Source organism: Dermochelys coriacea, chromosome 3, assembly GCF_009764565.3.
Source record: "Dermochelys coriacea isolate rDerCor1 chromosome 3, rDerCor1.pri.v4, whole genome shotgun sequence".
Lineage (NCBI taxonomy): Eukaryota > Metazoa > Chordata > Testudines > Dermochelyidae > Dermochelys > Dermochelys coriacea.
The window spans coordinates 80,753,929-80,997,721 of NC_050070.1; the positions used below are offsets into that span (position 1 = coordinate 80,753,929).

Here is a 243,793-nt window from a genome sequence, read left to right on the forward strand (position 1 = left end):
ACACGAGCAAGATCTAAATCAAGATTATTCTTGTTCATTTTGTCAGCTAGAATGTGAATAGTGGTTGAACTCAGATAAAAATCTTATCTGTAGTATGAATAGCTTTTCAACAAACAAAATCATAGGAGAATTGTTACAGAAACTTATTTTTTCTGCCAAATGCAGAAATACACTCAGATCCAAAACATCAGATGCTGGCATCTATGTCTGGGTGGTGTCTATTGGATATCATGTGACTTGCAGGAATGGTGGGATCCTAAACTATAACCAGTTTTCCCAAAACTGAATCATTCTTTGTCTTGAACAAAATGTTCTGTTGGAATCTGTGTACTCTCTATAAAGGTATCGTGGAGAAGATGATCAAGAGTGTGGATTGCACTCTCAGCAAATTTGCGGATGATACCAAACTGGGAGGAGTGGTAGATACGCTGGAGGGGAGGGATAGGATACAGAAGGACCTAGACAAATTGGAGGATTGGGCCAAAAGAAATCTAATGAGGTTCAATAAGGATAAATGCAGGGTCCTGCACTTAGGATGGAAGAATCCAATGCACCGCTACAGACTAGGGACCGAATGGCTCGGCAGCAGTTCTGCGGAAAAGGACCTAGGGGTGACAGTGGACGAGAAGCTGGATATGAGTCAGCAGTGTGCCCTTGTTGCCAAGAAGGCCAATGGCATTTTGGGTTGTATAAGTAGGGGCATAGCGAGCAGATCGAGGGACGTGATCGTTCCCCTCTATTCGACACTGGTGAGGCCTCATCTGGAGTACTGTGTCCAGTTTTGGGCCCCACACTACAGGAAGGATGTGGATAAATTGGAAAGAGTACAACGAAGGGCAACGAAAATGATTAGGGGTCTAGAGCACATGACTTATGAGGAGAGGCTGAGGGAGCTGGGATTGTTTAGTCTGCAGAAGAGAAGAATGAGGGGGGATTTGATAGCTGCTTTCAACTACCTGAAAGGGGGTTTCAAAGAGGATGGCTCTAGACTGTTCTCAATGGTAGCAGATGACAGAACGAGGAGTAATGGTCTCAAGTTGCAATGGGGGAGGTTTAGATTGGATATTAGGAAAAACTTTTTCACTAAGAGGGTGGTGAAACACTGGAATGCGTTACCTAGGGAGGTGGTAGAATCTCCTTCCTTAGAGGTTTTTAAGGTCAGGCTTGACAAAGCCCTAGCTGGGATGATTTAACTGGGACTTGGTCCTGCTTTGAGCAGGGGGTTGGACTAGATGACCTTCTGGGGTCCCTTCCAACCCTGATATTCTATGATTCTATGATTCTAAGAGGCTGTGCATTTTTTTTAACACTACTTCTTACAGAAAGAAATAAGGACCATTATTTCATGAGCATTTAAGTCTGTCCTCCCTTATACATCTTCATTTTGTATGATGCTAAGCTTCATGTTACACAAAAGATCAGGCTGATGTTTCCTATGACATTTTACTTTTTTAGATTTAGTCACTGACCTTACATTATCGGGAAAGGACAGCATGAAATGCCCTAGAAATTGTGGACATTACAAGATGATGCTATGACTTATTTCCTTTCTCTGGGGGATATATTACCCAGAGGAAGCAGAGGCCAGCGTGGTCCCCACTTACTGCAGTTATTGCCAGTGTCTTTATGGAGGAGTAGTTTGAACAACATGCTGTGCTGGAATCCAATTTAAGGCCAAGATTCTAACTCAGATATGTTAATGAGATTCTGGCAACTTTTCTTTGCCCCCCACTTCTTCTTCTAAGATCTCAGTGCTAGATGTCGGAAACTCTAATTCCCTGATTTATACCAGAAGTGGAGGAAAAGAGGTAAGCACTGGCTGTTTTAAATGAACCTCAGTTTTATTCCTTTTGATTTTTCATTGGCTTCTTCACAATCCTTTAAAATGATCCTGGGCTCATTTCAGAAGTGTAAACAGAACAGTCATCTGAGCCAGCAGAGACTGATTGGTCTATTCCTAATTCTAAAGCACCTTTTTAAATACATTATTAATTTCTATTATTAATAAAACTAGATAGTTAGACTAATTGTGAACATTTAGCTCTCTTTACATTAGTAATTTGTATTACAATAGCACCTAAGAGGACCCAGCCCCATTGTGCTAAGCAATGTACACAGAGAGAGAGAGGGAGAGAAAAGATTATCCCCCCAGCCTGCAAATAGCTTACAATCTAAGCATAAAATGACACAACAGGGGGCTATCAACACAGTGGAGGAAAAAGGATAACAGGGAGATTATGTCTTCTTCCTCTTCCTTTACCTTCCTACCATATATCTTTTCTTCCTGTCTCTCAAGATCTTCCTGCTGTTCACATATACATTAGAATAAAGAACTGTGTGTCAGTGACCTTGCAGACTAGAACCTTTCCCAACATTTTTAATTAATACTTCAATTTCAGTGAGCTCTAAAGACTTCTGGGTTGACAGACTGGGTGGATGGAGAACTTAGTAGGTAGCGCATAGGAAGCAGAGAACACATTTCACCTGCACCTCCTTGCTAGTGTTCCGCAGGATGACGGGATAGTTATGCCTCATTCAGGCCTCAATCTGTTACAAGCTGAGATTGCTAACAAATTAACATAGGACTTGAATGGACCTCCTAAGATGTTGCATCCAGTTCCCCGGGGTGGTGGAACAAGAGGGGACAGAGTGAGGCTAGCACAGCCACAATGGAATTATTATTGGGGTTCTGACCCCACGTAAACTCATACATGCCCAGGGGCTGCCCATGCAATAGCAGGACCAAGAGAGGCTGGAGCTGTTGCTGCAGAGTCCAGGATTGGTTTGGGAAGCGGGACCCAGTGGGGCTGGAACAGTCCCAGAAGCAGCTAGGAACCCCCAGGAATCTCCTTCCCAGGCTGGAGTCGGCTGCCTCCCACAGCTGAGATTCAGTACCTCCCCTCATTCCCTCTTCCATATCTCCACACTGTGACATTCTATACCTTGGGGGAACATACAGTAACCCCCTTATTCCTCATTTTCATATCATCATGATTTTACATATAAAGTACAACTTGTAAGGTATCAGGGGAAAGGTTATGATCTGCTGAAAGTCATTTCTCTATCCATATACGTGTATCATTAATGCATATGAAGTTATGAGAATTATGTACTATGATGATCACTAAAACGTGTTGTAAATTGGGGAATCAGCCAGATATTAGCTCCCCAGAGGCAAGAGCAAGGAAAGTAACCAATGCCTGGGCAGGGTGTCAAACAACCCATCAACAGCCATTGTCCAACAAGGGAGTTACAATGCAATGACTCACCTGCATGAGGCCACGCCATGGGAATTGCTCAACCTTGCTTGGAGAGACTCAGCAATGCTCCCAGACATGCCTGAACTTGTGCTCCCCAAGCACATTGACTGAGAGTATAAAACAGACATACTGGACCCCCTCTCCTGCCCCCACCTTCGCTGCAAGCAACTAAGACACTGAGAAGACAAGACTCCAACACAGTAGATTCGCTCAGGTTTAAGGAACAAACCTGTATATTAAGGACTTCAATATCCAGTGGGGTGAGTGCTTAATTTAGATGTTGGCCAGTCTAATAGGGTTGAGAATTTAGAATATGTGCTTATATTTTATTTTATTTTGGTAATCACTCTGACTTGTTGTGCTTGGATTTATAATCAATTAGAATAAACAAACAAATGTATTAACTATAAAGACAGATTTTATCGGAAGGAGTGTTTGTTTTGAAGTGTGTCAGAGACTCCCCTTGGGATAACAAGCCTGGTACATATCAGTTTCTTTGTTAAATTGAGGAACTCATATAAGCTTGTAGTGTCCAGAGGGCATAACTGGACACTGCAAGACAAAGGTTCCTAGGGTTGTGTCTGGGACTGGAGATATCGGCTAGTGTTATTCAGTTGCACAATCCAAGAAGCAGCTTACATGCCAGAGGCTGTGTGTGAACAGCCCAGGAGTGGGGGGTTCTCACAGCAGAGCAGGGTAAAGCTGGTTCCCAGAGTCAAGGATTGATGTGACGCAAGTCACCTTTCCAGATAATACCAGGGGAATGTCACACACACCCATCCCCCTTGCAGGGAGCTTCTGTTGCTCCGCCTTCCACCCCACAGTTCCCTGCTATCGCAGGTAGCCCTGTATTCATAAGCTTATCAACTTCCATCTTAAAACTAGTTTTCAGAGTAGCAGCCATGTTAGTCTGTATTTGCAAAAAAGAAAAGGAGTACTTGTGGCACCTTAGAGACTAACAAATTTATTTGAGCATAAGCTTTCGTGAGCTACATGCATCCGATGAAGTGAGCTGTAGCTCACGAAAGCTTATGCTCAAATAAATGTGTTAGTCTCTAAGGTGCCACAAGTACTCCTTTTCATCTTAAAACTAGTTAGGCTGTTTTCTCCCACTACTCCTGTAGGGATTCTGTTCCAGAAACACAAACATGTAGGGCTGGAAGGGACTGTGAGAGGTCATTAGATCCAACCGCCTGCAACCTCCAATGACAGGGATTCCTTGGAAACTTATTCCAGAACTTAACTACCCTCACAGTTAGAAAGATTTCTCCTAATATCTAACCTACATCTCCCTTGCTGCAGATTAAGCCCATTACTTCTTATTCTACCTCCAGTGGACGTGGAGAACAATTGATCATAATCCTCTTTGTAACAGCGCCTAATAAAGCTCAGACTTATCAGGTTTGTCGTCACTATTTTTTCCCCTCAAGCCTAAACAAGCCCAGTTGTTTTTTAAACCATTCCACATAGGTCAGGTTTCCTAAACCTTTTATCATGTTTATTGTTCTGTAGCTCACGAAAGCTTATGCTCAAATAAATGTGTTAGTCTCTAAGGTGCCACAAGTACTCCTTTTCTTTTTTGTTCTCCTCTGGACATTCTCCAGTTTGTCCACATCTTTCCTAAAGTGTGGTGCCTAGAACTGGCCATAGTATTCCAGATGAGACCTAACCAGTGCTGAATAGACTGGGACAATTACCTCCTGTGTCTATCATGCAACACTTCTGCTAGTGCACCCCAGAATGATAATAGCCTTTTTTTGCAATTGCATCACAGAACCTCACTCCACTGATGGTTAGAAACTGTCTTCTAGTTTCCAGTCCAAATTTATTCACAGCCTGTTTTACCTATTTGTTCTTGTCTCAGCATTGTTCTTTAGCTTAAATAACTCTTTCCCCTCCCTGCTGTATACCACCTGAGGTATTTATAAGAGAACAATCATAGGCCTTCATTTGGCTAGGCTAACAAATTTATGACAATGGGATGAAAGTTTAGTGATGCAGACTCTTGTCCAACAGGAATTAGATTGAGACCCTCAGGTAATTTAACATAGGCCACTGAATAGCTATTAGAAAGTAAAAACTTTCAAGTAGCTAATAGACAGGGCAGAGTATCATAAAATGTGAATTATACAATTACTGTTATGATTTTAATGTGGGCATTTAATGCAATTCAATAGGACTTTAAATACAATCTGAAGTGTGACAGGTTACTTTTTGCTCTTTTATTATAAAATCCTAATTGAGATGAAGAAGGGTGGTCTTGTGGCAAAGTCACTGCACTCTAACACAAACAAGATCAAGATCCAAATTCCCAGCTCTGCAACAGACTTCTTGTGTGATCTTGGGCATGTCATTTAAACCTGACTCATGAAAATACTTTAAACACATGTCTAACTTGCAAGTAGTCCCACTGAATCATGTGCTTAGCTACTCTTACTGAATGAGGGCCTCGCTCTCTCTACCTCAGTTTTCTGGCTGTAGCCTTAGGATCAGGAGCCATTGCTACACACCACAATAGGGCTATGATCTGTTCAGACCTGTAGCTGCTACAAAAATATAAATAAAGGTAATTATTCTAGAAGTTAGTGCATTTTTTTAGCATGCTTTTTGTTAGACAGTATAAAAACAAAATATGAACAATACAGCATCAGACAGCTAAAATGGAAGTGATGATTAAGAGTAAAATGTAGAGGAATTACTACAAACAAAAATACATGATGGAGTTCAGTAATGACTTTCTTCCTTTCATAATAGTATACAAGTTATTCAATAATGCCTGTTCAATTAGCTGTAGCTCACAAAAGCTTATGCTCAAATAAATTTGTTCATCTCTAAGGTGCCACAAGCACTCCTTTTCTTTTTAGTAATACCCTAGATGTTTAAAATCCCAACCCCCTCCCCAAAAAAAAAGAGAGAAAAAAGAGGAGAGAACAACATTATAAATGTATTGGTACATATACAACAGAAGGATAATCTGTGACTGAATATCCGACTGTGAGAAAAAACTCTGAAGTGAGTTCTTTATTCTGCAGCAGGCCTAATGCATTCTAGTTTGCTTTTCAAATAGTATCATGCACTAAAAAAAAAAAAAAAAAATCCATGGCTCCTCTGCTTAAGCAGAGCATGACTGCCACTGTTCAATTGCTGCAATATTACCGCCAATCTTCATGCTGTGTTCCAAAAGTACTTTTTCTCATGAGACATGAGAAGAACAAAAAAGCATTCCCTTTATCTTTCTCAACTTTTCCATTCCATCACTTCTGCAGGGTTTGCCTTGTCAGGAGTTTGCAGAGAAGCAGAGAGGTAACATGTCCACTGCTCTAAAGAGTACTGCACCAAATATATATAAAAAAACCCTTGGAAAAAGAAAAAAGCATGATGTGATAAGGAAGAGAATAAATAAAGAGTATTGTGCATGCAATCTTCTTAAGCAAGTGGGTAAATAAGATCAGAGAATTAGCAAGCTTGGCAACAGTGTTTGCTGTGCTGGTGGAAGTATCCTATAATGAATTACAATGATTAGAGTTACCAAACTGGTTCAGTTTCTGCAGAAAATGCTCCCAACCTTCCGTCATTAATCAGGTTGCTTTCCTATTTTATCATGAGGATTATGGTGACTAATGCCATTAATACCCAGCTTTGGTGACTCAACCCATTAATACACACTTTAAACACAAAGCTTAGTGAAAAATAGAATATATTGACCAGGGCAGTATAAACTAAGCACTCCATCAGGTATTGGATCTCTCATAAGTTTGTAGGGAAAGAAAAAGGATAGATTGCTTGCTATATGTTTTCTGGAATATGAACTATGTACATTTTTTTTATTCACTATCCCCTTGGTGGAAGTTTCTTAATTACCATCACAGGCTTAATGGGATACTATCCATACTATATCAGGATACTCTCATTTATCACAACCTAACCACGACTGGGCCTAAATAAGCTACAGCCAAGAAAATCCCAAGGTATTATAGTCTTGGTGTTTCAGGAGGTTCCCTGTTTCCTGATGAATCAAATGAACCAATACCCCCATGGATAGTTATGGAGGACAAGAAGAGTTAAAGACAAGTTCCTGAATATTTCCGATCCCCTGTCTCAGTATTCTGGTCAAATTGCATTATGACGACTACTTCTATCCCAGTTTACTCTGTTATAACTGGATACTGTAAAGGGATTCTAAGATGTATAGATTTCTGATTCTGCACAGTACTTTTAAAATTTTTCTATGTTGATTCACACGATATCTTTTAGAAGCTTCATAGTCCAAAAGGACTTTTTAAACCAATATACTGTGTATTTAAGATATCAGAGTTTCCCAGGAAGAAATACTGTGACAAGGAAGACCCTGGGAAAGTCAGTCCGAGAGGATCCCCAAGGTAGATCCAAAACGCAAGGTTTCCTACCTTGTCTGCAGGGTAGGAAACCAGACTAGCAATGGTGAAGTGGCTGTAGCTCGCCCAAACTAGTGCCTAGCTGGCAAATAGAAACAGAAGGAAGAGGAACAAAATGGAAAGTGGTATGGAAATACTAGACTCAACCCAAGGTGAAATTGGGTGGGCAAATTTTCATTATGGAAGGAGGAAAACTTTTTTTTCCATTTGCACCCTAGAAGGGGCAGAATGGTGTGTATGATTTCTGCTAATACCTTAGGAAAGACAGGGTCGGTTAAACAATGTTAAACCTTGGAAAGGGCAAAAAGAACTTTGTTTCTTTGTTCAATTAAGTGAACTTCCCTTGCTACCAGTGAAAGTCTACTCTGGGACAAATCAATCACATATGAATGATATGCACATGCTCTAAATAAATATATATTTACAGAAATGGCTCTCTAATATAGCTATAAAACAAAGCTAGAGGATTAAACTGTGAGTTAAGGAAACAGAAAAAGAAAGAAACCCAACAACTCCCTCTGGCTACATTACTGACTACCTTGTTTCCTCAGCCATGCTGATTAACACTTTTGTCAGAATCAAGCAAATATGATTTTCACTTCCCCCACATTGAGATTTAGATAGAGATTTATATTCTTTTTCCACAAATGCATTCACTCTACATGAGGATGGTTTGTTTTTGCCACATCTGTCTTTAAATTTGAGATCCTAACAACAAAGGAGATAAAACTGAACACGTTGCAACTGCCTTTGCAATTTCTTTTAATTACTTCAATAATGGTTTAATGTTCAAACATTAGATATAAGTGCTCTTATTTAAGTAGTCATTTACTTAATTGAATTATGAATTGGATTTGGAAACATGGTAGAATTGATTCTTTTTACTAAATTACAATGCAGTCAATGACTAATTAATATTTAAATAAGCTAGTTTTATGTGGCTAAAGCTGACTTCCCAGTAATTCTGGGAAATGTCAACACACTGAAAGATGTTTTCTTGTGTCCTTCAGGTCATTTGATTCTTCCCATACTCTGGCTGGCCCAAGGAAGCCTCCTTCCAGTGCCATTTGGGAGTGAAAATCATGATTTCCCACATACCTAAGACCCGTACACAAGTTATCTGCGTTTTCTGCTTCTTTAGTGGTCAGAGTTCAGTTTCTCTCTGAAGTCACCTACTGGTGATTCTTCCCACCATCACTGGACAGCAACTCAGACAGGCTGTTATAGATAAGCAGATTCTATTGGTTTATTAAAGACATGGGTGAAAAATAATTTAATAAAAAGGATAGATAGAAAATTCACACACCTAGTCTAATACTGTGGAAAAATGCTCTAATACTTCATGAGCTGTGTATGTTATCATAATTGAAATATTGTTTAAGAGCAAAAATGTTTTGTCCCAGCCTAAAAGCTGTGACCCTTTCTGTTTGCCAACTCCTGGTCTGATAGACTGTTCTCTCCCCTCATGGCTCTGGGACGTTCCCTGTGTTTTGTATCCTTCGTCTCTATATTAAGTTTAATTTTGCGTATGGTATCAAGTCTTCTCTCTGAAACCAAGCCATAAGTAACATTCTGTAAGTGTTACATAAATTAAGTGTGGCTACATTAAAAAATTACTCAATGTTTAATGCTTACAAAAGTAATCTTTGAAATCCTAGGAGTCTTTCAAAGAGGTCAGTTGTATTTTCTGTCACTCTGCTATACTGTTTTGGCTCTCTCTCCATGATGAAACAGCAAAGCTTGACCATTCAGATAGTTCTTGGGCATTGTATTGCATCAATAGTTTTTCAAGTAAGCAAAAGTAGTAGAAAGTAGTAAAACCCCTTAGCAATAGCTGCATATTGTGATAGTGCTTCAGTAATAATATTGGGTATAGTTTCCTTCTCTTATGTCTTATTGCCAATATACAATAGGGGCCTGAGGCTTATCAAGAAAATATGGCAAGTAGTGGCTGAATGTCTGAGTTTCCTATAGCTGTATTTGCAGAAATACATTGGCAGAAATTCAGTAAGGCTGGAGGTTATTTTACTGGAAGCTCAAAATGTTATTTTGCTGCCTGAGCAAAGCAGCCATAAATGCAAGAGATTGTGAATGTCTATTATACTGTTCTATAGAGTCCAATGGTACATACTTCTGGTCGTGGTCTTGCTTGACAATACAGAGCACTGAGAACACCAGATAATATTTTCCATTTCTTTTACTTTTGTAAAGTATTTGCAAAGTATATCCTCATGCTTCCAATCTTGGAATGACATTTGCCACATGCAAGCCTGTTTCTAGGGTGCTGAGAGAGAGAGAGAGTAAATTCTGCATCCTTTAAATCACAGAAGAGAACATTTGCATCTCTTGTGTGTTTGAACTTTCAAGGTCCTGCAGAAAAGAGAATCTAGTGCTGAGTGTCTATTTGCCTGTTCAAAAAGCCTGAGAACAAACTAGAATGACTGGCTACAGAAGAAAACCTTGATATAAGTCATTGCTGAAACAGAGCAAAAAAGTCAATGGTATGGTATAATATTGTAATAGAAACTATCCAGGAAGGAGAGATTAGGTCATGGAAGTGGAGGGGCAGCACTATGCTGAAGATTCTACAGAATCTAATAAGATAAGTAGAACTAGTAGAGAAAAGAGTTCCAAGTCATAGATTCATAGATACTAAGGTCAGAAGGGACCATTCTGATCATCTAGTCCGACCTCCTGCACAGTGCAGGCCACAGAATCTCACCCACCCACTCCTATGAAAAACCTCATCCATGTCTGAGCTATTGAAGTCCTTAAATCATGGTTCAAAGACTTCAAGGAGCAGAGAAGCCTCCCTCAAGTCAACCATGCCCCATGCTACAGAGGAAGGCGAAAAACCTCCAGGGCCTCTCCAATCTGCCCTGGAGGAAGAATACACAAACTATAAGGTATTGTTACTGGCCTCTTGATCATTGAGAGGCTACTGAGCACACAATGCTGTGAGATATCAGAAAGGCACCACCACCAACAAAAGAATGGATTATCTGACTACTCTGCACAGCAAACATTGTAGACTGTCATTACCTCGTTCACTTAAGGCTACTTTACTCAGGCATCTAAATGACAGATTTGGAACTCAGTAAAATAGCCTCTAGATGTAATCCATTGATGTCTATTTGTTTCAGCAAATACTGCTGCAGTGAACGTTATCAGTTACCCACCACTTGACTTTCAATAAAATAATGAGTTATTGCTTCAACTTCTCACACAAACTGGTCAAGTGTCACAATGAGTGCTACCACAGGAGTTCTAAATACTGTTCTAGAGAAGTAATTTCTTCGCAACTGTCATAAATATAAAGGGAAGGGTAAACACCTTTAAATCCCTCCTGGCCAGAGGAAAAACCCTTTCACCTGTAAAGGGTTAAGAAGCTAGGATAACCTCGCTGGCACCTGACCAAAATGACCAATGAGGAGACAAGATACTTTCAAAGCTGGGGGGGGGGGGAAAACAAAGGGTTCTCTCTGTCTGTGTTGTTTTTTGCCGGGACCAGAGCAAAATGCAGGTCAGAACTCCTGTAAAGAGTTAATAAGCAATCTAGTTAGATATGCGTTAGATTCTGTTTTGCTTAAATGGCCGATAAAATAAGTTGTGCTGAATGGAATGTATATTCCTGTTTTTGTGTCTTTTTGTAACCCAAGGTTTTGCCTAGAGGGATTCTCTATGTTGTGAATCTGATTACCCTGTAACGTATTTACCATCCTGATTTTACAGAGGTGATTCTTTTACTTTTTCTTTAATTAAAATTCTTCTTTTAAGAATCTGATTGCTTTTTCATTGTTCTTAAGATCCAAGGGTTTGGGTCTGTGTTCACTATGCAAATTGGTGAGGATTTTTATCAAACCTTCCCCAGGAAAGGAGGTGTAGGGCTTGGGGGGATTTGGGGGGGAAAGACATTTCCAAGTGGGCTCTTTCCCTGCTATATTTGTTAGACTCTTGGTGGTAGCAGCAATAAGGTCCAGGGACAAAAGGTAAAATAGTTTGTACCTTGGGGAAATTTTAACCTAAGCTGGTAAAAATAAGCTTAGGGGGTTTTTCATGCAGGTCGCCTCATCTGTACCCTAGAGTTCAGAGTGGGGAAGGAATCTTGACATGGTGGCAGAGCAGTGGGATTAACTTGAAATCATTTTGAGATCAATTTGAGATTTTTTGAACCAGAAGCACAGATTTTAAAAAGGACATTTTTTTTTCCTTTGGGCTGCTGGAAAGCAGGTTTTAAGCTGAAAGCAGTTAGAGGGGTTTTTTTTTGTCTCTGCTTGGGAGCCAGAGCAGAGACAAAAGGGAATTGTCTTTTGTGAGCTAGAGTTTTCTCTACCTAAAGGCAGGGTAGTTAACCTCCTGCAGGGAAATTCACAAGTCTTCACAGACCTGAAGAGGTGGGTTGTTTTTTATTTTTTACTTAAGAGCAACTAGAGGAGTTTTCTGTCTATTTGCCTGGAAACAAAGGTGTTAGGGTTTTTTAAAGGATTTTTCTGTAGGCTGACAATCACTATCAGAGAACACAGGTATCCGGTTACAGCACAACTTGTATATATATATATATTTTTTGACAAGCCAAGTTTTTTTGTTTGTTTGTTTCATTTCTAACTCTCAGGTGTAAAGTTAGTTAAAAACAGAGAGGCAAACATGACAGAGCCCAAGGCAGAAACAGCCAAAGAGGCTGCCCACAGGAGAGAACTGGAGGCAGCGAGAGAGACAGAAAAAAAACAAGAGGCTTCCCACAGGAGAGCTATAGAGGCAGAAAAACACCAAGAGGCTGCTCACAGGAGAGCTATGGAGGCAAAGGAAAAAGAAATGGAGGCAAGGGAAAAAGAAATGGAGGAGAGGGAAAAAGAGAGGAATCATGAACAGGAGATGGAGAAGGTAAGGGTTGAGCGGAATCTACTGGATAACCCTAACCATCCTTCCCCAACAATCCACAAATGGGAGCAACTATGTCCACCGTATGATGAATCCAGTGATATTGCTGAATATTTTCTCATCTTTGAGAGACTGTGCACTCTCCATAAAATTCCTGAAGCTCACAAGATGACCACATTGGTCACAAAATTAACTGGAAGAGCTCTGGACATATTCAATAAGATGCCTATTGATGAGGCTTCTGACTGTAATAAGTTCAAGGATTTGGTTTTAAAGCAATTTCAAATTACATCTGAAATGTACAGAGTAAAAGTTCAAACTCTTAAGAGAGGGCCTGGACTAAGTAATGTAGCTTATCTAAACCAGGTGAAGGATCTGTTAGATAAATGGGTCCAAGGAAGGGGTGTCACTAGCTTTGACGGAATGTATGATTTGATAGCTCAAGAGCAATTCCTGAATATGTTGAAGGAAGAAATACAACAGTGCTTATGGGATGAGAAAATAGACTCAGCAGAAAGTCTTGCTTCTTATGCTGATCGATACGAGCAGTCCCAGACCTCCAGAAAGGCGGGGCAAGCCGGAACAAAATGGATAGAGGGAGGAGAGAGAACAACCCTGATCATAGTTGGAGTGGATACCAGAAGGGATACCCTCAGACCACACCCTATGACCAGGATCAGCCCAAGGCCCCAACTATACACCAAGGAATGCTCCAGACACCTTATCGTCCTGCCACACCATTCTCCAGCAACCCACCTTCCCCAGTGACCCGTCAGCTGGACGATGTTTAAAATGTAACAAGCCGGGGCAAGTGAAGGCCAACTGCCCCAAGAACCCCAACAGATTACAGTTCATTGCACTGGAATCATATCAGAGGTCCTCAGGCCCAGATACCTCCCAGATACCCTCAGAGCGGAGGGAAACTGTGAGTGTGGGTGGAAGAAGGTCACCGCGTGGAGGGACACCAGAGCACAAGTGTCGGCTATCCATGCTGCCTTAGTGGACCCCAATTTAATCGACCCAGTGATCCAAGAGACAATTTAACCCTTCAAATCCAACTCTTTCAATTTGCCTACAGCCAAGTTGCCTGTCCAATACAAGGGCTGGTCAGGAACGTGGACTTTTGCAGTATATAATGATTATCCCATCCCCATGCTGTTGGGGGAAGACTTGGCCAATCATGTGAAGTGAGCCAAGAGGGTGGGAATGGTCACCCGCAGCCAGGCTAAACAAGCTGTCACGCCTAGCTCTAATCTGGAAACTTCTACCAGGACCCGGTCAGAGGTGATGGACCCAGACCCCATGCCAACGTCTGCAACAGCAGTAATGGATCCAGTCCCACAGACCCAGAGAGAGCCAGAACCAGAACCGGCGGAACAACCAGCACCAGACCCATTGCCAGCACTGAATCCCGTACTTGTAACCCCAACACCAGAGGGCCCCACTGAACCTGAACCGGCAGCAGCCAATAACCTTACACAAGAGGCTCAGCCGGAGCCTGAAACCCAACATAGTGCACCAGTGGAGAGCAGTTCACAGTCAACGGAAACAGCCTCATCCCCTATATCGGTTCCAGAGGGACCAAGCCTAGGTCCACAATCCACTGAGGAACTGATGTCTCCAGCATCCAGGGAACAGTTCCAGACCAAACAGGAAGCAGATGAACGCCTCCAGCGGTGGCGCGACTGCCTCTCAGCTCTTCTAATCGATCCAGGTTTGTTGTAGAAAGAGGAGTTTTATACAAGGAAACTTTTTCTGGTGGACACCAGGAAGACTGGCATCCTCAGAGACAGTTGGTAGTTCCAAATAAGTACCGGGTCAAGCTCTTGAGCTTAGCCCACGATCATCCTAGTGGCCATGCTGGGGTGAACAGGATGAAAGACCGATTGGGGAGGTCACTCCACTAGGAGGGAATGGGCAAGGATGTTTCTACCGATGTCTGGTCTTGTGAAGTATGCCAAAGAGTGGAAAAACCCCAAGACCAGGTCAAAGCCCCTCTCCAGCCATTCCCCATCATTGAAGTTCCATTTCGTCCAGCAGCTATGGATATTCTGGGTCCTTTTCTGAAAAAGACATCCAGAGGAAAGTAGTACATACTGACTTTCATGGATTTTGCCACCCGAAGGTCGGAAGCAGTACTCTAAGCAACACCAGGATTAAAAGTGTATGCCAGGCACTAGGAGACATTTTTGCCAGGATAGGTTGGCCCTCTGACATCCTCACAGATGCAGGAACTAATTTCCTGGCAGGAACTATGGAAAGCCTTTGGGACGCTCATGGGGTGAATCCCTTGGTTGCTACCCTTTACCATCATCAAACAAATGGCCTGGTAGATAAATTTAATGGGACTTTGGGGACCATGATACGTAAATTCATAAATGAGCACTCCAATGATTGGGACCTAGTGTTGCAGAAGTTGCTCTTTGCCTACAGAGCTGTACCACATCCCAGTTAAAGGTTTTCACCATTTGAACTTGTATATGGCCGCGAGGTTAAGGGGCCATTATAGTTGGTGAACCAGCAATGGGAGGCGTTTACACCTTCCCCAGGAACTAACATTCTGGACTTTTTAGCCAACCTACAAAACACCCTCTGAACCTCTTTAGCCCTTGCTAAAGAAAACCTACAGGATGCTCAAAAAGAGCAAAAAGCCTGGTACGATAAACATGCCAGAGAGTGTTCCTTCAAAGTAGGGGACCAGGTCATGGTCTTAAAGGTGCTCCAGGCCCATAAAATGGAAGCATTGTGGGAAGGGCCATTCACGGTCCAGGAGCGCCTGGGAACAGTTAATTATCTCATAGCATTCCCCACCTTCAACCGAAAGCCTAAGGTGTACTATATTAATTCTCTAAAGCCCTTTTATTCCAGAGAATTAAAGGTTTGTCAGTTGACAGCCCAGGGAGGAGATAACGCTGAGTGGCCTGAAGGTATCTACTATGAAGGGAAAAGTGCTGGTGGCATGGAAGAAGTGAACCTCTCCATGACCCTTGGGCGTATGCAGTGACAGCAATTCCAGGAGCTGTGCATTAGCTATGCGCTGATGTTCTCAGCCACCCCAGGACTGACTGAACGGGCATACCACTTCATTGACACAGGGTAATGCTCACCCAATTAAAGTCCAACCTTACCGGGTGTCTCCTCAAGCTAAAACTGCTATAGAATGGAAGATCCAGGATATGCTACAGATGGGTGTAATCCGCCCCTCTGGCAGTGCATGGCTATCTCCAGTGGTTCTAGTTCCCAAACCAGATGGGGAGATACATTTTTGCATGGACTACCATACGCTAAATGTTGTAACTCACCCCGACAACTATTCAATGCCACGCACAGATGAACTAATGGATAAACTGGGACGGGCCCAGTTCATCTCTACCTTGTACTTAACCAAGGGGTAATGGCAGGTACTGCTAGATGAATCTACCAAGGAGATGTCAGCCTTCACCACTCATGTTGGGCTGTATTTATTTAATGTACTCCCTTTTGGGCTGCGGAATGCACCTGCCACCTTCCAAAGACTTGTAGATGGTCTCCTAGTGGGATTAGGAGAATATGCAGTTGCCTCCTTGACGATGTGGCCATATTTTCGGATTCCTGGGCAGAACACCTGGAACATCTACAAAAAGTTTTCGAGCACATAAGAGAGGCAGGACTAACTGTTAAGGCTAAGAAGTGTCATATAGGCCTAAACAGAGCCCTGGTCTACACTAGGAGTTGAGGTCAAATTTAGCAGTGTTAAATCGATTTAACCCTGCACTCGTCCACATGATGAAACCCTTTTTTTCGACTTAAAGGGCTCTTAAAATTGATTTCCTTACTACACCCCCAACAAGGGGATTAGCACTGAAATCGGCCTTGCCTGGTCGAATTTGGGGTATTGTGGACACAATTAGATGGTATTGGCCTCTGGGAGCTATCCCAGAGTGCTCCATTGTGACCGGACTGGACAGCACTCTAAACTCAGATGCACTGGCCAGGTAGACAGGAAAAGGCCCGCGAACTTTTGAATTTCAATTTCCTGTATGGCCAGCGTGGCAAGCTGCAGGTGAGTGCAGAGCTCATCAGCAGACGTGACCATGATGGAGTCCCAGAATTGCAAAAGAGCTCCAGCATGGACTGAACGGGAGGTACGGGATCTGATCGCTGTATGGGGAGAGGAATCCGTGCTATCAGAACTCCGTTCCAATTTTCGAAATGCCAAAACATTTGTGAAAATCTCCCAGGGCATGAAGGACAGAGGCCATAACAGGGACCCGAAGCAGTGCCATGTGAAACTTAAGGAGCTGAGGCAAGCCTACCAGAAAACCAGAGAGGCAAACAGCCGCTCCGGGTCAGAGCCCCAAACATGCAGCTTCTATGATGAGCTGCATGCCATTTTAGGGGGTTCAACCACCACTACCCCAGCTGTGTTGTTTGACTCCTTCAATAGAGATGGAGGCAACACGGAAGCAGGTTTTGGGGATGAGGAAGATGATGATGATGAAGTTGTAGATCACAGCAAGCAAGCAGAGAAACCGGTTTTCCCAACAGCCAGGAACAGTTTCTCACCATGGACCTGGAGTCAGTACCCCCCGAACTCACTCAAGGCTGCCTCCCGGACCCGCCAGGTGGAGAAGACACCTCTGGTGAGTATACCTTTTAAAATAGTATACATGGTTTAAAAGCAAGCATGTTTAATTATTAATTCACCCTGGCATTCGCGGCTCTCCTGGCTGTACCCCCAAAGCCTGTGCAAAAGGTTTCTGGGGAGGGCAGTCTTATTCCATCCACCATGGTAGCACACTTTACCACTCCAGGCCAGTAGTACGTACTTGGGAATCATTGTAGAACAAACCATTGCAGTGTATGTTTGCTGGCATTCAAACAACATCTGTTCTTTATCTCTCTGTGTTATCCTCAGGAGAGTGATATCATTCATGGTCATCTGGTTGAAATAGGGTGCTTTTCTTAAGGGGACATTCAGAGGTGCCCATTCCTGCTGGGCTGTTTGCCTGTGGCTGAACAGAAATGTTCCCCGCTGTTAACCATGGGGAGGGGGAGAGGGGAGCGGCTAGCCATGTGGTGGGGGGAGGCAAAATGCGACCTTGGAACGAAAGCACATGTGCTGTGTATTTAATGTTAACAGCAAGGTTCACCGTGAAAGAGTGTACCCATTGTTCTATAAAATGTGTCTTTTTAAATACCACTGTCCTTTTTTTTTCTCTCCACCAGCTGCATTTCCACCAGCTGTGTTTCAAGGATCACAGGATCTTCTCCTTCTCAGAGGCTAGTGAAGATTAGAAGGTGAAAAAACGCACTAGCAATGAAATGCTCTCTGAGCTCATGCTGTCCTCCCACACTGACAGAGCACGGATGAAGCACAAAATCACCGGGAGGAGAGGTGGCGGGCTAAAGAGAGTAAGTGGCGAGCTGAAGAGAGGGCTGAGGCTGAAAGGTGGTGGCAGCATGATGAGAGGAGGCAGGATTCAATGCTGAGGCTGCTGGAGGATCAAACTAATATGCTCCAGCATATGGTTGAGCTGCAGGAAAGGCAGCTGGAGCACAGACTGCCGCTACAGCCCCTGTGTAACCAACTGCCCTCCTCCCCAAGTTCCATAGCCTCCTCACCCAGAAGCCCAAGAACGTGGTGGGGGGGCCTCCAGCCACCCAGACACTCCACCCCAGAGGATTGTCCAAGCAACAGAAGGCTGGCATTCAATAAGTTTTAAACTTTTAAAGTGCTGTGTGGCCTTGTCCTTCCCTTCTCCACCACCCCTCCCGGTGCTTCTGTCCTCCACCAGCCCTCCTGGGCTACCTTGGCAGTTATCCCCCTATTTGTGTGATGAATTAATAAAGAATGCATGAATGTAAAGCAACAATGACTTTATTGCCTCTGCAAGCGGTGATCGAAGGGAGGAGGGGAGGGTGGTTAGCTTACAGGGAAGTAGAGTGAACCAAGGGGTGGGGGGTTTCATCAAGGAGAAACAAACAGAACTTTCACACCGTAGCCTGGCCAGTCATGAAACTGGTTTTCAAAGCTTCTCTTATGTGCACTGCGCCCTCCTGTGCTCTTCTAACTGCCCTGGTGTCTTGCTGTATGTAACCAGCAGCCAGGCAATTTGCCTCAACCTCCCACCCCACCATAAACGTTTCCCTCTTACTCTCACAGAGATTGTGGAGCCCACAGAAAGCCGTAATAACAGTGGGAATATTGGTTTCGCTGAGGTCTGAGTCAGTAAACTGCGCCAGTGCGCTTTTAAACATCCAAATGCACATTCTACCACCATTCTGCACTTGCTCAGCCTGTAGTTGAACAACTCCTGACTACTGTCCAGGCTGCCTGTGTATGGCTTCATGAGCCATGGCATCAAGGGGTAGGCTGGGTCCCCAAGGATAACTATAGGCATTTCAACATCCCCAACGGTTATTTTCTGGTCTGGGAAGAAAGTCCCTTCCTGCAGCTTTTGAAACAGACCAGAGTTCCTGAAGATGCGAGCATCATCTACCTTTCCCGGCCATCCCACATTGATGTTGATGAAACATCCCTTGTGATCCACCAGTGCTTGCAGCACCATTGAAAAGTACCTCTTGCAATTTATATACTTGCCGGCTTGGTGCTCCAGTGCCAAGATAGGGATATGGTTTCCGTCTATGGCCCCTACCACAGTTAGGGAATCCCACTGCAGCAAAGCCATCCACTATGATCTGCACATTTCCCAGAGTCACTACCCTTGATATCAGCAGATCTTTGATTGCGTTGACTACTTGCATCACACAGTAGATTTGCCTACTCCAAATTGATTCCCAACTGACTGGTAGCTGTCTGGCATTGCAAGCTTCCACATGGCTATTGCCACTCACTTGTGAACTGTGAGGGCTGCTCTAATCTTGGTATTCTTGCGCTTCAGGGCAGGGGAAAGCAAGTCATAAAGTTCCATGAAAGTGCCCTTACGCATGCAAAAGTTTTGCAGCCACTGGGAATCGTCCCAGACCTGCAACACTATGCGGTCCCACCACTCTGTGCTTGTTTCCCGGGCCCAGAATCGGCATTCCACCACATGAACCTGCCCCATTAGCATCATGATGCCCACCTTGCCAGGGCCCATGCTTTGAGAGAATTCTGTGTCCATGTCCTCATCACTCTCATCACCGCGCTGACATCGCCTACTCGCCCGGTTTCGCTTTGCCAGGTTCTGGTGCTGCATATACTGCTGAATAATGCGTGTGGTGTTTAATGTGCTCCTAATTGTCAAAGTGATCTGAGCGAGCTCCATGCTTCCCGTGGTATGGTGTCTGCACAGAAAAAAGGTACGAAACGATTGTCTGCCGTTGCTCTGACGGAGGGAGGGGCGACTTATGACAAAATGGGTGGCTTTACATCAAGGAGAAACAAAAACAACTGTCAAGAGAATGGCCCCTGCAAGGATTGAACTCAAAATCCTGGGTTTAGCAGGCCAATGCTCAACCCACTAAGCTATCCCTCCCTCTGGTATTTCAGGCAGGACTGAATCTCCATTAAAATTTTCAAGGTGCCCCGATAGACCTCACCAAAACGATTGTCGGCCATTGATTTCACAGAGGGAGAAAGGGAGGGAGGAAGGGAGGAGCAAATGAATACAAAACAAATCTGGTTTATTTCTTGTTTTGATCCACTCCATCTATCTTTTACATCTTTGGCGGGCAACAGACGGTGCAGTCAGACTGCAAGCCATCCACATCTCCTGGCTGCTCGGCAGAAGATGGTGCAAAAGGACTGCTAGCCATCCTCATCTCCTGCCTGCTCACCATAAGATGGTACAATAGGACTGCCTGCAGGACTAAAGAGAATGACCTGGTCGAGTCACTCCTAATTTAGTCCCTGCACCCATGTCTGTCCAGGCACTCCTGACCGACCTTACTGAGGTGGCCAGGAGCACCTCAGACACGATGATGATGGTTTTCAGGCCTATTGCACCGTCTGCTGCCACAAGGCAATGGGTTGCTGCTGCTGTGTAGCAATGCAGTACCGATCTGCCAGCGCCCAGGAGACATACGATGACAGTGAGCTGAGTGGGCTCCATGCTTGCTGTGGTATGGCATCTGCACAGGTAACTCAGGAAAAAAGGCGCGAAACGATTGTCTGCCCTTGCTTTCATGGAAGGAAGGAGGGAGGGCGTGACGACATGTACCCAGAACCACCAGCGAAAATGTTTTTTGCCCCATCAGGCATTGGGATCTCAACCCAGAATTCCAATGGGCAGTGGAGACTGTGGGAACTGTGGGAACAGTGCAACACTCCAGAAGTCGACACTAGCCTCAGTACTGTGGAAGCAGCGCACCGGAGTTAATGCACTTAATGCACTGAGAGCATTTTGTGTGGGGAGACACACAATCGACAATATAAAAATGATTTCTAAAAAACTGATTTCTATAAATTCAACCGAATTTCGTAGTGTAGACAAGGCCTAAGGCTTCTACATCCATAGTGGCTAGGATGGTCTTTTCAGGAAGATCACCTTGATTATCACTACAAAAGGGTTTTTTTTCCCCTGTCATAAATATAAAAGGAAGGGTAAACACCTTTAAATCCCTCCTGGCCAGAGGAAAAACCCTTTCACCTGTAAAGGGTTAAGAAGCTAAAATAATCTCACTGGCACCTGACCAAAATGACCAATGAGGAGACATGATACTTTCAAAGCTGGGGGTGTGGGGGAACAAAGAGTCTCTCTGTCTGTGTGATGCTTTTGCCGGGACCAGAGCAGGAATGCAGGTCAGAACTCCTGTAAAAAGTCACAAAAAGAAAAGAAGTACTTGTGGCACCTTTGCGACTAACAAATTTATTTGAGCATAAGCTATCGTGAGCTACAGCTCACTTCATCGGATGCATTGAGCTTATGCTCAAATAAATTTGTTAGTCTTTAAGGTGCCACAAGTACTCCTTTTCTTTTTGCAAATACAGACTAACACGGCTGCTACTCTGAAACCTGTAAAAAGTAAGTAAGCAATCTAGCTAGATGTGCGTTAGATTCTGTTTTGTTTAAATGGCTGATAAAATAAGTTGTGCTGAATGGGATGTATATTCCTGTTTTTGTATCTTTTTGTAACTTAAGGTTTTACCTAGAGGATTTTCTGTGTTTTGAATCTGATTACCCTGTAAGGTATTTACATCCTGATTTTACAGAGGTGATTCTTTTACTTTTTCTTTAATTAAAATTGTGGAATGTGATGTCAAAAAACTGGAAAACGTCCAGCGGAGGGCAACAAAAATGATTAGGGGACTGGAACACAGGACTTATGAGGAGGGGCTGAGGGAACTGGGATTGTTTAGTCTGCGGAAGAGAAAAATGAGGGGGGATTTGATAGCTGCTTTCAACTATCTGAAAGGGGGTTCCAAAGAGAATGGATCTAAACTGTTCTCAGTGGTAGCAGATGACAACCTTCCCTTCCAACCATGATATTCTATGATTCTTTTAAGAACCTGATTGCTTTTCATTGTTCTTAAGATCCAAGGGTTTGGGTCTGTGTTCACCTATGCAAATTGGTGAGGATTTTTATCAAACCTTCCCCAGGAAAGGGGGTGTAGTGCTTGGGGGGATATTTTTTGGGGGGAGACGTTTCCAAGAGGGCACTGGAAGGAACCTCGAGAGGTCATCTAGTTCAACCCCCTGCTCAAAGCAGGACCAATCCCCAAATAAATCATCCCAGCCAGGGCTTTGTCAAGCCTGACCTTAAAAACCTCTAAGGAAGGAGATTCCACAACCTCCCTAGGTAACCCATTCCAGTGCTTCGCCGCCCTCATAGTGAAAAAGTTTTTCCTTATATCTACCCTAAACCTCCCCTACTGCAACTTGAGACCATTACTCCTTGTTCTGTCATCTGCTACCACAGAGAACAGTCTAGATCCATCCTCTTTGGAACCCCCTTTCAGGTAGTTGAAAGCAGCTATCATTTTTGTTGCCCTCCGCTGGACTCTTTCCAATTTTTCCACATCCTTCTTATAGTGCGGGGCCCAAAACTGGACACAATACTCCAGATGAGGCCTCACCAATGCCGAATAGAGGGGAATGATCACATCTCTTGATCTGCAGGCAATGCTCCTACTTATGCTGTTAGCCTTCATGGCAACAAGGGCACATTGTTGACTCAAATCCAGCTTCTTGTCCACTGTAACCCCTAAGTCCTTTTCTGCAGAACCGCTGCCTAGCCACTCGGTCCCTACTCTGTAGCAGTGCATGGGATTCTTCGGTCCTAAGTGCAGGACTCTGCACTTGTCCTTGTTGAACCTCATCAGACTTCTTTTGGCCCAATCCTCTAATTTGTCTAGGTCCCTTTGTATCCTATCCCTACCCTCCAGCGTATCTCCCAGTTTAGTGTCATCTGCAAACTAGCTGAGGGTGCAATCCACATCATCCTCCAGATCATTAATGAAGATATTGAACAAAACCAGCCCCAGGACCAACCCTTGGGGCACTCCGCCTGATACCGACTGCCAACTAGACATGGAGCCATTGATCACTACCCGTTGAGCCTGACAATCTAGCCAGCTGTCTATCCACCTTACAGTCCATTCATCCAGCCCATACGACTCTAACTTGCTAGCAAGAATACTGTGGGAGACCGTATCAAAAAGCTTTGCTAAAGTCAAGGAATAACATGTCCACTGCTTTCCCCTCATCCACAGAGCCAGTTATCTCATCATAGAAGGCAATTAGGTATGACTTGCCCTTGGTGAATCCATGCTGACTGTTCCTGATCACTTTCCTCTCCTCGAAGTGCTTCAAAATTGATTCCTTGAGGACCTGCTCCATGATTTTTCCATGGACTGAGGTGAGGCTGACTGGCCTATAGTTCCCCGGATCCTCTTCCTTCCCTTTTTTAAAGATGGGCACTACATTAGCCTTTTTCCAGTCATCCAGGATCACCCCAATCACCATGAGTTTTTAAAGATAATGGCCAATGGCTTTGCAATCACACCCGCCAACTCCTTTAGCACCCTTGGATGCAGTGCATCCAGCCCCTGGGACTTGTGCTCATCCAGCTTTTCTAAATAGTCCTGAACCACTTCTTTTCCACAGAGAGCTGGTCACCTGTTCCCCATACTGTGCTGCCCAGTGTAGTAGTCTGGGAGCTGACCTTGTTCATGAAGACAGAGGCAAAAAAATCATTGAGTACATTAGCTTTTTCCACATCCTCTGTCACTAGGTTGTCTCCCCCATTCAGTAAGGGACCCACAATTTCCCTGACCTTCTTGTTGCTAACATACCTGTTGAAACCCTTCTTGTTACCCTTAACGTCCCTTGCTAGCTGCAATTCTAATTGTGATTTGGCCTTCCTGATTTCACTCCTGCATGCCTGAGCAATATTTTTATACTCCTCCCTGGTCATTTGTCCAAGCTTCCACTTCTTGTAAGCTTTTTTGTATTTAAGATCAGCAAGGATTTCACTGTTAAGCCAAGCTGGTCACCTGCCATATTTACTATTCTTTCTACACATTGGGATGGTTTGTTCTTGCAACCTCAATAAGGATTCTTTAAAATACAGCCAGCTCTCCTGGACTCCTTTCCCCCTCATTTTATTCTCCCAGAGGATCCTGCCCATCAGTCCCCTGAGGGAATCAAAGTCTGCTTTTCTGAAATCCAGGGTCAGTATTCTGCTGCTCTCCTTTCTTTCTTTTGTCAGGATCCTGAACTCAACCATCTCATGGTTGCTGCCTCCCAGCGATGGTTCCCATCCACTTTTGCTTCCCCTACTAATTCTTCCCGGTTTGTGAGCAGCAGGTCAAGAAGAGCTCTGCCCCTAGTTGGTTCCTCCAGCACTTGCACTAGGAAATTGTCCCCTACACTTTCCAAAAACTTCCTGGATTGTCTGTGTACTGCTGTATTGCTCTCCCAGCAGATATGAGGGAGATTGAAGTCCCCTATCAGAAACAGGGCCTGTGATCTAGTAACTTCTGTTAGTTGTCAAAAGAAAGCCTTTTCCACCTCATCCCCCTGGTCTGGTGGTCTATAGCAGACTCCCACCACGCTATCACCCTTGTTGCTCACACTTCTAAACTTACTCCAGAGACTCCCAGGTTTTTCTGCAGTTTCATACTGGAGCTCTGAGCAGTCATACTGCTCTCTTACATACAATGCAACTCCCCCACCTCTTCCCTGCCTATCTTTCCTGAACAACCAGGTGTAATAGGAGTGGAGTTTGTTTTGTTTTTCCTTTACTTTTGTCCTCCTCTTCCTCCTTCTCCTGTTTTCATTCCCCACCCCAATTGGGGTGGAAAAGATTGGAGGGGCTGAAATGGGATATGGGGATTGAAGAATATACCATATATGGGAAGGATGGAGTTTTAATTTATGGGTTGTATATTTTTATGTACGTGAATAGTTAAATACTGTCTAAATTTAACATATACAACTGAATATTTTTTAATCCCACAGCAATATAATTTTCAGTTTCAGTTTTAAATTAGAATCCAACAGTCTGGTTTTGTTCTTGATAATATTGAGGCTATACATTATTCAATCATCTTTAGAGAAAACAATATGGACCACAACACCAGTAGCACTATGTCTAACGACAAATATTGGAACTTAATTACTGGCATTAATAGAGAAAACAAAGAGGCCAAAAGCTTGCTATTAATTTTTTTAATTTCTTGTAATCTTGCTCAGTTATGCGCCACCAAAAATCACTGAGGAAGGTCAAAATTCTAGGGTTAAAATATTCAAAAATAAAGATTTGGTTCACGTTACAATCCTACAATAGTTCCCATTTGCCATTTCAATGGAAAGAGTAAGATTTTTCCTTTTTGTTTTGCCACAGGAAGACATTAGTGACATTTAGAGGGGGGGAAAAAAATCACAATTGAACAAGGCAGTTATGTTACCATACAGTTTACAACATTAAGATTTATTTTGGCCTGAGGCAAAGTTAAGATTAAAGAGTTGGTGCCGCTAAGACTACAAAGGCTCATAAAACACTAAGCCATTCCCATGACCTTAATATAGAATTTAAGATTCAAGACATCAATATTGTGTTATAATAGTCCTATGCTCATTTAAAATTCAGTTATAGTTTGTCACAGGCCCATTTCCAGTTTTCATCTAAACTACCCTGAACTTTAGCTGCACACAATATTTATTATTTCTTTATTAGTTAGTTACCTACAAAATTCACAAGGTTAAAGGTGATAACCATGAAGTCCCTGAGAAATTCAGGGAACAATCACAGCAGTATTCAGTCTGTCATCCTCCTCTCCCTTTTTAGCATATAAAATAAATGTCTCACATTAGCCAACAGAATTACTACAATGCCAGCCCTACCATGCAGGAGCAAATTTGCAGAAGCAATGAGGCCCAGTTTCTCTGTTTGTTGATAGATTTTGCATTTGTGAGATTTCAGATCTGGGATTATTTTTATTTTTTTTTGTTTGAATTATAGTAGGAACTTATGGTGAATTATAGTGGGAAATCTAACATGTGTGCCATTTACTACCACCCACTGTCTGGTGGTTCAGAGATAAAAGTCCTCAGAACCTAAAAAGTCCCACAACAAAAACAACAAAAACCCAAACACCATCACCACAGAAAGTGGGTGTGTAGTAGCTGCCTTGCACTGAGAATCATGCAGCTCATAAAGGGGGCAAAGAAAACGCATTCTGCCTCAGATTCTGCCCTTCCATGTCCCCCATGCAAGGATTAGAGATGGGACTTCCAGATAACCCATAGGCTATTCACTCAGCACCAAGTAGTGGGGAGTTATCTATGTATGGGGGGGAGCTATAGGGGACACAGGGATTTTGAACCCTCCTTCTCTTGATAATCCTGCGGATAGTGGGGCAAGGTAAATCTGGCCAGGGTGCCCATGGTCCCCAGCTGACAGCATCATTTCAGAGCTATAAGCTGGGGACCAGCCAGCCCAACTTGTCTCCAACTTTGGGCAGTCGGGGAGAAAAATCAGCTTTCCTCCAGCTACATACACACTCCACAGTGCCTCTATTGCCATAGGTATCTGTTCAGGTTTTGTATTGATTTATTATATGCCAATTGTAGCGGCATCCAAATGCATACCTTATATATTGTGTTTTTGACTATATGACTGAGGATGGGAGAGAGGCCTAGCCATGGACTTCACACCTGGGGGAGAGTGCAGGTGGTGGTCTGTGTGGTCACAGAGTCTCTCCACAGCTGCTGACTCCAAAGGTTTCACTACCTTTTCTGAGACCATAGCTGTGCTAAAGGCTCCAAGCTGCAGAGAGGACAAGAATCAGATTTTGGCCTGAAGTTTCTATAGAGCACCATAAGCCTACCTGATGCCTTAGAAATCTAAGGGCCAAATTCTATCCTTACTAAAACTCTTGCAAGCCTATTCAAGTCAATGGGTTCCATGGCATGAGAGAAGAATTTGGCCTAGTGTTCTATGTTTGAATTAGGAACAAACATTGCCCCATGTAAGGCACAAAGGAATGTAGTGCTATTTCAATCTAGTCCCCAAACCCAGCTTTCCCTTCTCCTGCTCTGCCATTTTTCTTTTTTCCCCTAGCTGCTGCAACACACTTTCACACAGGAATGAATAATGGGAACAATCAGTGGGTCATCCAAGGATCAAAAACTTTAAGCTGTTGTTTTCAAGTTTTTATTTATGTTTATTAAAGTTTTCCAGCTCATTTTGTTATTTTTCTGTTTACCAAAGCCTGCCAAACACCTTCTTTGGTGGATAATAAAATAATTAAAAGAAAAACAGACATAAAATCCAATATTTCTTAGAAGGGAAGCATTAAAAGAAAAATGAAGGAAGATTTCCCATCCACAAACATTATGCAACACTTACTCTCTGATTATGTCTATTTCCTTCTCCAGTTTTCTCTGTCTTTAGAAAACTACATAATAAATATATCTAATAGGGAATAAAATCTTATTCTGTGTGTGCCTCTGAGTACCTGTCCATGTCAACCACTGCAACTGCTCAAGTTTAAAAGTCTTGGCTTTAAAATGGCCATAAACAACAAAGATGCAAAGTGTCAAAACTGATATCAGTAAATATTCTTCAGACTGTCACATTCACTAGTACAGCTGGCCAGACAATTTGTAGCAAACAAGTTAGTGCATGAATTTCAGCATCTTTTCTATTCATAGTTCATTAACAGACTTTGAAGAACTATAAATGATCACATTCATACAAATCAGACACTTTTATGTAAATAAATTTCAGCTTATGTAAAACCAAGTTCATTGTTTGTATCCTCTAATCATTAGATGTTATTAATAGCACGTAATTTGTCACCTAAGCCACAGGGTGGTGTTGTTTCTGTTCCCTGCTTGGATGACTGTAACTGTAATAAAAAAAAATTAGGACAATATCAAAGTACTGAGCCTTTCATTTTATTACAAAGAGGAAGGAAACTGTTTGTGAGGTTAGGAGGAGAGAGACTGGCAGGATTAGGGAATTTTGTGACATTTTGGGTGAAATCCTAATCCCACCGAAGTCAATGCCAAAATTCCCATTGGCCTCACCAAGGTCAGGATTTCACCCTTTAAATAAGGCTAGACATAACTGTTAGAAAAGTGAGGCTACAGTAAATTTTATAATTGACTTAATTTTAATACAGTTTTTGAAATGTTAAGATTTTTAAATGGCTCTTAACACATAAAACAAAATGTTCAGAGCCCTATCATGAGAAGGGGAAAGGATACTGTATTCATACAGTGCCATTATGGTATTTTCTGTTTTATCTATCCCTTTCCTAATAGTTCCTAACATTGCTAGCCTTTTTGGCTGTTGCTGCACATTGAGCTGAAGTTTTTAAGAGAAATATCGATGACTCTAAGCCAATTTAGTACCCTTCATTATGTATGTGTAGTTGGGATTATTTTTTTTCCCCAATGTGCATTACTTTGCACTTATCCATATTGTATTTTATCTGCCATTTTATTGCCCTGTCACCCAGTTTTGTGATATCCCCCTGTAACTTTTTGCAGTCAGCTTTTGGCTCAACTATATTGAATAATTTTATATCTGCAAATTTTGCCACTTCACTCTTCAACCCTTTTCCAGAACAGCACAGGTCCCAGTACAGATCCTTGGAAGACCTCACTGTTTGTGAAAACTGACCATTTGTTCCTAATCTTTGTTTCCTATCTTTTAACCAGTTACTGATTCATGAGAGGACCTTCCCTCATATTGCATGACTACTTAAGAACCTTCGGTGAGGAACCTTGACAAAGGCTTTCTGAAAATCCAGGTACACTATATTGACAGGATCAACCTTATCCACATCCTTGTTGACCCCCTCCAAGAATTTTTATAGATTGATGAGGCATGACTTCCCTTTACAAACATCATGTTGACTCATTCCCAACAAATCATGTTTATCTATGGATCTGATAATTTTCTAAAGTTTCTACCAATTTGCTCAGTACTGAAGTTAGGTTTACTAGCCTGTATATGGCAGGATTGACTCTGGAGCCCTTTTAAAAAATTGGTATTACATAGGCTACCCTTCCAAACATTCAGTACAGAGGCTTCTTTCAGCTATAGGTTACATACTACAGTTAATAGTTTTGCAATTTCATAGCTGAGTTCCTTCAGAACTCTTAGGTGAATACCATCTCATCCTGGTGGCTTATTACTGTTTAATTTATCAATTTGTTCTAAAACCTCTCTTCTATTGACACATCAATGTGAGACAGAACTTCAGATCTGTGAACAAAAAAAGAATAGCTCTGATGTATGTATCTCCCCCACAACCTCTGCAGTGAGGAACAATTCAGATAATTCATTTAGCTTCTCTGCAATGGCCTGTAACATGGAAAGGAACACAAAAAAACTAACCCAGCTAATTAGTAAGTCTTCCAGAATTTTAGCTATTCAACCAAGTCCCGAAAAAGAATGTGAGCTGAGGAGGAGAGGAGAATGGGAAAATATTTTGGTTACCATTTTTTCTGAAAGGAGTGAGGATGGGGGTGGGGCACACTAAATCTTGTCCTTCATCCAGTCTTAGTCCTTCTTCCCTCCTCCCACAAGAAATTGCAAGTAACCAACAGTCTTTGAAAAGTCTCAAAGGATACTATGCCAGTTCTCACCTGATGACACTTTAGATTAAGAAGATAATTGTACAAACAAATACCTTTGACTTCTTACCATACCGGTTCATGATATTGAAAGTTTTAGGGAGCACATTGACGACACTCAGCCATTTTACAAGATGCCAAAATGACATTACTTCTCCACAGTTACAGTGTATACGATATATGATACAGTGTAATTAAAGATAATAATTATGCTGAAAGAATCAATGCATTGTTCAAGTGTCTTAACTAAGAACTCCGTGTCAGCAATTACACGCTAAAAGTCATTCTTGAACACCCACTGCCACCCCAAGACAAAACACAGTAACCAAGAATAAGTAAAGATCAGAATTCCTGATATTGGGTAAATTTTTCAAAACAACATGAACTAGTTTAAGTCTACATTACAAAGTTTTGCCAAAGCAAGTTAAGTTGGCATACGGCTGCCACAGTTAGCATATTGTTTGTGCATGTGCATACTTAACTCCTTGTGTCAGCACCACGTGTACTCACCAGGAGTGCAGGGCTGGATTAACGCGGGCCTTTAGGGACTACAGCCCAGGGCCCCGGGCTAAGGGGGGCCCCAGCACAGCAGGGCTCAGGCAGGCTACCTGCATGCATGGCCCCACGCTACTCCTGGAAGCGGTCAGCTGCTGGAATGTCTCTGTGGCCCCTGGTGGGGGAGAAGGGGAGGCAGCTCCGTGCACTGCACCCGCCCCCAGCACTGTCCCTGCAGCTCCCATTAGCCAGGAACCAGCCAATGGGAGCTGTGAGGGCCACGCTTGCAGGGGTGGGCATCACACGGAGACACGCTGTCCTCCTCCCCTCAAGGGCACGCAGAGACGTGGAAGCAGCCGGCTGCTTCTGGAAGCAGCACGGGGCTATGACAGGCAGGCAACCTACCTGATCCCTGCTGTGCCACAGCCCAGGAACCGCCTGGGGTAAGCGCCTCCTGGCTGGACCCTGCACCTGGCACCCCTGCCTGCATTCCAACCCCCTCCCCCATGTCAGAATCACCTCCCTGCACCAAACTCCCTCCCAGAGCCCACATCCCTCACCCCTTCTGTACCCCAACACTTTGCCCCATCCTGGAGCCCCCTCCTGCACCCAAACTCCCCTCCCAGAAAGAAACTAATACAACAGCTGTTCTAAGGTTAGAAGTAGGCTATTTTGAATTAACTTACCTATATTCTACATGTTTTAGACTGAAATGTAACCACAAAACAGCTACCAGTCAGTGGGAAGTCATTCTGGAGTGGAATAATCCACTGCAGGAGCCACTGTCATGCAAATGTGCAGGGCCATTAACTGTCTCCTGCTATACGCAGGACACAATGCAGCAATGGAGTTCCCGAACTGTGGTGGAGCAATAGATGGCATGCCCCATTTAGGCCCCAGAGTACCTTGCCACAGAGCCCATCAGACAGAAAGGACTACTTTTGCATGGTAATGCAAGCAGTGGTGGATCACCTGAGATGCTTCATAGACATCAATATAGGCTGGTCAGGGAAGGTGCATGACACTTGCATCTTTAAGAACACAGGACTGTTCAGAAAGCTACAAGCAGGGACCTTCTTTCCCAGCCAGCAGATTAACATGGACAATCTTGAAATGCAAATAGTGATCCTGGAGGATCCAGCCTATCCATTACTTCCCCAGCTCATGAAGCCGTACACCGGCCAACTCAACAGCGTGAAGGAAAGATTCAGCTACCAGCTCAGCAGGTGCAGAATGAAAATTGAATGTGCTTTTGGTAGACTGAGAGGGTTCTGGGGTTGTTCATCACCAGATTGGATCTCTGTGCAAAAAAAATCATAGTGGTTATTAGCTGCTGTTGTGTCCTTCATAATATTTGTGAAGCAAAGGAGGAAATTGGCCACAGGGGTGAAGGAGGAAGTGGAGAGGCTGTTTGCTGAGTTTGAATAGCCAGACTCAACGGCTAGCAGATGAGCTCAATGACATAGGGAGGCTTTGAAAAAACACTAACGGTGAGTCAGCCAAAGTAGTGTGCTGTGGTGTACTGTGCTCAACTTGGAGTGACAGTTTGGGAGCCAGTTAGTAATTGTATGATGTGTGCTGCACAACTGTGCCTAAATCACTGATAGCGTACCTATTAATGTTGGGGCACTTGCTGTACATTTATGATGGGATAACATGATTTTGGCAATTAATTGATCTTTAAATATTCATGGTAAATAGGCCCAATGGCCTGTGATGGGATGTTATATGAGGTGGGATCTGAGTTACTACAGAAAATTCTTTCCTGGGTATCTGTCTGGTGAATCTTGCCCATATGCTCAGGGTTTAGCTGATCGCCATATTTGGGGTTAGGAAGGAATTTTCCTCCAGGGCAGATTGGAAGAGGCCCTGGAGGTTTTTCGCCTTCCTCTGTAGTATGGGGCACGAGTCACTTGCTGGAGGATTCTCTGCTCCTTGAAGTCTTTAAACCACGATTTGAAGACTTCAATAGCTCAGACATAGGTGAGAGGTTTTTCACAGGAGTGGGTGGGTGAGATTCTGTGGCCTGTGTTGTTCAGGAGGTCGGACTAGATGATCATAATGGTCCCTTCTGACCTTAATATCTATGAATCTATGATGACTACACTGTTTTTGCATTGATTCTATGGTTTGTAAGAGTGTACAAGAGCACTACTTTCACAGCCAGCAGGCATTATGTTGTAAACTAAAGATGAAGAACCTTTTTTTTTAAAAAAAAAAGAGTTGTATTCATTTATGAAAACAAGTCCAAAAAATAATCTGTAGAACTTGAAAGTAAATACATGTTAACTTTAAAAATGTTAGAAACCTTAATAAATAAACAAGAGGAAGGAACACTGATGTCCATTGTAGCTACACGTACATCAACCCAGGATCTTACAGGTCAGTGTAGGTGAAGCTGTGGTTGTCCATACTTTCTCCCAGTGTGGAGTGGTAGGGGTAGATGTTCAGGCCCTGAGTCATGAGGAATGCCGAGAGGTGTAGGTGTAGGGAGGTGCTATGCTGCAGTTCTCTACAAACTGCAGTAGGAGTCAAGCCTGGAATTGTTGAACCTGGAGGTTCACAAGAGTCTGCAGCATCTAAGTTTGCTTACAGAGAAGCTCCATTATGTCCTGGTGCATCACCCTCTCCCTTTGCCTTTTTTCTGTCTGCTCTTTCCTTCTCCATATTAGTCTGCAATATTCATCCTCCAGGCCCTCTGTTCAAACTCTGGTGCAGCACTGGTTCTGCGAGATCCTGCAAGCATTTCCTCCCAGGTCTTCTCTTTTCTCTTCTTTATCTAGGTTAGTCATTCTGCTGGTACGGAAGGGCTACTGCTCAAGGCAGCAACAGCTGCAGCTACTGATAAAATGCACAGGAGGTACCATGCCAATATAGTAGGAATGGAAAGTGAAACTTCAGATTCAGAACTGCCCCCCTTGCTCCCCTGAAGTGTTGAACAAGACAAGCTTATTGAACTTTTTGCTTTGGAGTGCTTGTGCTCGGTATCACTCTCGGCTCAAACCATGAGGAGCTTGACTAGGGTGACCAGATAGCAAGTGTAAAAAAATCAGGAAGGGGGTGGTGGGTAATAGGTGCCTATATAAGAAAAAGCCCCCATAATCAGGACTGTCCCTATAAAATCAGGACATCTGGTCACCCTAAGCTTGACCCACCACAAGCGAGGGAAAAAGGACTATGGAATTGCTTTGTTACCTAAAACTATGACAATAGGGCACTGGCAGTGAATACTGGCATCATTTTCCACAGGTTGTAATGGCTTTAGCAGATCTCTCTCTCCTGAGGGTAACAAAGGCAGAGAGAGCATAGTTGTTGATAGCATCCTGAAGTCACACAGGCCCATATGCCACTGTTCATGGCAATGGGACCTGCCAAAGTTATCGCTGACTAGTGTGGAAAAGTGTCCTACCGCAGAGGAAGAAATAAGGCTACCATCCCTATAAAATCTTTTTGGGAGAGGATTGCACTGTACCTCCAGGGAAGTTTCTTAAGATCTCTCCAGAGGATTCAAGAGACATCCCTGTGTACATAAATAAACTGCTCCACAGCCCCTCACCCCCGCCTAAGTATAGAGGGGAAGGAAAAGCAGATAGCAACTCTACCTCTCATGGTTTTACCATTACTTCTTGTAGTTTGAGTAAATTAAAAGTCAACAGATGTGTCGGGCTTAGTTGGAGGTGCCATTACTGTAATGGGACATTGATTTACACACTTACCCTAGATTCCTTCTCCTGCATTGGGCTCGCCAGTGCTCTACTGGTAGGAATGGCTGGACTGCAGAGGAGTCAAAAACAGGGCCTGGCTCACAGCACAGCTGGACCCTTCAGTTGCCTGTCCGCTGTACTTCTCCTTCCTCTTCCTCATCCACCTCCTCCTCTTTGCTCTTCATGGCAGGGGCCTGTGACTCTGGCTCCTCAGAGGTATCCACAGTGGTGTGCGAGTGGCGGTGGGGTCTCCACCAAGTGCAGCACGCAGCTCTTTGTAAAAGCAGCAGATCTGCAGTTCTGCACCAAATCAATCACTGGTCTCCCTGGCCTTATCATACACCTGCCGCAGCTCTGTGGTTTCCTGCGGCACTGTTGCTGCTCCCGGTCACACCCCTTTTCCTGCACCCCCCGAGCAATCTGCTTGTAGATGTCAATGTTTTTACTCCTGGTCTGGAGCTGTGTCACAGCCTCTTTTGACCACAGACCCAGGATATCCAATATCTCCTGCCTGGAGTATCGGAAGCATGTAGCTGGCATGGTCAGCTGGGCAATTGCCCACATCAGAGAGCAGACAGGTGTGTGTTCACCAATTTGGACAATCAGGAAGAAGCATTTCAAAAATTCACAGGGGCTTTAAAAGGTCTTCCATTTCTATGTGGTCTCTGAGAAGTGGAGTTAACAATTGTGACCAGAGCAGTTAGTGTCGGGCATTGTGGGACAGCTGCTGGAGGACTGTTAGGGTCAACATAGGTAACACAGTGTCTACATTCATACTGCATTGACCTCCACACGTCGACCATAGCTCAACCCCACTGTAACAAGCACTTACATCAGTGGAAGACAAATTAAATTATAGACATGAGCACAACAGGTCAACGCCAGGCTGCTTACATTGACCTAACTTTATAGTGTAGATCAGGCCTTAAGCACTTACGTCTCATTAAAAATCACTTAAAAAGTGGGACTTAAACTCGTAATTCACTTAGCTGCTTTTGAAAATTGTAATCACTGAGGAGAGAGAGAGAGCGAGAGAGAGAGACTGAAGTACTGAGAAACCAAATTTCTGCATAGCCCACCTTTTAAGAGCTTGTGAAGAGGTATATTATATCTGTAAATGGATCACAGTACATGCCCTATATGATAGCAACTTTCAATATATCCATTTTTCAGTGTACATATATAGTAGTAGAAAATAACTTCTCTGTTAGTACAGCTAACATTAAGAGCTTAATGACACTGCTAAAATGACCTGCTGCTATTTCAATCATTACATCCAGTTGCAAGTTTCAGAAGCAACAGCACAAACAAGAATTGCAGCTTTAGAAGTGCAAGTTATTTCCACTTATGGAACTCCACAAACTTTAGTAAGCATCCATGTAATGAGTAGCTGTAAATTTAGAGCACAAAGCCAGAAGGCATCTTTTACAACTTTCAACTATAGATACTTTGGGATCCTTTTGTTTCTGTATGTTGAAGTCTTTTGAATTAGCAACAAAAGAAATCAGCTTTGACAGCACTTAGCCCCTCTGATTTATTCTCTCACTCAGTCAAACTACAAAAACAGAGGTTCATTCTTCTCACTCTCGGTCAAGAAACAAAAATAAAACAAACATTATCCACAGTATCTTTTCTAGATCATGAACTGTAACTGACCTGAACACCAAAACAACTTTGTTCCTATTGATTTCTTATCTAAAGATTCTGATTGAGAGGAGCAGAAAATGAAGTTGTAATACTTCTCCTCACTCCCAAGGTGTGTCATTCCAAATACATCAGTTTAGAATCTAGACAGAGAGACAGATAACTATTGGTACCAACTATTGGTACTCAAAGTCACAAAAAGAAAGATTACTGTGCATGTATCCAAGGGCTGAATTCAGCCCTAGGAAATAAATTCATCATCATCTTTTTTAATACATGGCTGTAATTTGGAAGGTTATCTCCAAGAGTCAATTACTTGTCACCAGGGTATTAAGGTGCTATACTAAGCCCTTCTTGGACAGTATAACACTTGACATCTTCAGAGTCCTGCACACATATTAGTTAAGTCATTTTCAGTAACTCAGCCTCACCTGCTCCCTTCCTGCCCTTCAAATACTCCAACACCTCTCTAGCTCCCCCAAAACTCCTCAAGAGAACTGAAATAGCATTCCACCAGGCAAGCTGATCACTGTCTACTATCTACTCTTGCCTGTCAGCTCCATGCCCAGAGCTGCTCTGTGCTCCTACTATATCTCCCTCACCCACGGAGTTGTTGGAAGTCGAGCAGCAGAAGGGCAGGTCACATCAATATTGGCACCTGGCTCTCCAGCCAACTTGGACACACTCTTAGTCAAGACTTGTTCTACTCTAAATTCAAGACCTGGTTCTGCTTCATAACAATCAGGAAACGTCCCTGGCTAGGGGGATTTAGTTGGGGATTGGTCCTGCTTTGAGCAGAGGGTTGGACTAGATGACCTTCTGAGGTCCCTTCCAACTCTGATATTCTATGATTCTATGAAACACAACCTTCCCTTCACAGCTGCCATCCAAAACCTTAGGATTATCTAGTTAACATTGCTAAATGCCAAGATGCCATTTTCTAAATGTTAAAGGCAAAATTTTCAATCCCAGATGCCTAAAATTAAGCACCCAGATCCATATTTAGACACCTAAATGGCCAGCTTTTCAGAAATGACAAGAGCCTTCAGTTCCCATTGAAGTCATGCCAGGGAGGTGGTATTACCACAATATGCAGGCAGGATGAGATCTCTCAGCATATGATCTGGCCCATGAACTTTCCATTTGTTGTTTGGAAAGCACACAGACTTCAGACCTGCTGTGACTCCAGACCTCACCTAGTCTCCTGATCTCCAACCCCAGCCTGACTCAGAAGCAGGTGGGAATCAGGGTCAATCTATGATCTCAGGTCTCCATACTGACGTTGACCTCAACTCTTGCTTATTGAACACCGACTACCACCCCTGAGAGGTGGACCCCAGCTGTGACCATTAGACCAGACTGTCTATGCCCTGGTCCTTTGTAGCCAGGCACTAAGGCAGGCCTTGCAGTGCCCCTTTCTATGTAGATGCTAACACAGGAGAGTTGGCTCCGCATGGGGGGCGGAGAGTGCATACAACCCATTGAAAAGGTGGTGCACTAAACATGCTTCCCCTCTGCTCTTGCATCTCATCCCCCACCCAGCACAGTGAGTCATACCTATTGTATAGATGATACCTATCCATTAACATTCCAAAACTGGGCAAGTTGGACGTACTTGTCATATAGCTAAGGAGAGAGAAAAAGAGAATCAAAAAGGCTTTTGTGACAATATCTAGTAATAGCATTTTGCCACACTTATTTCTAATCAACTCCGAGACAGCACACTCAGTTCATTAGGCACTATTTGAAGATTATTATTCTGATTAACCTAGGGGATGAAAGTAGTTGTCTCTCAATTACATCCGACTTGCAAGATCAAATTTTATTGCACTATTTATGGCTTGTGAAATTTATTCTTGCACAGAGAACCTTAACTCCACTTGAGTAACTGACCTCAAACCTTCCATAAAAGAGTTTTCCCTATGTGACCATTTCCTCAGCTTGCCCTGCTAAATTACAGTGTACTGTTTTCTTAAACATACACAGTTCTTATCACAGGAGAAAAAAAATCAATCATAAGGAGACTGCAATTTCAGTGGTCTCAGGTAAGAACCTTCTTATAAACAAATGCAATTCTTAGTCCGTCAAATTACTAACACCAGGGAAATGCTCCCTTATTCTATACACAAAGATGTATGATGCACTCCCTGGAGAGCTCCAGCATAGAGAAAAGCTGGATATGCTGGTCCTCTCCCCAAACCCTCTTGCCCCCACACACATCAGGACTCAGGGGAGAGCACAGAATGAGGCACTAGCCCCCTCCAGCCACTCAGGCCAGATTGAGCAGAAGCACCAGAGGACATCTTAAGAACATTTGAACAGCCATATTGGGTCAGATCAAAGGTCCATCCAGCCCAGTATCCTGTCTTCCGACAGTGGCAATGCCGGGTGCCCCAGAGGGAATAAACAGAACAGATAATCATCAAGTTATTCATCCCCTGTCCCCCATTCCCAGCTCTGGCAAACAGAGGCTAGGGACACCATCCCTGTCCATCCTGGCTAATAGCCATTGATGGACCTATCCTCCAAGAACTTATCTAGTTCTTTTTTGAATCTTGTTATAGTCTTGGTTTTCCTCCTCTCAGGAGTGAACTTTATAAAACCGGTCCCTTGAACTTAGAAGCAGAGCAGAAATGACTGGATACTTGAGCCCTCTCCCTCATCTCCTGCCTTCAGGAGGCAGTGAGCAGCACAGAAGAGCTGATGTTAGAATTTCTTATCTTTGAGACAATTTAAGACTTTCGTGCTATTCACATTTGTTCCTGTAGCACCATTCAGACAATTCACATAGATTTCAGACTATGAGCACACTCCCACAAACTTTGAATAAGAAAGAGAGAGATCAGCATTACTGATATTAAATCAGTGATGCAAGATAATTACAGCTCTTTATCCGTCTTATTATACAATGCTCTTATTACAATTGAAGAATTGCCTATAGTCAGTCACTCACACAAAGAGATTGTAGGCCCAATCATAAAAGAATCAGTATAAATTAATTTAAAAATTGTATATGTACTTTGTAATCAGACCTGGCAAAGGAAGGATTAGGTCTGGCAACATGCAGCAGCATCATGTCATACAGCTTCCACTAACTGCAAAGGTTTACAGGGGCAGTGTCTGTATTGAAGTTACAATCTGAACAGTGATTGTCATTTTAGTCCCCTGACAAAGCTTTGTTAGGTTTGGATTCGGGACCAATACCAGGATGGTAATTAAAGGCTGCCACATCACTCATGACAGGAAAGGTAAATTAACCACCATTTTGTGTGATGTCAATCTATGGTGTCAGTTAGCAGGAGGGGAAAAACAAAACCTTTCAATTGATCCTTGTGTCCATGCTGGACAAAAAAGGCTGGTAGATTCTCTGTCTTGAACCCTGCACTTGGCTCACACCTTGGGCTGTCACCACGGGGTGGTGGGGGGCTCCAGTTAGAGCCTGGCTGCCCCCAGCTCTCAGCTTGGGGCTGTCACTCCCAGAGGAGATGGGGTGCTCCAGCTGTGAGCCCCACGTGGCTGTCAGTGCCCCACACTCAGCTGTCAGTGTCCCCACAATGCCCCACTTCGGTCTGTGCAAACGCTCTTGAGGAGGACACGCTCCACCAGCAGAAGGAGGGTCGTGTGGACACCAACAGTTGATTGAATTACTGTGGTGACCGTAGGTCGACCTAAATTAAGTCGACCTAATTTTGTAATGTAGACATGCCCTTACTCTAGCAGCAGTCCTATTGATTTCACTAGCACTTCTAATAGGATAAATTACTACTGAACATGGGTGAGAGTGGCAGAATCTGGCCTATCATCCTAGCCCTTCAAAAGACTCAAAACAAGAATATTGAAAAACTAGTATTATAGACTCAAGGAAATAATGGGTTATCCAGTCTACTCTTGGCCAGAGAGGATTATTCTCTACAACATATTTGAGTGCAAAAGGGCAACAAAGTTGAAATGATGCAAGAATTATTTCTCTGGGTGAGATTATCTGGCCAATATGAAGAGCACAGAGAATCTCCTCTGCAAGTACCCCACTCCCTCCAGTTTCTCCATATGGAAGGGTGGGTCAGCCACTTCCATTCTACCCACCTCATCCCCACTGAGGACTCCACAGAGACCCCCTCCATATGGTAAGAGATCTGCAGCCAGTGAGAAGACAAGCAAGGGGAAGGCCAGGGCTGAGGATATGTGTATTATACCTCCATCCCCAAAGCCCTAAGGAAAAAGCCAGCAGAGATATCAGAAGTATTTCTGGAGCAAGTGGCAGCTGGAAGAAGATACTGGGAGCATGGTGTGATGCCGTGTATAAGTGAGGTGACCATTTATATCACTGCTGTTACCACTATTACACAATTTCCATAAGTCTTGTACAAAGTATGTCATGTAAGGTATCAATGGAAAAGTTATGATTTTCTAAGTATGATTAACCTGCTTATATGCATGTATCATCTTTGTATCTGAAGTTATGAATATTGGCTATTACTTGTATCTTAAACATGTGTTGTATTCCTGGATGACATTCCCAGTAGATTTACATCAGGGCTAGGCAGCCATGGATTCATGGCTCATTAAGGACACTCAGCTTTCACAACGGGCCATTGAAGAATCTCATCCCACCCACTAGGCCTTTCCTGTGGATTCCTTAGACAGCAAGGAGCCAATGGCCACTTCATGTGATTCAGCAAATCATGTAAGGGCATGTGATATTCTTGTGTGACCCTAGACTCGATCTTAGGACAGTAACTTTCCACACAAGGGGCTGTGGGCTTTGTCTGGGACAATAGATTTCCATGCACATGGCAGAGGATATAAAAAAAAAACACCTGAGACATCTCCATGTTGCCTCTTTCCTGCTCTAGTTCTCTGGACTGTAGATTTACAGCTAAAAGGAGTATCTTGAACTATGGACTGAGGACCTTCCAATCTCTTGCAAGTTACAGAGAGACTTTTGCAAGCCAGCAGTCTGTTCCATCACTGCTACAAACCTGCTGTGAGGACTTTGCAATCATTTGGATGTATATGATCTATTAACCATTTATAACTCTTCTTTTCTTTTATTAATACATCTTTTGTTAGCTTACTAAGGATTGGCTGACAGTGAGATATTTGGGTAAGATCTGAAATACATATTGACCTGAAGTAAGTGTCGGATTCTTTAGGATTAATAAGAATCTCACATATGGTGATATTGGTTTTCAATAACCTCTCACTATATTAAAGGTGGTTGTCTGGATGGGAGCCAAGTAGGGTTGCCAGGTCTCCAATTTTCTACCAGAATACCCAGTCAAAAAGGGAACCTGGCAGCTCCAGTCAGCACAGATGACTGGACCATTAAAAGTCTGGTTGGCGACACTGCCTGTGCAGCAGGGCTGGCAGACTCCCTGCCCAAGCAGCCTGGCTCTGTGGAGCTCCTGGAAGTGGCCAGGATGTCTCTCCGCCTCCTAGGCGGAAGGACAACCATGGGAGCTCCACACGCTGCCCCCATGCCGAGCACCAGCTCCACAGCTCCCATTGGCTGGGAACCGTGGCCAGTGGGAGCTGCATAGGCTGTGCATGTGGGCGGGGGCAGCATGCGGAGCCCTGTGGCCGTCCCTCCACCTAAGAGCCAGAGGGACATGCTGGCTGCTTCCAGGAGCCATCTGAGGTAAGCACCGCCTGGAGCCCACACCCCAACCCCTTCTCATGCCCCAACCCTGAGACCCCTCCATCACCCACACTCCCTCACGGAGCCCATGCCCATCCTGCACCTCAGCTTCCTGCCCCGTCCTACAATCTGAACCCCTCATTTCTGGCTCCACCCTGGAGCCTGCAACCCCAGCCCAGAGCCCATACTCCCTCCCATACCTCAACCCCCTGCCTAGCCCAGAGCCCCCTCCCACACTCTGAACCCCTTGTCCCCAGCCCAGAGCCCCCTCCTGAACCCCAAACTGCTCACTCCCAGCCTCACCCCAGAGCCCACATCTCCAGCCAGAGCCCTGCCCCAGCCCAGTGAAAATGAGTGACCGAGGGTGGGGGATGGAGTGAGCAGGGGCAGGCCTCAGAGAAGGGGTGGGGTAGGGGCGAGGCAAGGGTATTGACCTCTCTGTGATTAGAAAGTTGGCAACCCTAGAGACAAGGTCTGGAATGCCTAAAAGGGACTGTGTTTGGCTTCTGCTTCACCAGTGTGGTACTTTAGAAGCTCTTTTGGCGCTGGCTTGGTGAATCTAATTATAGAATAAACCACCATCTTTGGGGATTGTCTGCCTTATTTCTTGCAGTCTGCCCTGAGTGTGGCATTGTTAGTGTAATCCATCCAGGCACCCAGTCACACATGGCTGCACTGGAGCTGCACAATCAAGGAATCCTGAAGAGCCATATGGGGCAGAGGCCAAAGGGGCATTTCTAGTACTCCAGTGTGTATCTATCTAGTTATGACCAAGAAAGTAAAGAGATGGTTTGGGGTATTGGTACGATTACTGGTTGTTACAGAGAACTAACTGCAAGGAATTAATTCATAAAAAGTGTAAGTTCCTTCGGCATGCTCCTTACACATTTGCACTGATGGTCTAACTAAGTAACTAAGGCTAAGACTGTGTTGTGGGTATTTTTAGTAAAAGTCACCGACAGGTCATGGACAACAAACAAAAACTTACAGACACCCAAGCCCTGTCCCTGACTTTTACTAAAAATACCCTCGAGGGGAGGGGGAACAGACCGAGCGCTGCTAGGGCTTATAGCTGCTCCAGCCCTGCTGCTGCTCCTGTGGCAGGGGCTGAGCACTGCTGCTCTGGCAGCCCCGGGGCTGGCTGACCTAACCCCAGCCGCTGCTCTGGCAGCCCCGGGGCTGAAAGTTGCTCTAGCCCTGCCCCAGAAGTAGTCACGGAATCTGTGACCTCCTTGACAGAATCAGTCTTAATAGTAACTAATGATAATTAATAGTAACTAATGATTAAATAAGTCTGTTAGAGTTGAGTTGAACAATAATTAATGTGGGCTGATCTAGTTAAAAAAGTAGGGGAATTAATCATATGGTCCAAATTCTGCTCCCAGGGACACTCATAAAATTGTAGAGAAGCAGCTTTGATTTCAAGGGGGTTGCCATATTCCAGATTTACACCATGGCAATGAAAACAGAATTTGTATCCAACACAAGAAATGGTTTATTTGAAATTCTGAACATAGGAACCATATTGGAAATTCTACTGTATTTTCAATATTCCTATAGCTGGCAAGAGACTTGCCAAATTGTTAAACGTAAAATATATCATCATAGTATGACTCTTAATGAAGTCTAATTCTTAACAAAGAGAGACCTGCAGAAACTCTTCCAGTTCTCCCCCACCCCTGGCCACATTTGGAACTTGAATGATCTGTAACAGATTTTGTTTTCAGAGGGAATTCTGTTTAACCATTTCAAAAATAGAATTAGCAGAACTGAGCTCACAATTTAGGTTACCTTGCCAGTATTCATTTAAAGTAATATGAACCACCAAGAGGCATCCTTCACCAATCACCTTCCAAGAGTGGATTTACACTTATGTAATGATAGAACAGCTGAACAACTTATTTAAGCCTTTCATAAGCACCAAAAATTACTCTGAGGCCTGAAATCTTGTGAAATAAGTTCCAGTCCACTTACTAAACCCCCTGAAATAGGATGTTCATAATAGAAGTGGTGACACAACCCAATTGCTTTAGTTAAAAGCATGCCATGATAATCTGTCACTTATAATTATTGCCTGAAGATATTGTCCCCACATATTTGCTTTACATGCAAGCGAAGGGAAATAGGCACAAGCAAGAGTGGCCTTCCTTGTCCAACATCATTTGTTGAAAAATGCACTTTTGAAGTTAATCACATTACTTTCACCTCCATAACCAGTGTAGAACCTGCATGTTTAATTATGCTACTGGTTTTATACCTAATCAATCTTTTTCATTAAAATCCAGTGAAGCAGACAACTGAGATAATTAGAAGCTAAAAATTTTAATTAAGATGATTCTGCTGTAATTAAGAGTCATTGTTTACCTCATCAGAAAGCTATTAGGATTCAGGAGAGGGTTGCCCTGTTCATTTTTTGTAAGCCTTTTTTGAGCTCTGCGCAAAATAAATCATATAGGTTTTATATATTTTAAAAAGCATTATAGTTGTATCCATCCTGCATGCAAGTCAGAGTCACCATCTGTCAGTGGCCTGATATCATGGTTATGTCCTGAGTAATTACAGAATACTTTTGCATATTAATTATTGAAGCTCTCTTACTGCTTTAAGGTCCAACCATACGTGTAGCTCACATGCAAATGATCTCTTACAACCTTTGCTTATTGCTTTGATTTAAAATAGGGAATTACAAAAATATCAACACTCCTCTGCAGCGTTCAGTAATGTCTACCCATTGTACAGTATTGCTTCTTGCAAATACCTCACAGAGGTGAGACAAAGGATCTATCTGGATTCCAAAAGAATACTCATTCTATTTGATTAAAGGATAGAAAATACATTCAGCTCTACCTATAATTATTGCAATTTATTGACATTGTTTTTAATGTGTAGCCTTACTACATTCACACTTACTGTATGGTACTGTAACCAACTGAAGAAGTGCTCACACCAATGCTATTACAAACCATAGAAGTAACCATAGAAGAGACCTATTCAGTCATGACCCTCTAGGATTCTAATTCACAAAAGTGAATACAACTGAATATGGGAGATGCTCAGATTTTCCCCTACTAAATGCCGACATTCAAAATTAAACTTTTACTTCAAAGGCCTTGTCCACGGATGGAGAGGAAACTGAGTTTGAAAACTGTACAAATGCAAACTAAAATGGTTCCTAACAAGAACTGACCAGCCATTGTGGAGGGCAGCAATTCTTAAACAGACTATGTTCTCAGATGCAATAGTTCAATGTTTTAGCAAGGAAAAAAATATGGATCTTCTCATTCACACCTTCAGTCTGCCCCTCACTCCAACCCTCCAATAAACTTTCCAGGGAATCCAAATGGAACAACAGGATGGATGCCTTGAAACAGATGACCAGCCCTCCCCCACAGGGGCCGGGAAATCTATGCAGAAGGAACACCCCCATTTTAATAGGTGAAAATAAAATAAAATAAAAGGTTGCCAGAGAGTTAATCTGAAGATGTTTCAGGGGTCACCTGAAGTTATTCATATCTAGGCCTGGGATCCATGAGTACAAAGGAAAAGTAGGGGAGACTGTTCACAAATAAAAGCCTGCATTGTAGACGCTAATGGAAAACACATGCTAGAGTTGTTACTCATTGCAGCTATATGAAAGCTAGTGACATGAAACAGCCACAGTGCCTCTCCATGGTTATGTCCTGAGTAATTACAGAATACTTTTGCATATTAATTATTGAAGCTCTCTTACTGCTTTAAGGTCCAACCATACGTGTAGCTCACATGCAAATGATCTCTTAAAAACACATGCTAGAGTTGTTACTCATTGCAGCTATATGAAAGCTAGTGACATGAAACAGCCACAGTGCCTCTCCACTGACCCTCTTTGCAATTTTAGGCCTGCCTTTTTAATTGGCAGAACTAGTAGCCATTCTTGTGATGCAGGAAAAGAATGTCTTGGGAAAAACAGGAGAGAAAAAAAACAGCTGTTCCAAACTTTTTCCAGACTAAGCTCTTGGCTGTGTTCATCAGGGCCCACCACTGCTCAATCAGTCATGACTGGTCTCACCTGTAATAAAGCCGAACTCTGATTGCAATATTTGGAGCAGCTCTTCTTCCACCACAGGTTATATGAGCATAAACAATTGAATGGTAAGTGAGTATCAGTGATACAACAGGTTTCAGAGTAGCAGCCATGTTAGTCTGTATTCGCAGAAAGAAAAGGAGTACTTGTGGCACCTTACAGACTAACAAATTTATTTGAGCATAAGTTTTCATGAGCTACAGACAGAGCCCCAACAAGGAAGGTTTCAGAGTAGCAGCCGTGTTAGTCTATATTCACAAAAAGAAAAGGAGTACCCGTGGCACCTTAGAGACTAACAAATTTATTAGAGCATAAGCTTTCGTGAGGGAAGTCACAGGAGCCTGATGTACCAGTAGCAGAACTAGCATATCTAGGCCTGGGATCCATGAGTACAAAGGAAAAGTAGGGGAGACTGTTCACAAATAAAGCCTGCATTGTAGACGCTAATGGAAAACACATGCTAGAGTTGTTACTCATTGCAGCTATATGAAAGCTAGTGACATGAAACAGCCACAGTGCCTCTCCACTGACCCTCTTTGCAATTTTAGGCCTGCCTTTTTAATTGGCAGAACTAAATCAATTTATCTCTTAATTATGTGTCACATGTGAGATGTGGCTTTTCATTTGCTTAACATTCTAATGATTGGAGCTGCTGTGACTGGTAACTCAGAGAATTAAGCATAAGGAAATAGACTCTTACCTGCTCATCCATTTTAACAGCTCCTTTGACAAAAGGAGCATTTATCTGCTTATTGAGAGACGCAATCCTAAAGCCTTTGAAATGCATTGGTAGTGAAGACCGGTTGTGAATGATCAGAAGGAAACATAAGCTTTCTCTAGATCAGGAAAATGAGCCCAAGTGGGTTATCTTACTCTGATCACCTTTCCTAGTCTAATGACAGGTTTCAGAATAGCCGCTGTGTTAGTCTGTATTCGCAAAAAGAAAAGGAGGACTTGTGGCACCTTAGAGACTAACAAATGTATTTGAGCATAAGCTTTCGTGAGCCACAGCTCACTTCATCGGATGCATTCAGTGGAAAATACAGTGGGGAGATTTATATATACAGAGAACATGAAACAATGGTGTTACCATACACACTGTAACAAGAGTGATCAGGTAAGGTGAGCTATTACCAGCAGGAGAGCGGGCGGGGGGGGAACCTTTTGTAGTGATAACCAAGTTGGGCCATTTCCAGCAGTTGACAAGAATGTCTGAGGAACTGGGGGCAGGGGGGAAAATAAACATGTGGAAATAGTTTTACTTTGTGTAATGACCCATCCACTCCCAGTCTTTATTCAAGCCTAAGTTAATTGTATCCAGTTTGCAAATTAATTCCAATTCAGCAGTCTCTTGTTGGAGTCTGTTTCTGAAGTTTTTTTGTTGAAGAATTGCCACTTTTAGGTCTGTAATCGAGTGACCAAAGAGATTGAAGTGTTCTCTGACTGGTTTTTGAATGTTATAATTCTTGACGTCTGATTTGTGTCCATTTATTCTTTTACGTAGAGACTATCCAGTTTGGCTAATGTACATATCAGAGGGGCATTGCTGGGTCATTACACAAAGTAAAACTATTTACCCATGTTTATCCCCCCACACCATCACCACCACTGTTCCTCAGACATTCTTGTCAACTGCTGGAAATGGCCCAAAGGAGGGGCAGATGGAGATAATCTCAATCACTGGGGTTCCCTGGACAGTTATAGCTCAAGAGCCTCATTTTCCACACATGGAATCTAAAGTTATTGGGGGACCTGCGTATCAATCTTACCATTATAGCCCCCCACTGCCACTCCTTTCACTTTACCAACTTCAAGCATTTGAGCTGAAATTTTCCACGCTTGTTGTCTTCTTCCAGCTGACTTTAAAGTTTCAGGAACAGGGGTTTAGGCCTTTATAAAAACAATAGTGTGATCTCTGTTATCCCATTTGTATGACTTTTTAAAAAAAAATTAAGAGCTCTAGCATCTCCGTAGTTTAGAGTTCCCTGTAATTTGGGAGAGGGATAAGTCCTGGGTGTCAGGAACAACAGTGATGCCAACACCCACTTGCCTAGAACCCCTGCGAGTGCTATGCAAGCTGTTTGGGGCAGGTGAAGAGCTCAGAGGGTAACTGCCTATAACATAGCAGGGCCTGGTGGCCAATAAGAACTGATTGCTGCCGGTGGCAGCTAAGAGCATGCTCTAGTTTGTGTGCCGTCAAGTGCGTGCAGCATTATAAAGAAACTCATTTCCCACATTCATGCAAGGAGAACAGATGCTAAACACCACATTCATGACAGCATTGAGAGTGGCATCACAATTTCTGGTCAATTTTGAGGTCTGGCCTACCAAGAAAATACAGGCAGCTCAGTAATTTTGTGAGAGTTGCCTGTAGTTTCCCCCTTCAGACACAAGCAACTGCCTGCAGTACTGGGGCACGGTTTTTGGAGCAGGTGCAGCACAGCAGAGCTGGCCCTCGCTCACAGCATGGTAACAGTGTAGTGGATTCATGCACACCCTCACCCACACACGAACACACAGAGTAGTGCAGAAAGAAGAAGTTAAGCCTATGGGAAGCTTCCTCCTCCTCCTCTGCTAGCTGGACACATGGGGCAACTACTGGAGCCTGGAAGGGGATTGACGGAGCAGGAGGCTGCAGGAGCCTCTTGGAGGAGCAGGGGGTTGCCAGTGGGGAGCGTGGAAGGCTCTGGGTATTGGTGGGAGAGGAGGCACCTGCATTTGTATGCACATTTTGTATGGATTTAGGTTGCATTTTCCACACACATTTGGAGAGGGGGGATGAGATTGAAAAACAAAAACAGAAGATATCCCCAAAACGTGTTTGTAAAAGCTTGTGATGTTTTGATTTCCAACTGATTTTTATTTTAAAAAAACAATTCTATTGTGGTTGACAATCCTGGAAATGTTTTATCATCTCCATAAAAATACATCCCGATTTGACCAATTCATAAGCCACAGAAGTAACCATTTGCACTGTGCAGTAGAACTTAGACACTTGCTCTTATAATCTCTGAATATTGCACCTGCCCTGAGTATGATTCCTGGCTCCACTGATTCTCCTACAGCAGAAGCAGCTATACAAGTCACACCAAAAATACCCTGTGGCCTAGGGTCCTGTAGGCTCTGAGTTTAAGTCTAATTTGTATATTGACTGATGTTAAAATCTAAATTTCACAATCCTTTTTGAGAAACCCCTTTTCTATCAGAGACACAAAACTCAACCTGCTGCATTTCACAGCAGCCATAATAGAGCTTGCATACAGTGACTTCTGGAAGAACTGGAATAAAACTTTGGGTTTTAATATGTTAATTAAACCCAGTTCTCAGCCACACAGTCTCTTAAAAAGAGCCTGCAAAAGCTATCTGCTTAGATAGGCTGTATGTAAAGTGGGGCCACTCATGCATATGTAATATACTGTTTCAGAGTGATATGTGGTACTTTTTGTACCTGATTAGGATAACAGCCTATTGCTGCTGCTGCCTGTTTATGTCCTTCCGTTAAAGGGGTAGGAGCCTGGTGTTCAAACCTTGATGATGATTAATGTGCAATGGTAACACCTCACATAATAGAATTTAATTCTTTTTAAACAGAAAGTTACGTATAAAAATAGCTACAAATGCTAATGTTGCAAAGTCAAGAACTGACTAGCGAATGCCAGAATTAAGTTTACTCAGGCAACCTGAATTCTGCACCCTTGTACATACGCATTCTGAGAGTCTAATTACATGACCACACACTATTATTTCTGGCATGACCCTACCTCACTCTTTGAAAAACAGGCTTCAAAGTCACAAAAAGACATAACCAGACCTCCAAAGAAGTTTCTGGCTCCTAGGCCTATGCTCAGTTACCACTTGTATGTGGTAGCAGCTAGAGGACCCAACTCACTAGGCACTGTACAAACACATAGCTGGGACATAGCTCCTTTCCTGGGGAGGCTTGAGAATAATATCCAAGCCAACTAGTTACAAAGTGATCACAGACCCAAACCCCTGGGTCTTAGGACCATAGAGAAATCAGTCAGGTTCTTAAAAGAAGGATTTTATTTTTTAAAAAAATTACCTCTGTAAAATCAGGATGGAAAATAACTTTACAGAGTAACAAAAGATTCAAAAACACAGAGGATTTCCCTCTGGGCCAAACTTTAAAGTTACAAAAAGAAAACCAGGAATACACCTTCCTCTCAGCACAGAGAAAATCACAAGGCAAAACAAAAATAAGTTAACACATTTCCTTGCTAGTACTTACTCATTCTAATGGAGTTGGATTGTTTGCTTCCTTGATCTGTGTCCGGCAAGCACACAGAACAGACAGACCAAAACCTTTCCCCCCCCCACCACCTGATTTGAAAATATCTTGTCCCCTTATTGGTCCTTTTGGTCAGGTGCCAGCCAGGTTACCCGAGCTTCTTAACCCTTTACAGGTAAAAGGATTTTGTACCTCTGGCCAGGAGGGATTGTATACAGGAAGGTTGTTACCCTTCCCTTTATATGTATGACACAGACCAGTAGGACTGGAAGCCACAGGGAGGTCAAGTGAGTCTCCCAAGGCTACCCAGCAGGTGGAAGCTAGAATATGGGTCTCCTGAGTTCCAGCCCAGGGCCCTATCCACTAACCCATGCTACATCTCATCAAAAATTAGAGATTTGTTATAATACAGTATTCTAAAGTAATGGCCACATAAAAACATTACAGCTCACCATGATGCTTCTGAAGTGATTTGGACCATTAGTGCAAAACACTATTGTATTTACTGAGGTCTTTCCAATAAGGCCAGGATTCTTCCAAACCCAGCAGTAAAGTGAGCCAGAACTGCTGGGGAGTTAAGAGAGCCTGGGTCCATATACATTTTATGTATCAATGGGTTTCAAATCCTTTAAAAGGACATAGCATCCTTTTTGAGCATCTAAATCACCCAATAGGAGGAATGACGGAGAAAAAAAAAAAAAAAACCCTGACAGGGATCAGTAGTGATACATTAGTACTGATACTCCAGCAGCAGTCTGAATAGGAGACACATTAAGAACACATTGCTAGAGATGATTTAGGAATGCTACATTATGGGATCCAGCTATCCATAAAGCACCATTTTCTGAAATATTAATATTTAATTATGGAGGTGGCAGCAAGCTGCAGGGTTTTTTATGTACACCCTGAGCTATAGATAAAATATTGGAGATAATATGAAAGCATGTACCTCCATAAACTAATAGTAGTAATGTGGCATAGTAGGGCGGGGGGGGGGGGGGAAGACAGACCTCAAACTATGCATAGGGGTGCTGGTAATTGGAAGAGTCAATGGCTATATGATTCAAGAAAATAGCTTCCCTTGAGAAGGAAACTGATTGTCCTGCATTTATACAGCAGCTAACCAACATTAAGCAGGTTTTTCTTTGCATACTATTGGTGCCAGCCCAATGAGGCAGAAAATTGCATCATGTCATTTAATTTCCCAATCTTTGTTGTCATTGTATTAATCTTTTGGCTTTGCTTCACTTTATAATTTAAAGGCTCAGCAAGAAGCAAACCAAATGGAAATTCAGCTTACTTTCGTGTCTAGCTAATTGTGTTTGCTGCAGTTTTGGAAAGTTTAATTCTTCATAATCCCAACCATGAATAATAATCATGTTTTTGTATGCAGACATATTAGTGTTTATTAAAGACTGCCTTAAAAATTCTTGGGACTGTGCCCAAAAGTCAGTCACCAAAACATGATTAACAAATAGGTTACAGAAAGAAAGCAGATAGTTTTAAAACAGAATTATATGCCCTGCTGTTAAAGGGGAAAAAGAGTTTTGGAACTCTGAAAACTGATAACCAGGCTAATTATTTTAAAGTTTTAAAATTCTAAAACTAAAATGCATATACAGAGGGCTAAGAGTTATGGAGGAAATCGTTCTTTTGGGAACAGCACAGCACATTCTAAAGCTATCACTGAAAATCACACTTATGCTCTAGATATTGTTATTAACCAACTGAGATTGGCAGCGCATTGTGCTAGTCACTATTCAAACAGACAGTAAGGTATGGCTACACTGCAGCTGGGAGATGTCATTTCCAGCTCGGATAGATGTATAGGTGTTAACTTTGATTAAGCTAACATGATAAAAATAGCAGAGTAGCTCTTGTGGCACAGATAGCGGCACAGGGTAGCAAGTACAGTCCCATCCAAGAATCATAGGACTGGCAGGGACCTCAACAGGTCATCTAGTCCAGTCCCCTGCACTCAAGGCAGAACTAAGTATCTAGACCATCCCTGATGTGTTTGTCCAACCTGCTCTTAAAAATCTCCAATGATGGAGATTCCACAACCTCCTTAGGCAATTTATTCCTATGCTTAACCACACTGACAGGAAGTTTTTTCCTAATGTCTGCCCTAAACCTCCCTTGTTGCAATTTTAGACCATTGCTTCTTGTCCTATCCTCAAAGGTTAAGGAGAACAATTTTTCTCCTTCCTCTTTGCAACAATTTCCTCCTTGTAAGAATTTTATGTTCTTGAAAACTGTTATCATGTCCCCTCTCAGTCTTCTCTTCTCCGGACTAAACAAACCCAGTTTTTTCAATCTTCCCTCATAGGTCATGTTTTCTAGAATTTTAATCATTTTTGTTGCTCTCCTCTGGACTTTCTCCAGTTTTGTCCACATCTTTCCTGAAAGGTGGCACCCAGAACTGGACAGAATACTCCAGTTGAGGACTAATCAGCATGGACTAGAGTGGAAGAATTACTTCTTGTGTCTTGCTTACCACAGTCCTGCTAATACATCCCAGAATGATGTTTGCTTTTTTTTGCAACAGCATTACAGTGTTGACTCATATTTAGCTTGTGGCCCACTATGACCCCCAGATCCCTTTCTGCAGTACTCCTTCCTAGACAGTCATTTCCCATTTTATATGTGTGCAACTGATTGCTCCTTCCTAAGTGGAGTACTTTGCCTTTGTCCTTATTGAATTTCATCCTATTTACTTCAGTCCATTTCTCCACTTTGTCCAGATCATTTTGAATTTTAATCCTATCCACCAAAGCACTTGCAACCCTTCCTAGCTTGGTATTGTTCACAGACTTTATAAATGTACTCTCTATGACATTATCTAATTCACTGATGAAGATATTGAACAGAACCAGACCCAGGACTGATCCCTGTGGGATCCCACTCAATATGCCCCCTTCCAGCATGACTGTGAACCACTGATGGTTACTCTCTGGGAAAGATTTTCCAATCAGTTATGCACCCACCTTATAGTAGCTCCATCTAGGTTGTATTTCCCTAATTTGTCTATGAGAAGGTCAGGCATAAGAGTATCAAAAGCCTTACTAAAGTCAAATACCAAGAAGTTAGGTAACTACTCAGCTTAATCTCAGGCTTAATCTGGTGGTTTAAATCTTAAACAGAAAAAAAAATGTTCCCCTCTTACTTTAGGGTCTCTCTGAGCTCATTTAAATCAGCCTGAAAGTACTCTCGTGCTCTCATGTAACCCTTCTGCCAGGTAAAGCCGGCAGCGACCAGAGCAGCTTCAATATCTAGGGGTTCCTTTTCAACAGGACAACACAGAACTGGCTCGAGCCCCCACCCAGTAACCTGGGAAAATTACACATCACCCCAGGGTGCCTCTGAGAAGCAATACTTCCCCACTTGCAAGGAGGGAAGTCACCCTACATTAATTAGGGAAAATGCTGCAAGCAGGACTCATAATCATAAAACTGGTTTCAGAGTAGCAGCCGTGTTAGTCTGTATTCGCAAAAAGAAAAGGAGTACTTGTGGCACCTTAGAGACTAACAAATTTATTAGAGCATAAGCTTTCGTGAGCTACAGCTCACTTCATCGGATGCATTTGGTGGAAAAAACAGAGGAGAGATTTATATATACACACACAGAGAACATGAAACAATGGGTTTATCATACACACTGTAAGGAGAGTGATCACTAAGATAAGCCATCACCCACAGCAGGGGGGGGAAAGGAGGAAAACCTTCCATGGTGACAAGCAGGTAGGCTAATTCCAGCAGTTAACAAGAATATCAGAGGAACAGTGGGGGGTGGGGTGGGGAGGAGAAATACCATGGGGAAATAGTTTTACTTTGTGTAATGACTCATCCATTCCCAGTCTCTATTCAAGCCTAAGTTAATTGTATCCAGTTTGCAAATTAATTCCAATTCAGCAGTCTCTCGTTGGAGTCTGTTTTTGAAGCTTTTTTGTTGAAGGATAGCCACTCTTAGGTCTGTGATCGAGTGACCAGAGAGATTGAAGTGTTCTCCAACTGGTTTTTGAATGTTATAATTCTTGACGTCTGATTTGTGTCCATTCATTCTTTTACGTAGAGACTGTCCAGTTTGGCCAATGTACATGGCAGAGGGGCATTGCTGGCACATGATGGCATATATCACATTGGTAGATGCGCAGGTGAACGAGCCTCTGATAGTGTGGCTGATGTGATTAGGCCCTATGATGGTATCCCCTGAATAGATATGTGGACAGAGTTGGCAACGGGCTTTGTTGCAAGGATAGGTTCCTGGGTTAGTGGTTCTGTTGTGTGGTGTGTGGTTGCTGGTGAGTATTTGCTTCAGATTGGGGGGCTGTCTGTAAGCAAGGACTGGTCTATCTCCCAAGATCTGAGAGAGCGATGGCTCGTCCTTCAGGATAGGTTGTAGATCCTTGTTGATGCGTTGGAGAGGTTTTAGTTGGGGGCTGAAGGTGATGGCTAGTGGCGTTCTGTTGTTTTCTTTGTTGGGCCTGTCCTGTAGTAGGTGACTTCTGGGTACTCTTCTGGCTCTGTCAATCTGTTTCTTCACTTCAGCAGGTGGGTATTGTAGTTGTAGGAATGCATGATAGAGATCTTGTAGGTGTTTGTCTCTGTCTGAGGGGTTGGAGCAAATGCGGTTATATCGTAGCGCTTGGCTGTAGACAATGGATCGAGTGGTATGATCTGGATGAAAGCTAGAGGCATGTAGGTAGGAATAGCGGTCAGTAGGTTTCCGATATAGGGTGGTGTTTATGTGACCATCGCTTATTAGCACCGTAGTGTCCATAAATCATAAAACTGTGAGCAGGACACCCACCCCAGAGTGCATGGGGCAGTGTCTCTTGCCTCATGTTCTTGAGTTCTACAACCAAAGGTTCCTTTACTGTGCCCCTCTCTGCTCCCTCACCATATCCCACTCACTGTGGTTGTCCTTGTTCAGTGAGGACCCAGGGTTCAGAGGTGCATCTCTGTGAGTTTGCCTCCCAACCACGGAAAAAGGCACCTTGCTTGCTCTGCCATCTGAGCATTTGTTCTGGCTGGCTGGCAGACCAGCCACTGTTCCTCTCTACTGGCCGCCCTGGCAGCCACAATTCTGTTATGCTCTCCGCCTCACCAGTCACAGCTCACAGCTCTGCCAGCTGCCCTTGCCAGCCATTTGTCAGTCACCTTCTGCGGCCATCTGCCCCTCTGCTGTGTCCTCTGCCAGTCAGTCTCTTGAGGTTCCACCCAGCTCTTAGTGATTGTCAGCTCTTAGTGAGCACTTAACAAAACAAAAGACTCCTAATGGAGCCTACTTAGCTCTCTCTTTGAACAATGGGGAGGGCCAGGTTAAACCATACCGGCACCTTTAGGCACACTTCCTGGCAGGAACACCTGCCCCCACCCCCTCTTACTGTCACAGAGGTCTGACATTTGAGCCCCTGGCTTAGCAAGTTCCTTTCAGCTGAGGGTGACTCCTCAATCAGGGTAGGTTAAATTCAGTTCTGCTTCCCTTTACTCATACAATAAAGATAACAACATTGATAACATTTCACTAGCCCTGCATTCAGTACCAAAGTGATTTGTAATCCAACACAAGCCAAAGCTGATCACTGTGAGCAATACAGCTTCTGTCTGCTGGATACCTAGGCAGAGTAGGTGTATTCATGTAAATACAGATTGCTTCTGACGTCTCACCCTCTCCCTAGCTAGCTGTCAGGGGAGAGCTCATTCAGACACTCAGAAAACCTGAAACCCTTCATCATAAATTCAAACATTCCAGGAGCTCATTCAAAACAACAAAATCCTGAAAGCTTCTGCGCCCTCTAAGTTTGGTACATCTGCCGACTCTGCTTCCATACATTAAGCATGAAGTGAGTTATAGTAATATAAAGAATTGGAATTAAAAACATTTAAATTTGGGCTACTCACATATGTCAAGAAACTCAACTTGTTTCTACCAGCTTGTAAATTCATACAATAGATGGACATCTGTCATATGTTGTGTCATGGTATAAATTTAAAGTGCTCTTTTCATAAGGGTAGAGGTGTCTCTGGAAGTTAATTACTTGTATTTGTGCAAACTGGCATGCAGTCTTCTTAACCAGCAGCTGGCATAAATACTTTTCTGATATTTAATCACAGAGATCATTGGGAATATGCATCAAGGCAACCAAATTATAAATGACAGATATGAGTCCTGAAGTTAGTATTTAAGTTTTCTGTTTTAGGAAATTTGCCAATTTTTTTAATGGACATTATGTTCACTGCAATGATTTTTTGCAGGTTCAATTTCTTTTTCCTAAATTAATAGCACTTGCCTCTAATACTGTGATTTACCACCTTATGGTAATGTGGCAAAGATATGGAATTTACTTTAAAAAGCAAGATCTATATCTTTGAGAAGGAAAGAAATGTTTAAATGAAACCATGGAAGCCAAGAGAGTAATTTGTCTATCAGTATATGGGATCAAATTTACTATTTTATTTAAAAAAATCAGGGCTCATTTTTATAACTGTATTTGATACCATCCAACTAGTGATGGTTCTTCTTTTGTACTTGTAAATCAGGGTGGGTATTGGACACACCCATGCACTGCCTGAAGAACATGGATTCACTACTGAATACATTGGCAAATATAGATAAGAGTATTAATGATTTGGAATGGGCTGTTCAGAGAACTTTTGTCTTCATTATTGTCATCCTAAGAGAAGGAGCAAAACATACAGTTTCAGGATCCTTGACTCCTATTGCCTATGGAAAGAGGCAACCATCTTTTAGTATTGTCTCACCAGTGGTTAATCTCACTCTTTGAAATTAATTTGATCAACAGGATGTCTCATCTTAAGTGCAGAAAAAGCTTGGACACTTTTAAGAGGATGAGTCACGGGATGGGGGTGGGGAGAAATAATGACCATTAAGCTTCTCTGTTCTTTCTGCTATACTTCTGAATAACCAAGAATTAATCCCAAATCCCTTGCCCACTTGTTCTACCACTAAACCTGAAGAGATTCCTTGTTATGCTTTTGCACATGTTGCTGATAAACACTGCTGGAAGTGACAAAAATATTTTCAAATACAGTACATTATTGAAAGCAAAGCACAAGAATTAACATAGTAGATGGGATCCCCCATCTAGTATGGCATCCCATCTCAGCTAATAGCCAGCAGTCGATTTTTAGGAAGAAATCCCATAGCAGGGAATTATGGAATAACCTCGCATAGGGGAAGTCCCTCTTCCTAAACTCATCAGTTAGTGGTTGGCTTGTACCCTGAAGCACAAAAATGGTCTAGATGATCAACAGCTGAATGTAACCATTAATGTTTCATTATCCAGAAAATGTCCTTATTAGAATCCTGCTAAGATCAGGGTTTCTTGTGTCAATGGGTCCCACATTGCATAAACAACAGACTATGTTAATGTGAACTAGGTACCTTTTAAAGCATGCCAGCAGGGTCTGCATGGGGCAGTTAGAGCACAATACATTAGATCACTCTGCAAATCACACACCTCTAAAGTGCTTTGCTGTGTAGACAAGCCTTTAGTATCTTTTTGTTCTTGAATCATCATCAGAAAAGGTTTACCACCTTCTCTGTACCATTCGTATTGTACATACCTCTAGTATGTCCCCTCTTAAGTTCTGATCCTGCAAAGATTTACAGTAGGTAAGCATGCGTCTGTAGTCTCATTCAGCTCACTTGGGCTCTATGCAGGTATCAGGGTCCATCTGCAGAGATCCAATTGCAGAATCTGAGCTCAAGTGATTAGCAATCATAGTTTAGGGTAACATTAACTTCCTGAATTGCTCAGAAATGAGTTACAAAATTTAATAATTTAAAGCATTTGGAACACGATAGAAGATGTTTTGTAGAATTTTGGCAATACATACTATATATGATAAATGGGTGATCATAGGAGCCATTATAAAATATTTACCATGCACTTTGGCTGTTCCATTTAACTGGACAAGAAACAATACTGAATCAAATAGAAAAAAGGCATAAAGTATGCAGAAGTCTTCAATAAGTATATATAAAAAAAGAGACATGCACAATTTAAAAATAAATAAAATACTATACAATATATTAACCCCATCCATTCTAAACTACATGTATGTACAAATATCACAGACTATTTTAATAGTCATTTTATTATAAAAAGCGCAACACATGAAAGGATGCTGTCAGCAAAACTTTTTTAAAGTTCTTTATTTCTCATTAATGCAATTCCAACTGGAAATAGATAATATATTTTTCACCATTTACACTTTGCTGATAGTTTTTTTTTTATTCAACACAGCTTGGACAATGAAAATAGACTACTCAGTTTCACTTTTGTCTGTACAATCGTCAGTTTTCCTGAATTAGCAAAGTTATAAGGTAGTGTTGACATTAGCAGAAAAAGATTTCCAGAGAACAAATGTTTTCATGATATTAGTAACTTATAAAATTGTAGTAGATTTTCTCTTTCCAATTCTACAAAGCCAACAGATTTAGAGAGAGATAAGAAATTCCATCTCTCACTTGGACTACAATTGAGTTTCTTTATTTATTTGTTTGGGTTGCTTTGTTTTTCCAACTAAAAATGTTGGAAAGAAATTGAGGATTTCTTATTCTAATTCATTTTCCTAGTACCTCCTGGATTAAAAACAAGAAATAGATCTTAAAGCTAATAGCAATCAGAATAGGACTTCAACACTCTGTTCACAGAGGTTCATTTGTGATCACAAATGCATCACAGCCTCAGCTCAGAACAAGCACCCTCAAGCATGTTTAGTCCATCCTTCATGCAGTTCAGGGGTCTTTAACCTGGAGTTTTCTGGAACAGGTAATTAATACACAATGGTCTCCCTTCTTAGAGTGTAGCTTCAACAGATTGGCTTTGGAGGAGAGAATTTGCATTCCTCTCACCCCACGGGTGTTTCCTAAGGAATCTACTTCACGTGTATTGCTCAAAAAACTCCTTAAAGTTCCTAATGTCTTCCAGAGATTGCATTAATCTTGTCTTCCTTTTAAAGAAGTTCCCTCTAATCTCAGAATAGTACAAAAACATTTAATTTTTAATACAACGAACTCTAAAGATATTAATTAATTCACTTAATTCAATAAAGTTTAAGTTAAAGTTCATTCCGGATATTGCAGGTTCCTGTCTATCTATCACAGGGTGTTCAACTATGTTTCTTCTAGTAAAATATAAAAGCCTGACCCAAACCCATTGACTTTGATGACTTTGGGTCAGGCCTTGAAGGCATCAGATTAACTGGTTCAGATAAAGCAATTGATCTGTGATAGATCCATGTGGAGGTGCATGGAGATCAAGGCTATCTGCATTGAGGGGCCCTGTACTCCTTCAGTGGCTCTGGTCCTGGCAGTGCTTTGGGAGAATGGTTACCCTGGAGCCATGTTGCCAGGGTCCCCTGCTGACTGTGGCTTGTCTCAGGAATGAGAAGAGGGTGTATACACCAAGAAATGAACACAGTCTAGCAGTATATTACCTTTTACTGATATCTTAGGAAGGGCTGGATGGGAGACTGTCTACCCCTAATTTCTCCCCCAAAGTGGAGTCTTCATTGCACAGATAAGGCTCCACAAGACTGGGGAAGGGGAATGTCATGGATATGTCAGAGCTCCTTTTCCACACAGAAGTGTGTTGATTCATGCCTAACTTAAAGAGAGCATTATTTGGGTCCATATTTTTAATTCTACACATATACTGAGATTTTATTAACTGGTCTAAGATTTTCAACAGTTAGCCTTTTAACAATCTTAAAAGGTCATTTATTCACCTTTAGTGAACACAGCACACTGATAATTCTCTGAAAGTATTGGGGGAAATACAGGGACACACTCTACCCTCAGTCTTTGTAGAAAATGATCACGTATGTCGAGGAAGGTGGACAATAGCACCAAAACTAAGGAAATTCTGTAGAAAAAAGGTCATTCAATTAAAGTAATCATAGTGGAGTATTCAAGACAAGATGGTCATATGCTTGAACCCTGCTGGAACTCTTGGTTAATACTTCTAGCATAGAGCAGTGTGCATTACAAACATGCAATACAAATCCTGTGCCCACACTGCTCCATCAGGAGCTCTGTGACCAGCGAAAGATCTGTAACTATTGTCATTGTTTGTATTAAAGTAGCCCCTAACAGGTTGAACTGAAATTGGCGCATTATTGTGCTAGTCACTGTACAGACACAGGGTATGTCTGCACTTAGATCTGGGGGTGCAATTCCCATCTTGAGGAAAGAGACCTACAACCGGCTGTGATTGAGCTAGTGCACTAAAAAGAGAGTGTTGCCATAGTGGCATGAGCAGCTGGCTGCCCTGAGTACATATCTAGCATCTTGGACAGGATCATCCATTAGGCCCTCCCACCATGGCTACATTACTTCTATCAGAGCTAATGCGGGTATGTCTCCTCAAGCTGAGTACCACATCCTCATCTCCAAGTGTAGATATACCTACTGTGAGAGAGAATCCCTACCTGAAAGCCTTACAACCTAAATAGACCAGACAGAGTGGGAGAAAGTAACTATTATAATTCCCATTTTACAGCTGGGAAACCAAGGCAGAGAGATTCAGTGTCTTGCCCAACATCACACAAGTAGTCTGTGCCAGAGTCAGGAATTGGACTCAGATCTTGAGTCTCAGTTCAGTGCCTTAACCACAACCAACTTCCTACTTAGGTTACACGGATCCTGCCAAAGTACACTCACGCAATCACCTAACTACCCCACCCTTTCTGGGGCAGAGTGTCTGTGTAAAGATGTCACAGAAGGCACAACATGCACTAAAGGGAGTGATCAGGTGAAAGAACCTCCAACCAAGACAATCAACGAGGGTGTATCTATCTTCTCTCAAGGGTGTGTCATCCTTCCCAGCAGTTTGGGAATTTAAGTTTGGGATTTGGCCCTTAGGGAGGACCAGATGTTGTATTTCATCCTTGTATTCCACTTCCATTGATATCTGAATCTGCACCAGTGAAGTGCACTGCCCTTAGACTTTCCAGCATATTTCACCAGGTGCCACGCCAGAGGATCATGTCTATCTTGCAATCAAGGAAGAAGCAGAAAGTGGTATGTTGGACTGAAAGGAGATTAACATGTCGAGTTTGCATTTAAAGTTAAATTGGGAGAGACAGCAAATAATAAACAATGCAGTTAGATAAAGAAGATCTTAGTGTAGATATTTTAAATACTAACACAGCTAATAAATGCCAATGAATGTTAGTGTAGATAAGCACAGAATTAAGAGTCTGAAAGCAAAGAATAAAAAGGAGGGACTATCTGCTTAGTGTAAATCAACTGCACTAAAATGACCAAGAATGAGATCTGGGGAATAATGATAGAAGAAATCCCTAAAGCCTTCAGTGAGAACCTGATGGAAATAAACAAGAGGATAGACTATTGGAAACCACAAGAATATACTGTTCGATGTGGGTTGTTACTTTGGCTTTAAGAGAATGAATAGCATCTCCACGGTGTGGGAGTGGAGAGACTGACTCGAGTTAAGATGATCTGTATATATGTTAACTACGTATCCAATAAAGGCAGTTGTTAAGTTACTAGCAATGAATTATTATGAAGTCTAATGGATTAGTTTAATATAAAACAACACATGGTATCAGGAATGAAGGAAGTGATAAAAAGAATTGGAAAAGTATACAAACCAAAACAAAGTAAAAGTTGCTCAGAAGTGGAAAACAAGTTACAATGAAATTAAATGGAACAATTAAGAGTTCCCAAATATCTAAAAATGTTGAGAAATGCTGCCAAAAATAGGCAAAGATTTAAACAAGACTGATTTGTTTTTGAGGACATTGGGATCTATCTGCTCATAAAAAAGATGAACAAAAGATTGCCATCTTTTTGAATATTGCAGGCACTGAAGCAATTTCATTATATAATTTATTTGCGCTTAATATTAGAGAATGAGCTGACTATGAGTTTGTCTTAAAAAAAATTGAGAAATACTGTGTACCAAAAAGAAATGAAACATTTGAAACATTTCACTTTCACTAAAGAAATTAAATGGAGGACAAGAATTTTGAATCATTTTAATAGATCTAAAGATGAGAAGTCATATAGTAATTTCCAATATCTATCCAAGTCAATGATAAGAAATCAATTTGTGATGAGAATAAATGCTTTCAGTGTAAGAAAAAGACTGTTAGAAAAGCCAGATCTAAATCTGGAAAAAACAGTGTTTGTCAAACTGCTCAACTTAATCAGTAATGATTGCTCATTTTGGAAAGAAGACAAACTGATGTGAATATAGACTGTATAAGAAAAAGTGAAAAAAGCAAGTTTATGGAGAAAAACAGATTGAAAGTATTAAAGTTAAAACATATCAGCATATGAAAGAATGTTCTAGGTGTGGAAGTAGGCACCAACCTAGACAATGTTCAGCATCCAGTCAAACCTGTTACATCTGCAAGAAAAAAACACTTTGCAAAAGCTTGTAAAATGAGAAGTCTAGGGAAAAACTTGGAAATATCACTTAGCTTAAAATTCAAAAGTCTCAGAGAAGATGCCAAATAAGGAATACAGATTTAATATTACACATGAAGAAAATTTGTTTGAGTATTTTGAAACAGTCACTCTGTGAACTACAAGGAGGATTAGACAGTGACACTATCTACTAATGGAGCATTTACTTCATATGTGGCAGATAAAAGGCACAAGCTAATGAATTTCAGAAGTAATTATAAAATGTCTAAAAGTAAAACCTGTAGTAATAGAATAAATGTGCATTAATTTACAATCTTATAGTGGTGAAAAAAATATCTGTTATGGGTATTTGTGAATTACAGGTTGTAGTTAAAGATAATTTAGAAAACGTAAGATTTTTAGTAGTTAAGGGACAACATATTTCTATTATAGCACTAAACTTAATCCATACAATTCAAACTATTCAGGATTCTGAAACACCGGGAAAAGAAAATCCATTTACAATTATTCACTGACACTTGTAAATGGATACAATGTATAAATCAGAGTTAAATGAAACAAAGAAACCAGTTATACTTGCAACTAGAAAAACACTCAGCTTTAAGAAATAGAGTACAAAAGGAATTGGGAAGGTTAGTTAATTTAGATATAATTAAAAGTGTGGAAGAGTCGACTATATGGGTGAATTCATTAGTACTAGAAAAGAAAGATGGATCCCTATGGTTATGTTTAGATCCAAAAGACTTAAGTAAGTTTGTTAAAAGGGAACATTTTAAAATACTTATCAGGGAAAAAATATTTGTACAAATGTCAGGAGCAAAATACTTTTCTTTAGATTCTTCAGTGGATTTTGGCAAATACCACTGGAGCAAGAAAGTCAATTGCTATGTATATTTAACACACTTTTTGAATGTTACTGTTTTAAAAGGTTTCAGAGTAGCAGCCGTGTTAGTCTGTATTCACAAAAAGAAAAGTAGGACTTGTGGCACCTTAGAGACTAACAAATTTATTTGAGCATAAGCTTTCGTGAGCTACAGCTCACTTCATCAGATGCATTCAGTGGAAAATACAGTGGGGAGATTTATATACATAGAGAACATGAAACAATGGGTATTACCATACACACTGTAAGGAGAGTGCTCACTTAAGATGAGCTATTACCAGCAGGAGAGCGGAGGGGGTGGGGGGGAGAGAAAACCTTTTGTAGTGATGATCAAGGTGGGCCATTTCCAGCAGTTGACAAGAACGTCTGAGGAACAGTGGGGGGGGAGGGGAGGAATAAACATAGGGAAATAGTTTTACTTTGTGTAATGACCCATCCACTCCCAGTCTCTATTCAAGCCTAAGTTAATTGTATCCAGTTTCCAAATTAATTCCAGTTCAGCAGTCTCTCATTGGAGTCTCTTTTTGAAGGTTTTTTTGTTGAAGAATTGCAACTTTTAGGTCTGTAATCGAGTGACCAGAGAGATTGAAGTGTTCTCTGACTGGTTTTTGAATGCTATAATTCTTGACATCCGATTTGTGTCCATTTATTCTTTTACATAGAGACTGTCCTGTTTGATCAATGTACATGGCAGAGGGGCATTACTGGCACATGATGGCATATATCACATTGGTAGATGTTCAGGTGAACGAGCCTCTGATAGTGTGGCTGATGTGATTAGGTCCTATGATGGTGGCCAACGCATCATCAAGGATCTACAACCTATCCTGAAGGACGACCCATCACTCTCACAGATTTTGGGAGACAGGCCAGTTCTTACTTACAAACAGCCCCCCAACCTGAAGCAAATACTCACCAGCAACCACAAAACAGAACCACTAACCCTGGAACCTATCCTTGCAATAAAGCCCGTTCATAGAATAGAATATCAGGGTTGGAAGGGACCTCAGGAGATCATCTAGTCCAACCCCCTGCTCAAAGCAGGGCCAATCCCCAATTTTTGCTCTAGATCCCTAAGTGGCCCCCTCAAGGATTGAACTCACAACCCTGGGTTTAGCAGGCCAATGCTCAAACCACTGAGCTATCCCTCCCCCCCGTTGCCAACTGTGTCCACATATCTATTCAGGGGACACCATCATAGGGCCTAATCACAAAAAAGTTGCAATTCTTCAACAAAAACTTCAAAAACAGACTCCAATGAGAGACTGCTGAATTGGAATTAATTTGCAAACTGGGTACAATTAACTTAGGCTTGAATAGAGACTGGGAGTGGATGGGTCATTACACAAAGTAAAACTATTACCCCATGTTTATTTTCCCCACACACACACACTATTCCTCAAACGTTCTTGTCAACTGCTGGAAATGGCCCACCTTGATTATCACTACAAAAGATTTTCTCCCCTCCCCCCACCCCCCGCTATCCTGCTGCTAATAATTCATCTTAAGTGATCACTCTCCTTACAGTGTGTATGGTAACACCCATTGTTTCATGTTCTTTCTGTGTATCAATCTCCCCACTGTATTTTCCACTGAATGCATCCAATGAAGTGAGCTGTAGCTCACAAGAGCTTATGCTCAAATAAATTTGTTAGTCTCTAAGGTGCAACAAGTACTCCTTTTCTTTTTACTGTTTTAAAAGATTACCTTTTGGATTATGTTCGGCTCCAGAGGTCTTTTAGAGAGCCATTCAAAACATTTTTGATAATATAGATGGCACACAAGTGTACATACATATAATAATATGGGGAATAACATGATATAAAAAAAAGTATTATCTAGAGCAAAAAAAAGAAGGGTTGGAACTTAACAAAAAATAAATGTAAATGTAGAGGGAAAGAATTAACGTTTCTAGGAGAAAAATGAACCCACAATGAATACAAACTATTGGTAATATTCCCCTCTCCCTCCCTCGTCCTTCAGGATAAGCTGTTTAAGGTTGATGATGCGTTGGCCACCATCATAGGACCTAATCACATCAGCCACACTATCAGAGGCTCGTTCACCTGCACATCCACCAATGTGATATATGCCATCATGTGCCAGTAATGCCCCTCTGCCATGTACATTGGTCAAACTGGACAGTCATTATCTGGGTAATATTCCTTACCCAGAAGATAAGGAGTCATTACAGAAATTTTGGGGGATGGTTAATTTTGTAGGAAAATACATACCAAACCTAGCAGAAAACACAACACAAAATTGAGGGCTTTACTTTTAAAAAATAATCAGTGGAAATGGGACTGTCAACATCAACAAGAATTAAATCAGCCTACGCAACTAATCAAAACAGCTCCAGTATTAAAACTATCTGATGGTAACAGACTTACAAAATTGACTTCAGATGCACCCAAACAAGGCTTAGGAGCAGTTCTCTTACAAAAGTATGGTGTTCTATGGAAACCAATTGTTTATACATCTAGAGCTGTGTCAAAAAACAGAAAGTTAGTATATTCAAATAGAAAAGAAAAGGCTTTAGCATTGTTTTGTGCATGCAAAAAATGTCACATATTTATATCTGGTAGATCAGTACTGGGAGAAACAGATCATCAACCATTAGTTAATATTTCAAAAAGGAGCATGACAGACATACTGCTTGGGTACAAAGATTTTTTTTTTCATTTGTATTTATAAGATTTAAAATTGGATGCTCTTTCTAGAGTTTATGATGTAACCAATGTAATTGAAGATGATGATGATGTGGTACCTGCAGATGTACTTAAAAATGTTTTCTATATCAGAAAGAGTATTGGAAGAAATTGTATATGCAACTAGGAAGAATAAAAATTTACAAACGGTTATTATACCTACTGAAAAAAGGGATATGATAAAAGAAAGATATGAAGCCACAAAATGAATTTATTCAAGATTTATCAGTACTCGAACAAATTCTGTTTAAAGGTTAGAGTAGTAATTCCTTTAAGGTTAACAGCAAAGATGTTGAAATGCGTACATGAAGGACCTTTTAGGCATATAAAAACAAAAACATTGAGCAAGAGAGGTTCTGTATTGGCCACAAATGAAGCAAAATACAGAGGATTACATAAAAGAATGTGACATGTCAAAACCTGAAATGCTCAGTCTAAACAACCTATGGCATTTAGTCAAGAAAACTTAAGGCCTTGGTTGAAAGTAGATTTAGATCTATTTGAATATAAAGTATGTGCATATATTATAGATCTTAATTCTTTTTCTCATTTTCCTGAAATATCTATACTAGAAAACATGGGTGCCAAACAAGTCAATAATAAAGTTAAATCAATTTTTGCCATGCATGATATTCCCAGTATGGTTGTGACTGATAATGGACTTCAATTTTACAGTCAAGAATTTGAAAGTTTTGCAATAGCATATGATTTCAAATATATTACATCAAGTCCAGATTACCCACATCTAATGGGCTAGTTGAAAGTGGTGTTAAAATAGGGAAAGGATTACTGACAGAAGTGGTAGAAACCAATATTGATTTACATTTGGCATTATTAAATTTTAGAACATTGCCATTACAACAAGGTTTATCTCTGCACAGTTGTTATTTAATAGAAAACTTAGAAACAGATCACCTGTTTTTTCAAGAAGGATATAAGGAAAAGAATAATATACATATCAGTTTGTATCAAAAGAATTATTATGATAGAGGATCACACACACTACCTTATTTGAAACCATATGATAGAGTACATATCTATAACGATAGAAAATGGGCTCAGAAAGCCACTATAACAAAAGAGGTAGCACCTCAATTTTATGATGTCATGCCCAATAATGGTCAAGTGTGTAGATGAAATCAGAGACATTTGCAATTGTTACCTGCAAGACCAGACTCAGCTGAAAGAAGAAATGCTATAATACAGCCACATGAGCAGCAGAAAATGAAAATGACATTGTTTCTCTGAGTAATAAGAACCACTTCAATAATACAGCAAATATAGAAGCTAGAGAGTCATTGCATCAAAGGAGACCAGTTAAAAGATTTATAAAAAACTATTAAGATCATTCTGATATATACACACACACACACAAAATTTGTGCTACAAAAAAAATGAAAAGAAAGGAGATATGGCTTTAAGAGGCATTCCAGTGTGTGTGAGCTAACAGTTGGAAGAGGCAGTTGGTTTTAGGTTAGAGAGAGACATTGACCTGAGTTAAGATGCTCTGTAGATATGTTAACTCTATACTTAATAAAGGCGGATGTTAATAGCAATGAATTATTATTAAGACCAGTGTATTATACATATAAAAGACACACTGTTCAATCTCTGTGAAAGGTTTAAGCAAAATGCAACAAAGCAGGGAAATTAAAAGACAAAATGTAAAAAGCCAAAAACAAGCTGTGGTCTCCCAGTGAAGGATGAATTTTCATCCTCAATTTTAGCTTGAGCTCTGAATCCTCTTGATTAGTCCTGTGTATTGTTACTCTGGGGTCCTTTTTATGGGTTCATTCCCTTTTATTGTTTTTTAACATCTGACAAGTAACTTTTATGAGCACTTATACAAAAGAAGACAACAGCTCCTTCACAATTGTTACAATCTACCATGCAAGACAGTCAAAATCTTAGACCACTTAAAGCCAAGTTCTGCTTTTGGATGTCCAACCAGGGCTCCAGATGACCCCAGAGTCATGTACACGTATCCAGGAGCAGATTTGCACTGTTACTATATTTTGGCAGTGTGTTTTTGCTGAACAGACACATCAGAAGACAGTCCTTGCCCTAAAAACCTTTCAAACTAAGAAACAGACACCAGGTGAAAGCAGGAAAAGGATACAGCACATAAGCAGAATGTTCTGGGTATGGTGGTTTGTCATTTTGTTTTGGATAAGGAAACAATTATATAAATTCTCATTTCTTATAGGTATCCCAGTAGAAGTAAATCTTCAGGAGGGATTTCAATAAGGAGCATCAGCTCAAAATATTTTTTCTCCTGTAATTATGGCTTATTTTAAACATTTAATTATTATTAATTAAATTATCTTATCTTAAACATACCGTTGTCGCCATTACAAAGTTGACAGTTGCCATTTGCAGGTAAAATGAGCTGTTCTGAGATGTGGCATTCCACATTAGTCCACAAATGCATTGTGAATACCACAGTAAAGTTATCTATGCCTGCCAATAGCAATTGCCAAATTATATATTGATACCACTCTAAGGCCTAATTTTGGACTCCATGCCATGTTATTTTTTCAGTAAATACTGTGTAAAACTTCTGGTCAATCTAATGTGAGGGAGCTTAATCTAAATTTTTCACACTCTCAGAAAAGGTACACTCCTACTGTGAAAAGGGACTTCAGTTTGTAGTGGAATCCAAGCTCTTCAGGACAGAGATTGTGTCCTCTGTTTGTATAACATCTAGCACAACAGGACCTCAATCTTCATTCAGGCCTCTGAGCACAGCCATAATGCAGTACTAAAAATGATAATGAGCTCTTGTGGCCAGATCCTTTGCCCCAACAAGGTTGGTTTGCACTGCTCCATCATCACAAAGCAGCCATAAAACTGGTGTAAGTAGCTGGCTGGGGAGTCCCAAGTGACACTAAGCTGACATAACCAACTTTATTCCAGTGCCTCGGCATAAACAGCACGCTGGGAGAACATAGCTAGACTAGACTTGGCAGTCCTTCTTTAGCACAATGGCGTCTTAGGAGCTGTTACAAGTTGGTATAACTAGGGCTACTCTAACTTACTCTGTGGGACAAACTGTCCCTCAGACACCCCAAATATCATAATAGAGCAAAGATGGTGAGGAACTACCTTTGCCCTTCCTTGGGTCCTCTGCTGAAATCAAGGGCCTAGTTTTACCATCAAAATGTGCTCCTAACACATATTAGTCCTGGCCCTGACCCTGGGTCACATTCTGGTCACTTAATGCTACTCCACTGGTGTAAGGAAGTTCTCAGCCTGGTAGATTTGGCCCCTGGATGATCTATTCTATGTAGAAGGGCTTCTCAGATGTCAGAGAGCTACCATAGTAACTCCTACATTAATTTTCCTGCTGCCAGCATAGTGTGCACAGGTAGGGCTCTCCTTCACCCCAGCAATCCTCAACAGCCTTGGGTCACTGATAGCCAGCAAAGGTGAGAGCAACTCCAGAGTCAAAGGAACACAAAGTGATCTTGTTTTACTCCTCACTTCAGCTGAAGTTTAGCAATCCTCAGATGCTGCTCAGCCTTTGTGATTTTTTTCAAACTGCAAGGAAACAGAGTTATGGTAAAAAATAACTATGAAAATATTCCTTCAGTTGCATCTGCTAGTGGATAAATTGAACTTCGATTCAGAAACCTCTTTTGCCAAGGTGTCAGGAGGTCTAGTTTTATCTAATCTCCCAAGATTTATTATAGGGATGTCCTCTCACCTCTACTGCTAGTTCTTTGTCAGCATGTCCATTATAAACCTGTGACAGAAAACATCCCTGTATGCACACCCTACATGCCATTGTAATAATCTTTATACAAAATATGCCTTGTAAGGTATCATTTGAAAACTAATAACTTGCTGGGCAATGACATCATGGTGAAATTTATGTGGCAACATTATACGTAAAGTTATCAACATAATCTGAAATCATGACTGAAGTGTATTTGCCAGACAAGTCTGGGGAGAGGGTAAACCTGTTTCTCAAAGACAAAGGACAAGTTGATGCCCCAGTCATGTGTCATCAAAGCTGATGGGCCACCACCTGTGAAGTGGTCATGCTTTGGCAAAGAAGGGGGCAGGAATAAATGCAAATCTGCATCTTAGCAAACCTCTTCCCGAGCAGACTCCATGTCTCCTTGCTTTCAGCTGGAAAAAACTTTATCAAGGGATCACTCTCCGGAAAAGGCATCTCACAGGGGGACTGGATTATAAAAGTGAGGGGCAAAACACCTCCGTTTCTCTCTCCCTACCATCTCTTTCTTTTCACCTAAGGTGTCAAAAGAAATATATGTTGGATTTGGGGAGCAGATCCTTTCCTGTGGTTTGGTCAGCAATGTACTGAAAACATGTGGTAAGGGACTTCCCTTCAACCAAGACTAATTTGTTAAGTTTAGGAAGCTTTTTTTCTTTATTTCTCATCACCATTTCTGACTTTAATTCCTTGTTACTAGAATCATAGAACTGGAAGGGACCTCATGAGGTCATCTAGTCCAGTCCCCTGCACTCAAGGCAGGACTAAGTATTATCTAGACCATCCTTGACAGGAGGTTGTCAAAGCTGTTCTTAAAAATCCCCACTGATGGAGATTCCACAACCTCCCTAGGTAATTTATTCCAGTGCTTAACAACTCTGATAGGAAGTTTTTCCTAATGGCCAACCTAAACCTCCCTTGCTGCAATTTAAGCCCATTGCTTCTTGTCCTATTCTCAGAGGTGAAGAAAAACATTTTTTCTCCCTCCTCCTTGTAACAATCTTTTATGTACTTGAAAACTGTTCTCTTGTCCCCACTCAGTCTTCTCTTCTCCAGACTAAACAAACCCAATTTTTTCAATTTTCCCTCATAGGTCAGGTTTTCTAGACCTCTAATCATTTTTGTTGCTCTTCTCCGGACTTTCTCCAATTTGTCCACGTCCTTCCTGAAATCTGGCGCCCAGAACTGGACACAACAATCCAGCTGAGGCCTAATCAGGGTGGAGTAGTAGTACTAGTACTAGAACTCACTTAAAACCTCTCTCTTTTTAGTTAAATAAACTTGTTTTATTCTTTAATCAAAACTAAACAGTGCTGTGAATTGTGTGGGTAACTCAGTTTAAAATGGCAAACTGTTTTATATTGATCCCCTCAGAGGGGCTATAGACCTAATATATCTGGACTGTCCATCAGAGGGTTGGACAATGCAGAACACTTATTTTGGAGGGAAAATCTGGGACTAGAAGTCAACCTGCATGTAGAAACTAAGGCTTCTAGAAGCCAGAGTCTGGCTGGCATTTGCTGACAGGTTGTTGGAGTCAGAGCTGCTGGACCAGGGTTGCGGCTATAACCCGTGAATAGCAAGGTGTGACCTGAAAGCTATCTGGCTGTTAGTGTGAAGCCCAGGTTGGGACCTGCAGAAGAAAAGCATTGTGAGGCACTCTGAGTTACAGGACAGGTGACAGTCCCTCGCTGGTCTGGATTGCACTCTGGCATGTCATAAGAACAGCCATACTGGGTCAGACCAAAGGTCCATCTAGCTCAGTATCTTGTCTTCCAACAGTGGCCAATGCCAGGTACTCCAGAGGGAATGAACAGAACAGATAATCATCAAGTGATCCATCCCGTCTCCCATTCCCAGCTTCTGGTGAACAGAGGCTAGAGACACCATCCCTGTCCATCCTTGCTACTAGCCAATGATAGACTATCCTCCATGAACTTATCTAGTTCTTTTTTGAACCATATTAGTTTCTTGGTCTTCACAACATCCTCTGGCAAAAATATCATAAAACCTCTTTCCTTTTTTTTTTAAAGGTGATTTTAACTCATCTTCTAATTTGTATGAGGCTGAAACTTGTCACACAAGTCCTTAGCCCAGCTGTGAATTTCTTAAAAAAAATTAGCTAAAATCATTTTTTCCATCTTTGATTTAGAGATTCATAAAAAACTATCAAATTCATGTTTTACAGATACTTTTTCCAGCCTTTTAATGCACAAGCGATTGAAGTTGCAAACTAAAACTTTCTGGGATTTTAGCCTTGGATGTTAGTTATCTATTTGTTTGAAAGGCTGAGATTTTACCTCAGGATGGATTTACTGGGCATGTAAATTTTTAAATTTACTGGGGGGGGGCCTAAATCAGTCTCACCTGAAAAAAAAGGGAGCGGAGCACTGAGACTAAAGAAGCATTGCATGTGATATGGGGAGTCAGGAAGCAGACAGCCCCCTGCTATGGAGCATAAGAAGAATGGTGGTACCTGCACATGTGATATGAAACAGTGAAGAGAGCACTTTGGCCATGGAAGGATGATTACTCCTGTACTCCAAAAAAAACAGGCATAAAATGTCACCATCAGCAATTGTCTAGTGGGATAAGGTGCACAAAGGGCTGTGTATGGGGTTAGGGAGAAGGATGTCATAGGTTCCCTTAAAGGGGCATGCGCCTCTGAAACAGTCTCATCTGAGACAGGGGAATCAGTCATGTAGGAGCTGCCCTTACAAACTTAGTAGTCTAGTGGGCCACCCATGTGGCCAATCCTTCACGCTGACCCCAGTGCATGGTTTAAAAACCCAAAATACATAAAGCCCACAACATTATAGAATCATAGAATCATAGAATCATAGAATATCAGGGTTGGAAGGGACCCCAGAAGGTCATCTAGTCCAACCCCCTGCTCAAAGCAGGACCAAGTCCCAGTTAAATCATCCCAGCCAGGGCTTTGTCAAGCCTGACCTTAAAAACCTCTAAGGAAGGAGATTCTACCACCTCCCTAGGTAACGCATTCCAGTGTTTCACCACCCTCTTAGTGAAAAAGTTTTTCCTAATATCCAATCTAAACCTCCCCCATTGCAACTTGAGACCATTACTCCTCGTTCTGTCATCTGCTACCATTGAGAACAGTCTAGAGCCATCCTCTTTGAAACCCCCTTTCAGGTAGTTGAAAGCAGCTATCAAATCCCCCCTCATTCTTCTCTTCTGCAGACTAAACAATCCCAGCTCCCTCAGCCTCTCCTCATAAGTCATGTGCTCTAGACCCCTAATCATTTTCGTTGCCCTTCGTTGTACTCTTTCCAATTTATCCACATCCTTCCTGTAGTGTGGGGCCCAAAACTGGACACAGTACTCCAGATGAGGCCTCACCAGTGTCGAATAGAGGGGAACGATCACGTCCCTCGATCTGCTCGCTATGCCCCTACTTATACATCCCAAAATGCCATTGGCCTTCTTGGCAACAAGGGCACACTGCTGACTCATATCCAGCTTCTCGTCCACTGTCACCCCTAGGTCCTTTTCCGCAGAACTGCTGCCGAGCCATTCGGTCCCTAGTCTGTAGCGGTGCATTGGATTCTTCCATCCTAAGTGCAGGACCCTGCACTTATCCTTATTGAACCTCATTAGATTTCTTTTGGCCCAATCCTCCAATTTGTCTAGGTCCTTCTGTATCCTATCCCTCCCCTCCAGCGTATCTACCACTCCTCCCAGTTTAGTATCATCCGCAAATTTGCTGAGAGTGCAATCCACACCATCCTCCAGATCATTTATGAAGATATTGAACAAAACGGGCCCCAGGACCGACCCCTGGGGCACTCCACTTGACACCGGCTGCCAACTAGACATGGAGCCATTGATCACTACCCGTTGAGCCCGACAATCTAGCCAGCTTTCTACCCACCTTATAGTGCATTCATCCAGCCCATACTTCCTTAACTTGCTGACAAGAATGCTGTGGGAGACCGTGTCAAAAGCTTTGCTAAAGTCAAGAAACAATACATCCACTGCTTTCCCTTCATCCACAGAACCAGTAATCTCATCATAAAAGGCGATTAGATTAGTCAGGCATGACCTTCCCTTGGTGAATCCATGCTGACTGTTCCTGATCACTTTCCTCTCCTCTAAGTGCTTCAGGATTGATTCTTTGAGGACCTGCTCCATGATTTTTCCAGGGACTGAGGTGAGGCTGACCGGCCTGTAGTTCCCAGGACCCTCCTTCTTCCCTTTTTTAAAGATGAGTATTAAACTAATTAAACTAATTAAATTAAATAGAGTATTAAACTATGATATAAGAGGGCCCTAGACACGCCACATGGAAATGTTCTCTGAGATTTTCTCTAGTTTCATTTTTGTTAGTTAAAACTGAGTTTCCTAAAAAGCCCATTAATTTGTTTGTGTGTTGCACTGCATTACACAGGGCTCCAAAGATTACTGTACACATTGCTGAGCAAAAGAGATGCCAAGTCACTACTTTTCCTCTGCACTGCTAAAGTTTGTCATTACCTCATCAAATAAGCAGACATGTCAATTAATAAATTAGTTTACAGTGACAAGACAGTGGTGAAACTAAACCCATAGTCTTCATCAGTTCAGTTTCCAGGGATAAAGGGCTCTGTTAAAAGTTTAGTGATCCTGGTTTAGTGTTAGGCAGTAGGCTTTTTGAGATGTTCGCCATGTCTTACATATTTTTTGTTCAGCGATGGCTCTTTCTATGTTCAGTAAGTTATATTTGTAGTCTATCATCTGCCAACAAGTGTAACAGTAGTGGTAGCATAATGTGCTGTTCACAGATTTAGGCCAAAAGGAACAACTGTGAGCATCTAGTCTAACCCCCTGCATCACACAGCCCATAGAATTTCAACAAGTAATTTATGCATCAAGCTCAATAACATGTTTGAACTGGAGCATCTGTTAGAAAGACATCCAGTCTTGATTTAAAGATTTCTAGTGACAGAGACTGCATTGCATTTCTCAGTAAATGGTTCCAATGGTTAATTACCCTCACTGTTAAAAATGTGCTCCTTATTTGTAGTTTGAATGTATCTAGCTTCCAGCCCCTGGATTTTCTTGTGCCATTCTGTGCTAGATTAAAGGAGATCTCTATTGTTGGAGAAGGTAGCACAATAAGGAAGTTTTATGGCACCATTACTAATGGTTAATGTTAAATTTGTCTGCTTGATCCCTCCAAACACCCATTCCAAGATGGCAGCCGTGGCATCTCCAATAGACAAAACTGAAAAGTTATTGTAGTTTTACATAAAACATATTGAAAAACAACACCTAATCTTCTGGTTAGAAGAGAAGCAGCTTTAATACCAGATGTACTAGATCTCACAGTATCTGTCACTAGCTCCTGGTGGGGGCTTTTAAGTGGTCCCTGCTGATTCCAACTAGCCCTCCTTAATTTGCCCCAGTCAGAACAATTCTTGTACTCTCACCTCTAATTAAGTCTAGCAGTCTGCTTCAGTCTCTTGGCTGTGTTTATGGATGCAGCCTAGGACAGGGGTGTTACCCCTTTGTTGTCCGAGGCTTTTCTGCCTCCCCTTCCTTCTCTGTATTCTCCCCTTTACAGCCGGCTTTGTCTCCTCTGTTGGTTGCAGCTGTATGTGCCTGCTTCAATGAATATGTTTGTAGCTAAATGTATGAGAATGAGAAAGTGGTTGTGGATGGCAAGAGGAGCAGACGCTGATGCAGCTTGGGCAGAGAAGAGAAGTTGAGGTAGTGGGATACGTGTGGTGAATGGAAATGGAGAATAAAATTGTTGTGCTAGAAGTGCTGTTTTCCCGAGCAAAAGAAATGGTTGTATATTAGGGACTTGGCAGAGGAAAGATTCCTGGATTTGTGGTGTTTCCAGGAGATAGGTTACGTTGACTGTTTTTTGGATTGGAATCAAGAAGGCTGGGGTGAGGATGGGGGAAAAAAGATAGGAAAGGGAGTTAGAGCTATATTGAAAGGGGAGTCCCCTTACAAGTTTTGTTGATTACATCAGTAGGGGTATTAACTTGTGCTGTGATCTCATCAGGATCTGACTGAGCGGATGCCATACTTGGATAGATGGTATTTCAGACCATGTTGTGAGAAATTCAACCCGTGGCTGTCTTCTCTCTGACTCTGTACTGAAATGCATTAGTAAAGGTGATTTTTTTTAGATAAGATAAAACTAATTTCCTCTACCATTTTATGAAATATGAATCACTGCCCCAATGTTCTGCCTAAATTCCATCTCTGGCGATTATATCCTCTCCACCTAAAGTCCCCTGGTAATTTCAGCTGGATACAGTATTCTCCACTTCCTTTCCTAAACAGTTGTGTAGGGTTGCAGTGTTCTGTTTTCAATTATGTTGTGGGTAAAGTGATCCCTATATACCTCTCACAGGTGAGGCTTAATTAGTTCACATGAAAGTGCATTGAAATCCTTGGATGAAAAGTACTATAAAACTGCTTAAGTCATAGTTTTTACTATGCAATTTAATTTTTGAAGATATATGAATCATAGCATCTGGAAAGTAGAACCATTTACAACCTAGTTAGGATGTTGGACATTTTCTGCTACATTTATCATTTAGTTCCACAGAGAACTTGTATAAGCAGGTACTTTGCCCTAGCAACAAATACTGCAATGACACATAACTGAACTACATTTACTTTTTCTCAGACTGTAACAGTTGAAAACATTCTAAAGCGTTTCTATATTCTCTTTATCAAAATCAACTATATAAAAATAGAATACATGTTCAAAGAGGACGTCAAATAATACATTGCAGCTAACTATAAAACAGTCTAACTCTGGATGATGGGACTAGAGCTAAACTACATTGACATTGTTACCAAGTGTTACAGCTTTAGAGACCTGCAATGCAGTAAAAATGTTTGATAGTAAAATGAAATGAAATAGATAGGAAGATTTCCTTTCCATGTACTCACAGCATTTCATATTTCAATGTATTTATAAATATGGCCTTGTTTTAAAAGTTTAGAAAAATAAGCATAGTTTACTACTAACTTCATCCTATCTACAAGTGGCAATTGCAGCTAGCAGCCTGTAATTTGTCAGTGACAGATAACAGAATGCTGTTATACTGTATCTGGTTAATCCAAGATCAGTTTATCTTGTGTGTGTGTGTCTGGGTAGCCCAGAGATACAAGTGCTAACAAATCTCCTGGCACACGCAGGTATGTTGTTGCCTTGTTCATCTGATTTTTTTTAATCCATATAAAATGTTCTTCCAAGGTCTGATAACTATAAAATGTACCTTTTGAACTCTGGGAAAACTGAAACTTAATGGAAAACTCCTCTTTCATTCAGCATTTTGGAGAGAGGTAATGAGAGGGGGAGAAAGATTTTTCTAAACAAACGAGTTTTCACATCATAAACAATTTGCTTTATGTTGTTCTGTTTCACAATGGAACATTAGAGTCTGTATTGTGCAATCTTTTTAAAAGGAGGGAATATTACTGTTTGTGGTTAGTTACCATTTTTAGCCTATTATTTGGAGAAAATATTATCCAGTAATGGCAGCACATAGGAAATTGCTCCCTGGACAGAAATGGCCTACAGCAACCAGGAAACATCTTTGGGAATGGGGATTCATTAATAACTTTACCTCTTTGAAACTTTTTATAGTATTTTTTGTTTTACTGCAAAGTTGGCTAAAGAAGAGGATATTCCCTTTACCAGAGGCTATTAGTCACTAAACACATTTCATGCTGTACATGGAAGGAATAAATCACTACAAATGGAAATTGTTTCTTAAAGACCAACCAAAGCATCCTTTTATAAATTGGGCCATTAGATACAATTATTTTACTTCCATCTAGGTGTACGTTTTCCAATTTGTATTTTGTTCATTTTGCCTAAGAACTGAATTTGCACTTTGTCTTTTCAGTATGAGCAAGCATACTCTAAGGTTAAATTTATAGAAAAACTGATAATGATAGTTCATTTTGTAGTAAATATGAGATAAGTACAGTGTGCACAGACTACTAAACTATCAGACAAGTAAAAAACAGACTGCCATTAATTCAGCCTTAAATCTAAATACTACACATATTACTCTATCAGTGGACATTACAGAATACAGAGTCTTCAGTAAACTCCTTCTTTAGACTCAGATTTAGCTGTATAGCTCAATTTTTAACATATTGGTATTAATATTTTACATTTCCATAGTAGCTTTCATCTGAGGAAAATCTCAGATAGCTTTACAAGTGTTAATGCAATGTGGTTGTAGCAAAAAAATGATATAATGACAGAAAAATGATGAAAGACAAAAACACCATATTACCTGAGCATGAACACTTTTCACAAAATGATCACTTAATATCTAACCTCTCAGTGCTCATTCTCAAAGGAAATTTGCCTGACACCTTGAAAAGACGAGACTGTGAGCTTTAATTATAACTTTGCTAGACACTAAAAATCATGGACTAAACAGAGACACTGGATTTATGGCTTATGACAACAATCTATAATCCACCAACAACCCACTCCCAGCTGCCTTTTTCCCCCCAGCCTACCTGTCCTCCCTATGACTGGAAGGGTGTTAACTGGCCACGCAGTTGAAATACGCATTAACTACTTCTGCTGAACAATGTACAACCTTGTATTTAGATGTGACACTCTGAGTATAGCTACACTGCAATTAAAAACCCACAGCTGGCCTGTTCCAGCTGACTTGGGCTAAATTAGTTAGTTACAGCTGGCGTTTAGGGCAGCGACAAAACTCCTATCAGTTTCTGGCAAGTCTTTCAATGGTTCCCCAGCTGTGCCCCAGATATTTCAGCTCAGCTTCCACAGCTCTTTGTCATGTTGTTTTTAGGTGGCCATGTTTTCGCTTGCCTTCAGGTGCCCATCTTATTGCTATTCTGGTGATGGAATCAGTTTCCATCCGAAGCACATGGCCAATCCTTCTCCAATGCCTCCTGGTAATGATGGTGCTCATATCCTCTTGGCTAGACTGTGTCAATAGGTCTTGGTTTGAGATTATTCTGGGCCAAAAGATATGGAGGATTTTTCTGAGGCAGGTTGTATGGAATGAAGACAGTTTGGACATGTCATACTTGGGCTAAGGGGGTGTTTAATTGTAGTGTAGCTGTTCAGAATTGGGCTGGAGCACAGGATCTGGGACCCTGTGAAGTGGGAGGGTCTCAGAGCTCAGGCTACAGTCCAATCCCAAATGTCTACACTGCAATTAAACAGCCCCTTAGCCCTACTCACCTGGCACGGGCCAGCTGTGGGTGTCTAATTGCAGTATGACAGGTTTCAGAGTAGCAGCTGTGTTAGTCTGTATTCGCAAAAAGAAAAGGAGTACTTGTGGCACCTTAGAGACTAACAAATTTATTAGAGCATAAGCTTTCGTGAGCTACAGCTCACTTCATCGGATGCATTTGGTGGAAAAAACAGAGGAGAGATTTCTATACACACACAGAGAACATGAAACAATGGGTATATCATACACACTGTAAGGAGAGTGATCACTTAAGATAAGCCATCACCAGCAGCGGGGGGGGGAAAGGAGGAAAACCTTTCATAGTGACAAGCAAGGTAGGCTAATTTCAGCAGTTAACAAGAATATCAGAGGAACAGTGGGGGGTGGGGGGTGGGGGAGAAATACCATGGGGAAATTGTTTTACTTTGTGTAATGACTCATCCATTCCCAGTCTCTATTCAAGCCTAAGTTAATTGTATCCAGTTTGCAAATTAATTCCAATTCAGCAGTCTCTCGTTGAAGTCTGTTTTTGAAGCTTTTTTGTTGAAGGATAGCCACTCTTAGGTCTGTAATTGAGTGACCAGAGAGATTGAAGTGTTCTCCAACTGGTTTTTGAATGTTATAATTCTTGACGTCTGATTTGTGTCCATTCATTCTTTTACGTAGAGACTGTCCAGTTTGGCCAATGTACATGGCAGACTGGGAATGGATGAGTCATTACACAAAGTAAAACTATTTCCCCATGGTATTTCTCCCCCCCACCCCACCCCCCACTGTTCCTCTGATATTCTTGTTAACTGCTGGAATTAGCCTACCTTGCTTGTCACCATGAAAGGTTTTCCTCCTTCCCCCCCCCCTGCTGCTGGTGATGGCTTATCTTAAGTGATCACTCTCCTTACAGTGTGTATGATAAACCCATTGTTTCATGTTCTCTGTGTGTATAGAAATCTCTCCTCTGTTTTTTCCACCAAATGCATCCGATGAAGTGAGCTGTAGCTCACGAAAGCTTATGCTCTAATAAATTTGTTAGTCTCTAAGGTGCCACAAGTACTCCTTTTCTAATTGCAGTATAGACATATCTTCTGAGGACTTTTCCCAAAACTGAAGAAGAGCTCTGTGTAAGCTCGAAAGCTTGTCTCTCTCACCAACAACAGAGGTTGGTCCAAGAAAAGATATTACCTCACCCACCTTGTCTCTTTTGTAAGCGTTAAGGCAGGCTCACAATGATTCTCTCAAGTAAAATAGATAAAGGATATATAAGCAAACTTAAGTCTTCCCAGAAGTGCACCCACTTTTAAGGTGTAATGTAGCAGCAGACCATAGCCACACCACACAACATTGGAGAATGGGAAGTGAAGAAGAATACCAGTTGAAACTGTAGGTGGTATTTAGAGATGCAAAATGCAATTATCAGAGGTGAAATTTAGCCAAGACAATGAAGTTAATATTCCTCTTCTTACAAAAAAAAAAGTCAAATGGGATTTTTAGTGAAGGTGGACAGGGACTCTGTGAGTGTCCTCCAAATAGCAGCCACCCCAGTAGCACAAGTGCCCCAGGACACCATGCTGGAGTACTGGTTCGGGACAAATTGCCACCTACTGAATCACCACCTCCACTTCTTGACACTCTCAGATGTTCTGTGGAAGTCCTTTGTCCAAAGACTGGCCCAGCTCAACTGTACTTAGCTTTTGAGCTCTGATGGCATCACAGCACAAGATGGCACAGTTCATGGGTAGTTTAAATTTAAACATAATTCTAACTGTTATGAATATCAGAATGACTGCACCAGGCAGTCTTCAGAAAAAGCAGGTTGTTTGTAGTATGCACCGTAAAAAAACCCAACAATTTAATGAACCTGGAATTAAGAAATTATTTTAAATGGCTTTCTTCAGCCAAAACAGTCGAGTTTTATTAAAAATAAAGGTTAGAAATCCTGACAATTCTAAGTTAAGGTTCCACTTTACAAAACAATCTGGAATATTTAAGTGTATGTAGATACACAGTAAAGATCACCCAACAACTTTAATTCTGCTCCTGTAACATCATTAACCTTTCATCAGCCATTCTAACAACCCATGTGGAGAAGACACTACTTTTCCAGGTTGTGGGTAAAGTACTGAAAATGTGAACTAAATGGTAGTTTTCTAATTGATTTGGATTTGTCTCCAATATGAAGACAGATACTTTGTTCCTCAGGAAACAAGGGGAATTTTCAAAGCAGAATGTGAGGCAATGATGATGCTTTGAGAATATACTCTCCATACTGGGCTCCATACAAGCTGTCCAGGTACTCACATCTCAAAAGGATCCCTCACATCTGGGATGTTCAGAACCTTCAGAACCAGATGAGATACTATGCTCTTCTGAAGAATGCTGTTGTCCCTGTTTCTTAATATCACTGGCTCTTGGCACTTCTGAAGATAGTTTATGGGTGCCCATCTCCCAGGCCACACCACTCCCCTGCCTCCTCATCCCCTTGGAATACTCTAGCCACTGAGGACTCAGATAAGTGGAGCATGAGCTAATAACACCTAGTTTGAAATTGCCTAGTTGTCCAGCTGTCACTTGAGCTCCTGGATTGGAGACCAAATGATTATACCCATCCAAGCATCTGGACCAAGTGACCAGGAAGTCTGTGGTGAATTAAAGATCATTGTACCATTAGGTAGATAAATAGGGTTGCCCCCATTTCACAAAAGTGGAAACTGAGGCTCAAAGCTTGTTCCTTGCCTAGCTTCACATGGTGACAGTGCCACAGATAAAACTCAGAACTCCTGACTCCCAGTCCTGAGCTCTAACTTTTAAATTATTCTCCCTTCACACCCCAAAAGAGCCCTATCCAAGGTAGAGATTCACAATATAAAGAGACAATTCTTCATTTCCCCAGCTACCAGATATTCCGCAACCTCTCAGAACCGGCAGGGAGGAAGGGCAGGGAATGGAAGCCACATAAGGCTTCACTCTATATGCAAATGCCAACCCATCAGGAAGATCATTATACATGATAGAACCACACCGTTTAATTTTCTCTAGAGGAGATAAATAAGGGCTCACATTCATTTGACATGCTGTACTTGCATGGCTAAAAGAATAACAACATTTGCCTATGGCTATATATACAATGAACATCAACTTACAGATGACAGGATAAATAATAAAGAGGAAGGTCTGATCTGACTGGGCGGGGACCGTATTTGTCACTTTTCTTTCAGTTAAGAGGTCGGATGACAATGGGGAGAGAAAAAATAGAAAAAATGAAGCCATCAGAAAGAAAGATAAGAAATTAATAAAATAAAAGTTTCCCCTTTTCACTATTACTTCAGTATCCACGTCACGTAGGGCCCATTTTAGTAAGGTGCTGATCAGCCTCAGCTCCACTAAGATCAGTGTGGGTTGAAGTTGCAATCAGCATCTTGCAGGATTGGGCCAATGTTCACCACTATATTAGATATCCCTATGCAGCTTTTTAGAGCAATCAACTTTACAAGTCACAAAGCTTGCTCACCCAGCTATATAAAAACACACCAAGAATGATGCAGTGTTCTTCTATGTCAAACAGCATGGACAGGAAAGATGGTATAGTGGTGAGGGTGCTAGGGTGAGACTCTGGAGGACCCAAGTGCAATTGCCTGCTCTCCCATATGCTTCCTGCATGACCTTGAACAAGTCATTTTGTCTGTTTGTACCTCTGTTCTCTATCTGTGAAATAGGGATAATAGTCCTACCCCACCTCACAGGAGTGTTGTGAGGATGCATTAAAAGTTGTAAGGCACCATATAAGCACCTTAGCTACACAGAATGGTAGTCAGGAGGTACTTTGTGAAAGGATGCTGAATGTCATTGTGGGCAGAGAACATCTTTGTTCTGTGTTTGTACAACGTCTAGCACAATGGGGTCCTGGTCCATGACTGGGAGCTTCTAGGTGTTACCCCAATACAAATACGTAACACAGTAAGACTTCTGGAAGCTTCAAGTTGAGATGAAATTGTCAGCTGAATATTAGAACTTCCTCTTCAGTTCAAGGATTGAACTGCAGGCCTCCAGAGTGAAAAGCATGAGCTGGAGGCTGTAACAGATTCACACCCTCTATGGCTCAAGCACAGAGGGGAATTTGTAACACATGCTGACCAGGGTGTCACACATGAACTACATAACCCACAATTCGATAAGCCACTTATTAGTTGGAATGCTGTTAGCCTCAGAATGGAAATCTACCACCATTTTAACTTCTAAGAGGAACTGGTGCAAAAGAGGACAAAATGGATCAGTATTTTGAGCATGCTGTGGTTTGTGGATTAATTTGGTGTTATTCTGTGTGCCCCACAGCCAATGCTAAAATTTCTGTGTTCTTGCTCATGATCTAGGGCAAGGATCAGCAACCTTTGGCACGCGGCCCGTCAGGGAAATCCGCTGGTGGGCTGGGATGGTTTGTTTACCTGCAGCGTCTGCAGGTTCGGCCGATCGCAGCTTCCACTGGCTGCGGTTCACTGTTCCAGGCCAATGGGGGCTGCAGGAAGCAGCGGCCAGCACATTCCTCAGCCCGCGCCACTTTCCGCAGCCCCCATTGGTCTGAAATGGTGAACCACGGCCAGTGGGAGCTACAATCGACCGAACCTGCAGATGCTGCAGGTAAACAAACTGTCCCGGCCCACCAGTGGATTTCTCTGACGGGCTGCATGCCAAAGGTTGCCAATCCCTGATCTAGGGCTTTAACTCCTTATCCTTACATGATGTTAAACCTTCTATCTTTGACTGACCTAAACATAAAGGCAAAAAGGCGAGCTACACCAGTGGTTCTCAACCAGGGATTCAGGGCCCCTAGGGGGCCTCAAGCATGTTTCAGGGCGGCCTCCAAGCAGGGCCAGCATTAGACTCGCTGGGGCCCAGGACAGAAAGCCAAAGCCCCACCGCCTGGGGCTGAAGCCCAGGTCCCTGAGCCCCACCCCCTGGGGCTGAAGCTGAAGCCTGAGCAATGTAGCTTTGTGAGGGTCCCGTAGCATAGGGCACCAGGCAATTGCCCTGCTTGCTACCTCTAACAATGGCTCGGTTTTTATATGCAGAAAACCAGTTATTGTGGCACAGGTGTACTGTGAAGTTTTTATAGAATGTTGGGGGGGGGAGGGCCTTAGAAAGAAAAACACCACAAGCATTTTCCCCCTCCTTAAAGGATGGAAACACCAAACTATTGTCTACTCTCTCACAATACTGTTACTGTGATTGTGTAATTCAGTAAGATGTGTAAATTGATGTTTTATGGATGTATTTATGAATGCTACACCAGAATTGATTTTGATATGGAAAATTGTGTGTGTGTATACACACACACACACACACACACACAGCCACTAATAAGATACACTTTGTCAGTAGATTTCCAAGCACCTTACAAAGGAGGTCGGTATCATTATCCCCATTTTATACATAGGTAAACTGAGGCACAGAAGGGCAGTGGTTTGCCCAAGAGCAGAGCCAGGAACAGAACCCAGGCCCCCTGAGGCCCAGTCTAGTTCTCTGTCCACTAGCCTCCTATCAACATAGTTACCAACTGTTCTAGGACTGTTAGAAGGCAACAGCGAATAAATATTACATATTGCCCATTTGGTATCATTAGCACTGGGAACAGTGTATGCTGGTCTCATTTCGGCCCCAGTCCTGCACTTGCCGCCCCATAGCCCCATGCCTGCATTCAACCACATTAACTTCAATGAGATGCTGCCTGCACATGATCAGTTATGGACCACAGCCTCAGGAGTAATACTGCAATCAGATAAACACCCTTGTGAGCAACTGAGCGCCCTTATCTCCCAGTGAAGTAGTAGGAGTGAGGTATTGAGTGCTCCCTACAAGTTCTAACTACCTCCCAGAGCAAGCTAGTAGCTGTCTTAGTTAGCTATCCATTGAACATGGACTATCCACCTATCCCAACTTCCCTTCCTTAATATATTGTAATAGTAGAATAGAATTCAGTTGATGGAGATTGAATCTGTAATTCAGATGCCCAAGTACTTCATAGGTGAATTAGATTTATGTCTAGAATTGAATTTTGTCAAAAGCATTTTCAGCTCAGAGATTGAAAAAAGTCAGTTATGTATTATTTAACATTTTCTTTGGTCTCAGTAACCTACTTTACCTCAGATTAATTTGCATTAGATACATCAGTGGACTGGAGTTTATCAAAAGCCAGTGTCAAATAGTTTTACAATGATGTGGATGCATTAAAAAGATTTTGTAAAAGTATGGTCTTTTTGTACAGTGGATGTTACTTGACCTTTCAAAGTTATTTGATAAATTTTCACTTTATGTATATAAATTGGTAAGGAGCAAGGTCAGCTCTATGCCTTAATTTTTCCCATTCTGGTTTATGTCACTCCTTGAGCCTGGGAAACTCAGATTCACTCAGCAGTTAATCATATGGTCAGCAGTGAAGTGCACCATTACAAGTGGCACCAACGAGTGGAGCATATTTTATGTTTATTTGAAACATCTTCATTATAATGGTATGCATCACATACTAATCTCATGCTCTTCTACAGATAGTTATAGGTCTAATTACTGTGTATCAGTACGGTTTTGTGTTTAATAAGTGGTTCCACATCATCTGTCCTCAATTTATCTCAGGAGAAAGTGCTTAAAAATATGCATGGATCCCAGTTCACCCTTTCACTCCACAGTTTTCAGAGTGGTTTCCACAACCATTCTGCCTTGGTAGCATTCTATACCCACTTTTGCAGTGGTGTAAGTACAACTCACCTGTCAATGTGTACAACATGCTCCTCTCTGTATCCAGCCCAAGTATATAGGGCTATTCCAACTGCCCACTTGAGTGCCTGGCTGCTTTCAGTTCTAGAGGTCCCTGGTGTATTGGCCAAGATGGTTGCCATCACAAAAGACAATGGGGAATCATGCCCACGGTTTGCTAAGCAGAACCATGTAACAGTAGAATTATTCCCTTACTCAATATTTCTCATCCTTCTTTTATTTAATATTAATTTTCTTAGATAAACACACACAGAGAGAAACAGATTGTTAATTAACCCTGATAAACCCTATTATTTTAACACTTCAAATACAAAGCATAGAAGCAAGAGAGCATCAGAGTGGAATTCGTGTTATTTCAACACTTTTTCTGTCTTCAGCCATCTAACTTACCACTTCACACATCAAGTGTTGCCAGCATGTTGTACGAGGCCAACTTGTTCTGTGTCAAGCAAAGTTCAGCAATGACAGACTAGCTGTTTGACATTGAAAGGGAACCAGCTACTCTAATCACCGGTTTAGAGTTCCATAAAGAAGCACTGGATGACTGGGAAGCAACAGGGAGCCAGAAATAGAGAGCTATGGACTGGAGTGCAATTGAAGGGCCCTGTGGGATAGTATTGGTAGTAATAGCGGAGATCATAAGATGAAGTGGAGAAGCAGCAAAGAGGAGCAACATTCATGTCCAAATAACCCTCTAATTCTTGTCTAATATTTAAGGGAGCTGCAGAAGGAGCAATATAACCACTAGTAATGATTATTGTATCACCTTCCATCCCAAAGGATCACAACATACCTTACAGCTTACAGAATTGTTCATCCACTATTGAATTACCACCAGGGTGGAACACAGCAGCCATTGGGCAGTACCATACAATGGCTATTATTAAGGAAATTAAGAATAACATCTCTGATTGAGCCAGCAAGGGGAATTTTCAGTAGGCAGAATAGAATTGCCTACACTCAAGCATTGGAAGGCTGTGGAAAGGCAGAAAGAATGTGCCCAAAGAATACCAGCAAAGTTGCAGAATGTTTTAAATTGCTTGAGAACCTTTGGAAAAGGCCCAGAGGACACAGGGGCAAGCAGCAGAAACATTTACACACCACATCTGACAGTAACAGAAGAAAGGCACCATAGAGGTGCCAGAAGCCAAGCTAAGGCAATGCTGAAAAAATTCAGTGATATCAGCCCTGTCATTCAAAGCCATAAAAGCAGCCTCATTTCTGAAGAGATGGTGGCTGAAGATGTGGAAGAAGACATTTGCATTAGTAAAAAAAAAAAAAAAAAGAGGTGCATCTTCTACACCCACCATTTCTCTTCATCTCTTCTACTGCTACTGGTTGCACTGTTTGTGCACAAACTGATGGTCTCCTCAGTCTCTGGAAGATAAATGCCCCCCTCCACTTTTTTCCCTTCCTCTATCCACCGTGCGAGCAATGTCATACTTGCCATGTTGCTTTTCTCTCCATTATCACTGCAATAATTAATTTTATTGCTAGTGAACAATTATAAGCTGCAAATCTATTCTTTGGATTTAGATATCTATTTGCTACTGACTGTGAAGTTATCTGTCTGCTGCACCTCTGTGTGTCTGCACCTACTGATAGTGTATCTATCTTGTCCTTTCTCAGTTAAATATGATGCTTTTTTCCAGCTTGTTTTAATTCCCCTTTATACAGATTGTAAAATATTAAGTTGTAGATGTTCCTTTGCCCTTTTCTCAAGCCATTTGGAAAGATTGAGAGGATTTCTCCTCCTTCTCCATCTGCTGTGAAATGCTCTAGCACAGGCAACACTGAATAAGGTATTAAGGATTCCAATCTCCTCTACGAGGCAAGGTCATCCACTCAGATGCTCCTCACTTATATTCTACTGTGCATCCTACAGCCTCTTACTGGCCCCTGAAATGAATATCCTCCTGCAGGAACTGCATTTCCTGGCTCTCCCACAGCTGTGGTTGCTTCAGAATATTCATAAAAGGGAGGTTCTGGACTGCAAATTGCAGTCTTAGCTCTCCCCATCCACAGAGCCCAGATGGGTAGGTTTCCACAGTGTGCCACCTATGCAGAACTCCCCCTTTTCTGTATCTCAGGATCCTCTCATGTACAGCTGTGGGAACAATAAGCTTCTCTCCCAAGACCAGTTCAAGCCTTCTTGTTGCATTTAGATAAAATCAGAAGAATGGCCAGAGTTGGTCAGATCAATGGTCCATCTAACCCAGTATCATTATGCTGACAATGGCCAGTGCACAATACTTCAGAGGGAATGAACAGGGCGGTTTCAATGATCCATCCCTCGTCCTCCAGACCCAGCTTCTGGCAATTGGAGTTTTTAAGAATACCTTGAGCATAGGATTGTGTCTCTGATCATCTTGACTAATAGCCATTGATGGACCTCTCCTCCATGAACTTATCTAGTACTTTTTTGAACACTTTTGACCTTCACAACATCACTGGCAACGAGATCCTCAGGTTGACTGTGAATTGGGTGAAGAAACACTTGCTTTTGTTTGTTTTAAACCTGATGCCTATTAATTTCCTCAGGTGACCCCTAGTTCTTGTGTTAAGTGAGGGGGTAAATTACACTTCCCTATTCATTTTCTCCATATAATTCATGATTTTATAGATACCTATCATATCCCCTCTTGGCTGTCCCTTTTCTAACCTGAACAGTCTGTCTTCTTAATCTCTCTTGATATGTAATTGTTCCATACTCCTGATCATGTTTGTTGCTCTTCTCTGCACCTTTTCCAATTCTAATATATATAGTTTTATGAGGTAGGGCAAACACAACTGCACACAATATGTGGGCATACCATGGAATTAGAAAGTGACATTATGATATTTTCTGTCTTATTATCTACCCCTTTCCTAATGGTTCCTAAAATTGTTAGCTTTTTTGACTGCTGCGGCACATTGAGTGGATGTTTTCAGAGAACTATCCATAAGTCTAAGATCTGTTTCTTAAGTGGATAACAGTTAAATTAGATCATATCATTTTGTATGTATAGTTGGGATTTTTTTTCCCAATGTGCATTACATTGTACTTATCAACATGGATTCACCAAGGGCAAGTCATGCCTGACCAACCTGATTGCCTTCTATGATGAGATAATTGGCTCTGTGGATATGGGGAAAGTGGTGGATGTGATATATCTTGACTTTAGCAAAACTTTTGATACGGTCTCCCACAGTATTCTTGCCAGCAAGTTAAAAAAGTATGGATTGGATGAATGCACTATAAGGTGGAAAGAAAGCTGGCTAGATTGTTGAGCTCAATGGGTAGTGATCAATGGCTCAATGTCTAGTTGGCAGCCAGTATCAAGCGGAGTGCCCCAGGGATCGGTTTTGTTCAAAATATTTATCAATGATCTAGATGATGGGATAGATTGCACCCTCAGCAAGTTCGCAGATGATACTAAGCTGGGGGGAGAGGTAGATCTGCTGAAGGGTAGGGATAGGATCCAGAGTGACCTAGACAAATTGGAGGATTTAGCCAAAAGAAATATGATGAGTTTTGAAAAGGACAAGTGCAGAGTCCTGCACTTCGGAAGGAAGAATCCCATGCACCGCTACAGGCTGGGGACCGACTAAGAAGCAGTTCTGCAGAAAAGGACCTGGGGATTACAGTGGAAGAGAAGCTGGATATGAGTCAGCGGTGTGCCCTCGTTGCCAAGGTGGCCAACAGCATATCGGGCTATATTAGTAGGAGCATTGCCAGCAGATCGAGGGAAGTGATTATTCCCCTCTATTCGGCACTGGAGAGGCCACACTTGGAGTATTGCATCCAGTTTTAGTCCCCCCACTACAGAAGGGATGTGGACAAATTGGAAAGAGTCCAGCAGAGGGCAATGAAAATGATTAGGGGGCTGGGGCACATGACTTACGAGGAGAGGCTGAGTGAACTGGGGTTATTTAGTCTGCAGAAGAGAAGAGTGGGGGACGGGGGGAGATTTGATACCAGCCTTCAACTACCTGAAGGAGGGTTTCAAAGAGGATGGAGCTAGGCTGTTCTCAATGGTGGCAGATGACAGAACAAGAAGCAATGGTCTCAAGTGGCAGTGGGGGAGGTCTAGGTTGGATATTAGGAAACACCATTTCACTAGGAGGGTGGTGGAGCACTGGAATGGGTTACTTAGGAAGGTGGTGGAATCTCCATCCTTAGAGGTTTTTAAGGCCAGGCTTGACAAAGCCCTGGCTGGGATGATTTAGTTGGTGTTGGTCCTGCTTTGAGCAGGGGTTTGGACTAGATGACCTCATGAGGTCTATTCCAACCCTAATATTCTATGATTCTATGAATTTCATTTTGCCATTTTGTTGCCCTGTCACCCAGTTTTGTGAGATCCCTTTGTAATCCTTTGCAGTCAACTTTGGACTTAACTATCTTGAGTAATTTTGTATCGCCTGCAAATTTTGCCCAGTCTTCCTGTCCACTTCTTTTTTCCAGATCATTTATGAGGACATTGAACAGCACACATGCTAGTACAGATTCTTGGGGGATCCTGCTATTTGCCTCTTTTCATTGTGGAAACTGGACTAGTCAGTTACTGATTCATGAGCCCATGACTGTTTAGTTTGCTTAAGATGAGGGACCTTGTCAAAGGCTTTCTAAAAATCCAAGTATACTATATCAGCTGGATCACCCTTATCCTCATGCTTGACGACTCCCCCAAAGAATTCTAATAGATTAGTAAGGCATGATTTCCCTTTAAAAATATTGTGTTGATACTTCTCTAACAGACCATGTTTATCTGATCATGTGTCTGATCATTTTGGTTTTTTACTATAGTTTCAACCAATTTGCTTTGTATTGAAGCTAGGCTTAATCACCTGTAATTGCCAGACTTGCCTCTAGAGCCCTTTTTAAAAATTGTTGTTACATTAGTTATCCTTCAGTCATCTGGTACAGAGACTGATTTAAACAATAGGGTACATTGTTACAGTTAGTAGTTCTGCAGTTTCATATTTGAGTTCCTCTGACATCTTACTGATGTTTTCTCACAAATCTAACCCTGGGAACCACTTTTTGTCTATTTGTCATTTTTTGTTGTTGTTGAATTTGGACCCCAAGCTCCAAGAAGGAGAAGCTTGTCTTTATTTCCTTCTAAGTCACCACACATACCTTTATAATTAATAATGTTCCATTTCAAACTTCAGTCACCCATTTCTGGAAACAACAAAAGTCACAGAATTCTTAGACCAGGCAATAAAGATTATACTTAGATTTCAACTCTGCATCCTCACTTGATTTTGCAATTCAAATAATCTGTAAGAAAATATAATATAATTAGGGGTAAAATTTGCATATAACACAAAAATGGGTGGAATGGTAAATAATGATGGGGACAAGTCAGTAACACAGGCCAATGTTTTAATTCATCCAATCACAAAGTCATACATCTAGGAACAAAGAATGAGGTATTTTATGTAGGTCATTTATAAGATGGGGCACTGTCTCCTGGAAAGCATTGACTTTTAAAAAGATGCAGGGGTCACGATGTAAGCCTGGCTTGACATAAGTAACTTGCCTTATTTCTTAGTAGGCACGACTGAGAAAGTGAATAGATGGTTAAGTTGTAAATGGAGTCAGGATGTGTTAGGAGGATAGGAGTTAGCCCGTTCAGGGAGTTGACCCTAAGGATTTAAAGTGGAAGCCCATCTATAGCAAAGTTATAGTTTTCATGGCATGTCAAGTGCATATGAATGTATATGCTCAAGAGTGACTTTCTGCAGATGGGTGTCGTCAGAAGCCCTCAGATAACTGTGCTAATACCAAATGTCTCTCTAGATTGTAGCAAGAGACATTGAAATTGCCCAGAAAATGATAGTAATGAAGCAACAGGAATTACCCACTTGGGTAATTACATCGAGCTACACAGAAAGCTGTCTGTCAACAAAAACTGACCTCTTTAAGTTGTCATGCAAAAAATCTGATTGTACCATTTACCATCTATTGCACTGAAGGGAGACAAAGCTGTCAAGCATAGTTTCTTTATCATCATCATTTGCTGTGGATTCAAATGCTCTTTGAAGTGAATAAAGATTAATAAATAGAAACAGCTGGTTTGTTCCATCACTCTATGAAGATTAACATGATTGTGTCCTTGATAAAACCTTGCTGTGCAAGGCTATTTTAAACTCTGCAGTAAAAACTTAACTAACAAAACTCCTAAAGACCTTCAAGGGCCTAAACCTGCAGCCCTTTGAGTATTAGATCCACGAAAGGAAAGTCAGGCTTTGTCTCATGAAGGCTGGATAAGTTTTTCTAGGGCTTTTTTACACTCTTCTGAGAGAAACTGGGGCCTACAGAATGCTTTCACTATCAAAGTTAGAAAGAAGAAGCTATAGAACTACAGTACATAAGCCCCCCCCCCCCCGTAATAGCTGAGCACCTCACACTCCTTAGTACATTTATCCCACAACACCCCTGTGAGGTAGGAAAGTACTATTATGGGGAACGGAGTCACAGTGAGATTAAGTGACTTGACTATGGTCACACAGGAAATCTTCGTAGAGCAGGAATCTGAACCCATCTCTTCTAAGTCCCAGACAAGTGTTTTAACCACTGGATAATCCTTCTTCTCTCAAATAGTTGTCAAACTACTTCACAATTCATTGCCTTTCTAGATAACTTTGTGTTAGCTTGGTGCCCGAGTAAAGTATGTTTCAAAAGTCCTGCAGATGAAGATAGAGAACTCTTCAGAAGGTGGGTGAGGAAAAATTTAAGATAAGTAAAATATTGCTTTGAAGGAAATCACAGGAGCAGGTCCACCGCAATTATGTCGCAAAACTGAAAGGCTCAGCAGTTAGCTTCAAACCTGAACTAAGGAGCCCTTATCACGGACCATTCAACATAGCCTTTCCATTATGCCCTAGATTCTTTGCAGCTCGTTCATTCCTCCAAATGGCTTTTGTGAGATCTTCCGGATTCCAGGCCTGGTCCATACATAGTTTTTGTACAGGTATGTCAGTTAAGGAAACCGGGGGGGAGGTTGCTTGTGGGGGGGGGCGGGTTTAAAACAGATCTGCTCATATCAGTACAATCCCTAGGTAGATTCAGTTATACTGTTATAGAGGTATCTTTTACCAATGTAGCTAATGCTTGTTATACAGGAATAGGGGATACCAGTATAAGCATCTTTATACTGGTATAGTTGTGTCTGCGCTTGGGGAGGGTTTACCACTTTGCCTGTACTGATTAGTCAGAATGATACAATTTGTGTTTGGACAATGCCTCACTTCACTAATCTGACAGAGCTAGGCAGAGTGTCCTATATGATTTTTGGCCAAAACCACTTAAGATCAGGTACTGTTGAAGTACATTCTTTTTCTATTAGAAAACTAGTGTTATGCTATATGGGGACACAGACTGCTGGTTTAAATAAGAATTTTTAGTTGGGATGAAGGGGCTGTATCTTAAGATTCTAAATAGGTACAGTCAGAAATACCCTAGTGAAAAGTTTATTCTGTATGTACTTGCTGGAAACTGTACACAAGTTTGCTAAGTGGGTTCATGAACCCTCCAACATATCTGCTGTGAGTTTTAAGTTTGTAACAAAATCAGTAAATGGTATGATGTCAGGTTTACTTTTCAATATTTTATCCAGATGTATCATCTAAAAGAGGGCAGCAGAGACTGGAACCTTGAACTGTATAGTGAAACCGTTTTCAAACTTTGGGCCACTGGCAGTCCATAAGGTGCTGGCATGCCACATGGCACTGTTCCACATCTTTGTTTCAAGCTGCTTCTGCAGGCCTCTAAGCTTGTCAAAGAAGAGCCAGCATGTCTGTCAACGCAGCTAGAAACTAGGAGGATCGGCCATCTTAATTGGCACTGCTGTGTTAAAGGAGGAGAAATTCTAGCAGGAGCTGCTCTTGAGCTGTCACCATCAGTAGGACAGTTATAAATAACTACTTAAACACCTTTCTAATCTCATCGGCTATGTAAAAAACTCTAGTTGCCACAGCCATGGAGTGGAATTCTTTGGCATTGCCATGTGAGAGAGGAGATGCAGTTACTCAGGCATTTCTTAGAGGTGTTCCACACTATGACAGTTTGAAGATCCTTCAAATAGGGGGTTCATTCTGTCAGCATCAGTTATCTACTAGCTAGCCTTGTTTCTCTCTTGCAATGTTTGGTTTTAACTGAATTGTTGTTTAGTAGCCTTAAATTGTCACTCCCTGATCCAGACTCTGCCTTATGGCAGAAATTGACCTGAAATTAGCAATCCACTTCTCCTTAATATAATATCATCATTAGAGCTGATGGTTACTTTTTCAAATGAAAAGCTGATCTGGTTAAAAAAAATTGCCTTTAAAAAATTAGAAATGGTTTATGATTTTCAAAATTTTTATCTAACAAAATCACTTAAAATTTGATCAGTTTTGAATACTTCAAAACAAGAATGTCACAACTTGTCACAACAATAGCTCTGTAAATTATCTATCAGTTCTAGTTATCACACTATGGGATTCAGTTTGGGAGGGAGGGGGTGGTAAAATCAATTAGTTCTATTAGGTCTCTTTTGGTTAAATCCTTAGACACTTAGTCAGGCAAATTACTGCTATCATTGCACAGCTTTCTCCACTGTTTCCCCTTTATGCTACTGGGCCCACATACACATTTTGCAGAGTGGATCCCGTAATAGGAACAATATTGTCAAAGGGTGTCATGTGTATAGAGACAAGAGTCTTCTCATGGATCCCCAGGCCTCATATATATAGAGAGGGGTAAACCTCATGCTTGGTAGAATAATTGCAGTGGAATGCTATGCCCCTGTGAGAATAACCTGTGTGGGGGAGAAATTGGCCTTTTATTGGTGCATTGAAGAAAAGAGTCTGAAAATAACATATTGAGAGTGTTTTGTCTTTGGTTTGTGGGGTGGATTTTTTTGTATATTTTGTTAAAAGCATAGAGATAAGAGACATTGACTTCTTGACACAATCAGTATTAAAACTACCTATTGGAAACCAGGAAGATACTTATGGTTTATATCTTGATAAGAATATCAATTTGGGAGCTTTCACTCACACTGGAGAGGTATCCCTTTTTTTATTTTGGTTTCTTCTCCATCTCTCAAGTGACACTGATTAGATTTTCTTATCCAATAATTCAGAGAGAGATTATCCTGATTTTTCTTCTCGCCAATATTTCAAGAGTACTCTTGCTATTTGCTTTTTGTCAGAATTAATGTATCATTCAAGCCACCAGGTTAAAAAGTTATCCAAGCATCTTCATTATTCTTGCGTTTCTGATCTTTGATTCCACAGTGGTGAACAGGTGGGCCTTTGCTTATTCTTTTACTTCATCACCACTAATATTGATACTGCTATGTATTATAATCAGTTGTGCTAGAATTTATTGAGCTCTGCTCACTTGTTCAGCTGGGGCCCAGCAATAACTATGTGTGGGAAGTCAGGCAGGTAGCTTGACACATTATTTGGCAGTATCTTAAAATTAGAGCTATTTGGTCAAATGTTATAGAACTAGTATAAAATTGTGTTACCTGCGGAGTCAGCACTATGTTTGCTACACACTTCTTCAATTCTCTTGGTTAAAGAAAAATCTTAGTTTTAAATAAAGTTGCAATTGCTCATGGCTGTGAAAAAAATCAATTCCTAAAAGATGGAGAAGCTCATACTGCACTTTAGAAAGGGGCTGAAATGGCATAAATTGTTTCATATGAATATCTTATTTATATTAATGATAAAACTGAAGATTTCCATGTGATGGCAAAAATTTTCTCTCTTCTCTAAAGGAGAACCCATGTGTGTGTGAGAGAGAGAGAGAGAGAGAGAGAGAGAGAGGTACTGGTAAATAGCATCAGTTAGGACTCATGGTCATGAACCAATATAGCACTACCAGACTTCAAAATCCATTAAAGTCAATAGGAGTCTTTCAGTTGAAAGAGTGGGCTTTGAATCAAGCCTTTTCTTTGTGGCAAGTATTAGCTTGCTTCTCTGATTGTCCCTAACAACAAAGCCAAAACAAAATAATATTTTATATTTATGTTTAGGTACTCCATAGTGATGCTATGTCAGGACCAGAGCCCCATTTTGCTATCTGTTTTACAAACATATGGTCCCCTGCCTCAGAGATTTTAAAATCCAAGATGACAAGTGACATGCGAAGGATAGAAAGAAAGGGATACGAGATATACATTTAGAATTTTTCAAAGTGATCATAAGTAGATAAAATAAGTGTCAGCTATCCTCATCTGCTCATCAATCTAGCTAACATTAGAATGGATAGACTTTTTAGAAAGTGTAACTAGGAACACCCCAGGAGTCTTGCAGGACTGGTGGGCGGATACCCAAACTGTTCTCAAACGGTCTCTGATTCAATAGTGCATGGGCCAAATTTAAAAGCCACAGTGCCCAGGGGGGAATAAAGTTTAGTGCATTGTGTTTTCCTGTCCCTTCTTGGTGCCTCAACTTATTCTCACCATCTTTGTTCTAGAATTTTTCCCATGGTTGCCATGAAGTACTCCTTTTGCAGTACATGCGATGATTCAATATGCATTTTTAGCCTTCTGAAATGGTGTGTCTGCGCTTGTGTTTCCAGTGTCAGAAGTAATATTTGTGAATCTAATTTCATTTCAGTTTTAGCATTGCTCAAGTGGTCTGATATTTTGCTGTAAAACAAAGATTTCTCATGCCTGAGCTCGAGTAGCAATGCTAATATTTTTCTTATTTCCTAGGGAAGGCTTTCCTCACCCATAGGCTTACATTTTACATGTGTTCTACTATACAACTTATTGCACATTTCAGAAGTAATTATTGTGCAAGTTTCAAAGTTGAGCAACATAGCCACTTCAGGAGCATTTCTCTTTTCTTTTGGCGGCATGATCTCGCATTAGCGGTGTGCACGCATGCTTTGCTGTTTAGTCTGAATTGCATTTATCACTCTGCAAGTGGAAACAACTTGCCTGTCTCTCTCTCTCTATGTGAATTCATTGATTTCTATTGCTCTAGTCATAGCTATACATTTATCATATGTCAGTACCGGTTTACTTAGAGGTCCGCTATACAGCACAACATAGTTCAGAACATGGAAAAAGAGAGAGAGAGAGAAAGAAAAGAAAGATAGATTTCATGTACAATGGCAACAGTCAGCAGCAGCCCCTTCCAGGCTGATGTAGCATAACTTATTGACTATGAGGACATCAGCTTTTCCAGTGATTGCTCTTGTTTTTATGGAGGGCTTAAAGATCTAATTACAAAATAGAAGAAAGAGTTCAATTCTAAACAATTCTGTTACCCCCATTCAGCCACAATCCCGTCTTGCTATTGAAGATGAAGTCATTTCTGGCGGTTAAAGCATACATCTGGGACTCCCATGCTCTGTTTTTGTTCCTGGCTCAGTCACAGACCTGCTGTTTGGCCCTGAGAAAGTCATTTTGGCCAAAAATTTGTAAGAGGTGCCTCCACTTGAGTGAACACCCACATATTAAGGTATTCTGTTTCAGAGGCCATTTTCAACAGTTTGATCCTTTCTGCCTCAGGTTTCCAGCCCTTAATGTGGAGATCATTTGCTTACCTACTGGTTATGCTGAAAAGCTTAATTAATATAGAGTGCTTTTGATATTATGGTGAGCAAATGATTTGTTAAGTGTTCTTCTTGCTCCTTTTCTTAGTTTAACATTTCCAAAATTGGAGTAGCTTTACAAAATTTCAGAGGTTTTTCCACTAAATGTTTGACACTAAACTTTAACACCTGGCTAGAGGCATCAGCTTGTCCATTGTCTTTGAGAAACAGGTTTACCTCCCTCCCTAAACTTGTCTGGTAAACACATTAGTGTCATAATTTCAGTTTATGTTCATAACTTTTAATATGCATTTTGTATACACATTACACAAGAATACTGATGATCAGTGTGTTATTAAATTTCAAATGATACCTCTGTGACGGGATCCCCAGGATGCAGCCTAGGACCTCTGTGCCCCCTTAACTCTCTCCAGCCTGGCCTCTCTCTCTCACAATGCCTTGCTAGTGACAAGCAGCAAATCCCTCCGGGTGCTGTGATCAATCAGCACAACCACATGTGGAAACCCACACCCAGCTAGATCGCATGAATGCTCCCAGAGCCACTCATGTGTCACACAGAGAAAGGCACCAGAGCCAAATCCTCCCTATCTCCCAGCCCTGTACCCCAGGAATATACCGTCTTGCACTGGTCAAGACAAGAAGTGCAAATTTATTAATTGGTTCACTACTTCATCAATGGAAAGTGGACATATACTAGCCTTTGTCAAACCTGAGCAGATTTACCACACACTTCAGGCAAACTCGCTAGTAAAGATAAACAGTAAAACAAATGTATTGACCATAAAAGATGGATTTTAAGAGATTATAAGTGATAGGCAAAAAGTCAGATTTAGTTACCAACAGAAATAAAATACAAGCATGCAGTCTAAACTCTCAACCCTATTAGACTGGGCAACAACTAGACTAAGCAGTTTTTCTCACCCCACTGGATATTGCAGTTCATAGTATACAGATTTCACCGTTGAAATCTGGGCCAGTCGCCTCAGTTGGAGTTTTCAGAATGTCCTTGTTGATTGTAGCATAGGTGGGTGAAGAAAAAGGCCCAGCATGTGGCCAGCGTGTTCAGTTTTATATCCTCAGTCCCATGTGCTTGGGGAGCACAAGTCCAGGATATCTGGGGGCATTGCTGAGTCTCCAGGCAAGCTTGAGCAATTCTCCTGGTGTGGCCTTATGCAGTAAGTCATTGAATTGTAGCTCCCTTGCTGGACAATGGCTGTTGATGGGTTGTTTGACACCTCACCTGGGCACGGTTACTTTTCTTGCTGTTGCCTCTGGGGAACGAATATCTGGCTGATTCCCCAACTTGCAGCATGGTTTATTGACAACCATACAACATAATTCTCATAACTTCATATGCATACATGATATACATACATGGATAGAGAAATGACTTTCAGCAGATCGTAACCTTTCCTCTGATACATATAAAGCATGCCTTGTAGGGTAAGATCACAATTTATATAACAATGAGGAATATGAGGGTTACAGGATGCTCCCTCAAGGTATAGAATGTCACGACCTCACAGGGCACATATTGCACAAAGATTATTACAATAATATGTAGGATGTGAATACAGGGGTGGTTGCAGTCATAGAATAGTAAGAGAAACAATGGGCCAAAGATAATGTGTTTGCCTCCAATCTAAAGGGTATCCCAACCACCTGCAGGACTTTGGCATGCAGATGTACAGTGGCAAGGTGGCCCAAGCTCCCTCTCACTGAGAAGCCATAGCAACTAGTCATCCAGTGTCCCCTCCCAGTCCTTTTATACTGCATAAGTTCAGCCCCAAACCAATGCCACAGGACAACTGCTTGTCCCCCCACTCAGTGGAAAGAATTGGCAGTTGTCCCCCAGATTGGCCCTCTTGCAGTGGCTGGATCACACTCTTGGGTGGATGGTAGAAAGAGGCAGAAGTCACCTTTTTTAAACGAGTACAGAGGACAGGAGGGACAAAAGGAGGCTGGGACAAAATGTACTTTCACCAGAATGTAAAACTTGTCTCGTCTTGTAATTTTGCTGTGTACTTCTTTACTGACTCAATCAATAAGACAAAAAGTGATCTCATTTCCTTAACTTTGTTGATGGTTTCTTTTAATGTGAAAGTGCATTCAGACAAGTGAACACAGCATGCTTGGGGGGTTTTCACACCAGTAGTGCCTTTATTACATATGAAAGAGGAGTTTTATGTTTGTGGTTTTGTTTGTTTTAAATGAACACATTTTGTCGAGTTTCAAGAGCGCCTGGAATGAAAGGCAGGAAAAGGCCAACTCCTGAAAATCATGCGTTTTCCACAATGGTAAGGAAATATTTTCTAGTAGAAAATAAACCATGAAATTGCTGGGTTTGTGTGTTCAGAGATCGAAGAGCAAGTTATTTAAATGAGTAATGCTCAAATATGTGATCAGCTAAGAGCCTTTCTCTGTAGAAAAAGAAATCATTCTCTTTAATAAAAAGAAAAGGAGTACTTGTGGCACCTTAGAGACTAACAAATTTATTAGAGCATAAGCTTTCGTGAGCTACAGCTCACTTCATCGGATGCATTTGGTGGAAAAAACAGAGGAGAGATTTATATACACACACACAGAGAACATGAAACAATGGGTTTATCATACACACTGTAAGGAGAGTGATCACTTAAGATAAGCCATCACCAACAGCAGGGGGGGGAAGGAGGAAAACCTTTCATGGTGACAAGCAGGTAGGCTAATTCCAGCAGTTAACAAGAATATCAGAGGAACAGTGGGGGGTGGGGTGGGAGGGAGAAATACCATGGAGAAATAGTTTTACTTTGTGTAATGACTCATCCATTCCCAGTCTCTATTCAAGCCTAAGTTAATTGTATCCAGTTTGCAAATTAATTCCAATTCAGCAGTCTCTCGTTGGAGTCTGTTTTTGAAGCTTTTTTGTTGAAGTATAGCCACTCTTAGGTCTGTGATCGAGTGACCAGAGAGATTGAAGTGTTCTCCAACTGGTTTTTGAATGTTATAATTCTTGACGTCTGATTTGTGTCCATTCATTCTTTTACGTAGAGACTGTCCAGTTTGGCCAATGTACATGGCAGAGGGGCATTGCTGGCACATGATGGCATATATCACATTGGTAGATGCGCAGGTGAACGAGCCTCTGATAGTGTGGCTGATGTGATTAGGCCCTATGATGGTATCCCCTGAATAGATATGTGGACAGAGTTGGCAACGGGCTTTGTTGCAAGGATAGGTTCCTGGGTTAGTGGTTCTGTTGTGTGGTGTGTGGTTGCTGGTGAGTATTTGCTTCAGATTGGGGGGCTGTCTGTAAGCAAGGACTGGTCTGTCTCCCAAGATCTGAGAGAGCGATGGCTCGTCCTTCAGGATAGGTTGTAGATCCTTGATGATGCGTTGGAGGGGTTTTAGTTGGGGGCTGAAGGTGATGGCTAGTGGCGTTCTGTTGTTTTCTTTGTTGGGCCTGTCCTGTAGTAGGTGACTTCTGGGTACTCTTCTGGCTCTGTCAATCTGTTTCTTCACTTCAGCAGGTGGGTACTGTAGTTGTAGGAATGCATGATAGAGATCTTGTAGGTGTTTGTCTCTGTCTGAGGGGTTGGAGCAAATGCGGTTATATCGTAGCGCTTGGCTGTAGACAATGGATCGAGTGGTATGATCTGGATGAAAGCTAGAGGCATGTAGGTAGGAATAGCGGTCAGTAGGTTTCCGATATAGGGTGGTGTTTATGTGACCATGGCACTGTGTTCTGCACGGCTGAGGTTATGGGGTAAGCGATGCTGCTTTTCCACAATTTCAGCTCGTGCACGTCGGCGGAAGCAGTCTATATAACCTCAGCTGTGCAGAACACAGTGCCATCCACAGCCTCAGAAACAACTCTGACATCATAATCAAAAAGGCTGACAAAGGAGGTGCTGTCGTCATCATGAATAGGTCAGAGTATGAACAAGAGGCTACTAGGCAGCTCTCCAACACCACTTTCTACAAGCCATTACCCTCTGATCCCACTGAGAGTTACCAAAAGAAACTACAGCATTTGCTCAAGAAACTCCCTGAAAAAGCACAAGAACAAATCCGCACAGACACACCCCTGGAGCCAGGACCTGGGGTATTCTATCTGCTACCCAAGATCCATAAACCTGGAAATCCTGGACGCCCCATCATCTCAGGCATTGGCACCCTGACAGCAGGATTGTCTGGCTATGTAGACTCCCTCCTCAGGCCCTTCGTTACCAGCACTCCCAGCTATCTTCGAGACACCACCGATTTCCTGAGGAAACTACAGTCCATTGGTGATCTTCCTAAAAACACCATCCTAGCCACTATGGATGTAGAAGCCCTCTACACCAACATTCCACACAAAGATGGACTACAAGCCGTCAGGAACAGTATCCCCGATACTGTCACGGCTAACCTGGTGGCAGAACTTTGTGACTTTGTCCTGACCCATAACTATTTCACATTTGGTGACAATGTATACCTTCAAATCAGCGGCACTGCGATGGGTACCCGCATGGCCCCACAGTATGCCAACATTTTTATGGCTGACTTAGAACAACGCTTCCTCAGCTCTCGTTCCCTAATGCCCCTACTCTACTTGCGCTACATTGATGACATCTTCATCATCTGGACCCATGGAAAAGAAGCTCTTGAGGAATTCCACCATGATTTCAACAATTTCCATCCCACCATCAACCTCAGCCTGGACCAGTCCACACAAGAGATCCACTTCCTGGACACTACGGTGCTAATAAGCGATGGTCACATAAACACCACCCTATATCGGAAACCTACTGACCACTATTCCTACCTACATGCCTCTAGCTTTCATCCAGATCATACCACTCGATCCATTGTCTACAGCCAAGCGCTACGATATAACCGCATTTGCTCCAACCCCTCAGACAGAGACAAACACCTACAAGATCTCTATCATGCATTCCTACAACTACAGTACCCACCTGCTGAAGTGAAGAAACAGATTGACAGAGCCAGAAGAGTACCCAGAAGTCACCTACTACAGGACAGGCCCAACAAAGAAAACAACAGAACGCCACTAGCCATCACCTTCAGCCCCCAACTAAAACCCCTCCAACGCATCATCAAGGATCTACAACCTATCCTGAAGGACGAGCCATCGCTCTCTCAGATCTTGGGAGACAGACCAGTCCTTGCTTACAGACAGCCCCCCAATCTGAAGCAAATACTCACCAGCAACCACACACCACACAACAGAACCACTAACCCAGGAACCTATCCTTGCAACAAAGCCCGTTGCCAACTCTGTCCACATATCTATTCAGGGGATACCATCATAGGGCCTAATCACATCAGCCACACTATCAGAGGCTCGTTCACCTGCGCATCTACCAATGTGATATATGCCATCATGTGCCAGCAATGCCCCTCTGCCATGTACATTGGCCAAACTGGACAGTCTCTACGTAAAAGAATGAATGGACACAAATCAGACGTCAAGAATTATAACATTCAAAAACCAGTTGGAGAACACTTCAATCTCTCTGGTCACTCGATCACAGACCTAAGAGTGGCTATACTTCAACAAAAAAGCTTCAAAAACAGACTCCAACGAGAGACTGCTGAATTGGAATTAATTTGCAAACTGGATACAATTAACTTAGGCTTGAATAGAGACTGGGAATGGATGAGTCATTACACAAAGTAAAACTATTTCCCCATGGTATTTCTCCCTCCCACCCCACCCCCCACTGTTCCTCTGATATTCTTGTTAACTGCTGGAATTAGCCTACCTGCTTGTCACCATGAAAGGTTTTCCTCCTTCCCCCCCCTGCTGTTGGTGATGGCTTATCTTAAGTGATCACTCTCCTTACAGTGTGTATGATAAACCCATTGTTTCATGTTCTCTGTGTGTGTGTATATAAATCTCTCCTCTGTTTTTTCCACCAAATGCATCCGATGAAGTGAGCTGTAGCTCACGAAAGCTTATGCTCTAATAAATTTGTTAGTCTCTAAGGTGCCACAAGTACTCCTTTTCTTTTTGCGAATACAGACTAACACGGCTGCTACTCTGAAACCATTCTCTTTAATGTTTGTCAGAAAGGACTAAGATTTACCACTATATCGCAGGTATTAATGCAATCCTTGGATGCATCAATAAGGAGTAGTAAGTAGGAGTAAGGAAGTGATTTTACCTCTCTGTCTTCAGCATTGGTACTAGAATAATGCATACAGCTCTGGTGTCCACATTATTAAAAGAATGTGGAAAAATTGGACAGGATGCAGAAAAAGCCACACAGAGTTATTAGAGGCTGGAAAAATGCCTTACAGGGATACTTTAAAAGTTCCGTTTAGCTTATGAGAAAGAAAGGTCAAGAGGTGACTTGATCATAGTGTAATAATTATCTTCCCAGGGAGAAAATACCAGGTGTTAGAGAGCCCTCTAGCACAGCAGAGAAAGGCATAACAAGAACCAATGACTGAAGTTGGGAGGGTTTTTGTTGTTTCCAAAAAGTATTAAAAAAACAAAACAACATTACCTTAACTTCAGAACAAAACAAGTAAGTTGAAGCAATTAAGTTCCCTGAAGTCCATGTAAATGCTAGTAAAAACAGAAAGCTAGAATGCCAAGTTGGATGAGTGTTCAGTTAAGGCCTCATGGCATTAACTCGGTTTTATGTTTTTAGTGGATTTATCAACTTGTTCAACCCGACTTCTAAACTGCTTTAATGTGTTCCAAAAAGAAACAAACTTCTTCTCTTTAGCAAAGGACACCCGTGACTTCTTACCTTGCTGATAAAAAAATATAATTTACAAAAGAGGTTAAAGACAGAACCTTCGCAATTATAAATGTCATTTAAACACTTTTCTAAAGTATCAACAAAACCAGAATGTCAGCATAATTCTATTTGTTAATTTAAACTTGATTTACTAGAAATAATCCCCTTGAGCCAGTAGCTGACCTCCAAAACATTGATGTTTCCTGTGGGATATCAAGGAATAATAAGAAACATGTTACTATAAAGAAAAAGCAAGCCTGGTGATGTGTGAAGTTTGTTCCTATGTTGTCAGTTAGACAAGCTTGTAGCAAGTACTCAGCAATAATAATAAATGCAATAAATGTCCAGAGACCTTTTTCTAACAGACAAGCAGACAACTCAGCAGTTCAAAGAGATTTTTTTTAAGCTAATTCACTAGCGGTATGGGCTGATAATGCAGTATTAATCTCCTGCTTTAAATCAAGTTTCCATCATAAGGATCCATTAATCTCTCCAATGTTATCAAGTGTTGCAGTGGCAGGAAATTATATTTCCAAATTGAATTTTGTTCTGTTTCGGTGTAGTAAAGAAATATTTTCCAAACTGCTAATAGGATGCATAAAGCTGTGACTCTGACAATACCTCTGAATAAATACAAGCTATAAATTAAAGCTACTTTCTTCCAAGAGCCAATGTTATAGCAAAATAGAGGACAATGATTACCCAGAAAAGAGTAAGCAAATACTGTACAAGATTTTAAATGAAATGTAAGACAGCAGATAGTTAACTTTTTAAATTTACCTTTTTCTAACAATTGGTGTAACGTTAAAAACAATTCAGCTAGTCTTCTGGTGCTAATAAAACACGTATTAATTCTTACCGCATATGCTTACTCTACAAGATGTCGTATCTTGCAGCCACCTCCATTAATGGAAACCGATATTGTTTACAGGAGTCTTGGCATCTAGTGTCCTTTTGTTTCAGTGGAGACAAATTTACTGTAAGTAAATGTCTATGGGTTAAATTTATTATGCTAGGACTACAATGTATAACCCCAAGCAACATAGCAACTTCATTTTATGACCAGTAATAGAGTTACAGTGAGGATGGAGTATATGGCAGAATTGTAGCCACCCTTACATATTTTACAGCCTTCTTTTCCCAAGAACAATACAGCAATTTCAATAATGTTTAAATAGATTTGCCCTGCAGACTTCTTTGGATTTTATCTATTACCAATCATGACCATCTTGCTGAGTGCTATTAAACAGCACTTGTAAGAGTGAAGCCAAATAGCAAGTTTTTGATCATAGGCAATATCTACAAAATTCCATAATTGCATAATTTACCACAAGAAAGTAAAAATACATACCTATAAGTTAGAACAATCTAATTCAGCAATGGACACTGGAATGTTTCCTAAGCTATTTCTGACAGGTTTCAGAGTAGCAGCCGTGTTAGTCTGTATTCGCAAAAAGAAAAGGAGTACTTGTGGCACCTTAGAGACTAACAAATTTATAAATAAATTTGTTAGTCTCTAAGGTGCCACAAGTACTCCTTTTCTTTAAGCTATTTCTGTGCACTAAGACTCTGAATATACAATGGATTTGGGGACAGAAACAAAGCCAATGGAAGTGGATGAAAAGACTCATTTACTTCATTGGGCTTTGATACAATCTAAGATGCTGATCCAAAATTAAATTGTTTTTTTTTTAATAGAAAATTGTGAACAGAGATTACCCCACTCACCCACAGCAACACACGCTGTGTTATGCACACAAAATGATTTAGTTGGGATTGGTCCTACTTTGAGCAGGGGTTTGGACTAGATGACCTCTTGAGGTCCTTTCCAACCATGATATTCTATGATTCTATGAAAATAGAAATACATGACCCTTACCACTAACAACTTGCACGTCTTTGTTTTTCTGTGATCTCTGATGTGATGAGGGAGGGTAACAGGCAACAAGGCAGGCATGGGGTGAGGAATGATGAACAATATAATTGTATGTTGACCCAATTTAGAGCTCAGTTGTTTATTACATGACAGTGATTGACTTTTTTCTTGTGGATGTTGCAGTGCCTTATACAATAGAGCTCTTACTTCATTGAAAGTCTACCATAGGTATCTCTATGGCATTCATTACTGTAGCAAACTGAGCACCTCTCGGTCTTTATCTTATTTATATCACAACACCCCTGTGAGGCAGGAAATTATCATTTTACATATGGGGAAGTGAGGCACACGGAAGCTAAGTTATTTGCCCAAGGTCACATAGGAAGTGTGGAGAAAAGCAGGGAACTGAAACCAGATCTCCCAGATACCTGTCTAGCATCTTAACCACTGGATCTCCCTTCCTTTCCCTGTAAGTCAGTGTTTCTCAACTCTGGTCCACTGCTTGTTCAGGGAAAGCCCCTGGTGGGCCAGGCCGGTTTGTTTACCTGCTGTGTCCGCAGGTTCAGGCTCCCACTGGCTGCGGTTTGCAGGTAAACAAACCGGCCTGGCCCACCAGGGGCTTTCCCTGAACAAGCAGTGGACCAGAGTTGAGAAACACTGCTGTAAGTGAACAAGTATGAAAGGAACCTGTTCTTTCCAGGTCACCAGAGAAGTTGCTTTGCTACACCCCTTCTGAAAGAGTCTGCAGCTACACTGCCAAAGTATCTCACATGTGAAGCTCCAGTCAGGAATCTGGGAGTAGCAAACTTCTTCATAACCACAACAAGGCATTTTGCTCCAAGTATCTCTCATAATTAATTGAGGAGACTTCATTCTCAACTCACCAATGCTTTTCTTGGAAGACACCAGATCAGTGTCTTTTTCATATACTAACTGGTGTCCAATGATAAGGAAAAAAAATATAAGCAGGATCACATGCTCCTCTAAACAACACAGCTTGAGAGTCACCCTGAAGGGCTTTTCAAAATATATTGTGGGGGGCAGATACTAACTTGTCAGGGTCATTTTTCGGTATGGAGTGGAGTCCGACAAGAGACTCTCAATAGTTTGTGATTCCTCTATTTTGTGTTGCCCAAATTCAGCAAAAGTACATATAAATCATAATCAGAGCAGAAGCATATCAGACTTGGTGATAAAATACTAAGTTCTCTCTCAATTTGGTTATATTAGTGATCAAATTTTTGTGACCAAATTAGTGATCAAATGGAAAAGAAATGCAGAGACAAAATATACACAAGAGAATGTCTCTAGCATAGATTCCAAGGCCAGAAGGGACCATTGTGATCATCTTGTCTGACCTCCTATCTTGCACAAGCCACAGAATTTCCCCAAGAGAATTCCTAGATTGTAACATTTTTTTTAAAAAAAATCTAATCTTGAATCTTAAAAATGGTCAGTGATGGAGAATCTACCATGACAACTGATAAGTTTTTCCAATGGTTAATTACTTTCACTCTTAAAAGTTTACACCTTATTTCCAGTCTGAATTTATCTACCTTCAACTTCCAACCACTGGATTGTGTTAGACTTTCTTTGCTAGTTTGATGAGACCATTATTATTACATATTTGTTCCCCATGTATGTACTTATAGACTGTAATCAATTCATTCCTTAATCTTCTCTATTAAGATAAATAGATTGAGCTCCTTGAGTCTATCACTGTAAGGCAGGTTCTCTCATCCTTTTATCATTCTCATGCTCTTCTGTGCACCTTCTCCAATTTATCAACATCTTTATTGAATTCTTGGCACCAGAACTGGACACAGTGTTCCAGCAATGGTAGCAACAGTGACAAAAAACAGAGGTAAAATAAATTGGCTATTCCTACTTGGGATTCCCCTGTTTAAGCATCCAAGGATTGTATTAGCCCTTTTGGCCACAGTGTTGCACTGGGCGCTCATGTTCAGCTAATTATCCACTATGACCCCCAGATTTCTTTCAGTCACTGCTTCCCAAGGTGGAGTCCTCCAGCAGGAAAGCATGGCCTGCATTCTTTGTTTTACATTTAGTAGTCTGAAAAACACACATCTTACCAAGTCATCTAGAATGCTCTCTTCATTAGTGACCTATCCTCTTCATCGTTTACCACTCCCCCAATTTGTGTGTCATCTGCAAACTTTATCAGTGATGATTTTGTGTTGTTTTTTCCCCCAAATCATTGATAAAAATGTTTAATCGTGTAGGGACGATAATCCATCCCTGCATCTACTGGGAACTAATTAAAGAATAGAACCATTGCTTATTACATTGTCAGGGCCAGCTCTAGGGTGTTTGCTACCGCAAGCAAAAAATTTCCTGCCCTAATCTCCAAGACCACAACTGCCCAAACAAACAAAAAGATGGCTCCTGGAATTGTGCCACCCCAAGCACGTGCTTGCTTTGCTGGTGCCTAGAGCCGATCCTGTACATTGTTCATAATTGTCTCACTGTTACCTTATCTTTCCTCGGTCTTATAGATTCATAGATACTAAGGTCAGAAGGGACCATTCTGATCATCCAGTCCGACCTCCTGCACAGCGCAGGCCACAGAATCTCACCCACCCACTCCTATGAAAAACCTCACCCATGTCTGAGCTATTGAAGTCCTTAAATCATGGTTCAAAGACATCAAGGAGCAGAGAAGCCTCCCTCAAGTCAACCATGCCCCATGCTACAGAGGAAGGCGAAAAACCTCCAGGGCCTCTTCAATCTGCCCTGGAGGAAAATTCCTTCCCGACCCCAAATATGGCAATCAGCTAAACCCTGAGCATATGGGCAAGATTCACCAGCCAGATACCCAGGAAAGAATTTTCTATAGTAACTCAGATCCCATCCATCTAATATCCCATCTCAGGGGATTTGGCCTATTTACCCTGAATATTTAAAGATCAATTACTTACCAAAATCCCATTATCCCATCATACCATCTCCTCCATAAACTTATCGAGTAGAATCTTAAAACCAGATAGATCTTTTGCCCCCACTGCTTCCCTTGAAAGGTTATTCCAAAACTTCACTCTTCTGATGGTTAAAAACCTTCATCTAATTTCAAGTCTAAACTTCCTGGTGGCCAGTTTATACCCATTTCTTCTTGTGTCTACATTGGTGCTGAGCTTAAATAATTCCTCTCCCTCTCCTGTATTTATCCCTCTGATATATTTATAGAGAGCAATCATATCTCCCCTCAACCTTCTTTTAGTTAGGCTAAACAAGCCAAGCTCTTTAAGTCTCCTTTCATAAGACAAGTTTTCCATTCCTCGGATCATCCTAGTAGCCCTTCTCTGTACCTGCTCCAGTTTGAATTCATCCTTTTTAAACATGGGAGTCCAGAACTGCACACAGTATTCTAGGTGAGGTCTCACCAGTGCCTTGTATAACGGTACGAAAGCCTCCTTATCCCTACTGGAAATGCCTCTCCTGATGCATCCCAAAACCGCATTAGCTTTTTTCACAGCCATATCACATTGGCAGCTCATAGTCATCTTATGATCAACCAATACTCCAAGGTCCTTCTCCTCTTCCGTTACTTCTAATTGATGCGTCCCCAACTTATAACTAAAATTCTTGTTATTAATCCCTAAATGCATAACCTTACACTTCTCACTATTAAATTTCATCCTATTACTATTACTCCAGTTTACAAGGTCATCCAGATCCTCCTGTATAATATCCCGATCCTTCTCCGAATTGGCAATACCTCCCACCTTTGTATCATCTGCAAACTTTATTAGCACACTCCCACTTTTTGTGCCAAGGTCAGTAATAAAAAGATTAAATAAGATTGGTCCCAAAACCGATCCCTGAGGAACTCCACTGGTAACCTCCCTCCAACCTGACAGTTCTCCTTTCAGTAGGACCCATTGCAGTCTCCCCTTTAACCAATTCCTTATCCACCTTTTGATGTTCATATTGATCCCCATCTTCTCCAATTTAACTAATAATTCCCTATGTGGCACGGTATCAAATGCCTTACTGAAATCTAGGTAAATTAGATCCACTGCATTTCCTTTATCTAAAAAATCTGTTACCTTTTCAAAAAAGGAGATTAGGTTGGTTTGGCACAATCTACCTTTTGTAAAACCATGTTGTATTTTGTCCCATTTACCATTGACTTCAATGTCCTTAACTAATTTCTCCTTCAAAATTTTTTCCAGCACCTTGCATACTACAGATGTCAAACTAACTGGCCTGTAGTTACCCGGATCACTTTTTTTCCCTTTCTTAAAAATAGGAACTATATTAGCAATTCTCCAATCATTCGGTACTACTCCTGAGTTTACAGATTCATTAAAAATTCTCGCTAATGGGCTTGCAATTTCAGGTGCCAATTCCTTTAATATTCTTGGATGAAGATTATCTGGGCCCCCCGATTTAGTCCCATTAAGCTGTTTCAGTTTTGCTTCTACCTCAGATATGGTAATATCTACCTCTATATCCTCCTCCACCATTTGTCATGCTACCATTATCCCCAAGATCCTCTTTAGCCTTATTAAAGACTGAGGCAAAGTATTTGTTTAGATATTGGGCCATGCCTAGATTATCTTTAACCTCCACTCCATCCTCAGTGTTAAGCGGCCCCACTTCTTTCTTTGTTTTCTTCTTATTTATATGGCTATAGAACCTTTTACTATTGGTTTTAATTCCCTTTGCAAGGTCCAACTCTACTCAACTTTTAGCCTGTCTCACTTGATCCCTACATGTTCTGACCTCAATTAGGTAGCTTTCCTTGCTGATCCCTCCCATTTTCCACTCCCTGTATGCTTTCTGCTTCTTCTTAATCACCTCTCTAAGATGCTTGCTCATCCAGCTTGGTCTACAACTCCTTCCTATGAATTTTTTCCCCTTTCTTGGGATACAGGCTTCCGATAGCTTCTGCAGCTTTGATTTAAAGTAATCTCAGGCCTCCTCTACCTTTAGATCCATAAGTTCTTTAGTCCAATCCACTTCCCTAACTAATTTCCTTAATTTTTGAAAGTCAGCCCTTTTGAAATCAAAAACCCTAGTTGCAGATTTATTTTTGTTAATCCTTCCATTTAGTTTGAACTGAATTAGCTCATGATCACTTGAGCCAAGATTGTCCCCTACAACCATTTCTTCTATGAGGTCCTCGCTACTCACCAAAACCAAATCTAAAATGGCATCCCCTCTAGTCGGTTCAGCAACTACTTGATGAAGGAATCCATCACCTATCGCATCTAGGAAAATCTGAGCCCTATTATGATTACTAGCACTGGTCCTCCAGTCTATATCTGGGAAGTTAAAGTCTCCCATGATCATGCAGTTTCCATTAGTATTTACTTTATTAAAGACATTAAAAAGGGCTCTATCCATATCCAAATTAGATCCCGGAGGTCTATAGCACACCCTAAGCACTATCGTAGGAGAGGCTTTACTAGTTCTTCCCCAATGTAATTTTTGCCCAGACGGACTCTGTCTTATCCATTGCATCGCTTCTTATTTCTTTACATTCTACCTCATCATTGATATACAATGCTACTCCACCCCCTTTACCTTTGTTTCTGTCTTTCCTAAAGAGCACATACCCTTCAATACCTGTAGTCCAGTCATGACTACTATTTCACCATGTTTCTGTTATCCCTATAATATCTGGTTTCACTTCCTGCACCAGTAGCTCTACTTCCTCCATTTTGTTACCTAGGCTCCTCGCATTGGTGTATAAACATCTTAATTTTTGCTGTTTGGCCTCGCTCACTTTTTGTAACCTATTAGGCACAGTCATTCTACAGCCAGTATAACCTATTAGACTAGTATCCACACCGCCCTCGCTCCTTATATACATTCTCCTACCCACGGCTGTATCCTTTCTTACTTCGTCTTCTTCCCTCTCAATGCTAAAATCTGGCGTGGAGATTTTCTGGACATCTCCCATCCATCTCCCCCTAATTCCTAGTTTAAAGCTCTCTTTATCAGTTGTGCCAGCCTCGATCCTAGAAGTCTATTTCCTTCCCTACTCAGATGAAGTCCATCCCGAGAGAACTGTCCTCTGTCTGTGAATGCCTCCCAGTGGCCATACATCCCAAAGCCCTCCTTATAGCACCACTGCCTAAGCCATCTGTTGACTGTCATAATCTTGTCGCACCTTTGTTGCCCTTCTCTAGGAACAGGAAGGATCCCGCTAAAGATCACCTGAGCCTCAATTTCCTTAAGCGTCTTCCCCAGCCTAGCATAGTCTCCCTTAATACTTTTCAGCGAGAATCTAGCCTTATCATTTGTTCCCACATGAAGGATAATTAGGGGATTCTTTCCCTCTCCCTTTAGGATCCTTTTCAACCTCAGGTCTACATCCCATATCTTATATGGAAGACAGCACACCCTTCTATTCTCAGGATCAGCTCTAGTTACAGGCCTGTCTATTCTTCTCAATAAAGAGTCCCCGATCACATAGACCTGCCTTTTCCTGGTGACAGTGCTATTCTCCAGTCTCTCCCCTGTTCCCTCTGGCTGCAAGTTCTTTCCATTCCTATTTTCCCTTATAATCTTCTTCAACCCATCCTGTATCCTCCTGGGGCTCATATTTGGTGTAGTCTCCCTTGACTCTTCTGCTTTTCCTATAGGACTAGCCTCTCTTCTTTTCTTCCTTACCCTTCCACCTTCAACAAGTACCTGCTGAGCCCCTTCTTCATTTTCCAACTCTGCAAACCTGTTCCTAAACTCTATTTCTCCTTCACTAGCCCGTCTTTTCCTCTGCCTGGTTCTTTTAGTCACATGTTTCCACTGACCACTTTCCTCACCCAGTCTCCCCTCAAAATTCCCCAGCCCTGCTTACATCCGTGAGTCTGAGCTTTTCCCTTCAGATACCTCATATCTTTGCTCCATCATCTGCTCAAACCCCTTCCTAAACTCAACCAGACTTTCCACCTGCATCTCCAAACCTCGGATCTTTTCCTCCATCAACTCTTTTCCTCCATCAGACGGCATTTCATGCAGAAAAAACTCTTACCGTTTCCCCCCTCCAGGATCATGTACATACCACAGCTTTCACATCCAGTCATCCTCAATGTGTCTTCCACTACAGGAGTCACTCCCACAGCTGCCTCTGTATCTGTCATCGCCTTCCCACCTAAATCCTGTTAATCTGGGAAACACAAGTCACACCAAAAAGACCACCTCCCCAGCAAAAGCAAACCCCAAACAAGCACCACAATCCAAATGGCCCTTTCAAACTCCCACTCAAACTCCCCTGTTTACAACTCGGTTTGCTGGCTCCTATGCCGCTACAGCTGTCTGTGCCGCTGCCTGATTGGCTGGCTACCTTTATAGGGCCCCTAGTCAGAAGCCCCACCCCCTAAGCAGGGCTCAGCTGCTCTCCCAGCACAAAGCCCTACACACACAAAGTACAACTACCTTCTCCTCCAACAGAACTCCCACTCAAACTCCCCTGTTTAGAGCTCTGTTTGCTAGCTCCTGTGCCGCTGCAGCTGTCTGTCTATTTGTTGTAGCCTGTTATCTCGTCCAATATGTAGATTGTAAATTCATTGGGGAGGGATTATTTTTTTGTGCAGGTACAGTGTCTAGCACTATAGAGCTCTAATCCCTGATTGGGGTCCATTAGTGCTACTGCAACACAAATAATAGATTCCAGAGTTCTCCATATGGTATGCACTACAATAGAAGAAAATGACCTATACCTCCCATCCCAGGGTCCTCTCATTCTGGTTTGCAAAAAATGAGCCCTTTCCTATACCCATGATTTGGTGGAAATGCTTCCCCCCCCCATTTAAAATATCCTAGGAAGCCATCTCACCAGAAAACATTCCCAAATATGAAATCCCATTTCACTCACCCACCAAGTTACACTGGCCTGAGGTACAGGATGTACAAAAGTTAGTCCGGCCCTGTGCCAGTGACAGGTTTAAGGTCGGACATCCTGCGAAGACAGAGGTCAGAGCTGTTTGATGCTGCAAAAGGAGAGGTAACAGCAAATAATTCATGATAATTACACTTAAAAGCATTCCCATAGCTTAACAATTCTTCACATAAAACCACTGCGAAAAACAAAACCAGATGTCTACCCCGGCACTAATTTTACCTCATTAACAACTGCTTTTAGCCCCTGAATGACGTAGTTTTAAAATATTTTATTGGAACTATTTGTTGTATCCTTCCACCTGTAATGCCAGGATTCTTCAATATCAGAATCCAAACTCTTGATGGCTCTAAAGTAGAAAGTTATAACGAATACATTTATAATAATCAAATAGTTACACAATAGGTTTTCTATACAGAAAACTGTCCACTTTGAAGTCTGATATTTTGGTAACTTCCACTTGCTCTATATTCCACTGGAAATGTCCCAGGGTGGCAATAGTCCAAACGTTTATATAAAACTAGAGTTTCAGATAACCAGGGACTTCAAGGGCTGATGAGATGGGAGAGAAAGAGGGGATGACAGTTGTACCAGGGTCCTCAATTATGGGGCAAGGCCAAAACATCTGTAACATCTGTGTAAATAAAGTACCAGTATTTACGTTAAAAAAATCAATTCGACTGATTAGTAGAAGCAGTGAGATGAATACAAGACTGAAATACGAGTTAAAGATAAGCAAAGAGAACGCCATCAGTCTGTGATAATAAACAAAGAAAAAGTTTCTGTATGATTTATTTTAAGGTTCTCAACTTATAATGGTGTTTTCTTGCTTTTTTTTTTTTGCAGCAAATGAATTAATAATGTCATTATACTGACCTATCTTGCCAGATCACTTTCAGTTGCAAGAGTTGCTAAGTTATTAACTCTTCATTGACCCATGATTGCAGGGCAGTAATTCTTCACATGTTTGACCACACTAATGATCTTTCTGCACTGGCTACAGACGCCGGCATGCAGCAAAATATTGGAAGTGCAACAATCAGGTTGGGGAAAAGGTTCTGCAGAGAGATTTCATGCAGTCAGCGAAATGGCGACTATGATAAATGAAGGCGGGCTGGGGGGTGGGGTAGCTCCCTTTTATGGACACCCAGCCAGCCAGCTATAAAATCCCATTTAGTAGTTGTTCTTTACTTGCTTTACCAGTAAAGGGTTAAAACGTCTCCCTGCATAGGTAAAAGGAAGGGAGTGGGCAGCTCACCAAAAGAGCCAATGGAAAGGCTAGAACTTTTTAAAGTTTGGAAAAAACTTCTCTTTTGTCCATCTGTGCTGCTCTCCTGGAGAGAAGGGACAGACCAGCAATGCTGTAAGAAGCTTTGGGCCAGGTATGAAAAATCATCAGAGCATACCTAGAAACTACTCATTTAAAACCCCAGATGTGTAAGTAGATCAGGAAATGTCTAGGAAGGCACGATTACGTTTAATTCTTTATGGCTAGTGGATTCCTCTGTGCTAACCCCAAATGCTTTTGTTTTGCTTGTAACCTTTAAACTGGACCCCAAGAAAGTTATTCTTGATGTTGAATTTTTGTAAGTGGGTTTTTTAAATTTAGCAATAACCTGAGTTTTCAAATGTATTTTCTTTCTTTTTTGTTTTTAATAAAATTTACCTTTTTTAAGAACAGGATTGGATTTTGTGTCCTAAAAGGTTTGTGCACATGTTGTTTAATTAGCTGGTGGCAACAGCTGATTTCCTTTGTTTTCTTTCTGAGCTGTTCCCTGGGGTGGGAGGGGATGGGTAAAAACTTGAGGGTACCCCACAGGAAAGAATTCCCAACTGAGCCTTCCTGGATTCTCAAAGGGGTTTTTGCACTTGGTTGGTGGCAACATCTACCCATCCAAGGTCAGAGAAAAGCTGTAACCTTAGGAGTTTAATACAAGCCTGGAGCGGCCAGTATTAATTATTAAAATCCTTGTGGGCCCCCACCTTCTGCACTCTAAGTGCCAGAGTGGGGAAATCAGCCTTGACAGCGACAGTACTTTGGGGCCACTGTTTTCTTTGTCAGTGCATCTGAGAAACATTAATTCCTCTTTTACATCACCAGAGATGTCAGTGGAATAAATATTCAGAAAGTCATTGAGAGCAACTTCATCTTTTTCCTGAAAGGTCCATAGAAATTCAAATTTTTGACAGATACATGCAAATGCAGCAAAACACCTTTTGAGGCCACCTATGACAAAGTCCACAAGGAGAAAGAAAATGCAGTCCTAAAGACGGTCCTTTATAGGCTTGTCTTGATCACCTCCATCATCTCTTCTGTTTTTGGATGGGTGTATTGCTCCTAGAGGATTGATGCCAATGTTTGCTGCAACACATGCATTGTAAATTTCATTCCATTTCTCATACAATTGTTCAATGAGAAGACCCTCAATGTTCTCTCCTTCAAAATCAAGTATAGCATCTCAATGCTGAAGGACCAGATTCTTTTCCCTGATGGGGATTAGAATTTTCAGCCAAACTGAGGCAAATAGAACACTTAAATTTTGACATGTATTTTACTAGTCTAGGAATATCACTTCTGCTTTTAGCAGTCAGGCTCAATTCAGTCAATTCATTCTATGTCACTTGTAAGCCTTTCAGGTTCTTGGCAACAGAATGCACACAATCAATATGTGCAGTCCACCATGTACTACACATTGAATGGAGTTAACAGGAACATTTTTTTCAAAATTTCCCATCACTGTCAACTTGCATTAAAAATCTTGTACAATGACTGGAGATATCCAAAGAATATACTGTAATACAATCAATGGACAACTCAGCTGAGTCAGCATGACCAAGTTCAATGTATGTGATGCACATGTGGGGGGGGGGGGGCGGGGTGTTAAAAAGTGCTAGAGGATTCAGTCAAAAAAGCCTGAGCTCTAGTGTACTTTACTGCCATATTGGCACCATTCTCATAAATTTGTCCATGACAGAGCTAGAAATCTAATTCATGTTCTGTTGTGATGTTGTGAATCATTACAGCTATTTGCTCATCAGTCTTCTTGGTCATGTCTCTCAAGCACAAAAATTGTTCCTGAATCACAAAGTGACCAGCAAGTATTTGAGGAACGTTTGTTCCTCGTGGGAGCTGGGTGGTGTTGCACTGGAAATTATTGAAAAGCATGTGGCTTATTTAACCTCATCTAGAATTGTTTTCATGACTTCCCTGTGCATTCTTGAATAAAATTTATTTTGGCTCTCAGGTAGTAAGTAATTTACCTGAACTCTCTGATGTTACACCTGTGCCTTTTACCCACACTGAAAATCTGACCATGCTTGGCTAATGAATCAATCATACCTAAGAAATTGCCATTGGATTTATCACTCAGCTTACAACTTGTGCCACAGAATGCTAATCCTCATTCTCCAGGAAACAACATAACATCTAAAATACATTTCAGAATTTTCTTCCACTTTTCTTTTACATTTGCAAAATTTGTCTCTAATAATGAATGGATGGTTTTATCACCTTTCAATCTTCTTGGGTCCATCCATTTAATACGGCAAGCTGTGTGTGTGCTGTTTTTTCCATAGTCAGTGATTCACCTATACAGCTGGTGCCAGCTGCAACCTGCAGTCCACCCAAATAGCTTGGCTAACGTTGGAAGAACACCTTATGTTGTTGCATCCTGTGGGAAAAGTTGACCTGGTATGCAATAAATAGCATGCCACATCAGACTAAACAGACATGGTCAACTATTTCTCTGTTAGGAAGAATATAGGGGAGAAGTGCATAAGGAAACAGCTTTTCTTTGGTTTCAGAGTAGCAGCCGTGTTAGTCTGTATTCGCAAAAAGAAAAGGAGTACTTGTGGCACCTTAGAGACTAACAAATTTATTAGAGCATAAGCTTTCGTGAGCTACAGCTCACTTCATAGTGAAGTGAAGCTGTAGCTCACGAAAGCTTATGCTCTAATAAATTTGTTAGTCTCTAAGGTGCCACAAGTACTCCTTTAGCTTTTCTTTGGTATCCCTTTCTGGATGGATTTTTATCTTCCAGTTATGAAGCACAAGTCTACCTATCTATGTCCTCCTGTTTTATAGGTCCTGCACTTGAAAGGATGTTCTCAATGGAAAAATGAGGTAGTTCACATCCATCCTTATCCTATAGATGTTGTTCCTCCTCATGCACTTCATCTAGACCAGGACTAGGAGAATTACTGTCTTCTTTCTCTTCTTCACCACTCCCTAATTTCCATCCAAAGCATTCTAAAGTTTGATGTTGTGAAGGCAAAGGCTCTAACAGGGTTCAAAAAAAGAGCTAGATAAGTTCATGGAGGATAGTTCCATCAATGGCTATTAGCCAGGATGGGCAGGGATGGTGTCCCTAGTCTCTCTTTGCCAGAAGCTGGTAATAAGTGACGGGATGGATCACTTGATTACCTGTTTTGTTCATTCCCTCTGAAGCACCTGAAATTGGCCACTGTTGGAAGATAAGATACTGGGCTAGATGGACCTTTGGTCTGACCCAGGTATGGCCATTTTTATGTTTTTAAAGTTACTTTCCCTGCTTCTTGTTCTGCAATTTTTCTCTGCTTTTCCTTTCTTTTTTTCCCCTGAACCTGACTTGTATATACTTGTATTTGACTGAATTCTACTGTATGAGGGTAAACAAAGTTCAGTGCTGTGTTGCCAGCATAAATGTAATGTTTCAACATGGTTTTACAAAGGTAGATCGTGCCAGACCAATCTGATCTCCTTCTTTGAAAAGATCACTGATTTTTAAGACAAAGGAAATACAATAAATCTAATCGACCTGGATTTCAGTAAGGCATTTGATACAATTCCAGATGGATCCGATGAAGTGAGCTGTAGCTCACGAAAGCTTATGCTCTAATAAATTTGTTAGTCTCTAAGGTGCCACAAGTACTCCTTTTCTTTTTGCGAATACAGACTAACACGGCTGCTACTCTGAAACCTGTAATTCCAGATGGGAAATTATTAATTAAATTAGAGAAGATAAGGATTAATATGAGAATTGAAAGGTGGATAAGGAACTGGTTTAAGGGGAGACTACAACATGTCATACTGAAAGGTGAACTGTCAGGCTGGAGGAAGGTTACTAGTGGAGTTCCTCAGGGATCAGTCTTGGGACCAATTTTATTACTGACTTTGGCACAAAAAGTGAGAGCACACTAATAAAATTTGCGGATGACACAATGTTGGGAACTATTGCCAATATGGAAGAGGACTGGAATATCTTGTATGATATTCCAGTCCTCCTCCCTATTGGCAATAGTTCTGGGCACCTTGTAAACTGGAATAATAGAAATGAGATGAGATTTAATAGTGCAAAGTGCATTTAGAAACTAATAATTTTTGCTAAATGCTGGGGACATATCAGTTGGAAGTGACAAAGAAGGAGAAGGACCTGGGTGTATTAGCTGATCACAGAATGACTATGAGCTGCCAATGTGATACTGCTGTGATAAAGATAATGCAGTCCTAGGATGCCTCAGGTGAGATATTTCCAATAGAGACAGGGTAGTCACTCTCTCACCATTATACAAAGCACTGGCGAGAACTCATCAGGAATACTGTGTTTAATTCTGGTCTCCCATGGTCAAGAAAGAAGTCAAACTGGAACACATGCAAGAAAGGCTACTAGGATGATCCAAGGAATGGAAAACCTATCTTATGACAGGAGACTCAAGGAGCTTGGCTTATTTAGCCTAACTGAAAGAAGGCTGAGGGGAGATACGATTGTTCTCTATAAATACATCAGAGGGACAAATGCCAGGGAGGGAGAGGAGTTATTTAAGTTAAGTACCAATGTGGACACAAGAACAAATGGATATAAACTGGCCATCAACAAGTTTAAGCTTGAAATTAGGTGAAGGTTTCTAACCATCAGAGGATCGAAGTTCTGGAACAGCCTTCCAAGGGGAGCAGTGGGGGGAAAAAAAAACAAACTGGCTTCAAGACTGAGCTTAATAAGTTTATGAAGGGAATAGTATGAGGAGATTGCCTAAAATGGTACATCGCTGATCTGCAACAGCTATGACAAATATTTCCAGTGGCTGGTGATAGGATATTAGAGAGAGAGCACTCTAAGTCACTACAGACAATTCTTTCCCAGGTATCTGCCTGTGGGGTCTTGCCCACATGCTCAGGGTCTAACTGATCGCCATATTTGGGGTCGGGAAGGAATTTTCCCTGGGAGATATTCACCTTCCTCTTCAGTATAGGACACAGGTCACTTGCAGGTATAAACTAGTGTAAATTGTGGATTCTCTGTAACTTGAAGTCTTTAAATCATGATTTGAGGATTCATAACCTCTGGCTGAGTTACTGAGTCTATTAGAGGAGTGGGTGGCTGAGTTTCTGGGGCCTGCAATGTGCAGGGTCAGACTAGATTATCATGATGGTCCTTTCTGACCTTAAAGTCTACGAGTCTCTGACAACATGGAAAATTTCCCTACATCTAGGGCAGTGGCTACCAAATGGTGGTTCCCAAATCAGAGCTGCTGCCAAACTCTCTCTTTCACCTGCTCTTCCCCCTACCTCCTGTAGGAGGGGATGGCTCCTCTGCTCCTTCTCTCCCTGCAGTATGCCAACAAGAAAGGGGAAGGAGGAAGCCTCTGGAACAGTCCTTCCCCAGCCTAGAAGTGGGAGAGGGGATTGGGAACCCTGAAGCAGTCACTCCTGGCCTGGGAAATGGTGAAGAAGAACTCTAGGAGCAGAGTTAAGCATGGTGAACAAAAGTGATGGGCACTGGGAGCTGAAGTGGGTACATGGGGCCAGAATTATGGAAATGGGGGGCGGGGGCAGCCTGGAATGCCTAGTTTTTAGATTCCACAGTCACAGAAGAATGGTGCATTTTACAAAGCCAATGTTGCAAAATGCAATGTTGTGGGATGGCCTCCATATACCAAGACAAAGAAGTTCCACAAGACTGCAGCAAATATAGCTATATTTTTCCCTTTTCAAATGAACATTTTTTATTATTAAATGCTGCTCATTTTGACTGTGGAGTTAAATATTTGTTCAAATACAATGGTCAGGCTAGCAGAAATATTGCAAATGGAACACAACTCAAAACTGAGAAAATAGCACCAGTCACTGGGCTTAAAGATTTGTCCTTACACGAGGAAACCAGTGTTTCATTTTGTAGCTGATAAAAGCAGCCAGAGACTTTCTCCCCCAAGAGAATCTTTTTGAATGCTGGAGGTGTATGACTGCATCTGTTGTTCCAGCAGAAGGCTTTAAAATACACTGTATTATTGCAGAGGGAATGGGATGGTGGTGAGGAAATAAAGCTATTTCAATCTATGAATAAAAATTCTGGCATACAGCTATAAAGTGCATTTTATTAAAATAATTCAGCACCCCCTATCTACCTAAAGTAATCCCACCCAGAATAACTCCAAGATGAGTGACCATATTTTGGAAAAAACAGTTGTCATGTATTGGATTTAGAATCACAGCCTGTAAGAAACAAGGAAAGATCCCAGATTTTTTTAGGCATAGACTGTGTAAGTAACAGATTGGATCTAAAAAGATCAGCTCTAGTTAAGCTACAAGGTGTTGGGCTCGAAAGAGTAATGACTGGGTAAAATTCTATGGTCCGAGTTACTTATCCCGGTGGCCAGTCAAGATGATCACAGTGGTCTCTTTTGGCCTTAAGTTCTATGGCTGAGGACTTGGTTTATATAAGACATTGGACATAAAATAGGTTTAAAGGAAGGGTTGGATCAAAAAGTAGCCAGAAAGAGAAAGGGATTACAGAGTTAGCACTGACGCACTAGCCAAGTAAGCAGTGTCCTTTTCTTTTGGATGGAAACTTCATGATTGCTATTGATCTTTCACCTCTATGTTAGATTAGTGCAGTATACTCCACGTGGCACTAAGCCTTTCAGCCCTCTGAAGACTGCAGACAATAGAAATGCAGTTGCCCACCTATCAAGCAGTATTTCTTAAAGGAAACACACTACCCCAGTAATCTGAAGGTTAGGAACTCTGTTTTAACCTACAAAGTCCTAGATAGTTTGGGATCTACCTGCCTTATAAACTGCCTCTCACCTCCCGATTCCATGGCAGGTGTGTTTTTCTGATGTGCTGAAGGTAAAAAACCCCAACTGTAAATGATGGGGTCTGCTGAGAGGATGGTCTTCTTAAGGCAATTTCTGCACTTGAATGTATTTCTTATCTTTCCCCATTGGTTCACCAGATCCAAAGCAAACTGTAAGAACATATACTCCTCAGTGAAATGGGATGATTCATTAGCTACTGTGTTTTGCCACTAAAGGCATTGGGTTGTGGGAAGGAGAGGGTCAGCAACTGATGTCTGGGAAAATATTTTGTTGGCAGGGTGCCATTTTCTAGTGTTGATCAATGTATTAAACTATAGATAAATAAAATTCCTGGTTAATTTTTTTTTTTGTATTACAGTAGCACATGGAGGCCCCGTGGGCCCATTGAGATCCTTATTGTACAAACAATAATAAGATAACCCTCTGCCCCAAAGAACTTGCAATATCGATAGACCAAAACTCACACACACACCCCAAAAAACACTGTGGAAAGAAAACATGCACAAAGAGACAAAAGTGACTTCACCAGAACAGTAGCAAAGCCAGGAATAGAATGCAGCGTCATGAGGCCCAATGCACTACCTGAAACCACAGGACCATGCTGCCTCTCAAGCATAAAGACAGCTGAAAGAGGCTAAACGCTCTTACTGCCTCTGTGGAGCAAGGCAGTCAAAACTTGTATAACGGGGGTACAGGGTCTGGAGCCAAGTTAGTCACTTTCCTGACTGGGCTGATTTGAAGCAGAAGCAAGATCTGCAGCCTAACACTTCAAGGAAAGGCCAGGGATGTTTTCTGTGGAATGGAGTCTGCAATGAGAACTGGGTTTCTTATTTTTATGCTACTGAAAAAAGTACACATAGCTAGGAGCTGTAATTCAATTAACGTAATGATCTCTTTAATAGTCTAAATCAAATCAAAATATTAATACAAATTATTACAATGTATTGGAAAAGGATGACTTTTTACATTAAAGGGTTATCATAGTTATTAATGCACTTTTTCATTACCTCAGCTCACTTTGCATTTGATAACATTATTATTAGAGTCACAGCAGATCATCATCAAATAGAAAAGAAACCTTAATGAATTTTAAAAAGGCTGTAAAGTAGGCTTGTCCAGTCTTTTGAATGTCATTCTTAAACCACCAGGACCTGTTCAAGGCGAGACAGATTCCAGCTCTGTTAAAAAAAAAAAAAAAAAAAAGTCATTTCCATCAAGAATGATAAACTTAATGCAAGAAAGCACCGTCTGTTTGAATGTCAACTGGCTTGAGTTTCAATCTTTGTATGGAAATTGCTTTAGAGTAAGGTCAGGAGAGACTCTCTCTTCTTAAAAGGAAGACAGACTACCACTGTTCTAAATAGTTTTTAAAACAACACACACACACACATTAATATTTCAAAGGCCTTTTCTAGACTAGGAAGGTAGGGTTGAAAATGTTTGAGCTAGATAAGGCTCAAAGGTGTAGATGTGGTAATGAACCATTAAGTTCTCTGCCAGCAGAATTTATGTTCACAGGAGTTACCGTAAATAACCTAGTCATTTTTAATTATAAACGCTCCTAATAGTCAAAGAATGATGCACTCTAAGAAGGGGAGTTCTTTCATCTTCACCTGTGCCCAATCACTAGAAGCCCAATAGGCCACAGGAAACACTGTAGAAAAAAATGCATCTCACAACAGATGGAAAAACCCACGCTAAGCAAAAAACTCTGCTGAATTAGCAAAAGGCCCACTATAGACCGGAGTCAATTGTAAAGAAACAAACCCTGCCAAACCCCATTTATTGGTCTTTCCTTTCTCTCCAGATGGCTTAGAGAATCTCTCCCAGTCTCTGTGGTTGTGAACAACTTGTACACTCCAAACAGGGGGTGGGGAGGAAGGAGAAAATCTACAGACTCCAGAATTTCTTTACCTCAGGGAGACCTGGCCAGTCCTCCCACTCACCAGCTAGACCAGGGGTGGCCAACCTGAGCCTGAGAAGGAGCTAGAATTTACAAATGTACATTGCCAAAGAGCCATAGTAATACATCAGCAGCTCCCCATCAGCCCCCGCCCCATGCGTTCCTCCCATTGGCAGCTACGCCGATCGGCGCCTCCCCCTCCCTCCCTCCCTGCACCTCCTGATCAGCTGTTTTGTGGCATGCAGGAAGCTTAGAGGGGAAGGAGAGAGGACACAGCAAGCTCAGGGGAGGGGGCAGGGCCTGTGGCAGAGCAGTGAGCACCCGCCAGCACATTGGAAAGTTGGCACCTGTAGCTCCAGCCTCTGAGTCAGTACCTATACAAGGAGTAGCATATTAACTTCTGAAGAGCCGCATGTGGCTCCGGAGCCACAGGTTGGCCACCCCTGAGCTAGAAGTATCTGTGGCTGAAGTGTCCCCATCATTTCAGACATTAATTCTCAGAGCCCTGAGAGCTAATTTCTCACAGGCATCATTCTACCAGGGCAAACAACCCTTTGCAGTCTGCTTCCTGTCTTTAATTTCCTGTTTTTCCCCTGCTCACGCCATCCAGCTGGAGTATTTCTGGCAGATTTTGCAAGGCAAAGCTCATTGCAGTGCTATCTGTAGGTCAGATCATTAGCCTAGTCCTGCATGGCATTTGTATACCCTATCATATATTGCCATTCTGCACTGCAATAGCACAAAAATATTCAGAACAAGTCCAAATCCTAATAATACCTGCATCTAATTACTTTCCTAGCATTATGGTGTATGCTTGAAAGCATTAGGCTTTAAATATTTGTATAGTAGACTCACAATATATAGTGTATCGCTAGCATTAAATGCACAGACAAAGCACATTAGCCACTTGTGTATTTGTTGAAATCTTTGCACATCCATCCCTCCCCCAATATCACTGTTCAAATATGCAGAGTTTTCTTTCCACTTCACATAATTTGTAGACCAAGATGTTTTTTTTATATCGGAAAATGCTAGGGTTCAGTTTCCTGTCACCAAAGTGTTTAAATTTGACTTGACAGTAGCAATTGCTTTTTAATCTAAGCAAACTGATCTGTCAAAGGCAATCAGTGAAGTTATCTCCTGAGAATCCTAATAATCCAACAGTTGAACTCTTGGCATAGAATGTCACAAGCACTTAATGCAAAACGTATATACAGCTGCACAACATTCCTACACACAAACTACAGGGTCAGTTGTGCACCACTTAATAGTTCCGACACTTCTTATGAAGCAACATACCTGGTTTTGGCCTTTGTCTATTTCTAATTATATTAGTATGATAAGGTTCCTTAAGAAATTCTCAGGCAAAAATAAGGACACATTCAATGCCATGAAGATATTTATTACTAAGCTTCTAAATCAGTTAATATTCAAAAAGTGTTTGAGAGCGCTCTCCCTCGGGGCAGAGGGGTATTTTAGTTAGGAGTAAGAAGGTACAGTGTTTGGCAACTAATCTGATGGGAAGGAAGTCAAGGTGGCTAGAAAACTTGCCTTAGAGGAAACATCTCTTGATAGCTCATTACAGCCCCCCGACATTTAGGTCCCAATCCTGCAGACACTAATGTATATGTTGCACTCTAAATGCATGAGAAGGTCATTGAAAAGGAATGTGTTCTACCCACATGATATGGCACAAAGGAAAAGATTAGAAATAATGGGCATCTAATAACTTTCTTCACAATCAAAATAGAATGGAAAATTTTTGACCTTCAAATCAAAGCTGTCATGGTCTCAAAATTACAAATTAAACATTTTACTCACTCGAGCAGTCAGCTTAACTCAGTGGTTTAGGTTGAAGTTTTTATCTTACTTAAAATAGCTGAGCTACTTTTAAATAAACTAAAAGAATTGCAAAATAAACGGACGCATCATTTCCTAGCTTTCCCCCCCGCCACTCCTCATTCTGTGGTCCCCCTTGTCTGTGCACGAAGCTTAGTCAATAGAGAAGTTAGTTCCTTGATTTAAATTTTGCTGATCTTAGACAAACTGGAGTGGGTTTCTTGAATTGGTTTGTGTACCGTATGCCTATAAAACATATCACTGTCTCTACCCTATCGCTATGTATTACCTCTGGTCAAACAGATGTGTTGAACTGAAGAGAATACTTCTATTCTTACAGCCCAAGGACCCCTAAAGAACTTGAATTATTTTGATTTGAAGCTTTGACTCCTAATATCAATTTACAGCTGTAAGTGGCTAATTTTATGTTTTAACTGGACAAATAACTCTGTTGTGTGGCATGCTTAGAAGTTCATTGTACCATCTCATGTGTAAAAAAGTTACTCTGGGGTTTACTAAAGTGCCAGTGATTTCAAAAGGTTCACTGAAAAGTTATCCAGTTTCAAAACACTATACAAGCTAACAAAGGCATAAATTCAGTGCAAAAATCTCTCTGCCCATGCTGAAAACAGAAAGCTTCCTTTTCTCTGAGCAAAAGTAGCTCAGTTACAAGTAATTAAAAAAAAACAAAAAAAAAAACAAGAAAATTGCATTCCTCACAGCCTGGAAGAAATAATCAAATTTACAGTACTTTTCATTCTCTTTAATGTGCTTATTTCATTTTATAAACATAAGAAAATAGTACAAGCTTGCTTGAAAGACACAAAGCAGATTTTTCCCTTGTGAAACTGTCTCCCCAATTCCCCATTCTCTGGAGTCTGTACCATGTCCCAAGGGCCTCAGATTAATACAAAAAACACTTAGAAACGGGCCACGGGCCACCACACCTGTATAGCTGGGCACTGAGACAAAGCACATCGCTCCTTCTCCCTCAGTTCTTGTTTAGCAGCCCGTTGACTGACCTTGCAATCAGCCACACAGCTGGGTTTTTCAAACGTTTTTCTGAAGAGGGAGGAAAGTTCTAAGACTGTCATCAGGAATGAGAAAAGGAAAACACTGATGAAGTGAGCTGTAGCTCACGAAAGCTTATGCTCTAATAAATTTGTTAGTCTCTAAGGTGCCACAAGTACTCCTTTTCTTTTTACAGAGGGTACTGAGCACTTAACAGTGGGAAACAGGAGATTCCAAAAAACAGCCAGTTGCTAAATGACCACTTTCGGGCTGCAGATGCTTGGCTCTGTTAAATGTAAAGGGCCTGCCCCAGAAAGGTTCGCTGGGGAAAAGGTTCCTATCGGAGGACAACCCTGAAAACCTTTTGCACGGGAAGACCAATCTGGCCAGTGCCAGATTCTTCAGAGGGAATTAACAGAACAGGGAAGTTATCAAGTGATCCATCCCTAGCTGTCCAGTGCCAGCTTCTGGCAGTCAGTTGTTTAGGGACACCCAGATCATGAGGTTGCATCCCTGCCCATCCTGGCTAATAGCCATTGGTGGACCTAGCCTCCATGAGCTTATCTAATTCTTTTTTGAACCCAGTTATAGTTTTGGCCTTCACAACATCCCCAGGCAATGAGTTCCACAGATTGGTTGTGTGAAGAAATACTTCCTCACGTTTATTTTAAACCTGCTACCTATTAATTTCATCATGTGACCCCTAATTCTTATGTTATGTGAAAGGGTAAATAGCACTTCCCTATTCACTTTCTCCACATCATTCATAATTTTATAGACCTCTATCATAACCCCCTTTAATCATCTCTTTTCTAAGATGAATGGGCCTAGTCTTTTTAATATCACCTTGTATGGAAGCTCTTCTATATCACTAATTATTTTTGTTGCTCATCTCTGTACTTTTTCCAATTTCTAATACATCTTTCCTGAGATGGGACAATGCAGTATTCATGTGTACATGGATTTCTATAGAGGCATATAGATGTTTTTTGTCTTATTATCTATCCCTTTCCTTATGGTTCCTAACATTCTGTTAGCTTTTTTTTTTTAAACTGCCACTGCACGTTGAACAGATATTTTCAGAGAACTATCCCCAAGACTTCAAGATCTCTTTCTCAAGTGCTAATTTAGAACCCATCATTTTGCATGTATAATTGGGATTATGTTTTGCAATGTGCATTACTTTGCATTTATCATCATTGAATTCATCTGTCATTTTGTTGTCCAATCAGTGTTTTGAGAGATCTCTTTAGAACTCATCGCAGTCAGCTTTGGACTTATCTTGAGAAATTTTGTATCCTCTGCAAATTTTGCCACCTCACGCTTCACACCCTTTCTCAGATCATTTATGAATATGTTGAACAATCCAGGTCCTACTATAGGTCCTTGAGGTACCCACAATTTAGCTCTTTCAATTTCGAAAGCTAACCATTTATTCCTACCCTTTGTTTCCCATCTTTTAACCAGTCACTGATCCATGAGAAGACCTTCTCTTTTATTCCATGACTGCTTAGTTCGCTTAAGAGCCTTTGAGGAGGGATCTTGTCAAAGGCTTTCTGAAAGTCCAAGTACAATATATCCACTAGATTGCCCTTGTTCACATGTTGACACTCTCAGAGACTTCTAACAGATTGGTGAGGCATGATTTCCCTTTCTAAAAGCCATGTTGACTCTTCCCTAACATACTGTATAGGAAGCTGTAGCAAAGTGCGGCAGGGCCCTTCTGGCTCCTGCCTCTGCTAGGTCCACAAAGTCACTCTGAGACCCTGGGGTAGTCACCACTGATGCAGTTTGTTCACAGACTTCTTCCCACCCCTGTTTCACCATGTACAGTTGGCCCTTTACCATCTGCAGGCCAGAGGGAGGGAAGAGCTACCTCCCCACTTCCACTCCCTGCCTTTTCCCTTTCTTTATGCTTCCCTTCCCTCTCTTTCCTCCTTGGCTTCCTTCCCCTGAGGCTTTTATATAGCCCAAGGCTAACTAGGCAGCAGCTGTCTCTGCTTCCCCAATTAGGGACAGGTCATCTCCAGCCAGCTCTAATTTAGTTCCCTAAAAAGAAGCTGACACAACAGAGGGCTAAATCAGCAACCTTTTGCCCAGCACCTTGTCACACACCTCCCCACCTTCTACAACTGCCTGGTTCGCCCCTCCATGTCCTCCCCTTCCTCTACCGAGGGGGAGAGGGCTTAACGGGGGAGTCTCTTTCCCTCTTTCAGGTCAATTCCAGGGTTTGCAAACTACATTATGTGGGGTGGACGGCCCCACAGCTCCACTGAAACCCACAGGTCCTTGTGCCATTCACAGCCCTTGAGTGGTTCCCGTTTTTCCCCCTTTCCCTTCTGTCATGGGTTTGTGGTTGGTCCCAGCCCTCTCTCAGACACTCAGGGCCTCCTGTCTCCCAAGCTTGTCCACTGGGGCCTGGGTCTCTTCCTTTGGGAGTCCGCTAATAAGGGCCTCTGCTGGGCCTTGCTCTCCAGTCCTGGGGTGGACGTTTCGTCCATACCTTCCCTCTCCCTTTTCAGGCTCTTGTGGCTAGGGGTTTTTTTTGCTCGGGGGTCTCTACCCCCATCCTCAGGGAATCTCTTCTTTTTCTTATCTTGGGCTCGAGGGGCGCCTGGACCACAGGGTATTGCCTCCTATTCCTATGGATGCATTCTATGCCCATCTTCTCACTGGGAATCCATCAGTGCGGCCTCACCAGCTTCCTTTGTACTAGAGAGCAGGCCAAGGCAGTTTCCTCCCCACCATTATTGGAATGGTGGACAGCTTCCACCCCTTCCCCTGCCCTCCAACATTTGCCCAGCCATAATCCATGTGCGGGCAATCCCCTTCTTATGTCCCGGTCATCTGCACTGCCAGAGACCGTCAGTCTGAACCCCATGGGGACCCCTCAGGAATCCTCCTGTTTGTTCTTTGGGCCCTTCCCGGGTGGGGGTTCTCTGGACCATCTCCCAGTCTCCACTTCCCTGCTTGGCCATCCCTCCTTCCTGGTGAAGTCCGCCTCCACATGCTCCTCCGTAAGCTTTACAGCAACCTCGACCATATTCGGCTGGTGCCTCCTCACCCACACCTGTATGTTCTCAGGGAGGCCCTGTAAAAACTGATATAGGATGAGCTCATCCAGGATCTCCCCCACTGTCTGGGCATCTGGCCTCAGCAGCAGATGGCCCAGTCCATTAACGTTTGGGCAAATGCCCAGGGCCGCAAACACCCCATCTACCTCACCAACCAGAACTTCTGTTGGTACTTATCTGCAGACAGCCCCACATGATCCAGGATGACTGCCTTTACCGCTTCACAATTCCACGTAGGTTGCTTGGCTTTCGTCGGCTAGGTAGAGAACCAGTTGCAGGGCTCAGGTTGCCCTTTCCCATCCAGCCCCCATAGCTACTAGTTCAGATATGCCTAGGAAGGCATCAGGGTCATCGGTCAGGCCCATTTTATACTGTCCTAAGCCCAGGACCCGAACATCATCCCCTCCCATGAGACTCACCACTTTCTGCAAGAGCTGCTGTTGGATGCCGGCCTGCTCCCAAATGAAGTCGTGCAGGCTCTTCTGCTGTTCAGCCTTCCAGGTGAGCAAGGCCTGTCTCTCCAGATGCTGGGCTTGCTGAAAACTCTGCATTACCTTCTTCACCTCCTCTTGCTGCTTGACCAGCCAGCCTTTGCAGGGTCTCCTCCATCTCTGGGCTGCCAAACACTTGCTCTAGCATGAAATCCTGGATAAGCCCCCATGTGTAGCAGAACATGGCAAGGCCCCTCAGGCTTCTGCTTCCGCTAAGTCCACAAAATCACTCTGAGACTCTTGAGTTAGTCATTACTAGTGCAGTTTATTCATAAGCTTGTTCCCACCATGTAAAGTTAGTCCTTCACCATCTACAGATGGGAGGGAAAAGCTACCTCCCTCTTTCATTCCCTGCCTTTTCCTTCTGCCCCCACCCTTAGCTTCCCTCCCCTGAGGCTTTTATACAGCCCCAGACTAATTAGGCAACAGCTGTCTCTGCTTCCCCAATTAGGGCCACGTCATCTCCAGCCAGCTCTAATTTATTCCCCTAAATGAGAGCTAGCATGAAAGAGGGCTGAATCTTTTCCCAGCACCCTGTAACAGAAGCCTATATGCCTAACTCAGGCTTTGTAGATTCCATTGTTGTTCTAGTGGCTTTATAAATCAGGCACTGCAAAGCTCAGCATCACAATGCATAAGTCCCTTTATGGATTCAGGCCTTAGTTAAAGCTGTAGTGACCTATGCTTTTAGCTTTGGAGATGCTCGCTTCAACCCCCCAGTCATGGCCAAGATGTCAGTCACCACCAAAGCAGGGACTTGTCTGGGAGAAGTCTCAAAATCTGTAACATTTTGGCAACAGGCAAGATTTCCTAGCTGACCGCAAAAACTGAGAACAAGTCAACTATTAACAGAGGATTGCTGCCAGCCAGAAAGAGGCTAAATTTTCTGTTTGCTCATTAGGTAAATTAAACTGGTGGTCTCTGAGGCTCAAAAGGGGAGAGGGTGTAGAGAGAGAGTGTAGCTAGATGTGAGAGAACAGAAGTGTAAACGTTATTCTGAAATCCTACCTCATGATACAAATGCTACAAACAATATTTTCATTCCATGAACGTGCATTGCTATAGCAGCAGAAAGATTTTGGAGAAGTCTATATTGGGAGAACATAGTGGGGGGCTTAACAATGTCTGTTTAAAAAATGTAATGTTTTTCTAATTGCTTACAATGATGTTATTAAATGTAAATATTTGTACAGTAAGCAGTTATTTGGTACTCTCTCTTTAATAAGACCTGCAGTTGGGATTTTGACTACAATTGCCCTGGGATTTGACTAATCTTTCTGAGGGACAGAACTTTGGCCTGTGCTACATCAAAGCGTTAACCAGAGATGCAGAAAGGGGAGTGTAAAAGTTTGCTCCTGTGGGAATCTGTGCCATTGCACACAGGCAGAATTCATGTCCCTTGCAGAATTTTTTTTCTCTACAGAAAATGCATTCTGCCAGAGAGGCACTGCAGTTATGCCTTTTGCCCACCCAGGGCTGCTATGGTGCCAGAACAGAGAGCAGCTCCCACATGGGAGCAGTCCAGCTTTAGATAGGGAGAAGAGGCTACTTTCCTTCAGTGCCCTACCCCTAGGGCCAGGTGAGGAGGTATGGTTATGGAGGGAATAGACTACTTGGGGTACATGGGTACATGGTCCCACACTTGAGAAAGGCTCTGAAAACTACCCCATGTAAATACAACCACAAAGGATTTTTTTTAAAACATGAATTGCCAGATTTCTTAAGTGGAATTGTCATTAAATATTTTTAATACCACAATCTTGGAATCCTCAGAAATTAGCCTGCAGAAGATTTAGCTCAAAGAAGTTATTTCCCTCCTTCTTCCACTTTTAGCCCGTTTACTGTATATTCCGTGTGAATTACAACAGTTGTAGTCATTACGTTACTTCTCACAGTTTATGGTTTTAATGGTTTTTGCAACATTAGATGCACAACATTTTCAAGCATCAAAAACCAGCCTTTCCTATCTAACATTTTTATTAAGATAATAAAAGCTAATGAGCACTCATGATCTATGATCTGACAAGACATCTGTTCTTTTCTTTCTGAAATGATAAAACACCCACTGTGTCTTGTTCTGGCACAGTGGGAGAACACAAATATGATCCAATTAATCATTCTAAACTATAAGCTATATTAAGTTATAGTTTCTCAACAGGCTTGTCATACTCTGTTAATAGCTTGCAGGTGTTCTAAAATAGCCTTTGCAATATGATTATTAAATCTTGCTTTCATCATGTGGTCAGCTCCTGTAATCCTGTTTATGTATATTAAATACAAAAAAAATTGTTAATGCACATTTAAGGCTGAGCTTCAAAACCTGCAGAAGCAAGGATAGGGAATTCTACATATCATGGCAACAAAAGCTTTACTTCCTAACATGTATTTTGATAAAGTTTTTCATTACATACTCAAACTTGGCACTGATACTTACATATTTATAGAATATTTGCCTGCTAGTGTAACAGAATAGAGTCCTTTATCCACACCCTATTGTAATAATTTTGTACAAGCATGTCTTGTAAGGTGTCATTTGAAAACTCAGTTTGCTGGAATCATCCTGATAAAATATGTGTGGCAACATACAATTTTACATACAAAGATTTCCCTTTATGATAAAACATGTTCCCAATCCCACAGCTCTGACTAAACAAAAGTTGGTAAACAGGTCTGTCAAAACCAAAGGAACGTGTGTTCCGCTTAATTTGCATTTGAGCAGTAAACAGCAAGTAGAGAGAAAACAACAAAAGTTCAAACAGGTGAGAAAAAAGCAACAGGGACCATCCTTCCACATTGACTTTTTGTCTCCAGGTGCCCAGCTAGAAATATTTCTCAAGACAGGGACTGAAACTACAAAAAAGGAGGGACAAACACCCCTAGGCACTCCACTCTTCCAGCCCATTGCACTCAGTGCACGTGAAGGGACAAAGGAAGCAGTAGTTAGACTCTAGGGGAGGGGTCCAGACCTACAAGGTTTGGTCAGTTAGACTGCCGTGAAAGGATGTGGTGAGAAACTTTGCTTCAATCTGATATAGTTTGTTAAGTTAGGTAGTAGTGTCTTATCTTTATTTTTCTTGTAACCATTTCTCTTTTATACCTCATTACTTGTACTCACTTTAAAATCTCTTAATAGTTAATAAACCTGTTTTACCTAATCCAGTGTGTTTAAACTGAAGTGTCTGAATAACTATTTGAGATAATCAACTGGCATATTATTCCCTTTAAGGAATAACAGACTTAAAATATTTTATTCTGTCCAGGAGAAGGCTGGGCAGTACAGGACATACATTTTGGGAGGGAAATCTGAGACTGGGGTGTGTTGGGATCATCCTGCAGTACAACCAAGGCTGATGAGAGCCAGAGTGCAACCCAAGTGTGGCCAGAAGGCTGCATTACACACAGACATTCAGGGTGTAGCTTGCATGCTAGAAGGCTGTTTGTGAGCAGCCCCGCTCGGAGCTACTTCAGCAAGGCATTGCAAGGCACTCAGGGTTGCAGGGCAGCTGCTCATTAGTCTGGATTGTACTCTGGTTAATTAACAGGTTAATTAAGTGGAAGTACAGACAGCTACCAAGAGACATGACATGTGAACAGTGAAATATTTTGTTTCTCACCATTTATCTGTGTCAGAAATGGTGTGATTGGTGACACTGTAGAACATAACAGAAAACAGTTGCCCTTTGCAATTTATCATACATGTACACCACCCTCCAAATACTTTAGGAATATTTTTCTGAGAATAGCATTTATTTAGCTCAACTAGTATTTACATTGTTTATGTTTAGTGTATTGTATGTAAACATCTATGACCTTTTAAGAGGGAAGGGGCAGGGATGCCACCTTTGGAATTAGAATATAATAATTAGCTCCAATCTTTTTAAAGAAAGATATTTAAAAAGGTAGTATCTCTCAACATAGGAGAAATATGGTAAAATATGCAAGTCTCTATCTTTCTGTAGAATAAAACTGCAACACGTTTGCTCGGCCACCTATAATTATACAAGAGTCCATGTATAAATCAAGTTATTTTAAAACAATGTTTACTATTTGTTTGACAACACTATTATGCCAATAGGTAAAATCCCTTTAATACATTAGCCCTGTATGTTTTGTGTTTTGGTACAAAGTGGTTAGATTGTCCTATGGATCAAAGTATTTACTTCTTTGATAAGAAATTACTTTTAAAAATAGTGGATTACTTGTGTGACCTTTGTCCTCCTTTTCCCATGTCAATTACTGTCCTTTTAACATCACTGCTTGCTGTCCAGGATCATTAAGAATATGTAGGGATTTAAAGACTCATTTGAAGGTTTTTCAGACCTCCCTCCATATACATGATAATACTTCTGCATCAATGGACTGTTGCAAATCCATTAATAGAAAAAGTACAAGGCAAATATAAATACAAGTTTGAAAATTGTGCATTCAGTCTTATGCCATTTGATGTTTAGTGTTTTAGATAATTCTTTTTAGCAGGCAGAGTTTTATGCTCTTTGCAAACAGCTGTACTCCACAATGAAACAAAAATGTGAGAAGTAAATGTTTGACAGAAATTGCTTAGTCATTACAAACCAAAAGCACTTGCAAGTTAAACCCCTGACATAAGCAAAAAAATCCCAGGTTAGCTAGAAAAGGCAAAAAGTACAATTTTGTAGGGATTAATGCTTATTTTACAGAAGGAAAAGAAGATGGCAGTAACACTACTCAAAAGCCTTATGGTGTAGGACTTCATGTACAACCAGGGAAAAAACTTTGACCATGATGAATGAACTGAGCTTGTGTCTAGCTAGGTTGCCCTCTATACAAGCATCTTAGGGGAAAAAAAAAAAAAATCTCAGGACAGGAGAGGCCTCCAATAATTTAAAGAAACTTTTTTAATGTAATGTGAAGTATTGCTCAGGAGTGGTATGTTTTCTTTGCTAATTCTCTATGAGATGTGGCATAGGATTCCTAATTATTACAGTCTCCTTGGTATTGCCACACATTCAAGCTTTTTCCTTTGTGCAATGTGAAAGCCTACTCAAAGCAATAGTCTTTGTCAGCACAATGAAAGGTATATACTCATGCAAATGATGGTGCAATATGATTGCTCAGACCATTAATACATGAATTCGGTCCAGACAAAAAACAAACACTGGACAGTCACAGATTCTGCTAAAATATTAAAATTTAATTATACTTTTTCCACATAGGACTAATCACAAGGCATGAGAAAAGGTATTCTTCGAATAAAGAACAGATATACATCTAAAACAATATATACAAGTTCTAAACAGCGAATTGACAACTAAGTCACAAATACTTTAATATTTAGTACAATATAGTGTACATTTTCATATAGAATATAAATTAGATCTTAATTCCATCCACCGTTTACTTTTTCAGTGACAATGGTCTACATTTTTACATATTATATACATTAAAATACTAAAAAGTTAAAAACCTTTTAATATAGGTACAATTCAATACGTGGGAAAATACATTAGATTTGTCATTTTGTACACTATCTAAATCGAACTTTCTATACAGTGTTCTCTGCAAAAATAAATGGCACTTTTACATGCAAAAAGACACACAATACAAGTGTGTGTGTTAATAGCATATTATGTGAGTGAGGGAAACTATAAAACTCATTCACTCACACCAGTTGAGAATCAGAAATAAAATTGGTGGGAAACATTTTGACAAACCCTCTCTTCATGACAAACCCTTCGTGTTATGTTAATGCTAATGAAAGTATACTGCTTTCAATACTAATCTAACATTAAAAACCAAAGATACAATGTACTAAGAAATTTAAGTCATGTAACAGTATCACAGACTTACTTAGACAACATAATGGACAGGAAACAGATCCTTTATTAATTTAAAAAAAAAGTCAGCTCTGTCTCTGCGTCGCAGCATCTAGGCTGCTTTTGTGTTGACGTTTCCAAAATTACTTCTGCCACTCTGAATTGTGCATCAGTAGTCAGATGAGTTTTCCGGACTTCATTATGCCATTGTGTAACCATAGCTTCCACAGTGTAATGCCACAAGAAGCCTGTTCTTAAGGGTTTCTTTGCTTGGGTACTCAGGTAACTTGAGCATGTTGATACTAAAATAAAAGCATCACCATTAAATATGAGAAGTAGAAGTAAAATTTGATTGTTTTGTACTAGGTAATTAACATGAAACCATCCTCTCAAATATGTATTCAAATCAGAAAACCCTGAAGTGGTCATATTTATGAAAAAACACACTGCTGAACTGCAGTACCCTTCAGCATTCAAATGTACTGCAAGAAAATAAATTCCTTGTGGTTTAAAGTAAAAAGCAACACAGTAATTTAGATTGAAGCGTCCTTAGTGATATTGTACTGCCTTCCATTAACTACATAGGAGTAGTTAAGGTTTTTCCTTCAAAAATATACCTACTTATGGTTTAAACAGTTTTATGTTGGATCGTGGATATGCTCCAAACTGACCAAAGGTTTTCCTTTTAATTAGGTTGTGCAAGAGGGTTGTACCCTGAAGTGTAAAACAAATACTGAAAACAATGAAAGAATTTAGTCTGCAGAAGAGAAGAATGAGGGGGGATTTGATAGCTGCTTTCAACTACCTGAAAGGGGGTTTCAAAGAGGATGGCTCTAGACTGTTCTCAATGGTAGCAGATGACAGAACGAGGAGTAATGGTCTCAAGTTGCAATGGGGGAGGTTTAGATTGGATATTAGGAAAAACTTTTTCACTAAGAGGGTGGTGAAACACTGGAATGCGTTACCTAGGGAGGTGGTAGAATCTCCTTCCTTAGAGGTTTTTAAGGTCAGGCTTGACAAAGCCCTGGCTGGGATGATTTAACTGGGACTTGGTCCTGCTTTGAGCAGGGGGTTGGACTAGATGACCTTCTGGGGTCCCTTCCAACCCTGATATTCTATGATTCTATGATTCTATGATTCTGCTCAGTTTCTTAATGCATTTAAACGAAGCTATTTAACATACCATGTACTTGATGTTGGTAGCAAATTTGGAGTGTATGGCACAGCTGCAATTGTGAAATTCTGCAATCCACTGCCACCCATTATATGGGCAAAGCCACCATGCGGAACCCTGGAACTGAAAGCATCCACCAATTATTAAAACATTAAAAGGGTACTTGGGAGCTGAAAAACCAGCACACTGTAGAAATCTTGTATTGCCACGGCTAATGACCAGCTGCTAAAAAATGGTTACCAACCTTTCCGCAACTATTGTTCGAGATGTGTTGCACATCTCCATTCCATTAGAGGTGCATGTACAACTCATACACAGTTCTCAGAGAACGTTTTCCCCCTCAGCAGTACTCACTGGGGCAGGTCAAACACCCTCTACTGCCAAGCACCACTGCATGCTAGTAGAAGAGGACAGTCGCCCCCAATCCTCCTCAGCTCCTTCTTACTGGATAGATTCTGATACAGAGGTGAAGGAGGGTGGGTTGTAGAATGGACTGCGCAACACATCTGAAAAAATGACAGTTACAGAAAGGTAGGTAACAGCTTTTTCTTCAAGTGATTGCACATGTTCATTCCATTCTAGGTGATTCACAAGCAAATTAACATGGAGGTGGGCTTGGAGTCTACCCGAACAATCATTGTAAAACTGGCATTGTTCCTGATCTGATGGGAAACTGCATAATGCGCAGTAAAAGTAAGTACTGATGACCAGGCTGATGCTTTGCAAATATCTAAAGAGGTACTTGCACTAGGAAAGCTCCTGAAGTTGTATGTTCTCTACTCAAATGAGCCAACAATCTTGGGGTTGGCATGACATTAGCTAACTGGCAGCACAAATAAATACGAGAGAAAATCCTCTAAGTGGAAACTAGCATGCCTTTCACCCTGTCCACAAATCACAACAAATGACTGCATTGACGTTCTAAAGGGTCTGGTGCTATCCAAGAATGCAGCTTTCCTTGCATGCAACAAATAAAACTTCTCCTCATCTGTATGCATGGGGAGGCTTCAGGAAAATCATCAGACAATGTATTTTCTAAGGTGGAAACTGGAAGCCACCTTGGTCAAGAATTTTGGGTGAGAGTAGAGGTAAATTTTATCCTCATGGAAAATTGTACAAGGATGTTCTGACACCACGGCTCAAAATTCACCCTATCTCCTTGTTGATGTTACAGGTACCAGAGAAAACACTTTCACAGAGAGGTAGAGTAGGGAGAGCATGTCGCAAGAGGTGCAAAGGGAGGTCTCATTAATTTTGTTAGTACAAGGTTGAGATCCCACGGGGGAACAAGTCTTATACTCAAGGGTATAATCTGTTCAACTCTTTTAGAAATCTGGGCGCTGCCTTGAGAGGTGGGCGGCTGGAGAGCAGGTGCTGTTGACCAGGCGCCAAGCTCTGAAGGCAGCATCCTGCCAGCAGCAGCGCAGAAGTAAGGTTAACAGAACTCCAACCCCCACTTCAATAAACTTGCAACTCCCCCACAACTCCTTTTTGGGTTAGGACCCTTCAATTACAACAATGTGAAATTTCAGATTTAAATAGCTGAAATAACAAAATTTACAATTTTTAAAATCCTATGACTGTGAAATTGACCAAAATAGACTGTGAATTTGTCCAGACGTCGTGACGTTCACAGTGAGGGGAGAAAGACCTGTGTTGGTGATCTGCCAACTTGTTCTACTCTCCTGGAAGGCAAACAACTTTGAGGTGAATGGAGTTAGTTATGCAGACTTCCTGAAGTAGAACTGCCTCCTGGCACAGTTGGGCAGAACATGATCCTTCTTGTCTATTTACATAAAACATAGTTGATATCTTGTCTTTTAGACACTAACAGATTTTTTTCCCAGAATACATGGATTAAAGACAGAAGGCTAGACAACATGTAGTTTCCTGATGTTTATTCGAGTCCTCAGATTCCCAGTCTTCTCAGATAAGCAGCTACCAGTGCCATTCATTTTGTAAAAAAAGCAAGGGGCTGCTGAAATGGCAAATGGATGTACCCTGTGAATTGGTAATATGTTCCACTTGCTATGAACCCGAGGAACTTGTGGTTGTCTGGACAGATTGCTATATGGAAGTAAGCATCCTTTAAGATAAGAGCAGTGTTGCAATTCCTTTCCCAGAGAAGGAATAATGTAAACTAGGGTGACCATGCACAACTTTATTTTCTTCAAGTACTTGTTTAACTCTCAAATCTAAAATAGATTGAGACCACCTTTTGCTTCGGGAATAAGGAAAGGGCAGGAATTAAAAATCCTGCCCTCTGAAGAATAGAGGAACTTCCGTTATTGCTCCCACCAGAAAGAGATTGGTCCTCCTGCTGAAGAACAATCTAATGAGAGTGGTCCCTGCAAAGAGGTGGGGATGTGGAGACAGCAATAAATTGAAGGAAATATCCCATATCCACCATGCGCAGGACCCACTGACCCGATGTGTGTCCTAGCACACAGGAAGTGGGATAGAAGACTGGCAAAGGTATGGGTAGGAACAGATTCATCTGCAAGTACTGGTATGCCGCCCTCAACAAGCCCATCACAATGCATGTTTAGACTGGGCCACTGGTTGAGAGGAACCTGCTGTTGCAGATAGGAGTGATGGTCGCTTCCTACAATTCCTGCCCCCTTTTCTTTGCAGGTCTGAGGGACAAAGTATAAAGAGCTGATATCTGAAAGCTTGCTGGAGCCAGAATTGCATCCTCTTTATTACCAGTGTGTAAATTCCAAGGGACTTTAGTGCTACCCTGGAAGCTTTTAGGTAATGCAGCCTAACATCCTGTCTGTTCAGAAAAGAGGGATAAACCCTCAAATGGCAAATCCTGGATGGCTTGCTGTACTTCAGGAGCAAGACTAGAACAGAGGTGGGCAAACTACAGCCTGCGGGACCCTCCTGCACAGCCCCTGAGCTCCTGGCCCACGAGACTACCCCTGGATCCTCCCTCGCTGTTCCTCTCCCCCGCAGCCTCAGCTCACTGCGCCACTGGTGCAATGCTCTGGGCGGCGGGACTGTGAGCTCCTGTGGCAGCGCAGCTGCAGAGCCCAGCCTGACCCGGTGCTCTGTGCTGCATGGCTGCCTGTCCTGGTGCAGCTGTGCAGTGAGCCACTGGTGCTCCAGGCAGCGCAGTAAGAGGGCAGGGGGGGCTGGATAGAGGGCAAGGGAGTTCAGGGGGTGATCAGGGGCCGGATGGGGTCAAGGCGGTCAGAGGGCGGGGAACAGGGGGGTTGAATACAGTCAGGGGACAGGGAGAAGGGGTGGTTGGATGGGGAAGAGGTTCCAGGGGGGCCCTCCATACTATTTCAAAAACCCTATGCGGCCCTCAGACCAAAAAGTTTGCCCGCCCCTGGACTAGAAAATTACAGCCACGAACACCTCCTCATAGAAACAGCAAATACCATGGAACGAGCTGCTGAGTCTGTTGCATCCGAACTGTCACGAGCTTACCCTTCGCTACCATGAGAGTGAACTCCTGCCTGGAGTCCTCTGGTAGCCTGTTCTTAAACTTCATGATATTTTCCCATAGGGTGAAGTCGTAGCACAGTGATAGACCTCAATGATTCAAGAGCCAAATTAGCATTCAACATTACCCAAAAGAGCCATAGGTAGCATGAATTCATTTTTTCATTTACTTTAGAACTACATATTCATATTTAAAGAGTATAACGGGAAATATTTAGTTTCTATTGGGGTGTCAAATAATCACAGTTAACGCATGTGATTAACTCAAAAAAAGTAATCGTGGTTAAAAAAGTAATTGCAATTAATCAGTTTTAATTGCATTGTTAAACAATAGAATATCAATTTAAAAGTATTAAATATTTTGGATGTTTTTTCTACATTTTCAAATATATTAATTTCAATTACAACACAGTATACAAAGTAAAGAGTGCTCACTATATAGTATTTTTATTACAAATATTTGCACTGTAAAAACAACAAAAGACATAGTATTTTTCAATTCACATCATACAAGTACCATAGTGCACTCTCTTTATGGTGAAAGTGCAACTTACAAATGTAGATTTTTTTTTTGTTACATTCCTGCAGTCAAAAACAAAACAATGTAAAACTTTAGAGCCTACAAATACACTCAGTCCTACATCTTTTTCAGCCAATCGCTAAGACAAACAAGTTTGTTCACATTTACGGGAGATAATGCTGCCTGTTTCTTATTTACAATGTCACCTGAAAGTGAGAACAGGAGTTCTCATGGCACTTTTGTAGCTGGCATTGCAAAGTATTTACGTGCCAGATATGCTAAACATTTGTATGTCCCTTCATGCTTTGGCCACCACTCCAGAAGACATGCTTCCATGCAGATGTTCATTAAAAAAATAAATGCATTAATTAAATTTGTGGCTGAACTCCTTGGGGGAGAACTGCATGTCTCTTACTCTGTTTTACCTGCATTCTGCCATTTATTTCATTTAACAGCAGTCTTGCACGATGAGCCAGCACATGTTGTTTGCTTTAAAAACACTTTCACTGCAGATTTGACAAAACGCAAAGAAGGTACCAATGTGAGATTTGTAAAGATAGCTACAGCACTCAACCCAAGGTTTAAGAATCTGAAGTGCCTTCCAAAATCCAAGCGGGACAAGATGTAGAGCATGCTTTCAGAAGTCTTAAAAGAGCAACACTCAGATACGGAAACTACAAAACCTGAACAACCGAAAAAGAATATCAACCTTCCGCTGGTGGCATCTGATTCAGATGAAAATGAATATTAGTCGGACCACACTGCTTTGGATTATCATCGAGCAGAACACATCATCAGCACGGACACATGTCCTCTGGAATGGTTGTTGAAGCATGAAGGGACATACGAAACTTTAGGGCATCTGGCACACAAATATCTTGTGATGCCACCTACAAAAATGCCATATGAATGCCTGTTCTCACTTTCAGGTGATATTGTAAACAAGAAACAGGCAGCATTATTTCCCGCAAAGGTAAACAAACTTGTTTGTCTAAGTCATTGGCTGAACAAGAAATAGAACTGAGTGGACTTGTAGGCTCTACAGTTTTATTTTTGAATGCAGTTATTTTTTGTACATAATTCTACATTTGTAAATTCAACTTGCATGATAGAGATTGCACTACAGTACTTGTATTAGGAGAATTGAAAAATACTATTACTTTTGTTTTTTACAGCACAAATATTTGTAATAAAAAATATAAACTGAGCACTATACACTTTGTATTGGTGTTCTAATTGATGTCAATATATTTGAAAATGTAGAAAATATCCCAAACTATTTAAATAAATAGTATTCTATTAACAGTACGATTAATCGCAACTAATTTTTAATCACTTGACAGATGTAAGTTTTATATATATATAATTCCTCAACAAAATGATGAATCAAGTATTATTTTATCAAATTCAACTGGTTAATAACATAGTAAAAGCTTCCCGATTGGTTAACAAGTTAGAATGGTTAATAATTAAATCAGTGTTTTAATATGTGCTGCAAAGAGCCACAGGAGAGACATTAAAGAGCCACTTGTGGCTCAAGAGCCACGGTCTGAGTGTCACTGTCATAGCATCTTAGGAGAGCCTGCTGGTTAGCAATTCTTAGTTGTAGACCTCCTGTAGAATAAAGTTATTACTCACTCCTTGGCATTGATGCTTGGTGACCCTGCCTCTTGTGCTCATCAGCTGCTGTCACCACCAACACCTAGGGGCAAGTGGGGGTTGAAGCCCTTAGAAGGGGTGGAGTATCTCCTTTCTGCCCATTTTATCAAAGGCGACAGGAAAGAAGGGAATCTGCCAAAGCATTTTATCCAGTTCCAGAAGGGCTTCATTAAATCAGAAGTGCAACTCTGGAGGGTCCAGCAAAAGGTAAAATGTCCACCAGTTAGCGGAATTTCTCAGGGACCTCTTCCACGTGAAATGTCTAAAACAGAGGGCACTTTTTTAAGCAGTTCTTGGTGAGGCTTGTAATACTCTAGTGGCAGTGAATCACTCACCCATCTCTACAGCCTCATTTGATGATGAGGAAGATGATGCACCAGGATGCAGAGTCAATGGCTGGTCTGCAGGGGAGGAGCTCTCAGACTTCCAGTTGCTCAGTACCTGTACAGGTACTAGGCCTTCAAGACTGTTGCCTGTGCTGCCAATTATCTCAGTGCATCCTTGAGGAAGTCAACTCAGATGGGTGAGGAAAGCTCCTAGCAGAGGGAGGGACACCCCACGGGGTCCAAAGCGATCACTGGTATGGGGTGAGGGGATGGATCCCATGGTTGACAGACCATTGTCACTTGCAATGTGCCTATTATTGAGGTTGCCTTGACTTCCATAGAGCCCAGTGCTCTAATGGAGGACAAACTTCCCTTCTGGTATGGGACACAAAAGATCCCACTTCCAAATCTGACAAAGATGACTCAGTCCTGCAATAACGGTGGAGCAGAATCATTGTGCACTGGAGACAGTTAAGCTGAACCCAGAGATGGTGATACCAGGGATATTAATGGTGGCATGTCCCTAGAGTGTACCGGCCTCCTAGGTATCAGCAGCGGCACTGGCATCACAGGATCTTGCAGAGCTGGCATAGAGACCAGACATCAGTAGCAGCTGGAACACTTCCTACACTGCCAGAGACACCAATACCAGAGGGTTAAGTAATTCTTTGGCAGTAGCGTACACTTCCAGCATCCTCAGTACCGGGACTGGGTCTGAAACAAACTTCAGGGGTTGGCCTCGACACACCTGACACTGGCTCTGGAGTTGATTAGCCTCGCTTTGCAGCAGTGGAGCACTTAGGGGAATGTTTGCCTTCAAAGTCCGTCCCACAAATCTTTCTTTTACCTGACCTCAGTACCAAGATCTTACTGGATAAGGTACCATGTCGTTGGCAGATGTGTCTCTCTCTTCTTAGGTACGGTCGATATAGAACATGGTGCCAAAGATGGCTTGGGAGGCACACACTGCACTGATGGTCTAAGAATGTTCTGAACCCAATGGTTCTGATGAAGGGTGAAGTGCCATCCCCATAAAGAGACAGTTAAGTCTCGCTGCTGTCTTTTTTTGAGTAAGGCTTAAATTCTGAGCAAATGTGTCATCCGTCACTGATATGGGACTCCCCCAGACACTTTTGGCAGCTGGGGTATGGGTCACTGATTGGCATCAGTCTGACACATGACCGGCAAGACTTGAACCCTGGAGAACAAGGCATGGATTCAGTACCGAAAATCAAATTTGGTCCAAAAGGGACCTAACAACTGAAACCTAACTATATATTATAGCTCACTAACTAACTAAGTACTAAATGGAAAGGACTATATACAGAGAGTGAGGGAACTACACTTGCGATAGCAAGACTGAAAGTGCTCCAACCACTGTCACTGGCTGTAAGAAGGAATTGAGGGTGGATGAGGGGCAGTTCCAGCCTCTTATATTGGCAAGCAGCAGTAGAGGGTGCTCGAGCCACCCTAACGGGTACCTCTGAGGGAAAAAATTCTCCGACAACTGTGCACAAGGCACACACATACCTACAATGGAATGGACATGTACAATCACTCAAGGAAGAATGGTTGTTAGCAATGGGTCCCACTCCTCTTCAATAGTGAAAATCTCACTGCCACATTCATGTTTTCTGTAATGCTGTTGAAAATGGGATTGTCCCATTTATGATAGCTGTTAAATTGTTTAAACACTAGGTAAGAGGGGCAAGCATGTGTTTGAGGAACTCACCCATTGTTAGCACTTGATGATTTTCCTAATACATACATATATATTATATATAAACCTGTTGTCTTTATAGTTGAAGAAACATCAGTTAAAAAACTACCCTTCCGTTATAAAAAGTAAGTTAATCTACCAAATATTCTTGACATGACTCTTAAAAAAGCCAAAACTCTGGAAAAGACAAGACTTAACAGTGTAGTATTTCTCACAGTAAAGCCAGTATATTAAAGAAAAGTGACTTAATAGAGTAATTACTTATTGCAATATTGTGGAACACCAAGGAAAATATTAATCGAAGAAATACTGTGAACTTGACTATAAATCCATTCTCACCCTGAATAATGTGATTTACACTAATCTACAGTATGAGACTCACGCATAGTACCTATACCATTAGAGGCCATCTTTAAAATAGTGGTATAAAAACCTCTTCAATGGTGGGGGTGGGAGGGGTGTTTTGTTTTTTTTGTTTTGTATAGTAGTGGTGTTTTATCTCAGGAGACATGATCCCCCCCATGATATTAAAAAACAATTAAAAAAAAAAAGACAACCAGATAGAGACATAACTCCAAAGGATCCCTCAACCCAAATTCTCACTAATGAAAAGTCACAATAGTTTTGTAAAAGTGCAGCCATTATTTTATATCAACTTAAATTCTTATGTATACAGTGCACATGAATGTTAAAATATAAATGACATTACTATGAGACCCTCACTTGGAATATTAAAATACTGTTCAGTAAGAGTTGTAGCTAGAATAAAATAATCTGATAAACACAAGGACATTCGTCTAAAGGTATGAATGAGACTTAAAATTCTGAATTTCAGGTACAGTTTTAAAAATATGCTTTCAAAATGATGAAAAAACACTGAGTCTTTGCAAGGATTGAATGCGGAAGGAGAATGAAATATCTTCTCAATTCTAGGTGTCAATCTCTCTTTCAAACAGGGTTAAAGCCTAGTGGGTGAAGTAGTGGAAAGGGGGAGGGCTTGCACTGCCATGTATGTTTTGTGACTAAATAAAGAATTGTATAGTCTAACAGTAATCCAATTACTGGCACTTCAAAAATATTTAGATGCTTAATATCAGTACTAGCTATCCATATCCAACAGATAACCAATACAAACTATTACCACAATGAGATTTAGCAGACAACTTTCTTCTTTCAGTATTTAGGGTCACCCATGGATGTATAGACTTGGGCTTACACCTTCTGAAGTAACAAAGTTTCTCAAACGGAACTGTGCTTGGAGCTACAATTCAGAATGGTTACAAGTAAAGATTATAAAAGTATACACTTGTACTGTGCTTATGGTTGTATCTCTCTAACATGATTTTTCTTCCTGAGAATGATGATCTTTTGCTCTACGAACAGTTAGAGTTCCACATTCAAATACAAGTGGTATTATGATATTAACCTCCTGAGTCTGCAGTCTTCAGCAATAGCTCTCGGGGCATGAAATGTTCCCATTCATTTCAATGGAATCCAAACTTGAAGTTTAATAACTGAAATATCAACATTAAATATGCCCCTCCTCATGATTAAGAGCAAACAAATACATCACTACTGGATGACCTTGAAGCATATTGGGGCAACTGTTGAGCTAAAGAACGACAAGCTTAAGTTCCTTCAAAAATTTCTACTCACCAGAAATCACAAGCCTGCTCCCACAAATGGAAGGAAAATGGAAAACGCATATCCTCCTCAGTGATAAAACATTAACCGACTCCTGGTGCAAAATCATTTTTCCTCCCAGGACTTCCTCCATGCCAAAAGCCCCAAGTTACCTCCCACCCATAGCACTGCATTTCCGTTATTGTCAATACAAAAATCTGTGTCACTTTGAAAATTTAGACACAGAATTTTAAAAATGGATATAAAAGCCACCAGTAAGCAACACTGCAGTGACTGCATTACTCCTTTCCATATATAATTCAATTAATACGGTTTTGGATTTACTTTAAGCTGCCTCAGAATTCCTAGTTTACAGCACCAAAGAAACCAGAGGGCCTTGCCACAGCGTTTAGGCCAGAACTATCCAAAAAACAAAGGGCATTGAGTATACACAGGGATTCCATTACTCCTAAGTGAAGGCAAAACTGCAAGAGGAAAAGACATTTAAGATATGATTAAAGACTTCAATGAAACATTAAAGCTATTATCAATTTTTTTTTTTTTTTTACTAGATCCATTGAACACATTTTACGGTTTTCTGGCTGGAAAAAAAGGATATCGGATTTTTCACTTAAGTAGCACTAAGGGTATACTTATGCTGGAATGAGGAATGAAAAAATAATGCCAATTCTTAATACAAAGTGCTACCCAGCAAATGCAGACTCTTAAAATAAATTCCTCATTCAGGAAAATGCAAAGCATCCAGGTGGAAAAATTTAAGGGGGTTGCAAAGAGTTTGTTGACAGGTATTTTATAAATACAAAATTAGACCTCAGTATACTAGTTTGTATTACGTATATTATTACTAGAGCTTTGGCTAACAGACCGCTCAATCTAGCTTCCACATTTTTCATGCCCAGACACCCATATTTCCAGAGATGTCATTGGATTTGTATGTGCACATGTCAGCTCTGGTAGCTTTTGAAAGTTGCCTATAATTAGGCTTGGCAGAATTAGATTTTTTTTTTTTTTAATAATTTCAATGGATAATATTGGTTTATTTTTAAGCTTTTTTTTCAAATGTTGATTTAATCTTCAAGGCTGTGAAAATTTATGAGGGAACAAAATGGGCAGGTCAGACAATTTAATGACAGATGTTGAGATTCAAAAAAGTTAAAGCTTTATAACCATTAAACCACAAATAGTCAACACCACATGTCAAAATATACAAAGTAAATATCCTTAAATCAAACTATTAAGTTATCAAGCATTTTTTTCTTACTTTCCCTATCTGTAAAATTCAATTATTATTAATGGAAATATTTTCTCTTCGGTTTGTGCATGTATAATGAAATTGATGTTTACCGACATTTACCAATAAAAAGCTGATGCTTCCAAGCCTATCTATAATGCTCAAAAGGCCAAGAAGATTTCCTGCTCACTGAAGAAACAAAAGGTTTCCACCACCAGCCGTGCTTAGCTGAAACCTCAGACCATAAGCAGATACATCATAGCAGAAAAGTAACAGTTCTGAGCCATTTCTGCCAAGTTCCAGTCCTAAGCTTTAAAGGTACCAACAACAATATAAATTTAATTACTGTTAAAAAAAAAAAAAGCTATAACATCATAGCAGTATGTCATCTGTAAACAAAACAAACAGTGCTCTAACAAGGCTGGTATTTGTCAATTTCAGGGGACACGTGTCACAGAATCCCACTAGGTCATTAACAAGGCTATAAACACAATAGATTCCACTAAGAGCACATATCCCAAACTAGTGTTTTTCAAAGTACCAATCTAGATTTAGGAATAGCAAAACTGGACTAATGCAAAAAACCCGATTTCTCTAATTTAGAAAGGCCAGAAACTGAGACCTGGAAATAGTGCAGGTAGAACTGCAGGAATCAGTTCTGCAGGGGATGGAAGAACACATCAAGACTCTCACTAATAACCTGCTGAACTGACCATGAACCTTGGAGATACTTATCCTGAAGGACGACCCATCACTCTCACAGATCTTGGGAGACAGGCCAGTCCTTGCTTACAGACAGCCCCCCAATCTGAAGCAAATACTCACCAGCAACCACACACACCACACAAGAGAACCACTAACCCAGGAACCTATCCTTGCAACAAAACCCGTTGCCAACTCTGTCCACATATCTATTCAGGGGATACCATCATAGGGCCTAATCACATCAGCCACACTATCAAAGGCTCGTTCACCTGCGCATCTACCAATGTGATATATGCCATCATGTGCCAGCAATGCCCCTCTGCCATGTACATTGGCCAAACTGGACAGTCTCTACGTAAAAGAATGAATGGACACAAATCAGACGTCAAGAATTATAACATTCAAAAACCAGTTGGAGAACACTTCAATCTCTCTGGTCACTCGATCACAGACCTAAGAGTGGCTATCCTTCAACAAAAAAGCTTCAAAAACAGACTCCAACGAGAGACTGCTGAATTGGAATTAATTTGCAAACTGGACACAATTAACTTGGGCTTGAATAGAGACTGGGAATGGATGAGTCATTACACAAAGTAAAACTATTTCCCCATGGTATTTCTCCCCCCCACCCCACCCCCCACTGTTCCTCTGATATTCTTGTTAACTGCTGGAATTAACCTAGCTTGCTTGTCACCATGAAAGGTTTTCCTCCTTCCCACCCCTGCTGCTGGTGATGGCTTATCTTAAGTGATCACTCTCCTTACAGTGTGTATGATAAACCCATTGTTTCATGTTCTCTGTGTGTGTATATAAATCTCTCCTCTGTTTTTTCCACCAAATGCATCCGATGAAGTGAGCTGTAGCTCACGAAAGCTTATGCTCAAATAAATTTGTTAGTCTCTAAGGTGCCACAAGTACTCCTTTTCTTTTTGCGAATACAGACTAACACGGCTGCTACTCTGAAACTTGGAGATACTGAAGCTCTTGATACAATGAGACTAATGGGGGTTGGAGACATTTTTGGTGGCCTACCTATAGCTGTGGAACTCTCTGCCACAAGAACAAAGGATGACCACAAACTTGGCTCTGTCCAGAGCAAAATGCAATACCCTCTTTTTATTGCCTGCCTACAAAATTAACAGGAAAAAGAAAAATCCACTACTCTGCCATTTCAAAGATGTGGGAGAGAAGGCAGAAATCATTTTTCCTGTCTCTTAAATTCTACCTGCCCCCCCCCAGAAAGAAGGGCAAGAGAAAAATTAGGCCTACACACTGACCACTTAAGTGGTATAAAGAGGATCTTCTGTTAACCTACCCTGCAACTGGGTATTTGAACCTTGCATGGAAATTGTGACATTCACTTTGACTCATGTACTCCCTATGGAAGGTGGAGCTCCTTAACCCTTCCTTGAATACAACTCCCCCATGAAAAGGGAGGCACAAATAACTCATGACAGAAGGAACTAGTATTTGGGACAGTGTCATCCTGGGGGGAAAACTCTTGGAACAGCCTAGTTTGGAGTCAAACTTTATATTGCATTGTTTATTTTAATTGCCAATAAAAGAACCAACTTGGAAAGAAAGAGGAGTTCTATGGTAGAGCAGTATGACAACTGCCTGCTCAAATATGGATTTACGTACATATTTGTAAAACTCTCAGATACCACAACAATGGGCAAATTTAATATGATAGACTGCTTTTCAGTCAATACAAAAACAGCTACCAGTTGTTGTACTATAGGTTATGCAATAAGAATATAAAATCCAGTTAAATCCACTATTGCAGAGGCTAGATCTTCAAATCAGCAGCATCAGTGTGTTTCTAGCAACTATAAGACTTGTTCAATAATTGGAGCTAAAGATAGCAAGTTAACCACACGAGAGACATAATGCACAGGAATAAGTGATGAAATAAAACTAAGTGACTACCAAAATTACAGTAAGTGTTGACAAATACGAATTAGCCATTTTGGTGGTAACAAACAGTAAAACTGTTTGCATATCAACAAACAGTAGACTTCTAAGTGAGTATTCAGTTAAGAAAACAAACAGTTCTTGGTCAGGAAATGCGTCTTTCCATTTGCAATCCAGTTGATTCAAGAGTACGAGTAACATATGAAATAAACAGAAATATTTCTCACCTGCCAGTAACAAATTGTAATAGTAACACTCGCTCTTCTTGAGTTAGTTCTTCTACAACATCCCAGAACCACTAAATGAAAAATAAGTTTGTTTAATGGAAAATGAAAACTTTTAATTTGAAGAAAAAAAAGAAACAAATAAGGGCATATTTATAAATTTATGGTTTAAATTATGGAAATTAGCTCCGAGTCAGATTCATACCTCATTTTATTATGCGACATTCCCATCTTAAGTGATTTATAGGGATACTTTGGTTAATGTAAGTTTTCATCCAAAAATAGCAAAAGCTTTGAAGGATTAAAATACAATATTCTCCATCCATTCAGCTGGGACTTTACCTGAATAACAGGGTCTTCTCTTTCATAGCCACTTGTGTAGTCTGTATTTTTTATCCAATCACTCACATCAATTTCTGGCATACCAGACAGCAACAGCTCCTTCAGGGGGAAAAAAACCAAACAAATCTTGATTAGTCTTCTCGACAAACAATTAAGAGTGCAGTAGCCTTAATTAAAGAATAATCCTGAATGAAACCAAAACGCCTTTTCTGTTCCAATTTGCTTTTAATACTTTATTCCTAATAATAAATAAGATATCTAATTTATAATACAGGATCCTTGAGTCTCCTACATTTTAAAAAAAAGACAGGCAAACCTTTGTGCGTTATTTAATTCCACCTGCAAGTCATCAGAAGTAGAAATTTATTTACAAGCAAGTGCAGCATAAGCAAGGGAGCTAGTACCATCCTGGTACCGGAGTTCCACTAGAGCCAACCTATTCACCCGTCCTGCAGGCAAGGTGGATCTTTGCAGACTACTAGCCCTCCAATGAACAGAAATGGATTGGCTCAAAAACCTCTCTCTCTCCTTGACTGGGAAAGTCTAGTGCCACAGCTGGAGGTAGTTTTTCTTTGGCCTTCTCTCTGGCAAAGGGGAAGCAACTTTCATCCTTTTGGGCAGAGATAATCCAAATCCATATCTGCTCTACTGTGAGACAGAAGGAAAACTGGCATCTTTCTAAACAGGCTGTTCTGAGTAGAGGGATGCCAAAAATCCATTAGAGTTGGAGGATCAACCTACGGTAAGACAATGAGGAGGGGCACCATACTAATTCATTACTTCAAGACTAAAACAACTTAATATTTTAGATATGAAAGTAGAAGTCAAAGATACAGTGTCAAGCAGGTAAAAGCATTGTCTCAGCCACCAGGACCCCTTGTAATAAAACAGATTCTAAGGGGAATAGTTAAGTGTATGAGGGCTGCAAAGTTTGTCTGCACTGAACTACATATTCAACCTTACTATAAAATGCATTAGATCCCTTACATCAGAATGAGAAATCCTTTGTGTTTTATTGTTGCACAGACCTCTGATAATGGAAGAAATCCTCTTAAAAAGCATACTTGAATATTAAAAACCAAAACACTTGCATAATTGGAAGACTGAGTTGTTAATTTCATTTTGAAAGGTCTGAATCAGTTGCTATCTCTACAATAAAACCTGCTAAAGATTTTACAGGTTAAGAAATTTTAAGTCTGTAAGTGATCACCTGATATGACAGGTTTTCCTTTTTAATAATAAAATATTCTTTAAATTTTTAATATAATATTTTTGAATGATATATTAAAATATCTATGTCGGTTTTAAATTTAGAGAAGTACAGGTTAGCGGTTGTACCACAAACTACTATTCAGAAGGCCAAATTTGGAGCTTAAAGCTGTGTTTTGTTCCTTGCCCAGCAGGAGCTGAATGCATTGTGGAAAAGAGAAGGAAAGGGAGCAAAAGAGGCACAGTGTTCTTAACAGTTGTCTGACACACCTTGCTGATGCGAGGATGGAAGATCAGGTTCTAGACTGACCTCACCACCTTAATCAAGGTGACAGTGACAGAGGGGAGGATATACCTAATGATCAAAAAAGCATCCCTGAGAGGGGACAGGAGAAAAAAATGCACAGCATTTAATGAACAGCAGCAAAACTTTTGTGAAGGCCTCCAGTTAGAACTCAGTGGACTGGCAGAACAGCATAATCTACAATATGGGGGAGAGAGGGGGGTGTAATTTCAACATTCTACAAAAAATAGCAGGTATGATAAATCACAGGGCAATATTTCAACCCCTTCAGATAGTGTGTCTAATGAACTAGTGTCCCTAACATGACAACTTGGAATTGTATTTGAACTTGCATGTGTGTGCACGTGTACTATGTACACCAGGATCTTAGGTGTACATAGATAGGGGTCAGCAAGACAGGACAAAATGCTGAAGAAATTAAAGTCTGCATTTCTTTAAGAACAAGGAGCGCAAATCAATTTTCAGTGGCTTCTCTGTTCCCCCTCCAATGACACTCCAAATATGTGCACAAGTACACATACACTTTGAAGGAGAAAACATGAGAACATTTTAGAAATTTGTAACATCAGCACATGCAAGTGTTGGGTTTCACAAGTACAAATATTAGAACACATGCTGAACTTTTAAATATGTACACATATAGTGGAGGCTAGAACTCTAATTTACCCTTCAGAATAAAATAAATGGGGCAAGACTGCATAAGAAGGATTTTTTGTGGAATTTCTGCTCTGAATTTTCTGGTTTTAATAAAAGATTTGAGCGTTTAGTTTAACTACAAAACTCCAGTAGAAGTAAAATTTCCAATCTTAACTATTTTACATTAAATAATATTTAATGCTTATAGTATGATCTATATTTTTACATTCAGTGAGACTTATGCTCCTAAATCATTATGAAAATTTTACACCAAGTGACTTTGTGGCTTAGGAAGAAGGAAAGAAGAGAAACATCCAAACAGATAGGGAAACAGATCATGGAGTATCATGGAAAACAGGCAGAAAAGGCCCAGACTGGTCATTTTCTCCAAGGTATTAAGGAGGTATATATGTAGTCAGAGATGAAAAATGCAGCAACTCCACAAAGATTTTTTAGGAAAGTAAATTTGAATTTGATTCAGAGAGTAGGAAATGGGTGAAGATGATAAATAAACTAGGCAATAAGAGCGTTTTCTGAAGGGATTTATGGACACCACAAGACATATTCACTTTCTATCTTGGGTATTACAAAGCAAGACTTTACTCTTATAATGAGTGATCAATACTACCATCTTTCAGGAAAATGCTCACCTAAGGTAATCAGAGTGAATAAGGACAGACGTTTCAGAGCAGGTCTACAGAAATGAAAACCAAAGCATGGATATCAAATTATCATCTTTCAAAACACTGAGCTTTACTTCTACCTCATTACATTAGCAATGAAGTGCTGAATGCTGTCAGTTACAAATATAGGCACTGATGCTTACCAGTTCATATTCATCAAAAAGCTGTATAAGAGAAGGTGGTATGAACATATGAAATCCTTGCAAAAAAGCATTTATCTGAGGTTGAATGGCTCTTGTCATTCGAAGTTCAGTAACAAGCTGGACATACTCAGCCTGCAAAGAAAGATACTGAGAACATTAAAACGAGATATTTTATGGTAAAAATACATAAACATACATATGCACAAACATAGTCCTGCCTACATTAAGATAATCATTAAAAGTAAATTCTAGCTGCGACTTTGAATGCATCCTTCACTCACCTAACTGAGACTGGCAACTGCAGCACACATAGCCACATTTTCAAAAGGCCTCTTTAAAAAAAAAAAAAAAAAAAAAAGAGACCTACAAAGTTTGAGCAAGCACCCTTCTATTTCCTTTTTGCCCATACAAATGTATGTAGCACAGCCATATTTTGTGGGGGCACGTTTTTGGAGACTACTTACGGAATGACAGTGCAGCAGTCACAGCAGGGGTTTGGATCTAGACCAGGGGTGGCCTACCTGAGCCTGAGAAGGAGCCAGAATTTACCAATGTACATTGCCAAAGAGCCACAGTAATATGTCAGCAGCCCCCCATTGTCTCCCCCCTCGCTCCCAGCACCTCCCACCCAGCGGCAGCCCCACCAATCAGTGCCTCCCCCTCCCTCCCTCCAGCTCCCAAACAGCTGTTTCATGGCATGCAGGAGGCTGGGGGGGGGGGGGGGGGGAGGAGAGGCAACGCGAGGGCCTGGCAGGCTTAGGGGAGAGGGTGGAGTCAGAGCAGGGCCTGTGGTAGAGCCAGGGGTTGAGCAGTGAGTACCCCCAGTACATTAGAATGTTGGTGCCTGTAGCTTCAACCCCGGAGTCAGTGCCTATACAAGGAGCTGTACATTAACTTTTGAAGAGCAGCATGTGACTCCAGAGCCACAGGTTGGTCACTCCAATCTAGACCAAGAATGTTAATGGAATTTCACCATGTCATTTTCTGACTGAATGAACAATACAACCTCAACATTCTTAAAATCAGTTTGGATGGAATTTCCTTTTCTTGTTTTTTAACTAACAGGAGAAAAACAGAAGACCCACAATATGAAAATATTCAGTTGGACACCACTGAAATACTGTATCCCATACATTTTGAGCAATCGCAAGTGGGAACCTCTCACTTGCCCCCTTCCAAGATACACACTAAATGAAACAAGGCCTTGGCTCACTCCCTTTTTATCATTCAAAACTGCTACTACTATGGAGCAGTCAAAAAGGAAAAGGGACTTTCAAATGGGGGCAGAAAGACAGCCTCTTCCAGCTTTACACTGCCTGGACCATGTACACAGCACCATGAGCTTGTGCACAGCTTGCCAGTCTATTCCAGCTCATCTTGATGCACATTATACAAGTCTTTAACACATTCTCTTTACTCAATGCAGACATCTTTCTACTTGGGAATCGAAAACTTATGCCAAGTCTTCTCAGAACAAAGTTAAATCAACTTTGACTCCAAGTGATGCATGATTTCTAATTATTGGAAAAAAACGGTATTTCCAGGCTTACCCACCAAACTGATCCCACTGAGGGTTACCAAAAGAAACTACACCATTTGCTCAAGAAACTATCTGAAAAAGCACAAGAACAAATCCGCACAGACACACCCCTAGAACCCCGACCTGGGGTATTCTATCTGCTACCCAACATCCATAAACCTGGAAATCCTGGACGCCCCATCATCTCAGGCACTGGCACCCTGACAGCAGGACTGTCTGGCTATGTAGACTCCCTCCTCAGGCCCTACGCTACCAGCACTCCCAGCTATCTTCGAGACACCACTGACTTCCTGAGGAAACTACAATCCATCGGTGATCTTCCTAAAAACACCATCTTAGCCACTATGGATGTAGAAGCCCTCTACACCAACATTCCACACAAAGATGGACTACAAGCCGTCAGGAACAGTATCCCCGATAATGTCAGGGCTAACCTGGTGGATAAACTTTGTGACTTTGTCCTCACCCATAACTATTTCACATCTGGGGACAATGTATACCTTCAAGTCAGCGGTACTGTGATGGATACCCGCATGGCCCCACAGTATGCCAACATTTTTATGGCTGACTTAGAACAACGCTTCCTCGGCTCTCATCCCCTAATGACCCTACTCTACTTGCGCTACATTGATGACATCTTCATCATCTGGACCCATGGAGAAGAAGCCCTTGAGGAATTCCACTGTGATTTCAACAATTTCCATCCCACTATCAACCTCAGCCCAGACCAGTCCACACAAGAGATCCACTTCCTGGACACTACGGTGCTAATAAGCGATGGTCACATCTATATCGGAAACCTACTGACCGCTATTCCTACCTACATGCCTCTAGCTTTCATCCAGATCACACCACACGATCCATTGTCTATAGCCAAGCTCTATAATATAACCGCATTTGCTCCAACCCCTCAGACAGAGACAAACACCTACAAGATCTCTATCATGCATTCCTACAACTACAACACCCACCTGCCGAGGTGAAGAAACAGATTGACAGAGCCAGAAGAGTACCCAGAAGTCACCTACTACAGGACAGGCCCAACAGAGAAAACAACAGAAAGCCATTAGCCATCACCTTCAGCCCCCAACTAAAACCTCTCCAACGCATCAAGGATCTACAACCTATCCTGAAGGATGACCCATCACTCTCACAGATCTTGGGAGACAGGCCAGTCCTTGCTTACAGACAGCCCCCCAACCTGAAGCAAATACTCACCAGCAACCACACACCACACAAGAGAACCACTAACCCAGGAACCTATCCTTGCAACAAAGCCCGTTGCCAACTCTGTCCACATATCTATTCAGGGGACACCATCATAGGGCCTAATCACATCAGCCACACTAACAGAGGCTCGTTCACCTGCACATCTACCAATGTGATATATGCCATCATGTGCCAGCAATGCCCCTCTGCCACGTACATTGGTCAAACTGAACAGTCTCTAGGTAAAAGAATAAATGGACAAAAATCAGACGTCAAGAATTACAATATTCAAAAATCAGTCGGAGAACACTTCAATCTCTCCGGTCACTCGATTACAGACCTGAGAGTGGCTATCCTTCAACAAAAAAAACTTCAGAAACAAACAGACTCCAAGGAGAGACTGCTGAATTGGAATTAATTTGCAAACTGGATACAATTAACTTAGGCTTGAATAGAGACTGGGAGTGGATGGGTTATTACACAAAGTAAAACTATTTCCCCATGTTCTTTCTCCTCCCCCACCCCACGCCCCACTGTTCCTCAGATGTTGTTAACTGCTGGAAATGGTCCACCTTGATTATCACCATAAAAGGTTTTCCTCCTCCCTCCCCCTTCCTGCTGGTAATAGCTCATCTTAAGTGATCACTCTCCTTAGTGTGTATGATAAAACCCATTGTTTCATGTTCTCTGTGTGTGTATATAAATCTCCCCAATGTATTTTCCACCGAATGCATCCGATGAAGTGACCTGTAGCTCACGAAAGCTTATGCTCAAATAAATCTGTTAGTCTCTAAGGTGCCACAAGTACTCCTTTTCTTTTTGTGAATACAGACTAACACGGCTGCTACTCTGAAACCATATTTAATAATGGACTCTTCAATCTAACAGAGAAAGGTATACCATGATCCAATAGCTGGAAGTGAAGCTAAACAAATTCAGACTGAAAATAAGGTATAACGTACAATGAGAGTAATTAACCATTGAAGCAACTTAACAAGGTCATGGTGTCTCGTCCATCACTGAAAATTTTTAAATCAAAACCGTATGATCTAGTTCTACAGCCTGTGTTATATAGGAGGCCAAACTACATGATCACAATGATCCCTTCTGGACTTAGCCTTTATGAATCTGTACTAAGTCTGCTTTGGTGGTCAGGGCAGAGGAATCCTTTTGGTCCTGTAGAGGGAAAGGTACTGCAGCTACATTCCATGATATATGCACTGCTTGATAAGGCACAAAAGACATCAGTGGCTATCCAATGTAGCTAATGAAGTTCCTAGTCTTTATGACCCTTCAAGCCACTGGTCTTTGATTTCAGCAGCCCAGAGACCAAGATTGCCTTTCATACATCATAGAAAGGAAGTCCTCCAGCAATGCCAAGAGGTGAAATGTCAGGTATAGGTCCATACTGGAAGTCACTCACAAACCTTCATCCTTGGCACCAAGGATGTTAGGCAACATCCCAGGTGACTGAATAGCCCCTTTTAAGACAGCACTGCTCACTCCCATAAAGTAAGAGGCAAGCAAAAGTGCTATAATATGGCCTGCCCAACTCTAATCTGGACAGTTTACCACATCTGGTGGATCATCCACACACATGGTCATTTTATAAGCAAAACAAGAGCTCTCACCATGAGGATATGGAACATATGGACTTTCATGGATAATAACAAATCAAGACCTGAAAGGTGTATATTATTAATTGCAAGGGAACTTGCAAAATGCAGCATCAATATAGCTGCCCTCAGCAAAAGAAGACTTGCAGAAGGAAGCTCCAGAAAGGAACTAGGACAGAGGTCCCCAAAGTGTGGGGTGTGTTCCCCCTAGGGAGACATGGAGGAAAATCCAGGGCCCAGGCCAGCCCTTCCAGAGGCAGGGAGGGAGCGCCACCCAGCCTCGTCCTGTCCCTGGCTCCCAGCCCTATGCCTTGGCCCCATCACCAACTTCAGTGTGGCTCTGCTCCTGGCTCCCCTTCCCCCCCAAACCCTCAGCCTCGGCTACTGGCTGCAGCTCCATTCCTGGCCCAGGGCAAAGCCAGGAGCAGAGCTACCAGGAGCTACCGGCTTCTGGCCCCCAGTACAACCCAGTTGCCGGTCCGCTTCCATCCCCAGCCTCGCCACTGCTCCTGGCCCCAGACCCACCCACCAACTGTGGCCCCAGCCTTGGCCCCCTTATTCCATCTGTGTCTTCCCCCTCCCTGCCCCATGAGCCACATCCCCGTTCCCAGCTCCGGGGATACGGGGGGGATGCTCATGGCAGCGGGGTGGGGGGGAGGGAAAAAGACAACTGTCAAAAGTTTGGGGATTTCTGAACTAGGAGGTGGCTAATCTTTTGGAAAAAGGGAAAACAGCACAGGAAGAAAGGATTTATGGCATTTTGCCATTAGAAACGGCTTTCTGAAGTCACTGAAAGATTTACCTGTGGGAGACTAATACCAGAGTAGGAAAAGATATCGAGACTTGGAACGGTGTAATAAAGACCAATGGAGTTGGAAAAATGAACAGCAATGGTCTCCTACTTCAGCAAGTGTGTTGAGCATGAGTTCTATTACCAACACAGTATTTAAGCAAGCAGACAAATATAAAACCTCTTGGATGCATATCTGAGATCAAAGCACTGGCACCTGAATGATTGTCATTATACGGCAAAGGGACACTAATATCACCAGAACAATACAAGGGGTGAACAGCTGGAATCACCACACAATGATCAGAGCCATTTTTAAATTACATGCAGCTGAAGATATTAAATCTAAAATTGAACATAGCAAAGCTGAGACATCCATTTCTTCAAGAAAAAAATAAGGGAAGACAATGGAAAAGTCTGATAACCTTACATCATCAACCAATAATTTACTGTAAAAGTGGAATATATTCAAAATCAGCCATTCTTCAAGGCTCAGAAGATATTCTAGCCATAAATCAAAGACGGCACCAGGATTGTTTCAATGAAAAAATCCTCAAGCAAAAGAATGGTGCACGTGTGTCTTGGCAAAATGACAAAAACAACATTAAAGAAAGATAAATTCAAGTACCTGCAAGCCAAGGGTTAAAGACTGCATTCATTCCTACAGGAGAACTGGTGGGAAAAGAAAGCAGAAGAAACACTGCATTATGTCAATACTAACATAACATTGTTTTAGGATTTCCTGAAAGCTATTTATGACCATCAGAATCTGGACCAGCTCCACTAAAGAATTGAGGTGGATCTACCTTAAATCAAGAACAAGTGAGGCATCTCTGAAAGATGAGTAAACACTTCACTGAGCCACTGAATCATCCTTTACTATCAACCCACAAGTGCAAGAGGAATTGACCCCATATATGAAGAAATCGCCCAAACCTACCATTGAGGAGTTCAAAGAGCTATCAAACAAATGAAGTCAGATAAATCATCTGGCAAAGATGACATATCAGATAATATCTTTAAACCCTTCAGGCCTAAATGCTGTCAACTATCCATATGAAATCAAAGATGGGAAGCCAAGCAAATTTCTCACAGCTTCAAAGATGCAATCAGTTACACTATACAAAAATTAAGGCATCAAATCTGACTGTGGTAACTACTGGGGTATTTTCCTGCTATCTGTTAGTAGAAAAATTCTCACCACCCATATTTTCTTCAATCAGCTTGTCACAACAGAATCAGAGAAGTTTCTACTAGAGACCCACTGTGGATTTAGGTCAGGTCAGGTCACTACAGACATGCTTTTTCTTGAGAGACAGGTTCAGGAAAAAAAAAATCTGAACACAGAACTGTATGCGGTCTTCATTTATCTAAAAATAGCATTCAATACTGTGAGCAGAAATGGCCTCTGGAAAATTCTAGAAAAGTTTGGCTGCTCCACCAAATCTGCCATCATCATATATCAATTTCACAAAGGCGTAACTGGCCAAGTCCTCTCAGATAGTGACCTTTTAAACAATTTCCCCTATAAAATGGAGTGAAGCAAGCCTATGTGCTGGCACTGGCCCTTTTTGGTCTCTTTGCAGCTGTTCTGAATTATGCAATGACCAGCCTTCCAAAGGGTATCTATGTACGGTACGGAACTGATGGAAAACTATTCAATTTCCAAAGGCTTACTGCAAAGACAAAAATTCTTGAAGAACTCGTATGTGAAACTCTTTTTGTGGATGACTGTGTGCTACTTAGCCATAGTGAAAGTGATCTACAGTTTATCCTTGGCAGGTTCTCTGAGGCAACTAAACAGTTTCAACTCACCATCAGCCTGGGGAAAAAAAACAAAACAAGTCTTCTTCCAACCAACCACCAGCAAATATCACCACTTATTGTTTCAGCCAAAGACTATGAATAACTTTACATACCTGGGCAGTACTATCTTAAGAGATGGTTTGGTGGATCAAGAAATATCAAGTCAAATATAAAAGGCAAGCCAGGCCTTCAGAAGACTTTGCCATAGGATACTCAACCAGCACACCATCCAACACTTAAAACTGATCATTCCCAGTGCAGCAGTAACAGCATCCCTTTTAGACAGGTGTGAAACATCAGTTTACTGCAGACATATTAAGCAACTTGAAAAATTTCACACATGCCGCCTCCACTCTATTCTGAAACTCAACTGACAAGACAGTCTCAAACATTAATGTCCTTGAAAGAACAAAAACAGTAATTGAGGCCAGTTGAGGCCAAGTAAATGATCAAAGCTCAGCTTAGACTGACAGATCATGTTATCAGAGTGGGCAACAACAGACTCCAGAAAAAAAAAAAAAGTTTTCTATGAGCTGGTACTCTTGATAGCACAGGCATTTTTCAAATCTGCCAGAGCCATTATACAGTACAAATCCAGGTCATTAAGAAAATATTGAATGAACAGGTATGTCCAAGAACTGGCATAGGATACAGAGTCCTTGACTTTTAAATCATTAGACTGTATCTAGCCCAGATCAGTAGAGAGCAAAAATGTAATTGCCCTCTAACTGCTGTTTGTATGCCCGTGTCATGAAGTAGTTTGATAATCTCCATATTCTTAAGGGACTAACATCCATATTTCAAAAGTTACCATAACAATTAGCAATGTCAAAAGGTGCTATGGACAAAAAGGGAATAGAGATATCACCTCTAGAGGTGATCTCTTCATGTCAGCGTTGAGAACGTAGTTGAAGTAGTATGAGAATATTTATAAAGCAAATATACATAAAACTATCAAACTAAAATATGTAAAATTCTTGTAGGGTAAGTCAAACAGAAGAATTGTAAACGGACAATAGACTTTATAATGGCAACACTGAAACCACCAATTATTGTAGGATATATTATATTATACTAAGAGAATTTAAAAGAGAGACTGGAAACAAGCAACAGTATTTGTTCCCTGACTCCATCGATGTAGAATATTGATAAAGGGGCCACATCTCCACTGACTTGCATTGTGTAGTCATTTATACCTGTGCAAAGGGGGTGGAAAAACCATTCAGAATGGTACAAGACAGTGGAGAATCAGTCTCATAATATGCAGGTTAGTTATCTGAATGACATTTCTGCCCTGATAGAAAAGAAGATTATGCATGTAAGGATTCATTGTCAAAGTCCCAGAAACAAGAAAATGTTAAAATAAACGATGACACCAAGTGGTCATTTGCCAATATAACAGCCTAGTATTGTACCAACAAAAAGCTGGACAAATACTATACATCAGGGATCATCAACCTTTGGCATGCAGGCAGTCAGGGAAATCTGCTGCCGGGCCGGAATGGTTTGTTTATCTGCAGTGTCTTCAGGTTTGGCCGATCGCAGCTCCCAGCAGCCACAGTTCGCCGTTCCAGGCCAATGGGGGCTGCGGGAAGCGGTGTGGGCTGAGGGATGTGCTGGCCACTGCTTCCCATAGCCCCCATTGGCCTGGAACAGCGAACCGCAGCCAATAGGAGCTGCGATCGGAAGAACCTGCAGACGCTGCAGGTAAACAAACTGTCCCGGCCCGCCAGCAGATTTCCCTGATGGGCCACGTGCCAAAGGTTGCCGATCCCTGCTATACATACATCGTATGCTGAAGTCAGAACCAATGCAAAGGCAGTACAGAATTTGATTGAAACAATGTCTGCTTTACTCTTCTACAAAGTGTTAAAGTTATATCATCAACTATATTGATGCTCGTTTGCTTAACAATGAAAAGGATTATATGACTCTACCATGCTGGACTCTCAGATTTTCAATGTCACAAATAAAACTGTGATTAAAACTATTTTCATATATACTAAACAATTTATATATGGTTGGAAATGCTTCTCCTGGGAACTTTCAGATCACTACATTGAATAAACTGAGCACAGTTTTCCTTTTAAATCTATTCATACACAGTGTGCTTATACTGGTAACAGAACCACAACCAAACAACCATTTAATACATATGGAAAGATTAATGAAGAAAACACAAATGGTAAATTTCTGAAGTGTCAGTAACATGAAGGCATATTACCAAATACTGAACATGAAGTGTATTCTTCATGAAGTCTTTAGCTATTGAATGAAGGACAAAATTCAATAAAAAGGAAAGTTACATCATAATTTAGAATTTTTTTTTTTTTTTTTAAAAGAGCTGCGCAAAGGGTACTATTTTAACCCTTGTTATAGTAATTACACACCAGACTAATGACTTTCTTCACATAGGCAGTGCAGGAAACAAATATCAGTACTAAATTTTAGAAGTCTACATTACTTTACATCTTTTCCAAAAAAATTCTCTTTAGATTTCACTATTCCATTACATTTTCAAGGGTTTATAGCCACAGGATATACTGTACATATTTAATTTAGGTTTAGTTTTTCTGTCGCATAAGCAGCAGCAAGTTGCTTATAAAATATTTAACACAGAACAGAAACAGACTTTGCTTTAGTACTGTATTTAAGTATTAGGCCCACCTGCGCTAGCACACAGATTTTTAACTCAGTTATAATTCTGTTTGTCAGCTTCTGCTTTACGTAGATCTAAGTGTTATATGGTTAAACTCTGTTTTTGGCTCATAAAATATGCCTGGAATTGTTGAAAGATGAAAGGCCTAATAAGTTTATTTCAAAATCCTATTCCTTTCCATTAAGTGAATGAATTCACACCATATTTTGTTCAATGATAACATAAGGCCAAACTTTCTGGGTAGCTGAGCAGCACAATTCCTACCAACTTCAAATGGAGTTTTGGGTGCTTTGCACTTCTCTGTCCCAACATATCTTAAATACTCCACTGCTTAGTGAACAGGCCATGCTTAACAGTGAATTTTGCAATATTTAAGCAAACTTTACCTACAGCTGTATTTTTGAAAGGCACCACAGGTGTTCCTTGTTAATATTCTCTTCCTCCCTCCCCCCCACCCCTCACACCAAGAGCTTGACCATGTGCAATACAGGTTCAAAAAAGTCCTTCATTTGAGTTCTACCTTGTTTTTCCTTCATAAAAACTCCAACAAAAGAGAAGACAGACAATTTCGGAGAGCTGTTTAAAGAACTTTCTTCAGAAGAGTGGTCCAATTTACTGACATACATGAACGGGGACCATTTTGCCAGCTACTTTTTAATATTATGGGTATGATTACTTTAAGTACATAATTTATGCTTTTACTCACTCACAAGTCAGTTCAATTGTTCTTATCAGTAACTTCTGGATAAACCTGAACACTCACTTTGTTGTCTTGTGTAACAAGAATACTTGCACCCCCTGGTTTCAAAGGCACTTCTTCCATTGCTCCAAACACATCAGTCTCGACAGAGAAGGTCAGTTCCAGCCCAAGATCACCGATATCATTATCTAAAATCCACTGCAAGTTCTTTGCATACTCTGGATCAATAGATGCCACGTCCTGATAATTTACAGGAATACCTGCGAAAATAAAATCAAAATCCACATATTTAGTTTACCTTAGCCTGCTTGTTCTATGGTAGAAGATTGCCCTCTAGAGAGAGACTGGAATAATGCAAGGATGAAAAAACATTTATAGTCATGATGCACTGCAGAATTTAAACTTGCCATATCTTCTGTATTTTGGACACAGCCATAGAAAGTAAAACATGTCCTTTGATATAGACTGTCCTGGTGAACCAAAAAGTCACACACCATTTACTCAAACTACAACAAGTGTACATTCCTGGGACACTGACTCAAGCCTCACTGTGAAGCCCAAGGCTTTCAACCATACACCTTCAGCCTCATGAAAATACACTAGTCCAACAGGTGTTTACAACCAGTAAGTTTTACAAAACCAGTTGCTTTAGTATATTTAAAAAATGTCTCTTTTCACTAAAAAGCAGTTTGTAGTTGAAAGAAAAATACTAAGGAAGATCTTTTATATACTCAGAATAAATTAATTTCCTTGGCTCTTTAGATTTCTTTTTTCTACAATTTCCTATGAGACCTGCTACTCTTTCGGCAACAAATGTGGTCCAGCTACAAATCATTTTTAGTACAAAAACTAAGTTGTGAAACTCTAAAGCAACTTCCAAAAAGATTTGCTTTTGTAATGTAAAGAGACTGAAAAACAAAAATTGTTAGAGGCTCAGCTGAGCATAGAAATAAGTTTTAGAATTTCCTATTTTTTATCCCCCTTCCCAAATACATATCTAATTACAGCTTACATCTTGCAAGCACCACAGCTAACCTGATCCTTCCCCATCTTCCCCCCCTGTGAACCCTTGGAGAAAGAGGAAAGATCAACAGCTCCTCCAATCTCAGCCCTGGTCACTTCTTGCCCATCACACAGTCATAACCAGAGCCAAAGAAATTTCTTTCATTTTTAGTTCCAGCTTTCTTCTCTGCCTGCACAGTAATGTGAATGAGATTACTTACCAGTAACTGTTCAAGAGCTAGCTCTGCGCAGTTGACTGTAATGTGGCACCCCTGGTGTCAAGCTACTTTGCAAAACCACATCCACTGGCAGGTGCACAACAGTTCTTGTGTATGAATGACATCACCACCTTACTCTACACAAGGAATTACCCCAGTTCCTTCTTCCAAACTACAGTGTCCTGATGTTACTCCACAGCAAAGAGGAAGGGGGGCCGGTAGCATGAATACAGAGAGCTAACTCTGTAACCACAGTAGTTACCAGCCTATATGCTTCTCACCTTTGGGAGTTTAGCAAGCATGGCTCAACCAGGTAGATAGTGGGTGAGGAGTTCTTAGCTAAACATGGACCATTTAACTGCTACACAAAACCAGGCAATGGAGCATGATGATAAGTCTAAGGAGAAGCATCTGGGTGAAAGTGTACACTGAATTCTCAAATGGCTTCTTTGTAAGTCTCCACCAGGGGAAGCCAGCCTCAGATGGGCCACTGACACTGAGGTGGTGGTTGTGGAGTGGGTCTTCGAATGACGTACTGTTTTCCTAGCTAAGAGAATATATGGAACATAGCAACATGTAATCTTGTGGAAAGCGTCTGGTAATAGGTTCTCCCACATACCACAAATAACCAATTTGATTATTGAAAGGGCTTAATTTTTTTCAGGTAAAGCACCCTCATATCTAGTGTATCTGCTTTCCCTGGGTGGGAATGAGGTGTTAGAAAGAAAATAGACTAAGATAAATGGAAATTTGAGACTACCTTAGGCATGAAGTTGGGATGCAGCCTCAGGATGATTTTGTCCTTTATGAGCACAGCATAGAGTGGAGTGATGATCCAAGGCCTAAGCTCATTTGCTCATCTTCCTACCAATGACCTCTGCTATCAAGAAGGCCATTTTGATTGATATATGCTTGAGAGAAGCCTGAGCAAGAGGCTCATAAGGAGGGTCCCAATAGCTTTACTAGGACAAGATTTAGATCCCGTGTTGACAGGGACTCTCTAATTGGCGAGGGGGTGGAACATTTAATATACCCTTGAGGAACCGGCAAAGGTAAAGAAGGATTTGTCCTTAACAAAACTTTCTGATAAGCAGATATTGCTGCCACATGGACCTTCAGGAAGAGGCTAAGACTACCCAATCCTGAAACTAAGCGTAGAAGGTACTCAAAGATTGAAGTAACTTCAGCTTGAGATATAGCAAATCCTTTGTCAGCCATCCAGACAACAGTTGCCATTTTTATTTATAACATTTCAAAGTAAAAGCTGTAAGAGAATGGCTTGAGGTCTCTGAGAGCAGGAACCGTTCACATTAGTCCCAGGGTAGCTTAGAGGTTAGGTAACAAGTGGAGTGTGTCTATGCTAGGATGAAGAATCCTTCCTTGCTGTTGAGACAAGTCTGGGGACAGAGGGCAATGAAAAAGCAGCGCCATGACCAGCAGCAGGAGATCTGGATACAAGTGCTGACAAGACCATTGCAACTATTACTATGATATTTGCTCTGTCCAACCTGATCTTCCTTATGTGACCCTGGGAATCAGGGAAATGGAAGATGTTCTTATGTATCTGTTGAGGTTTGTGAGATCCAGAATGGACCTCAGACATTCACTCTTCTTGGGAATCAGGAAGCTGTGGTATTAAAATCCTTTCCCCCAGTATTCCTATGGAAACTCCTTTATGGTTCCCTTCTTGAGGAGGGAATCCACCTCTTCCATAGGACTCTCTCATGAGATGGGAGAGAATGGGGAAGTGGCCTGGTGCAGAACTGGACGGAGCATCCATCATCAATGCTGTCCACTATCCACGGATCCAAAGTAATCGTGCACCAGAAGCTGTAGGAGGAGAAACTAAGCCATTGTCCTTGCACTCATGTCTGGAGGCATCATATGCTGGTCTTAAGAGTGTCTTGTGAGCATACAACTATCTGTGACCATTCCTTCTGTTCCTCCAGTCAAGATTCCAAGATGGGGCTCATGGCATCCCAGAGTGTAACTGCAGAAGGACAAGATGGTTTAGTCATCAGCCATTTGGGAGATCTAGACATGTAGGCTCTCCTGCCAAAAGCATCCAGCTTACATCCCTCAGTCAGGAGTGGATAGAGAGGCTTTGTTCCCTCTAAATTTCTCTAATGCTGCAGACACCACCAGGGAATTGGCTGGAAAAAAGTTGTTTGATATCCATTGGAGTGTACATCCTGTCTGGTCACCTGGTCGCAGGCAAGGAAGAAAAAGGAGATAGTCAAATAGTTCTGTCATCCTCAACCCTCCAAATAAGAGGCAGAGACTACTTCTCACTAGTCTGTACCTGTAATATGTCAAACAGGGGATTGGATATCTCTGGTGCCTTGACCCATTTGCAGCTGACATGTATCTGCCATTCTTCCCAGTAGCCCCTGAAACAGTCCGATTGTCTGGAGTGTAAACAGATGAAGCACCAATTTGGTCTTCAGGAAAGCTACCATCTGTATGTTCCTCTGAAGGGGACTCAGATGGTTACTCTGAAGGAGTCTCATCCCATTCCTTAGACATAAGGAGGGCCTCCTGCACATCTACTGGATTCGGTAGCAGCATGAGTGCTGATGAGGAAGGTTATTTTGGCACTGGATGAATGATAGGTACTATGAGGGCATCAATGCCAAGTGGGGGCCTGGTGCCAGATTGGAACCAGTGCCACAGTCATTGCCAGGTCTTCAGAGTCCTGTATGTATGCCACATGAGCAGCTGAAGAAAGCCTATGGTAGATTTCCATGACTTCTGGACCCAAGACAAGAGCAGAGGTCCAGTGACCCGAGATCAATTCTGGGGACCCTATAAAGTTCATCTCCAAAGGGGTCAGAGATATTCAGAGGCACCTGTTGATTGGAACTGGAGGATTAAGTTTCAGTTTAGAGTCAAGCAGTGGAAAAGCATGCTGTAGGGTGGCTATTAGATTCAGACACAGAAAGATCCAAAGTATTATTGGGATCTGAACTGGTTAGAAGTCCAAGTTAACTGGTGCTGAGATGTCCGACTCCAAAGGAGCATGGAAAAGAGATGAGAGTGGTACCATCTGAGAATTTTTGAGGCACTTGTGTGTCAGAGAATATAGGACACACAACAACTCCTCTTTTCTTGTGTCTCATGAGGAGATGTGCTGCTTCTCCTTCCTTTTACCTGAATGGACCTCTGAATGCCCTTGTAGAGCTGAGAGAGTGAATGAACAGGAGTGCCAAATCATCATGTGAGGAGCGGGTGGCAAGATGGACATTTCCTGTGTTAGCACTGTGGTGCTAACTTGGTGTTTTAAGGTGGTGCCAACTTGGTCTTTGGTGCTAGGTGAAGGATTCATTCCAAGCATGCAGCCAAGGAGATTCTGGTCTCAAGCCCATGGTAAAAAGCTGGCACTGAGGCCAGAGCAGTAAAACCCATCCTGGGTCCTGCATAAGACAACCTCTGCGCTGAGGCTGGGGTCTCTGCACCATCAATTAATTCAGGCTATCCAGGCTGTAGGCACACAGACACTAGATGAGCCTAGTAGTACGAAATGAAGTCACCCTCATGCAAGATTTCTTATGCACTCCACAAAGGACACTGCTTTTCATGGCTGTTCTGCAGCTCGATGCCCAAGACAACATATCCAATAAGGGTACTGCACAGAAGTCCTCAAAGCAGATATGTGCTTTTTCCTCAGGGAGGAGTCAAAGATATCAGCAGTTCTTAGTTTCCCCATTCCTAAAGAAGAAAGAGCAGAACTCCAGCATCTTTCTGGGTACTGGAATAGTGCTATTGCATCTGGGGCAATCTTTGAGACACTAGGCTTCTCCCACGGGAGAAAGACTTGAGGTTTTGGTGGACATGGTGTGTTGAGGCAGCTATGGCAGCCATGAGACTCATACAGAAAAATCCCATAGAATTTAAGGTGGGTGAAACCAAAAGGGTACTATCGAAATTGGTATGAAATTCTTTGGAAATTTGAGCAAGAATAATCTCCTTTCTATTAAGAGCTGTTAAACTATCCTCTAGGAATCTACAGAAAGGATACAAAACTTACATTCTAAATGATGACTCAAAATAATTCCACTGAAAAGAAAAAAGGCTGAGAAGGCTACTGTAGCAGCACCAACGAGCCACTACTGAGAAGTAATACATTTGTCAGGGGAAGGAATTGTTAGTATTGGTGGTGGTAAAAATACAGATTTACTTTGGTGCAATGGGATGAGAACCTGAGTGTGTATGTGGGTGTTTATGGTAAGAGTGGAGTAGTAGATTTTTTCCCCTAGATCTGACAAGTTTCCTTGATAAATTTGCAACATTGTCTTAACTAACGGGGGAGGGGGGAAGAGCATGAGAGGGAAACTATTTTCATTCACTGAAAAAACGTTTTAGTCAATCTTTTTCATAAGTTATCAAACCAAGCACCCTTCAGTTAAAACCACAAATGTTTGAATTAGAGTTCAAGGACCCACTATGAAGAGATTTTGTCAGAATTCCTGAAAAGGTCTCATACTTCTAGGCTGAGGAACATAAGTAATTTCAGACCAGAACATATCTGAGAAGTTACAAACCTTGGAAAACAAAGTTCAGAAAGAACGTGCCACTTAAATATCAACAGGGTGTTATTCCATGATAAAACTAATAAACCAGCTGGCTATAATGCCTGTACTTCTTGTCTCTGAACTAAGAACGTTTTTAAAAAGACAATCGAATAAAAAGTGGCAGTGGCCACTAATTTATATATTTACACTTGAAAGGGATTATAGCAGTGGCACTGTAATTTTTTCTTAAGAAAAATCCACAAGCGAGCTTCATATATTGGTTAATAAGAGTGAAGGACTAGCTATTTGCTCCAGTTGACATAATGCAAAAGTTGCTCTCCTAAGATTCCCCATACGGAAGTACACTGGGTACTTCATTTTCAGCAACTTTACTATTCCAATCTAAGCCGTTCTTCAGAGAATGCCAGTCATGCGATATTGTGCTGTAACTGATGTACGCAAAAAAAGACTTACTTTCACATCCACCATTTTTTTTTTTTTTTTTTTTACCATAGGTCACCAAAGATGAAAGTCTAGTACATAAGTAACTGTACCACCAAGCCACATCATTTATATCATTTACTGAAATGAATTCGTTGTCTAAAACAGGATTTTAATAGAACCATACCAAGAATATGCTTGTAGAATGACCTTGTGAAGTAAATGTTGACCAGCTGCCTGTGATTCAGAGCTAAACCCAAGATCTGTCCAGCAAATCGGAAGTAGTTCAAGTGATCAGGATTTACAGAAGAGTTGCTGTTTGGCTGGAAGGTTGTTCCTATGAAACAAAGGGTGCTATTATATTTAGTCATAGTTTTAGCCTGTGTCTGCAGCCTATATATTTTTACTGTAATTTGAATCTCTCAAATATATTCAACATTTGCAATTTGTTCGCAGGACAACAAAAACACACCCACACCCACACTACCCCCTTTTCTGATCAATCTATTTTCTTGGTGTGACCAAAATCAAAAAAAGCAAAAACAGGATAAAACTTGTAATTACTTATTAAAACCGAAACTTTGATATTTCTTACTGCACACACACATTCTTAACATTTCAAACAAAAACAACAACATTTCCCAGGGCCAAAGTGCGTGTACTACTCTTCACCTCAATCTACTGAATTTACAAAAATTTGAATACATTTCAGAAATATGTACATTCTTGCTGGTTTGGAGTTAAAGTATAAAGACCATTCAGAGCGAATATAAAACACGCATAGCCAAAACTTGGGCACAACTTACAATAGGCAAGGTCTGACACTATGAAAAAGTAGGAGGAAATGTTCCTTTGTATAATTAAAATTTAATTATGTAATTTCAAGTTCTTGGTATCTTTCTACATAATAAAAAGTTGAAGCAAATTCTCCAGATTTTTAGAATTAGCGTGCATTGTTCAATAGACTATAATTAGAGCCAAACAACTTGCTTAAGTGTAGCTGTAATTACCTGTGGTCTATTTCAAAGCAATTTTTCTTCTACCTAAGTAATCAACTTGTCTGATTATCTGAAACACTGAAGTAAAAATTTGTTCTGGTTTTTGTGTATGTTTGTTTTTAGCATATTCTAATTCAGATTGTAATTTCTGTACTACATTCAGCAGGACTACAGCAATTCAGGAAAGAAATGGGTTAAAACGGAATTTTAATAGAAAATCAGGAATGACTCTGAATTATGCCCTCATCATAAGGGTAATAATGAGCTACTAGATATAGGCCCCAATACTGACAATCCTTATGCACATGCATCATTTTACTCAATAAGCAGTTCCAGGACTATTCATATGGCTGAAGTTCTGAACATACTTTAAGTGTTTGCAGGGTTAAAGCCTAACAACTCCTCTTCATCTATTAAAGCATGATGATAGAAAGTTCAGTCTCTCTCACACTTTCCTAAACCCTTTTTCCCAGCTTTCAGGATGCAACATTTGCTGGCTGAGTTCTCTCTGCAGTTTCCTAAGAAACTGGTAGAAGAAGGAGTGAGAGAGACAATCCCTACTGCTGAAGAAAGTTTTACAGCTAGAAGATCTGTTGGGTACCCAAGAGACAATACACTAGGCACTGAAGAACAATTCCAGGGAGATGAACAGCTGTTTTTACTGCAGAAACCAGTTGTGGGGCTGATGTCAACACGTGATGAAAAACTCCCCATATCCTACCTGCACCAGCCCAGACATACAAGTAACTGCAAGGGGAAAGATGGCACCCTTTTGCTGCTGATGCACGAGGTATGTCTTCTTGCTACCCGGAAAAAGGACAGGAAGATTAAACTGAAAAGTCAAAAAGACCTAAGATAGAATTTCTCTACCCATGCCAAAGAAAGAGCAATACTGGCAAGTCAGTCAGCAACACTTCAACTTATAAAAGTTGCTTAGTTCTCAGTTGTAGTTAATGGACACTGCACACTATTTCTTTAATAGCAAAGGACTTTTTCTGTCCTTCATACCTTAATTGATAACAGTTTGCATTATGAATAATTTATCTGACCTTTTCCTTAGATTATGAATATTTGCTGAAGCAAAATGTAAAGTTAGAAGAACAAGAAATACCAACATACCATCAGCTGACTGGGTGAACAGTGCATAATCTGGGTTAACTATCTCATTGGATAAGATATCAAACCATTCACGTACCACACCTTGACCCTACATGTCAAAAGGATAACAATACAGCACAAAGAAATTTAATTTTACAAATAGTTTAACAAAATGAGTAACCAAATATATTTCTTAAGCAAAAGTATAAGAGTATTGTTAAAATTTTATTTAGATTAAATTTTTAGTTATAAATCATTTATACTAATTCTATGCATATCAAAAAATTGTTTATGAAGATTTTACCCACCATGCCTTCTTCGCCATGGAATCGCACGGCAATCCCCTGCTTTAGCTTTGCACAATTTGCTTTAAACACAACTTCACAGCTACTCCTAAAAATAGAATCTAAATATGAAACTCTAGTTAATTTTATATCTTAACAGAAAGAATCACAAAAATATTACACACTTTATACATGCACTTCTTCTCCTTGTAGTGTAATACCTCTGTGAACCAACAGGATGTCATTTTCATTGACTGGTCTGTGCACCATGTCTGAATCTGGCTGTCCAGAGTGCAAATGTTCATAGAACCACTCACAACGATCTTTAAAGGGCTACAAAACAAAACAGGTGAAAAATGCCCAATGTATTACTCAATCATTCTCAAGTCTAGTAATCAAAGCATTCTGTTAAATTCACTTTAAATATTAAGCTCCAGTGAGGGACTTCATTAAAAAGTAATTAGCAAACATTTCAACAAGATTTCACAAAGGAACTAAAAACAAAATCAAGCACTAATCCTGCGAAAAGAATACACAAAAATTTTGTATAGCTCATTTTTGTATCTGGAAAAGAAGACACTTAACATTAGATCTGTAATTGAATATATTTGCAACCAATTAGCTCACTTTTAAGTTCAATAATGAATTCTCACGAATAATGGTTTTCTTTGAAACTATCCTCCACATTGTCTATTTAGCATATTAACACAAGCATATGCTTCCATTCTTATTCCTCATTGATCTCCTATGCTAAAGAGGCCATAATCAATAGTACCTGACAATAATAGAGGTTTCAGAGTAGCAGCCATGTTAGTCTGTATTGTTAAAAAGAAAAGGAGTACTTGTGGCACCTTAGAGACCAACAAATTTATTTGAGCATAAGCTTTCGTGAGCTACAGCTGAATGCATCTGATGAAGTGAGCTGTAGCTCACGAAAGCTTATGCTCAAATAATTTTGTTGGTCTCTAAGATGCCACAAGTACTCCTTTTCTTTTTGACAATAATAGGACTTCACTGAATAGGATGATGGAAGAGGTCTTCTGTAAAAGTGAGCAAATTCAGAATGGTTTTTGACTTAAAAACCAACCAACCAAAAAAACCAGTTATTTTCTTCAGCTCTGAGAGAAATTCAATGCATCTGATTTGATTTTGACCCAAGTTAGGCCCTGACCATACAACAAGTACAGCCATGTTTTTGTAACCAGTTCATGACACCCATGTGATCCAGTTATGTATTTGTCTTTCAGTACATCACTTCTATCTCACAACCATAGTTAAAATACAATTATGCACGTGCACTTACTATTCTATCTGCATCAGTGCATTCTGGGAAATGTGGGCACCTATCTCATACATCTCAGCAGACAGAATGCTTAGAGAAAATGCCAGAAGCAGCATTGCAGGTTACATGTTCGGGGGGGGGGTGGAGGGGGGGAGGTGAGAAATGCAGAACGGATTACAGGAAGACAATCACATGGCAAATTAGGTTATTGGCAGAACCCACACTGTTGGTTATCAGGTTATCAACTAAAACAACAAGGAGTCCGGTGATACCTTAAAGACTAACAGATTTATTTGAAATGCACTGAAGAAGTGGGGTTTTTACCCACAAAAGCTTATGCTCAAATAAATCTGTTAGTCTTTAAGGTGCCACCAGACTCCTTGTTGTTTTTGTGGATACAGACTAACAGGGCTACCCCCTGATACTTGACAGGTTATCAACTGTGGCAGCTGACAGTGAACAGAGAGTTGTGGAGACAAATCATGTTTATGGCCAACCATGCCACTAAGTGGTTACAAACTTATTTAAATTATGTAGCACAGACAGGGCTTAATCTGAAACTGCTCCTGTTTTTAAGAAGCTATTTGATGAAAGAGGTTTTCCTCATTTAGGATACTGATTCTCTGTTTCCTCAATTTAATAAAGGAAAAAGTCTCAGACCCACCTCCCCTCACAACACCCAAAACCCCCACTGTTGGATTCTCAGAATGTTTTATTGTAGAGTCCCCTGATACTCCAGAGACTATAATGAGAATCACTGACTCAAATTCAATATTTTAAATCCTTATTCATCTGGTGTTTTGTCCACCACTGCAGGTTTATCTTAAAACTAAAAGTAGAAGCTGTTCTAAGATACGAAACAAAAAACCAAGTACAACTCCCTTGATAGAAGAGTCAACTTTGTCATTAAAATGACAGCAACAATGAAAGATATGATTTACAGTAATTCAAAGTACTTTTGAGATCTCTAATTCAATAGCAAATAAGAGCTATGGAAATATAAACGGCCAGGATTCCCTATAAATCTATACAAAATGACATTTTCAGCAGATCTCACCAGAAAGGTAGTTCCATCTTGACTCATGACATTCAAACAATTGTGGCGACTGTTAGGGGATTTTGCTTAGAACAAGGCCTGACACAAGATGTGTTCTCTCCACTCTTCATTACTTGGGGAGAGCAGAATGTGCCTTTACTTGCTTTAGTGGATAGGATACCAGAATACGGGGCTTGGTGGAGTACAATATGGAATAGAATTGAAAATCATCCAGGGGACTGACAGCTAGCAAACCCCTCACACCCTACCCTGCAAAGTTAGTCACATGGCAATGGACGTGGGTTCATAAACTCTAAATTCTTAAAATAATTTTTTTCCTTTGTGGACTATGGAGGAGAGGGGAATCCTCTCCAGACCTTTATAACTCTCAAAAATAAAGAATTTCTTTAAAGAGATTTTTTGCTATTCAGGCAGCATGGCCCACAGCTGGCCTACATGCCTTCTCAGGATTTGAGCAAATCTTTAGAGAAACTAGTCTAAAGGACCAACAAAAATGGTTTCTTATCATAGGTCTTTCTAATGAGCAGGACTACAGAGAATATTAGGAAATCACCAGACTACCCACAGGAGTAAAGGTGTTCTCTTGTGCAATTTGTTGAAGACTGAAAGAAACACAAAGTGCTGCCCACAAGCCACCCACCAGCAGTCCTAGTGCAGACTTGGATAATGATCACATTGCAGCCGATGCTAACATGTGCGGCCTTGTGTGCAGAAGCAATACACTGACTGTATTGGGTTTTGTTTCCTGCCTTTTTACCTGACTCACTGCAACACAAAAAGCAAGCAAGCAATTGCAATAATACCCAAGTTTTTTAACCTCAGATGGCACGTGACAGGTGGTAGGAGGAATATTACAGAGAGCAAAAGAGTGTCTTGGCAACATGATATCCGACTGAAGCGAGCAGCCATAGCAGAATTATAAATTGACGACTCAGACTAATTATTGTGCAGCTATGGCCAGAAAAAGTTGGTCACAATTGTCCTCAAAGTAATTCAGTTATATTTTAAGTGGAAAAGATAGCAGTAAAAAAGTTCACCCTGGCAACTATCCCAATCTATTTGTTTAAGCTCAAATACTAGAGGTAGTTAACCTTCACTCTTTAGAGTCAATCAGTACTTTATGGCTGTGCAAACGAAAAAAAGAGTGTTGTATTAAAGATGTATATAAACAGTACTTAACATTTACCTGTGCTTTTATGATGTGCATGAATCTTGACATCAGTTCAGGGCACTCAAGAAGAAAATGAAAGTGGTCAAAAATTATTTTGGGGTTTCTGAAAAAAAAAGTTTTAGGTTGGAAGTTTACTAGTTGCAGGTGCATAGATCTAACCAAAGTCCCATGACAGAACAGAGCATACCTAAAAAACGTATTTTAAAAAGTCTAACAAACCAAAAATGATTACAGGATATTTTCAAGAAACACTGTCATTGCATAAAGTGTGTTTTCCTGACTCATTTCGCGGGAGGCTTGCATTACCCCACCTCACCTAAAGAGGCTCTCTAGAGAGAGGACAAGGGAGTAGACTGAGCAATCTTCAGAGGAACCATGGGAGCAGTCAAGCATAAGGAGAAGACAAACTAGGCTGTATGTTTCATTCAACATTCCTTTTGTGAGTAAACCAAATCCTTGGGAGACAGAGGGTAATTTTGACCTGTTGCGTGGGCTGTGTTTGGAGCAGCGTAGGAAATGGCACCTACTCACAGACCAATAGTTCAAGTTCTTTCTTTACAAGTTTTGGGATACGAAACATACAGAACAGTTGCTTACATACATATTCATTTAAGCCTCATTCCTGTAAACGCTTGTGGACATACATCATTTATGCACAGAAGTACTTCCACAGAGTGCAACAGGTCTACTAATATGCATAGTTAGACGTGTATGAATACATGCTGGATCAGGATTGTACCCAGCAACGAACACCTCTGAATCACAATTAAATATGAATTTGTAACTAACATTTTAGTCAAATAAAAATAAACTTTTGAAGGCCTACCGGTTAACAAAGCACTTAAGAACATTGTCATGTTTGCAGACAAATTCTATAAAACGAGGTGATGTCATCCTGTAATACAAATAAAATGTACTCAGTTGTAAATAATTTTTGTTCAATGAAAATAAAACGAATGGAGAATTTAAGATTATACAACAAACCTTGTAATTTTAAGTAAAAAAAATCCTATGCAATCCCTGAATCATGTTGAGGTAAAGCATTTTTCCAAGTATATAACTAACTAGATATATCAAAAGATTAAACACCACCACTGTGGATGCAATGTAAAGCAATCAAGAAGGCAAAAAGTGTCAAAGCCTGGTCATGCAGCCTGATTGGTAACCGCTCTCCTGGGCGTATGATTTATGTTACAGCCTAACTGATCACAAGCTTTTTCTGCAGGATTTTTGCTTCTTTCACTACGCAGGTGGAAATACATGCTAAATTGTATCATCCAGTGCATACATCCTTTCTACTACAACGTTAAGAGCACCTAACATCTTGAGTTTATATTTAAATATACAGAGCATGTTAACATTACTATGTTTTTAGTGGAGCTTTTAACTGTTTAAGATAGCTCTTAAAAAGGTATTAACATCTGAAGGTGAACTAAAACATTTAATTCAAACACAGATACGAAAGGGTTGTCTACACATACAGAGCTGCAGCTGCACCACTGTAGCACTTAGTGGAGATGCTACCTACATCCCTGGTAGGTACTCTGCCTCCCTGAGAGGCAGTAGCTATGCTGACAGGAGAAGCCCTCCTGTTGACATAGCACTGTCTGCACTGGGAGTTAAGTCAGCATAAGTGCATTGCTCAGGGATGTGGATTTTCCAAACCCATGAGCAAAGTAGTTATATCGACATAAATCTGTAGCATCGACCAAGCCAAAAGACATTAACATGATCATTACCTTTCATCTGCCCACACGTGAACTCAGAAACCTGTACATCTCCAGCAAGAGGTGATGACATGAAAAGACCTCAAACATTTTAGGGAACTGCATCTTTTACACTGCTTTAGGCTTCTGATTTATCAGTTCTTGCAGGAGAACAGTTCTGGAACTTCCTCTTAACTGCCAAGACCTGAAGTTATTTTTAAATATATTAAATGCTTTTAAAAGTTTTTATGTTTTTAAGCCTACTCTATATCTACATCTAGTATTGTGCTAACCACTGAGTAACAGAGTTTTGTGCAATCATTATAATCCTCACTTAGAGGTGGAATCCTATTTTTAACATATTTTTCTAGTTTTCTTTATTTTCCAAAGTATACTCAATATTTAGAAAGACTGTAAAAGTTTGACTCCCTTCTCAACTTAAAAAAAAAGAGAAAGAAGGACATGTTGCCCAACGTGTCAAAAAACTTCCATCTACAACTGATCAGCCTTCAATTAATTTTGCTCTGTTGGGAATGTCCTCCGGATTCTAATCTAATCTTGTAGAGTTAGACAAGAAGTTTTTTTTTTTTTTTTATTACTCCTACTGCCAAGTATATTTATGAAAGCAGTAACATTTTCTTTTAGATTTGAGTTTGTGAAGAAAAAAAAAAAAGAGTTGCATGGACAATACTATACAATGAAATTCTAGCCTTAGTAAAACTGAGGGAGCAGCAATACAAGCTCTCTTACACTATCCCACTAATACCAATAGTGTTATGCTTCTAGGCCAAGTAGCATATTATCAAGCCAAGTTAAATCCTTCATGTCCAATAGATTAACCAGAAGAGTTCAGTTATAATGGAGACACTTGTCTATTAACTAGGTATTGGACTGCATCCGACGAAGTGGGTATTCACCCAGGAAAATTTATGCTCCAATACGTCTGTTAATCTATAAGGTGCCACAGGACTCTTTGCCACGTTTATAGGTATTGGACTGAGACCACCAATCTATTTCACATGGGCCATTAGAACAGATATCAAAAGGTAACAGCTTTTTAGTGTCTGCTAACCTGGGACTGAATTCATAGTGGGTGTGACCTAGAGATAAGGTTTTGTACCCCATTACAATTCTCTGCAACATCAAGTCAGATGAGTTCAGCCACTGGTCCTTATTTTTGCATGAACAGTTCTGATTTTTCTGACATCACAATTATAGAAGCAGTTATGAACATAATTATGTGAAACTAGAGAGGACTTCACATGTGGAATATAAAATGGAAGGAGCTGAACCCCAGGAGTTGTGGGAGTTTTCCCTCAACTATCACATGTAATAAGACAAAAAAGGCAAAAACTACTCAAGATCCTCAATGTGAGCAGAATTGCACCGAGAATTTTCATGAGACAGCAGCAACACTAAGAAAAGGAAGGTAAGCTGCATTGTTTAGAAGCGTTAGGAAAATAAAATACTTGAACAAATGAAAGAAGCATAGAGCAATCCCTTCATTGTCATTAGTTTAATATGTCAGCATTCATATTTTCACAGACTAATTTTAAAAAATAAAATTTTAGATAACGAGCAGAATCCTCCTTACCCTTGAGGCATTTGACAGGAGCAGCACATATAAAACGCTTGAATGACAGCACTCAGCCTGTTTGCTGTCACTGAGATAACATCCTGGCAATCCACACAAGCTTCCTGCTTCCTGGCAACATCATATGCTTTAGAATCCCGTGTGTCAATAGATAGCTTTTCTCTGCTCTCAGTTCCTGCAGCATCAAAGGCAGGCTTAAGAGTATCATCCTGCTGATTTGGCCCTTTCTGCTTTAGTAAAATGGATGTAATGTTGGCAGAGTCTCTTTTGTTTTTCATCAATTCTGTAGCTATTAGAACTAGCCATTCATCTAATGAGTGCCAGAGTAATTCCAGCGGCTGCAATACACAAGGAAATGACAAAAATGTAATTGGACATATTTGTGAATATTAGAAATAAGATCACACCAGAAATAAAGACAAGTACAGCATGACTTCCATGCAAATGGTGAAGCTACTAAATTAAATTCTAATAAAGCTCATCTCATAGATGAGTCAAGTACTTGTTCAAGTCAAATCTTTTCACATATCCATACAATAATCTAAAAAACCCACATACAACCGCGGAGAAAGGAGCATGGGAGGGGAATCAAGTAGTAGATGAAGAAGAGATATACGATCACCTGGTGTTTTATACCAACTTTAATTTATAACTCTCTCATAATTGCGTGCTGGTCCAGCAGTTGCTATGTACACACTACTGACCAGAGGTAGCACTATCCTAACTGCTAGGGTCAGGCAGTGAGAGAGAGATGAAATTCAAGTCTTAACAATCCTGAGTATACTATTTGAAATATTGGAAGTCTGAACAAGTCTGTTCTTTTTTTATATCTAGATCAAGCAAGCTGTTCCAATCAGGTGGACCCTTGCACCTATACAGAGCCCCAGTTAAGTCAACAGAGCTCTATGCAAGCGCACACTGACCATCAACAGAGTTTGCCAGAGCAGGACCAAAATTAATATTTTTATGAGTAGTATCATCAACATCTCATATTGTTAATATGATCATTTGACTGGCTAGAAACAAGTTTATTGGTAATTATGGAAGTTTCCCCACTGCCCTTTAAAAAACAATCTCATTCACTATTTTGCAAAGATATTCATAGAGCAGTTTAATTTTTGTTGGGTTTTTTTCTTTTTTTTCAGGACAAGATATTTAGTATCTATTTTGTTTAAGACTATAGTTCACTAGCGGTGTAACTGAAGAGTATGGATTAAGTAAGGCAGCTTTTATATGTACACACTTATTATCAGTTCATCCCCCATCTTAAAAGCATTATTGCAGAGGTACAATAGAACCCCATTCATCTGGTCATATTGGAACAGGGACCAGATCAGATAATCCAAATTCTGGAAAAACCAGAAAATGGGAAAATGTGATGCTGCAGCACCATCTAGCAGCCACAGGAGAGATTGCCCACTTCTGGTCCTGGAGTCCTGGTTCATATGGTAAATGTGGAGAGCCTGTTAAGGGAGGGTCAGTAAACAGGGTTCTGTTGTACTTGAGATCTTGGATCTGGACCTCTCCCTTTATAACTTCAGTACTCTGTTCCTGCCACTTACGGATATCTGTTTTCTTTGCACCCATGCTGACAAAACAGTATACGGATGATACTTCTTGGGGGTCACCTCAACTGAGTGCTTCAACATAGGAGTCATTTTTACCTCAGGTTTCAGAGTAGCAGCCGTGTTACTCTGTATTCACAAAAAGAAAAGGAGTACTTGTGGCACCTTAGAGATTAAAATTTATTTGAGCATTTATTTGAGCATTTTGTGAGCTACAGCTTTCGTAGAGCTTTCGTGAGCTACAGCTCACTTCATCGATGCATTCTTCCACTGAATGCATCCAATGAAGTGATGCTGTAGCTCACGAAAGCTTATGCTCAAATAAATTTGTTAGTCTCTAAGGTGCCACAAGTACTCCTTTTATTTTTATCTCAATTATTTCTCACAAGAGGTCAGAAGGTTAGCTTCCCTTCAAGGATGCATGACTGACTTTACCACAAAACAATGCAAGACTTAAATGTTTCAATTAAAAACAAGATTTACTGAATTACAGAAAAATCAGATTAAAAAGTAGCTGTATACATAACATATATACTCAGAAAGACAAAGCTAGCCTTGCATTTCTAAAGCGTGCTTTCTCCTAAGTATTTCAGATGCTTGTCAGACACCCTTCTTGATTTCTTAGGACTCCTGGTTTTAATTCTCTGTTCCATTATGTCCTGAAGGCATCAAACTGGTATTCCTGGAAATCTGACCCCAAATTCATTCAGATTGTATTCAGAGCTGTGGTCTAGACAGTTTCAGTTCCTGTTTTCCTATTTCAACATTATAACATACCAAATGTGAATCTGCCTCCGCCCCCCCTCTCCCCCCCAAACACTTCCAAAGCGCTCTGCGTTTTATGCCGGCATTAACAACCATGCCTAAGCAGAATGACTTAGTTGAAGTCGTCACCAAGAAACCAACTTCGTTTGCTTTTAAAAATGCAAACCTTACACTTCATTCTATAATGGTAAGAATTAATTTAATTCTATTCTATATCCAATATGAACAAGGAAAAAGTAACTGATCTCTATTTTCTCCTTGCGCAAGGGGCTGTACTTGACCTCTGAAGGCCCCTTTCAGTCTTACATTTCTATGATTCTAGCGCACATATCAAACATCCTTTGAGTCGCATCATTTTTCTGTGTGTCCAGAAAGGCTACTGTTCAGTAACATACGGCACTACCCCTTCCCTTAAACCTATTCATGTTGCTTTTGCAGAACTTTCATTCTCTACTGGAGTGGTTCTCAAGCAGGGGTATGTGTACAATTTTTCAATAATAGTGTACTGTGACACTTTCGTATTTCTATGTCAGATTTGTAAGCAAGTAGTTTAAGTGAGGTGAAACTTGTGGGTACGAAAGACAAATCAGACTCCTGAAAGGGGTACAGTAATCTGGAAAGGTTGAGAGCCACTTCTCTACTGACCTGGAATGCCAGAAATCAAACCCAGCTCTCATGCTGCAGTATACAGCAATACCTTCCAGCCAACTTACAAATGTTTTAGTTTTAACAAGATTTAGAGCAGGGAACCACTAGTCCATAAAAGCTATAGCCATATGACAACAAAAAATCATAATTTGATTCTAGAAATGACAGAATCAAATGTTACAAGCTTCTCTGATTAGGACAGGAAGATTATGCAAAGAGGTTCATTAGTACACTGTCATATTTAATAAACTATCAGAAAAAATCAAAGACCCCTTAAAGAAAATCAGCAGAACAAGATGATTAAAAACTTAATACAGGCACTGAAGCCTACAGAATACTAAGCCACAATTCAGGCATAGCATGTTTAACATTCATTTGTCCCAGTGATCTCTTAAAGGATATTGCTTTGGATGCACAGGGAAATTGGTCAACGCCATCATCAACTTTGGCTATTTAATGCTTAATCAATAACAAGACCATCATAATCTAAAGCTGATGAGGCATCTGACCTTGCATATACTACCACCACCTAATTGGATTGCTTTGTGTTAGTACCTGGCTGTAATAAGATGAACTAAGTCCATTGTGAACTGAATTTGGACCAGGAAAGAGGTATTGCTATGTTTTTTGTATGCATTTGATCTCAGGTTTAGAAGATGCCCACTCTCAAGGATATGACCATCAAGTTCAAGTGTCCTGGAATACAGTTAATTTGTAAATCTGGACGTGTGCAGATCACATCAGTATTTATTGGAATTACTAGCCAAGTTTATTGAGCTCTACAGTCTTAAAATAGTCACAGTGTTAGACCCAGATAAAAGCAAATTGGCTATGACTTAAGCAATGTAAGACAGAAGCATGCTTGCAGGGAGAAACATTTAGAATAAGCAGAAGAGTGCCTGCGTGATTTTTTCAAAGATAGCTTGCTCTTTTAGGATCCTATTGGACCAATTGTTGCCTCCAGTTTACAAGGTAGCAAAGGTAATCTATAGTGAGTTGGAACTCACAATGCAGAACAAGAAGTTCTGATCCTTTTCTAATTACTACCTCAAAGCAGCCATCCATGCCTGTCACTGACAAACTAAAGCTGCAATGTGGTGTGGGACCATTACTTCAGTCTTGAATCTGAAATAATTTGAGGTATTCAATGGAATATAATGGGAGAGGAGACTAGAGCCAGGTCAAAGTAAATAGAAAAGGGGCTTCTCACAGGCAGACTTTTAATTTGAGTTAAAAGGGATTTTCCTTCAAACTTAGGTTTCTAAACAAAATGTATATTAACCAAAGGACTTATTAGCCAAAGTTCAGTATAATCAAGCAGTGAGTTTTAATTAGCTAGCCCAGGAACCTACCCTTGCAACAAAGCCCATTGCCAACTCTGTCCACATATCTATTCAGGGGACACCATCATAGGGCCTAATCACATCAGCCACACTATCAGAGGCTCGTTCACCTGCGCATCTACCAATGTGATATATGCCATCATGTGCCAGCAATGCCCCTCTGCCATGTACATTGGTCAAACTGGACAGTCTCTACATAAAAGAATAAATGGACACAAATCAGACGTCAAGAATTAACACATTCAAAAACCAGGCGAAGAACACTTCAGTCTCTCCGGTCACACGATTACAGACCTGAGAGAGGCTATCCTTCAACAAAAAAACTTCAAAAACAGACTCCAATGAGAGACTGCTGAATTGGAATTAATTTGCAAACTGGATACAATTAACTTAGGCTTGAACAGAGACTGGGAGTGGATGGGTCATTACATAGAGTCAAACTATTTCCCCAGGTTATTTCTCCCCCCCCCCACCCAACCCCCCACTGTTCCTCAGACGTTCTTGTTAACTGCTGGAAATGGCCCACCTTGATTATCACCATAAAAGGTTTTCCTCCTTCCCCCCCTCCTTCCCGCTGGTAATAGCTCATCTTAAGTGATCACTCTCCTTACAGTGTGGATGATAAAACCCATTGTTTCATGTTCTCTGTGTGTGTATATATAAATCTCCCCACTGTATTTTCCACCAAATGCATCCGATTAAGTGAGCTGTAGCTCACGAAAGCTTATGTTCAAATAAATTTGTTAGTCTCTAAGGTGCCACAAGTACTCCTTTTCTTATTTTCGTAACAGCAGTCATGAAAGTTAAGATCAACTGGAATCCTAGATAAACGCCGGAGCGTACTTAGGGGAGGAGCGGGGCAGCAGCAGCTCCCCCACCGAGCACAAGTGATGCCTTTTTACTCACCCAGCGGCACGCCGGGTCTTCGGCAGCTCTTCAGCGGGTCCTTCATTTCCTCCGGTCTTCAGCAGCACTTCGGTGGCGGGGCTGTCCTTCAGTGCCACCGAGGACCAGAATGAGTGAAGGACCCGATGCTGAAGTGTCGCTGAAGACCTGGAGCACCGCCAGGTGAGTACAAGTGGGTGGTGCCTTTTTTTTTTTTTTTATCTCTGCTCCCCATTTTCTCCACCTGGCTACGCCACTGAGTAAACTGTAAAGCCAGTGGCAGAATTCTAAGTTAAGAACCTTTGCCTTTAAATATCTTACAATCTAAAACCTAAATTTAGCAATGTTGAGGGTATTATAGAAGATATTTTAATATGATTTGATATTGTGCTTATTTCACCTCGTATGGATTTATATTTTGACTTGTGGCAATAACTTTTGCTACTCACGGTAGTTACTTCAGAAGCTTGTACTTGATATGTATCCATTAATTTTGGCCCCACTGAAGTTAACAGCAGCAGTCACTTTTATCATTGATTCAGTAGGGCCAGAATGTCACCCGAGACATATATTTTAAAATATATTAAATATGTACACATTGTTTGGTACCATTGAGAGATCTTAAGCAGCCTCCACTTGAAACAGTATCCACTGCTAACTGGCAGACACAGTATCACATGTCTTCCTTCCCAAAGAATTAAAGTGATCAGGACCACTACATACCTAAGGAAGGATTAAAGAGGAAAACATGTCTTCTGGGAGCCAAATACGGTCTGGCCCCGATCAACTAAGCTATCTGTAGAAAGGCTATTACCAGTGTATTTTGAGAAAGCAATATGATCTTAGTAATGCAAACCTTCCCCACAGCACTTTGCCATTAAATCTTTGCTGACAATAAGGGAGGGCACTGTTTGAATAGAGTTTAGTGATGTTCACCTGTGTATCAAGTTATTCAACTGTAATATTTCAGTTTTAGGAAAAAGCTTGAGTTATATTAGCAATATTTCTTCTGCAGTAGATTTCATATTTCCCAGTAGAGTCCACTGAGAAAAAGGACAGACTATTTTACCAACAAGAGTCAGACAACATCTGAAATAGAGAGGGTTTTTTAATTTATATATTTTCTCCCCTCCTTCCAGTAGGTGACACTATTCAACAAAATGAAGAATTACAAGGTTCAAATTTTGAGTAATCTCCTTTGGGGCCGCTTTGTTTCTACCAATATATTCATCTCTCAACATAAATACATAACTCAATGCTAACCTGATTTTCAGGTCATTAAGAAAATGTAACAACTCTGTTTTGAAAAGAAGAAATTTAGCGGATTGCAAAAACGGAATGCTTTACAAAATAGCAAGTTACACAATTTCCTACAGAAGAATCATATACATGAAAAGTATATATTCAGAGATGAGACTTCATTAACCAGAGCTTTGTACAGATGTTTCAAGATAGTAGAAAGCCAATAAGCTTTAAAGTATTCAGTAATAAAGTTCTTGGTTGAAAGTTCTTAAACGAGATTACTTCAGAAAAGACTTGGTGATGAAAGTGAAAAAAGAAACAGATTAAATTAATTTAATCTATTTTGAGAAATATAAAAAGTGAAAAAACCTGATAAACCTCTATCGTATTTTGGATTTACATTTATGCATTCTAGTATATTTCTTAATGTTATAGCATTGAGATTACAAGCTATACTACTAAACCTAAAACAGAAATAAAAAACTAAGCTCTACCATAACAAACAGACTGAAGACATTTTAAATGTTTTAAAATGACATAATTAGTAGAAGAAATTAAAAAAAAGAAGAAAAGGTAAGTTGTAGGTCAATAAAAAAATGTAAAAAAATTGATTACACAAAAAGTAAAGAGGTGGGCCTAGCTTAAAAACAGATATGGGTATCAACCAAACTTACTTCCTGTTCATGAGATGTCTGATTAATGAATGCATGCTTTGTGAAATTCATCTCTTTAACGTCTATCTTCCTAACAACGTCATATACTTTTCTGACCTTGAACACCTGATTTCTTGGAGTTTTATTTCCATTGTAGCCCATGTCATTTCCATTATTGGGAGAGGATGGGCCTATGCGAAAGACATGACAAAATATCCTCACGATCCTTAAGAGACTCTTCATTTGAGCTTCATAGTTACTTGACAAGCTGGGGGGGGGAAAAATTGAAGTAAGTATTTTTCCGTAAATTAAATTATTCAGTATATAAAGGGGTAAACACAGCCCAACACTTGGGGATTTAACATGTCTCCACGTGGCTAACAAATGATGGACCTATTCCCCAGCCCAAAAGGACAAGGAATGCATGCTGTAATTTTTACTGATTTCTAACCATATTTAAATTCCAGATATTTTGCAATAATAGCTAAATAAAAATAGCAAATACAAACTTTTAGAGTATATTTTGTTAGTGTTTGTATATACCTACACCACTTCTAAAGCATGGATAAGAGATGCCAGCTACAACAGTAAGGTCTTAACACACCACTAATCATAAACCAAGTTGACTCAGAAGAAAATGTTTTCTCCAAGTGAAATTATCTTTCAGCCTACTACTAGAACTGTGCCAGCCAAAGAGACTGTGCTAAAGTCCAATATTAGCAAAATACTGTGCTGAATACATCAAATTAGACCAATCTGCTAATGGACCAGGATGAAAGAAATCACACTGCTTCCACTAAAAAAAAGTTGTGATGAACAGCATGCTAGCTAGTATTTTGCCCCATGTAATATTATAATAATGTAATATTCAAAAAAGTCACCAAATAAATAAAAAGTTTAATACCTGTGTGACTACTTTGGCCAGAACTTCAACTGTAGACCAGTATCCCTGCACCATCAGTGTAATTAATATATAATCTAGATATCAGTGAATTCATTCAACACCACAGACTCAACCATGTTCAGATTGCTTTCTGTTAACAAGCTGTATAACCAAGCTTCAAGAATTTTTCAAGGTAAAAAGGATGCTTGTCCTCTATGAAAAATCTGAAGACACCATAACACAGTTTTAAACAACTTCAAGGAGTTAAATTTAGTATTCAACATATTAAATGCAAGTGTTGAGTGCCAACTCTGACTTTAAATACAATAAATCAGTGGTTCTCAACCAAGGGTCTAAGGCCCCCTTGGGGGCTGCAAGCAGGTTTCAGGGAGTCCGCCAAGCAGGGTTGACATTACACTTGCTAGGACCCAGGACAGAAAGACAAAGCCCCACCACATGGGGCTGAAGCCCATGGCCCCAAGCCCTGCCAACCAGGCCTGAGCAACTTAGCTTCATGGGGGCCCCCTGTGGCGTAGGGGCCCTGGCAAACTGCCCTGCTTGCTACCTAACACTGGTCCTGGCTTTTACATGCAGAAAAACAGTTGTGGCACAAGTGGGCCATGGAATTTTTTTAGCATGTTGGGGAGGGCCTCAGAAAGAAAAAGGTTGACAACCCCTGCAATAAATTATACCCTCTCATTTTTGAGATGTGTGTGGTGACATAAGGTACTATAAGAAGCCATATACCTACTCACCTACTATCTTGAATGGTGTTGTGATAGTGTCCTGACTAGGTTACTGAACCAGTGAATATTAATGTTATAGCATAGATTGTTTCAATCTATGCAGCATACCAAATAACGCCATACCACAATAATACCCCAAACAGTATTATAATATTCCTTAAAGAAGATTTGTCAGTGAGGAAGCAGCCTAGATCTGCTGCAATAGCCTATACATAGTTTATAAAGACTGGGTATTACAATGTCGTATGAGCCAGTTTTCAGTATTTCTTAAAACATGGTTTGTCTGTCCATCGCAGAAGGTAGCATAACCATTTTTAAATAATAACCTAAACCAGACCAAACCGTATGTAAAATTGGTTCAAGCAACATTAGAGTGCCAACAGCATATGAAGCTGTACTAAACAGAGCACCTCTTCTGATTTTGATCGGGTCTGAAAGAGTTCATCCTCTAAAAAAAGGAAACAAAGAAGGGGGGAAAACTGCATTTTTTAAAGACTGCCTTTTTTAAATAAAAGGTACTACTAAAATATTTGAGGATTCAAATTAACACATTTTTGAAAAAGTGATATGTCGAGTTCACATCTTTCCTGCTGTTATTTGATCTTTGACCAGGGAGCTTTTGGTAAGCCAGGATTAACAAAAAATATTACAATGTGACAGAAAAGGCTGCATTTTCCCCGGTTAAATTTTAAAAAAGGAAAAAAACCCAAAATGTACAGGTTCAAAATTGTGGTCACCTAAGGCTTTGGTCATAGCCACACATTTACCATTTGGAAGATTCTTATCTAGCCACCAAAGTTTCTGAACACAAGACATTTTAATTTAGATATCCGAGACAAAAACTTAATCCATCCATGTGGATCAGCCTAATGGCAATGCTTTCCACATTAGAATTTGGTTCCAATCTTTTGCTTTCCAGGCTGAGAATGCTTCGTAAGTATATGACCAGCCCAAAAGAAGAAATAAGCTAACATTTTCCCTAAACTAGTACTAATGAATCCTGGATTGAGTTCCATCCAGTCCTCTTCTGCAAATAGTATCCCACCACATCTTCTATATATGTTTCAGAAAAGCTATATTAGACCTGCTGAGTATTAAAAAGAGATACTACTTGCATTGCTCCACCGGCAAAACTAGTTACTACTTCCCTTAGTTACAAAGGTTAACTATACAAGCATCAGCACGCACTGTCTAGGTACTCATGACCCCCAACACTAATACCTGACTACCTCATAATTTATTTGCAACACTTCCATGAGTGGAGAAGTATTATCCCCATTTTACATATGGGGAACTGAGGCACAGAGATTCAACTGTGACCTTGGGCAATTCACCTAAAGCTTGTGGCAGGGAACTAAACCCAGGATCTCTCAAGTACCATTTCTTCACCTGCACGATGCTGGTAACAAAATAACCACTTACTTAACAACAACTACTTGCTGAAGTATAGAGATGGCTTGCAATGTAGGAAGGGGGAATAACCAACAAAGTTTTTTTGAAAATCTGAAAGTATTTTGCCAAATTTTTTTTTATTATACCCCTTGAGATATAAAATATTAAGAATTTTTTTGAAACTACTCCACATTGCACATACAAAAATGTCACTCCATTTCCATTAGCTGACTCCTATAGGTTGCTTTCATGCTTCAGCAGGATTATGTGCTGTTTGTGACACCACCACCATCTTACACGGTGGTACATTTGTTGAGACTCCATGAATTCAGAGACCTAAAACAATGCATTGCAAAAATGTATACATTTAATCTGGTGTTCAACTCAAAAACTCAGGTCTTTTAAAACAAGAACAACAAAAAAAACAAAGTGAGTTCATCTTTGTATGCAATACATAAAATTAAAATGGCATTAAACACTTTAATGTTGTTTAACTTGAGATGAACCAATATATTTTTTTTAAATATACCTTTAATGTTTATCTAGTGAAGTAGATCCATGTCAAAAAGGAGAAGGCAACAAATGAGTTTGTGGAAGAATCTGAAGTTCTAGACCTAGTTGGAAGCTCTGACCTGCTACCTACAAATCGGATCCATTCTCAACAATGCTGGTAAAACAAATTTAGTTGGAAGTAGAAGGGGACCTATTTGATCCCCTGTTGATTGAAAGGACAAACTGCCAACTTCCCTCAAACAAACAGTTCATGAGCATTGGCCAAACAAGTCCTTTCCTTTCCTTGATGCAGAGAATCTATCCAATTAATACCCTCTCTCTAAATCACTCCTTTTCCAGAAAGGTTTCAAGAAGGTTTTAATGAGGCAATTCCACTCTGAAGTTATCTTATTTCAGTTAGCCCTTTCAGAGAAAGTCTCACTCACTTCTCTAGCAAGGGACAAGAGAGTCTGTGCCAATCCATTACTACTGAAAGCAATGAAATCCGGTAAACTTTCCTGTAAAAAGTAAGAGGTGTTTTATGCCAACAAGATTGCGTGAAGTAACAAAGAAGGTCAGTGCAAGACAGAGTTAGCAAGTAGCCTACAAGGTCTGAGGTAAAACCTATATCCCACCACACACTATACAGCAATGAAAGATGTAGAACACCAGAGGAAGAATGGACTGAGGTGGAGAAAGGTGCAGAAAAGATATTGCCAATGGCAGGAGCTGCTTCTCAGAAGCGCTCCTAATAGCAAATTCAAAGAACGAACTAGCTTCTTCTGGGTGTCAACAGACATATCCAGAGGCAAGATCCTACCAGGACATTTTAGGAGGCTTACAAAGACAAAAATCTTCTTTAAATGGAGTTCTCTAACGTACAGGGAGCCAGCTTAATAATTTGACACTAGAGAAGTGAGTACACTTGTATGCAAGACTACTGACATCCACTTTCTGCACATTAGTCTGAAGAATGGGACACAAGATACTTATACAGGTGTTATTAAAGAAGTGAGAGGAGGTGAGGGAATGGATGAGGATGGCAACAAACAAAGTTGAGGCAGTGGCATACATAGCCATACAGGATCAGACGCAAGGCCCATGTAGACCAAGATCAAGCCTGCAATAGCAACATGATTCAGAAGCTTCAGAGGAATGCTTAAGACAATGCTGTCAAACAGCAGAAGCCTGATTTGTGGAGTAGCTAGATGTGAAAAGAGAATTCAACCTAAGGAAAATGCTAGTGTTAGACAGTAGAAGCAAAATGAAGCATGGGAGACAGGAGTACCTTGTATGTGAGGATACTCTTGCCTTGCAGAAGCACCTATGTTAGGGTGACATTTAGCTGAAGGAACATGAAGCAACAAGTTGTAGCTAAAGTGTGTCAAAATGGTAGACATGATCTGTAATGTTACACCCAATATTCTTCATAGAAATATTGTTATGATATGAATATAGCATAACAAAGATACGTTTTATGCAAGATGGGTCATGTGAGATCAATGGATAGGTTATGATTTACTGAATGTGATTATCCAGTGCATATGCAGGTATCACTTCTGTATCTAAAGTTAGAAATATGGACTATGTAACTATTACAACTGGGTGTGTATTTGGAAGACACCCACCATACAATAGGCCATCACATTTGATGTTCCATTAGCCAGAAACAACAAGGCTGAAGATACTAATCTCTCTCCTCCCTGAGAGGCATCCTGGGACGTAGCTGTGACACTACCAGGCCAGGTGGCCTTGTCACTTGATATTAAACATTATCTTGGACCTGTTATAACTTTCCACTAAAAGAAGGGGGGAGAAGGGGTCTGTCAAGTTGGGACACAAAAGGAGTCCAGCATTGTGTAAATATTATTGAAGGGTGGGGAGGAGGGCAAATGGGACTCTGCTCCATTGCCTGCCTGCCCAAGATGAAAGACAACTAAAGACACCTGAAAGGAAGGCAACGGGAGAGTCCAGACTGAGACAGGGGTCCAGTCTGAAGAGAGGTATAACTGGAACCCTAAGCTACAGAAACTTTGCAACCTGCCTAAAACAACATTTAGGGTAAGAAATTACATTTTGTTACCTGTTTCTTGAGTGTATTAAGCTTAGCTTGCATATTGTTTTATTTGCTTTGTTCTGTTTATCTCTTATATTCACTTAAAATCTGCCTTTTAGAGTTAATAAATTTGTTTTATTATTAAACTCAGCTTGTGCAATTTCTATCGAGGGGCTAAGGGGGGCCAAGAAGTTGTGCATCTCTCTCTTCACATTGAGGTAGAGGGCAAATTTTTATGAGTTTGCATTGTACAGATCCTTGTATACAATGCAAGACAGTATTATTTTGGGATTATTTCTGAAAAGGGGTGTATACGTGAGTACTGGGTGAATCCTCTCACACAGAGCTGACTTCGGTCTGTGTCTGCAGGTGGGTGTGGCCCTACGTGTGTGTGTGTGTGGGGAGCCCAGAGAGTCAAATTCAGCAAAACAAAGAAAGGGAATCCAGGCTAGTAGAGCAGGAGGCACTGCTTAGTGAAACCTTAGTACATCAGGTAGCATCCCAAAGGGGGTCTAACCCATCACACAATCATTAAGGATTCTAAAGACACATGGTTGAGTATTATCAACATAGGTACACAAAAATCTTAATTAAAAAGGTACAAATGAGATGACTAGGGAATAGGCAGCAGGAAAGGGCCAGGAGATGTGTGTCTTTCACAGCTCGGCAGACAGCTTGTTGTATTTTGGATGATCTTGACATACCAAACAAAATCCATTCGCCCATAATAAACCCATCCTAAAGATGTACTTACCTAAAATCTCAAAGAATGACTATGGACCCCATGCTTTGCAGCTTACTACCTGACCCTAATCTGCCCTTTCAAGTGAAAAGAGGTGGCAGAAAAATCCACTAGATCCTAGATCCGGCACTACAGAGTCCCCAAAATCATAATGCCTACCTGATCTCCACTTAAAAAAAACAAAAAACAAACAAAAAAAACAAAACAAAAAAACAAAAACCTGCACTGTTTCTTTTAAAGAGCCTTTTAAAGAGATTCTTTTAAAATGAAAAATAAAAGCTGCACTAGGATGGTCTTTCTTCAAATGTTTCTACCAAGTATGACTGATATGTGTCTTCATGCCAGTCGGGCAAGAAATCAAGTGAAAATAAATATTCTGTTCTTGATATAACAAGTGGAACTTAGTATCTTTAAACATATTTTTCATTACTGACCTACTTGCATATTTTGACACTTACCTAAGTAGTTTGTGACCATTTGTTGTAGCAACTTCAGCAAGGCTTGTTAGGATCTTAAGGTACTGGCTTTCACTCTGCTGGGACAAGTGTTCTAGAACTTGCCGTAACTGGATATGGTAAAATAAAGTAGATAACATGCAATATTACTAAGTGTTCTATTACAGATTAATCCAAAAACATAACATATAGCTAGGTAAGGCAGGAACCCCATAGAAATGGTAATATGTATGTGCCCAACCATTTCATAATTAGCAACTAATACTCAAAAAGATCTTTTAAACTGAAAATCTATTCAAAAATATATTTTAGAAGTTAGTTTTTGTATTATAGGACTTGAGAATATAGCATGAATAAATGCTCTGAAAGTATTAATAAAAAATCATCATTATGCAAAGTGTCATTTTTTTTTGGTACGAAAATCCATCAAGTAGATTTTAGGATTTATGAACATGTAAGAAGGAAAATTCAAGGTTAGCACAAGCTTCATCACTCTTCCAATATGACTAAGTTTCTTGATTTGTTCCTTTGCTGCCCTATAATGTTACATCGATAGCCTGGCTGATCCCTAACTTTCACTACCTCCATTCTTATTCAAATAGTGATGAGCTCCAATGTCCAAATTGTGCTAACCACCAGTTCTTTAAATTCATTCTCTCCTCTTCCTTACTAAAGAACTTTACTTATCCCAAGCAGACTTATCTTGCCAACAACCAGAGTCTCTTCTCTACCTTCAGTTCTTCCTTTCACCCCTCATCTGCACCCTTCACTGTCCAGGACCCTGAAAGTTTTTCCAATCACAAAAATTCTCTAACTCTTTTCTCTGTGCTCTTCACTACATCCTTTCATGCCTGCTGTCATCCTTTGTTACTTTTCCTATTCCCTTCTCTTCATGCATATTTTTGCATCTACCCCCCCCAAAAAAACCCATTCCTCAAACAAACTAAAAGAATCTTCAGCCCTGCTGAGCTCAGCTTTCAACCCCCTTCTTTTCATACACACCCCAGCAGCAGCTTCTTGCCTTAATGTACACCAGGGAGTTTCTGGTAACCATTCAAATGAACAGAGTGTCAGGCCTACCCTCCCGCAGGGAGTCTTTAGCATGCTACAGTCTCCAGTCAGTTTCCAGTCCTAGCCAGTTTTCTTGAATGATGTGGTAGCTGCCAGACTACTCTCATGCCAGGTCAGCATCCAGTTGAGCTGTGCTTCTTCCTTCCAACTGCTCCTTCCAACCCGACACCCAGGCTGACTGGGGTCACTGAAGCTTAACAACCCCTTCCTACCCATATGGGGTTTGTATACCCATCACAGCTACTTTATTCTCAGGACCTGACTTCGGGGTGGATTGGGTGACTGACCGCGGCGCCTTGCTGAGGGGGGCACTTTCAGAGCAGGGTGTCCTGTCCCTCCTCCCCCTGCTGCTCTGTGGCCATCTGCAGCTGCCGCTTCTCCTGCCTCCACCTCAGCTTGGAGCTGCTCCGGCCAAGCTGCTCCTGAGAACCTCCTGTCTGCTGTGCAGAGCACAGGTGGGCAGCTGATGTTGGGGTGTCCCCATCTTCCCGTGTACCCACTCTCCATTGAGCTGGGGGAGCGGTAGGGGCAGGAGTCTCTGCTGCTGCTGCTTCTGGGTCATAAGTAGAGCCCTACCAATTTCACAACCTGAAAAACATCAGCGACTGTGAAATAAGCCCTTCCCAGTGAAATATGATCTCCCTGAAATTAGCCGGACTGCAGAGGGACCGGACTGGTCTTTCCCCTGCACAGCCGTTATCAGAGGGAGATCAGTCCCACCTCCACAGCAGCCCCAGAGCTGGGCTGGGGGCTGCCACCCCTCCCCTCTCGCAGCCCCTGTCCAAGCTCAGGGTGCATGGGTGGCCTGCCCAGACTTGAGGCTGCCACCCCCCAGAGCTGCTCCTGCCAGGGCTGGAGGCAGACAGGCTCCAGCCGGGACTCGGGGCTCCCAGCCCCTGCAGCTCTTGCCCAGGCTCAGGGTTGCCGACCCCCCACCTCCAGCCCCGCAGCTCCTGCCAGGCTCAGGGTTGCCGACCCTCCACCCATCCCCCTCAGCTCCTGCCCGGGCTCAGGGACCTGGGCTGGGGGCTGCCACCTCTTGATGCTCCAACCGGAACTAAGGGCTTTCACACACACCCCCATAGCTCCTGCCTGAGCTCCAGGCTTCCTCCCCGTGCCTGTGAAATTGACCAAAGTGAACTGTGAATTTGGTAGGGCCTTAGTCATGAGTGGGAGCTGCTGGCTTCTGCTGTACTTCAGACTAGTGATTTCTGTGCTTAAAGATATAGCACACTGTCTCTCTCTCACACACACACTCTCCTCCCAACACATACTTGTATTATTATTGTTGTTACTTCTTGATACTTCCTCTCAAAATGCGCAATGCACATATATTCTCTGTAACTTTATTCTTTCAAAGTTAGTTAAGGATTACAGTACTGTTATTTTACTTTTTTATTGGTCTGCACATTTCATAATTTTATTTCTCTTTTATGCTTAAAATTCTTTGAGTTGTGAATTCTAAAATGCCTGGCTGGAGTAATCATCATCACTACTTTTATTACCATTTGTGCTTTGTAATTCATTATTTAAAGTGGTACAACCAAATAATAGTATCCTTCTAGAATGTAAATTTAGTTTGTATTCACTTTACCAGAGCCAGTTTAAAAAATATTAGCTAAACACATAACTTTAGACACTGTGCAGATGAAGGTCTCGTATTTTTAGTTATATCTGTAAAATAAACTTAAAATTTGTATGAAAATAAATGCAGTTCCAAGTATGGTACTCATAGCAAGGATGGAGTCAAATGCTAGTGAGTCATGTACGTGACTGTGATCAGTAAATAAATTCCAAAATAAATTAGGAGAATTACCATTCTTAATAAAAGAGAAGAATTCTTAATCATATATATTAAAATTAAATAAATACATTTTTAATGGTGTGAAAAACAATGGACTAAATTACAGTAGATAATTTCTTTAAGAGTGTGTTAAATAAAATCTGCTAACTTTCTCTATCTCTACTAAAGATAATGTCCAAAATATCAAACTTGTGTTTCTGATATCTGTGTTAAAGCTCCAGAACGGATTCCTTAAGGTTTGGGATTGGGAACATCTTGCTGCATTAACTCCTCACTGTTCTAAATTTATATATAAACTTAACATGTGGCTTTAGTTTGAGTTTGTATACATTTTTCTCTCTTTATATAGCAATTAGATACAGTGCTCCTGTCAGCTAATTCCTAAGTTATTATCTGAAAAAAAAAACTTAAGAGTTTTCAGATGCTTAAGTAGCCCCAACCCCACAAAATCTGAAATGGTGCCCCTGGTGAGCCAGGAGTGCCCAAAGGGTTGTGGGACGGCTGTGGGCTTTGGCAAGATACAGCCCGCATATGACAGCACAAAGCCGGCCTTGAGCTGCAGGCTGAGCACCAGGCACTACAAGCCATAGCAGCAGCGCAGAAGTAAGGGTGGCAGTACACCATATACCATGCCACCTTTACTTTTGCGCTGCTGCTGGCACTGGCATTGCCTTCAGAGCTGGGCACCTGGCCAGCAGCCACCATCAGGTCATCCAGCCAGTACTTAAATGGTGCCGAGGCTGAGCTCTGGCACCTCTTTCAATATAAAATTAAGCACTGTGGGGAGGCAGGGGGGCACAGAGATGATAGGGGGTAAGAAGCTCAGAGAGCCCGTGGGGGCCAGGAGTGATGGAAGAGTGGGGAGCCCACAGGGCCAGGAGTGATTGGGGGGCACCAAAACACAAGTTCGCCCAGAGCACCATTTTCCCTAAGGCCGGCCCTCTTTATACTAGTAAACGGAATAAGGTAGAGAACTCTTGAGAAGGAAATTATTTCAAGACCCATCAACCATGGGGACAGAAAAGGACCCAGGTGCAGCCCATTATACTCTCATATTAGATGGGAGGGAGTGAAGTGAATAATAATCATCTTCCAAACTATTCAGGGCATATCACACATACCCATTTTAGGGTGTATCTGTAGAAGCCATTATTTAAGGAGAATATGCCTCACTCTGAAGTACAATGTGCATCTATAGTGCTGTACCAAACATTTTTTGTTAAGAACCTACAAAAGGCCTACTCTTCCAGTTCTTATTCCAGACCAGTCTGCCAAAGTTATGACAGCACATTAAAAGGGCTCTAGATATAATCCAAACTCATTTACTTGTAGCCTAAACTGAATTTCAGGCCAGCACTCCATGGTAGAAATTAGTACATATTAACAATCACCAGGATACCTCATTGTACATTTGCATGTTAAATCAAGTACATCGTTACCAGAACATGAAGTTCTGTACTATGTATACACATACATACATACGCCCCCCCTCCCCAGTTCTCCATGTTTAATGGGTTCTGCACCCGAACTGCTGGAAGATTCCAGTTGTCATTGAGGTGCTGCATGTAAACAAAAATTTCAGGGTTAAGCACATATTGTAATGTGACAATGTGTGGGTTCAACTTCCTTGAATTTGGGTCATCAAGTTTGTTTAAGTTGTAGGGGAAGATACAGAAACAGACAGAGGGAGCAAGGCTTTAAGAGACTTGGGGGGGAGGAAGCGGGGGGGCGGGGGGAGAGAGAGACAATGACGTAGACAGCATAGAAAATATGTATTACCATGTTTTCCCGTAGCTCTTCGTTCTGTGTCATTTGAATAATTGCCTGGAAGAGTCTAGGATGATGCTGTATTAAAACTTCACAAGTCTCTCCATACCCACCCTGTAACAGCATTTTTAAAGCAAGAAACTATTATAAAACAATTTTAAAAACAAGTGCTATATGCATACTTACAGACAGGCAATCCATCCTCAGGGACCTATACTAAAGAGCAAACGCAAAAGACTCAAAGTCCTAATCTCAAAGTAAAGACTTTGAAGTTAAATAAAAAGTGAGCTTTAGGTGTTCAGCGGATTTTTTGTTAATACAGACAAATGAACATTCATGTGTCAAGCATTAGTAGTCTCAGTTTCTCTTCTCAAGGTAATCAATTTCATCTTTGAGAAACTACAATAACTTTACATTCCAGCAGCCCTTTTAACTGATAATTAAGAAGAATGCTGAAAACAATCGAGTTATACATAAATCATATTAGCTCCTGCTTTTACATTTGATAGGTACTGCTATTCTAGCTTGTTGCACCCAGAAAACTAATTCCCCAAAACAGGATTAAGATGCCTTAGCTAAAGGTTCCCAAACCACAAGCTCATGGGACACAATTTTTTTTAATCTTATAGATCCTGGCAATAGGATAATCCCATAAACAATGTATAATTTTTTAAATTAAAATGAACAAGAAAATCGAAGTATTATGACTAGATATGCGCCCGAGACACCAGGTTTAAAAATGAACTTCCCAAAAGTTTCCCAAAATCTGGAGTTCTGAATTGTATCACATCTCTAATTTTGTTTTAGGAAATCTACCCTAGATGACTTTTTGGATTTCCCTACCAGTCAACAGCACTTATGCTTCAGTTATATTTAAAAGTATTAGAATATTAATATAGGTCTTTATAACCCTCAGTTTCCTCAACAGTATCACACCAGCATAATCTTCAAGGTCCTGTGTCACAAACATCTTTACAGACAAAGCTCACTAGCCAGGACTCCTTTAAGCACCAGTAAATGACAGTTTAGAAGTCAGCAAAGTATAATCCTCCAGAACCAAGCACTTGCACAAACACACCCCAAGTTCCTGTAAGCCCACAGAGGACAGTACTTCAGGTATCCAACTAAAGTCATGCCAGAATATGCTGACTGGTGAAGAAAATATACAAAAGTAAGCAGCTACACATTAGAGGAATCCCCATCTTGCATTCCTTTCACAGCTCACTCAGCACAGAACTGAATCTAGGCAGAGTTTAGCTGGCTGCTGTTATAAGAGTCTAAAAACTAGTCTCAGTTCTGCAATCTGATTTCTCAGATGGGGTGGGGGGGGAGAGAAGAGAGAATAATATATTCAAAATTAAATACACCAAAGGAGCAGTAACCACTCCCTTCTCATCACAAATGAGTTGAGCTACCAATTGAGAACTATTAGGAGTAAGCAATAAAAATCAGTAGTGATTAGGAAATAGTTTTGATAACTTTATAGGAAAGCCACATGCTAAGGATGGCCTAGTGTGTTATTTAAAAGGATATAAAGTATGAGTGAGTTAAAAAAGAATTGGATAAGTTCATGGAGAATAGGTGGCTATTAGCCAAGATGGTCAGGGATGCAACCCCAGACTCTGGGTGCCCCTAAGCCTCTGACTGCCAGAAGCTGGGACTGGATAGCAGGGGACGGATCATTCAATAATTGTTCTGTTCATTCTTCTGAAATGTCTGGCATTTGCCACTGTCAAAAGACAGGATACCAGACTAGATGGGCCATCGCCTTTTTTATAAAGCATCTTAAAGCCTCTAACTATTCTATTCAGTACTGTCCTAGAGGCAGCAACATCCTTAATACTCTTTCCTATCTCTAGGATACCAATGTATCATTTACCCACTTCCTAACTTACACTGTGTAGATTCCACCTACTGTTCTGGCAACTAACCAGCTGTCTGTTTAATTTTTCTAATTAATGTCAAAATTTTCCACTTACAGAGAATCTTGCATATGCTAAATGGTGTCACATGAGTTCTTCCAGTCTGATCCCATGTTTGATAAACTAAAAGACACTTTACAGGTTAAACCTGATTTGGAATTATATTAAGGTATGTTACTCCCTAAGGTTTTTGTAGAACCAAAAGAAATGCTAGCAAAAATGTAGACCAGGGATTGGCAACCTTTGGCACGTGGCCCGCCAGGGAAAGCTACTGGTGAGCCGGGATGGTTTGTTTACCTATAGCGTCTGCAGGTTCGGCTGATCGCAGCTTCCACTGGCTGTGGTTCACCGTCCCAAGCCAATGGGGGTTGCGGGAAAGGCGGCCAACATATCCCTTGGCCCACGCCGCTTCTCACACCCCCCATTGGCCTGGGACAGCGAACCGCTGCCAGTGGGAGCTGCGATCAGCCAAACCTGCAGACGTTACAGGTAAACAAGCCATCCCTGCCCACCAGCGGGTTTCCTGGCAGGCCACATGCCAAAGGTTGCCAATCCCTGATGCAGACTGAGGGAAAGCAGCGTACTGGAGCTGCGGGAACTGTGCCCAAAATGATAGTAATTAAAACCCGTAGACTTATTAGATACAAAGGTGATTCTAAAAGTGCTATGAATTGAGCAAGACATTTTACAGATTAATCTATTAAACAAATCTTTCAGAATCATCCTTCCTTAAAAGATTCCAGAAGCATGAATAGCAAAATTGCTGCCGAACACATGTAGATATTCTTTAACTGTAAGTGACCAGGCACGAATCTGTGTGTGCAGTCTTCAGAAGGCAGAAGGCAATAAGAGAGCTTGCGTAACTTTTAAAGATGACTTGGAAATAGTGTATTTAATATCCTGAATCTTGATCCTTTGTCTTGCCAAACAAAAACAAACAGGTCACTGGAGTTACAAGATACTCACTAACGTACATTCCATAAAACCTCGTAGACTTCTGACAAAACTAGATTTTGTTTTCAATGACAGCTGAAAATGTGTAGGAAAAGGAAGTCATAACAGCCTCATCCTTTTTAAAATAGAGGCCTGGATGTAGAGATTGCAATACCTTTGAAAAACTGAAGGCTCAGCAGCAAAATCTTCATCTCCTTGAAAAGTTAACATCTGAAGTAATAAGTTACTCTTACGTAGAGGCCTTCGACTCTTAGCTGTTATAGCAGTTTACACATGAACACCTAAAAGAGAATGTGTTACCCCAAGATGATATCAATATGGCCTGAGTAAATGTGGCCTTTAAGAAGAGACTAACTGAATGGCTGTCGGTTTACTTCTTTTAAGACCCTAATCTTCTGAGCAGCTATTTTGTGACAGAGGCATCAATCTTCTATATGCCTACCCTAATAAGAAGGTAATCTTGGTTGATCTAGATTATAGCAAGAATATATATTCTTCCTAATTACTCCAGAGAAGAAAAATAAAAAACATTTTCTAATGGAATTAATAGACAAAAAACAGCATATGTTGTGTTATTCTGAACTAATCCAAGAAGTCAAACCAAAAGAGTCAGGTGGAGCTGCTATCCTGTAACTCCTCAAAAGAGGTCTCTGACCTCTAGCAATGAAGTCACTGTTTTCAGAGAGCAGAAACAAAGAAGGAGTAAAAAAAAAAAAGCATTCCATATCAATGGTACACGAAACACTGGTTAATGTAAAGCACATGTATACCTGTACACAGAGATCCAGTGGTGTAACTCCATTTTTGTCTGGCAAGTATTTGGCTCCTCTCATCAAAAGGATTTGTGCAGTGTCTCTTTGACCATGGCTACATGAAACACAGAAGGTTTACCAAAAAGTATTTAGCCCGAGTGCAACATGTGTCTACATTAAATAGCTATTTAACAGTGCAATAGGTGTTCCTCCCAAACTTTGATTCCCAGCCCAATACAAACTAGAGACCAAATGCATAAAGTTACATTACAGAAATCCATAAGCAGAAGCACAGCATGGAAGATGACACCTCTTCTGGTCCCCCTGACACACTGCTAAGTGGCTGTTCTCCAGCCTACTGCAAAGGTACATTACAAGCGCTGGCCTGGGTTGGAATTTTTTGCATATTCATACAGGAACACTCTGACCAGAAGTAACCTCTAGGCCCATTTGATGGTTCCTGAGTTTAATACAGTGCACAAGGAAAAATATAGGCATTTTTAATGATACTTTTACATTGGAAAAGTGTACTTAGAGAAGATGAGATATTATGATTCTTTCCAGATGCCTAGTAAGCTTTCATCCAATAAATTTTAAATAAAAGAATCACTTACATAATTTATCTCTAACTAACCATGTTCTTACAATAGACTGTAAGAGTAGGAAAACAGAAGTTATCCGTTATTAAAAAACTCTTGCCAAATACAGCAATGTTAAATATACTATATTTGCATTAGTGGCGTTTGAAAGATAGAACAGACCTATTCTGTCATCTACTACATCATCCTGACAGTGCAATAACAGTGTATGCGTGTGGTTTTTTTTACAGTAAGTTTTTAGTGTCTAATCTAGATAAAAGTATTCAGAGTGATGGGCTTTACTACTTCCCTTGGGAGCCTATTTCACAGTCTAATACATCTCTTTGTCAAAGCTCTGGGTCAAGGAAACAATACAACTACTTTATATAACATATAATCAGCTATTTTCTTGCAGCCATTGGTGACACATTAAAGACCAAAAAGCAATAAGTAAGCCATACATCCCATACGGTTGCACTTAAGAAAATTAATTTTCCAAGTAAATTTTAAAGGAGAAAGGAAAAATTAGATACAAGTGCTTCTATAGTCACCAGAATACTATAATATGATGTTATATTATATTGGTGTTAGCCTTTATAACTGCTCACTTTTTAGGCATGTATCATCCATTACAGTAGTTTTTAATTCAGAATAGGTGAAATTCAGCCCTCCAGGAAGACCTGGCACAAACACTTCTACACCAATCAAGGACTGTCTTTACTCTCTGCAAATGAAGCAGTTGCACAGAAGAGGATTACTAGGTTGACTACTACTAAAAACCAATTGGCCTAAAACCCTGCATGAGAGCTTCCATTACTACTCCAGCCACAGAGGCTCTATGCTGCATTCCAATGCCCTAACCCTAGATTTGTTCAGCCCTTAAACATCTACAAAGCCCAAGTAATGTGGCTTTAAGTGCATTACATAAATTTCATTCTGCAAATAATTAGTCTTAACCCCTGTATGCCCTTAAACATAGAAAATATTTAGCAGTCTTATTGCAGATATACACAATATTACAATGCAAATGTAATATAGAATTAGCATTTCAGGGTTCTCCCCTTAACTTTATCTGAACCAGGCAGTTTCTCAACCAAGGATTTTTCATTGTTAGAAGTCACCATTGTACCAACCACACACTCCTTTCTTTTCTGAAAGGTTTAAATGCCTCTAATCTGGAGCAACTCAGCTGCTTCTTCTAATATCAATACTAGTCCCTAAACTGAGTGCCAGAAGACATTCAATTAGCTAGCCGCTATTTATTCTCTCCTTCCCCTCTGCCCAACTGTCAGCATGTCTGACCTCCAGCAGACCAGTCTCCCACAATCTAGCTCTTAGCAGGCCAATAGGTCAGCCCATTTCTCACTTTGTTTACACTTTGTAATTTTACCACAGGTAAACTATTTAACCTGTAATCAAAGCACCAGGATTACAGAATTGTAGATGTCCTAACAAATAGCTGAAAGGATGCAATTAAAATAAGAAGCTATTGGAAATTGAATTAATCAATGTAGAAAACTAAATTTCACTCCAATACAAAGTCTTTAGGACATGGCGTGTATTTTATGACAGATTAGTTTGGAGAGCTGATTCATTTTATGTTTGTTAGTTTATAACGGCATGATTTATAAAGGCGTTTGACCATATTGTAGGTTAGCATCCATTACAGCAATGATTCCAAACCATTTCCATTATAATCCACCTTTTTCACATGTTCAATTTGCAACCCCCTGAAAATTTTTTTTTTTTAAATGCACAACTGTTTTTAAAACAGAACTGGAACACAATTAGTCTTCCAATGAAGTCTTAAACTTGCCACGGATATAACCTTGCTGGAAGTCTAGTACCTTTGATTGTCTCAATTTTTTTTCCATAGTGTTGTTTGAGAATTGTATACAAAGAATATATTGTATACCTAGAATATTGACCCAGCATGCACGGCTGGTTAAATACTGGTTATTTTAACAGCTTCCTTATTTTAAATCTAAAATTATGATTCATTAGTTTATTAGGGTATACCCTGGTACAGGTATAGAAAGGTGCTTAGCCTGCAATATTAACAGACATGTATCTTCTATACACATGTGCATGTCTAAAAATGTTGACAAAATATTCAAATACTATACCATACAGCATTCCAGCAAGAGGGAGAGCATAGACGAAATACATTCTTAGTTTTCGTATTTCCTGATTTGAGTTCTTTGCTATGGATTGAATTAGTGTAGTTTTGTGTATTTAAAAATTAAAATTTTACGTTTTGTACATTTTGTAGGAAGTCAAATATACCATACCTGCAAGCAAAATAGAGTGGAGTTGCTCCTGACACATTTGGCCTGTTAATATCTGCACCACTGTCTAATAAACACTGCACTGTCTTTTGGGTAAAGGAAAAGAGTAGTGTCAGAACTAGAAATTAACAAAGATATTACTTGGCTTGAAACTTAGTTTTATGCATCTCTCTTTAGTTATACGAGTACATTTAATTTCCAGTAATACATCTTAAAAACAAGATATCTTAAAAAATTAAGAAAAGGATTATGACAGTTTACATCCTGAAAAGCTTTCATATTCTCTAGTCTCTATTTCTAGGACTTGGCTTTTTAATAAAAATGACTTTTATAGGACTTGGCCATTCTGTAAGACCACTGAAATCAGTTCCTCTCAAAAAAGCTTGTACTGAAGTTTAAATATTTATCAGTAAACTGAGGTTTAAAAAAATATTGCCTTTCTGAAAAAATATATTAAGAGGAAATTCTAAGTAAAAACAAAACAAAACACTCTAAAGTATGAAAATGCTGAGCTAAGGTACCTAAACAACCTCAACTCTGTCCCATCCACATGAGGTAGATGTGTCTATAATTATCAGTCTGATTGCTAGTTGATGTCTTGAAACTTGTTACCCTTGACAGCTTGCCTTCAGGAGCCCTTTCTGGTGATTCACAGAGTAACTTTTTGACCGCAGCAGAATGGAAAATTGGGTTGGGAAATAGTCCAGAGACCATTTCTTACTCAAAGTGGTCTATATCATTGGATAACAGGATCACTGTTTCATATGATCTTAAAAAAAAAATTATTTTTTTTAAAAGGTCCAAATCTGCATACATCTATTCTGCATGTATATGCTTAATCCTAATGCAAAATCAATCCCCAAAAGTACAAACACTTAACTGTATCTGATTAAAAGTTGTCATATACGCTTCTGTATGTAATCATTCTGACAAACATGGCTCAAAATATTACACATTATAGTGAGTAATGCATGAATATTCAAGAACATTTAACACCACACCAATATCTGCAATCAACTATGTAATACATTAATCAACTATATGAACAGCTGTGGGATGTGCATTCAATTATTTAAACTCTCAAAGGAGACTGCAGGATCACCCACACAAGAATAAACTACTTATTCCTATACGAGTACATGCAGTTAAGAATTATTAAAATAGACTTATTCACATGCCTATCATTTAGCCTTTATAAAGGTGTATGACCAGCCATAATTAAGAATTTATTTTATTTTATTTAATTATTTATTTTTTATAAAGAGACAAGTATTACCAAGGTTTTAACAATTACAGTCAGTTCAAATGAGTTTTAATGAACTTACTGTCTTGTGACCATTCTGGCAAGCCACATGTAGTGCTGTCTGTCCCATTGCATCTTCAACATCTACATTATTGACATGCTGTACAAGATCATGAAGTAGTTCTGTTCGCCCATTGACAGCAAGCCAGTGAATCTAAGTAAAAAAAATCAAATTACTAACATTCTTAGTAGTCAAAACATACATATATTTCATAAACACAAGTGTACAAAACTTAAGACTATGTGGCCAAGATTTTCATAAACAGGATCCTAGAATTACCTGCCTAAATATGCATCTAGAAGTTTAAATCTGTGCCTGAATTCACAGCAGCTCCCTTTGAACACGAGTAGATTGCAAGAATGTGTTTAAGAAAGGATCTTCAAACACAATACCTGCTGAGTAATGTAACCAGTAGACTGTCTGAATATCCTACTGATAGGAGGTACAACCAGAGGACAGAGTTAAATTTAGATTCTTGGCACTCATGAGGTGCATGAGAGGGATTGGTGCCAGCTAAGACAATCAAGAACGTTTGAGGGAGGAGCCCTCTGCTTTGATATCAGAAGTCCACATTCATTGTTCAAGTCAGCAAAACTAGCAGTTACAAATATAATAATATGTGGTGCCACAACTTTATCTTCCTTAATTTCAAGTCAAAGCAGTTTGCTACAATACCAGCTACACAGAGGAAAGGAAAAAAGTTAAATCCTGTATAAAAGTGAAGTTTTGTTATGTTGCCTGGTCACTGAGGAAGGAGATAGAAAAAACAAAAAATGAACCTTGAGCGTATAAAGTTGCATTTCTGAAAGTGTTTTATTTGAATCAAAGATTTTACTGTTTTAGAAATATTTTGATCAATTTTAATCACTGGTAAATTAACAGTTCCACAATACTTTACGATTATATACTAACGGGGTCCCTTCCAGTTTTAATGATTGCCAAGCTCGTCAAACACACTTAGCAGGCACAAGGTACAGCTGTTTTCAGTAAAGTTAGCATATCACTGGTTTATTAACTTCAAAAGAAGCACTTCAGTAACTTAACTAAAATGGATAGCACTTACTGCAGTCAGACCCTCATTATTACAAATATTGACATCTGCACTATATTCTAAGAGCTTGCTCATACATTTCTTCTGCCTGTAAAGGAAAAAACATATTCAATTCCAGTTATGAAAAAAGAAAGGGTCTGCAGAAAACAAATATCTTCCCCATGCCCCTTTCAGACTAATTCATCACATGCATCAACTGCAGTATGCAAGTTTTCTTCATAAACAGTGCACCATTAACTGATATTAAAAAAAAAAAAGCAAATGGTCACCAATAGCAGACTCATACAGCCAAGAGTTTTAGCTTATAGGACGTAGAGGGAGAATGGTGGGTTGATTTAGACAGGTTTCTATGTTACAAATATCAGAATACTTAAGTGTCCTGTTCGAACACATCATTTCAAAATATAGTAAAAGCATGTTGGGAGAATGGAAGATGCCGGTGAGTGAAAAATGCCAGTTAAAGAGGGAGGAAGTTTGGGTGCATGAGGCGGTGCGTGGCACAGGCTCTGGGAGGGAGTTTAGGTGCAGGAGGGGGCTTGGGGCACAGGAAGACGTGCAGGGTGGTCAACTCAGGTCGCCGCTTGCAGGGAACCACCTATCTCAGCTGCTACTAGACAGAGGCACAGCAGGTGGCTCTGAGCAATGCCCCCGCTCTGCCCTGAGTGCTGTCTTCGCAGTTCCCATTGGCCATGAACAGCAGTCAATGGGAGCTGTGGGGGCCGTGCCTGTGGCTGGATGCAGCACGCAGAGCCTCCTGCCGCACCTCCACCTAGGACCCGCCCAAGGTGAGCAGCCCCCAATCCAGCACTCGCACCTTCTCCTACGCCTAAACCCCCTCCCATGCCCCAACCCCCTGCCGTCCCTGTGCCAACCAGACTATAAACTGGACTTTCAATGAAGATCAGAAATGCCAGTTTATAGAGCTTTCCAGTTGGTGAAGTGCCAGATAAAACAGCTTTTACTCTATATGGAAGGAAGGATGCTCAGAAGACCTCGGATAAGTTCCCTGTTCCATGACACTTTACCTGTGTTACCTTAGGCAAGCCACTTAGGTCCTTTGGATATGTCAACACAGCATGCAGCAGCATGCATCCAAGCTCAGGTCAACCGATTTGGGCTCGCACTTCAAATAACTGCAGGGACAGTACTTTCAAGTTGCAACTCAAGCTGCAGCTTAGGCTATGAAGTCCATCCCCCACCCCGGCTTCAAAGAGCAAAGCGGTCAGGGTGATAGACACGTGTCTTCTTAATTTCATGTGGATTTTTGCTTTAGTGCAAGCAAGTGTCATTGTTGACAGCAATAACCTGTTCTTTTAACAAAATAATCCAGCCCTAGAATCACTGTTAATATTGCACCAACCTTTAAAGGGACAACTTGAAAAGTCAAATTTCCTTCTGAAAATTCTGTAACTATTACCTTGACAACCACCACTTAAGATAACTGAAAAGTATTTTCTTCATTTTTTTTTCATTTCACTTTGTTTACTTGACATAGCATATTTTCAGTTCCACTTCTTCACTGATGGTTAATTGCATTTCCCATCATCTTCACTATCATAACATAACTCACATATGCTGCCCTACAGAACTTATAAGTATATTCCTTCCCAAGCTCTTGAAGAGGCTGTCTGCCAGTCACACGATAAGAAAAGCGGAAAGTGAAGAGGCATCAGGCATGCATGTACTCAGAGAAAAGGGTTGGATGAGAGGCAGCGAGTCAGAGCTTTTAAGTGGGGTTATTCTCAAGATGCCCCCCCCAAAAAAAAAAAAAAAACTTACACTTAACCAGCCATCAGCAGGATGGCTAGAGAAATCCACTACCAGATAAGAGGGAGCCCAGGTAGGCCAAGCCCTCTTAGCCTAATATTACATGTATGGTATTAATAAGACAGGTCTACACTTCTAAGATAAGTTGACCTATGTTAGGTCGACTTATAGCCACTGCATTAGTTACTGTGGTGCTAATGTCCACACTACCCCACTTCTGTCAGTGGTGCGCATCCTCACCAGGAGGTTTCAGTTTCCACCAAACTGAAGAGGGGCAGTGTGGGGAGACTGAGAGCCAGGGCAAAAGTGTCAGGGGGGTGGGGGAGAGAAGAGATTCACGCCTGGAGTCTAGTCAGCTGCTGGGTGCCAGGGTTCCCAGTGTGGAGCCCAAATGGCAGCCCAGTTTGGAGGGGAGATCAGGCAGCAGCAGGGCTCAGGAGCCAGGAATCTGCTTCTTATCCATTTCACACCTTCCAGCAGCCAAGAGTGACAGCAAACAGCCAACATAAGGACTGCAGTGTCAGCACATACAGTGCATCTCCCTAACTATGTCAAAGTAAGCCCTAAGCCTCGTTGAGGTGATTGTTTTATGTCAGCAAAGCAGGGGAGTTAAATCGGTGGCAGGAGTATTTCAGGGTGTACATCTACACCGTTTACTCAACAAAAGCTCACTTTTGTCAACAAAACTGTGTAGTGTAGACAAGGCCTAAGTCTTTTTGTCTTGCAAAAGATGTTCCTTCAGGGAACACAGTCAATTTCTTGATATCTAAATACCAATCCAAACAGTGAAACCCCTTCAACTTCATCTTCCAGATCCTGAATAATCCAATCCATGCTTCACTCCTTTAATGCATTTACCTTGTTCATTGTTAAGTGTTATATTACATACAATTACAATAGTGCAATAAGAGTTTTATTATTAGTCACTAAATAAAATCTCTCCAACTATCAAACTGATTAGCAAAAATGCTTAAATGGTCATAGAAGTTTAGGTTTCTTGCTTTGTTGTATTTAGATACATCAATATTCTAAAATTAAAAAATTAAGTATCCTACAAATTCATGGTGCACATTCTGTGGTTTTAGTTATACTTTCAAAAGTGCAAAACATAATTTAACCAGTATGCAAACCAAAATTATAAAACATTCTTAAAACAGGTCTATAATCTGTGTTAAGCAAAACGAGCATGCTTTGAGAAGGTAACAGGTTTTTTTACCCATTTCTAGCTGCCAAATGAAGGGGTGTACATCCCGAAATATCCTGGTAGTTAGGATTTGCTCCCTTTTTTAACAGCAGAACTAGACATTCAACTGATCCACAGCTTGGATGGAGATATGGAAAGAAAGAAAGGAAATGGCAAAATCAGCAAAATGAAAATGTAATGGTAAACCATAGCAAGAATCTTAAGAGAGTCAAATTCTACACTGACTATCATGCAACTTCATTAACTTCCATAGGTTGAAGCCAGCACAAAATTTGGCTTTAATGTAACTAGGTTTTTTACAACTTGAAAGCTCAGGTTACTTAAAAAGAAAAAAAAGGACACTCCACTAGAATGAGAACTAATATACAAACGTTTGGTTAACATTACACGGAAAGAGTTACTAATGTTAGTTTAATTGACAAGACCAAATTGCAGAAGCAGGTGCAAGGAAACCTCAAAGATATCGGATTTGCACACCCTTAGCATTATGTTTGTTTCCCTCAACTAATGTCCTTTTGCAGCATTGGACTGGCCATCAAACCTCTAACTCATTTTAATTACATTACTTGTTAAAAAAAGTTTAGTTTTCAGAAGAAAGGTAGATACTCAAATGCAAGCACAGCAAAAAGAAAAAATGAAGACTGAGGGTTACATGATCCATCCAAATATCTGAGTCTGCCATTAGTTTTGATACCTAACTGCTTTCTCTTTATTTTCTGTTTGCAACTTAATTGGCCATTATTCATAGAATATCAGGGTTGGAAGGGACCTCAGGAGGTCATCTAGTCCAAAGCAGGGCCAATTCCTAACTAAATCATCCCAGCCAGGGCTTTGTCAAGCCTGACCCTAAAAACCTCTAAGGAAGGAGATTCCACCACCTCCCTAGGTAACCATTCCAGTGCTTCACTACTTTCCTAGTGAAATAGTGTTTCCTAATATCCAACCTAAACCTTCCCCACTGCAACTTGAGACCATTGTTTCTTGTTCTGTTATCTGCTACTACTGAAAACAGTCTAGATCCATTCTCTTTGGAACTCCCTTTCAAGTAGTTGAAAGCAGGAATCAAATCTCCCCTCATTCTTCTCTTCTGCAGACTAAAATAATCCCAGTTCCTGCAGCCTCACCTCCTAAATCATGTGCTCCAGCCCCTTAATCATTTTTGTTGCACTCAGCTGGACTCTTCCCAATTTCTCCATATCCTTCTTGTAGTGTGGGGCCCAAAATTGGACACAGTATTCCAGATGTGGCCTCACCAGTATTGAATAGAGGTATCGAATAGAGATCGAATAGAGTAGTATCGAATAGAGATTACGTCCCTCGATCTGCTGGCAATGCCTCTACTTATACAGCTCAAAATGCCGTTAGCCTTCTTGGCAAGAAGGGCACACTATTGACTCATATCCAGCTTCTCATCCACTGTAACCCCTAGGTCCTTTTCTGCAGAACTGCTGCCTAGCCACTCAGTCCCTCGTCTGTAGCGGTACATGGGATTCCTCCGTCCTAAGTGCAGGACTCTGCACTTCTCCTTGTTGAACCTTATCAGATTTCTTTTAGCCCAATCCTCTCATTTGTCTAGGTCCCTCTGTATCCCTATCCCTACCCTCCAGTATATCTACCACGCCTCCCAGTTTAGTGTCATCTGCAAATTTGCTGAGGGTGCAATCCACAGCATCCTCCAGATCATTTATGAAGATATTGAACAAAACCAGCCACAGGACCAACCCTTGGGGCACTCCACTTGATACCGGCTGCCAACTAGACATGGAGCCATTGATCACTACCCGTTGAGACCAATGATTGAGCCAGCTTTCTATCCACCTTATAGTCCATTCATCCAGCCCATACTACTCTAACTTGCTGGCAAGAATACTGTGGGAGACCATATCAAAAGCTTTGCTAAAGTCAAGGAACAAACACCTCCACAGCTTTCTCCTCATCCACAGAGCCATTTATCTCACACAGAAGGCAATTACGTTAGTTAGCGATAACCTGCCCTTGGTGAATCCATGCTGACTGTTCCTGATCACTTTCCTCTCCTTGAAAGTTGGGGTTGTCAAGCGATTAAAAAAATGCATCACACTGTTAAATAAAATACCATTTAAATATTGACGTTTTCTACATTTTCAAATATACTGATTTCAGTTACAACACAGAATACAAAGTGTACAGTGCTCACTTTGTTTATTTTTTATTACAAATATTTGAACTGTAAAAAATAGTATATTCAATTCAATTCACCTAATACAAGTACTCTAGTGCAATCTCTTTATAAAGTTGAACTTACAAATGTAGAATTATGTACAAAAAATAACTGCATTCAAAAATAAAACAATGTAAAACTTTAGAGCCTTGAAGTCCATCAGTCCTACTTCAGCCAATCGCTCAGACAAACAAGTTTGGTTACAATTTGCAGGAGATAATGCTGCCCACATCTTGTTTAAAATGTCACCTGAAAGTGAGAACAGGCGTTCGCATGGCACTGTTATAGCCGGATCGCAAGATATTTACGTGCCAGATGCGCTAAAGATTCAAATGTCCCTTCATGCTTCAACCACCATTCCAGAATATACGAGTCCATGCTGATGACTGGTTCTGCTCGATAACGATCCAAAGCAGAGCGGACTGATGCATGTCCATTTTCATCATCTGGTCCGATGCCACCAGAAGACAGATTTTCCTTTTTAGGTGGTTCGGGTTCTGTAGTTTCCACATCAGAGTGTCACTCTTTTAAGACATCTGAAAGCATTCTCCACACCTCATCCCGCTCAGATTTTGGATGGTACTTCAGATTCTTAAACCTTGGGTTGAGTGTGTGACAGGTTCGGTCACAGAGACCCCCCTGGGACTGTCACCTGACGTGCTGGAATTACCTCTGAGCTCATTTTCCACTGCCAGCTTGGAACTCCAGAACCCTGCCTTCTAAGCCAGACACACTAGTCTGCTGCAATACAGACCCAAGTCTGGTCCTCTCCCCCAAAGCTGAAGACAAAAATTGCTCAGCAAGTCACCTACCTCCACCACCAAGCTCCCAATGGGATCAGAACCCCAAATAAATCAGTTTTATTTTGTACAAAGCTTATACAGGGTAAACTCATAAATTGTCTGCCCTCTACAACACTCAGAGATACGCACAGCTGTTTGCTCCCCCAGGTATTACTCTGGGTTAATTAATAAACAAAAGTTATATTAAGTAGAAAAAGTAGGATTTAAGTGGTTCCAAGTAATAACAGACAGAACAAAGTAAGCAGGCAAAATAAAACAAAACATGCAAGTCTAAGCCTAATAATATGTTTAAGAAACTGAATACAAGTAAATCTCACTCTCAGAGATGTTTCAATAAGCTTCTTTCATAGACTAGACTCCTTAGTCTGGGCCCAATCCTTTCCCCTGGTACAGTTCTTGTTAGTTCCAGCTCAGGTGATAACTAAGGATTTTCTCATGACTGCAGCCTCCTTTGTTCTGTTCCACCCCCTTTTATAGCTTTTACACAAGGCAGGAATCTTTTGTCTCTCTGGGTCCCCATCCCGTCTTCTAAATGGAAAATCACCAGGTTAAAGATGGATTCCAGTATCATGTGACGTGTGTTTACATGTCCTGTGAGACTTCATTACTCACTGGCTGTCACCCATGTATACAGAAAGGCTTACAAGTAAACAGAGCCATTTACAATCAATTGTCCTAGTTATTGGGATCCGTCAAGATCCTAAGCCACCATTAATGGCCCACACTTTGCATAATTACAACAGGACCTCAGAGTAATATTTCATATTTCTAGTTTTAGATACAAGAATGATACATACATACAAATAGGATGACACACTCAGATTATAAGCTTTGTAATGATTCATGCAAAAGGTCTCTTATAAAGTAGCATATTCCAGTTACATTATATTCAAACTTATAAAACATATTTCCATAAAACACCTGCAGTGCAATGTCACAGAGTGCTGTATCTATCCTTTGAAATCTCACATTGGTACTTTCTTTGCGTTTTGTCAAATCTGCCGTGAAGGTTTTCTTAAAATGAACATGTGCTGGGTCATCATCATAGATTGCTATAACATAAAATATATTGCAGAATGCGGGTAACACACAGACATACAATTCTCCCCCAAGTTCAGTCACAAATTTAATTAACACACTTTTTTTTAAATGATCATCATCAGCGTGGAAGCATATCCTCTAGAATGGTGGCTGAAGCATGAAGGGGCATATGAATGTTTAGCATATCTGGCACATAAATACCTTGCAACGCCAGCTACAAAAGTGCCATGCGGACACCTGTTCTCACTTTCTGGTGACACTGTAAATAAGAAGCAGTCAGCAGTATCTCCCATAAATGTACACAAACTTGTTTGTCATAGCAATTGACTGAACAAGAAGTAGAACTGAGTGGACTTGTAGGTTCTAAAGTTTTACATTGTTTTGTTTTTGAGTGCAATTAAGTAACCACAACAAAAAATCTACATTTGTAAGTTACATTTTCACAATAAAGAGATGGCATTACAGTATTTGTATGAGATGAATTGAAAAAACACATTCTTTATCATTTTTACAATGCAAAAATTTGTAATAAATAACGTAAAGTGATGTAATGTAAAGTGTATACTTTGTATTCTGTGTTGTAACAAATCAATATATTCGAAAACGCAGAAAAAAAAACAAAAATATTAAATTTCAATTGGTATTCCACTGATTAACAGTGTGATTAATTGAAGTTAATTTTTTTAATCAGTTAATTTTTTTTAGTTAATCACGAGTTAACTGATTAATCGACAGCCCTAATCGTCAGATCAAGAATATCCAGCATTACCATAACTTGCCATCAAGAAAGTTTTAAATGGGCATGAGGAGGAGTAGTTGATTAACGTTCTGATTTCCATTATATCTTGGTCATAAGGAACATTATTAAGAAGTTATACATATTTTATGTTTCTTGCTATGGCCAGGTTCGGAGCTTAGGCCTGGTCTACAGTACGCAGTTATTTCAGAATTAGCCGAGTTACCTCGAAATAAAACTGATTCCGTCCACACGACTAAATCAGTTTTTTCAATTTAAAGGGCTCGTTAATCCAATTTCTTTACTCCACCTTGGCCAGTGGAGGAGCGCTAAAATTGAGATCACAGTTTCGGGTTACAGGTACTGTGGACGCAATTCGACAATATTGGCCTCCGGGAGCTATCCCAGAACGCTCCCTTGTGACCGCTCTGGACAACACTCTGAACTCCGATGCACTAGCCAGGTAGGCAGTAAAAGCCCTGGGAGCTTTTGAATTTCCTGTTTGGTCACCATCAGCACAGTCCACCATCATAGGCGACCACGCAGAGTCCACCATCACAGGAGACCACCCAGTCCCAAATTCGCAGACGAGCTCCAGCATGGTCCGAACGGGAGGTACTGGATCTCATTGCATGCTGGGGAGATAAATCTGTTATGGCAAAACTACGTTCCAAAAAAAAAAAAAAAAAAAAAACCACAAACACATACACTAAAGTCTCCAGGGCCATGACAGAAAGAGGCTACTCCAGGGACACAGAGCAGTGTCATACAAAAAACCAAGGAGCCAGGCAAGCGTACCAAAAAGCCAGGGAGGCTAACGGGCGCTCTGGATCACAGCCCCATACATGCTGCTTCTACCGTGAGCTGCATGCAATTATGGGGGGGTGACGCCACCACTACCCCAGCACTGTCTAATCTTAAATCTGAAGAGAATTCCCTCTCTCTGTCATTGATACCTTACTCCTGGCTTCCTATAATATGTACCCCACTAATTATATGAAAAAAATTGAAGGCATCCTCCTTCATATACATATATACACATACACACACATATACATATATACACATATATATAGGGGGCGGGTAACTTTAAGAGAAACCAACAACTGTCACACCGTACCCTGGCCAGTCATGAAACTGGCTTTCAAAGCTTCTCTGATGTGGAGCGCGCCCTGCTGTGCTCTTCTAATCGCCCTGTTGTCTAGCTGTGTGAAACTGGCCGCCAGGTGAGTTGCCTCAACCTTCCATCCTCCATAAATGTCTCCCCCTTACTCTCACAGATATTATGGAGCACACAACAAGCAGCAATTACAATTGGAATATTGGTTGTGCTGAGATCTAATCGAATCAGTAAACTGCACCAGCGTGCTTTCAAACGTCCAAACGCACATTCTACCACCATTCTGCACTTGCTCAGCCTATAGTTGAACTGCTCCTTACTACTGTCCAGGGTGCCTGTGTATGGCTTCATGAGCCATGGCATTAAGCGGTAGGTTGGGTCCCCGAGGATAACTATAGGCATTTCAACATCCTCAACAGTAATTTTCTGGTCTGGGAAGCAAGTTCCTTCCTGCAGCTGTTCAAACAGACCAGAGTTCCTGAAGATGCGAGCATCATGCACCTTTACCAGCCATCCACGCTGATGTCGGTTAAACATCCCTTGTGATCCACCACTGCTTGCAGCACCATGGAAAAGTACCCCTTGCGGTTTATGTACTGGCTGCCCCAGTGTTCCGGGGCCAAGATAGGCGATAGACTGAACACATATCCCCCGGTGCAGTTAGGGAACCCCAGCGCATTGAAGCCATCCACAACGGTCTGCACATTTCCCAAAATCACTACCCTTGATAGCAGCTGGTCAATGATTGTGTTGGCTACTTGCAGCACAGCAGCCCCCACAGTAGATTTGCCCACTTCAAACTGATTCCCGACTGACCGGTAGCTGTCGGGCATTGCAAGCTTCCACAGGGTTATGACCACTCGCTTCTCAACTGTGAGGACTGCTCTCATTTTGGTGTTTTTGCGCTTCAGGGCAGGGGACAGCAAGTCACAAAGTTCCATGAAAGTGGCCCTACGCATATGAAAGTTTCTCAGCCACTTGGAATCATCCCATACCTGCAACACTATGCAGTCCCACCAGTCTGTGTTTGTTTCCCGAGCCCAGAATGGGCGTTCCACAGCATGAACCTGGCCCAAGACCACCATGATCACCATATGCCATGCTTCTAGGAACATCTGTGTCCATGTTCTCATCAGTATAGTAATCGCGCTATCATCGCTTCCTCACCCGGTTATGCAGGTACTGCACATACGTGAGGTATTTACAATGGTCAAAACTGCAGCGGACATCTGATCAGGCTCCATGGCTATGGCGCCTGCATGGGTAATCCTGGAAAAAGGGTGCAAAACGTAGGAGAGCAGAGTGGCAGAGGAAGCTGTGCTGAAGCTGTGTTCGGTTCACGGTAGCCGAAAAAAGGCAGAAAATGGTTGTCTTCTGTAGCTTTCATGGAGGTCGGAGCCCAGGACAGACAACATGGAGAAGCTCAGAAGCACGGCAATGGCAGGAGAGCAGAGTTGGTGGCGGAAACGTTCGATGAGGAAGAGAAAGTAGATAGTAGAGATTACATAGGAAGAAGAGAGGTGGATTCATAGTAGCAGGAGAGCAGCGGTGCACCATCTGCTGAAAGCAGTATGGCGTCTGCACGCCAAAAATGTGCGAAACGATTGTCTGCCGTAGCTTTCACGACGGGAGGAGCGACTGACGACACACACCCAGAAATACCCGCGAGTTCCATCATGCCATGAAACTCCAAATGCCATCATGAGTTTCATATTTACAGGCAAGGACTTCAGCCTGGATAGAAATGTTCAGTACACAGCCTCAAATTCTTCCGTCTGCTCATAACTGAGCAAAGTACCAACCCACCATATTATGACAGCAAAGCACCTAATGACTAGTGGAGCGCTTCCCACTTCCTTGATGTCATTATCATGAGACAGAATGACTGAATGCTTCCAAAAAAAGCAAACTGTCTACTAAAGAGGGAGAAAGCAAGTCTGGAATAGCAAAGCTCAGGCAGCTAGCAACTGCAGAGGTAACTCTTTAACCAACATACACCGTAAACAGGCTTTATTTCTCCCACAGCAGTCCTATTTCAAAAAGGATGAAAAAGCAACCATCAGTAGTTAATGTTTCCTATACACAAGCTTGTTAGGATATGGAAGGCCACTTGAAATCCTGAGTGCAAGCTGCCTGGCTTTGTGTTAAAAGTTATTCTTGAAGGGGTAAGTATGCACACTGGTAATTAATTCAAGAAAGTTTAGGGAAAAAAAACATAGCAACAAATATGCACTGAAGGGTTTTCCAGTTTAATGGTCTAGATTTCTGTGGTAATGTAATCCTTTAAGTCATCTCCCAGACAACTCAAAAGTGCTAAATCTTACTTTGCTGCAATATGAAGCAAGCTCCTCTTCACACGTCCAAATGCATAATTCACATCAAATTTTGAATTTGACAGCAGCTCTGAAACAGACCTTAAGCAGATAAAACTGTGTGTTAGGGAAAAAAGTCTAAAGATTGTTTTACCCACTTTCAGATATGTATCACAAAACATTTGCATGACTGAATACTTTATCTGTTTTACAATCATCTCAATGTACCATTTTTCTCCCTTACAACTTATAAGCAAGGCAGGGCTCCACAGCTCAGTTAAAATACCTGAATACTAACCTGCAACGCCCTTGCTCTTCCACTTCCTAGTTCAAACTGACATCAACAAATATGCCATATTATGTGGTTATTTTGGAAGTACATTAATGTGGACTACGACAAGATGTTCAAGACATTTCTTTACTCTGGTAAGCACTATACTTTGCTTTGGGCAATTATAAATAAATGTATACCAATACTTTTCCCCACTCCTCTACATGTTCCCTATTCACATTTCTGGCAAGTTCCCTATGCATACACCAAGTTTAGAAGCAAAAAGTGCCAATATAATAAAATTTAAGGAAGACTTAAGACTGAAATTCAATGATTATGCAAGAAGTCTGACACTTAAGACACACGGCCTTATAAACCTGGATGGATCACAGCATTAACTACAAGATACACACATTTCAAATTAGGCTCAAGTTGAAACAACCTGGTGACTTGCAATTCTGTATGTGGTGTCCAGGAGGCTGCATAACTGAAACTCTAGCATACGTATCAACATAAATATATTGTGGACAAGGACCAACATACATGCTGATATCAGAACAACAAATTTCAGTGCTTCTTACTTGCCTACAAAACTCAAGAGGGGTAGGGAAGTAGCAGCAAACTCATTTGACACATCCCTCAGACAGATTCCGACAGCTTCCCCACTTCCCAAAAACTGTCATTTAAGAAGGCTCCCAGCCATCAGTCTTGTCTGATCAACACATGTTGGACAATCTCCTCTAGAGATAAGATACTATGAGTTTCAAACCAAGAGTACATCAACTCCTAGTGATTCATCTCATTCACAAAGAAACTACCATTGTTCTGTTCTCTCTGTATTCATTACATACTGGCTCCTTCTCCATCACTGGATTCACTTCAAACACCTGGTCTTAAGCACACACACAGGCATTTCCAGCATTGAGTAAACCAGATTTCTCAGGTACATAAAGTATATACATAGTCATTTGCAAGTTTGGGCATTCAGTGGGCTGGGCCCCAGCTATGCAAGAATCTTCTCTGTGGGAAGATCTACACTACAAACTTGCATCAGCACAGCTATACCAATGCAGATGTGTCGCTGTAGCACTTCTGGAGAAGACGCTCTAGGCAGAAAACACCTCTGCAAAAGGCAGTAGCTATGTCGGGAGGAAAAACTCTCCCACTAACATTCTGCTGTCTACACAGGGGGTTACGGTCAATATAACCATGTTGATAGGGGTGTGAATAATCCACACCAGTAAGCAACGTAGTTATATCAAAGAAAGCATGTAGTACAGACCTAGGCTCTGTGACCCTGGATGGCAGCTCAGCAACAGAAACTCTAGAGCCAACACTACTTTAATAAATAAAGCTCTACTAAACATGTTGCTTTCTATGCCCTTAAAAATATTTAGTAGTAAACTACTACTATGGAGGATGTTTATAGTTATTACCATTTAGACTGATGTTACAGACAGGCTAACGGTTGTAACCTTCCAAGTACGGTAATTTAAAAAGTAGTAATATACGCACAAACCTGTAGGAAGAAACACTCACCTGTGCTGGTCAGCCATAACCATTGGCATTAGTGTGTAGACAGCAGTTTCATTATCTGTGCAGAAATTAGATTATTCAGTTACCATAAAATCTTGTGTGTAAATTTATCCAGTAATTATTGTCTGTTTTTAGAAGTTACTGTAGATGAATAGACTTTTTACTCTGTATGATAGACCTAGATATAGATATGACAAATTATTGAATAATTCTAAAAGAAAAACTACTGCTGCTAATATGGCAAATATGTTAAAATATTTTATGAAGTAGTGATATTACTGTAGGTGAAAAACTGTTCTTCCCAAGTAAGAAAAATGTACATTACTAAATTTTTTGTCTATCCTTTTATCCTTCAGATTGCTGCTAAGTTCTCATTACTGAATTGTCTCAGTATCATGCAAGTTAATTTAAAAGTGAAGATATTTTAGATTTCCTGTATTTACATATTATTTCCATAGTTGTGTTACTTTTGTTACTAAAATGATTTTTTTTAAATCTAATCTACTTAATACTATTAATGCTGTCAACTTTTTTGTCTCAACTTATACACTGAAAAATAGTCAATTTCCCCCTTTTATTTCTAGACCTTTTCGGTTCTGATAAAACCTGGTTCTGGTTCTGACTAGCACATATCTACAGTGTTTGGGTTCTAATACTGTAGCAGAATTACGCCTGAGGGAATTCTGCAGCAAAAAATAAAAATTCAGCACACAATATTTTAAAATTCTGTAAAATTCTGCATATTTTGTCAATAAATAAATGCGAAGGCACCTACATGGCAGTGGAAAGCACAGGTCAATGGGTGGGAGATCACCCAGCAGCCCTCCTGCTCAACCGTGAGGCTGTACCCGACCCTGGCAGTGCAAGGCCCGGGCCTGGCCCAGAAACACCCTAGGGCCCTGCACCTTCACACCAGGTGCACCAAGATAGAGAGCAAGAGGGACAGAGTTTCACATGCATGCCCAGTCCTGGCCTCTGATCCAGGTGTGGCAAGCAGGCTCAGCCTGGCAGGATCCAAGTGGGGAGGGACTTAGTATGGAGGGGATCCAGGTGAGGGGCAATCTGGATGCACAGGAACTCACGGGGGGGGGGGGGGTCTGGGTGCAGGTGAAGGGGTTGGGGGTTCAGCAAAGAGGTATGGGGGGAATGAGCTCAGAAAGTGGGGGGATGCGGGGGAAGTGGGTCTTGGCGTCCAGGTGCAGCTGTTTGGGGCTTAATGGGGTAGGGGTCTAGGTGCAGCTGGTTGGGGCTCAGTGGGGTGGGGATCCAGGTGCAGGGAGTTCATCAGGTAGTTCAGGTGCAGAGGAGGTGGGCTCGTCAGGGGGAATGGAGGTAGGGGTCCGGATGCAGGGGGAGATGCTCTGTGGGAGGGTTCTGGGTGCAGGTGACTCGGGTGGGGGATTCTGGGTGGACTGGGAAGCAACTCCCCATACAGAGTGGCCCCTCCCCCAGCAGCTGAAGAACGATGGGGGAAGGAGAGGCACACCTTGTGAGGTTTCTAGGGATGGGTCTGAACCAGCCCTAGCCCCTCCTTGCAAGGGAAGAGGAAGTCCTGTCCTCCCCTGCCCCCAGCCCAGCCAGGACTAGCAACTGAGCCTGGCAAAGGGTAGGAGCCACTGAACAGTGCATCTCCAACCCCCCCTCCCCAAGATTTACCTCCCCATCAGCTGCTCCAAGTGCCCAAAATGATGCACCAGTGCTGTTGGGGAGGGGCACATGACCACTCTTGCAGCTTCCCTTTGCTTCCCAGTCAGAAGTCATTTTTCTGCAGGGAAACAAAGAAATCTGCAGGGGACATTAATTCCACGTGCGTGCAGTGGTGCACAATTCCCCCAGGAGAACTGGAATGTTATTCTTTTAAAAAGTTAATACTTTCAAGAAAATGTTAAAAAAAAACCCAAAACCCAAATCCTTTATTGCAATAGCTAAAGTGATTTTTGATATACTGTAAGATACAAAGGAATCAAAATATTCAGCATTAACAAAAGTAGAAACAGGTGAATTTGTATGAAATATACTTTGTAAATTCTCTCTCTCTAATAATTTTAAACTTGGCTCGGAAACTTGAGGCTGGTCTTACTCCATATACAGTCTGTGCCAATTTAACTATACCAATTTAGAAACAGACATATACAGTTAAATCTGCACCTTTATAAGCACCTTTATACCAGCATAACTGCTTCCATACTAGATGGTTGTGCAGATTTAACTATGTCAATTAACCAACATAGTTAAATCACTAAAAAAAAAAACTATGCATAGACAAGCTCTTAGAAAAGGTGGTTTAGGGTTGGTTTTGTGAAGTTTTTGGTAAATCTAGCCCTTAAGAGGAAATAGTAAACAAAATCCTATTTATTCAAAGAATAGGTACAGCACAAAGAAGAGAGAAATCTGTTCTTTACTTAGCTAAATAATGAAACTTATGAGACTCTTCCTTGTCCATGAAACTAACCTTTTATTCAACCTTTGTGCAGAGTGATATATGCTTGAAGACAAAGAGCATATATATATATATATTTTATATAAATATATATTTTAAACTTCATTTAGTCCTGCACAGCTAACACAACTAAAAGCGGTTTCAGAGTAGCAGCCATGTTAGTCTGTATTCGCAAAAAGAAAAGAGGAGGACTTGTGGCACCTTAGAGACTAACAAATGTATTTGAGCATAAGCTTTCGTAAGCTACAGTTCACTTCATCGGATGCTGTTACTCACGAAAGCTTAAATTCAAATAAATTTGTTAGTCTCTAAGTTGCCACAAGTCCGCCTTTTCTTTTTATAAAGAAGAGTGAATGAGCCGGATTCTCCTCCATTTTGCAAATCAGCAACAGAACTTGTTTACTATTGAAGATTTTGGGGATGTTCTAGTATCACTAAGGGCATAGTTTTCCCTGAAGAACCATTACTAGTAGTGATGATGAAAACTGGAGATGAAAACACAATTTGACTCAAAGCCCTGGTTGAGTTTGCAGGGCTGTTACAAAAAAAAAACAAAAACACTGATTTACTTGTAAAGTTTGAATATTTTGTGAGAAAATTAAGCAATGAACAAAGCCCTACAATGAGTTTTTTTTTAATTAAGGAGTGACAAGTCAGAGTAGACACATAAAGCCTTGCATTAAAACTGATTAAAGAGAAATTTGCCTATGCATTACTGGTGAATGGAAGTCTTTTTCCTGCCAAGTTGAGGGGGCCTAAACCATTAGCTTCTGAGAATTAAAGCTTTCATTTAAAAATGAAGTTTCTAGTCATTACAGATTACAACAATGTTCTAAACATGAACAGATACCATCTTCCTGAGTCTGCAGATATACACTCATGCCTATGCACAGATTTCCCAAACAGCTGCAGAATGAAAATAAGGGCTTATCTGCACACAGACATTGCATTAGCGTAACCTCGTTTAAATCAGTGCAACTTTTGCACCTGAACTCTTTAGTATCCATTTAAAACGGACCCGAAGAAGAGCTCTTTGTAACCTTGAAAGTTTGTCTCTCTCATCAACAGAAGTTGGTTCAAGAAAAAAAAAATTACCTCACCCACCCTGTCTCTCTAATGCCTGGGACCAACCCAACTATGACAACATTGCATAGAACTGTTTATGTCAATTCAGAGAGCACCTGTGTATTGTCCACACAAAGTTACACAATTTAAGTCAGTCAGTATAACTGAAGGCGTGATTTTATGACAGTACAACTTCCTGTTTAGACCAAGTTTAAAAAGATTATTCCGTTTTTACTGCTGCTCTTCAGAAGCTAGAGGTTAACTCCTTTCCCCTCAGTACTATTTATTTGTATTATCATAGTAACTAAAAGCATGAGGGAAGACCCCAGAGTAGCAAGGATGCTTGAGACAAGGCAAGGGGGGGGGGGAGAGGTAAAGAAATTCTTCCTCCCTTCCAGTAGGAAAAGAGGGGAATGGAGAGCCACTAGCCAGAGAACAGTCTAAAACCAGCCCTGAAGTAGGGTCCAGGGACAGTACATCAGTAAGGTTGCCCACACTACAAGCGCTACTGTCCTGCTTGTAGCATAGACACTTGCTACAGTAAGGGAAGGGTTTTTTCTACTGCTGTAGTAAATCCATCCCCTCAAGAGATGCTAGCCAGGTCGATAGAAGAATTGTTCTATCCACGTAGTGGTGCCTACCCTGGGTCAACCGAACTAAATCTTTTTTCACACCCCTGAGCAACGTAGCTAAATTAACCTATATTTTAGGTGCAGACCAGGTTTCAGGATCCCAGTCACCTCCCCACGCCCAAAAGCAGCTTGGTGGGGCCCGGACTTCTCACTGGAGCTCTGCCCTTTCGCCCGTCGGGGCATCGAGTCCTAGATTGATGCCCGAGGTGGCAGGGCACCTCCCAGCTTTTTACAAGAAGTCGGCACCGGCATCGTGGCCGACTGATGGCGACGAGCCCGGAGAAGCCCGTCCCCGGGGCAAGCTGAGCTGCGGTGAGAGGCGCTGCAGGGAAACGCCCGCCGGTGTCCGCCCTCCCCGCGGGGTTACGGAGCTGTAAATCCCTGTGCTCGTAAGCGGGGCAGGCTCCCGGAGCCCCCAGGGCCAGTTCCTGCCGCGAGGCGCCGGGCGGGGGGGGGAGGGAGCGGGCACGGGCACGGGCACGGGCTCCCCTCGCCGGGGGATGGCGCTGGACCGAGGAACCGCCCCCGGCACCGCTCCCCTCTTACCTTCGGGCAGCTCCACGGTGCGGGCGCGGCGCAGGGACCTGGTGAGACGGTTGAGCTGCTCCATGGCTCTCTCCATCCTCGGCGGGCCCCCGCTCCACCCGGACCCGCCTCAGCCCATCGCGGCGCCGCTTGCGTGCGGCCGGAGGGGAGCCCGCGGCCCTCTGCGCAGGCTCACGGTCCCAGAGCCACGGCGCATGCGCGCTCCTACGCGCGTGCCCACCAGCGGAAGGGCGCCTCATGGAAGTGGCTGCCCTTCCCCCGCAACAGCGCCTCGCCCACCTAGCGTTGCCAACGGTACTACGGGGGGCCGGAGGGGGAGGGAGTAGGAGCGGGGGCGTGGCTAGGAGTTGTGGGCGCGGCAGGAGCTGGGGGTGGGAGTGAGGGCGGTGCCGGCGCAGGCGCAGGCGCAGGCGCTGCTCTCTCTCTTCCCTTTGGAGGCCGGGGCTCGAGAAAGCGCAGGGGGAGCAAACTCTCTGCCCAAGGGCTTATACTGAGCCACCACTGTAGCTCCTGCACCCCTCAAAATATTAGCGCCCCCTCCCGCACACCCTTCGGTTTCCTTCCCATGTCCTCAAGGACGGGAGGGTGCTTGTGTCGCTGTGTGCTGTTGCGAGGAGAGTGCGTCCCTCGGTGATTGTGCGTTGAGAAAGAGAAAATGACTTTGGCTATCAGGGGACTGAATAAAGATCATAGTCGACACTAGAAGACCGGGAGAGGCACGTGCATATTTGCAGGATTCAGGTCTACACCCAGAAATTGCACTGAATTATGCAATTTCTGGGTGTAGAGCTGAACCCTGCAAATATGCACGAGCTACACCTTACTGCCATGAGTAGTCCAATTGAAATCAGTATACTACTCCCAGTAAAAGTCAGACTTGTGTAAGTGGAAACAGTATCAGGCCCCCAAGATACTGCTAAAATTCTTTGAGTAGGTCCCTTCTTTGGGTTAGACATGTCCTTGGTGTTGTGATGAGTAGATGATTTTCACAAAAGGACATTGGAAAACTTGAATGATATTAGCATCAAGAATACTGAAAAGAAGGAGGCTGCAGTACTTAGGTATGAAGATGACATTGATGACTGACTTGAAAAGGACTTCTGCAGTGAAAAAGGAGAATTAAGGGCAGATTTGGGAGCTATTACAGAGATTAAACCCTCAGGATTTGTACAGTAACCATAATGCAACGGAGAATAGAGTGACATGAGAAGTATAGAACATGAACAAAAGAAAATACATACTTTCAAAATATATTATTTGTTTCTTGTATTGCAGTAGTAAATAGAGGTCCCAATTAAGAATCATTGAGCTAGGTACTGTATATACATAAAAGTCTAAAAGACTGAGGGGAAGAAATTCTGTTAAAAAAAGAAAATATAAACTGATTGGAGGCACACAAACATATATATAAACTGATATAGTAAGTTTTAATATTGAAAAATGACATTAAATGTAATTTACCAGAGGATAAAATGTACTGGCAATGCTGAAAAATGCACTCCATTTTTGTATAAGTAAATGCAATTTTAAAAAATATTCACAGCATTATAAAAAATTGTATAATACATTTTTAAATAAATTTATGTAGCATGTAAGCTATTTTGAAAGTCCTAACACAGTTGGAGCCTGATGATTACACATAGAAATATAAATGAAAGGCTACATATAAACACAATGAATGGCTGTTAACAAAGCACATATTTTGTTGACTCAAAAGAATTAATTAAAAGTATGCACAAGTAGCTGGTCTGTTGCACACAGTCAATTGTGTACTTGTGTACTTACATATAACTGATTAGCATGCTTACACTGATTTTAAGAAGTTAAGAATGATCAACTATAAGTGCATAGTGTTGTGTGCCCAACTTCAAATATTTGACAATATGATGTTTACATTTTGGATCAGTCTAAAAAAGGAAAAATTATGGTATCTCGTGTCAATCCAATCCTGACTCAAACAAAACTCTGGATGTTTATGGCCAGACTGCAGTCAACTCTTAGCCCTGGTCTACACTACAGAGTTAGGTTGATGTAAAGCAGCTTATGTCAACTTAACTCTGTAAACATCTACACTAAACTGTTGCTCCCACTGATGTAATTTGCCCAGTACACTGATTAATAACTCCTCGGGAGGAGTAGAGTCAATGTTAATGTAGTTAGGTCAACTCAGTGTCAGTGTAGACACTGCTTTACTTACATCAATGTTGCTACCTCTCAGAAATCATCCCACAATGCCCCACACTGACAGTTAAATCAATGCAAGCACTCCCATTGAGGACATGCACCGCCAACACAAGGAGCATAGTGTGGACATGCAAAAGCAATTTAATTACTGTATGTTGATATAACTTAGGTCAACATAATTTTGTCATGTAGACATACTCTTAGAAGTTATCAGATGGCTTTTAGTTTTTGTAGCATATTTATTCACAACACTTTTAACAGGTAATTGAGATGCTGACTGTGCAGACAAGACTATAAAGTAAACACCCAACTGATGATGAATAAGGGAAATTCACTCTTTCTAACGCTCAGTTTTCCTTTACATATAACAGATAAAAATAAAGCAGATGTTTAAATTCAGAAGGCTGCCTTCAACAAGAGAGAAAAAGGTAGAAATGAAACAGAGGATCAGACTTCAGACTTGGTCTACACTACAGAGTTAGGTCGACATAAGCTGTCTTATGTCAACCTAACTATGTCAGTGTCTACACTACAGCCTTGCTCCCGCCAATGTAAGTGCCATACTACCAGCGGTGCCTGAACAATTTTTATAGTGGGGGTGGTGAGAGCCATTTAACCAAACTGTAAACCTTGTATATAATGGAAACCATTTCAAGCCAGGGGTTGCAGCAGCACCCCCAGCTCCTGCACCTATGCTTACTACACCGACATAATAACTCCACCTCCACAAGAGGCATAGGGCTTATGTTGGTGTAGTTAGTGCGACACCATGTCTGTGTAGACACTGCAATACTTACATAGGCTGCTGCCTGTCTTGTCAATTTCACGGCTCCCCTGGAGGAGCCATGGAATTGACAAGAAAGCCAGCTGCCAGCGGGGCTGCTTCCAGTTCTCCCTGACCTCCAAGCCAGGCTGCCACCCAGGCTCGCCACTCCCCGCTGAGAGCCCTGTTGTCCGCCGGCTACCCACTCCCTGCTGGGAGCACTGCGGCCAATTGGACTCCGGGCACAGATCTCCCTGCCAGAGGCAAGAAGCCCGGGGCAACTGCCACACCACCTCACTTCTGGCTGGGAGTGGGAAGGCAAGAAACACTGAGGAGCAGCTGGGTTCATGGTGGGGAGCTGCGCAGAGCTGAGAGCCCTGGCTCTAAGCCCCCCACACTGTTCCTCTTCAGTCGGTGGAAGCTTTCAGAATGAAGGTAATGTGGACATCAGCCACCACAATAATTACTGAGGTGGCTGTAAATCGACCTAACTTAGTGTAACCCACACACCTCCTGGGTATGGTATTCTGTCCCATCTAGTAGCACTGAGACCACTTAGAGAGAGAGAGATTAATGAGTCTGCTCTACAGCCTTATTTAAGAGCCACATGGCTTTTAGCTCATGAAGTAGAGCTTCTTGCACTAAGTTCCAAGGGCCCCAGATTCAATCCCAACGACTGTGGTCTGTTGGTGTTACAAGCGGGTGCTCATCCGGGATTTCAACTGGGAAGTTTCGGAAGCTCTGGATGCGCTTCCTCAGCTAAGGGAAGTATGTAACCCACATGCCTCCTGGGTGTGGTGTTCTGTCCCACCTACTGGTACTGAGAGCACGTAGAACAGGGATCTCAAACTCAGATTACCACGAGGGCCACATGAGGACCAGTACATTGACCACATCACTGACACCTTTTCGTACAAAGATACAAAAGCCCGCCTCCCCAGCCCTGTTCCCACTCCACCCCTTCCCCAAAGTCTCCGACCCCTCCTTCCCCTGTTCCAACCCCTTTCCCAAATCCCTGCCCCAGCCCTGCCTCTTCTCCGCCTCCTCCCCTGAGCTCATGGCTCCCGCTCCTCCCCCTCCCTCCTGGAAAGTCCTAAGCACCGCAAAACAGCTGTTTGGTGGAAGGAAGCGCTGGGAGGTAGGCAGAGGAGCAGGGATGCGGCGCGGTCGGGTGGGGAGTGAGAGCAGGGCCAGCTCCAGGCACCAGAAAAGGAAGCAGGTGCCTGGGGCGGCTAATAGAAAGAGGCGGCAGTCCATCTGTCATCGGGGTGGCACGTCCGGGTCTTTGGCAGCAATTCGGCGGTGGTCCATGCAGTCCCTCTCTTACTCTTCGGCGGCAGCTCAATCAGGCTGAGTTTGTTTGTTTTTTTCCTTCACTGCTTGAGGCAGCAAAAAAGCTGGAGCTGGCCCTGGTGAGGGGCAGAGTGGGAGGAGTCTGCGCCTATGGCGGGCTGCAGGAAATAGCTCCGCAGGCCGCATGGGGCTTGTGGGCCACGTGTTTGAGACCCCTGACTTAGAGAGAGAGAGATTAATGAGTCTGCTCTATGGCCTTAGTTAAGAACCACATGGCTTTTGGCTCATGCACTAAGCTCCAGAGATCCCAGGTTCGATCCCACCCACCGACAACTGGGGTCTGTCAGTGTTACAATAGGTCTATTTACGATTGTAGTGAAGGCATGCCCTTAGAAAAAAGGGAAGCACTGACCATTTCAACAGACCTGTAGCAGGGAGAGGAAGGATGGTCTAGTGGTTCCAAGCCATAACATTAGGAGATGTGGGGTCAGTTCCTTATTTCACCAAAGACTTCTTGTGTGGCTTGGCCAAGCCTCACTTCCCTATGGGGACAATAGCACTTCTTCCTTACCTCACGGGTGCTGTGAGGAGGACTTTAAGGATTTATTTGAAAATAAAATAAAAATACTTCCTGACATTATTCAAACCCTAAGTATTTAAATGTATGCTATTATTGTGTTCCAAATATTTGCCCAAAAATATAATAATATCTAAAATATGTTGAAACAGTGGTTAATCAGAGAAAGATAAAGTCTATCCACTCGAAGTACTTCAACTCTTATTTTAAAATTCTTGGGCTGAACATGGAGTTTAAATTTACAATTTTTTCTATAGTTTTCCCAAATCACATGCATCCTGAAAGGAGGATTAAATACCTTGAAAAGTATCAATTCTAGCTGTTAAATGAATTGAGCACTTCTTGAAAGCCTGAATATTTGAAATAGGAAAGAAAACAAAGTTTGGTAAAATTGTACCAAATATAGTTATTTTACTTTTACATGAATTCAATTAATGAATAAGGGTCACAGCATTGAAAGAACACTCTAATGCAGTGGAAAGCAGCAAGGTGTATTAGCAGGATGAGAAGTAATTGTAAGCAAGACATGAGAAGTAATTCTTCCGCTCTACTCCACTCTGATTAGGCCTCAACTGGAGTATTGTGTCCACTTCTGGGCGCCACATTTCAGGAAAGATGTGGACAAATTGGAGAAAGTCCAGAGAACAGCAACAAAAGTGATTAAAGGTCTAGAAAACGTGACCTGTGAGGGAAGATTGAAAAAAATGGGTTTGTTTAGTCAGGAGAAGAGAATACAGAGAGGGGACAGGATAATAGTTTCCAAGTATATAAAAGGTTATTACAAGGAGGAGGGAGAAAAATTGGTTTTTTTAACCTCTGAGGATAGGACAAGAAGCAATGGGCTTAAATTGCAGCAAAGGTGGTTTAGGTTGGACATTAGGAAAAACTTCCTAACTGTCAGAGTGGTTAAGCACTGGAATAAATTGCCTCGGGAGGTCGTGGAATCATCATTGGGGATTTTTAAGAGCAGGTTGGACAAACACCTGTCAGGGATGGTCTAGATCAGTGGTTCTCAAAGCCGCTCCACTGCTTGTTCAGGGAAAGCCCCTGGCGGGCCAGGCCAGTTTGTTTACCTGCCATGTCCGCAAGTTTGGCCGATCGCGGTTCCCACTGGCCACGGTTCGCCGCTCCAGGCCAATGGGGGCTTCAGGAAGGGCAGCCAGCACATCCCTCGGCCCACGCCACTTCCTGCAGCCCCCACTGAGACTTTAAGATTCAGAAGGAGTGACAGAAACTATGAAGCCCCTTTTGGAAAAGCTGAGCATCTTTAGGAATAATACTGTTTTCCTTATGCTTATTAAGTTTCTCGTTCTGTGTTCGAAGAAAATAATGCTTTATAACATTCTTTATCATTTTCATGACAACCTCAGCTCCTATTAGCATATTTATCTTTATATTCCTCTTTTTTGGCTTTAACTTTAATTCCTTTAAGACAAAAGATGTAATTTTGAAATAATATGTCAGGTTACTTAAATAGTAAATTATAGGGACTTAGGAATTGCCATACTGAAGGTCTATCTACTCCAGTATACTGTCTCCCAACAATGACCAGCACTAGATGCTTCAGAGGAAGATGCAAGAAAAACCCCAAAGTAGGCAGCTGTAAAATAATCTGCCTGACATGAAAGTCATGTCCCAATCCCTAGTAGTTAGCGATTGGTTTAAGTCCTTAAACCTCAAATTTTGTATCCATCCCAAAACATTTTTAGCATTAGCTTTTGTAACTCTGGATATTTTTGCTATTCATATAAATATCCAAACCCTCTTTGAATTTTTGAAGCTTTTGGACTTAGAGTTTTCTTGTGACAATGAGTTTCACTGTCCAATTATGCATTACATGAAAACGTATTTTTGTTTATTGGTTTTGAAATTGCTGCCTCTCCATCTCATTAAATGTTCCCTTGCTCTTGTCTTATGAGAGAGGGAGAACAGAAGCTCTTGATTTGCCTTCTGTAAATTATAGTTTATTTCATATATTACAGTGGCACAGGAATGCCACATAGTTAATGTTACATCATGACATCTGTTTAAAGATTGACCCATCTAAGCCCTCTTAAAATCAACACGCTAGGTTCGATTTCTTTGAAATTTGGTGTGTCTTCTGAGCAGTCAGGATAGAGTTAATGACCCAAATGTGGAGTCATTTGAGCCAGGGGTTGCAGAGATATATGCTCTGAGGGGTGGAAAGACATTTTTAAAAAAAAGTTTCTAAGTGTGTGGTTTTTGTTTGTTTTGCCCAGAGCTGGAAATGAAACTATTGCTGTGAGGCAGGTCAATATGGTCTCAGACTGTTGTTTTACCCAAGGTGTGTATGCCATCCACTAAGTCTTTGGAGACCCAAATGGAGAACAGTATTTAAGAAATGTACTTTTTTTGTTTTACTGCATGTGCACAATTATAGAAAAATGGCCAGAGGTTTTCCATTCCTGCTGTTTTATATTCAAGTTTTAAACTTGAATAATGTAAGCGCTCTAAAATCCAAACAGTTACTCAGGTTGCTTTGAAATTTGATATTTGTCAAAGGATATGGGATAGTGTTAGTGATCCAAATTTGGGGTCATTTGACCAAGGAGTTCTTGAGTTACAGCCTTTCTCCCACACCCCTTAAAAATATAGTTTCCTTCTACTTCCTTGCACTGTTAAACTGATAAATAGTAATGATGAAATGAATCACAGACCTCTCGATGGCTGTTGACTCACCACCCAGTTAATATCATTAAGGTTAAGTAATCACAAGCCCCCCACCCCACTTAAGAAAAAAGGAGTTTTGAACTGAGTGGCTGGTTTTATTACAAAGGGTGTTGGTTGTCAGTAGCAAGCTGCTGTATGACAGCAGTCTAAGCATTTCTGATCTGCCTGCACTCAGGTAAAGTGAGTGTGGTTGATATCAGGTGTAGCTGTACTGAACACTGGAGCCTGTAAGTTAGCTCTGCTTGAGAGAGATCCATGGATTACTTTGAGGTGTGTGACGGAGCTGTGACTGTGATATGAGATCTATGTTTTGCACCCTATCCTGTGTGAGGAAAGAGAAGCACATGTATTTTCAGTATGTCTCACTTCTATACAGAATTGTGTAGGTAATGTTAGTAGCAAGGCATAGGGATTTTATTAAGAGCGTTAGATGGAATTCCATGGGTGAGAGTGAGTGGGGTTGTAGAAAGAGGCAATTGTACACTTCAACAACTGTGGGGTTGGCAGAGTAAAGATAAAGTCATTAACAAAACATATTGGCGTACTGCTGGAAGAGGGCAGAATTACGGTTGCATGGGCGACCTTAACTGTACATTTCCTGGTTTTCCAAAGTTTGAGTTTTGCTCAACTCTGCATTCTGCAAGGAGAAGATGTACCACCAAGCAGTCTTAATGTTGGGGTATGTAAGGGTTAAGTAAAGACCTGGGTAACCGCTATCGTGGTAATAGGGAGTAAGGCACAGGCAAGCACTATTTCTTCATCTTTTTCCCTTCCTTTCTGCTTGTTAAGGATAGATAAGTGTTGTAGCTGCATAAGGAATATGGTTGTCTCAAGGATACCCTTTATGTGAAGAAGTGTTATCTCTCCCTTCCCTTCCTCTCCCAGCTACATAAATGAGCTCGGGGTCATAGCCCCTTCCTCCCTCCCCTGTGAACTGCTGATTAAGGGAATTTGTATCTACAATTATTTCAAAGAAATGTATCTTCAAGGTAAAAATGTCTGTATAATATGTTTAATGCTGTAAACAGGGGCAGGTATAATTATATTCAGTATATAGCTATTAATATTAATTATATGGGCGTTCATATTATTAAAGAAGGGTTTTGGGGGCATTGTAGTAAATGTGAGTATTTTACATATTTACTTAAATAAAAGAATGTGATGTGATTAATTTGGGGCTTACTCAACAACTGGGTCGAGGGGAACAAGTATCACAATAAAGAAATCTGTTTACTCAATCCATCTCTGGGTCCTTCTGCTCCTTCTTTCCATCTCTAACACTTAACTCCATGTTAATGTAGGTTTTTGCCAGTGAATATCAATATAGTACTATTCATGTAAAAAATTTAGTCATTAACTTAGCCAGCCCTTTCCTGCCACTGTAATGGACAAAACTTCAGTCAAAATATCATTAAGGGGTGACTCAAAATTGTTCTAGTTGTTTTAGGCTTTGCTTCACCAGACTGGTGATGTGGAGAAGGTACCAGAAATCTGTGGATGAAAGTAATGGAGTTGTAGTGTGACATGGCTCAGAAGCCAGCATGTGACTGATTAAAAGTGCCTCAGATCTAGCCATATCTTATAATTACCTATTGGAAGATTTGTGTGCTGCCAGAATAAGGACCGTGTTTGGGAGCACCTCCAAAGAACTATTTTCCCTCTGTGATGGGATTCATGAAAAAGGTAAAAATAGGCGTAAGAGGCAAATTAACCTGCCTGCTTGCAGGAGGAGGGTGGGCCTGGCCTAATTAGTGATAAAGCACAGCTGGAGAAAGAGTTGGAAACAGGTTCTGTGAGCCTGAGGCTTCTTGGCAAAGAATCCCTTGCTCTTTACAACCAACTCTCATCTCAGGCCTGACAAACTCACTACACCAAGCACATTTTGCAGGATATTTATCCATCAAGAACAGCAAGTAAGGTATCTACAGAAAGCTGATAACTGATCAAGACACAACCATGGTGAAATGCGTTTCTAATACATTTATTCTTAATATTAAAGGAATAATGTAACTATATTGAAAATATGCTTAGAGTAAAAGTTAGTCACCAGTGGATAACATGTCTCGGTGATGGCCCATTCACGCAGGAGGGAGTTGCTATCCCAACTTGGTTAGCCAGAGATGTAATGCAAGGCTCAATTGTCTAGCTTGGCTCCACTCCAAGATTATTAATGGAAAACCATCAGACACAACTGCAAACAATTGACACCATTTAGAGGTAAAAATGGAACATTGCAACAGACAGAGGTTTGTCCTGTCTATGAATAAAGACAAATATTGTTTCAGTATAATAGAGGAGAAGGAAAGATCCTCTGCATCTTTTCCCTGAGGAGACATGTTGGAGAGCTGTCATGAAAAACTGGATCCTTGTTCCTGAAGTCAGCCAGCTCTGCAACAGACTGAACTTTGCAGGAGGGGGAAACCTACTTTATTAAATAGGAAAGGTAACTACTGATAAGTGTAGACCTAGGGTCATGTTTTATTATTCTATTTTATATTGTAACCATTTGTTTCCACCACTCTCCTGGTTCTAGTTAACTCTCCATTGTTTCTTCTATAGCCTACTGTTGTTTTAATGTAAGTGCTCACAAATGCTGTATGGATTACAGAAGTGGTGGTTTAAGGTAAAACCAGAAAACTGAGATGCATTGCAATTTTGGTGCAGAGGATTTGGGATTTCTGAGAGTAACCCATGTCAGTGTCTGGATATCACAGGGGAATGACTTAAAGGGACTTGAGGACTGTGATGCACCTATCATTAACCTGTAAGGCAAAGATGGGGCTGGCATAGCCCAAAGGAGAGTACTTGAGTAGCTAATGGGCTGGTGGTGTTAGGTAGCTAACACCCAGCCACTACAAGCAAAACTACCTCTCTCTGGAGGCAGAGGGTGACAAGATGATTCACAATCCTTGGTACCCCAAGAACTATCACAGGTTCCCATAAAAGGGATGAACAAGTTCAATTAGGGAGAGAAGGTGGAAAGTTCCTTCTCTCTCTCTAGAAGTATGACTGAAAATGGCTACACAGATGAGATCAATCCTTGGGGTAAATCTGCAAGCCCATCAGCACAGGAAGTGGCCCAAAGAAACCACAGTGCATCTGAAGGAGCAGACAGCTCAATACAGGGTCCCTCGGCTAGATTCCCCTACTAGGGGAGGGGCATATAAGCCCATCTTAAGTACTGTTGAGTCCAGCATGGGGTTGCAGGCTGAGCCTCGAGAATGGGCTGAGGAATTGCCCAAAGGTGGGACAGAAAAATGTGTTAGGGAACTTCCTGTTGTTACCCTGGAAGGGGTGGATGGAATAAGTGACTTGGCTGGAGGGGCCAAGTCAAGGGAAGAGAGATCACTGTAGGGCTGGAACTGCAGTTAACATAGGGTGCTAAATAACAAACAAGCTGCTGTGCCAATCCCAGCCACAGGATGTGAATGCATTCTTTACATCGCTGCTTGTGAACATTAACCAGGCAAATTTCAGGTCACAGCTGAAATCAATAATTAAATTAGCTTCTCCAGAAAAGCTGAAACCCAGACACTGATGCACTTGTTCATAACAGATGATGCCACATGTGAGAGTGGTCCAACTCACATAAATAATTGAAACCTGCTCTGTTTTCACAGATTTTTCTCATTGGTATATTTGTACAACAGCAGGACTTTACAACACCTTTGAATAGACCTAGAATTTTGTCCACAGGCATACCAAGAGAGAGTTATCTATTTTGTTACTTGTGTTTGACCGCATGGTAAAACCACCTGAGAGACTGAATCTATAAACGCTTATTATGAAGGTAATATTTGAATAATATTATTTCACATTAAATAGCAATGTTCTGAAAAATCTGGTCAAAACTAATGTCAAGTCTGTATTAATTAGTGAACTTAATTAGTTTTGTGATGACGATGTTGAGTCACTGTTACTTATAGCCTTGCATGTTCTGTTTATGCAACTGTACAGACAATTCTGGTGCAATTATTTTTTTTTTTTTATTTGCAGCTGAGCTCATCATGGTTATTCCTTGCCTTAGTCTTTGTCTGTATCATTCTTAGGGGCAGAGCTTTTGCTTTCGGATTATAACCCCACAAGCAAACAAAAACATTACTTTAGTGGTAGAACTTAATACCTTACTCCAGTGGTCCCCAAACTGTGGGGCACACAGAACCCTAGGAGGGTGTGGAGGAACAGCAGGGTCCAGGCCAGCCCTCATAGGGGGCAGGGAGGGACTGCCCCCACCTACCCAATCTCCCTCTAACCACAGCTCTCCCTTGCTCGGCTCTACCTCCAACCTAGCTCTGCCGTCATTCCTTCTTGCCCCTAGGCCAGCTCTGCCTCTAGCCCCAGTTCCTCCCACATCCCCTGTTCTGCTCCCAGCTCCACCTTCAGCCCAAGCTGTGCAGTAATGGGGGGAGAGGTGCGGACAGATTCCATTACTGGTAAGGGGTGGCATTACAGGAAAAGTTTGGATACCATTTCCTTACTTGTACAAGGGGCTTTCAAAGGGAATAAGATGGCCCCAAGTTTAGTCTGAAGTAATTGGCATGGTGGTTTTAAAGTTCTGCACATCTTAAGGGATCAATTTCACCTTGAACTAGGACAACCCTAAAAAGTCTGTCATCTATATAAGTTTTTAGACCATGCTCAGTATTGTAGTATCTGATTGTCATCTAGTAGGACATTAAGCAATTTTCCTAAACATCTGTTACCTGTTGTTCTCTCAGCCTCTTCCCAGAAGGAGAAGCATGTGCAGGGAAGTATCTTGTTTTGATTAGAAGTTGCTCTTTTAAATAATAATTAATAATAAATTGTAGCTGTTAGGTGTTTATATTACAGATGGCAAGGTCAAGGCTGTGTGCCTAGCCCTTGATGCAGAAAGTGGTGGTGATTGTGATGGCCCTTAGTTCTTGAGGTAAGTCATTCCACAGTCCTGAAATCAGTCTGTTGGCCAGTTGTTTCCTAGTCAGTGCCCTAAGTCCTCTGTTGCCACACCAAATTTTTGGGGTGGGGGGGCGGTGGAATGTCTGCTTGTTTCAGTTTAGCAGCTTTAGATGTTTAAGCTACTTGAGGTTTTTTTTTAGTTTTTAAAAAAAGGGAGGGCTTAAAGCAACCTCCCGAAAAATCCACACCCTTCTGGGAACAGGAAGGGGGCTGGAGAAATGGACTTGCACTGCCTTAAAAATGTTCTGAAGTGCGTGCTTACAAGGGCATATAACATGCAGAGGGAAAGAAATGCATATCTAGTCTGGAGAACTAAGAAACAAGTTGACCTATGGCCAACTGGTGCCTGTTAAATCTAAAGGGTACAGTTTATTAATGTTGCTGCTAAACTCCTCCTGGCTTTTGCTGATTGATGCCTTTTAGAGAATTGTGATTTCTTTCCTCTGCTCCCCTTTGTTAAAAACCTAGGGAATTAAATACATAAATAACTGTTAAGCTTAGATAGTTAAGCTACCAAAAGTAAGAAAATGTGAAACTTTTAAGACTAAATGCAAAACTTTCATTCTACCCATTTAAATATAAACAGTGACAGGAGGAGAGCTAGGAGTTGTCAGGTCATCAGAGCTCCCACCTGTGTCCACCATCAGCCAGGACTTCTGCATGATGACAGATAAACCCTCTGAGATGCAACCACCCCTCTTGCCACAGCTTAGTACCAGAGGCAGCAGTGGTGCTAGAAGTTATTGGACCATCATGGCTCCATTCCTTCCATACCTAAACCTAACCCACACCAGCTGGGGCTCTTCCTGGGGTCAGGGGGTGACCTCCTTTAAGGGGGACATGCACACTGCCCCAACCATATGGCAGCAGTGAAAGGCTGGGAGCTGTCAAGTTGTCATGGCTTGGCAATCCATTCTGCCTCCTCCCCAACCATGACTGTTGCACAGTGAGAGATGAACCTCTTTAAATCCATTCAGTCCCATTTAGGTCAACTCCATTTTGTTCACTGGGGGCTGTGTTGGTCTTTACTCGTGGCAATTGTTGCCTAGTGGTCAGGGCTTAGGTCCTTCAACATGCAGGAGCGCGGTGGTGGGGAGCCCAGGGCCTAGTGAAGGTCTGACACCTAGGAGCACCTTCAGGCTGTCCTCTGTGGACCACTTCCTACCACCTTGCTATTGTCCAAAGTTTAGCCTATCACAGGAGGCCGTGTAGAGGGTCAGCTCGCCACATGGCACTGCTTTGCAGCCAGGCATGGCATGAAAGCTCTCTGCCTCTTAAGACAGCAGTTGTCTCCTCTCCTCCAGCCAGGTCAATTCCAAGTCTTTCCCTTTCAGGGGTGGGCCATAAATGCATCACAAAGAATTAACACAAACTGGGTGAGAGGGGAAGCTCTTCCTTCTCCAGGTATAACAAAAACCAGCCCTTCCTTCCCTTGGAAAGGGACCTTCAGGCAATTGTTGAGGGAGATGGGCTGCCTTCCCTTGGCCCTTTTCTCAGGAGCTGTAAGGCAGAGTCCTTTCTCTTTCCTGGCCTGCACACATGTGAGCTGTTCTGCTCCTTTTTAACTCCTCCTCCAGTCTGTGCATCTGGCTGGGCAGGGCTGACTGAGCCCAGAGCAGGGCTCTAACCCCTTGTTGCCCAGTGTGGGGTTTGTCTATTCCAGGGGTTGGCAACCTGCGGCATGCAAGCTGATTTTTAGTGGCACTCTGCTGCCAGCCAGGGTCCCAGCTGACAGTCCCGCTTAGCCCGCTGCTGGCCTGGATGGATGGAACCCTGGGCTGGCAGCAGGTTGAGCGGGGCTGGCGGCCAGGACACTGGCTGGCAGGGGCCCGTGGATGGAACCCCAGACTGGGAGCAGGCTGAGCCGCTTAGCCCACTGCCAGTCTGGGGTTCCGTCTGCCACCCGCGCTGCCGGTCTGGGGTTCTGTCTGTCGGCCCCTGCCAGCCAGGGTCTCAGCTGCTGGCCCTGCTCATCCCACTGCCAGCCCAGGGTTCTGTCCATCCAGGCTGGCAACTGGGATCCCAGACCAGCAGCACGGGTGGCAGATGGAACCCCAGACCAGCAGCGGGCTGAGCGGCTCAGCCCGCTGCCGGTCTGGGGTTCTGGCTGCCGGCCCCTGCCAGCACCACTCAGCCCGTCAGGAGGGGCCCTGTAAATGTAAAATTTGTTACTGGGGTGCGAAACCTTAAATCAATGAAGACTTGGCACACCACTTCTCAAAGGTTGTCGACCCCCAGCCTATTCCATCACAGGGGCTAAGCACAATAAGATTTTGTCTGGGTGGTTTTTGCATTGGTTGTATATCATACCCAATATAATGTGAGCAAGCCTTTCGGCCAGAAGCCTACTCTGCTTCATGTTCAAGGGGTCTCATAGGCTAGATTCCCATACCCTTATTCACAGAGAGTACCACCTTAATCTTCAAATAGACCCACTGAAACCAGTGGGATTACATGTGGAGAAAGGTACTACCCAGCAGGGTGGATTGACTTAAATCACCAATTTTAATCGTGATTTAAATTGGCAAGCAGGAAACCTTGGTTTAAATAATCAATTTTAATTTTATTTTGCATTTGTTCTTTTTAGGACTTGCCAATACAAGGGCAAGTCTACACTACAAACTAAAGTGGATCTGTGTTAGGTCGACTTATAGCCGCCGCAGTAATTACTGCGGTGGTTCATGTCCACGTTGCCCTCCTTCTGTCAGTGGTGCACATCCTAACTTCTTCCCTCCCACAGGCTCTTGGCTCCCTGCTCCCGACCAGAAGCTCCACGTCCCAAGCCTGGGCAGCACCCAGGCTCCCAGTGGGGAGCTGGGCAAACATAACCTGGCTGGGAGCCGGGAGCCTAGGCAGCAGCCCAGCTGGGAGCCAGGAGCCCCACACCTGCCCCAGGGTGACAGCCTAAGCTGTAAGCAGCTTTCTTGCCAATTTCAGGGCTCCATGGGTGGTGGGTATGGTCCGGTGGTGAAGGCTGTGCCTCCCCAAACAGCCTAGCGTGGCCCTGCCCATGCTCTTCCCCCCAGGCAGGCCCCCTTCTCCAGTTCCCGCCCTCTGTCCTGGCCCGGGCTGGCTGGCCTGCCTCCGCAGGGACTTGGACTTGGGCTGGCTGGCACTGGGGGCCACGCTGCCTGCCTGGAGCACCGGGGCTGCGGAGGCTGTGGCTGCACTGCCTGCGGCTGGGGGTGCTCTGGACTCCTGAGGGGGTAGGGAGCACATGGAGGAAGGGAGGGGCCTCAGGCACAAGGGGAGAGGCTGGGGACCAGCCTCCCCCCAATGGCGGGTCACCAGCCACACATCCATGGAGCCCTGAAATTGACAAGAATTACCCCAACTGCCAATGTAAGTAACCCACAGTGTCTACACAGACACTGCATCACCCTAACTACATAGACATAAATCCTACACCCCTCATGGAGGTGGAATTATTATGTTGGTGTAGTGGGACACTTACATGAGCGGAAGCAAGGCTCTGGTGTAGACACTGACATAATTAGGTCAACATAAGCTGCTTTACGTTGACCAAACTCTGTAGTATAGACCAAGCTTTAGTGCACAGAAAGCTGGGGTGAAAATCTATCTTGTACTAGATTGCTTGTACTAGAAAATCTATCTTGTACTAATTGTCCATGTGGACCCTGCTCCTGCACATTAGAAGTTCTTTATTGCACTCTTATTTACCCTGCTTTTGAAATTTTCCTTAAAAATTAAAATTAAAAAAAAAGGTTGATTCTCATTGACTGGTAACCATTAAAACATGTTGAATTGCAACTAAATATAGCCTTTATATAAATGTGATGCTGGTTTTATTAACTAGGAGAGTGTGTGTGTGTGTGTGTGTGTGTGTGTGTGTGTGTATACGTATAGTATAACGTACATTTGTAATTTTTACATTTTTATTACATTAGACAATGGTGAATGCCACATTTCTTATTTACTATGATTATTATATTTTTACCTGGGATTTGTCAAGCTGTTTTTGGATGGAAATTCAAATTCAGTTAAAAATGCACAAAAACAGCATTTCAAATTGTTAGTTTGTTTTGTTAACTAAAAGAATCTTAAATTTGCTGTGTAAATAAGGGGAAAGTTCATATTTTGTAGTAAAAGTGATAAACAAGAAGAATTCATTCATCTGTAGTTAGTGAATTAAGCTGATTTTTTTTTTTTTTCTGGCCTCAGTGTCCTTCAAGATTTTAGAACTAGTATATCTTATCCTCTCACACTTGGTTCTTATACTTAAATTGGAAGAGGAAAACAAACTTCCCTACTTTGTTTTCAACTCCCATTGGTTTCTTAACTTTTGAATGAACTAGTCATTGAACTGAACTAGTTGAATAAATGAAGTGAAGAAAACATTCTCTGCACCTGCAGAAGAGACTACTGTATAAAGCTGTTTCAACAAACTCTAATTCCAGGTGCTTAGCCAGTAACTACAATTTTAGTGGTTTAACTTTCTTTAAAAATTGGCAGCAAAGATGAACTGCTCAACGGTTTTTTTTTTATTATTATTTTAAATCTAGGTCTTAACGTAGGTTGTCATACTTTCAAATGGGTTTATTTTTAATTTTTTTTTAAATTCAGATTTTTATCTATCCTGCTACCCTTATTCATGCTGGGTGTCTGAATCTAACCTTACTGAGTAAACAGGGTTCACCTCCTTATGTCTGTTTTGGAACTATTTGAAATCTTTGTATTACTATGCCTAGAGGTAATAGGGAAGGCATAATACGTATGACACCTTTTAGCAGAACATAATGCAAATAAGTCATTGAATAAAAAATAAAGTACATTGTAAGAAAAGTTGTCTCACTGAAAAAAGTTTTAAAATGGAAAAAAACTCATAATTTAAATCCATTTAGTCACAAACTTCAATGATGTTAGAATATTTTTTGAAAAAACAGAATAGATTAGACTGTAGACATTCCTGTCTGAGAGCAGTATGGTTCAGAAATCCGGGCTAGGCATAAAGGAGTTATTTATGTTCTGAAACAGAGCAGACAGAAATGTTAGCATTGGCTTATATAAACCTGCGCTATATATATATATATTGTATTTACATTTCAACTCCAGCCTTGAGTTGGATGATGAGAAATCTAGTTCTGCTGCATTTCTCCCCCTTTTCCACCTCAAGGGGGAAAGAAGTCCATAGTAATAGTTTTTAAATGAAATTGGGGACAATCGGCATGTAAAATATGAAAAAACAGTTTAGTGTTTTCAATTCATATGATGACATAATTTCAGGTCATTAACAAAAGGGGACAATTCAGCTATTTTTAAACTAAAACTGATTTCCACAATGCATACTTGCATAATTTTGTTTATTAATTATTTGTATATTAATTAGCAAAGGTATATGCACAGGTTCTGTCACTTTACTCAGGTTCAATAGTACCTTACTTTATAAGCCCCACTGAAATTAATGGACCACTTGTGTAGTAAAGTACTACTCAGCATGATTAAAGGAATCGGAATCTCTTCCTTACTGGATAATACATATCTATTAATATAAGCATTATCTATGCCCTATTAAGCATATTATCTAATTTCCTACTAGGAACAAATGCAGATTCTAACCCTTCAGGAATTGTGGACTTCTACATGATAGTGTCTTAATCTAATCATGATTACCCCAATCTTAAATCTGAAGAGAATTCCCTCTCTCTGTCATTGATACCTTACTCCTGGCTTCCTATAATATGTACCCCACTAATTATATAAAAAAAAAATTGAAGGCATCCTCCTCTATAAACATAAACAAAAGATAGCTCATATAGATGAGGCATACATTTCAGATTCTCTTATCCTATTATGCTGTCCAATACCATACACAGAAAGATTCCAAGATGTGTTTTTACTAATCACTAGACATGGGGGTTTTTTTCTACTCCCTTTGGCCAAATTCAGAGCTAATATAAGAACTTCACTGACTTCAATAGAACTGAACCTGCTTGGTTTTATGCCCTTGATAATATTACAGAACAATTATATGGACTCTGCACTGTTCATCTCTAGGTGATCCAAGAGGTCCCTTCCCAATCATACCATCTATGATTCCATCAATATCACATGATCCTTCTATTCTAGGACCAAAGTAGGGAAGTCAAAACAGGCCAATGGATAGGGATCTTCCAAGTAAAAGGGGTTTCTTACCAGAACTAGTGCAAGATCTTCTATATGTCCCTTTACACTACTGTATATTAGAATCAATGTAGTTAATTAACCACTCTTAAAATACAGCTAAAAATTCAAGTGTAGCCTTACCCTAAATAAGTCTTTGGCTCGTACCTAAACAAATATGTCACCCCGAGTGAGAACAATTGCAGACACAGACATGACAAAGATACAATATGTGCCTTAAATAGAGTATTAGGGCCATATTATAAGAACAACCTAAAGCTTCAGTGCCTGGTGTTAGAGGATATACCATCATATTCTAGCTGAGAGATGGATTAACTTTGACTATCCAAAAATAGCTTCTGTGGCTGTGTAAAGTAAGTTTTGGCTTTGGAGAATCTGGATTAGTGTTTCACAGGAAGGAGACAGTCTAACAAAGACTCTCCCCTTAATCACTTCCCAGGGAACAGTGATCTGAAGACCAGCCAAATGAACTGCTGACCAGCCTGCGCAACACAAGTTGGAGAGTTGGACTTTACACAGCTTTGCCCCCCATTTCTGCTGCATATGGCCCATAACACATGAGCTGCAGATCAATAAATGACCCTCATATGAGGTTGCAAGCTTTGGAAAAAGTAACAAATGATTTACTTATTACATGGAGCATCCAGAGGTACTTCCCTGACCGCCCTATATAGTGATTAATATTCAAAACATTTACCATAGTTCTTTAAACTTGTCCATTTATGTAATTGCTATCTTTCTTACCTTTATCTTGTTTTCCTCAATCCCAGTTGAGGAATATGTAAGTCATAGCCTGACAAGCATAAAACTATCCTGTGTAGAACTATTCAAGTACAAATAGTTTTTAAATTAAAGTTTTTCTTTTCACTTGAAAGCTTGGTTAACAAAAGTACTATTGCCCACTTTGTAACTGGAGTAGATAGTCGAAGTTCAGGGTCCTGGGGATATTCCAGCTGGGAGTAGAAATGGATGACTTTGTCTTTTTTTTTTTTTTTTTTTTTTTTTGGTTGTTTGATGCAATCTTGTTTATATACAAAGAATGTACAAAGTCCTGATTCTCCAAACATGAGAGGAACCAGAAACAAAAGAATAGTTTCTTAGCTTGCAGCCCCAAGTCTCATTAGCCAACACCAGAGGCCCACTCCCCCCGCCTGGTTTTGTTTTCAAAAAATAAAAAAAACCCAAACACACCTCTCTAGCTTTTTTCAGAGTCGTATACTGAGCTCATAGCCAGGCTGCTGCTTGGCTTTCTTGTTTTTTGTGTGAGTCTGTGTGTGTTCTGTCTGTTTCTAAGTCTTCAGGCTTGCTTATCTCACACACACACACACCCACCCACCCACCAGAAT

At 41.3% G+C, this 243,793-nt stretch overlaps 1 protein-coding gene and 2 long non-coding RNA genes across 11 annotated transcripts; 1 reads left to right on the forward strand and 2 right to left on the reverse strand.

Moving 5' to 3' along the window:
- Positions 1-122,026: 122,026 nt before the first annotated feature.
- LOC119853713 lies at positions 122,027-129,847 on the reverse strand. The gene is made up of 2 exons (XR_005292183.2): positions 129,400-129,847; positions 122,027-122,331 (listed from the first exon to the last, which is right to left on the reverse strand). It is a non-coding gene; the product is annotated as an uncharacterized LOC119853713 (long non-coding RNA).
- Positions 129,848-134,620: 4,773 nt separating this feature from the next.
- HACE1 (HECT domain and ankyrin repeat containing E3 ubiquitin protein ligase 1) lies at positions 134,621-224,156 on the reverse strand. 8 transcript variants are annotated; one of them, XM_038395466.2, is made up of 24 exons: positions 223,864-224,156; positions 219,184-219,238; positions 217,386-217,475; positions 209,174-209,278; positions 206,203-206,278; positions 205,161-205,292; positions 203,839-203,921; positions 200,988-201,084; positions 197,354-197,455; positions 192,703-192,809; positions 186,051-186,201; positions 178,833-179,170; positions 176,359-176,427; positions 175,548-175,635; positions 172,244-172,355; positions 172,047-172,144; positions 171,760-171,847; positions 169,830-169,979; positions 163,534-163,730; positions 153,151-153,282; positions 150,176-150,274; positions 149,837-149,907; positions 136,447-136,560; positions 134,621-135,565 (listed from the first exon to the last, which is right to left on the reverse strand). In XM_038395466.2, the coding sequence occupies exons 1-24, from the start codon at positions 223,937-223,939 to the stop codon at positions 135,463-135,465; spliced, it is 2,733 nt and encodes a 910-aa protein (XP_038251394.1). In that variant the 5' UTR covers positions 223,940-224,156; the 3' UTR covers positions 134,621-135,462. The 8 variants fall into 8 exon arrangements, with proteins under 8 accessions (XP_038251394.1, XP_038251391.1, XP_038251392.1 ...); XM_038395463.2 differs by having other exon boundaries at positions 185,955-186,201; positions 223,864-224,117; XM_043510716.1 differs by lacking the exon at positions 134,621-135,565 and adding an exon at positions 135,572-135,976 and having other exon boundaries at positions 185,955-186,201; positions 223,864-224,086.
- Positions 224,157-233,169: 9,013 nt separating this feature from the next.
- On the forward strand, positions 233,170-243,377 carry LOC119853735. Of its 2 annotated transcripts, XR_005292195.2 has the most exons (4): positions 233,170-233,814; positions 234,992-235,161; positions 236,202-236,277; positions 242,887-243,377. It is a non-coding gene; the product is annotated as an uncharacterized LOC119853735 (long non-coding RNA). The 2 variants fall into 2 exon arrangements; XR_006280531.1 differs by lacking the exon at positions 233,170-233,814 and having other exon boundaries at positions 234,936-235,161.
- Positions 243,378-243,793: the final 416 nt, after the last annotated feature.

Coding starts and splice junctions, on each gene's coding strand:
- HACE1 (XM_038395463.2), bottom strand. CDS start 223,939: ATGGAGAGAGCCATGGAGCAGCTCAACCGTCTCACCAGGTCCCTGCGC. Junction 201,085..203,838: donor CCACTCTATTTTGCTTGCAG/GTATGGTATATT, acceptor TGTTTCATGTAG/CCATGGTCAAAGAGACACTG. Junction 172,145..172,243: donor CATCCTGTTGGTTCACAGAG/GTATTACACTAC, acceptor TTTCATATTTAG/ATTCTATTTTTAGGAGTAGC.